The following is a 288,358-nucleotide window of genomic DNA, read 5'->3' on the forward strand; positions in this document are numbered from 1 at the left end:
TTTTATTTTTAATTTTTATAGTTTTAGGTGGACACGATCTCTTTATTTTACATTTATGTAGTGCTGAGGGTCGAACCCAGTGCCTCGATAGGCGAGCACTCTACCACTGAGCCACAACCCCAGCCCAATGCGCCATCTTATTTAACCCCCACACGACCCCTGAGGTTGGCGAATCAGATCAGAAGCTCTCAACCTGCCCAGCTCCAGAGATGCTTACTGTTCCCATTTTGCAAACAAAAGCCCCAGTCCTCAGCACCCCCATCCTGCCCCTGGGGCCCGAGGACCCTTCCTAGGATTGCTCAGCTGACCTCAAGGCCATCAGAGCTCCTGGAGAGCAACGTCTATCCCCAGAACTGGTCCGAATGCTCTCTGACACCTAAGTTTCAACGCTCACTTCTCTGTTCACCTTTATCACCTTTAAGGGTGAGCTCCTAGCTGGGTGGGTTGAAAGAAAGCATCCTAATGTTATAAAAAAGGAGCATCTGCCCTCCAGAATAAAGACTTGATAGATAGTCTGCTCTAACCATGTCGAGTTCGCTCCTTTGAAATGACTGTGTCTGGCTGGAGGACCAGGGATTACCACTCAGGTCTGACAACGAAGCTCAGCCTGATAAATGGAGAATCTGGGTTTCTCCAATGTTCCAAAAGAGGAACAGGCAGGTGTGGTCAGGGCCGTTCCTTTCCATCTCACTTATTGAGCACCAAATATGGGATTGGCTTGACTCAGGTGCTGGGGGCAGAGCTCACAGAATCTGCAGCCTAATTTGGGAGAAAAACAAAAGTCAACAGACAAATGATCAAGGTCATCAGGAACAAAACTGCAGGCAAGAGAGTAGGCCAGGGACTGAGACCCTGGAGTCGGGTGCTGGGGCTTGGACGGCTACTTCAGAACAGGCAGCCAGGGAGCCTGTCTTTGCCTGGGCTTGGCAGAAAGCAGGGCCCGAGACAAAGGCATGTGCAAGAACTTTACGGGGCCGAGAGCCGGAATGGAGATGTGCCATCAAGTTGGCCACTGTGACTGGGGATGCGAGCAGCCCAAGTGTCGTGTAAAGTGGGGGGAGAATGGGGGAGTGGGGGGAGAATGGGGGCATGTGTGCAGTGGCATCAGTTCCCCACTGCTACGAGGTTTACCCTACAGGACGTGAACTCTTCCAGCACATCTCAGCTAGGACCAGTAGTATGTCAAGTGTTCAAAAGCTACGTGTGGATCGCGACTCTGTGCTGGACAGCACAGGCCTGATGATTAGAAGTGAAGCTTATTCCATGTATTTCAGTGATGTGTTTCTATTATGATAAATCAGAAAGTTTTAGTTGACAACTGACTCCTCACCCATCCCTTGCCCAGGAATCTGCTGGTGTCAACAGCTGAGGCATCTATCTCCTTTACTGGGTATAAAATGAGTCCTTTTTTTTTTTTAATTAACATTTTATTTTTAGGTAGTTGTATATTCACATGCAGTTGTAAGAAATGCTGTAGAGACATCTCTCACTATTTACCCAGTTACCTTCCAATAGCAATATCTTGCAAACTGTGCTACAATATCCACCCCCCGCCCCCACCCCAGGAAATTGACATTGATACGGTCCATGGGGTTTATTCAGATTTCCCTGTTTTTCTTACACTCATCTCTCTCTCACTCTCTGTGTGGGCCAGTTTAGTTCTATGTGTCACAGGCATAGGTTCATGTATCCACCGCCACAATCAACCTACACAACAGTTTCATCCTGGTACTGAGAGTGGTTCTAGAGGAACAGAATTTTAAGGATGAGTTTAATTTTAAGGATTGGTTCTCAGGTTTCTGGAATTGTCTCTTTGATCAGTTAGATAAGCTGCTAAAGACTCTATCTCTAATAGTAAAGAGAGCACTGATATTCCATGCTGCAAACTCTCTATAGAGATACACAAAATATCTGCATTGGATATGTCTAATCTGCTACTTAAAAGAGGCAAGAAGCTAGGTGACTCTGTGTGTGGTGCTTTGAACATTTTTGGAAAACTAAGACATAATGCATTGGTTTGTTGTCAGTGGACAAAGTAATGAAAGAAAGGAGGAGGTCAGGGCTTCAAATTCCCAGCTTAAGAGCTGCAAAAGTGACCTAAGCTCCCCTTGCTGTGCCCTGAAGGAGAGTCGTCACCTCCTGCCATGGTGCCGAACCTGCTGAAAATCAGATGCAGAACCTCATTCCGTGACTGACTGAATACAGTGCAAGTTCGACCCTCGACCTCGAAGGGTGTTCACTGTTACAGTCAGGGCACTGGCTGGGACAGGATGAGATCCTGTAAGTAGGGATGGGGACATGTGAGAAGGCTCTGGAGAAGGTGGGGACACTTTGAGTCCTTAAGTTCTGACGAGTGTGTTTTGCTAGAGGAAGAGGTCTTCCTACCCCCAACAAAATTGTCCTTCCCCACCCAAGTCAAAGAAGGGCAGCAGTGTCCCATGGAATGGTGGTGGCCTTTAGAAGACTCCGTTACAGTGCTGTCTAGGCAGCGGTGCCTTCCAGTGCTGGGGCGAGGTTCTCCAGAAAGCTGCATTTGGAACATGATGCTGCTACTCCCATAGCCAGGGGTTCCAGGTCCAGGAATCAAGGGATGGAAGAGCGAGGGCCACAACTCACTATTATTATTACACTAGAAAAATTTTGCTTCCTCTTCTTGAGACTTTATGCTTTCCTGGGCAAGAGATCTTAGTTCCCATCGGGGGAATGCTTCCATCAGGAGACATAACAACGATTCCAAGGAACTGGATGTCCTGACGTCCCCCTGGCCACTTTGGGATCCTCATGCCTCTGAACCAAATCAGGCAAAGAGGAGAGTTATAGCTTTTTTTCTTGAGAGGTTGATCAAGAGTTCCAAGGAGAAGTTGGACTGCTACTCCATCATACAAGTAAGGAAGAGTGTGTCTGAAATACGGGAGCTCCTTTAGAGTATCTCTTGGTATTAGAATGTTCTGTGATTAATATAAATGGGAAGTTACAATACCACAATCCAGGTAGAACTTTATTTTTTTTATTTTTTATTTTTTAGTTTTCGGCGGACACAACATCTTTGTTTGTATGTGGTGCTGAGGATCGAACCCGGGCTGCATGCATGCCAGGTGAGCGCGCTACCTCTTAAGCCACATCCCCAGCCTCCAGGTAGAACTTTAAATGCCCCAGTCCCTTCAGAGTCTGTTGCTATAATAAAATACCTGAGGCTGGGTACTTTATAAAGAAAAGAGATTTATTTAGTTCACAGTTTGAGAGGCTAAAAGTCCAAGATTGAATGGCTTCATCTGTTTGGCCTCTGGCAAGAGCTTCTGGCTGTGTCATAACATGGTAGATGCCTTCTCCTGGTGGGAGCCCATGTGAGGGACATCATTTGGCAAGAGGAAGCAAGAAGCCAGGGAAGGGCTTGGCTGCTCTTGAGAGAATGAACCCCGTCTGCAGTGATAACGTTCCTCCTTTAGGAGGGTGGTGCCCTGTGATGTGATCGTCTCGGAGCTGTTGCCCTGGGGACCAAGCTTCCGGCTCAAACCCTCCTGCTGTGCCCGAGGCCCTCACAGGCTCCTGACACCAGTTACAGTATCACCTGGCACTTGAGCATCTGGGAGCTGAGCGACTTGTCCAAGCCCCAGCAGCCGGGGCTGGAGCTGCCTGATGCCAACGTCTCTGGTGCAGACGCGTGGAGGGGTGGGGGGCCTGGGGCTGATTTCTGCAAGTCAGGGGCCGCCTCAGGATCTGCATATCCCCGTGTCCCCAGAGCCACTTGCAGGTCACCTGGAATGAGGCATGGACGGAGGCTGGGAGAGGGCAGCATTCAGCTCACCCAGCTCTAGGGTCAGCTCTAGGGTCAGCTCTAGGGCCTTTCTCAGTGTTCCCCAAGGCTCCCTGGTGGCCTCTGTAGCACCCCTCTGAAATGTGGGGCTGTGGGACCAAGGTGAGCCCCCACACTGTGGCCAGCCAGTGAGGTGGGGTTTGCCTTCCTCTCCATTGCATGGGGACCTTGACCACTCAGAGCCGTAAACTCCATCCCCGGGCAAGGGCTGGCCAGCCAGTGCTGCGGAGCCCAGACCTGGAGAGGTGGGGTCAACAAACAGTGCCCGGGGACAGGGGACAGTGCTGGTGCACTCCTTGGTGATGGGCATGAGTCTCAACTAGACCGGGACAGAGTGAATGTGGCTGAGGATGAGGCAGGACGGTGGTTTATGATGGCAGGATGGGACTCCTGCAGTGGGACAGTGCTTGGGGACATAGTGGGACAAAGCTCCGAGGAGCCTGACCTGGAACTGTCCCTGGTCCCCTCTGCAGTCTTGGGCCCTCCCCACCCCCTGCCCAGGCTGCTGCCCTGCCTCACTCTCCTTTGAAATCTTATCTCCCATCTTGTTCTCTGCTTCCTCCTGCTCAGGCCTGGCTCCCACCCCACCCCCCCTGCTTCCCATCTGTGCCCTCCCCACTCCCTGCTGGCCACTGCTCCTCCCGTCCTGTCCTGTGCTGTCCTGTGCTGTCTCTCGCTCCTCCAGGGACCCTCTGCCAGGCAGCCTTGCTGACTCTCCCAGAAAAGCCACCTCCCTTTCCCCAGCTGGCCCCACAGAGACCTCCCAGTGGCTGGTCTTGTCCCCAAGGGGTAAGGACTCCCCAGCTTCCTGCCCCTCACTGAGGTCAGGAGGCCCAGGCCCTTCCCCTGGCCCAGAGGGTCCTCCCTCCCATGGAATCAGACTCCTAGTGCAGACCCAGCCTGCCGGGCTTGAGGTCCCAGCTCTGCCACCTAGTAGCTGAGAGATCTTGGGCCGGTCCTTCTCTCCAGTCCTCCGTGTCCACACCTGTGAATCACAGAGGCTCATGATGATCTCAGGCTTGAGAATTAAATGAGTTAATGCACTTTAGGACCTCACTGCAGATCCTGGCATAGAGTAGTCACTCAATGAACGGCCCTCCCATTCCCAGTTGTGGGCACAGTGACAGCCACAGAGAAGCAGGACAATCAGGGCCCCAGACATGAAGCTCACCCCTGCAGGACATTAACAATAATAATGTGACCTCTTGTCCTGAGTCTGGTCCTTCCCAGTGCTTTACATCCTGAACCTCCTCAGTCCTCTCAACACCCCGGAGGTGTGGACCCCCACTCCCCTCTTCCACACGAGCAGCCCAAGATGCCTGGACCCACCCGGATCCCACGAGCATCCTGTCCACATCCCAGTCTTCCTCGAGTCTGGCAGGAGCAGAGGTATGGAGACCAGTGGGGGTTTGGGGCTGTGGGATCTCAGGCCTGATGTGGCTCAGGCTCTTCCCACAGAGAGGCCTGGGCAAGTCACGCTCCCTCTCAGCCTCAGCTTCACAGTCTGTAAAGTGGGGACCAAGGCCTCACCTCACCGAGCCACAGTGGGAATTCTACAGGCTTCCTCAGTGATCCCTTGAAGGACAGTGGCTGACCACAGAGGCTCCCGGCTGGGCCTGAAGCCCTGTCCACTCTGAGCCTGAGCACCCCCACTCCTTGGCTGCTGCAGTTTGGGCCAGGAATGTCCCCGAAGGCCCACATGATAAAGGCTCACTCCCCACAGTGGCTCTCTTGGAAGGTGGCGGTATCTTTACAAGGTGGAGTCTCGTGGGGTCTTCTGGTCATGGCGTGCTTTCAAAGGGGATCGTGGGACCTGGGCCCCTTCCTTCTTTTTCTTGTTCCTGACCATGAGGTGAACAGCTTTGCTCTACCACACCTTGATGTGTCACCATAGGCCCAAAGCAAGGATCCAGTTGGTCATGGACTAAAACCTCCAGACCGTGAGCCAAAACCAACCTTTTTTTCTTTATAAGTTGATTTTTATGGGTAATTGTTATAATAATGGAAAACTGACTAACACAATGGCTCAGTCTTCTAAGAATGCACAGAGCCCCTTCCTGCTCTGCCAGGGACCCTCAGGCCTCTGAAACTTGCTAATGTAGTCTAGGAGTTTTGAGGAAGACACCCACAGCCCCATTGTGATATGATACATTTGGGGTCTGAGTCTCTTGGGCTTCCAACCCTTATTAAATCTACCTGAGACATTTTTATCTTGAAAGCTGAGCAAGAAGGGAGGGCCCCTAAGGGGAGGCCTCCAAGGTCTTTGGGTGTTTTCCTGTCCACTCAGATAGTTTTGCTCTGAGATGCATCATAGCCTGACAACTCACTGGTGAGATGGCACAGGTGAATTTCTGGGCATATGCCTGCTACTGCCCTGGTGGGGGCGACAGGGAGGCTCCACAATCTCCCCATCACCCCCCACCCCCCGGGTCTGCTTGCTTCCCTCTAAAGATGAGAACCTGAGGGGGGGGGGGAGGCAGCGTGCCCAGGGTCGCCTGAGGTGGTGGAGGAGCTCACCCTGCAGCCCAACAGCAGGTCAGCGTGGCCATGCTGTCCTGCAGTGGGGGCCCGGGGTGGCCAGCCCTGGCAGTCCTTCCCTGCACTCACCATCTTGCCCTGGGTGCAGACCCTGGGAGGATGGGTGGAGGTGGTGGTGGTGGGGGGCGGTGGGAGAGGGCCGCTGTGGTCCCAGAGCAGCTGAGACCTCAGCCCGCCTGCTCCAGCTTTGGTCCCCAGACTTTCACCCTCCGAGGCCCCCGTGTTGCCCTGCACTGTGTCCTTGGATGAGTAAAGTCACCTCCTGGGCTTCTGTTGCCTTGCCTAGCCCAGGGCGGGGGGCATCACGGAGGGGAACCTAGCAAGAATTCTCTAAGGGTCCGGTGGGGCAACCCCCAGAGGGCCAGACAGAGTTCCTGCTCTAGTGAGGGCGCAGCCAACAGCTCATGCTTGGAAGCTTATAACGAATGAGAAAAATGTGATTTGCAAACTGTTTCCCTCTAGGATCCCACGAAGTCCTCACTACTCCCTTCTTTGAGAAGTGGCTGCGGTTCTATCATTTTCCAGATGGGGAAACTGAGGGAGTGGCCCCAGGTTGTCACAGGGAGCTAGGAGTGGACTGGGAAGCCAGGCTGGGGGAGCGGACAAGCAGCAGAGCCGTTGGTCCCCCCCACGGCCATTCAGCCTGTCGCCCACCTCATCCTGTGCCCAGCACAGAGTGTGTCCTGTGGCCCTGTCCTTCTGCTCAGCGGCTCCAGGCTCCATTCCCCGCCCTCTGGATGGTTTCTGGGTTTGTTTTTATTGTCCTTACACTCGTGGAAATCAAATGAATGGTTTTCTTGCTTATTATTCATGTCTCCCATATGAATGGCAGCTCTCAGGGGACAAGAACTTTGTATGTTATACTTACTGCAACATCCTCCGTGCCCAAGGAGGTCCTCAGGAAATATTTGTCCGATGATTTGATCATTTTCTAGCTAATGGAAGCACAACTGTGGGGCCAGCTGTGATGCAGGGCCCCGTTCCACCCAGCAGATGGCAGCAGAGAACAAGGCACCTGCCAGCCGGAGCCCAGGTGAAAGTCCAGGTTTGACCTTCCAGGTTGGTGAGAGGGAGCCACCGGCAGAATGTGGGCTGGTGTTTATGCATCTTCTACCACCTCCTCTTCCTAAGTGCGGGCCAGGCCTGAGGGCCGGATAATACTATGCAGCTGTCATTGAGACAGCAGCGTGTGCCCAGCACAGTTCAAGCACTTTCATTGATATGTCACAACAGCCTTATTACAAGTCTCATTGTGCAGACAGGAAGCTGTGTTGCAATAACAGCCCCAGGTTACACAGCCAGCGAGTGCCACGCCTGGAAGGGGACCCGGACCCACTTCCTTAACCACCATGAGATAAGGTCTCTATGTTCTGTTGTCCCTCTATGGACTCAATGAAGTGCGTCCCCTTGGCTGGAGGTGGCAAGCTGAGCCTGGGGAGGGGGTGGGGGCAGGAGACGCTCCGCCTGGCCATCCAGAGACGGCTATTTGATTTGCAGGGCCAAGAGCAAAAGGAGAAGGTGGGACCCTCTGCTCAAAGTAATTAAGAATTTGAAGAATTAAGAATTTGAAGAATAACGGCGGAGTGAGCAGAGCGCGAGGTCCTCGGGAGGCTGGGGCTCTGGGTGACCACACAGGTCGCGTGCCCTGGAAGCCAGACCCTCTTGGTCTGGGGCGGGTATTTGAGGAACGGATCTCAGGGTCATCCCAAGGCTAAGGGCCTTGTAAATGGAGTGGGACGGAGACAGAGCGACCTGCCCTGGAGTCCAGTCGGGTCTGAGCCAAGCAGCCCGCTCCGCGGGAGCACAGGGACTGGGCCTCTCGGTCTCTTCCCTAAGATCCGCCTGCATCCCACACCTTTTATCTTCCTGCCCCCGCTGTGATTTATCTCCATGGGAAGGACCGAGGCGGCCTCCAAGGCAAAAGGCCCTTTTGATGGGCCATGAATCTTCCCTTTGCGGATCCTCCGGCCCCTCTGCACAGTTGGGCGGACCTACCACTTCCTCTCTGCCAAGTGAGGATTAGGAAGCCATAAAACAAGGACCCCAAATCCCTGGCCAGGAGAGCTCACACATGGGCCTCAGATGCCCCGGACAGAGGAAGATGAGGTCTGCCAGATCTCAAATCCCCGAGGGGACCCTTTCCTCGGGAGCCCCCATTTCCAGCTCCCTGCCCCATGTGGAGCGGGGAGGGGGACATCCTGGTCAAGCTGGAACAAAAGCTGCTCAGGGGCATCCCTGAAGGGAGAAGGGATCCCAGCTGAAGCCAGGGCTAAAAGTGCTCCCTCGCATATGCGGGGATCGAGGGAGCCTAGGCTGGACTGAGAGTGAGAGCAGCCCCAGTCAAGGCTGTGGGGAAAGCAGAGCACTTGATACATGTGCATTCTTTTTATCCCAGGGCTGCGTTTGTCCACATCACACAGGAGGACGACCTGGGGCTCAGAGATGTGAGGTCACTGGGTAAGGCCACTTGCCAAAGTCACATAGCAGAAAGTGATAGGGTTGGGATTCGAAGCCAGTGAACATTTAACAAACCCTTTCTCCAGAGAGCAACTTTAAAACCATCTTGTTTAAAGAACAATTTATTTCTTAAATGATACCTTTTTATTTTTAAAAAATCATTTCTGAATGGAATGTGGCACAGAATTCAGAAGAGCGTAAAATAAGAAGACTCTGCGGGTCTCTCCTCCCCAGCTGGCCAAAGGCCCTGGCTCAGTCCCAAGAAGCAGCCTCGGTGGCCAGGGATGTGGCTGTCCAGGGACGGCGTGGACTGGAGATACCCGGGACTTCTTCCTCCTCCATTCAGACGGTGCATTCTGTGCACAATATCTGGACCTTGCTTTTCTACCTTAACACGACTTAGAGACTCTTCCCCATCAAGGGCTGCCTCACTCTTTTTAATGGCTGTATTTTGTGCCACTGCGTAGATGGGGTGTTTCAGTGAGCTGTCGCCGAGTGACAAACAACCCAACAGCTAGTGGCTTCCAACTCGCCCTGTACTATCTCACTCACCTAAGAGCTGCTGAGCAAATCTGCTGGTCTTGGCTGGGCGCACTTGGGTATGTCTGTCAGTGGCTGGTTGGCTGGGGGCTGGCCAGCTGGGGTGACCTCAGCTGAGCATCCCAGCTCTCTTCCTTGTGTCTCCCACATCTCTGCATTTTCTAATAGTGAGGTTGGCAATGCAGGAGCGATGGCAGCCATGCTGGGGGCAAGAGGAACTGGGCAATGCTTTCCAGTCCTCCTATTGTGTCCTATCTGCCAACAAGCCACTGGCCTAGGAAAGCCACATGGGGAGGGCAAGCTCAGGTTGGGAGGGCGTCATAGAGGTACAGGGCAAAGGTGAGAGGCTATCTAATTCAGGCTGTCATAGTGACCAGTCTCCCACACCGAGCTTGATTCACAAGGCCTTAACAACACTGTGAATGGGCTGCACAGCACCCAGCACCCCACACTCCCCCCCCCCCAGGGACGACAGGTCCTGGCCTCTCCAGTGTGGCCACTCCACCCTGTCCAGAGCAGCTCAGGGAGGGGCCCATGACCACCCAGTGGTGCAGCCTGCCACCCCCAGTTGCTGGGCAGAGACATGGGGAATGGCTGTCCTGCCCCTGGAGGTAGGTGGTGGCCAGAGCTAATGACAAGACCTTGCTCCCCACATAAGCTGAATGAGCCTGGCCAGCCTCGCAGCCACTCAAGGTCCCAGGGAAACGTCTTCCTCCCTCACTGTCTGCCCTGAGGGCTCTGGGGGCAGGCTCTGAGCTGGCCCAGGGAGGCCTGGACCCGTGGGGGCGACAAATCAGATGACAGAGGACCAGGGGCCTTCCAAAGGAGGAGTGACACTCCCATCCTGGAGGGGCATCTGGGAAGACCTCCTTAGGAGAGGACGGTAGCTCTGGGCTTTGAAGGATGAATAGGAGTTCACTGCCAGGCCAAGGGAGGGAGGAGAGGGAATTCCAGACGGAGAGCCAGCCAGGGCGAGCGAGTGGAGGCGTGGAGTGGTCAAGAGGCCGTGGAGTGCAGGTGCCTCGAGGCTGGACAGGACAGCACCAAGGACAGAAAAGGACAGAAGCCCTAGAACATCATGCCCAATGTCCAAGGAGTATTTTACAGATGTGCAGGCAGAGCCCCATGGAGTGGGGCTTCCTCCAGGAGCCCGCCCTGACCCCGCTGAGAAGGGTCCAGCGCAGCCTGTTTCACTCTCGGGGTTCAGACTCCTGAGCCTGTGCTGCCTAAGGTCCACCTCCTCCCCTGGACATGGAAGGTCCTGAGAGCCGGGTGGGGGGGTCCGCACAGGGGTGTCCCTGCTCCACACTTCCGAGTGAATGAATGGGTGAGCAGGAGGGTGACAGGGGGAGGTGAATCCAAGAGAACGCCATCCTGGGTAAGTCAACGCTCACGTCACCATCTACGTCCTTGACACTGGTTTGCCCTGATTTTATTTTATAATTGAGTAAAAAATCTTTCCTGAGAGAATCTGAGACATGGCCACGGTGCCCGGCAGAGACTGGGAGGAGGCTGCAGGAGGCCGGGGGCGGGACACGTTAGAGGGGTGTGCGGGGCACCCCGAGGCCAGGACTTCAGCTTCCTCATTGAAGAACGGGACTAACAGACACGAAATGTACTTCTGTGACAATGCTCAAATGAGAGCCACTTCATTTATGGCAGTGCCCCACTGTCTTCTCTAATACTCCCCCCCCCCCCCCCGTTCCCCAGGGGAGGACCATCGTCTCTATTTTCTGGGTGGGGAGACTGAGGCTGGTGTCCATTCAAGTCCTACCTCGGACATAATCAAGCTGCGTGATCCCCGTTGATTCTGATCCTCACTGTTCCTGCCTGTAAAGTGGGGTGCTGTGGGGGGTCCGTAGAACTGTACGCATGAGGCAGGATAGGTGGGCACATGTGAGCTGTTCTCTTACTGTGGCCCGAAAGGGGGACTGTCCTAAGGTCACTCGGCAGGGTCCCGCCCAGGTCTCTTCCTGGTTCCTGGGGTGGGAGGCTCTCCCGCCCGACAAGGGCTCCGGGTGGCAGAAGCCTGGCACATGGTGGGACTGGGGGAGGGGGCCCAGCCCAGAACCCCTCCCTGGTGGTGTGGCACGGAAGGGGAAGGGTCAGGGATGCCAGCCCCACCGCGGGGTTCAGGGGCCATGTGTCCTGGAAGGCAAGTGGCTTCCCAGCAGCCGTCCTAGAGCTAGGGGGCTCCCTCCATGACAATCTGTTATGACAGATTTAATTAAAAAGAGCTCGTACCCCCTGCAGGACGGCAGCCCAGGGTGTGGGGCACCCCCTGAAGGATGGCAGCAGCACAGGGCGTGGGGCCTGCTGCGAAAACAGCTCTGTAAAGTCAGGGCTCAGGCGCGGGTGCCAGGACCGCGGGTTTACTAAACAGAACCCCGACACCACCTCGTTATTTATTGAGTTAATTATGTCCCCTGGCCTCAGCTCGAACCAGCTCCAAGACCTTGGGCCCCAGTGCCCACTCTGGCTCCCAGGCTCTGCCGGGCATACACACCCCTGTACCCAGGGGCAAGGCCGGCAATGCCAGCTCTTGAGCCAGGAAGACCAGGAGGGGCTCTCTGTGGCTTTGAGAGGTGGACAAGTGACATTCCTCTTGGATCTTCCTTTTGGGCCTCCAGAAGTGGCACAGAGCCGAAGCTGCCCCTGGAGGGTCGGCGAGGCCCAAAGGAGACAATGAGGACTGGCCTCAGCCCAGCGGGCACTTGGAGCATGCTGGCCACTGCTACGGTCATCGTCAGTATTGTGACCACTAGTCAGGGGCACTGAGCGCAGGAGACCACAGTGAAAGGGCTGGCAGGATGGTTGGGGAGGCCCAGCAGTTAAGAGTGGACTCTTGGTCCCAGGGCTCAGGAGCCGGAGGCGGGAGGATCCTGAGTTCAAAGCCAGCCTCAGCAACTTAGCGAGGCCCCCAGCGACTCAGCAAGACCCTGTCTCTAAATAAAATATTTAAAAAGGGCGGTGGCTGGGGCTCAGTGGTGAAGCGCCGGCTCAGTCCTGTTTTCTCATCTGTAAAATGGGGACAACGGCAGAACCTTCCTCACAGGGTTGTGGCCTGAGAAACCTGATCAAGGCACAACCCGGGACCAAGGGCAAGCTCAGAGGGGGTGGCCGGGAGAGCGGTGGCCAACGAGGATGACTCTGCCTGGCTCCCGCCTGGCTCCGGAGAGGTTCCCCAGAGGCCAGCAGCCAGAAGGGGACCTCCCACGTGTTCACTCCCAGGTGCCTGCGCTGTCAGGCTGCGGATGGAGGTGGCCTCCTTGTGGCCAGATAGGTGGCCTGATAGCAGGGCCGTGGGGACAAAGCTACCGGAGGTGGCGACGGATACTGAATGGGCTTCTCCGAGCGGGTGCAGAATTGCGTTCAGCTTGGATTTAATTAAAAAGACTCAAATCTTCCTGATAATCCTCCCGGCAACCGCGGAGCGGGGCCTGCAGCCGGCTCCCTGGCAACGGCGCATCCTGCTGATAAAGGACTTGGGGGGCCCACTGAGGCCCCACGGCTGGCCCAGCACCCGCTGCTATCAGCCCTGCCCATCGCCCGTGGCCCAGCAAGGGGGGTCGGGAGGCAGCTGCGGCCCCCTCTCCACGGCCAACCCGCCCACCTCAGCCCCGCTCCGGGAGCACCGTGGATGTCTTTGTTCGCCACGAGCCCTCGGCCTGGCACCTTGGCATCTGGCTCTCCTCCCAGGCAGCTGCCCAGCCTGCCTCGTCCTGGCCCCGGGCACCCACATCTTGGTGTTGTGGAAGGGGCAGGAGGAAGCCAAGTGCTCGTGTCCTCACCTGTCCCCACGTCCCAGACTTTGCCTGAGCCCAGCCTCTCCTTCGAGGGGTTCCCACCTGTCCCACCTCCAGCCCCAGAGGACCCTCCCTGCCCCCCTCCCTCTGAGGTACCCACAGAGCCCCACAGAGGGCAAGAGCCTGGCAGAGGGCAGGGCTTACGGGCGTCTGGTGGCCGGCTGACGGGTTGAAGGAGGGAATGGGGACGAGTCTGCCTCGGGAAGGCCCCCAGCACCCCTGCCCACCAGAGCCTGGCAGGGAAGCCACTCACCCCACCCGAACCGTCACCGTCCTCGTCACTGTGGGTCCCTTAACTGACTCGAGGAGGCCTCCACCCCTGGTGACCCTGGAGAGTCAGCTTGGCGCGCCTGTCGTGTGCCGTGGGCCCTGCAGGGCTGTGCTGGACACTGGCTCTGGGGTGCCCATCGCCCTGGAGCCCTGTGGCCCAGGAGAACTTGCCAGCTCTGGCCTGCCTCATCTACCAACAAGGACATCCAGCTTGTGGTGAGCACTGGGGCCAGCCCCATTGCAGGGCTGACTGAGCCCACGGTACCTTCCAGGGGCGTGGATCCACCCTCCAGGGGAGAAACCGGGGCCCAGGAGGCTGGGCTGGGTTGAGGGCAGCACGGGGGGACAGCGTCCTTACCCTCCATCCCGACCTCTCTGGCCTCCCGGGGGTCACCTGCCCAGTGCTGCCCTCTCTGCCCACCAGGATGCCTTGGCCAGCCTGCCCTCGGGTCCCTCCCCCAGCCCCTTCCCTTCACCCGGACCAGGAACTGCTCTAGTGCCCAGGAGGCAGCGGGCAGCAGGGAGGATATTGCTGTGACCAGCTGACGGTGCCACGGGACCAGGAGGCCGAGGGACTGCCTCACGAGGACCTGATGGGATCCAAGTGCCCCCCGGAGTCAGGGGCTGTGGGGTCCTGGGGCGGGGGGAAAAGAGGCACAGCGTGAGCAGGGCCTGAGGAGAAGGGGAGGAGGGGCAGAGGGAGTCCAAGGACCTGAGCAGGGGACAGGCTCAGGGAACATGGTCAAAGGGAGCACAGGGGAGGGGTGGCCCTGTGACGGGGCCTGTGACTGCCAGGAGGGACTCTCACTTTAGATGGCCCGGTCACATGGCTGGCTCCAGGTGGGGCAGGAGGGGCAGAGGGGAGGATGGAGGGTCCAGGGAGGCCTCTGCACAGGGGACGGGGATCAAGGCTCCACCTCAGGGACCAGGGCAGAGGAATGGAGGCTGACGGGCCTCGGTGACTGGCCTCCTAGACCTGGACCCCACTGAGCTCCCTCATCTCCAGGGCCGGGGCCAGACTCTGCTCTATCCCACCCTGCGCCCGCCCTCCCGCCCCACGTACTCCCCCAGGGAAGGTCATCTCCAGGATAGGAGCCAGTCTTGGCAGAGGCCAGGTGTCGGGCGGACTCACTTCATCCAAAACAGAATCAAGAGCACCCCCTCCTGTGCGAGCCCTGCCCACACACAGTCTCTCGTTCACTCCGACTTCGCGTTTGGCGCTGGAGTCTCAGGGGAAGTCAGGAGCCCCCACCCGAGGGCTGGCTGTAGGATGCCCGAGGGGACAGTCAACGAAGCTCCCCTGGACATTCTGTGGCTGTGCCCATTGCTGACGCCAGGACCACACTCCCGCCTCTCTCCCAGGTGCTAGGCCTGGGCCATCAGATGCCCTGAGACCAAAACCAGAGGGACAGAGGGTGAGGGAGACCCAGGGTCGGATCGTGCCACTGGTTCAGCTCACCCCCACCCTTGCCCAGCAGGGGCCGTCCTGCGTGGTGTGCACATGGCAAGGCATGCTCCAGGGAGCAGCGGGTCCCACAGGAGCCCACGCCAGCCCTTGGGTCCTTCATCGGCCTCAGCTGACACACGCCACCCTTTCTTCTGGTCCCTGTCACCAGGACATCTGGGGCTCGGCCTTCCTGCTGGGAGAGAGGGGCCGTGGGGAGAGGCTGGAGGACGCAGGCAGGTGCCAGGGCCCTGTCTGTAGGGTGCCTTCTGCCCAGCCAACCTGGAGGAGGGCCAGGGGAGGGCCAGTCCCCAAGGGCCAGGACCAAGCCAGGACCTAGCCGGACGGGCCCTCCAGATTCCAGGACAAGGCTCCTGGGTGGTCTGAGCTCTGTGACGAATGGGGCCCCTCGAGCTGGCTGGGGGGTTTCGCCAGAGTCACCTGCTCAGGGGAGTCAGGATAGTGCCACCGGGTTTAGCTCACCCCAACCAGGGTGCTCCGGACGCTCTGCCCTGATGGGCGGGGCCAGGGCATCTCAGGGACTGGGTGGCACAGTGAGGTGGGAGGGGACGGCCTGTGCCTGGAGTGAGCTGGTCAGCAGGACCCCCTTCAGACCCCAGGGTCCTCAGCCACCGCCAGGGGAGAGGCTGCGCTGGGCGGGCACCGGGGTGTTTCCCACAGGCTTCCGGGGGGACCCGAGGCTTGTTCAGGACCAAGAGGACGAGACGGTGGGGAGGCTGCAGGGAGGGGTCCTCACGGGGTGTGTCCTGGGCTGGCGGGGCCACGGGCCCCTCCAGGTCGCCTTTTTAATAGGAAAATGTATTAAGTAAAGCCCATGAGACCTCCTGAGAAGCCTTAGGGAAATGACAAGAGAGAAAACGGCAAGCTTCCAGAAGCCTGTCACCTGGGGCCACAGCAAGTGTCACTGACCCAGCTGGTGTGGGGGCGGGGTGAAGGCATGCGGAGGCAGGCCCCACACTCACACTCACACACACACAGCCACACACAGCCACACAGCCACACACACTTCACATACACACTTCACATACACACAGCCACACAAACACACGCACCATATAAACACTAGAACACACAGACACACAGACACACTCTTACACACAACATTCACACAAGCCACACACATATACAGTTACGCTCTTACACACACTCATGCAGTTACAGTCACACACACTTGCTCACACACACTCCCCCACACACACTCCCCCCCACACATTAATACACACATGCAATTGCACATCACCCAACCAGAGTTACACACTCACACACAAGTGAACTCATATACATATACAGTCTCTCACACAAAATCACACATGAAAACACTCACATAGACCCTCACACTCACACATTTACACACATTGTAACAGCCACACACTCAACCACACATTTACACACTCTCACCCTCCACACATACATACACACTCATACACCCAATCTCTCTCTTTTTAAAAATATTTTTAGTTGTAGATGGACGCAATACCTTTGTTTGATTTATTTATTTTTGTGTGGTGCTGAGGTGAACCCAGTGCCTCACGCACGCGTGCTGGGTGAGCGCTCTACCACTGAGCTACATCCCCAGCCCTCACACAATCCCTCAAATGCACACTCACATACTCACACACTAGTACACACCTCACAGCCCCAACACATACACACAACACAGTCACACTCACACATGTACATAAACACACTCACACATACAACACTCCTACACCACAGGCACACACATACACTCACACACACATACAACCTTATACTCATCTAATCAGACTCCCAGCTTACACGCACACAATCACATACAACTGTAATACACACGCACTTATAAGTCACATAAGCCCAGATACGTGCAAATACACTCACACAAATATACACACTCAACACACACAGCCACACAGCCACACACACCTACATTCAGACATACACACTCACACTCCTATTCTCACAGCCGTATATAGTCTCACGCACAAATGCACTCACATGTGTACACTCTCACATAGTATCACCTAATCACACACCCACTCACACACACATATGCACCATCACTCACACTCACACCGGGCAGTCTGTGCACGTGGCCTCTCCTGCGCCCCGGCACCCTCAGGTGTGATGCCTCTGACTTGTGCCCAGGGGCAGAGCCGCCGTGGCCGCTGTCTGCCTCTGGGTGTTGGTGAGATGGCCTCTCTTCCCACACGCGTGGGCCATTTCGATTTATTTCGCAAATGGCGTCTGTCACACTTGCCTTTCTGGTTGTGCAAGAGCTACCCACCCGGGCTGCGTTCCCTCCCGCCTGTCGTGCAGCCAGCCGCAGCCCTGCCTCAGCTCAGAGCTGTCTGTCCATGTGCTCATTTCGAATGCTCTCAGACATCCAATAGCTGCTCATTTTATTTAAGAAACACATAAGCATTAACATTTAACTTTTTATTTAATAATCTGTAGCAATCAAAACACTGGGTTTTCATCTTGGAGCTGCTCTGGGAGTCTTCCCGACCTCAAGATCGCATAAATATTCACCAGTATATTTTCCAGTAATTAAAAAAATTACTTCTAAAGCCTCGAACCTTGGATCAATCTGGAATTTATTTTCACAAAAGCTAGAAATCTATCTTTTCCCGATGGTTTCCTAATGTCGCCACATTATTCAGTCAAAATTCCATTATTATTTCCCTACTGAATTGGAATCCGCCTTTGACTGGAGTCAGTTTGCTGTGTCTTTGGGTTGCTGTCTTCCGTGCTCTCCGCCAGCATCTCCCTGATTTAAGTCCTGCAGTTTTAAAACAGGCTTTGCTATCTTATGGGCAAAACTTCTCACTAATTCCTTCTTTTAAGAACTTTCATGGTGCAGCTCAGGAGGCTGAGACAGGAGGATCGCGAGTTTGAAGCCAGCCTCAACAATGGCAAGGCGCAAAGCAGCTCAATGAGACCCTGTGTCCAAATAAAATACAAAACAGGGCGGGGATGGGGCTCAGTGGCTGAGTGCTCCTGGGTTTGATCCTTGGCACCAAAAAAAAAAAAAAAAAAAAAAAAAAAAAAAAGAAAGGAAAGAAAGAAAGAAAAGAAAAAGAAATGTCATGGTAATTCTAATATATTTGTATTTCCAGGTAAACTGTAGATTTAAGTTAACAATTTGCTGATGTTTTCTTTGTGCTTGTGTTAAATTTGTAGATGACTTTGGAGAAGATGGTCATTGATACAGTAATCAATTTTCCCACCCAGGAAAATGTCCAATTTGAAATAATTTCTCCTTAGCTCTTTAGCAAACTCTCTTTTTGGTCCTAATATATTTTTCCCCAAGCATTCTACCCCTGAGTGACCCCCAACCCAGCCCCTTCTGATAATCTCCCATTTGACTGTCTTGAGTTTTGTAGGCAAACCACCTCTTCATCTGCCAATAACGGTTCTTTGTTTTCTGCCATTTTTATGTCATCATAGGTCCCTGGCATGTCATGATTATTTGAGCTGATGGGTTACAGTCTATGGTCTGGGAGCCACAGATAAGCTCAGGTTGGCTTGGTCACATGCAGCACCCCCTGTGACATCAGGGAGGAGAGGAGAATGTGAACCTGGGATTGTGCCGTGGAGACCACAGGTAGAGGACAGCCGAGTCAGCAGAGCCAGGGCCTCATTACGTGGTAGCTGCCACCTCGGCATCCCTGGACTCCTCCGCCTCAGCTGGGGTTTCCACTCTTCTGCACAAAGTCTGTGTGCTATTGACCTTGGGAATGGACACTCAGTGTCATGAATCATACAAGCAGATTTTCCTCAACTGGAACCCTCTTTCCTGAAGTGTGATTTAATCACAGTATATCATACACCTAGTGTTCCCCTGTACTCTCTTGGATAGTATTTCATTTTGTGTTTCCCAACAACACTTATTTACAGAGGAACTTAATCTATACGGTTGAGAGCACTGTTTTGATAGGTCTGTACTAAACTCCTAAAATTATAAATGAAACGTCCCATCTTTTCCATTTCTTTGGAAAATTATAAATTACATGTGTATTATCTATTCTTTGAGAGAACTCATACAACCGTTTGGGCCTGGTGCCATTTTAGGGTCATCATTTTTAGAATGGAATTTGACGATGTCACATGCTTTTGATAGCTTCTCCCCAATCACAGGATGAAATGCAAAAAGAATACATTTTTTGGGGTGTGTGTGTGTGTGTGTGTGTGGTACTAGGAATTGAACCGAGGGGTTCTCTACCACTGAGCTCCATCCAAAGCCCCTTTTATTGTGAGACAGGGTCTTGCTAAGTGGCTGAGCTGGCCTCAACCTTGCAATCCTCCTGCCTCAGCCTCCAGAGTAGCTGGAATTATAGACATGCACCTCCACACCCAGAAAAATGCAAATGCTTCATCATGACATTTCAAAGACACTATGATTAGCTGCATCAGCTCTCGTGACCCCAGACCCTCTCCCCATACCCCAGACACACCCGGCTCCTGGACCCAAGAGGACAAGAACCACACTGTTCAGTTCACTACAAATTCTTGGGCACCTTTGGCAGGAGTTGGCTGAGTTCTCGTGAAAGGCATCACTCCACTCTCATGGTTATCCTCATATGCGTTCACTGGTCATCCCTCCTGGGCCTGGTCACATGCTGGCCCTGGGGAGAAAGAATCCCACCCCCCACTTTCAGTATCCTGCTCTCTGGCTACTGGGGAGGCAGGTGAGTGAACGGAGCCTTGAACACAGAGGAGACTGCAGGAGGGGATGCTCCTGGGCATGCGGGAGCACCTGAAGGCCCTCTGACCTAACCTGGGAGGGAGAGGACACAATTACCAAGAGACTCTCTTGCAAGCTACAGCTTCCCGGAGGAGGTGACCCCATTTAGTCTACATGATAAAGAGCAGGGGGTGGAGGGTGGGCAGGTCACTCCATGCTAGGGGGACCCGAACCAAAGACCAGAAAGGAAGAACCAGCATGGCGTCTGCCATGTCCACTGGGGGTGATTGCCAGTGTCCCCCTGCATGTGTCCTGGGTCTGCCCAGGACCCCACCAGCACAGCAGCCAGAGTGAAGGTGTGATGTGTCTATCCCATCCTCGCTGTCTCCAGATGAAAGCCAGAGCCCTAAGCACGAGGGACAAGATGCTGCCTGGTCTGGTCCCTGTGTTCTGAATTCACCTGGTCACTGTTCCAGCCATTGTCCTTCCTGGGATTGGCCAGACCTCCCAGCTCAGGACCTCGACCAGCTACGCCCTCTGCTTGGAGCCCCACACCTGCACTTTCTCAGGTCTCCCCAAAGGTCACCAGTAGGGAGGCTGACCTTGACTCCTGTCTCACACAGCCACTCCTGTGGGGATCTCGTTGTCCTTAGTCTGCTTTATTTTTCTCATATTAATGATGCTACCCAAGACAGATAGACAGACAGACACACACACACATGGATTTAAATTTTTAAATATTTATTTTACCTACTAGAATGGGAACCTCAAAAGAACAGGGATTTTGCCTCATTCTGTCTTGTAGCCCCAGTACCAGGCCCCCATCTAGGAGAACGTGCTCAGTCGCCCTAAGCAGCTGGGTGTGGCTGGGCACCAGCAGTAGAGAGCCACGTAGCTCAGCAGAGCCTCCAGGATGGAGGAGGAGCTGGGGACGGTCACAGTGCCCACCAGGAGGAGGATGGGATGGAGGGATGGGACGGATTGACAACCAGTGAGAAGAAGGGCCCAGTGCAGACAGGAAACAGTGGAGGATTGGCTATGGGGCTGGGGTGGAGTGGCCAGGCAGACCTATGTCCAGGCTGCTGGCCATGGAGGAAGACGAGGCCATTCCCTGGCCTGGGGAGTCCTTGAAGGGGAGACCCTGGTTTGGACATGTCAAAGCCTGGGCATCCCACTGCAGGTATGTGGAAGGTGAGGGCCAGGGGGGCCTGGGGCTCAGGAAAGAGGCCTGGGCTGGAGAGAGAGGTCTCTGGTGGGAACATGGGCCATTCTGTCACGTCACCGCACTCATCACCTTGGTCAAAACAAGCTTTCGTTGAGTGCTTTGTACGGCCCAGGCCTTGGGCGCGGAGCGGAGGCAGAGTTGGACTTGTTCTGCGGTCCAGGGGCTCTCCACCGCTGAGCTCCACCTCCAGCCCTTTAATTTTTAGTTTGAGACAAAATCTGGCTAAGTTACCCAGGCTGGCCTTGGATTTGCTCTCCTCCAGCATCTGGCCTACACACTGTGCCCCACCATGATGGGTTTTTAGTAGTGCTTCTGTATGATCCAGTGATGCTCTGTCCACGTCTCACAAACAGCTCTCTGGAGAAAAACGTCCTGATCTGTAGAGTTTGCCAGTTTCTATGGTACAAATGTTCCCACAAATGCCCGTTTCAGGCTACTGACATGGACATGATGTCAACACGGAGCTGGGAGATGTGGTGACCATCTGCTGTAGTAGATCTTCAGGGCCCCCCACAGTTCCCCGTGATAAAGGCTCTGCCTCAGTGTGGCTCTCCTGGGAGCTGGGGGGGGGCCCCCGAGGAGATGGGGCCTAGGTGACTAGGAGGTACTTTGGTCACTGGGTGTGTGTCCTTGGAGGGGACTGGGGGCCCCAGTCTTTCCTTTCTCTTTGCCTCCCTGGCTGCAAGGGGAGCAATTTTGCTCTGCCAAGCACTTTCCCCGTGATGTGCTGTGTGGCCACAGGCCAAAAAGTCACGGAGCCAGTTGATCAGGAACTGAAACCTCCAAAACTATAAGCCCCAATAAGGCTTTTTTCTTTATCAGTGTTTATGTCAGGTATTTGTTACAGCAACAGAAAGTTGGCTATCACACTCCATCGTACGGTATTTCCACCCCAGGAAAAACAGACATAGGCCCAAGAGCTTAGGTGACAGTGAAAGGAAGTACATCAACAGGAATGGCCGAATTTGAAGTATTCATTACTTTTGATTTGAATATGACTTATTGAATTGTGAATTTAAACCTTGAGCCATGCCTGTGTTGAATAACCAGCCCACAGAATCAATTCCTGAAACAAAAGGTTAACAAAAGGCTCTCTTGAAAGCCGGTATGACAATCATCCCAAGATGTAGACGCTGTCATCAGGGAGATGAAGTGAGAACACCCAGATAGTAAATGGTACAGCTGGGTATTCTTTTTTTTTTTTTTTTTTTTTTTTTTTTTGAGAGACAGGGTCTCGCTGAGTTGCTTAGGGCCTTGATAAGTTGCTGAGGCTGGCTTTGAACTTGTGATCCTCCCTCAGCCGCCCGAGCCACTGGGATTACAGGTGTGCACCATTGCATCGGGTCCGCTAATTACTTCTTTTTTTTTTAATATTTTTTTTAGTTGTAGATGGACACAATACCTTTATTATTTATTTATTTATTTTTATGTGGTGCTGAGGATCGAACCCAGTGCCTCACACATTTGAGGCAAGCGTTCTGCCACTGAGCCACAATCCCAGCCCCTCGCTAATTACTTCTTGAGCAAGTAATTCCTGTCCGAGGGCCTCAGTTTCCTCATCTGTGAAGTGGAAACGAGAAAACGTTCCTCCCAGCATGCCACTGGAGACTGGATGAACTAACCCTCATGAAGCCGTTAGCATTCAGTCAATGCTTGGCAAGTGGGCACCAGAGCTGGTGGAGCCCCGGGGAGATGGGGCCTAGGTCACTAGGAGAGCAGTGCTGTGATCGTGATGATAATCAGGAACTTGGACCCTGCCCCACAGGGATTCATGGGCTAGCGAGTGAGGAGGATGGCGGTAAGTGTGGGCATGTTCGTAGGATTCGGATTCAGAAGGACCCTGTGTGGAGGCTGCAGGCTGCTTTTGAACAGGACTAGCCTGAGAGAAGGCGGTCCGTGGGGTCGGGGCAAGGCATTCCGCTGACGGTCCTCAACAAGCAGAGGAGGAGGCAGAGGGGCATCTGGAGCTCAGGCCGCCTGGAGATGAGGTGGGAGCTGACTGGAAGCCTGCTGAGTGCTGGCTGGAGCCTGGACTTTCTTCTGAGGCCTGGACTTTTTTCTGAGGGCAGTAGGGAGCCACAGCAGACTGTTGGCAGGGTGTGGCAGACTCAGATGGGCCTCTTGGAACACCAGTGGGACTGCAGTGGGGGAGAAGCCAGGAGGGGCAAGAGTGACCGCAGCGGCCATCCAGGGAGCCTGGCTGGGGTTGAGGGTGTCCAAAGACACAGGCTCCCTGGCCCCTCCCTTCGGGCACCTACTGGGAAGGGCGGCCGGACTCCCTCTCCTTCTGCCCCTGCCCAGTCCCAGCAGCTAATCCTAGTGACACTGGGTCCTGGGGCTGGGGCGGGGCAGCAGGACAGCTGGCCTCAATTAGCTGGGGAGCCGGGTCTGGACAGTGTCATTAGGAGAAAACCAGAGCCCGGTCATAAACTCTAATGAATGCATTAATGGAAGGCTTGTGCACCTCAAAGGGGAAAAAAAAAGTGGGTCTAAATAAAGTTATTAACACAGCCCACCTGTGTTCGGCCCTCGGCCTCTATTGTTCAAATAGCCCATTAGCTCCCGAGGCAGCCGGCCTTGGAAGGCAGCCTCCTCTCTGAAGCAGACTTTAACTGCATTCATATAATTCAATTAGATTCCGCAGTCCTGATCCAGAGGCATGGCTGGGCTTTCATCTTGGTAATGGCCTGCAGGCTGGAGCGGGGCGCAGGGGGTTAAAAAGCCGGGCTGGAACCTGCCTGTGGCCCGACTTACCCCTGTACCCAGAGGGGCCTCAAGCGAGGTTCCCGGGGCAGCGCCCCGCCTTCCGCCCACAGGCTCACGGATGCTGGTCCCTGCCTGGGATTCGCACTCAGACCCCCTCGTGCATTCTCCATCAGGTATGGGGCCTGTCACCCCCATTCCATCCGTCCCCCTTGACCAAGGGCCCAGCGTGCCATGGCCCCCGACTCCACTCAGCCAGCCCTATTAATAAAGAGTTAAGAAAATTCATTAGGAAGTGGGCCTTTTATAGATTCTGTTAAAGCCTTCTTCCTACTTCTGTCACTGAGAAAGGATAAAAATCCTTTTATCACTCTACAACTTGTTAATGTCCCGCCCCGGGAGCACTTCATCTGTAATAAACATCTTCACAAAATATGCATCCCCGGGGAGCAGCGTTAATTTCCTCAAGGCCTCACACATGTGAGGGATTTTATTGCCTGCAGGTGCTTCACGATATTGCGTGGGCTTCTAATAATCGGCCAGTAAACCGCAGGTAGCACCTCTGAGAGCGATGGCTCTATGCACCTGTCCACAAAGGGCCTCCACACACCGCACCTCCACCTCCAAGGCCCAGCCCTGGCCCGGCCGCTCCCAAGCCCGACCTGCCCCCACCTGCCCCTCAGGACGCTGACAGGTAAGTTCTCAAAGTCTCTCACCTCCTTGACCCACTTCCAGAACGTTGGGGGAGCCGGGATTTGCTTCCCTTAGTGCCAGGAAAATCCCCCCTGGAGCCTGAAGGCTCGGCGGGGAGGGCAAACCCGGGGCACGGGACCTGCTCTCTAGCATTTCTTGGGTCTCTTCCCTGACCCGTCCTGAGTCCCTCCCGTTCCGCTCTGCCGAGGAAACGTGATTATCGACAGATTTAACTTCCCATTTTCTTAATAACTGAGATGGAGGAAAAAGCGAGCTTGCCTCTCTCCTAAGTGCGATTCAGACAAAATGGGTTTTGCATATCTTAAGGGCAATTTTCCGAATGTTAAAAATAATTGCTAGAAAAACGCTTCGTATAGCTCAGTCAGGAGGAAAAAAAATCACTCAAGGAGTAATTAGAAGTTTGCATTTAATAAATATCTTTCTACTCTCTGGGATTCACTCCAAGTTTTGATCATCAGATGAATCTCGAGGTCCATGCTGGGTGTCGGTCTTTGGTCGTGGTACACGGCCGGGAGCTGGGGTGCCACTGGGACTCATTCCTAAAACAATGTGAGCTGGGGACCAAGCTGCAGGCTCCTGGGGCATCGCAGGGGATGGGGGTGGAGGGGCTGCTCAGGTGGGAGCAGAGGACTGACAAGATGACCTCTCCAGCTCCTCCTGGGAGAGGTGGCTCTGAGGACCAGGGCTTGGGACAATACGATCACTTCTAATCAAAGGCAGCTTATGCTGTCTCTGGACACTAAACACGGCATTTCCAGGTCACCTCCACGCTGCTGGGTCTCTGAGAAACAGGACCTGAGGTTGGGAAGTGGCGGGAGCACCCGGGAGCTTGGTTCTTTGTTCAGATCTGTGACCCCGAGCGTGGGTGTTACGTCCCCTGGCCTTGTCAGCTAGGTACCCACAGTGACTTGGGCCATGCACATGCCACCCTGGGGAAGCCTGGGAAGGGAGAGGCCACTGGACTCAGCCCTCTCGTGGCTTGGACTCAGCCCTCTCGTGGCTGGCAGGGACACCACAGGGGTCCACAGAGACTTCCAGGAAGAGCCCTCAGATGGACCCGGGAGCGCCGAGGAGGAAGCGGCGCCTGGCAGGCCCCTCCTCCCGAGCCAGGGGTGCGGAATCCGCCAGGCCCAGCGTCCAGGGCTCCAGGGTAGAGCCAAGCCCAGACAGGCCTGCACATGGCTGCCCGGGCTGAGGAACGGTGACGCAACCGCACTGTCCCTGTGTACGGTGCCAGTGAGGAGGTGAGCCCACCGCCCTGCACGACTCTCGTGGGTCAGGCCCGAGCCTCAGGGCTGTGTGTCTGGAATTTTCTTAAATAAACCTGACAGGTGAGGGAGCTGAGGTCTAAGAGGAGAGGTCGTTTGCCAGGTCACCGGTGAGAGTCGAGATGCTGAGGATGGCCTAGAACTGAAGCAGAGGGCTCCCCCCGAGTCCCCTCCTGGCCTCTCCACCGAGCCTTCCAGGGATGTGATAGTCCCCATTTTCCAGACGACAAGCTGAGGCTCAGCCGGCAAAGGTGGGGGCCTGGCTTGGCCCTGACAGTGGCCTCCTTTCCCCCTACACGGCTGCCCCTCCCCCACCTCCCTGGCTGGGAAGGGAGAGGGGTCATTCACCACCTGCCCCCACCTCCACTGGTCAGCCTGGCCTGGCCCTGCAGAGTCGTAGGAGGGCTGGGGAGCCTGGAGCAGCTTCAGAGTCACCGTGGACATGATGAAAGCCCTAGATCGTGGGGCCCAGCTGAAAGGTTAGAGGAAGAGGGATTATTCTGCCCAGGGAGCGGAAGGCCCAGGGGGCAGGAGCCCTGGCTAATGGAGAGCACCAGATGCTGGCCAGCTGTGCTCTGTCTCCCTGGAGGCCCAGCAGGACCAAAGGGCTTGTCCTACAGCAGGAGGGAGTTGGGAGGGATAGGAGAAAGAACTGGCTGAAGGAGTGGTTAGGGTTGAAAGAGTGACGGAGCCTCACTCTGAGGAGCTCCTAGCTGGCTCTTGGGAGCTGAGGGGGTCCATAGGCCAGGAAGGCAAATGGTGATGATACGTGGCTTTTATGTGCAGTGGGCGGAGGGCCACTGGGAGAGTTAGCCTTGAGAAACTTGCTCTCGTCTTCTAAGTTCCCCCCACGCCCACCCACCTGCCATGTGGACCAGAGGCCGAGTCCCCGGGCAGGGCTGGTGAGCCTCTGAGGCCGTCTCCCAGGTTTGGTGGCGCCAATGAGAGGTCAGGGAAGCCACAGGGCTCAGAGGCTGGACCCCAGGGGCTGGCAACGGGGCCACAAGTCATGTCAAAACCTTCAGTGGGCAAAGCTCCGAAAACATCATGTGCCCTCACCCTCAGAGTCGTTAAAATAAGTGGCACTGCTCTGTGAGGCGGGTTTTAGGGAGGCCTGTGAGTTCTGGTCCCTCCACCAGGAATTCAGCCTCAGCACCTCACAAGCCCCCGACCCGGAACAAGGAAATACAAAGGGCTGGGACGCGGCTCAGTGGTAAAGCGCCTGTGGGTTCAGTCCCAGCACCACTCGAGTCTGGGTGTCCCTGTTCCGCTGGTGGCCTGAACACACCGCCGTTTGGGGGGTGCTCAGCCCGGCCTCCTCCTAGAGCTGCGTGTCCTCGTGGTCAGGCAGGGACGGGGTCGCTAAGCTGTGAGGCTGGTGGACAGAGGTGTGAGGAGACCGGAAAGGCCCCTCGAGGCTGGCACACGGCGACCCCCTGCCCTTCCTCTAGGTCTCGGGCCTCATCCCAAACCTCAACCGGTGGGTGCAGAGCGAGGAGTGAGAGGTCCTTCACAGCAGCCTGCGGCCCGCCAGTCTTGGTTCCCAGCCAGACACAGCGGCTGTTTCTTCATGGACTCAGTTTAGCTTCTAGAAGAAAAAATGGGATGTCACTGCTCGGCTTCCTCAGCCCTATTTAGAGCCCAAGGCTAGGGCTCTCCGATAAAACCCAGGATGCGCCATTAAACGTGAATATCAGATAAAACAGCAGGACTCATTTTTAGCCTAAGTGTGTCCCATGTAATTTTTGGGATACTTACACTAAAAAAAAAAAGAACTTATTTATCTGAAATTATAATTTAACGTACCCTTATTTTTATTTGCCAAATTTGGCAACCCTCCCCAGAGCCCCTTCTTCACTGGGTGGCCCCATCCCCTCATCGGGGGAACCTTCTGGGCTCCTTCTCTGGCAGCTGAAACCCGGTCAGAGCCACTTGCTCTCAGCTCGTGGAGACACTAGGAGGCTGTGATCATCCCCTTTCTGCTGCAGAAGAGCAGACAATGCATTTCCTTGTGACATTGTTCTCGTGATATATATTTTTGGAGGAGAATGGCTCACGAGGGGAATGACTTTTCGGGGAAATGAGCCATTTTTGGGCTTGCCGTGTGCAGAGAGCTCGGCGGTGCCGGCCAGCGCTGCCTCTCTGACCTCGGGTTTCTTTGGAAGGATGTGGAAACCAGTGGAAGGGAAGCTTTCCGTCTGGTGCCTCTGGGATCGTCTCGATTTACAGTTTGCCAGGACACAGCTGGATTTTTAAGGGTTAAAATGGAAGAAAAAAAAAAGACAAAAATGCCCCCAAAAGTTCCCTGGGAATATGGTTCCTGGGATCAAGGGGATTTCATTTTTCAAATTGTTGAGGGCTTTTTTTTTTTTTCCCCCAAAAAAATTATTTCCAAAAGGGCCATTGCAATTGCACAAGATATTCAGAAAGGCTTTTTCTTTTTCTTTCTGGACAAAGATGTTAAAGACAAATTGTTTGAATGGAACAATTGGGAATAAAACATTTGCAGAGTCAAATAGCAACTGACCAGGAAAAAGGGAAACACAAAAAGGAACAAAACTGCACACTAGACACAGCCCTGGCATGAGATTTTCTTAAAGGTGTTTTAATGTTTGAATTTCTACTTTGGGACGCTAGTCTATAATCATATTTAGCTTCAAAAATGCCATAACTGAAACTTCAACCCTTGACTACTTTCTCTTACTTTTTCCCAGCATTTGATGGCTTTTAAAATTATTTTTGAAAAATTAAAAAAAAAATATATATATATTTTAGTTGTAGATAGACACAATACCTTTATTTTATTTATTTTTATGTGATGCTGAGGATCAAACCCAGTGTTTCACATGTGCAAGGCAAGCACTCTACTGCTGAGCCACAGCCCCAACCCCAAAATTCTTAAAAAAATTTTTGAAATTTTTAATGGATTAAAAACCATAAAATTTGTAAATATTAATGAGGTACCATGTTTGGTGTAAATATCACATAATGTTTAAATCAGTTTACATGTATTTATGTCCTCAAACACTTATCATTTCTTTGTGGTGAAAACTTTCAAAATCCTTTGTTCTCTGTTTTGAAATGCACGGTACATATTGGCCTGTATAGTCGGCCTTCTGTGCAACTCTTGTGCCTATCTGACTATAACTTAGTCCCCATCAACCAACCCTTACCCAGTGTCCCCGGGTCACCACTGTTGTACTCTCAATTTCTACGAGATCAACTTTTCTAGATTCCACATGAGTGAGATCTTGCAGTACTTGTCTTTCTGCCCCGACTTTTTTTTTTTTAAACATCTTCCTGGACCAAGAGAAATATTCCAATGTGGGGAGATCATGTACTCAGATTTCCTTTCTAGAATGGTCTTCAAAGGCAATCAGGTTCTGCTCTCAAGAAGGCACGTTTTGCAAAGGCCAAAAAAAACCAAAACAAAAACCTAAAAGAAATTCCTAGTCCCAGTTGCCACCAGAATCCAAACCAGAGGTGTTTCTTCAGACTTGGCAAGGTCCCAACTATGGGACCTGTCACTGAGGGCAGAGCCCTGCCGAAACCCAAGGGATCAACACCGGAGCCTGAACCCCACTTCCCATCCCTCTTCCCTCTCGGAGCGTAGACCCCAGATGGATGCTCAGCCCCAGCCTGGAGCCGGGACGTGCCGCTGGATGTCAATTACAGCCCAATTCCAGAGGTGCCATCAAAGAGTTAACCAGGATGTCCCAGTGCGCAAATGTGGGATAATTGGGAAACAAATTCTACAAACATCTTGAAAGGGGCAAAAGACCTTTGATCTTGCCATGGAGGGGCGGACATTGCCATGCCGTCTGCCTCTGGGGCCTGCACACATCTCAGGCCGGGCTGGAGGATGGCATCTTTCGGAGAAATCAGCCGACACCTAATTCCATCGAACCTTAATTATCCTAACTGGTTTCGTATGGCCCAAGGCATTTTCCCCAAAGATTAGAGGAGAAGGAGGGACTGACAAAATAATTAAATATGCAATTTGCCAAGCGTGGACAATATGGCTTTGAAATCACCTTTTCAGGAAGTTTTACCGCTTGTTCATTGACATGTATATTGCAGACTTCAGACTTTTATTTAAGCTCTTTTGATTGCCTTAATGGATTAATACCCGAGTACCATCAGTGAGGGGCAGAGACTCGGGCTGTTTCTAATTTCACGAATATTGCGCCCGCTTCCTCTGGTGTTATGACAAAAACAAGTATATCGGCCTTGCCTTCTCACTTCAAGCACATGCTGATCCCCCAAATAATTGCCTGATGGAATAATCCGCGTCTCACACGTGTTGTCCGTTACAGGAAACTCTCTTGGTGCCAGGGCCGGGGTGCTGGCGGTGGCCTGGGCAGGCCTGGGTTGCGTGCTTTTGGGTCTTGGATCCATTTGGGTGGTATTCTCAAAATGAGTCTGTCTCCGGACAGCAGGACGCCTCTCAAACTAAGGCCCCGGCAGCATCCCGGGGTGTGGAGGAATGTGTTACTGTCCTTGCTTATAACTCCTGACATGGGTAAGAAACATTCCACACGGCTGGGGGTGGGGGAGGCTGCTGGTCGGGATTTGGAGAAGAATCTCGGCTGGGCTCAGACCCTGCAGCCTCCAAGGGAGGCATCCGGAAACCGGAGCTGGGAGTTTGCTCTGAGGGAATAGTTTGCATTCTGATGGGGAGAGTCAGAGTCCATGAGGGGAATCGGGGGGAATGAGCTGGCTCCACTCCCATCTTTTGGCCAAGCTGGGTGTCTGGGGACAGTGTCTTGGGGCCTCCTCCGGGGACCTGAGGACCGGGCTCCTGGGGGCGATTCCCTCTGGTCTGGGACACCTATGTCATCCTGTGGGCAGGAGGAGATCGCTGTGGACTTGCGGGGCGTCTGGTTCGAGGATCGGTGGAATGGAGGGAACCTAGAAAAAAGACCCAGAGGCCAAGGAGGGACCTGCGTGGCCGGTCGCACGCTCTGGCTGGTGCGTGCATAGACTGCGGGCTTGCCTTTGAAGGAAGGGCAGGGCCTAATTGTCCCCGGGATGTGCCCAGTGGCCTGGCCTTTTCATCGTCTCAGAACTCCCTAATGAGGCTGCGGCCTCTCCTGGTGGGAGCCTCGCTCCCTGGAATGGGCTTTGACAAGGCGGACAGACCGTCTGGGATGAGTTACCGCCTTTCCTCTTTCCCTTTTGAACCCTGCGGTGGTTTTGCTCTTTCATGGCAAGCAGAGCAGGGACAAAGTCTCTGGTCTCTGTCCTCGGGCAGCACAGGCCATCCCACCTCCTGGGACACCCAGGTGTCGGGGCGGGGAGACGGTGGACCCTGCGGGGACCCTGGCCTAGGCCACTGGCAGCTGGTGAGAAGGGGGACTTGCAGGACTCCATCTTCAGACCCCAGCATAGGCACCACCCAAACCGTACCTCAGCAAAGCACAGGCGCCCTGGGGCCTGGCGTCGGGACACGCACAGGCCTGCGATGACAGCGGCATTGGCGATGATCATGCCAACTCCCGGTGTGCTCCTCTGCGCCAGGCCCTGAGCCAAGCGTTTGAGGGCACTACTTCAGGAGTGCTCTGTGCCTTTTATAGCAGAGCAAACGGGCTCAGAGTCTGGTGGCTTATTGGTCGGAGGCAGGAGGGGACCAGGTCTTGTCAACAGAGAGTCCCCCTTTCAACTATTGGCCTCCACCCCAAAGGGGTGGAAGCCCCAGCTGGCCCTCAGGCCCCCTGGACACATTTCTAGGTGGACCATCCCGCCTGTGTGTCCTCTTGCCAGCTGTAAGGCAGCTACAACCTGGATCACGGGCCCTGGATGCCTGCCCTGGCCACCCTGACCCCCCACTGTAGAACGCAGTGTCCAGGGGTCTCCCTGAGCCTGGGCGGGGGTGGGAGCAGCTGGAAGGGCAGTGCTGAGTCTCACACTGTGGCAGCAGGACAAGAAAGACCTTGGGTCTACAACAGCTGCCCCCGGAGGACCCGCAGCCGGGGGACTTGTCTCTGATGAATAAAACAAACACCCTGGGGTAGCCCGGTTATCGGGGGAGTCCCTCCTTCCCCACCAGAGAGGCTGTCCTGCCCGAGCTGGGGGTTCTCATGGGAGACATCCTGGTTTCAAAGGCAGCTTCAAAACACCTGCCCCATCTCCTAGCCCCAGCTGCCTTCCTCCTGGCTGGGTCCCACCTGCTGGCCCTCTAGCCTCTCCCCTGGGGCGCCTCAACCTTCTCTAGGGAGCACCTCCCAGGAAGACCAGAAAGGCAGGTGAGACCACCCCCGTCCCTCGTCCCTGCTCTCTGCGGGCTGCCACTCTGTAAGGAGTGACCACCTCTTTAGAACTTGTGACAAAGAGGGCACTGGCTGTGAGCGCCCCTTCATGCCGGGGAGGGGGGCGTGGTCCTGCATGCCTGGTGGGGCTCTGATTCCGACTGTCATGGTTTCTGTGCCACCCACTTCACAGGTGTTTGGGACACACCCAAAGTGTGGCCACACCATGAGGGGAGAGCTGGGGACAGGTCTCCTATTGAAGTGCCTGGTCACAGCCTTCCCAGGGGTTCTCATGGGTCCCTAGAGGTGGAGTATGCGAGAAGCTTCAGGACCGGGTCTTACTGGGCTCAATCCTCAGGACGTGTCCCTGGGGAGAGGGAAGGTGAGCTCACATCCCACCCTCAGAGGCATGGCCCTGGGGCTTGAGTCACTTGGTGGTGAGAATGTCAACATGTAGAAAACTCTAAAGAACAGTCATCCCCACTTCCTGAGGTGCTAGCTACCTGTGGTCGACCTTGCTCCAAAAAATTAAATATCCACGTAACTTTTATTACAGTACATCACTATACTTGTTCTATTTTATTATAATGTGTATTGTTAATTCCTACTGCCCAATTTATAAACTGAGCTTTATCACAGGTCTGTGTAGACAAAAACAGCATGTGTATACAGTTGATATGCAGCACACACAAACCACCCATGGTTTCAGGCATCTCAGGACATGTTCCTGGGAGATGACGGGGCAGGGGGCAGGGGGAACATACCGTGAAGGCTTACGTGCCCACTCCTGATTCCAAAGTCATAAACATTTCACTGTCTTTGCTTTACGGTGTATACATACGTCTCTATGTCTTTTTTACTGTAAGTTTGAAAATGGGTTCTAGAATTATCCCTAAATACTTCAGTGTGTATCTCTGAGAGGAAGGATATTCTCTTAACCACTTGCCACTTGAGGAGATAATGAATAGTAATCCAAGAGGTAGGGATTTTGAGAGTTCATCAAGACATCAGACTGGTATCTTAGAAAAACAAGAGATCCTGCAGAACAGTATTATTTGAAAGAGTCCCTTTGGTTTTGGTCCTCTGCAGAGCAGCTGGGGAGAGTAGACTGACACTGGTTATAAAATCTATGCATTCCATACAAGTAAGGGCTGCACACAGTAGGTGCTCAGCTGTGTTGTTAATCGTGGGAACATGAAGGGAGCCCATCGGACCACAGAGCTCATCTCCAAAGCTTCCTCCATACTGAGCGTGGGGGGCTGCTCTTCTGGCTCTGCCCTGCCCTGCCCACAGGAGGGGGCAGGTAGGGAGAGGGGGCCCCAGCAAAGTCCAGAGCTGGTTTGGATCTCTGTGGGACCTGGGATGATTGGAGTAGCCCCAGGTCCCTGGCTCCCCTTGGAGCATTAAAGCTAGGTTTTGGCAAGGTCTAGGTGTGTTCCCACATAGGTGAGTCCACACCCTGTGTGACGTTAGAAGTGGGGTTTGGGTACAAAAGAATATTATTCAGCCTTTAAGAGAGGAGATATTTTGACTCATCCTATGATATGCGTAGACCTAGAGGACATTCTGCTAAGTGAAATATACCAGCTGCAAAAAGATAATACTGTATGAGTCCACTTCTGTGAGCTCCCTAGAGAAGTCAGACTCGGAGACAGAAAGTGGCTTGGAGGTGGCCAGGGGCCGAGGGGGAGGACGAATAGGGAGTTAGTATTTAATGGGGACTGTTTCAGTTTTGCAAAATGAAAACCGCTTTGGAGATGGATAGAAGTGCAGGTGGCACAGATCTGGGAGTGTGCTAATCATGCTGAGCTGCACTTAAAAATGGTTAAGAGGGCAAATTTTGTTATGCGTATTTTAGCACTTTTTTTTTTTAAAGTGGGATTTTGGTGCCTGTGACTAGGTACATTATACAGTTTCCCATTTCAGATGATGGTGCGTCCCCCTACCCCCCCCCCCCTTTTGTGACATTATGGCTCACGGCTGTTCCTAGGGAAGCCAGAATATTGTCAACTGGAGACAATCTAATGAAGCCAAAGCCATGCTTTGGGGATGGTATGAACTTAGGACCCCAGACTTGCTGGTTTCTGGAAATGCCACTGCGCTGGAAACGCGTCTCACCAGCCAGGAATGAAACAGAGGCATTTTGTCAAAGGAAAGAACTTGATGAAAAATTGGTATATGAAAGCTGATTTTTGGCATGTTTTCACGTTTTAGTTTGTCAGAACACAGGGTAATAAATGTTCAACATGTTGTTTATTATTATGTATGGCTGATTTCTTTAGGATGATGATCCTCTTTTACAGTTCACCATAGAGTCATGCAGGGTGGGGTGGGAGTTCTAGAAGAATTCTAGAATGGGAGAGATGTTTTACATTTTATCCCAGCAGGACCATGGGGAAAGTGGTTTTTATTAAAAAAAAAATACAGAATAAACAGAGGAGGGGACATCCTAGACCCAGTCCTCCCACCATGTTTGGGTTGGGGGGTCATTATGGCATGGGGCTTTCTGGGGCCCTAGTCAGGAAGCCCAGGATGGTGGCTGTGGGGAGCCAGTGTATGCTCTTGCTGATCCCCTGGTGGCTGAGACTGAGCTCTGGGGCCGTCTTTGTTCCTGGCCTGATGTCTGGGTGGCTGGTTTGTGGAATAATCAGCAGGAGCCTGGATGGGAGCAGCCAGGCAGCCCAGAAGCCAGTTCCTCCCGCCCCCAATCCCCTGTGCTGTGTGGATTCCCCATGGCCCCTCCTGTAGGAGAAAGGACCAGTGCGTGAGTTCGCTTCCTTTTCAATTCCTTCAGAAGATTTGGGTTGTAGCCGTGGGTCCCACGGTCCTCAATGCACCTGGGCATTGAGTCTGGGTGAGGGTCCCACGTTTGTGTGTTCAGAATCCATGCAGAAAATAGGGTGACTTCCTGCCTGGACTGGCTGAAGTGGACAGGAAATGACCTGGCATCTGACCTCAGGGTTGCAGAAGATGGGCAGGCTTCCAGGGACATAGGGAACTGGGCTCTGACCCGAGCTCCATGATCCTGGTCAAAGTCAGGAAACTTACTAAAACCCAAGAGGGTCCACCTCTCCCTGGAGGGAGCTGGGGCCTGGTGCTCCAGGGCCAGGCTCTTGGCTGAAGCTTGTGTATGTGCCAAGTCATGGCTCCAGCCTTCCACTTCAGTGCCAGGACCCTCTTTGGGAGGTTCCAGACCAGGGAACCAGGATCAGGGTAGTAGGGCGGCAGGTTCAGGGAGCCTTCCTGGGGAGAGAGGCGAGGCACTGGTCTGCGGCTCTCTAAGAGTTTCCATGTGGGTTCTGAGAGGAGGGCACAAAGACGGAGGCTCCTAACCCTGAGGCTGGATTGGGTGGGACTGAGAGCAGCACAACACTCCCGACTCTGGCTGCACCTTGTCCTTTGGCATCTGGGGAGTTGGTGGAGGGGCTTGGAGGAAGGAAATGGCCTCCCTCCCTTCAGGGCCATGTGTGCTACATTCCTGCTTTTGAGCATAGATATTGGCCAACAGGAGATGAGGAGGCTGATTAGGGGACAGTTTGGGGTCCTCCCCCAAGATACAGTTCAGAAATACACCCAGCCAACCCTCCAGGGCCCCCTGTCACCACCCGTGGTAGGCAATGCTTCTAAGAAAGTGAAGATGGATCTGAGAGCCCTGGCGGAGAGTGGCGTGTCCCAGCCAGGCCACCGTCTGCTCGCAGAGGGGCACTCGGCTCCTGCCCCTTCTGACCCGAAGCTCCTCCAGCGCCGCCACCACAGCCTCCAGCCGGGCAGCGGATCCTCCATAAAAGGATAAGGATCGCATTCTTCACTTTTTAAGTCGCACAAAAGCTGTATGCATAATTAATGTGCAATAAACGTGAGCGGCTGGAAATTAACTAAATGAAAAAAGGAATATACTTAATTGTGAAAATTTAATTTTGCCTTTATTCTTTTTCTTTCTTTCCCTCTCTCCCGCCCCTCTCCCCTGGCCTTTTACAACTTGCTGGAGATCGGAGTGTGAAGGACTCGCCTCCTGACCTCTTGCCAGGGAGCCGAGGATGAGATTAGTTCTAAGCTGCAGCCCCGGCAGAGGGTCCGAGAGTGCCCACAAGCGGGGTTATTATGTCACACAAAGGAATCTTGGAATCATCCCTCACGACCATCCTTGGGGGACCTTGGTGCCTGATTTCCAAGGCTTTGGTAGATGCAATTTTGAGAGTTGCTTTTGGAAACTTGGAGAACAAGCCTCTCACGGTATTTAAAATTCCTAAAATGAATTCAGCGTTTGAGAAGTCGAAAGACTCCGTAAATTTACATATATTCGAGCAAAATATTTTAAGCAATAACAAAGGCTCCCTTCTTGTTCTCCTATAATTTTTTAAAGGACAAGATCTTTTCTAGGTGGTAGGATTGGGTTGTGAAATTTCCCAGTGGAAAAATTTACTGGTGTACCCTTATTGTCACATTTCTTAATAAAACTCGGGGATTGAACTTCAAGAAATAACTCATCTCCTTGAAAGAGAATTTAAAAAATATATATATTTTAAGAATAAAACTCTGTTAATAGAGATTTTAAAATGTGATTTATTTCACATACAACAACAATAACCCAAGATATCAAATCCTTGGAAATAAATCACTGCCGATCCCATCTCCCTATGTGCCAGCTGTTCACTGTTCCTGCCCTCGTTCCCAGCCCTGGTCTATATCAGCAGATAATTTTTCAAGTAGCAGGAGAATCAGACGGAATCCAGAGTCATTTCAGCTGTTGGGGCAAAATCCTGTTTTTCAAAACACTCTAGTTTGTCCTGGACCGTTCACACCCGGCCCTTCTCATCTTTGCAAACAGTAATTCAGGTTGTCTCTAGGTCATCCTATCACCAGATTGATTAATAACAAAATAAGCACAGAAGTCTCTTGTTGCCACTTCCACCCAGGTGCCCGGTCCTGCTTAAGGTGAGCTGCTGTCATCCGGGAGCTTCCTACAACCAGATCTGCGGCCGCACTTCACTCCTGACTGGCCAGCCGTGTGTGCGTTCCACCGCAGCCCAGCCGGTAGATGTGCTGCCTCTGTGAACAGGTGGCCCTCAGGAGGCTGAGGACAGGCGGTGGGCTGGGGCAGCAGGCAGATTCTGCAACCATCTTTAAGGACCAGCTTGGTTCCAGCCCAGACCCTCCACTGGCACCCAGCGGGGCCCCCAGACAGATCTGTGCATTAAACAGCTTCTGACACTAAAAATCCAGGTCCGCTGGCTGTTGTCATAGGAATGCAATATCCTCTGGAGGTCCCCTTATTAAAACCAAGGTTCGCTGCTGCTGCCCGGGATAGATTTCTATTCCATTTGTATTGATCACGGGGAAATGTCTCATTCCCTGGTTGACAAATACTGCCAGCAGGGAGTTTGTGTTTCGAGGAAAACATTTGTTTCCACAGTGATTTGGGAACCCTGCGCTGGGACTGTGGTCATATTCTGGGGGCATGAAGGGGAAGCGCTAGCTACGACACAGTATTACAAATGGAGAATTCTAGTCTCGAACAACAATAGAGTCTGCAGGGGGCTTCAGAAATCATCTCCTGCAGCCAGTTCATTTCACAGATTCAGGGTCAAGGGAAGGGACTAGACTTACCTAGACTACGTCACGGATGTAGTAGTGCCTCTGGGAACTTACTCTGGAGATAACTCCTGTCGGGATAGGCAGAGGAGATTCATCATCACAGCACTGTTGGGAAGGACATATATGTGGAAAACCACCTCAATGTCCACCACAGAAGACTGCATAAAAAGTGTGGTATCAGAATCATGTTAAATTGGTGTCTTTGCTGGTCAACAATGGCTGGACACTGACAGCCAGACGTGGGTCCATCTGCTGCATCTATTGCCTAGAATGGCATGCAGTCTTAGAAATGAGATGAACAAGCTCCCAAGTATATTATTAAATGAAAAAAAGCAAGCTACAAGCAATGTACCTGTTTGGCTCCATGTGTGTTTTTTAAATGCAAACATACGTACATTGCTGGGATAAACCTCTGTTGTTTGGAAGGAGACGTGAGAAATTGTCCAAGCTGGCTGCCTTGGGGACCTGAAGAGGGGACTGAGCAAAGAGTGACAGCAAGGATGACTGTTTTACAGCCTTTGTGCCTTCTGAATTTCACGTGTATGGTAGGTATCAAGTCGCCATTTAAAAGAAAGATCCAAATGTCAGTGGAAAGCCCTCATCAGGAGCGAAGAACTTCTCAGGCCCTGTGGCCCCAGAAGTGGGCTTCAAGGCACTTCATCTCTCGGAGCCTCAGTTTTTTCATCTGCCAAGTGGGGGTAATGATGGCTTCTACGTCCTAGAGTGGAACTGGAAGTTTCCTTGAGACAAGAATGAGAAAGCTCGGCCCCGTGGCCCAGAGAAGTCAGTAAATGTTGCGTGTGATCATAAACGACAAATCATCTCACACACACATGTGAGTCCTTCTACTGACTTGCTTGGCACTTGGGTTTTCTTGGAAGAGACATTAAAAATAGCTGCGTGTGTTCAGAGTCCAGAGCTGAGACTGCTGAGTGTTATGTCTGTTTGGGGGACCCTTTGGGGGCAGTGGCGACGGCTCACGCTAAATTTACAGGGTGGGTCTGAGGCTTTTTTTTCTGAACTGGTAGATGGTCTTCCGCATCTCTGTGTACACAGGCAGGTGAACTAATAGAATTAAGCTTATTGGTTTAATTCCTCTGGGCCCCCTTGGCGAGGGGAGAGCAGCTGGATGAATATTTTAATTAAGCTCTGACACCCAGAAGTCAAAGTCCCCGAGTGGTCCCATTGGGCCATGTCTCGCAGTTTGGGGTTTAATCAAGTGCGGCCTCAGAGTTCAAATTTCTTCCTGGACAGAAATATGTCATTAGGCGTCCAAGATTTCCACTGGAAAAAAAAATACAACTTGACTGCATTCTCTCTAGAGAATGACACGGTGATTCGATTAGCCCTTGTTCCTTGACATCGTGCCCACTTTATTAACTTCTGCTTTGCTTTTAAGCAGGCAACTACTGTTTCACTTCCCTGAAGAAGCTCATAATATTATAATTCAAGTGTCAGGACAGATTAGGTTAAACGAACTGTGTAATTCCCGAAGGAAAACAAACTTCAAAACGGACGTGGTTAGCCTTGTAACATGTCATGGGTTGCATTAGCGTGGTGCGGGCCATTCCGTCACCTAATGTGCTAAAGTTGGCTCAGATGTCCCCCCCGCTCTGCAAGGTGAGAAATTACTTAGCTAACAAAACATTTAGTTTTCCCCTCTTTGCATTCTTTCTTTATGAGATCCTGAAAGTGACATTTTCACCAAAAAATCTCTGCGCTTATTTGTGAAAAATGTATATTAAAACCAAAACCCATCAAATGGAAAGAAATCACAGATGGTTTTATTCACAAGCAGTAGAATTAATGGCCTCTCTTCTCTTTATAAATATTAGAAGCAGATGAGTTCATTACGATTTCACCCTAATAAAGAAAACCTGCTTGATTTTGACAAGACATCGACTTATCTAATATATCTACTAAATAACAAAGCTACTTCCCGCCGGTAAAACACGGCCCGAAATCACCGAAATCACCGATGTTACCTGGGCGGCTTCTAAATTAATGAAAAACACTCCAATCCCCAATTCTGCAAGAGAAAGGGCGGGTGGGGTGGGAGGAGATGGAATCCAAGGGATTTTTGAAAATGTGACTGATTTTGCAAAGAGAGGGTTTTGAAATGTTTACTTTGTGGTGGTTTGAAATTTTTACTTCTTTCAACAAAGCGGGCCGAGAAGTGAAACCATCTGAGGGGGCTTTTCAAAAGCGCGATTCAGCAGAAGCTGGAAGCAGAGGCTCTTTATCTGGGCGATCTGCGCACAGCTCTGGGCTGCCCGGGGGCCGCGTCCAGCTCCGCCCGCGAGCCGCGCCCCCGGCTTCAAAGCGCAGTCTGCGGAGCGTCCTGGGAGGGAATCGGACACCTCGCTCCAGGGTCCCTCGGGCCGGCTCCTTATCCCCGGCGTGGCCGCCTGATGTGGTCATCTCGTTAGTCCCGGGAAGCCCGGGGTATTTCTGTTTGTGCCGCTTTCAGCACTTGGGAAGCCAGACGTGGGAGGCTTCCCGAGAAAGTGCCAAAGATGCTTAGTCTCCCCGGGCCGCAGCAGCCGGGGCGCAGCCTATCCATCATGGCAGAGGCCTCGGGCAGAAACCAGCAAGAATGTCCTACTCGGGGTGGGGCGAGGGACAAAATTGAGGGGCGCAGGGGGCCTCTGGCCCGGGACCTTCTTGGCTTGGCTCCCATGGAGAGCCAGGGCTCCGCAGTCTGGGAGCACCGGGGACAGCCTGGACCAGGCAGGCCACTATCTTAAGAAGAAAGGCGACCGCTGCTGGTGTCCACATGTGCGGCTCAGGGCTCTCCACCTAGACCTCAGCCCCAGGGCAACCGCTCAGGGCTCTCCACCCAGCCCCAGTGCAACCGGGGGCTGCAGAGAGCAGACACCTGCGGGAAGGTGTCTCTGCCAGGAAGGGGAGGGGCCAGTTCTCCCCACCTGGTGCTGGGATTCAACCCAGGCTTCAGCGCAAAGCAGGTGCTTCACCCCGAGCTACACCCTCAGCCCAGAAATACTGTTCCTGAGTAGCTTCTTAAGGCGCAGGAGTCCCAGTACCTCCAAGTTGTCCCAGAAACTGCATCTTTCTGGCTGTCCTGTGCTCTCTGCCTCCAGGCCAGGGGCTGTGAGTTCTCTGACAGCCCAGGTAGAGTTCTGAGATCATCAGAGCACCTCCTTTGTGTCTCTGTTCCATAAGTAACAAACTTCTGGGGAGATTTTTGGGGAAGCAACAAGTTTGAGCCAAGACCCCATGATTGGAATTCTCCAATAAATCCCTCCCAGCTGAGCCCTGAGGGTCTGTAGCTGCTTCAGCAGGAACGGCAGGGGGGTGATGGCAAACTTCAAACAGGACCTGGGGTTGTGGGGGTGGAGGGGGATTGTCTGAGAAAGGAGGCTGTGGATCAAGGACTCAGAGTTAATTAAAGAGGCTGCGTGGTTGCACCCATAAACTCCAACCTTCTCATACTGAAGTGCCAGCAGCCAGCTCTTTGCAAGGATGCCCTCTCGCTTGGGGGTGAACCTGGAGCTGGGGCAGGAGATGGAACCACCAGTCAGGGTGGACATTTGTTTGGCCCTCTGGAAAGCCCCAGCACGGACCTTCTGCTCTGTTGACAGCCCCACTGAATACTGAGGGTCTCCTGACTCCCAGGCACGGGCCTAGGCACTCCGCCTGGGTGCTATGGGCACCATCTGCCATTTCTCAACCAGAGAGGACCCCTGAGGACCAAGCACACTGTGGTGTAGGAGAATCAGGGTTGAGACCCACATCCTCCCACTCATGCCAGGTTGGAGATGGGGTGGGGACCAGCGAAGGACAGTTAACGTGGCTTCCATGCGGCTGTCACCTCAGCCCTGCCCCCTCGCACTGTCCGTGACATTCAATCAGGTGCTGGTGATGTCTGGGCCAGCAGCGTAGGGGCAGGGCCTCCCCAGCTTCCCGCGACAAATGGTTCTCATTTGAAAGGGAGGTTATAAAAACACATGCCCAAAGACACTGTCAGGGAACTGAGGATTAATCTCATTTCAGTCAAAGACCATTCCAAATATTTTTCTGGGGGGGGGGGAGTGGGGGTGGGCAGCAGCCCTGGCTGGGAAGGAAGTCAGGGTTCCTGGGGTGCCCCTCGGGTTGGCTGTTGGGAGGCACATTGTGGTGCAGGCTGGTGGGGTCAGGGGTCACTTTGTACCTGGCCAGGCTGACTCTGACCAAGCATGGCGCTTTGCTGCATAAGCCCTAGGCTGGCTTCGCCGGAGGCCTCGGCTCTGGCGTGTACACGCACACTGCGTCCGACGTCTTGGCTGTGTCTCAGGGTGGTGTAAGCTGCCAAGAGGAAGGGAAGGGTTAGACTCCTGGGACAGTCTCATTTTTATGGATGGTGTCAAAATCGGGGTGTTTTTGCTGAGTCTCTCAACCAGAAAGGACCCTGAGGAGCAGCTTGGGGAGGATGCTGTCGCCACGCCCTCTGCCCAGACACCCGTGGGCCACACAGCAAGTCACCTATTCAAGCCAGGGAGTGGGAAGTACCTGCTCTGCACTGAGCTAGCAGCTCCCAACATGGGGGGGCCTGGGTCCCTTGTGACTCTGGGCTCCAGGGCACAGGCTGGGGCTGTGGACAGGGTCTCTGCCTGAGCTTTCCCAAGAGTATCATAAAATGACCCTGTAAGGGCTTTCATTAGCCCATTTTACAGCTGGGGTAACCGAGGCTGGGGGTGCAGCTGGCTGGCCTGAGGCCTGGAAGCCGAGCTACATTTCCTTAACCTGCTCAACAACTTTGAAGTAGGGACCAGTGACCTCCAGGGTTTGTGGATGTAGAAGTTGTGGCTCAGTAATGTGACAAGTCCAAGCCCCCAGACAAGGGAGGGTGGAGCTGGGGTCTGTGGTCCCAAGGGGCTGGGCCCCGCCTGTCCTTCCTCAGGGGCCCTGGTCAAAGCTGGCTGCTCCCCTACAAGCAGTGGGACCCCCGAGAGGCAAGGAGGGGACTTAGCTGTGGGCTGGCCTCCTTCCAAACACACTTCGGCAGCACATGAAGCCGAAGGATTTATTTTCCAACTGTCGGAGGAGGAGCTTCACTTTCTTTGTGAGGGTGGGAGGGTCCCCATGGTGTGTGAGGGTGGGGCTGTTCCTGCGGGACACAGCCAGAACTGGGGCTGGCGACATGCACCTTGACCAGGTGCCAAACCAGCGGCCTGAAGGTGGGGTCTCTTGCAGTCCTGAAACTCTAAGGAGGAGGTAAGAGCACCGCCCTCGCTTTACCGCCCAGGAAGTGCCGCAGACCCCCACCCCGCCCTCACCCACACTGCAAAAAACAGAAACGGAAAAAACAGGACTCAAAAGGGGGGTTTGCCCACTGCAAGGTGCCTCTTACCTGGGACCTGCGAGGGGTTGTCGTGGACCTGGCAGGGATCACCGTAGGGAGCCTCCAGTGGGGTGGGGTGCCAGGGACCCCGCCCTGCAGCTCTGACCAAGCCCACATCACCCCAGGACCCCACAGGAAGCTCTGGTAGGTGAGGTGAGGGGGCAGCTTAGCAGAAGCAAATGCAAACAGGGAGCTCTGGTCCCCTCTGTAAAAATCCAGCAGGGGGTCTGGAGGGAGAACCTGTGTGACAGAGTCACACAGTCTGGACAGGCCGGGGGTGGGCCAGGGCCACCTGACCTTGGACCGTTGGTCTCCCTGCCCTCAGTGGAGGGGTTCCTGCGGCCTCCCTCTGGGTTCCCCATCCCAGCCCCGTCCTGCACCCTGGGCCAAGCATGTGGTAGTGGTCTGATCTCTAGTCCCCCTCCTGAAGGGTGGCTAGCTGCTGTTACCCCAGAGCCCCAGGGTCACATCAGGGGAAGTGGCAGACCTAAGGTAGGCCTGCCTGACCTCATGAGCCATGCCTCCAGGACAGGACACCTCCGTGCAGGTGGAAGGCTGTGTGAGGCATAGTGCCAGAGTTGTGGGTGCCCAGGTTGGGTGCCTTGAGCTACCCTTGGGTGGTGGTGTGCTTCTGAGCACTCTCTGGAGCCTCAGTTTCCTCATCTGCTAAATGGGGGAATCCCTCTCTGCAGGACTGTGGTGGTAACACACACAGGGAGCCACAGTGGCCCCCTAAGTGTCTGCTAATGCTGAGTGGAACATCTGTCTTCGTCACCCTCACTGGGAGCATCCTTCATCCCAGGCCCACCCCTAGAGCCCAGGACCCACCTTGTCTCCTCTAGGAAGCTCCCTCACCTATTTTCTGGGAGGTAGTAGCAGAAATAAGAGCCATTTTAAAAGGGGTTGGGAGGATGGGCAAAGATTTTTTTTTTTAAATATTTATTTTTCAGTTTTCGGTGGACACAACATCTTTGTTGGTATGTGGTGCTGAGGATCGAACTCGGGCCGCACGCATGCCAGGTGAGCGCGCTACCGCTTGAGCCACATCCCCAGCCCCGGGCAAAGATTTTTAAGACATTAACCATGAAGGAAAAGGTAGAAATGGAATCACATTTATTTTCCTAACTTTTATTCATTAAAAGGTACACCCTTACGAGGGTAAAAGGCAGTCCACAGGGTGGGAGAAGATATTGGCACATATGTATGGTGAGAGACTTTCTTGGAGAGTCCATATATAAAGAATATGAGCCAGATCTGACAGTGTGTACCTGTAGCCCTAGCTACCGGGGAGGCCAACGCAGGAGGATTGCTTGGGCCTAGGAGTTTGAGGCCAGCCTGGGCAACATAGTGAGACCCTGTCTTAAACAAAACAAGAGGAATAAAGTAAGGAAAAGAAAAATGGGCAGAAGACTTACCAAATCTTCAATGAAGACACAAGGGACCAGTAAACGTATGTCCATGGACTGAGCCTCATCAGTCAAGAGGGAGATGCAAATTTCAACTGAAGTGAAATACAACTTCACACCTATTACCACTGCCAATTTAAAAAAAAAACTGCAAAATGTCTAGTTTTGTTCAGGATGTGGGGCAACAGGTATGATTACACATAGCTGGTATAAGGGTCAATAGTTATAACCACATTAGAAATTGGTACAGCCACTTTAGGAGAATATTTGGAGATGTTTACTGACTCTGAAGCTTTGTCTCCTCTGTGTCCCAGCAAGGCCACTCCTGGGTATGCACTCAGCGTCCATGTGCACACACATCCACCAAACAAGGCAGTTTCACCAGCCCACTTACCATCATCTACATGTTTTGGGATCAGTAGCACAATGCTTTAAAATGTTTTATTTTTAAATTTTGGAACAGTTTTAGGTTTATAGAAAATTTCACTTTTCCAAAGAATCCATATTACCTTCCCTATTTGTAGCATTTTACAGTACCACTTGTTTTTAAAGTATCACTTGTTTTTATTAGTTTTGCAGTGTCTATGTCTAAAAATGAATCCCTCTTTGCCCTATTTCCTTTTAAAAGTGTCTAATGTAGACTTTCATTATTCCATAAACATCTTAGAATTTTTGAATAACATTGTGAAATTCTGCCTGAAGTCTTGCATGAATTTCTTTAAAAATTTGTGATTTTATTTATTTTATTTTTGCTCGAATTTGGATTTCAGTTGCAAATATTAGTTGGAAAAGAACTGGCATCTTCATATTTAATCCAATGAACAAATATTTAGCAAGGGGCTATTTAGTATCAAACACTGCTCTATTCACAGTGTACACACCAACAACAAAGGTTCTCACCCCTTCGGAACTTATAATAACCTAGTGGAAAGAGGTCTTAGAAAAGAGAAATATAGTATATCTTTCTGTTAATTTAGATATTTTTTGTCTTTTGAGTGTTCAAAATTTTCATAAAAGTCTTGCCTTTCCTGATTCCTAGATACTTCAGGGCTATTTAAAAGGTTCTCTTATTTTCTATTTGGTTGTTGTTCATATAGAGAAATACTATTCATTTCTGGGAGTTGCTTTTCTATCTAGCAACCTTGCCTAACTAACTCTATCATTCTAATAGTTGGTTCCATTTGATTCTCTGCATACATGATTGTGTAACTTGCTGAGCGTGGTGGCTTTGTCTCTTCTTTTTCAATCCATATACTTTCTTTTTCTTGTCTTATATCATTGGCTTGGACCTGCAATGCAATTTAATGGAATGGTGGTAGTAGCATCCTTGACTTGTCCCTTCCTGAAGATGGTGCTAATAGATATTTTGGTATGGTATTTACCAAAAGCAGTCTCTGCACTAGTTGAGGTGACTGTGGCAGCCTTCTCATTAGTGGGGTGAATTGCGTGGGTGGACCCTCCAGTGCTGAATATTCTTGCATTCTTAGAATGATCTCTACTCAGTCTAAATGCATAAATTTTATATATACTGCTAAATTCAGTTAGATAATATTTTATTAAGGATTTTTATCCCCATGTTTATAAGAAAAACAGGCCTTGAATTTTTTGGTTCCTGTGAATTGTCTCTATCAGGTTTGGGATCAACTTCTCTCTTGAGATGAGTTGGGCTGCTTTCCTCCTTTCCTTTGTTCTAGAATGGGTTGTATCAGAAGGGACTGTCCTTTTGGGGAGTCTGAGTAAGCTTGGCCATATGATTATTTGGTCCTGGGGATACTGTGAGGGAAAGGGAAGAAAACTCTGCTTTATTTAGATCTTTAATAGTTGTTCATTTTTCTTAATTTTGATGTTTTATATTTCCCCAAATGTTTAATGACATATTGTTACTAAGACTTTTTAGTTAACTGTTAGATCTAGTTATTTCTTATTTTTCTTTCTTGTTTTTTTCCTTCTCTTCCTTACTATTATTACATCTTTTTTCTTATTGTCAGAAGTTTGTCCATCTTTTAGTCTTTTCAAAGAAGAGCTTTCTGTGGCTGTAATAATACCAGAGATAAACAACTGAAAAGAGGAAAGGTTTATTTTGGCTCATGGTTTCAGTCCCTGTTCACTGGGCTCTGTTGCTCCGGGCCTGTAGGGAGGCAGCACAGGGGGGAGTGAGCATCCGGGCAGGTCTACTCGCCTCACGCCTCACGGTGGCTGGGAGGGGAAAAGAGGGAGAGGGAAGGGCCAGGGTCCCAGGATCACCTCAGGGGCATGCCCCAGTGACCTAACTGCCGCTCACTAGGCCCCACCTCTAAAGCCACCCCCCCAACAGTGCCACAGGCTGGTGACCAAGTCCTTAATTCGTGGGCTTTTGGGAGCATTTAAGATCCAAACCATAACACTGGGGAGCCTGCTGACGAATTTGGTGCTTCCTCTGAGCTGCCCATTGGTATTACCTGGGGACCTTGCAAACGGCGGAGTCCCCTGCAGAGTCTCTGAATTGCTCGGGATGTGGTTCTGAGCACAGGATGGAACAACCACTTGGACAGCTCCCATGACAGCTGAGGTAAGACCCCTGCGCCCCCCCTGAGCACAGGAGGGTGGAGGCTGGGTGTGCCTGGTGCTCCAACTTGTGCCCACCTCTGCCTGTGGCCCCCCACCCTCCACCCCATCAGAAGAGTCAGAGCCTTCCAAGACCTCTGCCCCAGCACCACCGTCCCAAGGGTTGTACCTCTGGGCGCCTCTCTGCCCCCAGGTGGGGGAGAGGGGAGGCGGGAGCTCAGGGCCAGTCCAGCTGCCTGGCGGGCTCTGCTGACACCTTGCCCGTGGCTGTTTTCTTACGCCCACTCGGGGCAAGGTGGGAGAGATGAGTGGGTAAGTCAGAAAACTGGGCCCCCATTTGTCGCTGGGGATCCCCCATCTCACTCGGGCCTGCTGCTGGCCCTGAGACCCAGCCCCTTGCAGTTTTAGTGTTGGGTCCCGTGTTCCAGTGGGCCTCTCCTCCCTTTGGCCTCTCCAGGGCTGGGCTCCAGGGACAGAACCAGCAACCCACGGCAGGTCACTTCCTGTCCCACCAGCACCACGGGGCTCTTTGACTTGGAGCCAGCCCCATGCTGGGAGCAGGCTGTCCCGCTAGGCCTCTCATCTCTCTGGGGCCACATCAGGGCTTGTCCAGGGAGGTGGGCTGGACACCACGGTCCTGTACCCCTGGCATCCTCCTTGGGCTCCTTTGGTAACTGAGCAGAGCTCCTCTGTCTGTCCCCCTCACTCCAAGGATTCATTCAGAGTATTTGCTGATCCTGTCATTTTTCTAGGCCTGCGCTGGCTGCTCTGAGTACTTCCGTAGGGAGCAGGACATGACACACGGGACCTCTTCCTCCAGGGGCACGGACTCTAGTGAGAGGATCCAGGGGCTACAATGTAGTGACACTGGTACCCTGTGCAGGGTGGCCTGGAGGAGAATCATCACCTTTGCCTCCAGGGGGTCAATCAGACATCACAGGAGGTGCAGGAACAGGGTCTTGAAGGCAGAACGAGGGGGGGGGCATCCTAGGTAGAGGGAAGAGCTTATGCCAAGGTGAGGAGGCAGCGAGAGTCAGGGTTTGAGGAATCCCAGGCAGCTCCGCAGGGGTGTGTACAGGGTGTCAGGCCCAGGAGGGAGGGGTCTGGACTTGGTTCTGAGGGCGAGGGGCATGAGAGAGTGAAAATGGGGGGTCTCTAGCTGGGTGTGGGTGGTATGGAGGTGGAGGAGGGGAAGATGGGAAGCGGGTAGCTCTCCTCTGCAGGGGAGGAAGGCTAAGGGCAGATGCTGCCATGTTGGGCCAACACTAAGGTCAGAGCAAAGCCAGAGAAACAGTGGCTGGGTTTGAAGACACCTGAGGATGAGAGCTGTCCAGCTGGAAGTGGGTGGTTCCATTGGCTCCAGGTGGTGGCCTGAGGGCTGCGGGGAGTGGCTGAGCTGTTCAGAGGAGGAAGAGCAGCTCGGGTTCCAGACAGGACGGGAGGTTTGGCTGTGGGTGCGGACGTGCTTACAGGGTCCCAGGTGGAGACCTCGTGGCAGGAGCACGGGGAGATGGGCAAGGACAGAGCTGAGCACTGTCAGAAATGTAGGCTGCACAGAGAGGGGACAGAAATGGGGTGGCTCAGGGAGGCCCAGGGTCCCAGCTGTGAGCCTGTGGCTTAGCTGGAGTGAGTGGCCAGAGAAGCAGGGGGAGAGCTGACGTAGACACTGGTGCAAGGAGGACAGGGTACCCGGAGGAGTAGGCCAGGCCAGGCTGCCCACTCCCCTGGGGCAGGAATGCCACCAGATTTGGTCACTGCTTCATGGCAGTGCTGGCACGAGGCCTGCACCTGAAGGTGCCTACACAGGACCTGGCTGCATGGACAATCAGGTGCCCTCGTCCCTTGCCATCCCAGGGCTGCTGCTGCAGGGTCCCGTCTCCTTGGAGCCCAGCCCCACTGCCCAGCCCACCCTCCTCTCTAGCAGATGGATCTGAACCTCTGGGACCTGTTCCAGGAGGCTTGCGTACATACCCTCATGCCACCACCAGGGCTGGAGCTTCCAGGGGCAGAAGGGGTGACCCGGCCCAGCTAACCTGTCACTCTGTTCTGGGCTCTGGATTGGGAATCACGAGACTGTGGCTTAGGGACAGATAAACATGGTGGCCATGTGCTTGTGGACCCTCTGATGCTGGTGTGCAGAGAGTGGGAGGGGAAGCCAGCAGATGTCCAGGCAGGTACAGGGCGAGGTGGAGGAACGGTGCGCCCGGGTCTGGACCCGAGGCTCAGCGCCATCCTGCTGTGGGTTCCGTGTGATCGATGCTTGGGGGCCGTCTGCTCACCCCACCCCCACCCAGGCTGGTGTGAGTGGGTTTTGCCTATGGGCCTGGTGCGCCTTCCTGTGCTTTGGCCAGTGTCTCCTGTGTCCAGGGCCCCCACTTCGATGTGCTTCCCTGGTGTCCCGGGCCCAGCATGTGGGAGGGATTTAGTGTGTCTGTGGACAGTGACAGAACCCTGGCACTCTTTGGGGACCCTTGCAGTGCCCAGGAGATGAGTGCTGAGCTCAGGTCGCCAGTTCTGGCTCCTTCCCACAGAGTCTGGCAAGAACAGAGCCTGCAGGCAGGGAAGGCCCTGGCTGGGACGTGGAGCCCAGAAATGCAAAGGTCACTGCTAAGGGAGGCAGAGATGTTGATAGTGAAACTTGAGCTGCTGGTGCTCACAGGGGGCTGTGGGTGCCCGCCAGGGCCAGCCTGGGGGGTGGCGTCCTGCAGGCAGATGAGCAGTGGGGACAGCCCTGACGGCATCGGGACCTGCATCCTCATGGCCAGGTGTGGTGTGCACCCCACAGACGGAAGGGCACCCTGCGTTCCTCGCCGGGGTGCAGCTCTCAGGGCCACCGAGGTTCTTCTGCTTCCCAGAGCACCCTGAGGGCTGCTGTGAGGAAGGTGGAGCCCCATACCCTCCTGAACCAGGTGGGGGGCAAGACGGCCTTCCTAGAAGGCTGAAGGCCAGGCAGTGGCCGTGTCCCAAGGAGCCCAGCAGGCCTGTAGGCAGGCTCAGGGCTGGTGCACGGGGCGGCCCTGAGAGACACTGACCTCTGGTGGCTGCAGATACAACAGCAGACGGGGAGAGGTTAAAACGAACGTTTATTTAACAAATTATATTAAGAACACAGACAACCACACAGTGAAACTTCCCTGGCCAAGTGCAGAGTTGCCTTGAATAAATATGCAGGAAGAGGGGCCTTCCTCAGGTCCTTGTCTGAGGCCAGTGGTCACACAGCAGCCACGCACCCTCCATTGCGGGGACAAAGCCCGGGCTCCTGGATGAGGGCTGCCGCTGTCCCAGGGGTCTGCACCCAGAGCAGGTGGAGGAAGCTGGGCTGACCTGAGGTTCCAGGCTGCTGGAGAGGGGGCCTCGTGCAGGGGCAAGAGCAAGTGGCCTGCCCCTCCTGCAGGGTCCGGGGTCAGGCAGACTGAATGGAACTCGACGGGCTCAGCTCCACGTGGCTTGGAGGCACGGGGGCTCCCTCGGCGGGGTTGTGCCTGCCTGGGTCTCAGAAGCTGCAGGCTGGGAGCCCCCGACATGGCAAGGGATGGAGCACTGCAACGGCAGCCTGGGGAGCCCTTGCATAGGGGTGGCCCGTGCTCAGCGTGTGACCAGCAGGGCCCAGTGGCAGCCAGGAAGTCACGGGAATGCAAACAGGGCCAGCCCAAGGCATGTGCTTATGAGAGGACATTGGTCCAGTGCACCTTGGAGCCAGAGCCTGTCTCTGCCACTTACCAGCCTGTGCCAGGGACAATCTGGGTTTCCCATCGGCAATAGGCAGCAAAGAACGTGAACTACTAGGTCTTGTTTTGGGGGAGGCTATGGGAGAAAGCGTCTGGACTGCCCAGCTGTGCCCAGCAGAGGGCTGCTCGGAACAGGTCAGCCCCGTCCCCCCATGGCCTTCTGAAGCACTCGGGGGCCACCGACCAGTGTCCGTGGTTTTTTCCTACAAAATGAGCTTGGTCACTGGAGACCACATGGCTCTGGCCATGGGGAAGGGCAGTGAAGGCTGTGATGTCTTCACTGAACTCGGGGTGGGGTGTGGCTGGCATCAGTTCTTGGATTTGGGGTAGAAAAAAAGGCCTCGTGATAAATTTGCAAGTGAACCTGGAGCAAGAGACACCTGCTCCTTGTCAACTTTGTGCCATTTGCTAGGTCTCAGAAGACGACTGAGTTTTCAGGGTGGAGGGCAGGGCTCGGGGATGCTGTGCTCTGGTTGGTCTTCTCAGGGGGGCAGGGTGCTGGGCAGGGACAGCAGCAGCCATGGGACATGCTGGGGGGACCCAAGGAAGAGGCCGTGGCCCTTCATATAGCCAAGGGCATCCTTGTCCCTCGCTTCCAGAAGAGGCCAGGGGTTGGTGGACAGAGCATTCCCCACCTAAGACTTGAGAGGCCCCTCAGCTCCTCACCCTGCCACAGTCCTGTGGTCCGCACGACGCCATCGGGGTGGGCGTACACACGCACAAGCTGTGACCCACATGCTTGCCCATCCTTGTCCACCTCTCAGAGGGCAGGAGCCCGGGTGGGGAGCAGCCTAATGTCTACCAACCTCAACTTGACCTCACCACTCATTAGCTCACGTCACAAGCTTCACAGTCAAGGTCATTATTAAACTGAGTCCATAATGCCATGGGGAGACCTCTCCTACCGGCCAGAGCCCACAGTGTGCCCTCTTCCTGGTGGCCCTGAGGGAGGGTAGCGGTGGGGGCTGTGGCTGCCCTCTCCCTTCCTCCTGCCACCCTCGGCTCTACCTTCTCCATCCCTGACCAGGGATCCTGCTGTCGCCCTGTGGCCTTCCAGGACTGTCAGCGCTGCGGAGACGCTGCCTTCTCCACTGTGTTGGAGGAGGACCCCGGTTACCTGCTGGGGACAGTCTCACGATCAGGGGGTGGAAAGAGGTCGAACAACAAAGTATACAAACCAAAACGAAGTGCAGAGTCGCCTCCTCCACCCTCCTGCGGCCCCCGGGGGCTTGCTCCTTTGTCCAGCCTCAAGCTGTGCTGGCCGCTTGGTTCTGGATAAACTACCATCAAAAAGCAGCAGCGGGCAGGTTGTTGGGGTGCCCAGGCCCTGGAGCACAGCTGGCTTGTTCTGTGGGTGCTGGCTCCACCCGCCAGCCCTCCTGTGAAGCACCGGCCCGCGAGGGGTCCTCCTGGGCCTGGCAGGGGCCAAGGGCCTTTCCCTGCCTTGTGCTGCCCAGAGGTGTGGGAGGGTCACCTCACAGGTGCCCTTAGGTCTTGGGAAGGGGCCAGGCAGCCACTTGCTGACACACAGAAATGAAGAGGGGCCAAGAGGAGGAGCTGCCGAGGAGGAGGCTGGTCCGCCGTGGGCGGCTGAGGCTCTGGGGGCCGAGGGGCGACGCAGGTGGTGAGGTATTTGGGGCCCCCCCCCCAGGCTCCTGGCCAGCCTGTCGACTCTCTGGTTCCTTTGGCCTGTGGACCGTCCCTGGAACTTCAGCTGGCGGGGCCTGTACTGGCCGAGGTCTGCTGTCCACAGCCCCCTCCATGGCGCCGCCTCCGAAGAGCAGCAAGCCCTCACGTCCAGAGCCCCCTCTGGGGACCCAAAGCAGTCAGACCCCGCGTCCTGTGGGCCTGGGGCAAAGAAGGCCCCTGGGCTGAAGTCCTGGGCCCCAGGGATGGTGCTGGCGGCTGTTCTCGGGGTGGACCTGTGGGGCCGAGCTTGGCACCTCCAGTGCCGGGGACGGAGGACGCTGGCTCTGGCTCAATCCAGGTCTGGGTCAGGGGCTTTCACGATGACCTGTCTCTGTCAGCAGATGCCAAGGAGACACAGCTGGGCTGAGAGCAGCCTGATGGCAGCGTGGCTGTGTCCTCCAGTGCTGGGCACCTCTCATGTCACTGCCTGTGGCGGCCTCGTGGGGCATGTCCTGTAGTCACTGGGTCAGGGCACTGGCCACGGCAGGTGGCGCTGTCAGTGGCTGGAGTGCCCCACAGTCAAGCCCTCTGGGGGGGGGGGGTAGGGCAAGCCGAGCTCGCAGGCAGGTGCCCGGTCACACTGTCCTCTCCCGGGAAAGTGAGTCCCCCTCTGTGCCAGTGGCAGGGCCTCTGGTGTCCAGTCATGCACTGGGCGAAGAGTCCACAACTGTCCACAGTGGAAGGGGCCCTCTGGTCTCCCCACCGGCGGTTTCTCAGGGCTGCTGTGAAGCGCTTGGTGTACCTGAGCCTGTAGGTGGGAGGGACATGCTCCCCCCAGCCCTGCATCTCAGGTGACAGTGAGCCCGGAGGGTCCTATATGAAGTGGCCAGCCCTGTGGCCTTCCGGGGGGGGGGGGGGAACGATGGCTTGTGGGATTCCTATGGTGGGTGACAGGAGAAAAGGAGCCAGTGTGCGTCACTGGGCGGCCAGAGGGACTGCCGGGCCCTCGGCGACGACTCCAGCTGGGGGAGGTGTTTGGCAGCACGACTGGTCATCACATGGACAGCTAGGAATGGCTGGTCACTACAGCACACACAGATTAGTCACAGTTGTGAACAATGTCCCCGGGAGGCTGGGGTCTCGTCAGGCGAGCCAATGACCGGAGGTCACCACTCAGCTGCCCAGGGTCTTGGGTGCTTGTGGGGTGGGAGGTGGAGGCAGGGCTGCGGGCAGGGCGGGGAGCGGCCCCCGCTGTCCCGTCAGTAGTCTGGGCACTGGGCAAGGCGTCTTCTCCCCGCGGAGGCCCCTCTCCTCAGGACTGAGGGGTCTGCTGACACCGGGTGGGGCTGGGCGGGAGTCTGGCCGCGGCGCTCTGCTCTGTGCGGAAGCTGTACTCGTACTGCAGGAAGAGGGCGGGCAGGGCACAGTCAGTCCCGGTGCACCCAGGGGCCCAGTGCTGCCCAGGCCAGGCAGGATGCCGGCCAGGCCAGTGCCCGCTGGCAGTGATGTGGGCAGGTGTGTGCGCGCCAGGGCTGTGGGTCTGAGCCGTACAGGTGTGAACACACCTGTCAGGCAATGGGCTTGGGTGGTGACAGGTGACAGCTTTCACAGTCCCTACCTGCCTCTGCCCCCGGGTTCTGATACCAATGGTAAACCCGTGTGAGCCACCCTGTGCCAGGCTGAGCACCAGCCTGCTGCCTGGAGGCTGCCCGGCTGTGGACCCCGCCCCTGCCTGGCTGTGCTGCCTGACCTCCAGGAGAAGGCGAGTACCGGGATGGGCACGGGCTCCTGCAGTTCACCCAGAGGCCAGGGATCTCAACACCCAAGTGAGGGGCGGGAGAGGAGCGCCCACCCTGACAGGTGGCATCCCGGATGCTGCAGGCTCAGGCTGGGTGGGGTTGTGGGGCAGCCTGGAGCTCGCTGGGCAGCTGTGCCCTCGCTCATGTGGGTTTGAGGAACCGGGGCCTGGGCTGGGCCAGTGGTCACCTACGTAAAAAGGTTCAGCTACAGAAAAGCTGTGACGAAGGGCTCCCCAGGTTACGGCAGAGCTGCCGTTGAACAGAGGGCAACCCAGGATGGCAGCGCCTCATGACCGGCAGGTGGGCCTGCAGGGAGAGGGCAGCAGGAGCCGCAGCACGCTGTCCGCATGCCCTGGCACACTGGCGAGCCGGCCTCCAGCCTGCTGACCCCACAGCGGGGAGGTGCAGTCACGGAGGATGCTGAGCTGAGGGCTGCAGGGTCCACCCGGCTACAGCCCACTGGAGAAGGGAGGGGACTGCTGCAGGGCTGCGCTGGGGCTGGGGCTCTGGAGCCTCGGAGCCGTGGGGGGCCTCAGGCAGGCCCTCCACTCCCAGGGATGCCTGAAGGTGTCAGGAGGCACAGTAGCTCGGGGCTCCTGTCCCTGGAAAGGAGCAAGCACTCACTGGATCCCTGCCTGCCCATCCCATCAGCGCCCAGGCCTCTTGCTTTCCTGGTTCCTGGCCAGCGCTCAGGTGCCCACCCTGTGTGGGGCTCACAGGCCGCTTGGGCAAGGGCTGGGCTAATGCTGCCACCTGGTGGCTGCTTAGGTACGCACACCGCAGCACACAGAGCTGTTCAGGTCAGCTGCACCCTGGCGTTGACCCTGTACTGGGTGCTGGGACCAGGCACAAGCCCCACAAAGCCCTTGTTCCCAGGGCTCACAGGGTGCCCAGGGAGGGACCCAGACACTCTCAACACAGCCCAGCATGAAGGCCACATCCAAGGGCAGCCACACAAGGATGGGGCCACAGGAGGAGTCAGGTGGCATTTCTCTGGAGCACAGCAGGGGTCTGACTGGGGAAGAGCATGATGGGAACCCAGACCTACTGAGTAGAGGGCCTGGGGAGGTGGGTCCACCAGGATGATGGCACAGCCATTAGCCCAAAAGGAGCACAGCTCTGCCCCTGGCTGGGGCAGGGCCGCCAGGACACCAGGGAACAGCATGGAGGCAGGGACCTGGGCTGCCTGGCGGGTAGTCTGGCCATGGTACATGAGTAAGCCACGAGTTCACGTTCCCTTTTTCTGACTGCAGCCTGAGCACACAGAGACCCCGAGGGGCCTGGCCATGGGGGCAGCGCACAGACGGCCTGGTCCCCACCCCTCTCCCTCAGGATTTTTTCCCTTTTTAGGTTATCTTGGCTGAAGAAAAGTGCCGCTCCCCCTCCTGTTTTCCCTAACTCCCCAAATGAAATTTCAACATATGTCCCCCGACATAATCCCCCTTAGGCTGCGGATAACCTTCCCACAGACGCTGTCCTCTGCCCAGGATTGCTCGTCCCCACAATGTTTGCCCAAGAGACTAGGCTGCTTCTGGAAGCCCTGTCACTCCCTTGGGCAAACAGTGAGTACCTTTGAAGGTGGATCTGGGCCCAGATCTGTTTACTCAAGACATTAGTCTCCTGCATAAGGAAAACCTGCACTCAAGTACAAACAGCAAATCCTTTTTGAATTAAAAAAATTTTCAATTAAAAAGCATTTGGTTTGCAGAGCTGAGTCCAGCTGAGCAGTGCGGAGCCAGGGTGCCCTCTGGTGGGTACAGGCTGCCATTGCAACCACCAGGCCTGGCCTCTCCCTGAAAAGAGCTGTCACTGTCAGGGGCTCTGTTGGGGCTTTCCTGGGGGCGGGGTGGGGGCCTGCAAGCCCCAGCTGCCACAGTCCTTTGCCCATCATGAGGCCAGCGCTCCGTCAGCAGGAGGTTTTGACTTCAGCTTCCAGCTGTACCTTGGAGGCTGGGTCACCTCAGCCTCAACCTCGCTGGCAAAAAGGGGTCATCAAACACTCATGAGGGAGCTGTGAGAGCCCAGAGAGTACCCGGACAGTAAAGCCATCTGTCCTAGCTATGCACCAGAGTGGACGGTTCAACCACAGCCATGCTGAGCCACGGTGGGACGGGGCATTGGCATGTTGTGAAATACCAGGTGACTTTAATGGCTAGGCAGGCGGGGGAGTGTGGCCTTCAACAGTAACTAAATACACTGCAACAGGACAGGCAAGGTGTGCGCCCCTGGCCCCCAGCCTGCCCCGCCCCCCGATCCAGAAATGACTGCATGGAGCAGAGGGCTCCTGGCAAGACAGGGTGAGGGGCTGCTTCTGCCCCCACGCTTTGTGGTTGAGGAAATAAGCCTGGGAAGGATCTGACTTCCTGAGGCCCAGGCCTAGTGACACTGGGGGCCGGTGCTAAGCTGGCTGGGACACTTGCACCAGAAAGTGTCTGTAGCCACCTGTCACAGGATTGCCGTTCAGAGGTGATATGAGCAAGGCAGCTGGCACTGAAGTGGGTCACAGAAGGGCCTGGAGGGAGTGGTCCAGAGGGTAAGGCTGGGGAAGCAGCCGGTACAGGGTGGAGGAGAGTGGAGGGTGGGCCACGAAGTCAGAGGCCAGGGAGGTGATGGCCTGGCGTCAGCATGGACAGGAAGGCAGGAGTGTTAAGGTCTGTAAACAAGTCAGGATGGCGCCTGGCATTTTGCCAGAGGGAGTGGTTTGTGAAGTAACGCCAGTGAGCCATTAAGTGTGGAGATTCCTTATTGGTTGACTGCTGTATCTAGTTTATGTTAATTAAGATAAGCTGTGTGGAATGTATATCTACCCCTCCTGTCCTACAATAAATGGCTCCCACTCCTGCTGTATCAATGTACAGAAGTTGCTCGTCACCCCCTGGTTATTTTGCTGCAGCTGGACTGCAGGTGAGAGTCCATGTGCCTGTGTCCCTGCCTGCCTGGGCTGCTCCATCCCTCCCGTCTCCCAGGTAGCCCCACGCCTGGGCCCCGGCCCACGGTCCTCCACTTGTGAATTCTTAGAGCTCAGCCTCCCCCCAGGCTGAAGCTTAGGGAGCCTCCCGGCGGTTCTCAAGCTGTCTTTCCTTCTCCTGCTCTCAGAAGCCATGGAACTATTTCACAGGCATATTTTGTCCCCATCACCCCCCCCCCCAAATACAGTCAGTGATAAACCAGCAGCTGGCCCCTGCCTGGTCCGGCAGTGTTTGGGGAGCAGAGAGGACTGTGGCAAACGGGAGCCTGCCCCTCCCCCAGGAAGCAGGGCTGAGAGGAGGGTCTAGAACTGCTGTCACCTGTGACAAAGCCTGGATAGATTTTGGCATTTTATTTGGTCTCCTGACTTTCCAGAGTTTATTCTTAGAGACCACCCAGGCCAACACCGTGAGCCAGCGGTGCCTCTGGTCTGTACCTAGAGATAGGAACACGAATCGCGTTGGTGCTCGGTGCCACCTCTCACGGGGGAGACGTGCCACCATGGACACGCTCTGGGCTTGTGCAAGTCACTGTGCTATGAGACGGGCCATGCAGGGTCATGCTCAGAGCACCCAGGGCTGGGCCACATGCTGCAGCTGCCACCAGGAATGACCTGCACAAGAACTGACCGCCCAACCAGCTGCCTTCTCTCCTTTGTCCCTTCACCCCGGCTGGCCGTCCACCCACCCCTCATTCAATCTCCTGCTCCGGGCCATAACCCCCAGGCTCTGGAGCTACAGGAGTGGCGAGGCTCCGTGGCCAGCCTGTGTCGCAGCACTCTTAGCAAGGGGAGGGATGCTTCTCCAGACAGCGCCCCTTTAGCTGGGTGTAAAGGACCAGGGGGACTCCACCACCTAGGGATGAAGCCTGGTCCAGACAGGGTGGTGCTCCGAAAGGCAGGCGGGCGCCTGGCCCTGCCCTGCAGTAGAGGAGGCAGCCGGGTGGGAGGCCTGGGAAGCCTGCTGGGGAAAAGCCTCTGCGGAGGCTGCCTGGGCTGGCCATGGGGCAGGGGCTCTGGGTCGGCCACGGGCCTGGGGGTGGGAGTCCCTCATCTGCTCCTACTGACTGCTCTGTGAGACGTGGGTGCCCTAAAGGGAGAGGGGCCCTTTTGCCCTGGAGCCCAGGGCCATGGGTATCGCTCTGAGACAGACCCTTGGGGTGGCCACCCCCACACATGGGGGGTCCTGGGCTTGGGGCAGGAACGAGAGGTGAGAGCTGGGAGGACTGGAGAGTGGGGACCTGACTGGGGGGTGGCATGTTTACAGGTCCCCCTCAGCCTGGCTCTATGCCAGACAGGTGGCTCCTGCTCAGGAGCTCACAGCAGGCAGGCAGGGGCTGGACAAAAAGACTGGAGCCTGTGGAGGGGCTCAAGTGATGACCCCTTCCCTGGGCCCCACGGCTGGGGCTGGGGCTCCTGGCTCCCCTCTCCCCTCTCCCACCTCCCACCTGGGAAAGCTCTGAGCCACACCCCTCAGGGCCTCAGGAGCACTGGCTGACCTCCAGCCCCAGTGGCATGGTGGCTCAAGGCAGCTCTAGCTATGTCCCAACCCCAGGTGGCCTGGTGAGGTCAACCCCCCCCCCCCCCCAGCTTCTGCTTGTTCCCCTTCAGCAGGAAGGACATCAGCTGACCTCACAGTGAGGTGCAGGCTCTAGCCCAGACCCTGCCAAAGCTTATAGCACCCGTTACTCTTGTCGCCTTCTTAATGACCACAGGAGCCACGAGCTGCAGTCCACAGTTCTGAGCTCCAGACCTTGCTGCAGGGTCTCCCCTTAAACCAAGGCATTGGGCAACGTTCTTCCCCACTCCCCAGTATTCCAGACACGCCCCACGCATGAGGGCCATCCCTGCCTCCCCCACGTGCCCCTGGGGCCCTGGCCTCCCGCCTTTCTTCCCGTCCTCCCAGTGTCTCTGGGGAGCTGTGATCCAAGCAGTGAATAAGGCCTCCCACAGAAGGTGGGGCCACGGTGTGTCCCTTCCCTCTCTGGCCCCAGCCTGCACTTCAGTTGCCACAGGAGTGGGCATTTCGGGGTGCAGACCCAGCTGCTAAGCAGAATCACCTGGGCTCCTGGGCAAACTCAGGTGCCACACCTGCCGAGCCCAGTTCCTGGGGGAGGCCCTGGGATCTGGCTGCAAACCACCCGGCCCACCCCCAGGATAGCAGCACCAGGCCTCACGGGCAGCTCCCCCGGGTGCCCTGCTGTTCTCCCCAGGGCCAGGTTTCAGGAGACTGCGAGGAGGACGTAGGTCCCCACCAGTGGGAGGGGATGCTTACTGAGGACAAGGAAAGACACTTGAGAAGGCCATGCATTTCAGGAAAGCCAGAGGAAGCGCCCTGGGGGGACTGAGAGCCACTGGGATTAATAAGGACTGAACACGCCTTGCTCCTCCCAGCCCCTCCTGCTGCCTGGAAGGCCCTGCAGACACTGCCCCAGCTTCTCTCCGGGGCCTGGGTGGGCTGTGGCCACTGCCTCTGCTGCTGGGGAGCCAGGCAGGTCAGCCTCCGGCTTCCTCGCTTCAGCGTAAGTGCAGGCATCCCTCGGGGTTTTCCCTCGGGATTACAGCAGGAAGCACTGGAAATGCTGGTTTCCAGCAATGGTTTCCGGTGGAAGGTGGGGAGCTGTGAGGACGCTCGGGAGGTCCTTCCCAGCCTGCAGGAGTCCCGTCTTGTGCTCCTCCATCATATGGGCCAGGAAACCTTCCTCTAATTTATTTTGGGGCATTACATTACTTGAAACATATCGGGCAAAAGTTCCAAAGCCGTAAGGGGAGAGAGCTCCTTCTCTGTAGGTTCTGGAAAGCCCTGCCTCCAGGACGTGTGAGCCGCCTCCTGCCCTCCAGGGAACCGGGCAGGGGTTCTGCTGGTGCGGCTCTGCTTCCTCTGCCCCTCCTCGGCCAGCCTGGGCCTCTCACTTGTATGGTGAGCATCCTGGGCCACCAGGGGACCGCCTATGTGGTGGCTGCTGCCACGAAAACCAAGGGGCAGCGCTGGGAGGGGGTCCCTGGGACTCAGAACTGGGACACAATCCTGCTGCCTCGATGTGCCCAGAGCGGAAAAGACGACCGTCTGGATGGATGGTGAGACATTATCAAGAGCCTCCCTCCATTCCTGACCAGGACGTTTGGGAAAAGAGAAATGAGGGCTAGTTCTTTGGGAAAAGAGAAATGAGGGCTAGTTCTTTGGGAAAAGAGAAATGAGGGCTAGTTCTTTAACACGATAAAGAGAGAGAGAGAGACGTGGATGGAGAGAGAACCAGAATGCAGCAGCACAGGCTGCTATTGAAACCAGAAGCTCCACTCAAGACGGCAAGGCCAGGGGCCTGGGGACTTGAACATGCCGAGGGCACACAAAGGCTCCCTGGAAGGGGGCCTAAGGCTGTAGAGCAGGAGGGTGGGTCCAGGTTTGGCGATGCAGCTGCCTGCCTGGGAGCCCAAGGAAAGCCATGGAAACCCATCGGAAATAGAGAGGTCAGCGAGATGGCTGGCGCCCCGTGCACACACGTCACCTGCTGCTCTAGGTATGAGTGGCAGAAAACAGCAAGAGAAAAGATCCTGTTGGTGAGAACTACAAAAACATCAGCCTCGGAGGCGGACTCAAGAGAGGGAGTCTGTGGAGGCGCCTGCAGAAAACCCTTCTTCTCTGCTGAGCGACACGCGCAGACCCGGGAGGCAGAAGCACACCTGTCCTCGGAGACACGGAGACACGCAGGTGAAATGCCAATCATCCCCCATTAACGGATGCACTCGATGCAATTTCAATGCAAGTGTAGGGCGGGTTTTTAGACCTCCCCCCAAGAGTCCAAGAGTCCAAGTTAAGCTGGAAGAACAACCACCCTTCATTTAGGAAAGTCACAGGTGCGGGGCGGGGGGCGAGTAACACTACCAGATATGAAAGCTTATTATAAAGTGGAAAGATCCAAAATGTGGCCATAATGTAAAAATAAAGGAGGGCAGGGCAAAGCCAGGAACAACTCCACTGGCTCCGTCACGCATGGAAATATATGATACAGGCAGCATTTAAAAAAGTCAAGGAGGAACAAACTCTAACCTGAAGAACACTGGCTAAGGGCTCAGGATGAACGGAGCTGGCTGCCATCTGACTTCCCAAGGCACTTCAGACAAATGAAATGGTTGAAGAGTAATTGATATTTAGTACATTAAAATACAAGAGTAGAAGAAAATAGGGGTGAATGTTCTTATAATCCAAGACAAGAGCAAAACACTTAAAATTGCCACAAAAGGTTTCATGAGCAGCACACACCATTAACAAGGAAAAAGACACGGGTTAAAGCACATGTGTGTGCACACGGGTATTTGGAGAAAAGGTGGCTATCTTAAAAACATAAAGAGCTCTTAAAAATGAGTGTGAAAAGCTAAACAATCCAGTACAAAACAACCGGGCTGTGGTCACAAGGCGGTGCGGGAGACAAGCCAGCCAAGCGACACATGTGATGTTCAGCTTGGCAGCAGTCACAGATTACTGAGGCCTAGCAGCATGTGGAAAGGCCCTTGCGTACCTCTGGTGGGGTCTGGAAGGTGAGAACCGGAGGAGCACAGGCATGCATGCAGTGAGTGGACTGACTGGGAGCACGTCAGGGGCCAGCCAGTAGGGGCTGCCCAAGCACATCATGGATGACCACAAAGGGGCAACTCGGCGTCTTCAGGTCGGCAAGGTGTACTGGACAGTGGGGCAGTGGGTCACAGGCCCCTGTGCACAGGGTGAGCTGAATGTGTGTGTGCTGTGTGCACTAACACATCTGCAATGTTTGCATTTTTATAAACATGTGATGGCTGTACTCAGGAAAACACTAAATATATTAAAAAAAAAAACAAACAAAAACCCAATTCTGATTGGTAGGGTAGCTGCTTACGATGATAAACTGCTTGCAAGTTTCCCACTATCTAGGGGAAGGCTGGGCCCTGTCTGCACGGGCAACAGCGGTTGCTGGGCTGTGGTCAGTGGGGAGAAGGACGGGTGGGCCCTTGCTCCTTACCAGGGCAAAGAAGGGGCCTGGAATGTCTTTCATGCCATCAGAGAGGCCATTTAATTAATTTGTTAGACTTCTCTTAAAATGCTTTTAAAAATTTATTTTTAATTGGCAAATACTAATTCTGTATATTTATGGCGTTCAACATGATGTTTTGATTTATGTGAACATCATAGAAAAATTCAATCAAGCTAATTAACATATCCATCACTCACCCACGGATCACGTTTTCGTGGTGAGAACAGTGGGTTTCTTTGTTTTTAGCTGAGGGGGTCCAACCCAGCATGGGCTTTGGGAGAATCTGGTCGGTAGCTCTCATCCCTGAACAGCACATACAAGGGGAGCAGGGCAGGTCAGCTCCCTTTGACTTAACCAGCTTTTACTTAGTGAATAAAGAAGCGTATTTCTACCCCAAACATTCCAGCAATCAAGAGGGTGCTGGGTGGTGAAGATTCTGAATCGGAACAGAGGGAAGGCACGTTATTATTTCCTGTTGCAATTTAAGACCTGACCACTAGATGGTGCAAAGGGACCACAGATTTTGTAGTTGCACGTGGCCCTCCACAAAATTCGTTAACAGTAATAAGCACAATAAAGGCTTTCCAAAAGTAGAAAGAATGAACAATTGTGTTGGGATCTGAACATTTTGCTTTTATAAAATTGGGACTCTGCCATTTCATTATTGATACAAAAATCTTCTGCCTCACTTTTTTTCCCTACAGAATGTAGATCCCAAATCCACCCTAACCTCGAATTTGAAGAGGCCCACGCAAAGCGGATATCCAAAAGTTGGATTCGAAAATGCTTTTTACCTTGTGCTGCCAAAGGTAATTTCATTAATTTCACCTCAATGTCGTGACGTAAATGCTAGTGGAATCGGCCCCAAGCTAAATAAGCAATAAGCCCCATTTTTCAACACACAAACACATAAAGATGTCAGCTCAAACTGTTTACTAATTAACACTTAAAAAGACACAAATTAGATATGCGTGGCTAAGAGCAATTATAATCAAGACGAATTTCTCTAGTCATTTGGGAACTGAAAAAAATGCCTAATTGCTGGAACCAATGTTTTAAAAACTGAAATCACGCCAGTTAGCAAATATGTTCATTTAAAGAACATTCCACGTGACTACACTCTTGAGGATTGACTACAAACATGAGAACAAGGAAAATATTTAGGTATAAAATTAAAATTTTAAGCTCCCTTAGATTTATAACTTCTTCATTAAATATGTCTGCAAACAGCAGCCCATAAAAACCTGTAGCAATTAAGTGGTTAAATGAACTGCCTCCCTTGTCAATTTTAAGGGAGTGATTAATACGAGAACGTCCCTTTACTAATTAGACGCTCCCTCGTCTTTGAGCTTTCAAGTCCAATGAAAATGGAGGTTGTCTGCTCATCAGGAAGCGAGGTGGGCTAATGAGTGCTTCCCTCAGCCAAGTCTCCAGGCGCACTCTGGAGGGCAGGAAGAGTGTGCGCCACGGCTTCGGGTGAGCGGGCAGCTGGGGGCAAGGGCTCTGCATGGGGCTGGAGGCTCTGACTCCCCACCCCACGCCGTGCATCCTGGGGACTGCTCACTCCTATTTTAAAAGGCTGCAGGTAGTTATGCATGAAATGCACCCGTGAGGCCACTGCCGCCCGACCCATCCTGGAGACAAGGGATGATGAGGTCCCTGAGGGAGGCCAGGCTGGGATGCAGGGCGCTAAGGAGAGGCTAAGTGGCCCAGCTCGGGGGTACTTCAGAGGCTGCCGCCTGGACCGCAGAGCCAGGGAGGCCGGGGATGGCTGCGGGGAATCCATCAGATGGAGAAATGGGGCAGCTGCTTACGAGGGAAATAAAGAGCGGCAGGGAGGAGAATATTTATACGCCCGTCTTCTCACTCCGAGGGAAGACGCTTCATCACGGGGTCGGCTGCAAAATTACACTCTTCCTTCTCTCGGCCAGAGCAGCTTCCTGGGGCAGTGGTGGACCACAGCCCCTTAGGTCCCTGCTGCCCTCCCGCAGAGCAACATGACGGCTGCCTGGACCCTTGGGGCCCAGGGACAGCTCATAGCTGTCAAGCAGCTGGGGGGACGCTCTGGTGGCTCCTGTGGCCGTGGGGAGGAGCAAAGTTTCACTTCCCCCTCCTGGGGCTTGTTCACCACGTCCAGGGCGGACACAGAGCCTCTGTTCTGAGCAGTGGGTACATATGGGTGACACATGGATGGTGGCTGCTGGAAGGGGGGCAGACAGGAGGCCTCGAGGCCATCACTGGGAACCGGGGGTGACGGCAGTGGAGTGAATCTCTTTATTAATCATGGCTTCATTCTTCTTTAACCAGCCACCTCAGAGCACATCTCAACCACGAGAGGTCCCATCTTTCCAAGGATCGTGTGGACAAACCTGCTCACTGGCGTGTGCACCGATGTCAGATTTCAACATGATCCTCCACGGCTTGTCTAGGAAGCCTAGCTCAAGGTGCGGCATGTACCATGTTGCCCAGGAGATGTGCCCTAGGGTCAGACCTAAGCACCAGATGGGCACCTACCCTGGGCATGCAGATGGGGCCTGTGTCCTGTCCATACTGCCTCCACCGCCTCCAGTCCATGGAGGTCTCTGTAGACCCCTGGTCTTGATGCTGACCTGTAGCCCTGGGCTGCTGGCCTGTGCCTGTCCTTTGCTCTCAGGCGTCCCTGGCTGCCTGAGTTGAGTGCCATACTCTCCCCTGAGGTCAGCAGCCTTCTGGGGGCTGGGGGTGAACTGCCTACCACAAAAGGGCGAGATCTTGTCCCCTGCCACGTGCTTCTCAGAGCCAGGCAGCTCAGTGGTCCTGGCTGGGGTGGGTTAGAAGGACGGGGCCTGGCTGGAGTTTACCTGAGGCTCTCCTGCTCAGGTCCCTACCCACAGCGCTCAGGGCCGACAGAGTCAGGGGCTTCTGAGGTCATGGGGTGGGATGGGGCTTGGGATGAAATTCAGAAATGTCCCCCACCTGTACAGGGTGGCAGGAAAGCAACCCGGCTTGGGGCTAAAGGGACAGAATGATAAGCTGCCTTCGGGTAGACAGGCTACTTCCACTGAAGCCCTGATCCCCTTGAGAGGATGTGGCATGTTCAGCCAGGGTCACACTCAGCCCCCCTACCCCACCCCGAGTGCTGGGACCACCAAGCAGTCCCACTGGGCAGGTGGCTTGACTGCTTGAGTCTAGTGTCCTGCAAGGTGGGAGGACATTCTGCCCACAGGGCAGCCTAAGGCCTCTCCTGCCTGCCGAGGACGCTGGGCAGACGTGGGAGGCGTCTGGGTGGACAGGAAGCCACAGAGGTCGGGCATCTGTGCCTGGGCCCAGGGGCAGTCTCCCACGTATTTTTCTGCATTTTCTTCCTCATTTATTGGCCTTGGTTTAATAGTGTCAAATACACAGGCTTCAGGAGCAAAGCAGATTTCTAAGCTGAGGTCTTGGGGCCCCCAACCGAGGCAGCCGGACTTGCTGGGAATGGGAAAAAAGGGGCCAGAAAAGAAAACCATCTTGGGGACACCTGCCTGCCCTAGGCCCGCACAGCAGGGCCCGAGAGCAGAGGCTCCTCCTCCGTCTCCGGCTCCCACGGGCCGACAGGCCACTGCGGGTTCCCTGTGGGCGGGGGACGGCTGAGCAAAGAGCCTCCCCAGAGGGTACCAAGGACTGTCCAGCAGTGGACACTGGAGTCTGCTGAGCCCCGGCTGCAGCGCTCACCGTGCTCCGTCTCACCGGTCCCCACCGTCCAGAGCTCCTGGCCTCCCAAGCCCAGATGTGCTCTTCTTTACCCATCAGTGAAGATGAGGAACACGGCGAGGATTTGTCAACTGGGGTGACTCTTGGCGGCCAGCAGCTGGGCGTGTGCCCTGAGGGGCTGGCTGGATGCTGGCGGGGATGGCCGGGGAGAAGGGTGGGGGTGATGGTGGCCACACAGGCCGTCTCAGTAAAGCGTGTGAGTACTGTGAGCTAAGTGTCCTTGTCACCACCCCGACTTTACAGCAAAGGGCACTGGGGCTGGCAAAGCTCCGTGGAAAGGTGAGGTCGAGCTGGGCCTGCTCCAGGAGCCTCCCACCCCCGGGCTTTGCCTCAGGGGCTGCCACACCCATGCAGTGACCTGGTGACCTGGCAGCACTGAGGGGGGCGAGCTTGCTGTCCTACCACACGCCCTGGGCCCTCCACTGGCCTCTCCTGCCCACCCCATCCCTGCCACTCAGCTGCCCAGCCAGGGCTGGAACCCAGGCTGCCTGGCCTCTGAGACCAGTTGTCCCCACCAGCCAGAGGATCTCCTTACAGGGACATGGACCCACAGACCCTAGCCTCATGGAGAAGAGTGGGTCTCAGTCTTGTCACTTGGAGCCTCGAGTCTGCCAGTTGGCTGGGGTGAGAGGCGGGGATGACGGCACAAGCCGGAGCCCAGAGCTGTGACGTGGCAGGTACGTGGGGGCAGGACAGCCGGGGACCAGGGCACGCCGCTCCCTCCCCCCAGCATCCCCCAGCACGGCCTTCCTGCGGGGGCTTGGCCTTCTCACAAGGCCCCGGGGTAAGCTCTGTTGTTCTCCTCTTTGAACAGAGGGCAGGGGGCTGGTTCACATGTCTGTCCGCTGGACCAGACTGTGGCCTATCTTAAAGAGCCCAGGTCAGGCCCTCCACCTACAGCTGGAGCAGGCCAACCTCAAAGGCCTTCCGTGCACATCCACTGGGCCCCACGCAAGATGGCGTTCATACGCAGGTGGCCCCTGGAACCACCATGGCTGTCTGCTTTTGAGAAGGGCAGACAGGAAATTCCATGTGCACCTGCCTGTTTAATGCAGTCGCCAGCTGTTTTTTTTCCTAAGTTATCAGAAAAAAACAAAAAAACCAAAAAAAAAAAAAAAAAAACTATAGGTGACAATCGGGTTGGTTTTTATGATTTACTGAAAATCAAAGACAAAGGGGGAGTTTTTTGTTTTGTTTCTGCTATGACAGGTTTAGAAATTTGTTGTACTACATTGATTCAATTTTCCTTGATTTTAGCCATCTTTCAATAATGCAACCTGCTTTTGCTAGCTGCGTACACTGGAGAAAACCCCAAGGAGCGGAGAATATTGAAATGGTCCTACCATTTCCATCTTTGAGACAAATGTTCCTCTCCGAGGAGAGCTGGCTGCACCACGTGGCTGCTTCACAAGCTACTAGACAGAAGGGGCGACGCACACTCTGATGCCGTCTTATGAAAACAGGAAGGAACCGGCAGGTCTGGCCTCCAGTCTGATGCCACCATCTCAACCCCCGTCTCCTCAGAGCCGCGCCTGGACTCTAATCCTGGACGGCTTCCTTTTTTTTTTTTTTTAAATTAGAAAAACACCGAACACTCCCAAATCAGGCTGCCAAATGGGGTCTAATTCATCAAGCACAAGGTACCCTGATCCCTCCTTTGAGTCATAAAGAGGTGTGATCACTTCCCTAGGACTCTCCTGGTGGCATATAGTATAACAGGGAGAAAGAAAGGTCATCCCCGTGCCGCACCCCGGTCTCTACCTTCACTGAGCTGAGACATTTTAAACAGTGAAGCTGTGCTGACAGCTCCCTTTGTTACTTAACACCTTTAATTTAAACATGAAGATGGGATGTTGGTCATATTTGGCTGGAAAAATTAAGTATATTAAAGTGGGTAGTCCAGGCACGGTGGCCACACCTGTAATCCCAGCTACTTGGGAGGCTGAGGCAGGAGGATTGCAAGTCCGAGGCCAGCTTGGGCAACTTACACCCTTTTTCAAAATAAAAAGGGCTGGGAATATAGCTCGGTGTCAAGAGCATTCCTGGGTTTAATCCCATTAATGAAGGGGAAAAAAGTGAGTTACTTTTACTTTTTTCTAATAGATTTAAATGATATATGTATATGTATGTGTGTGTGTATATATATATATTTTTTTTTCTCAGAAGGGCATCCTGCATCCTGTTCCCAGGGCAGCCCACAGATCCCTTGCGGAGGGTATACCCTGTGGTGGACCAAGCCGGCCTGCCCTTCTCTGGGTAGCCTACTTACCTCTTTCTCAATTTCTGCTAGAGATTTGATGGTGATTCCCAAGAGATCAAAGGGCTGCATCTGAAAACACAGATCAACACCCTTTTAACCGGCTGCAAAACACGGCTTCACGTTTGCACCTATGGGTGTCAACTGGGAAATCTTGAGCTACACTGTGGGAACCCGCATGCCTCCACCTCTTCCTCACAGGACTCCACAGTTGTCAGTGGGGCACAGGGATGAGTAGTGGGGTGCAGGGTGGCCACAGAGAGCAGGCATGGCCCTGAGCTGCAGGCTCACTGCTGGGCCACCCAGGCGCTCATGGCCTCCGGAACAGTGACAGTGGCAGAGGACTCTGCCTCTCTTCTCCCACATTCAGAGGAAAACGTGGGCAGAGCTAGAGCTGTGGGGCTGGGGGTGTCTAAGGCTGTCACCAGAGATCACCCTGACCTACTGCCCAGGGTGGCAGTGGGTCCTAAAGATTTCCAGGAGTCCGTGGTGTCTGGGGCAGGAGCTGGGCGGTTCCAGGTCTCTGGAAACAACTGCCACCAACTATCATTTGTGAACTCAGTGGTGGTGAGAGATGATGACACTGCATTTTAATGGGAGTTTCTATAATTCTGTGAAAATGAGGACTTTAAAAAAAATTGCTGGCTTTTCAGCGTGAAAAACCAAACACACAGGCAATGAGCGTCACAGATGCCCACGGGAGACTGGGCTGGATACGGAGGAGCCCTCTGAAGCCCCCGGTCCACGTCCCTTCTAACCCTGTCAGCTCTGTATTTCTGAGAGGGACACAGGGCCCAGCCTCCTGGAGTCCAGGCCAGCTGCTGGTGGCCTGGGAGGAGCAGGTGGGCCCTGAGAGTCACCCACAGAACCTGGGGCCTTTGTGGTTCTGACCCGCGGCAGCCTGCAGGGGGCAGAGGTGACGCCCGCATGGGCTGCGGGGACTTCCTGGGTGGTGGTAGCAGGAAGCCAGCTCTGGAGTCTGAAGACCCAGATTCAGAACCAGCCTCCTGGAACTCCAGTGCAGATGTTAGGGTTTGGGCGTGAGGTGTCTCCAGGACACCTGTGTTGGGCAGCAATGCTTGGTGAGATGCCTGGGTGGTGAGAGCTGAGACGCCGTCAGTCCTTCCTAGCTTGAAGGAATGGGGAGCTGGGCCACTGGGGCGTGCCCTGGAAGGCAGCAGCTGCCCTGTGTCCCCGCCTGTCTCTCTGCTTCGCGGCCACCATGAGGTGAGCAACCCCCTCCCCACACCTTTCCGAAACCATGCTCTGCCGCCTCTTGGGCCCAGAGCAACAAAGTTGGCCCACCATGGACTGAACCTCTGAAACCACGGGCCCCAAATAAAGTGTTCTTTCTCCAGGCTGAGCTTGTCCGGTATCTGATCACAGCGACCATAAAGCTGACTACCAAACAGCTCAGGCCACTCTTTATTTTCTCACCTGGTAGAAAGTGGCTTGCGCCCGGCCTCCTGGCCAGGCCACTGTGGGGTTAAACAGCAGGAGTGCTTGTGGCCTTCAGTGCTCGCTGAGCCAGCAGCAGCACAATCACAGGGGCAGGGGCTTGGGACAGGGTCACCAAGTTAGACACCAAGAGCCCCTGGGGCTGCTGTGCCAGTAGTCCCAAGAATGCCTGGCTCTGTCTGCGCTGCCAGCCTGTGCGCATGAGGACGGAGCTGCCTGCCTGCACCGCCAGGGTCCAGCAGGGGTCCAGCTGTCGTGTCGTTAGGCCCTAACTACCCACTAAACTTCCCGACTGGAGCTGGTGAGCGGGCAGCGGGCCTCTCCAAGGAGCCGTGGGAGAGGCGCCAGCATCTCCATGGCAACGGGGCCCAGTGGAGCCGCGGAAGTTACTCGAGCTCCGCGTGTCACGTCAGGAGCATTTTTCAAGATTAAGCTGCTTACCAGAAGGGTTCAGAGGAGGCCTATTATATTTCATGAAAATGGAAAGTACAGAGCAGGTCAAATTGCAGGCCGGGTGGTTTTAAGCTGGCTCCAAGAAAAATAGCGAGGGGCTCTTTAGTGGGTGCCCAAACTGGGACTTCGATTTGGAGCTACTCAAGGCAATCTTCTAGAGAAAGCATAAAGCCAGAAACGAGTTTACCAAACTGGTGTGGGCCATGCCTGCTGCCATCCTGGGGCTGGGGCATCTGCTGAGAGGGTCCCCAGGAGGGCCAAGCAAGCGGGCAGCCCAGCTCGGACTCTTGTGCATGGCAGGCGCCTCTCACGGTCTGAATTGTGGCCTCCAGTCTCAGCCATCTCACTCAGTCTGTCCCCCAAAAGGGCTGGGGAGTGGGAAGACCCTGGCCAGAGGTGCTCTGCACCCTCGGGGGCCTCAGAGCCAGAGCAGAGTACAGTTAGACCAGAATGCAGGAACTGCAAGGGGGGAGTGGGGAGGCTCTTTGCTACAGGAAACCATCATCATTAAACAAAAAAGAACAGAAATTACTAAGCTGAACACAGAAAACGACCTTCTCAACCCGAGAAGTGTGCCTCAATTTTGCACCACCTTTGAAACGAGAAGGCTCCCTGTGTGCCAGCCTCTGCCGTCTGGTGCTCCCCACTCCCAGGTCTCCCCACACCTTCCTTCCACCTCTCAAGCACCTCAGGTGCAGGAACCAGCCAAAGGGGCCCAGGGGGGAGCAGCGCCACCCCAGCTCTCAGGAAGCTCTTTGGGTTCCACGTGTAGGCAGAAGGAATCTGGGGCAGGAGTGTGGGCATGCCTGGAACAGCCCGAGACGCCAAGGCAGAGGGGCTTCAGAGGGTGGCAGAAGAAGGGGCAACTGGGCACAGGACTTACACTTTCTGGAACACAGGAGAACTTCTCTGAAATCATGAAAGGCACACCATCCATTGCTGCAAAAGAAGAAAGGAGAGAAAATGGCATGAGGCCACCACCAATGTTCAGTGACGTCACCCACAGAGAGGGTGCGAGTGAGCCTGAGCAGGAATCCCACTCCCAGGACCACGTCTGGCGGGGACAGGCACACAGGCACCTCCAGCCCCCGGCTGGAGGTCTAGACAGCCACTCCGCCCTCCACCCAGGGGTCTCTCCAGGCTGTCAGTGGTGGGAGCCACCAAGGGGCTGACAGCAGGGAGGGGACAGTGCTGCACTCTGGGAGGTGTGTGTTGGCTAGATGTCTGTGAGCGGAGCCAGTGTCTCCCCAGGCTGCTGGGCTCACAGGTAAAGCCTCCCTGGAGGAAAGAGGGGCTCTGGAGTCGCTGACTGGGCACAAGTGCCAGCTGGGACTGAGTGAGCAGCCGAGGTCACATGTAGAAGAGGACAGCCCCCAGCAGAGGGCTTGGCAGGCAGGGCGCATGCGTGTGCACACAGGCTGGGTACTGTCAATGACCCTTGGTCACAGTCCCGGGCTTCAGGGCCGAGGCAGGCTGTCAGTCTGATTTTAACAGGACCCGAGGGCAGGGGTGTGGATGGGTATCCAGCCGTGAGGGGACCAGGCCCAGAGGTGCAGTTCCTTTCCTGAGTCCTCCCCACACTCCACCCGCCCTGTCCCCAGCTCTCACTGTCAAAGGCACGGGGAGAAAGCACAGCGTCTCTGCTGGCCCTGAGTCGTGACAGTGGACAGAGCACTCGGTGGCCACACTGCCACTGGCCACCTCACCACATGGGGGATGGCCACGAGGGACACAGTGACAGGGGCTTCCTGGAGAGGGTGTTAGGCCCAGGGGCTGCTGGGAGGAGCCTGAGCAGCCAGGCCATGTAGCCAGGCGGTGGCCAGGGTGGCGGCCTTGCCAGGGGCCGCGACTTTAGAAGAAATGGAGGGAGGGACAGATGCCTTGGTGGGTGGGTGCCCTGGGAAATGACATCCTCCGCTCCCCCAGGGTCTCCTCTGGTAGCCAAGGGCTGGACAATCTTTCGGTTCCAGGAAGGAAGAGCAGCAGATGCAGAAAGAAGGAGCGTGGAGGAGGACAGGAGAAAGAGGAGAGCCCGGGGCCAGCCCCTCCGTCGGCAGGACGGCCGAGTGAGCCAGGCTCGTAACTGATCCCAGGACAGGGGAGAAGGAGCTCTGCCCACATGTGAAGAGGAGCAGGCAGAGCGAGGCAGGCTCCCACCACTGCCTGGGCACCTCCCCACCCTGGGAGGCGCGGTCCTGAGCACGGGTGGGGACAGGACACCGGCAGGCAGCGGCCATCTCCCACTGCAGCCGCCCTGTGATTGACTGTGATAGACCCCTCTGGGGCTGAGCCCTGAATGGGTGCCGGGGACACTCCCTCAGAAAGGGGGTGGAGCAGCGAGGGGCAAATAATATTCATTACCTGTTCAAGCACCCTGGTGGCCGTCCAGCACCTATGTATGTTTATTTACACCTGGAAGCCATTCTGTGAATAAAGGATCCTTTATTCATTCTGTGAATAAAGGTCCAGAGCGGGTCAGAACTGAGTCCCACTCACATTGGGGAAGAGGCCATGCTGGCTCCTGCACCGCTCATCAGCCACCACTCGCCCCCATGACACCTGGGTGCTCTGACTTCTGACCCTTTGATGCTGTTGATCCTGGCTGGGCATGCAGGACTCACGCCATCTCTGGTCACTTTGCAGATGGGGAAGCAGAGACCCTGGAGAGGATGGGGCTTGCCAAGGTCACACAGGTAGGAAGCAGTGACCCCCCCAAAGCCTAACTTGTAAAACTTGGATACCAATAACAAAGCATTTTTACGTACACAGGTATGGTACGTATCAAATACATAGTTTGAAAATAAACTGTGGTACACATAAATCTGTGCCACAGCACATGTATTTGGGGTGTGTTGTGTGGACAGCACGTCTACACTGGGTGTCAGGCACACACGGTTCTCTCTGAGCTGCTGGAGACCGAAGGGCATGGATGGCGCGCACAGCCGGGATTGGGGGGCTGCTGGGCCATGGCCAGCCCCCCTCGTGAGCACACCCAGGAGCCCGCCTCGGGCTCACCTTCTGTGCTGACACAGGCAGAGGGAATTCTTCACAGAGAAGCTCCTTGAGGCGCCGAAAGGTAAGAAGATCAGAGGTGACATCACTGTCACACACACCAAGAAGGCCCCGGAGAAGGAAGAGAGGAGCGTAGCCATGGTGCCTGAGGAGCGGAGGCAGCTCCGGGCGCTCCCGGGTGCTGGCAGCTGGCGCATGTCCACCTGGGCTGGTGACAGAGGGGACTGGAACTGCCTGGTGAGGTGATGGAGCTGAGCCGAGGGCAAAGGACCACCTGCCTGAGAGCTCATGCAGAAGGACGCACAAGTTGCCCCCCCCCCAGTCTTCTAGAGCACAGACTTAACCAGCGCAGAGAGAAGGCCCAGTTGGCAGGATCTCGACTGCTCAGGAGGAGCAGGACTCCCGCCAGCACAGGAGGCGCTAAAGAGCAGTAGAGTCAGGGGAGCCTCTGCCGGAAAGGAGATGCCCCGGCCAGGCTTCACAGATTTAGCCAATCAGTGGACCAAAGATCCCGGCAGGCCGTGAGCAGCGAGCGTCAGCAGAACCTTGATGAAACTTCTCGTGTTATCCACTAGACAGGCAGAGTGGGACGACTAGAGACTATTAAGGTTAGGAGACTGCCCACCGGCCTGGGCATCTGAGGGCAGATTAGCAGGACTGTTACCATGTGCAACCTCTCTGAAGGGCACCCAGGGCGTCACCAGCTACCTGGACAAAGACGCGTACAGGACGCCCATCTGATACGCACCTGGGGCAGTCTGGAGGGTGAGCCTAGGCTGGGAAACAGCACAGAACCCAGGAAAGAGCTCAGAAACTGGGGTCCTGGGCCACACTACCCAGTGGAGCTTACTCAGGGTTATGTAAAGTCCTGTAGTTTAGCTCCCCAAATCCAACTGTATTAAACAGGATGAAAGCAACACAGATAACAGGGAGAAAGGAAGGCAGACTTTCAATCATGTGACCTGACGGACAGCAAAGGGAAGGGCCACCAGAAAGGGCACAGTGCCACGCTCCTGGTGCCAGGTCAGGAAGCCGCTCATCTTGCTGTGCTCCAAGCGTGGTGTGGTTTCCTGTGTGGGAACTGCTTTGCACAGGGTCATCCCCAGAGCCTCCAAGGAGGCCAGGAAGGGGAGGGGACTTAAAGCCTGGCCCCATGAGGCAGAGGAGAAGCAGCCATAGGCCTGATGTCCCAGGCCGGTGTGAGCCTGTCCACTTTTTTTGCCATGTCCAACACACCCCAAGTCCAGCGCTGTGCCCAGCTTGTGGGAAGTGCAGCCAGACAGGGGGCACCGTCCAGATAAGACCCCACAACATTCAGGACCCACAGGAAGAGAGGCCAGACAGATCTCCCCGTTTTGGGGAGACCATGCTGTCCTGGGGAAGAGGCATGAGGAGGTGGAACAGGAGCTGCTGACCAGGGTCCAGCAGGGCCGCTTGTTGGAGAGCCAGGGAGGGGCTGTGGGATGTTGGCTCCTTCTAACTGCACAGCACCGGCTCTACTCTCCTTCTCTGGGCAGCCTTTCTACATTTAAAGTGCCCGGCACTTGCCACACGGGATCCTTAAAACCAACGGCCTAAGATCCTAGATCCTCCCCGGCCCTGGGGTGCCCTCGCTCCTCCCTCTCTCCCCTGGCCGCAGCCAGTGCTCCCTCACTACTCCCCCCTGGCTGAGGCGCTGTGATTGCCACTGAGCAGCCGGTCTCTCACTACCCTACTCAGGGTGTCACTCTTTGAGGACCTGGTGACATGCCCACACTGCACATGGTGGCTCTGCCAATCAGCAGGAGTGAGGGTGGAGCTTCTCGCTGAGACTTCTTGACCAGTCCCTAGTCACAACCCAGAGGCAAGGACAGTACCTGCCTTTCCTGAGCCAAAGGTGGCATTTCTGGGGCACACTGGCCCTTTCTCCAGCCCCTGTGACCCCCAGGGTGAAATACAAAGGCTCTCCCAAGTCTAGGAGGGGACAGAAACTCTCACCTAGTCCAGTTCTATGATAGAGAGAAAAGGAAAGGAAACCCCGAGTCCTGCCCAGACCAGGCCACGGTCTTGCGTCAAATGACCTGACCCTCCACGCTGCCTTCCCAGCTCACACTCCAGGACGATGACATGGAGGAGCAGCGGGCTGTGGGAGGATCCGTCCTGGGGTCTGGCTGGCACTGTGGGGGGCTGTGGTGGAAGAGCGCAGGCCGGGAGCTGGCCCCTGAGTGTTCCTCCCAGCTCCGTGGCCATGTGGCCACACCCCAGCCACGCCAGCCACTTCACCTACCTCACCTTGGAGCCTTCGCAGCCCTGTCTGTGACATGGGGACGATGCCACGACTGGCTCAGGAGGCTGCAGTGAGAGTGAGAGCAGGTCGGGGGGCACAGAGGTGGGGCCAGCGTGGAGGGAGCCTGCCCACACCTGGTTTCTGCTGGGACCAAAAGCCACACACGGGCAGGTCTCCTTTCAGCACCAGGCCAGTGTTTTCGAAAATTTCCTTTTTTAAAATTTTTGGTGGCAGTTTTAACAAAACGCTGATCCACGGCACAGAGCAACATCCAGTGGATGAAAGTAAGGACGAGCCGCAGGCTCTGCCGCGCAATTAGCATTCTCCTAAACAAACGAGCTTCAGCAGAGCTGTAATTAAGCAGGCCTGTAATTAAGTATATGCCCTTTATCATAACGATCATGCTTAAAAAATGGCACGATGCATGGAACTCTGTTATTAATGCTGTAATCCCAGCTGAAGTGCGGGTACATGGAAATCAGCGTGTCAGGACTGTCAGCAGAGTGTTTGTAAAATACATTAAAGAAAAAAACCAGAAAACAATGAGCTCATTCAACTGTTCTTTTTACAATCAGGCACTACAAGTCAAGAGGATTGTGCATGCTTACAGATTCTGCAAGGTTTAAACAAATAAAGCTCTCATCTGCTGCTGTCGGGGCCCCACCCCCCATTTTAAAGAAGGCAAGGGGGAGGCAGTGGTGTTTTTCCCCACCTGACCTGAATACCTGTCTGCTGTTGGGGGAAGCAGTCCCATTTGCATGCTGCATTTGTTTGGACATAAAATTGGATTCCTGCTCGAGCAGATAGTCTGCCATGAATCTGCAGGAGCCCTGCTTGGCAGCGGATGGGATTCCAGCTCCTGCCCCCGCCCTCCGGGTGGGAACTATAATTTTACTTGCCAAAGCGATCCCCCAGAGCCATCCCCGCATTCTTCCTTGAAACACACACCCTCAGGCTTCTCCAGGCTCAGCACAAACCCACCACCGACCAATTCCCAAGGGCTTGGGGCCTAGGACCGTCCCACCCTCTGGAACACCCGGAGTAGCTGTGGGCGGCGGGCCCCTGCCCTTGCCGACCTCTCCACAAGCAGCAGGGGCGAGAAAATACTACAACTGATGCATGGAGTCATCTCAACATGCTTGATAAAGAGTCATAAAATCATGTGGTAAAAATGTAACACTTGGAGCGAGACCCCATCACTAGCACCTGGGCTGCTACCTGCTCACAGCGACCCCGAGGCTCCGCCCCTCCACGGCACCTGCGGAGGGGATGGAGAGCAGCCGGTGCCTGGCCAGCGATTTTCTGAATAAAATTAAATGCAGCGGAGGCTCAGCTGTAAATAATCAGCAACTCCAGCCCTTTTTTCTCCCGTCCTGTGATGGGGAGAGTCCTGTACCACTTGTGATGGGAAAAACACTAGCAGCTCAACAGCTTAGGGCCATTTCTCAAAATTCATTTGCAAACCAAAACCTGGAGGCCACTCTGCTTTGGAGGTGACTTTACTTTGGGGCTGTTCTTGGGGAGGTATTTGTAGATGCCTCCAGAGCTGCCTGCTCTGTGACATTCCAATTGAGTTTATACAAGGCCAACAACTTCCTTCTCGATCCCCAAAGTAATTTGCTCTGCCACGTTATTCATGAGCCAGAAGTGATTTATCAGCCACAGCCGGAGCTGCGGAGCCCCACGCACAAGAGGCGGCTTGGGAAGGAGGAGGAGCGCCCCAGCCAGGCCCAGCACTTGGTGGCCATGTGGCTTTGGGTGAGTCATTTACTCTCCCAGTCAGACTCTCATCTGTCACATGGGGTGATCACGCCACTCTCTTGCACTGCTGGGGGACGGGACAGCAACTGTGGAAGGGCCCAGCATGGCTGGCCCCACAGCAGCCACTGATACCAGCAGCGACTGTTCTTGGGGGAGGAAGTCCCACCAGGCCACCTCCCACCACGTGTGACTTAGGGCAAGTGTTCTCCCCGAGCCTTTCCCTCCTCCATGGTAGGAGAAGGAAACAATAACTGGATTACCGAGAAGTTTCAACGAGAGAAAAACATGAAGCCCTAGGTACAAACCTACTGCTCAGTAACTTAGGCATCATTATTTTTATTCTTACTGGACAGAGGAAAATGCCCTTCCGTGATTGGCCCTTTTCTACCTGCTTTTATATAAAACTGCAGGTGCAGCCACATTAAACTACCTAACCCAGGAGCCTCGTGACCCATGCAAAGACCTCTGGGGGCACTGAAGCATCGTGTGAGGAGTGACTCCCTGGATCCCCACTGTGGTCCTCCCTCATCTGTCATCTCTGGGGTTACGAGTCAAGCTCAACCCAGAAGCAAGGCCCCAGCAGAGTCTGGGTGGCTTGATGCCCCCTGGAGAAGAGACCCCAGACCAAAATAAAGCAAGCCACCCTGGGGAATTAGGTTAATGAAGCAGAGCATCCTTGCCAATGAATGTTCTCTGAGGTTCTATTTGGAATGGGCAATCTGGATCTCACGCACACACACAGATCCTCCCAGAGCCACCTTCACATAGGTGTTTGACAGGCATGGCCACCTTTATCCCCCTACCTGGCCCAAGGTCCAGGCCCAAGGCCCTACCCCTGCCCCAGGAGTCCCTCTCCCAGCCCCAGACCTCTGCTACAGACACCTGGACAGGTGCAGGAGGCTCTCTGAAAGCTAAGGGAGCAGGAGGACAGGAGGATCACACATCATGCCCAGAGAAACTAGAAACACATCAAAGACATTTCTCTAAGGAGTTTTAAACTTTATCAATATTTGATGGCTCCAGGGGCTGGGATTGTGGCTCAGTGATAGAGCACTTGCCTAGCATGTGTGAGGCACTGGGTTCGAGTCTCATATAAATAAATAAAGGCCCATAAATGACCAAAAAAATTTAATGACTCCAGGCAGAGATCAGCTGCACTGCTCAAGGTAAAGACGAACTTCCTCTAAGGAACACTCTGCCGAGCACACGCGCTTGGGTCAGTGCTCCACCAGCCGCCACAGGGAGCAAACGCAGCACCCCCCTGGCATGCTGGAGACCAACCACAGGTTCCGTGCTTGCAGGATCAACGGCAGAACTGAGCTGAGGGGCCAATGAGGCGTGTTCCCATGAGGAATCACAGCACTGCCTGAAACCAACTCAGGTGTTTTTAGTCTTCATTTTCTCAACTTCAACACAGAAACACCTTCTAGAGCAGCCATGCCCACAGGGCAGCCAGGTGAGAGCATCTCTTGAACCCACAGCCTTTGGGCCTGGCGTCCTCCTTGGGCACGCCCTGATGGTGGGATGTGTACAGTCCCTGGTCCCCTCCAGCCCACTTGCCATGCATTTCCATGTGTTTGCATGTGTTCAGAAATATAGAATTTCATGTTTGTTTTTAATAAAAATAGCACCCTAGCATAACCGTTTTGCAGTTTATTTTCACTTTACTGTCAGAGAATTTTCCATAGCAGTGCCTGTAGTTCTGTCTTAGTCTTGTTAACAGTTGCACAGAAATAGGGTGGAGAGACCAAGGGTCAGCTCCCAAGGAGCCTCAACTGTCATTCCAAGTGGCCTGAAGGACATCATGAGTTCCCTGGGAGGTCACTGAGGGTTTGTGGGCTGGAGAAAGACACACACCCAGATATCAGGGATGTCATCCTTGCTGTGGGGCAAAGCGTAGATCAGAGGGGGTGAGGCTGGCATGGTGCCAGGGTGAGAGCCTGCCCTAACCTAGTGAGGGAAGCAGGTGTCAGGGAGGACTCTGCAGTGGGGACGGGAGAGAGGCGCAAACAAGGGGAATGTGGATGGGAGACTCGAGACTCGGGGCCCCTGGCTACAGAGGGCCAGGAGGAATCAAGGGCGATTCTGGGGTGCTGGCTTTCATAGTGGGAGAACGGGATGTGGGATGTGTGGAGGCGAGCGGGGAGGCAGCAGGAGTAAACCCAGGGTTCCATCTTGCCCCTGCCAGGCCGGAGGGGCTTGGGAGACACCCCAGGGAAGAAAAGTGGTAAGGACAGCCTGGATGGCAATGGGAGGGATGAGGAGGCCACCAGAGAAGGGGACGCCACCTGAAAGCAAAGAGGCAGGCCCAGGACAGAGCTGAGCGATGTGAACATTAAGTTCAGGAAGAGAAGCCGGGAAAAGGCAGAAGATGCAGGGGGGCTCTGCGGCGGGGGCCACACATGGAGGAAGGAGGGTGAGCTGGTGTAATATGCAGCGTGGGCGGGCAGCTGTGTGCACACCTAGACATGTTTGTGTGCACACAGGTATGCACGTGTGTGTGCACACAGACTTGTGTCTCTCTGTTGCAGGCCAGGAAGCAATGACACCTCGGGCGGTGAGAGGCCTGGGACCCAGGCGGTTTCCCACCGCCGCCCTCCAAGGGAAACGGGGGCTTTTTGGAGAAATGGATGATTCAGGGCAGCAGGAAAAGAAAAGCCCGGGATGTCTTCTAAGGCCAGAAAGTAATGACATCCTCAAAGAATCACGCAGCAGCCAGGACACGGGAGCTAGCTGCAGGGGCCCCGCCGAGCGTGAACAACCCGGCCCACGCCCAGACGAACAAGCAGACACGCCCACGAGCCACTGGGGACAAGGGAAAGCTCTTCTTTACCACCAAGTGCCAACCACTGACCACCTGCGGTTGGCGCAGTGACAAACCCCACAGGGGCTAGAGCTGGTGGGTGAAGTAGGACAGGAGCAAGCCACTGGGATGGCCCTGGGCATCCCGACACGTCGCATAGTCATGGACAGAGAGGAAGGAGCTCCACAGAGAAGCAGCCCAACAAATACCTCCTTAGCAGGGGACCAAGCTAACGTCACCAGTCCTGGGCACTGCCAACACCACGGGCTCCTCCTCCTGTGCACTGGGAGGGACAGTGCGGCTTCCATGCTGTCCCCGTGGTGTGTAATATGAACCCGGTCACTGAGACAGCGAGCAAGCGCAAAGTGCAGGTCACCAATGTGTAAGACAAGACTCTCACCATGGGACCTCACAGCCTCCTCACGAGGTCCCCAGAAGGGTGACGTTAGGTTAAAGTTAGCTCAATCAAATCTCATTTCCCACAAAGTCAGGGGCACATGCTTGGTGCTCAAGGATGCAATGGTGTGTCCACCCCAGCGCCAATGCCCGATTTTTAGGAATTACCTTAGACACTAGATCTCCCTATCTCTTGGGGCCCGTGGAAAGTGCTCTGCAGTAGATGGAACTAAACAACACAACGCTGGCCCTTCTTCCCTAGCAACTGCCTGGCACCAGCCAGGAACCACTGGAGTCAGGACCAGACATCTTCTTTGGGAACAGGCCGTGGTGGTGGATTAAAAAAGCAGTCAGTTGCTAGTCCCTCCTATTCTCATATGCACACCCCTTGCCATATGACTTTGTCCCATCTTCCACCAAGAAGTGTGGTCCATTTCTTCACCCCTTGAATCTGGGTCTGGCCATGAGACTTGTTTGCCTAACAGGACATTAGCATGTGTAACACCAGCAGAGACTTAATGCCATGCACAGGGCTTGCCTGCTCGACTGTGGAGGCTGGGCTGGCCACGTGGGGCCCAGAGAAGCCTCCTGGGAGATGAGACGCCACATGGGACAGCTTCAGTTGGCCACACTAATGGCCTGTCAACTCTCCCATAGGTAGGCGAGGCCATCCCTGACCACCCAGTCCAGCAGGGCTGGCCACACCAGAGTAACCACCCCCTTACCCAAAGGACCACGGAAGACTGTAAATGTGGCTGTTTTAAGCCCTCAGTCTCAGGGTGATCTGTACACAGCAAATACACACACACCAGTGGGGGGCGGGTTGCATCTTTGAGAGGAAATCCAGACGTTTCCAGAAACTGACTTCTTTGTGTTATCTTTACATCACCACCAAGCCTCTCCCTCTGACTAGCCCGAGGGAGAGAGAAGCAAGGACTCAGAGGGAGAAGGCATGTCAAATGCTCGTCCCATATGTTAGCTGTGACTGCCACCACACCAAGGTATACAGACACCAAGGGAAGGTGTTGTGGACCAGCTGCTGGATGGGACCATCCTGCCCCCCACAATCTGGGGCCACTATGCATTCAGAGCTCCATGACAGTTGTGTCTCCAGCTCCTAGAGTAGTGCCTGGCACTGAGCAGAATCTGCACATAACTGCTGAATGAAAACAACGAGCAGCCGGGCGGTGGCCCATGCCTGCCATCCCAGAGGCTTGAGAGGCTGAGGCAGGAGGATGGAGGATTCGAAGCCAGCCTCAGCAAAAGCGAGGGGCTAAGCAACTCAGTGAGCCCCTGTCTGTAAATAAAATACACAACAGGGCTGGGATATGGCTCAGTGGTCGGGTGCCCCTAGGTTCAATCCCAGTACCATTGCCCCCCCACTCAGAAAAATTTAAAAAATGACAATGAGAAGACACGTGGCCTTGGAGTCAGGGGCCCATGTGTAGGACTCAGTTCCGACCTGTGGGTCAAAGGCCTGGGCTAGACAGGTGACTGTCATCCCTGTGTTCATCTGCTGAGGTGTAAGAGGTCACCGCTGCCTGCTGCCCCTCCCACTCGGGCTCTGATTAGACCAGTCTGAGGGGTGGGCTCAGGGCCTCAGTGTTGGTCAAGGCTCCCTACTGCCCCTCGGTTCGGGAATTCCTGGGCTGGACGAGGTCTGAAGTCCAGCTCTAACATCCTCCAAGCTCACCAAGGCCAGGGTCACCATGAGGATCACAGATGTACCGGGGCCTGGTGCCTGAGGATGCGATTTACCGAGTCCACCACGCTGCCTCGTCGCAGGAACAGCGGACCTCTGCTCCTCGCCAAATCCACCCACAGGGGTCTCAAACACAGCACCTGCAGGGAATAGCTGGACCCAGGCCTGGTGACCCCTTGCTTCCCCAGGACCAAAGGGCAGGAGAGACAGGTCTTAGATCCCAAGCCCCCGCGGGTGGTGCTCCTGCTTCAGTGCTCGGCACAGCGCAGCTGTCGGGGCCAGAAGAGAGCTCTGCTTCCAAATGGGAATCCTTCAGGATGCTGTGACAAAGGGACCATCTGAGTCCCTTTACTCTGATCTAATCGCTGTTCACCTGCCTCTTCAGCAGTAAGACAGCAGGCCTGAGTTTAGCACAAACTGGAAAGGCACAGTCGAGTTACAAATTAGTGGATTTGAAGAGCCTACCCGTGGGTGGAGAAAAGAAAAAGGTTCAAACTTTTTTTGTGATGTTTTGGTACCAGAGCCCGGGATCATCTGACCCTGACCAGCGGGCTCAGGCTCCCCAGGCCCTGGGGTCCCTCCGCAGCACTGAGCCTGAAGGAGGAAGATCCCAGGCAGGAGCGTGAGCCCTAGAGGACAGCCAGCCAGGGGTCACTGCCTGTGAGGACCCAGGCCTCCACCGCCCTGAGCGCCCGAGTGCTTCCCAGAGGCCGGCTGTGGTGACAGACAGGCACATGCCATGGTGACAGATGGGCACACACCACGTAGAGAAACCTGCCAACAGCAGATCTGGCCGTGGGCTAAATCTCAGCTACGTTTCCCATAGGCCGCGACTGCTGGGGTGCATTCAACAGGGTCATCATTCAACAACCTGAGGGGGCAAGAAAACGTTTCTAGGTTGACATTCCCCCCACTTGTTAGGAAGCTCAAACACTGGCCTCCCGCGTCACACCAGATACCTGGCTGTCCTACCCGGTGCTGCTAGGCTTGGGGCACCTGGTCACGGTGGACATGGCTGACGGTCCTCGCACAGTGAACACCCAGGGCTGGTATGGAGCTCAGGGAAATGAGTGTCCCACCTACACAGAGGGGCATGTCCAACTGGCTGAATTTTCCAGAAACACTTCTATGTCAAGGACTTCTTTTGGAAGCAATACAAGCCTCAGCCACCAGGGCACCAGCTCTCTGGGTCGTGGTGACGAGGGATGAAAGAACAGCTGGAGACAGAGCCCTGACTGAAGTGACATCCACTTTGATTTGGAAATACCAGGGACTGTGCTGCCTTCTATCCAGTTGTCTGTCTAGGAAGTACAATGCCATAAATTACCCCGATTTCAGATTTAATATTAACCTTTAAAGGGCATGCCACAAAAAAACCGTATCCTCTAAATATTGGTTGTTAGTTCACTTTGTAGGTCTTTCAGGGAAAATAGGTGTGAGGCTGCCACCGTCTCTGACTGTACCTGTCATGTATATCTCCTGCCACCTGACAGTAATTCCAAGGGAACGCAGCAGTCCCAAGAGCGAACAATTCAGCCAGCCACTCTAGCTGCGGTCTAAGCGCAACCTTAAGACTTAATAATAGAGCCTGTGAGTATTACTCTAATTTCCAGAGCTGATGAACTTTCAGAGGCAACATGAGTTGAAATAATGAGCGCAGAGATGACAAAGGATTTTAATCCATGGTTCTTTGAACTATCCAGTATAATAAGCACTTGTTCCTTTCTACAATGGGCACATAAAAGAGAAATCTAAATAATAATTGCTGTAATTATCTTGAAAAATATGCAGAGATTAATGGTGATTATGAAAATCTGTATAATTGTTCTCTGAAATCATCGCTGATCAAGTGGTATCTCGAGATGGCCGCTGCCAGAGGACTTGTGACACTGCGCTCCAGGTGGGTGCGGGAACACGACACTCCGGCTCTCTCCCTGCGGAACGTTACCCCGTGTTTACCAAGTCGGTTTTCATCCTGCCCTGGCCTGCATTTTAACTCTTCCTACCAGTGCCCGAGGAGGTTTCCGAGGCACCCTTAATGGGATGCGGGTGTCACTGTGGTTCAAAGCCCCAAGTTCAACTTGTTATTTATTCAAATAATTAATTACTCTTGTATCCATCGAGCAGTTTGTCATGACACATTAATGACTTGATAGACTTCCATGAACTGGTGAACACAGAACAGCAGAGCGTTTTTATCGTCATTTAATTTTAAAACGATCCTGTGTGAAATTATCTCGTCGTGAGTGATGGGCGCATAAAGAACCGACTCAGCAGAGCCCCTTTTGGATCATTGCTTTATTAATGGTAACGTCAGGGAAATGAAAAATGCTAACATTGTCATATTCCGCTGCTGGGTGGAGATGGATGGTGGGGAGTGGGCGAGGGCTCCATGGACTCTCTCCATGGGCACGAGCCCGCCCTGGGGCCACAGCCTGCAACCCTTGCCCACCAGCCACCGCCTCGCCCAGGCCCCCCTTTTGCATTTATAGCCCCTGACGTCTACTACTTTGTGTATGTGGGCTTCTCTTTTTTTCTGAACTTGAAATTTCCACTGGTGATATAAAGCACCCTCACGAAAACATTTCGCTTTATTGCTTTGAACATTAAACGTTATTAATCCAATAGAAAAACGTTAAAGATATTGCTGTCACCTTTAAATGTGAAATGATATTAGGAGCTAAAAAATGCTGGGTTAGTGGAAAAGATGTTCCCTTAGCCTCTTCCGAGTCTTGAGCTGGGCTGATGATAAAATGATCTTTCTGCATGGCTCACAGTGCAACATCTGCTTAAGAGAGACTTCCGCTCGGCTCTTCTTCTCCTCTTCTAATATGGTGGAAATTGTTTCTTGACTGTTTTAATTACAAACTGGGGAATCTATGCACGCTGCTCCCCAGCAGTGCAATTCAAAGACTGTAGACGTAGCTGGCGATCCCGGCGGGGCCACCAGCGCCAGCCCGTGGAACTGTGGGCTGCTGTGACAGCTGCGCAGGTCCACAGAGGGACAACCAGGAACAGGGGACCGGGAGCCAGGTGCTGCTCCTGGCCTCCTGGATGAACTCCCAGGAATGGCTTTACCACTGTCCCCGCCCTGAACACAGGTCCCCAGGGCTTTAGTTCTCAAAGAGGGCAGTGGCAGCAGGCGCGGCTTCCTCTGCTGGGCTGTAGGCTGCCACTTTCTGTGCACTGACTGAATCCTCAAGATGACCCTCAAGAGTGAGATGGGTGTGGACGTGCACATTGCCACCATCAATGACAATGATGGTGTTACTGACACCCAGGCGAGGGCGGCCAAGCTATTGCGGAGTCACATGGCTAGCAGAGGTGGAGCCTGGTTCTTTCCTGCCCCACAGCCAGTGGCTATGGGCTCTGCCCAGAGGTCTCTGCAACGGGGGCCCCTGCGGCACAGTGCCCATGTCCACGGGGGTGCTGAGGTCTAACCCCCTGTGGCCCTGCCTGGCGTCCTGATTCTGCATCCCCTGCAGTAGAAGGGGAATTAGAAGCAGCAGAGTCCAAGCAGATGCTTCCACCAGAGATGGCAAGTGTCAAGTGTCACAAAGGCAGAGCCCTGGGGGTGGACACCGGCACACCTGCAAATACACCCCAGTTTTTCTGGCAGCAAAACTGCCTCACGCAGTGAGTGCTGGTTGAAATGGGATGCCAGAATCCCGACACACAAGTCATGGCAGGGGACAGGTCCCAAGCAGCGTAGGGAGGGTGGCTTGTTCTGTGGAATGCCTTTCTTTGCAGAAAGAGACACTGAGGCTATGTGGTCACAATTTTCCCAGGGTCTGGTGAGCTGGCAGCAAAACTGTCTCAGGAAGTGAGTGCTGCTCACCACATGGGGAGCAGAGCCTCTTTCACCCCACTGGGCAGGGAGCCACTGAGCGCTTGGGTGAGGGTCTTGCACTGTAGGGTCTCAGTGCAGTTCTGTGGAGCTTTTCTGCACAAGCAGAGCTCCTGGTTACCTGTAAGGACCCTGTGCTGGGGCAGCTGGTCCCATCCACGGGTCTCAGCTGGCACCTGGTGGAAGCCTTGGTTGGTGCCAGGCACTGTACTAGGCCCCTCCCATGTGTCACAACCCTGTGAGGCAAACGGGTCCAGCCTATTTTATGACAGTGGGAGGCAAGGGGGCCAGGTCAAAGGGGAGGTCAGCACTGATCACCATTTGGCAGGGCAGCTCAGAAGGCCAGGATCTTCACACCCTAAATAACGTAAGGCAAGACGTAAAAAAACTCTCGTGCCCGAGCACAGCCAGGTGCTTACTAATCGATTAGCTACCACTCACTGTGGAGCCAGCCTGGACTCCTATGGGTCAGACCTTTTGAGAACTGAGCCTCTGAAACTTGCAGGGTGGGAGGACCCAGGAAGGGTCCCGTCTGTCTCTGCTTCTGAGGTGAGTTTCCTGGATTCTCAGGGAGCCCGAGAATGATGAGAAATGCCAACCCCTTGTGACTGTCTTTTCTGGAATCCAGACAGTGGCGTCCGCCCCCACCTCTACCTAACTCAAATTGAACTCTTCATATGTTGTAGCTAAGGAACATGATGATTCTAACTTATCCTGGACTCTCGAACCTCCTCCTCAAATCTTTCTGTGCTTTGGTGAGTAATCACTTCCAGCCACTTGAAAATCTGCCTTGAATATTTTTCAAGGGACCCTTTGGCCAGAACAAAGTATGAAAGGCCCCATTTCCACAGCTTGAAAGGAGGCCCACAGGAGACGTTCCACCATGAGGCTTCCAGAGCTGGGCCGCACTGCGGAGGAGCGGCAGGTATCCAGGGACCACCAGGGAAATGAGGGCCGCATGGGAAACAGGCGCCTGTGCTGAAAATGCTTCTTATTTTAAAATTGGTGCTTACGATCCTACATGGTGGTGGAATGCACTGTGGCAGCTTCATGTGGGGGCCCAACACTTTGGTCAGTTTTACTGCCCAGTCTTCCCTTCTCCTGGGCCCCCAGCCCCCATCCTCTACTCTAGTGGTCCCCCTTCTATTTTCATGAAGAAAACCTCCCCCTCTTTTCTCTCTGGCCTCCACATAGGAGAGAAAACACTGCCCTTGGCTTTCTGAGCTGGCTTGTTTCACTTAACACGACGCTCTCTAGGTCCATCCGTTTTCCTGCAAAAGACATGGTTTTGTTCTTCTCGGTGGTCGTGGAGAACTCCACATTTCTTATCCATTGGTCTATCAATGGGCAGACAGGCTAGTTCTATAATTTGTTTACTGTGAATTGTGCTGTTGTAAACAGGGCTATGCATGCTACAGTGTGTTGACCTTAATTCTTCAGGATAAACACCGAGGAGTGGCACACCTGGGTCATTGGTGGCTCCATGCCTAGCCTTTTGAGGAACCTCACACTGATTCCCACAGTGGTTGTACTAATTTGCAGTCCCACCAACAGTGTAAAAGCATCCTTTTTCTCCATATCCTCTCCAGCATTTATTATCTGTACTCTTGATGACTGCCATTCTGGCTGCTGTGAGATGAAATCTCAGAATAGTTTTGATTTGCATTTGCAAACATTTTTGATTTGATATTGAACATTTTTTCATGCATTGTTGGCTATTTGTATTTCTTTTGAGAAATGTCTGTCAGTTCATTTGCCCATTTATTGATTGGGGTTTTCGTTTGTTTTGTTTATTTTGGTGTTGAGTTTTGAGTTCTCTACATATTCTAGACACATATGCTTGGTCAGAAGAGTAGCTGGCAAAGATTTGCTCCTATTCTGCAGGCTCTCTCTTCAGGTTTCCTTTGCTGTGCAGAAGCTTTTTAACTTGATGCCACTGATTTACTAATTCTTGGTTTTATAAAAATACTTTCTGTAAAGCCTCAGGGGAGGGAGAACATCTACTGAATCAGAAAGCCCAGCCCTCTCTGAGGCAGAGAAACCCTGCAGGCGACAGTCAGAGGCCAGTGTGGAAGAGAGAGAGCTGGCCTGGGAGGGCTCAGGAGCTCACTAAAGCAAGGAGCCTGGAGGCCCTGAGCAGCCCAGGGAAGTCAGGCAGTCCCTAAGACACCCGGGTCCTAAGAGCCACGCGGTGCACACCTGTGATGTCTCCCAGGGCCTGCTGGGCTCCTGGTGGCTATCCTGCTGCCTAGGGCCCCAGTGAGGCTGCCTGCCTCAGCTTTGCCATGCCAACACTGGGCACAGAGAGGTTTACTGGCTTGCTGGATGCCACCCTTGGGCTAGTAACAGGACCAGGCCTGGGATGCGGGTCTCCTGGCTGCTACAGGAGCATTAACTGAGTTAGTGGGAAATAACTGCAGCACAGGCTTGGCAGGCACCCCAGAACCAGAGTCTGGGGCCACCTCCTGGAGAGACTGTGGGTCTTTCTGCTTGGTGGATGTCATGGGAAGTTGCCACACTGCCTTTGGACAGATACACTCTGTAAGCAATGAGGTCTGCTCGTTCTTGTGTGTGGTTCTGGTGGTGTCGGGGCGCGGGGCTGCTGACAAGGCTCTCAGCTTGATTCCATCCAGGCTGCTGGATATGCACCAAACCATGATTTCATTTGTGCCTTAGGTGGCTGAAAAATCCTGAATGGTCACAGGTGCTGCCCGTGCACATACCTTTGCTTCCCTGGTGGCGTGAGACACTTGTTTCCACTAAACCTCTATCTTGTGAGCTGTGACAAGACTCAGAGGAGGCCAAAGAGCTGAGCGGTATCTGAGATGGTAACACTGGTGGTGGAAGGTTTGATGAAGGCAGTCTGGAAGGTCATGACATGAAATAGTTTGTCCTTCTGCAAAGGCACACTGGGATTCCACGGCGAGGGGGCCTGCTTGGGGTGCTGGGAAGCGGGCAAGCCTGCCGGACGCTCAGTGCTGGTTGCAGCCCACCTACAAAAACTAACTTTTGAAGCCAGAGCTTTTGTTCATTTAGAAACACTGATTTCACCAAAAGCCTTCTGCTAGAGCAGGAGGAGAGGAGAGGGCCTCCCAAAGGTCTTGAAAAGAAGGGGATCTGGAGTGGGGTGAGGAAAGGAGTCCGGGTGGGTGAGGGGCTGGAACGCAGCCCAGGCGCCCTCGGCCTCTCCTGAGGGGGCCAGCCACGCGATAGCTAAGAAAACTGGACTTGTGAGCTTGCGGGGTGAGGGCGACTTTACCTGTGGACACTGCTCCTCCTGGGACACAGAGAACATGGGTGGACGCCCATGAGCTGTTAAACCCAGGCTCGAGGAGATAAGCAGAAAACCCAGCTTTCCCAGAGGAGGCTCGGGAGGAGGCTGGGGCTGTGCTAACTCAAGACATGGGTGGCTTCAGAGCTCTGTGGACGGAGGTCGAGGCGCTACCGTCAGGCTGCGCTGCTGGTGGGCAGACGCGGCCTAGTTAAGGAGCCAGGGGGGAGGGTGTCCAGCAAACCAGGGCTCGGGGTGCCCACTGGGCCTGCCTCTCACTCCTGACAGCCGGGTGAGAGGGAACCTCCAAGTTCAAGGTGGCCACCCAGCAAGGACCCCTCCTCCCTGGCCCGTAGCAGTCTTGAGGACCCAGCCATGCTTACCCCTGCCACAGTCTGGACATCCTGAGGGACGCAGGGAGGGGCCGGGGTGAGAACCCACTGCGCACATGGACTGCTTGTCTTAAAAACCCAATTCTCTTTTATATGAAGAAAACTCAGTTAAAATTGTTATTAAGAATGATGTAATATATAGAGGAATTTATTTTAGTGAAAATTTATTTAAATAACTTTATAAATGACATAAGTTTTTACTTATCAAATCATTAGTTCTAAAAGTTCACCAGAATGTCTCACTTCTATGTTACTACATTTTGTGAGGAAAATCATGTGTTCAAGAGTCTTTTTTTTTTTCTTTTTTGGCAGTACTTTTTTTTTTTTTTTTTTTTTTTTTTTTTTTTTTTTACTGAATCCAAGGTCTTGCACATGCTAGGCAGACATTCTATCTCTGAGCCACTTCTCCAGCCCTTTTAATTAATTAATTAATTAAGTTGTTGAGAATCTTTGTTTTCATTTACTTATTTGTATGTGGTGCTGAAAATAGAACCCAGGGCCTCACACATGCTAGACCAATGCTCTACCACTGAGCCCCAGCCCCAGCCCTCCAGCCCTTTTTATTTTGAGACAGGGTTTTGCTAAGTTGTGAGGCCAGCCTTGGACTTGCAGTCCTCCTGCCTCAGCCTCTCGAGTGGCTGGGATTGCAGGTGTACATCACTGCACCTGGCTAAGAGCCTCTTTTAAATCTGGAGATTTGGGGATATCTTGAGGGAGTAGCCTACAAAAACACTTAGGGCCTAACTACTGTACTGGGAAGTGGTGATCAAGACGACCCACCAAACTTCATTGTTCTAGAACCACCTACAGAGCTACAGCACAGTGCATTCAGGCTCAAAAGGCCACTTCTCTCCTCGTGGGGCCTCTGTGGGGCTGAGGACATGTAGTGGTCACACACACCCAGCCACATCCAAGCAGAGGCCTCCTTCCCATCCTCCGCAGCCACCATGGCACCTGGCTCTCCAAGGCAGAAGCTGCACTGCAGTGGACGGAGAGCCCTGAGCAGCACCTGAGCAGGACGCACCTTCCAGCAAAAAGGACAGGAGAGCCCGCTGTCCCATGCATCTCTAAACCAGGGGACACAGGCGGGAGGCCGAGCCCACGAGTGGCGTTGAGAGGCGACCCCACCCCCACCGGGCACATGTGTAAAGCCTTTGGAATTTCACTGCAGGAACTTTATTTCAGAAGTGACCTTTGAAGTTTGGAAATGAAAGCAGAAGGGCCTCTCCAGCCAGGAAGGTGGCGCTGAGTTGCAGGAAGGGGGGTGCTGGGGTGGCGCTGGGCAGATGGCGGAGGGTTGGCGGGGTGGCCTGTGCTGCTGCCCCCGGCCCCCCCCCCCACCGTCTCCTCCTCCCAGGGTGGCGCAGGCGTCGGCTCCCACGCTGTCCCCTGCCTGTCTGGAGAGTCCACGCCTGGGCTCTGGAAGGAGCCACTGATGGTGCCGAGAACAGAGGGCACGAGCGTGTGAATATGCACGAGTGTGCACGGGTGTGTGCAGGTGTGAGGAGGCAGACATGCCAGGAGCCTGTCAGGCAAGTAGGGGCCAAGTGTGACCAACGCCGCTTCCAGGAGCAGCAGCTGACCCCATGCCGTGGGAACAGGCCACTCCACGGACCCCACGGGCAGAGAGGAGACGGTCACGGAGACTCCCAGCCTCAGTTGGAAACAAAGCCTCAACCAGGGCAGACAATGGCTCTGCCGCTGCGCTTCCAAGCCCTGGGGTCCTCTTGCCCTCTCCAGCCCCGGTTTGCCCCTGCCCGGGAGCTCCCCTGCCCACATCAGGACCTCCCCCTGATCCACGTCCACGGGGCCCACATCCATGGCCACACACTGCAGGTGGCAGCAGTGCTCAGGAGGAGGCCACGCCTCCCTGGGGTTTTGTGCACACGGCATAGCACAGACCCAGGCGAAGTAGACGCTCAGTAAGGTACTGCACTGAAGAGACGGGGTGTCACCTGCTGGCGCATGTCACAGTGGACAGTTTCCAGTGTGTCATCTCTGCTGGTTCCAGGCTCAGAGCTGGACGCAGCATTCACCCCCATTCACATTCACCCCCATTTACAAAGACAGGCCTGAGGCTCAACAGCCAGTGTCCTGACTGGGGCTGAGCTCGGACCCGAGTCCAGAGCTTTTACAAACGCAAACCCCTGTGTCCTAGAGTCACCATCCCTGTCCTCATGAGCAAGTCAAGAGAGACCAAGAGAGGACCGGACTGCAATGTCCAGAAATGGCTGCGGAAGGAGGGAGGCTGGCAGAGGTGCTGGCCTTTCCACGGTGCTTTTACTTCTGGTGTCGTCGGAGTCACCTTGCTCTCCCCTCCCGCCCCCCCTGAGATGGCCCAATCACTTCACTTCAAAAACCCACCAAGCTCCCATCACCCTGCTCCTGCCAGGAGCTGTGAGATCAAAGGCTGGGACCCCTCTGACAGCTGCTCGCTGGCTGGACACAGAGGCGCCGCCCCACCGTGTCCCTCCAGCCCCAGCGAGCACAGCCCGGAGCCTGGGGCCCGCAGGATGGCTGCCTGCTGCCCCAGGTCAACATGGGCTGTGCCCAGGGAGGCGCCTCCACCTGCAGGCCGAGCTCTGGGCTGCGGCCTTCCCCTGGGGCCAGCGCTGCAGGCCAGCTCCACCCGGGCAAGGGCATCTCCTCAGAGTCTCCTCTCCCAGAGTCAAGCAGAGTGACCCAGAGCCAGGAGGACCTCAGGGTTAGGCAGGGACTGACCACCAGCCCTCGTCCCACCCCAGGAGCCAGGCTGGGTCCACTTTGTAACATGCAAATTCTCCTGGGAAGCCCCTCATGTGTGTGTGTGTGTGCCCTGCAGGTGAGTGCGTGCCCTGCAGGTGTGCATGTGCCCTGCAGGCGAGTGTGTGCCCTGCACACGTGCACACGCAGCATTTGCCCGCTTTTCATCTGCCAGAGAAAAAGGTACCCCTGCTGGGCGCCGTCCCCTCGGGTGTCGGAAGAGGCCTGGGCGCTGACCCCTGCCTCCCACAGGCCCAGGGGCTGTGGGGAGGGGCTCACCGTGCTGCACAGCTCACACCCAGTGCGAGGGCCGAGGAGTGACATGGCGCTACTTTTGTGCCCGACAGCCCCCGCGTTCCAGGTGTCAATCCACCAGGCTGCTTGAAATTCGCAGGTGCTGGGCAGACAGCTCGGGGCCAGCCGCACAGCTGACCTCACCTGCTCTTTAGATCCACCTGGCCTCTCCTCTGTGACCAGAGGCAGGAATTCAGGGCATCTTTAAAGCTAAATCAAAAGGATTAAATAAATCTCTTCCAAACGACACAGGTCCTGGGTACCTGGCCCAGGCCTCAGGCCCTCTCTCTTCGGGCATCTGGGAGGCAGAGCTCCCTTAGCAATTCCCAGTCCCTCTTCTGGCCTCTGCTCTGGGGCCTCTGCTCTGGGAGGCTGGCAGTCCCCTGCCGATGGCCTCCATTCCTCCCTGGGCTTGCACCCTGCTCCCAGAGCCCGCCCGTGCCTGGTCTCTGGGGCCCTCCAGAGGACTGTTCACACAACTGTCCAGAGGTGTCCCCAGGACTCCTCAAATGAAGCATGCAGGGGACAGCGGCCTCTGCCCGGCTCCACCTGACTGCTCCCCGGGGCCCTGCAGGGTGAGTGCCTGCGAGGCTGGCCAGCTGGACGGCTTCGCCGCTTACCCTCACCCCGATTCTCTAAGGAGTCTCCAGGGCTGGGCCAGGCGGTGCCAGGCGGCCTCCTGACCCAGTCTCAGCATGAAAGGCTGAGCTGGGCATGCGGTCTGCCAGCCTCGTCTCCTCTGACCAGCTCTTCTGGGGAAGCAGAGGCCTCACCCTGGGGGGCAGACCCCCGGCTCCCCACAGGCCCGAGACTGGGAGAAAGGCCAGACCCACAGACACCTGGCTCCATGCCTCCCCTGAGGTGGCACAGCTGTTTTGTACCTGAGGTCTGTGGGACACCCTGGGTTCCTGGGTCCCGTTTCTGCTGCCTCCCAGACCCCTGGCCTAGAGCAAGGGGCAAGTGCCCTTTCACCGCAACCCCACACTGGACAGTGGGGTGCACAGGGAAAGCACAGAGGCTGGGCTGGTGCTGAGAGCTGTGTGACTGTGGGGAAGTTAACTAAGATCTCTGTGCCTCTGTCTCTGCAGAGGGGGACTGCTCAGACCCACACGGTTCAGCGTTGCTGAGACGGGACAGCACGGGGATGGCACTCAGAATGGGCTGGCGCACCGCGGATGCAGGCTGTACGCTGTTGTGTTTCATTCCCAGAACATGAAAGACAGCGAGTGATGCCTGTTCTGTGCCCTCCCTCTCTGCCCCCATCCCCATAAAACGCAGCTTCCTATAAACAACGCTCACGGTGTGTGTGGGGGGGTGTCCCTGATCCCTGAGGCTGCGTGACATGAGGACTACGCTCAGGCTCACGCCTCCTAGGAACACTGGCCTCTACTCTGGGCTCCCCATCGGGCCTCCCGTCAGAGGCTGGTCTCCCAGGCTGCGCTGGGAGCCAGCAGGAGAGTCCGCCAGTGCCCACAGGGTCAGCAGGCTCAGTGGCCCCCCGCAAGGATGCCTAAGGGGAGGAGACAGGGCTGACCCTGGGCCCACTGGAAGCTGGTCCTTCCCAGAGCAGGCAGCGCTCAGCACCCAGTGGCCAAGGTCCAGGTTGGTGGCCAGAGGGGACAGTAGGCTGCCATGCAAACCTGACGACAAAGCGCTCATGTCAGGAAGCTGGGGGCACAGAGAGGGAAAACGCCCAGCACAGGCTTTGTGGAGGACAGTCTAGGATCGGACAAAGGAACACTCAGAGCAGAGAGGGGAGAAGGCTGTGGAGGATCCTGAGGGAGAGCAACCGAGGTACTGGGTAGAGGCACAGTCTTCATTTGCTGTGTGATCTTGGGGAAGTCATTTAACCTCTCTGAATCTAAGTTCTTCACTTGTAGAATGGAGATAATAGTAATACCATCTGCTTCCCTGGGTGGTTTTGAAGATTACATGAGTTTGTACATGAAGGTGATTTAGCTCATGAGCACTGACTATTATTCCTGAAGCCAGACACGAGTCACTTCTTCTCTGTGGTAAGGCTGGTCAAGAGGGGACCAAAGCCAGCCTCTCACTATAGGTAAGGACACAGTCATCCCATTCTGCAGGCTCGGAAACGCTGCAAGGTCTAGGCAGGAAAGGGAGGAAGGGGCCAAGTTTTTCCTAATTACAGGCTGTCTTTACTTTTAACCATGAAGAATGACTTTCTGCCTCTCCCTGAAATGAGCCTCAGCCAGGAGGTGCTGTGGGCACAGTCACACCCGAGACCATTAGTGACAGGAAGCCAGGGCAGCTGCGCGGGTCTATCAGACGACCCAGGAGGCCAGGGGCCCGCGAGTCTATGGCTGGTCAGCCCATCTCCAGGGTGAGCCTGTGGACGGCTGGGCTACGCGCCTGAGGCCACCACGCCTTCTCCAGTGGCCCCAACCTGCTGAAGACCACGTGGGGCCCAGCGGCTTGCATCTGACCACCTGGGGCAAGATCACATCAGACTCTGGAGTCCTCTGAGCACCACCCGCTGCCTGGGCTCTCTGCTGGGCACTGTGCATGCTATGACCAGACCTGGTTCCCCGCCAGGACACACAGGACCCCCCAGCCACTGCGAGTGACCCGTCCCCACAGAGGAGAGCGGTGCAGAGAGCCCTGATGTCCACGGTGCATCCGTGGGTTGTGGGATCCGCCAGCCTGGAAGGTGGCCCAGCACCCAAACTCTGCTTGCTCACGTGCCCTGTGCCACCTCTGTCCTTGTGTGGCCCCTGTGGTGCCACCAGGCAACATGGGCAGGTTTTCAAATAAGCACCGGCAATGACCAAAGCCCCGGGAAGAGCGACGTTTGGACCATGAATCGTCCAGTGCCTCACGATGGACTCCAGGGACAGAGCCAAGTAGTCACAGCTGCCGTCCTCCAGCAACAGGCGGCTTTTTGGCAAAGGAAGACCGAGGAGCCCAAGGCAGTGCTCTGTAGCATGTGCTCAGTCCTGTGGGGCTGGGGACTCTGAAGGGGCTCCTGCCCTTGAGGGGGGACAGCCACCGCAGGGCAGCTGAGGTGTGCGCAGGGCTCAGGCAGAGGAGCCGCCAGAGAGCAGTCTCAGGACACGGGTAGAGACGGGGAGGGGGGCGCTGCAGGGACACTGGAGGGGACATGGAGGCAGGAGGAAAACCAAAGCCAAGGTCCACGTAGGCAGCACTGGAGGAGGAGCCTCGACGGTCAGAGCGGAGGGAGGCACCACAGCTCTTGCGCCAGAGCAGGGCCGGGCAGAAGGCCCTGGGAGCCAGCCTGGGCCAAGAGCATCACAGAACTATGGCTCAGTGGGTGTAGTGGGCACACCCATTGTCCCAGCCCTTGGGAGGGAGGCTGAGGCAGGAGGATTGCAAGTTAGGGAGGCCTGTTTCAAAATTAAAGTAAATAAATAAAATAAAATGGGGCGGGGATGCAGCGCAGTGGTGAGTCCTTGCCTAACAAGTGCGAGGCCCTGGTTCCATCCCTAACCCTGCAAGCCAATGAGACGACGATTCCACCCAGGACGTACGTAAGACAGCAAACTGAGCCAAAAGAAAGAAGAAGAACCCAAACAGATAAAGGTAATGAGATACAAAGCAAGCCCAATGGTGAGATATGTGATAAAAAATAAGCAGAAATAAATCCCTAGCAGGATAATCAAGAAAAACGGGGAAAGTATCAGGAACACGGATGATCACAGGTTTATTAATTTTAAAATAATAATAATCTCAGGCCCAAATTTGCAACATTAAATTTTGGGTGATTTTTTCCTCCACAAAAAATATGAATGACAAAATTGACTCAAGAAAAGGCAGAAAGCCTGAAAAAACATCATGAAAGATCCTGAAAGTGATCTCCTCTGCCCCAGATGCCCGGCTTCCCTACATTACTCCAGGGCAACTGAGTTCCTATGGGTCACTTCCTTCATTCCCAATCCCAGAGGGGAAGACACAGAGTGTTTTAGAAATATTTTTAGGTTTGAAAAGAAGTAACTCAAGAGTCCTAGAACACTTGCAAAACTATATTTTGTCTAATTTCACATCCATAAATGATAAAATCTTAAGTTTTAGCAGCTCAGATATAGTACTATATTTAAAGAATAATGCATCATACCAAAGCAAGATGTATTTTGGAAACATAACAGTGACGTTCTCAGTGATAAGTCATAAAAACAAAGTGGTATCCATAGGTTAATGAGAAAAAACATACAATACTGTATTAATAGTTTCTGAAAGTGTTTAAAATATGAAATTCAAGTTAGCACCTGAATTTAAGTAAAGAAACCTCCCCCAGGAAACAGGCATGAAGGATCATGGCTTTAATGTGATCAAACACTCCCAAATCAACAGCCTCAGACTGGACCTGGCCACAGCCAGGAGCCGGGGAGGTCAGCGACGGTGGTCATCAAGACAGAGCAAGAAAAGGAACAAGCAGGAAAGTTGTCATGGACACAAGATTAGCTACGCTTGCAGATGATACTGTAGTCTATCAAGAAAACCTCGATAAAACAGTTTGGAAGCTACTGGAAATGAAAGACACAGAGAGTGTCCAGTTACAAAGTAAGTACTCAAAACCAAGGGTTTAAAATATATATATGTATAAGCAACCATCAGTTACAGCCCAAAGGACAAAGCAACAACTAAAATTAAAACCTAAGGGGCTGGGGATGTGGCTTAAGCGGTAGCGCGCTCGCCTGGCATGCGTGCGGCCCGGGTTCAATCCTCAGCACCACATACCAACAAAGATGTTGTGTCCGCCGAGAACTAAAAATAAATATTAAAATTCTCTCTCTCTCTCTCTTAAAAAAAACAAAAACAAAACAAAAAACAAACAAAAAACCTAAGGTAGGAGACAAGGAAAACTGGCTGGGCAAGTGGCCAAGCCTGTAATTCCAACAGCTCAGGAGGCTGAGGCAGGAGGATTGCAAGTTCAAAGCCAGCCTCAGCAACTTAGTGAGGCCCTAAGCAACTCATTGAGACCCTGTCTCAAAGTAAAAAATAAAAAGGGGCTGGGAATGTAGCTCAGTGGTTAAGGCCCTGGGTTCAGTTAGTACCCTTCCCTGCCCAAACAAGAAAAACTATGATACTTTACTAAATAATATAAAAAGACATTTGGATGAAGGGAGAATCACATTATATTGCTGGATGAAAAGATCAAGTATTTTAAAGAAGATCATTCTTTCTAAATTAATTTATAACTTCAGTGTGCTTTTTTTCCAATAAAAATCTTGAAAGTATTTTCCTTGGAAATTCAAGAGATTCTATATTTCACCTGGGTAATAAAAAAATTGAGCTATAACTATTAGGAACATGTTGAAAAACAACTACAAAAATAGTAAGATAGGAAATCTTACACACACTCATAATAATTAAAAGTGTGATTCCCCCATTAAAATATGTGTTCAAGTCAATGGAACAGAGAACACAGGCCACAAAACACATCACAGTCCACAGTAAGAGCTTATGATAAGACTGCTTTTCAGAGAGAGAGAGAGAGAGAGAGAGAGAGAGAGGGGAAGGAGGAGGGGGGGGGCTGTAGTAAGTGTGGCTGAGACCAACAACTGGGACCGAGGACGGGAAGAATGTGGATTCTTACGTTATAGACAGAAGGACAGGAGAATTTAGACTTAAATGTTGAAAAAAGAAGGCGGCACCAGAACTACTGCGAGATAGAGGAGGTTTTCCACAGGGTGACAGCAAAGACACAAAGCACAAAGGAAGCAGAACCCTAGGTCAAGGGCAGGACAGGACAGCAAGGGCCTCACCGCCCAGGGGCCGCTGGGCAGAGCAGGGGGCACTGGGTAGGTAGCCCCGGGGAGATGGAAACAGCAGCAGCCCTCCCCACCTGCCAACCCCTGGCGGTCAGTGAGGAGACCTTCAGGGGTCCTTAGTGAAAGAGCCCATCATATGCGTTGGTTCAGGTGATCCAACCCCTGTTTCCGCAGTCATGACAGAGAGTTTCCTTAATTGTCCTCTATAGCTCGAGGCCGTCAGGTTCATCTGTGGGTTTTTTTCCAAATTGTCACAAATCTCAAGAAAAGGATCCACGTGCAAGTGGACAGATGTGGGCGAAGATGTAGCAGACAGTGGGACAGAGCACACTGTCCCAGGAGCACTGTGCAACGGTGCACAGCACCCCGAGGACTGAGTCGGTGCTGAGTGCACAAACTGTCTCAAGACAGGACGGGCTCGGCCAACTGAAAGGAGCCAGTCACCGACACGGGTGACCACGGAGGGTCTCACAGATCAGGCTGAGGACAGACCAGGCCACACCCTATAGCCCTGTTCAGTGACAGGGGATGGGCGGGTTGCCAGGGAGAGGCCGAGGGGCTGGAAAATGCTCAGGAGTAGGTGCAAGTGAACTTCAGGGGTGACAGGGACATTCCAGGTCTTGCTCCTGGAGGCAGCTGTCATGTGGTTTGACATTTTCCAGAAGGGTGGATTCACTTACCTTTTACTGGTGTTCTACAATTATACATAGTAGTGGGGTTTGTGTTACATATTCAGATTTTTTTGATGTGTATGTCAATTAAACCTCAATAAATTGGACTTTAAAAAAAACCCAGAATGGACAATTAGAAATATACTTTTGCATGTAAATATATGAGAAAGGAGAGACCCTAACACACTTGTGTCCCCGAGTGATGGGATTATGAGTGGTATTTAATCTCTTCCTCATGCTCTTATGCATTTTCTAATTTTGCTACAATGAACACATTGCTTTCATAATTCAAAAAAGAAAATGGTTTACATCTGGTTTTGATTTAACCAAAAAAAAAAAAAAAAGAAAGAAAGAAAGAAAAATCTATCAATGAGCTGTTCTGTCCAGCAACAGACTTTATTAGGTTGTCACAGGAAATGTCAGGCAAGTCACTCTAGTTGGCACCTCAGGCCACCATCCCTGAGGCAGAACTCCTGGAGCACCCTGTTCCAGCTCCTGCAGGTACCTGGCTCTCAACTGGGGTGCTGAGGGGTACAGGCAGGGCACAGCAACAAGAAGCACCACCTGGTCTAACAGCTCTGTTTGCTGCTAGGAAAACCAAATTCCAGAGGAAGGAAGCCACCGTCTCAAGTCTGGAAGGTCAAATGGACTAAAACTTGAAGGTCTCAAGTTTGATCAAAATAAGCCTTTAACACTGGAGAGCAGTGCTAATTCCACTGCGCTGGAACACCTGCCCAAATCCCTGGGCTCTGACTCCAGGAAAGACTGCAACTGGCCAGATGCTGACAGCCACTTGCTGCTCTTCCATGTTGCCTGCCCTTTCCCTCCACTCTGAGAACAGCAAATTGCATCATCGTGGGCCCCCAAATGAGAAGACACATGGAGTGGGGTCTACAGCCAACCCACAGTCACCAACTTGTAATTTGAGTGAGCATGCTACATGGCGCTATTGTAAGTTACTGCAATTTGGGGATTGTTTGTTGCTGCAGCATGACCCAGCAAAGACTGATTAATATACCTATCTTATTTTGAATGACGATATCCATTGTGTGCTATTATAAAGTAAAAATAAAAGATTAAAAAGGCCATCTCTGTGCACTCTAAAATCACCCCCCTGTCCTGAAATACACATCTTTGGGAAACTGCCACAGCTCAAGGTGGGAAAGAGATGAGGGTCAGGGAAGATGATGACAAAGAACCATCTCTGAAGGGAGGATCTTTGAGGGCCAAGTGGACAAAATTCAGACCTGAATCTCCAAGAACTGAGAGCTGCATCACAGACTGTGCTCACGTGCGTATCACTGCTTTAAAAGTACTTGTCAATTTTAAGACATCTGAAGTTGGGAATAGCTGAAATGCACAGGGGAAGCACACAGAGGGGCGCTGGGATCGTGAGAGGCATGGAGACACGAGCCTAGGAGCCACCTCCCTGAGCTGGATGCTTCGGCCACGCATCTCCTTAGCAAAGTCCATCTGACCTCCAAGGTACAGGCGGTGCTTGCCGACTCCACCTACTTCAGGTATCTGGCCTAATAGGTACCATTCGGCTACCTAGAACTTCCATGCTCTGATCAATAATGGTCCACTTGTTTGGCTCAGGTAAATTACATTTGCATATGCAAATCATGTCTAAATATTCTGTACTATTAATGTTATCACTAATTACATAATAATAGTTACCAATTTCCACACGGATCAAACTTACAGTTTTGTAGCTATTAGGGAAATTGTGCTTTGTAATTAAGATAATCCTCATTTCCAGATGCTAATTAACTATATAATAATTAGTCTCATTCACTAATGCAAATTAAGGATTTTCATCTTTATTGATAAAAGAGTTGCTTCTTATCGGTTAAGGAACGGTAGCTCCAGAAATCTTGCAGAGAAATACTTTTCCTCCTCTAAAGGTTCAAAGGTAAATCCATTTTTATCAGTCTCATTTGCGAATGCAAATTAGGTCTGATTAATCAAGTCCAAGATAAATGTGCGAGTCGTATTTGGGGACAGAATGTGTAGCTTCTTGAGTTCAGCTCTCTCCCTTATAAACACACAGATAAAAGGGCGTGTGCACAGGAGTGAGGCTCCTGGTCACAGGAGCACTGGCCCAGGCTCTCCAGAGCGGCACTTTTTGCTTCCCTCTAGGGCAGCAGGAGAGATCTTGAAACAGTTGTCTTAATGCTCCAGCCACAGTGCGAACAAGGGAGGAGAGATTTTTGTGAGTAAATACAGAGGAGAAAGGGAGAGCCACATCCGTTTGCGTTATTAAGTTTTCTGTGCTCCAAACAGAACACAAACTGGCACCTCCCATCGTGACTAATGAGGGCCGCCCCGGCTAGAGCAGAAGGGCTGACAGCCAGCGAGGCCTAGTTGGCAGCCGCAGCCCGGCTTCGCCGCATTCATCATCCGATAAACCAATCCACCAATTCTGCACCACCATTTGTCATTAATTATGCTAATCAGCACACCATTACTCTCTGATGACACTGTGGCTGTTATTAGCTAGTTATGGCTTTTCAAACGCACAACTTATTGTGCATGCACGGGCTGTGCCGGCATCAGCCTACAGGGAAGAAACGTCCAATTATGAAGAGAAGAAATTTGCTATTATCTTTTTATAACAAACCAATTTAGTAATTAGAAAAGTCTCTGAACTCATAGGTTCTTCCCCCCTTAAAATAATTGAAACCCCAAAAATATGTTTTTCAATATTTCTCTGAAAGAAAGGGAAATATCAACTCAGAGACTTTTTTTTTGCTAAACATCTAAAAGTGGGGCCTGGGAACCACTGTGCACGTGCATGTGGGACAGAGACTCCCTGCAGGCTTGTTTCCTTTCTGATTTTGAATTAGCATGGGTACTTCATCTCATATATTTCAGCCTCGCCAAACGCCTGGAGGATGGAAGCACACCCAGGTGACCTTCGCGGTGACCTTCCCACTCTCGGTGAGCAGAGCTGTGCACATCCCTACCTGGCAGATGCTCCCTCCTGGAGCCATAACAGCCTCCTTTAACCCCTAGTGGCCCCTGGTGACACTGCCATGGACATCCCATCCCTAAAATGACCTTGGAGAGGAAAGGGCTGGCCAAGTTAGCACATGGCCTGTGCAAGCTTGGGGCACCATTCTCGGGCTGGTGGAAGAATGGAGTCCGAGGGGGTCAGTGGGCAGACCACATCATGGACAGCCCTTTTCAGAAACTCCAGACTCCAGGACTCACCTCCGGGCACTTGTCCAAACCAGGCACTAATTCCGAGTTGTTGTGTTCAGGCTGGGAGTCTTTACCACTAGTTTGAGAAGCTTCATCTGGATTAAGAGCTCATTAATATCATCAGAGCAAATGGGCCTATTAAAACATCTTTAAGCAATATCTGAACATAAATCTCCCTAAACTATATTTAATGACTGTACTTAAGATACATTATATGCAAGTCTTAATGAGACATTAGATAGCATTTTGAAGATTAAAATTAGAGAAGCCATATAAAGTCTGTCCACTTAATGCAGCCTTAAGCTACCCTGATGAAAGCATTACTACCAAATTATCACTGCATTAGAACAAATATTTTTAATCATGTCTGATTTATGCATCCTCTTTTTCACATAGTTTTCCTTTTCACAAAAATACATTTGGAGTTGACAAAAGAGTATATTAGGAAGGTTTCGAGTTCTGGAGCAGGCCGGAGGGAGGCGAAGGCAGAATTCTGCTGGCGCAGCACCCCAAGCCCGTCAGCATGGTCTCCTCAGCCATTCCAGTACCATGGCAGCCAAGGACACCTCGCCTCACCACTGAACCCCCTCCAGATCTGACCAGGCAACACAGTCACATTTCACCACAACTCTGAAGGCCACGCAGCTCAACATGGTGCAGGGCATGTAACTCAGCCAGCAGCCACATCTGGGTGCCTGACACCCTGCCAGCAACTAGCCTGCCCTGCACTGGGCCCCAGCCCAGGGGACGGGGACGACAGGCACTCCAAGCTGTGAGGTCTGTGACCTTCTACTTGTCTTTGTTCCCCAGAGCCTGCCTCAGAGGTGTCAGTCAGTCCTATTTCCACTCCAGGGCCCCCTGTACGAACAGCAGTCAGTGCTGCTGGTGAAGAATTAAAAAAAAAAAAAAAAAGTTTGACTCTCCTGGGGCCAAGGGGATTTAGACTCCTTAACCAGATCCAAATCCTCCTCAAGGCTGTTCAAACAAGGAGGCATCCTGAGGCCTGCAGAATGCTGGAGGCAGGATGGGAGCTACTGGGAGCAGGAGCTGGGCTGCAGAGAGGTGCTCTCTGCATACGGGGCTCTGCTCTGCGGAAAACAGGAATGTGTATCCTGAGCCAGTGAGAGCCTGGTGAGACTCACTGCACAGACACATGGGGTCTCCTGAAAGCAAGTCCAACTTCAGATGAAATACATAAGGTTATATTTTTTGGGATATTTTTCTGCTATATTTCAAACCTACATGCCCAAATTGTATATATATTTTTTTCTTTGCAATGCTAGGGATCAAAGCCAGGGCTTTGTGCATGCTAGCCAAGCACTCTGCCACCAAGCTGCATCCCCAGCCCCAACCAAACCAGAGTTTTGATGCAAGAGAGAACTCTTCTGCCTCCACCCACCTAGCTGCTGCTCTGGAGGACACCCCTCCAAGGGGCCAAGCTGCATCCACTCCTGCACAGAAGCAGTGGCCTCAGTCCTGCGCTGTGTCTGCAGAAGACTCGGGACCTCACTGCCGGCTGAACTGGACAGAGAAGGTGCTCCAAGGGGCTGCACAAGGATGGACTACCTGAGTGTCACTGGGGATCATGCACAGCCGGGACTCGGGTCTGATAAGCACGAGGTGCCTGGTAATAAACTGACACTTGGAAAACATTTGAGGCCAATTATCACTGGGTTTTTTAGACTTTTCTTCCTGGTACTTTATACCAAAGTGTAGCCACCTCTCCTACATACTATTCAATTATGAAAGACTTTGGGATTATGTAAATCTAGGCCAGTTGACCTGTGACGCCTCTTTTAATAGAATGAGATTATCCGGGTCTCTTTCTTCCTTCAAAGGAGAAAGCAACACAGTTTAAACACACTGGTCATTGAAAGGCGACTCCTCCTTTAGCGTGTAAAATTGGTAGTGACAAGCCCATTTCTATTTGCTCTTTCTAGATATTCTCTCCCCAAAAGGAACTACTTCATGATACAATTTTGCATTTTTAACTGTACGAATTAGGCATTCTTCATAAATAACAGCCTATGTGCTATACACAGGAGCTCCTTTTTATTAGGGACATAGTAATGAACAATGAGCAATGTGTTCTATTATTCTTTGTCAAATCACAAAATGCTACATTAGAATAACTGTGCTGGTCAATGTAATATAGTAGATTAAATTCAACTTCTGTGGAAAAACCACTGTAAAACAGCATGATAAGAAGGCTATAAAAAATTTAATTTTACTCCAAACTCCATCACAAAAAAAATGGTGTGAAAAGTAATTTTGCATAATCAGTACACGCCATCTGGAACAATTAACCGATTTCTATAGAACTAGGAGGATCAGTCATATCTGCTTATTAAAGATCAGAAATTATACAAGTAATAAATCCTTGAAAAAACTACGCGCACTCCCGCCTGTCAACGCTATTTTAACTTCAAATACTGAAGAACGCCTGATAAGGCTGAAAAGAAGAGATTAATATATGCAAATTACATCCAGCATTTAAAATCCCCACAACTGTCTCCGGTTTTCTGTCCCTTATTGCTGCCTTTATGTTTTATTCATACACCAACTCACCTGTCACTTCATAAGCTATAATATTATGGGGGTATTATTAAACAGCATAAAGCCGTGCTTTAATTGGAAAGCTTCATTGCATTTTCCAATTATTTGGAGTAAATTAAAAGCAGATGCACATAGTTTAATAAGGAGTCTAATATCAGTTCCGGGAAATCAAAATTCATTGTCATTACTATGCCGCGATAGTTTTGCAAACTGTACTCAATTTCAGAGGTTTTCAAAAGAAAATCTGTCTATGCAATCTGTTAATTGTCATTTGGTTAATAACTGTTTAAATATCCAAACTACACAGCAGCTTCCTATTAAAAAAAATTAAACTTCAGGGTTTCTGCAAGCAAACAAATAACAGCGCGAGGCTCCTGGGCTGGGCTGGCTGGACTTGCCAGACCTGCAGGTTCACCTCCCAGCAACGGGAAGGCTCCAGCGCCCAGCCCCACCGCCGCTCAGCCCTGAGCCGGAGGACAAAGAACGGCAATTTCTGTACTCCTCCGAGCCCCGAGGTTACAGAGCTCCAAGACAGTGCTCCACAGAAAAGGGCAGAAGCCAGGTTATAAATTGTGCTTTCAGAGGTCTGCACTGCTCAGCAAAATATTAGCCTCCAAAGTTTTAATTGGTCCATCTAAAATAAATCCTTTTAATGAGTGGATTAACGGATTCAGGACACAAACATGGAAAAATCAAAGAAAGCAAATGTCCTGAGCAATTTGTTTTTTAAAAAATTGACCCCTGAAGGGCCATTCCGTTCCTGGCTCATGACCCCCTAAGTGGGGCGTTCCTTGGGCTCTGCAGGCACCCAAGTGGGCCAGGCTGCCAGACAAAGGGCTGTACTTTAAGCCATCATGGACCTGAAGGACCACATCTCAAAGGTCATTCTTCCCAGGACTCTTGCTGGCAGCTGTAGCTCCCCACAGCTCTGCAGCTACCAGTTGCACACACACAAACACATGTAGCAGAAGCAGTTACAAATGGGAAGTCAGAGGTGGACGCCAACGGTACACGTAACCTTTTCATTTTTACACTAAGTGACAGACTTTTCCAAATCCTTGGTGTGTAAATTATAATAGGACAAGCAGTAATTGACTTCTAAACTCCTCCCACAGCGAGGGCTACAATTAATCTGTTTTTAGCAGAAGAACTGCTGCTCTGCAAAGTTCATAACTTGTAGGCTCTTTCCCCGATCCAATTAAGACCTGAGCTGGAAAGGGAACAGCGCAGAATTTGATCTGCAGCTTGCCTTTCAAAGGGCGGAGCAGCCAAGGTCCCAATCAGGGATGGGCAAGCCCCTCCAGGCCAGATCAGACACCAAGGGCCCATGGGGGAGCTTTCTGCAAAACAACTGGAAACTATGCTCAAAGATAAAGATAAAAGCAATTCTTGTGCAGTGATCCAAAAAATAGCATCTCTTTTTCCCCCCAAAATTACCTGTTTTAATAAAGTAGACACACTGTGCCAACTGAACCATTTAATTATCTGCAAAAATGATGAATCAAAACAATCGTTTGCAAAAATAAATGACTAACCTCTGATTAAAATGTCTGTCCTCATTAAGTCCAAATAAAAGGTACAATATCTTTTTGAAAAAATGGAGCCTGAAGAAATGAGCAATCCTTCAGCATCGGTAGCCTCTCACTGAACAGTGGTGGTGGCTCTCACCAGACAGGACATCTGAGGAAGATGCTCAGTCTACTCCCAATCCTGAGCACAGACACTTGGGAAGGACCCGCAGTGTGCGTGCCCTGTGGTCTTGAGCCTGGAGGGCTGCTGGCCTGGCAGTGCGCTCCAGCTCAGGGAGAGGGGCTGTGGCAGGACACGCTCACCTGGTGTGCATGGTTCTGCAGCAAGGAAACGGACCTTTTTTTGTTGTTATGATTTTTCTTTTGCCAGAGGGTCTGGGGAGGGGAGAGATTGGGAAGGCAACAACTGTAAACCCAAGAGAACAGGACAAGAGGCAGAGGAGAGAGAAAAGTCACAGAGAGGGCCGAGCAGCACCAGGACCAGCAGCCTCAGACCAGAGCTAATTTGGTGAAAACGGAAAGAGAAAATTGAGGCCGGCTTAAACCTGAGGCGGTTTTTGCTGCTGCAGACCAACACCTCAAGCAGTTCCTGAGTTCTGATTAGCAGGGAGGGCTGGCCTTGCTTCACGTGGCAGAAGGTCCCCTCCAGGGAGCTCCCAGTGGCAGCTGCTGGAGCAAGGGCTGCCCTGGCTGACCGTGTTCTTAGGTGTGCTTGTGGGAGATGACGTCAGTGCTTCCTGGGAGCATGAGAAGTGTCCCTGCAGTGCTGGCAACTCATGCACATATCTCTCACCCTCAAAAGTCAGAAGAGAAAAATGTGACTCAAAATTACACGAGGAAGTGCAGTGACTCTTCCGTAAGCCGTCTGCAGCATGCAGCAGGGGCGGCACACACGAGAGGGCTGGGCCAGGGCCAAGACCAGCTCCTCCCCAGAACCCATCCAACACCAGTACTGAGCACCTGCTGTATGCCAGGCCCTGGGCTGGGCACCAGGCACGTGCCAGTGAATGAGCATCCTCATCGACACTCCCTCATCGAACCCCGAACTCTGACCAAGATGGGGCTTCTTTCGCCAGGGCGCCTTCTCACAGGGGCGAAGGGGCATTTTGCAAGCAAAGGGCATATTTTAGGTAAATGCAAGGCAAAGGACAGAAAGACAGGTGCATTTATTGCCTCTGGGTAACAAGCAATTAAAGACGCCTCTGAGTGTCACCAGGAGCAGTGCTGAGGGCCAACCAGGCAAGCTGTACCTTCTCATTCAAAGTTATGGGTGCTCCCTTGTGGGGGATCATGAGACCACTCAAGACATAAAGCAACTCAGGTGTGAGAAAGCGCTCTACGGCAGGGTCTCACCTTGAGGGGCTTCCGCATCACTCATCTCTCAGACAACCGTGAGACAAATCTGAGCCCAGGAGCGTGCTCTCCGGACTCGGCATAAGTTATTCCATTTGAACTACAGGCTGGAAAACTGAAGTTTCTTTTTAAAATAAAACATAAATAGATTTAGGATTGCCATTGACCATTACTGAAGAGAGGGAAGAAAGCATTTGGTATTCAAGGCACCAAGACCAATGAGGGTCAGGGGATAGACTCAGAGACTCTGTCCATGCAGGAGAGGTGGCTTCTCTGTTCTAAGTGGATCCCAACCTCCTTTGTCCTGCCAGATGTTAAACGCACTTATTCTGACATGGAAGGGAGGTGCTCATGTTGAGTGACAGTGAAGGGTGACTCTGGATCTCATCTTCACCCCTGGCAGCCACCAGGCTCCTCCCCAGGTCCTGCCAATGCCCACATCCCCACACCGCAGAGCCCTCAGAGACTAAGTGCTAACTGGGGTCTCAGGACCTGCTTCCACTCACAAGGCTGAAGCAGGGCGTCATGGGCTGGGCACAGGCCGGGGAGGCTCCAGCATTCCTGGGCTTGGTGTCAGCAGAGGCTGGCTCTTTGAAGACCCAACCTGGAGGCTGAAGCTTCAAAGCAGGGAGGCAGGTGGCACTGGGATGGCTATCGCTTCAAATGGGAGCCCTGCTCAAGGGGAGTGTGGCACAGGAGAGCTGGAGTGGGGGAGAGGAACACTAGTGGTTCAGTCTCCGAAAGTGACATGGTGGCCTTGGGCCACTCATCACCACTAGAGGGCCTGGAGAAGACCACGGAAAGGGGGCCATCTGGTGTCCAGATCCCCAGTGGTCTGCAACAGGAGGGCTGGCCTACCCCCGAGGACTGGTGAGGGCCAGCAGAACCCCTTTCCTGGTGAGAAAGTCTCCGAGAAGGCTTGGGGAGGGGCTACAGACAGTGACCAACATGGGGACATGCCCCTAGCACGTAGTGTGGCACCTGGAACAGCTGTAACCCACCATGTGTCACTTCACAGACGGGAAGCCCAAGGCATGGAAAGGCTCCTGTCTGCCTGAGGTCATTGAGGCCAGAGGCCTGCGCGCCCTGCCTGCCATCCGTGATGACTCCACACCTGGGGTCCTCGTCAGCCCAGCGCCCTGGCCTCACTCCAAGGAGATCCCAGAGACGATGGTCCTGGGCCACCTGAGACTTCAAATAACCTTGAGACCCAACATGGCCAGTAGGCCTGTGTCCTTCCCCATTTTTGGCATGGCAGGGGCTGGGTGGTCTGGAGTTAGGGTCTGGGGTCCAAGACGGTGCGTGGCTCCACCCTGCGCTGCAACATGGGCGTCTGCAGCCTCTCAGGACCTTCCTCCCACCTGCAAAGGGTCTTCTCACCTGGGACACGTTGGGACTAATGACAAGACGCGTGGACGTGAGTATCCAGCACATACACGGCAGGGGTGGGGGGCAGCCAGGCATTAGTAAATAAATCAATAAAATTAACGTGACCCATTTTAATAAAGCCAAACCAACTTTAGCTCCCTCAATGTGCTCAAATGAAAGAAGTTGCCTTAATTGTACCATTTCCCCCGGTGTAGCCCCTAGTTTATTATTGTGAGAAAGAGACAAAGAAACGGGCTGAGTGGACACAGGCTGCCCCGGGCAGGGGTGTCTGGTAAACCCACCACCTCCTCCCTCCACAGCAGACCTCTGAAGAAGTGCGGAGGCAAATGAAGAGCAGGACCAAGCGCCCTCCTGTGTCCTCAGCGCTTTCCCCAGGTCTGATCGTGCCACCTACGCGGAAGGGAACCATGAGGGGGAACGGGGCATGTTCCTGCTGAGAACCAGACAGGGAAGATGAACACCCAGGGGGAAGATGTCCGAGGCAGCTCGCAGTTTAGGGCCACGTCTGGCCACCTTCAGCTGCGAGGCCTGCAGCCTGGAGCCTGGACAAGGCAGACCCACACAGGGCGTCCTCAGTCATTGCTAGCTGGACTACTGTGGCTATGACAGCTAGTGTTGTCACTGCATGTGACTGAGGGGACACGAGAGTGGAGACCCCGACAGGCAGGGCCCTGAGCCTGACTTCACTCACTTCTCCCGATCAGCTAACCTGGCTCCTGCCGCGCACCCAGGCCCTGGCACCGGCCCAGGCTGAAGCAGGGCTGAGGCCCATGAACCCGGGCTGCCTGCGCCGCGCCACACTCAGGAGCCAAAGAGAGGAGGAGGCACAGGGCACTGAAGTATCTGCCACCTAATAACATTTTTATTTTTCATGATGACGAAACTGGAAAGTCTTGCTCTACCTTCTGTGCACAGGGGCAGCAGAGAGGAAACCTGCAGCAGCCCCGGCCCCCACAGAGTGGAGGCGGCTACCGAGGCTGGCCTCTCCCTCCTGAGTGGCGGTGCCGTCACCTCCCCAAGAAAGGACTCGTGGGCTGCTTGCCACTGAAAACAGCCCACTCCTAAGTGATGACGTGTGACAGACGGTCTCGGCTGCCAGGGGTGCGCGCCAAGCCACGCCAGAGAGCCTTTTATTGCAAGTTTCTCTGGACTGAGGAAGAAATTTTCCCCGAGTGCTCAGAGAAGGCATCTTATATATCAAAATTATATAAGGAAGCGCGAGGCTAAGAAGGCAACCTTGCTGGGCGCGAGCCAGGGAGCCCAAGTGATCTTTCTCGACCAATCTTTGGTCGCTCTACGGACTGCACCCCTGCAGGGGAGGTGAATGCGGAGGGAAGTGGCTCACAGAACGTCCTCACACACCCTGGTCCTCGCAACAATGCAGGGGAGCAGCAGATAGTTACTGCATTCTGTTACAGGTATAAAGAAGAATATGAGCTGGCCCAAAACAGGGCTTGTCCAAGGTAGCAAATACATGGCTCCAGGGGCTGCCATTCACATGTGTTGTGCAGTGCACAATCCGGGCAGCTACTCGCAGCAGCTCTGGATGATGATCAGTATGTGTCAGGGCCAAGACTGGAATCTGTGCTTCTGACCCCCGTATCCCACCAGTCACATGATAGCCCTTTTAACAGGCTTCTGTTTAGCTCAGAGGCACGGAGCCTGGCACACAGCCGCTCTCAGGATCTGAGGAATGGGTGGAGAATGAAGAGCCTTGCTTTCTTCTGGCCCTTGTTTATTTACATCCTCCTCACTTCAAAGGGACGGAAGGCTGTCTCTGTCCTCTCTCAGTGGGGTCTCGCCTGGCTCCATGTGCTCACAGGGAGGTCCCCCAGCACCAGCAGAGTGGTGGACGAGGAAGAGCAGCGGCCCCAGGGGAATCAGAGGGCCTGTGGAGGGCAGTCCGAGTTCTGGCCTTCACAGATGGGGACAGAGGCTTTGGGGGGACCACTGCAGGGCCTGGCACAGATGTGCAGACACAAAGGTGAGATGGCTCCGTGGGACGCAGGGGAAGGGTCACAGGTCACAGACATCGCCAGGCAGGTCATGGGCCAGGGTGTGGGGTCATGAAGCTTTGATCTGAAGAGCAAAAGCCAAACTGAGCTTTGAGAGGCAGCTCTGTCCCCTGGTGCCTGGACGTAGGCTGGGAAAACCTGGTGAAGGAGGAGAGCCAGGGAAGTGCATGGTCTGGCCTGAGCAGAAACACCGGAGGGCTGAGAGGGGGACACGGGTGGCTCCACAGGACTTGGGGACGTCCGTGGGGACGGCCAGAGCTCTGTGCAGGGCCTTTGGGCCTTTCCCTGTGACATCCGGCAGAGGCACTGGAAGCAGAAACCCTCCGAGGCGAGGGCTCCTGAGTGCCCCGTGCGTCTGCCCGCACGCGCCGTTCATTAACTCCGGTGACACCGCCACCGTGGAGGATGTATAAAAGCACATCCAATTAGCCGGGCCTACATGAATATTTGCACTCTTAAATCTTTTGCATTTCGAAAGGGTTAAAGCTTATTATTAGCATATAATTTACAGTCCTTTCTCCCAGGAAAGGAATAATGCACAGTAAATGCCACATTCATTTTAATAATACATGTTACAGTCTGTGCCCAACATCTGCACAAAGGTAAAGGAGACAGATTTTTTTGACATGTCCCACTCTGCCATCTAAACACAGGCTTTTTGTTTCTTAAGTGACGGAAGGTTTAATCAAGAAAGCAGGCAATTCATCAATCGAAACAAGGCAGCGTGCGTGCGCCTGACAGCGCACACATGGCTGTGTGCAGAGCAAACCTGGCCACCTGTCAGCCGCACCTCTACATCAGGACGCACAGGCGTGCCTGCTACCGAGCCCCCCACTCCCACGCGTTTCTTCTGTCCTCGTTGTATTTCCCTTTATACGAGGTCTCGTTGTCAGTCAGGGCCCGGGCAGATGGATGGACAGGGAAGCAGCGGCTGTTACAGGTGATGATAGAGATTTATCAGCCTCTGCGATGACTTGGCTCCCTTGATGTGAGCACCACGATCAGGAGTATTTTTCACTCGTTCAGGAATTTCCCCATATGTGACTATCTGTGGCTCTGCCAAGCTGATGTCCCTTGCTGGGACCTTCGTCACCCTCTGGAGCATCCCCCTGCCCACAACCTACCCCAGGTGGCTCTGAGAAATCCCAGTGAAGGAAGAAAAGGGAAACAGAGGCCTGGAATCCAAAGCCACAGCAGGCCACAAGAACACGTCACCAAAGACAAAGGCCACAGAGACCCGCAAATGCAGAGGCAGCCGTCACTCAGGCGCCGCTACAGGACGCAGCAGCTCTTTTCCTTGCTTGAGCTGACGCCCACCCCACGGAAAGAGGAGGCCTGCAGCAGGCATGCTCGGAACCCGGTGCGAATCTTGCAGCACGAGATGGTGAACGTCCAGGGCTGTGGCTGTGCCCCTCACAGGTGGGGGCATCTTCTAGCCCCCAGTCCCCATCCCACAGGGCTCCTCAGTCGTGAAGGGTTGATGTTTATTTTAGATTGTCCCCTCATCTAGAGACAGGTCTCAAGTAACCACATGTGAAAGGAATCGCGTCTGCACCGTGGGGTCTGCAGCAGGTGGGTTTTCAGATCCCACCGTAAGGAGCTCAGATCTGCTGCATCGGGAGATGAAGAGCTAGGGACAGGAGTTTTATCCAATGGGATGAAATATATAAATCACGAATTTCACAATGCTGATAATTAAATGTCCACCTTCCAATTTAAATGAGGACTAGATTAAAACTGCATGCAGGAGGCTGATTCTCAGAAATCATTAATTATTTTTAATTGCCTCGTGCCCTCCTGTCCGACGTCAGAGCTGCACGTCTTGTCCACGGCTCTGCAGATCAAATCCCCCTTGGCCCCGACAAGAGGGATGCTGGCTGCCGTCTGACCACACTCAACCTTCCTGGTGTCAAAGGTCTTGAAAGGGGGCTGGATTTTAAGGGGAACGGCTGTGGGGTAATAAGGGGCTTCTCTAGCAAAGAGAAAAAGAGGAGTGCCTCGGGTCCTGGCCCACTGGCCCCCTGGCCCCGAGCGCCTGGACGCTCGACTGGGCGTTCCATTCACGTTCTCAAGTGGCACGCCGGTGGCACACGAGGAGCCCCACAGCCTCCCAACTGCTCAGAGAAGCGCCCTGGCCCGTCCAGCACCGGTTTTAGTGGCATCTGCTCGATTTTCCTGTCTTACACAACCATGCCACTTTTTTTTCAAAAGGGAGAAATGTAAGTTTTTTGTGGTTAGGAAAACCTCCACCCTTGGAGAGAAACCGGCGGTCTACAACAGCGGCAATGATGGAGGGCAGCGCGTGTGGCTTCCGGGCCTCTGGTGTCTCACGCCTAAGCAAAGGCTGCCAGGGACCGAGGGGAGGGAGGCATGCCTGGGTTGGGAGGGGCATGCGGAGCCTCCTCTCCTCCCCAGCCTCAGGAAGTGGCCAGATGTTTGGCAGGTGTGGGTGCAACGCCCGTCCCTCCCGCATCCCGAGGCCTCTGGTCCCCTCACAGCCCTTTACTCAACTTTCGGACACCCTAGGGTCACTTAGGGTCACTTCAACCTGAGTGCCCCCCTGAGACACAGTCTGTCTTTGCCAAACTCACGGTCACTGCCACTGGGCCGTGTTGGAATGCTGCCATGGCACTTGACAGGACCCTCCCCACAGACAGCGCCAGGCGATGCGGGGACTGGGTTAAGACGCATCTACAGGGTCACCGCTCACAGGGAGTGTGGTGCAGCAAGGGCGGAGCTGAGGAGCGTCTGTCTGAAAATAACAGACACAGCTGGCGGCAGAGGCCTTGCCTGGGCTCCGTGTGGTCTTCGGCACTGAGCCTGGGACCACTCGGAAGGGACACGGCTTCCGGCTCAGGACCAAATCCTGAGCCCTGGCACAGCTGCACCTGCTTCTGTCCCGCTGCCAGTGACTCTCGCGTCTGGCGTCCCTTCCCGCTCTGCTCTGTGTCTGAGGGGCTGCTGCAGATCCTTCAGGACCAGGTGAAACAGACACGAGTGAAGGTGCACTGTCCGGGGAAGCAAGGGAGGCCGGGCATGGGGACTAAGACGGAAGGCTTCAGGAAGGGAAGACGCTCTTAGAGGACAACGGCAAGCGGGAAGAGACTGAGGAGGACGTCTGTGGTCAGGCTGGACAGGAGCGCTGTGGAGGGCCCCCAGAGGCAGACCTCAGGCACGTCTGAACCCCCAGGACCACAGGGCCACTGGAGAGGGACAGCACAGGAGCCTGGGAAGCACAAGCCACCACTCACCAAAAGGGAGAACGGGGAACACGGGTGCTTTCCCAGAGGAGTTCAGATAGGAAAAAAGACAAGGAGCAGTGCGCCCCCGGGACCCCCGTCAGGCAGGTGCTGCAGACGGGGCCTGAGTTTGGGGGCCATGTGGTCTCTGCCCCAGTGGCACGGGAGCACCAGAGACAACCAGGTACGGCTGGGCGCCAAAAGAACTTGATCTGGATTTTGTGTCATTTTCACACCCCACTAAACACGATTCCCCTTTTCTGGACTATTTACAAAGTGCAGATCCCAGGGAAGGCTGTGAGAGGGAGGTGGCCTCAGGCTGAGGCTGGCTGCCACTGAACACAAAGGGACGGCCTGAATCAAGCCTGGAGCTGCCACTTCCCTCTCAGCTCCTTCTCTATGAAGGCCACCTCCAAACCAACGAGCGGTGACATAGGAACTGACCTGGACTCAAGAACAGAGTTGGGGTGATGGCTCCACCAGCTGCTGGCCAGTGGGACGTGAGGGTGAAAGTAGGAGCCAGGGAGTGTGGAGGAGGCTCGCTGAGCAGGGCTCAGGGGACAGGACGACAAGCGAAATTATATTCTCAAGGCAGGACAAGAAAGTTATTGATCTGTGGTCTGGAAGCGATTTCCAGTAAGCCCTGAAAGCACAGTGCAAGCCAGGCAGCTTGTGAGCGCTCGGAAAAACCTGGGTGATCTGTAGGGGCCCCTGGGGTTTACCGAGAAGACGCCACATTAACGCCAGGTCTGTATCTTATTACAACAGTTGCAAACGCTAATACAGAAAAATGGGAAATGGCCAGAAAGCTGGGGAAGAAGACAGGACTGGAGAGTCGGGCAGACCCCACCTCCCTGGGCGTGGGCCTCTAAGACCTTCAGACGTGCACATTTCACACGAAATCACTTGAACACGCTGGCTAGTCGCTGCGGCTCTCCCTCACCTTTCCAACTAAGCCGTCCCCTCCAGACAGCGGGGAAGTGAAGGCCACTGGCTGGCACTTACGCTTCAGCACCTGCCTCCATCCCTCTTTTGGAGCTGTGGTTTTCAAAGGCAGTCGTGCTCATCCTCTGGAAAAATCTGTCTGCATATCTGTAAGTATTTTCTAGAAGAGACTCCTAGAAGAGGAAGTGTGAGGACCAAAGGTCTCCTCCGTGGCCATTCTGACTGGGGAACGAATTGGCAGGGCGAGGGACATGGGCGTCTCAGGATTCCAGCACTGGGCCCATGCAAGTCCCTCCCCTCTTCTGTGGACAAGAGAAACATCTGCTCCACTGTGGAGACCAGCTGACAAACTTGGCCGATGGAACGCAGAGTGCCCCAAGCTGCTGAGTGGCTGTGAGAGCAGGAGACACAGGAGCTTGAGGAGCAAGGGTCTCGGAGACAGAAGGGGCTGCTTCTGAAAGGAAGGGTGTGGCCCCAGGCTCTGGGGATTGAGGAGGCCAATCAGGGTGATCACCTGCCCCAGGGTCCTGGAGGATGTTCCTGGCAAGGCAGATGCTAGGTTAACTCCTTTCTTCCACACACATTTCACGGGCGCCTCGTGTGTCGGGGACAGAGCTGTGTGTCAGGTCTGCCAGTGCCTCCAGCAGCCCAGAGCAGTGGCTCTGCCTCGCAGGTATAGCGCAGGAGGCCTGTCTCAGCACAAGGTCCAGGAAAATGAGTTCATTAACAGGCACGCCAACTAAAAGTAAAAGCCCATCCCTACGCGTTAAATATGGACTGCTTTTCAAATTTCTAATTCCATTGTTTTGAGATCTACTTTCCCTAGGAAGGGACCACAAACTAGGGAGCACTAACCAGAGGTCCTCAGGAGGAACACGGTGTCCCAGAGGTTGCATCAAGGGCTTGGGGCCTCGAGTGTGCAGTGAACATGTGCCAGGGTCGCTCTGGAAGAAGCGCTTGACGATTCACTTCATCAGCAGCGAGACTCCAGCCATGAAGGCGCCAGCGCCGGGCAGGGGCTAGGACCTGGGGCACACTCTGCCGGAACTGTTTTGGAATAAACTGTTGCAAACCCCAACTTTGCAATACCAAATGGAGATGTGCCACTTGGCACCAGACCCTCTTTGAGGTGGGGAGAGGGGGTGGTCTCTGCTCCCTTCTAGCCAGAACCATGCACAGGCCGGCTGCCAGGGGCTGGGTGGGCAGGCTTCCCAGTCGCGCCCTGGTTGTCCAGTGCTGAGCTTGCAGGCCGTGTGGAGCCGGTGGGTCCTGCGGGGTATTTCTGGCAGCATCACTACAAAGCAGCCCTGGGCCCTGGCAGAACACTTTGGAGGCCTGCAGCCTCGGAGGCAGTCTGAGCTGCCCCTGACGTGGGCTGGGGCCCTAACTGCCTCTGGAAGATAAAATCCCATTGACTGCCACTCACATAAATGGAACAGGAAGTTTCTGAATGGCTTCCCCTGTGTCTTGAGGCAGTTACCTTGGTATTGCTACACTAACAGCTGAAACGCACCCGGACAACACCTCATCAACCGCAAGGCGAGGAAGCAGCGGTCCAGAGGCAGGCAGCAAGAGTCCTGCCAAACCAGAGATTTCACTCCCGGCTCTTTGCTGCAGAAACGCCAACAGCTGGGAAAGCCGTCAGAGGATGCAGGGAAGGTGGGTGCAGCCCAACACTGCACTGGAAAGAGAGCAGAGGCTGCAGGCGAAAAGTCATCTGTTTGATGGCTGTCCTTGCGTGCACTGTGACCAGCCCTGCCTGCTGGATTTCCTGGGCCTGTTACATGCCACTCTGCCACTAAACATCTGGGGACATATTCAGCTTTTCTACAAAATAGGTTATCTTTCCACACTTGTTCTGCTCCCTGTCGACTCTGGCGAAATAGCCACTGCATAAAAGAACTCCCTGGAGAAGCTGCACTTAGACAAACACGCGCCTTCTCCCGGGAGAGCCTGGCTCCTGGCGTGGAGCCAGGGCGGGGGCTGAGAACACCCCTGTCCTCCCCTTCCCAGCAGGAGCGCAGCCCGGAAATGGAACAACTGGCTTTTGCTTATACTTCCAAACCTATTAGGGAGTGATCATAACGAGAGAAACTAATACTGACAAGAATTATGCCATTGTTCTATTTCATCTGTTTAGTAACCTGAAGTTGCAATTTTTAGAAAAAAGATTACCTTTTAAATAACCGATTCATTATGGTACATGAATGAATGCCATGTTCCCGCGTTCAAAACGTCACTCACCATTAAGGGCGTGCGCGGGTAAGTGGCACCGATTTACCACTTCCCCCTTATACACAAACACCGACTGGCGGCCCCGGACAATCAGAGACAAGTGTGGTTTTCTGGGCTCTTGGCAAGTGGCCTACACTGCCCAGGGCACAAGGACGCCCACACCTGAAACAAGCCTGGTAAACTGCCCCTCCGGGTGGAGGCGAGGAGGGGGACCAGGCATGATGAGGCTCCTGCCAAGGTGACACTGTCAGTTTCAAGGCTGGGTTGAGAAATCATGGACTCACACTCTGGGCGCGTGGGGGAGACGGCCGGTGCCGCCTTGGGACACAGTCTGGCTGTGAGACACGAGCGGAGGGTGCTGGCCCCACTACTCAGCTTGGCACTGCTCCCCATCCCGGGGGGAGACGGGGCCCAGCAGGGGAGGGTGTTCTCTGACCCTCCCTTCCAGCCTGCGAACCCCACACGCTGTTTTCCATCATTAGTTTCAAAGCCTGCTGAGCACTTGGCCTCTCTGTCTCTGTAAGTGCCGCAGTAACACAAAGGCAAGGGGAGGCGGGGTCCCCACAGGGCAGATGCCACAGGACACAGACCCCACGTACCTGATATGGCATACAAGTTGGAGTGCTGGTACTCATAGTCCGTCCGGCTGCTGTTCCTGCCTCGGAAGGTGGCGGGGAGCGTTAGAGAGATGTGCCTGGAAAGAGGCAGAGGGGAGAGAGGCGGTTACTGGAGCCTGGAGCGTCCCCAAGGCTCGCACTCACCCCCAGAGCTGTCGCCAGGGTCCTGAACACCCTCAGGGGAGCGTGCGTGGGCCAGCCTCTTCCTCCTCCACTTCCCCACCAGCCTCCAGGCCTCCCCCCAAGGATCCAGAGGCTTCCAGATACCAACAGCCTCCTTCCCCGCACTGCACAGGGCACCCAAGGGAGGGAACGACTCCCCAGGCGTGTCCCAGGCACTCTATGGAGGCGGCAGTCTGACCCGGGCCTCTGCGTGCTGGGCAAATGCAACAGGCACCAAGACACCAGCTCTGGACACGAGCCCGGCCTTCTCAGTGTCCACCCTGTGGCTTCCACATTTGCCTCAAGGTGGGGAGGGCCATGGCACATGAAGAAGCACTCGGAGGTGAAGGTGCCAGGTGTTATTCCCAGGTGAGCTCAGGGACCAGGGACCTCTGCCATCAGGAAAGCACTCTGCTCTGGTCAGCTGGGTCTGGGGCCCCTGCAGGTGAAGCACACAGTAGGTGCTCAGGAAAGCACCTCTGCCTGGGCCACTGCTGTCTTGCGTGTTCAGGTGCTGTCCATGGAAGCACCTGATGAGCACCAAGCCGGGCACTCGGACCACGGGAAGTGCTCCCGAGGTGGAGCTGCGAGCCACCTCAGGGCTGGAAGGCCACGTGTGGCAGTGGAGCAAGCTCAAAACCCTGCAGGTCGGGAGATGCCTGCCACCCAGACCCCGGGAGGAATGGCTGTGGGGGCATGCAGGGCTCAGCAGTCCCCCTGTGGCCACACCCGGGCTTTTCCAGAGGGGAGACGAGGGAGCATTTATTACACAGGGGAGTTGTCACCAATGTACAGCCTTTTCACCTGACACTGTGAGACAGTCCAGGACCCCTGCTGGGTGTGGGGACTGCAGGAAGGCTAGGTGACACCCGCCATGTGTGGGGACACTGGAGAAAGGCTCTCAGGCAGGGCTATTCCCACGAGCCTGGGACAGAGCTGCAGTGGCAGAAACCTTTTTGGGACAAGGTAGCACTGGGGGCTGCCTTTACAGAGGACCCCTGTTCCACAGAGATGTGTCCCTGAGGCGCCCTGGAGTGCACTGCCTAGGTGTCAAAGGGGCTAACCAAGGAGCTTCAGGGCGCTGCCAGGGGAGCTCCCAGGCTGCAGGGATCAGGGGCTGGGAAAGGTCACTGTGCCACGTGTCCAGTGCCAGAGGAAAAGGAAACGTGGGTGCTGCTGAGCACGGGGGAAGGACCCGTGAGAGGAGGGCCTCATGGCATCTTGGGAGGTGGGTGAAGGAGTGGAGGCACCCCAGGTAGTCAGGCCAGGCCACGCTGTGGTGTGGGTCACTGGAGCCTGAAACGCCCCCAAGGTTCCCACTCACCCCCGGAGCATGGCATAGAAAGTGGGGTGGGGGTGGCCTGGAATGGATGCCAAGTGCCACATGAGGGGGTCTAGGTTTTATCCCTGGGATAGAGGTTCCCAACCTCTGCCACTCATCAGAGTGGCACACAGATGAAGGTGTCAGGTCTCTGGGGACGAGCTAACAAGAGAGATGCACAGGCCTGGCCCTAAGGTGCCTGGTTCAGTGGCCTGTTGGGCTACAGAGCAGGAACCCATTTCTAACAGGCCCTGGCCCAGACTTCAAAGCGTGTCAGGGCTGGGAACCTGGAGGGTCAGGACTGCGGCAGAAGGTGGTGAGTGGTCTGTTGGAGCTTCACGGGGGAACGAAGCGCTGCCCGCAGCCATGGCTGAGGGAATGACAAAGGTGGCGCTGCAGGGTGTCACCAGGTGCTGGCTGGCAGAGAGGTGGACATCATATGTTCTCCATGGTGCCTCACAAGGCCCTGGTGGGCAGTTATGGGGCACTAGCCGAGGAGCAGGCACAGTACAAAATGGAACCATGGGCAACTCAGTGGCTCCCCAGGTGGCCACAGAAGAGAAGCCAGCATGGGCCCTTCATAACAGCAGATGTCATGCCCAAGACACGGGCCCGGGGTGCACACTGCTACTGCATCCCCTGGACCAATGCGGGAACGGGCAGGAGCTGGGGAGAACTGGGCTGTCAGATGCTATGATTTCTAAGCTTTATAGTCCTAAAAAGGTGCACCTGGCCTCACGAGGGCCACAGCCTGGGTGGTGCAGTGACGCTCCAGGGCGAGAGGGAGGCCCAGGAGCAGGCAGTCCCCGTAGAACTTGGGAAGATGTGTGAACCTGGATGGTGGCAAGGAGGCCAGAAAGGGCCAGCCTGACCACCAGGGTCAAATGCATGGACACAGAAGTGTGGGGACTTAGCAGAGCCAGAAGAAGGGGGGCCCAGAGTTGTTCATAAAGTGATGTGAACGCCTGCTTCCAAGCGTGAGCTTGTGTGGAAGCAGGAAGATGGTGGGGCTGGGGAGGCAGGCGGTGGTTCGGGAAGGCTTCTGCCAGGACTTGGGCTGACGTGGGGACCTGAAGAGTCTGGGGCAACGTGGAGGAGGCCGTGCACCCCAGGCTCTGCAGGTATCTGGGAGGATGAGGACATTGGCCAGTGGGAAGAGCTGGAGGGACCAAGCTGGTCCTGGTGCGCTCACAGCCCACGTCCACAAGGTCCAACGCACAGCTGTCCCACCACAGCCACCTCTGCCAGCAGCTGGGAGTCCTGGAGGCCTCTGAAGGCCCTGGCTCCTCAAGCCTGGGCCTGATTCCGTGCCCATGCTGGTCCTTCTTCTTCCCTACTCTCCAGACCCCTTCGTCCTTCAGGACCCCCCAGCCCTCTCTCTGCTAAGAGCCTTTCCCGGGCTTGTCTCAGGCTGCACTGGTACTGGGTGTCCTCTCTCACCACTGGATCCTCCTCAACGAGAGGCTAGGTCTCCACTTTCTAGGACCATTCTTCACACAGTGGACGCCTATTAGACATTTGTTGACCAAATTAGGGGTGAACTCAGTCCACTGAGGCCCTGGTCCCTGTGGTGAACTGTGTTAGCTCTGTTTGTTTTCCTCACTGGACCCGAGGGGTGACTGCAGGGCACCCCACTCCCACCCACCTTTGCTGAGGAAACCAGGGCAGAGCAGCAGGTATTCAGGGGAGGGGCAGTTTCTGTTTATATGACAGACGATGTGTTGTTGGGCAGGGGGGTGGGAAGTTAAAAGAAAATTCACGTTTCAGGCTGATCTCTGACAGGCAGCTGCTCTACCGGAATCTGCTGAGCTGAAATCAGGTTTCAAAAACTCCAGCCAGAGAGGCTGGTGAGAGCCCCGGGCTTGAGGGGCTTGAGGGGCTTGAGGGGCTTGAGGGCTTGAGGCCGGGCTCCTCTTCCCTCTGCAGAGCCTTTTCCTGTGTGTGCTTTTCGCTCCCACTCTCCTGCACCGAGGAAGCAGGGACACAGGGGACACAGGGATAGGACAGAAAGGCCTCCTATCGAGGCCTCCTGCTGCTGAGAATGAACACTCTGGGCAGAGGGGACGGTCACCTGGGCTTGAACAGGATGAAGAAGTCCCTGCTGAGTCCCAGAGTGAACCAAGACTCCAAGTCCCCAGAGAAGCACCTGCCAGGGAGGATCTGCCCCCTCCATGCCGCACCTGGCTTACCTCTCGGCCCTCTTTTAGATAGGAATAGTTATTCTCACTTAACTGAACAGGAAACTGAAATTCTCAGAGGTGAAGCCAATAAAGAGAAAGCCAGGGATTCGGGAAAGGCCAGCCCGTGTCCTCCGCATGCTGCTGTCTTCACGTCTCCCTGACCTATCACCTGGACCATCAGGTGTGGAGACTGAGGTCACTCAGCCAAGACCGCATGGCTGCCCTCAAGACACCTCTGAAGACCAGTGATGCCAGGACTCCGTGCCTGCCACCTGCCCGCGTGGCGGCCCTCCAGGGCCCGGTGCAGCTCACAGGCAGGTAACCACAGCATGAGGCCCAGGGAGGCAGGGAGGCTGCAGTGGTGAGTCTGCCGGACGCAGGTCCAGACCCTAGCGCCAACGCCCGGCAGGGGCACACTCTGGGGGCGGCAGGGAGGCAGGCAGGCAGGCAGCGAGCCTGACAAGCACCGTGACCTCCAGTTCTGGTCAGCTCTTCCCATCCTGCCACCCGGCTTACGCAGGTCCTGCTCACGCGGGCCTGAGTGCAGGACCAGAACAAAAGCCCCCGCGGGCCTCCCTCTGCACCAAGAGGAAGTGGAAACGCGCCACGGTGGGAGCGTGTCTCCCTCTGGCAGCCTCTAACCTGTTCTCCTCCACACAGGTCCGCCACCCTCACCTGCAGCTCTAGCCCCCTGCCCCCCTGGCTCCCGCTCCTGCCCCAGGGCCTCTGCACTTGGGTCCCTCTGCCCGAAACACTCTTCCTCCAGCTCCTCAGAAGCTGGCTCCTCCTCCTGGGCCAGGCCTGCCCTGACTGCCTTTTGGGGAGACACCCACCCCCAGCCACTCTCTTCCATCCCTTCCCTCTCCACGGGGAGGTCTGATTTGGTTTGGGGTCACCAGAACATAACCTCCATCACCTCCCCTCCCCATGTCCCCAGTGCTGAGGACAGTGCCCAACATGGTGGGTACTTAGGAATATTGAGGAAAACCCTATATGGTTACCCAACTTGTTGAATGAACAAATGCCTTTGATTCTGACTTGTAATTAGAGATGATTTGGGAATCTTCCAGAAGCCTTCCCACTTGTCTCCTTCTCATCCCCAGGACTGGGCTGGTTAATGGTTTGGAAAATGCAACTATTTCTGATTCATGGACACTTTTACATAAACAGTAAATACATTCTTTGTGGCATTGCTTATAAAGCCCCAAACCAAAATTGAATGAAATCTCAAACAAAAGGGGACTAGTTAAGAAGATTATGGTACAACTGTGCACTGAAATATTCTGCAGTCTTTTAAAATATCTTAGAAGGCAACTTCCTGGCCAGAGCCCATGCTCAGGCTCAGCATCAGTGAAGAGGAGGAGACATCCTTCCTCCTGCACCTGGACACTGACCAGTCCACCTGCACTGGCTGAACGGTGGCACGAGAGCTGCTGCACAGGCCTGTGCTGGAGGACAGACAAGGAATGGAGTTCTGCCTGGGGTGGCACATGGGTGCCCAGTGCCCCTGCAGCACCCAGAAAGAACAGGGCCTGGGCAGCTTCACACAAGGCAGAGGCAGCCGAGAACATGCTGGTACCCCAGGGACAGCAGTGTCAGTGCAGTTTCGGAAGAGTCACTTCAAAGGCCCCAAAGGCAACCATTCTGCAGGTAGACCACAGGAAGACTAAGGGGAAGTCAACTCTCTCTGTCCAGGATGGCACCTGGAGGAAGACCCCTGGCACCATGCCCAGGAGGTCTTGGTGACCACCAGAGGCCAATAGTTCTGCTACCTAACCCGAGGGATAGATTATTATTCCAACATCTGTCTGACAACTAGAGAACGGAATCAGAACAGCTGTTCTATCTGAGGTGGGCTTTCCTGCCATCCTCGCCCATCCCCTGCCCTCGAAATGACCAGAGACAGGGCACCCTGCAGGGCTGCTCCTGGTGGCCACTGCCTCTCGGTGGTAGGGACAGGCTGTTCTGTAACAAATGGGTCAGCGATGCACACGCTGCTAGGGATGAATCCTGCTAAAGAGATGCAAGGGAAATTTCATTTTTCTCCCCAAGTCTGTCTGAGCACCTTATTCAATTAACACGGCTGTGGAGCTGGAGACAGCGCCATGTGAAGCCCTTCAGTTACAGAATACATTTTATTAGGTGACAATGTTGCCAGCACGATTTATTTCCTTTGATGGGATTCTGCTTTTTCCTTGTTAATTTAAATCTGTATTTTCTAGTGCTGATTCCAGGTCTGTGTGAATTTTTAAAATGTTACCATTAATCTTGTGGAGCCAGTGGCCACATATAATGAAGACGGCTCTGCCAGGGCACTGGAGGGGCCTGCTGTCCTCACGAGCTGTCAGAGGGCAGCAGGCAGTGGTGGTGAGGCAGGGAGAGGCTGGTCTCCTTACCTCCCGCTACACACACACACACACACACACACACAGACACACACACGCACACACAGACACACATCCCTCATGGCATGAAACCCCACTGCCATTCTACTTTCCTGGGGCAGTGCTCCAGGGGTCAAAGACTTTCAGGGGGAACACAAAGCCACAGTGATTTTCACAATACTGAGATATCGCTTCCCTTCTTTTTTTTTTTTTTTTTGTCCTGGGAATTGAATCCAGGGTGCTTAACCACTGAGCCACATCCCAGCCCTTTGATTTTTTGAGACAGGTTTCACCAAGTTGCTGAGGTTGGCCTTGAACTTGTGATCCTTCTGCTGCAGCCTCCTGACCACAGAGATTACAGACATGCACCACCACCCAGTTCTTCCCTCATTTTTAAATAGGACACTGAGAACACAAACTATACAAGAAGAATAATTCAATAAAATGAGATTTCAACATTTAAAACTCTTGTTCTTGAAAACATACTGTTACAAAAATGAAAAGGCAAGTCACAGACTGGAGAAAACATGTATAAAACATGTCCAACTCACACCTAGGACAGATACAGGACTCTGAACTGAACGGAAGGCAACCCAATTTAAAGAGGGCCAAAAAATTTAAAGCAGACACTTCATTAAAGAAAACACAATGGCAAATATGCACATGGACATACTCAGCATCATCACTCGAGAGGGAAACACATGGTAAGTCACAGTGAGATACTACGCATGTCCTCAAGAACAGTGGAAAGTCGAGAGCTAGGCAACAGCTGGAATGTGTCATAGTGCCACCAATTCAGAAAACGGTTTCTCAGAAAGCTGAACTTACCCTGTCGTAAAACCCAGCCATCAAACCCATCAACACTCTCCAGATTTTACCCAGGAGGTAAATGTCTATATGGAGATTTATCCACAAATGCACCTGTCAGCTTTATTTATAATAGTCAAAAACCAAAACCAAGCTTGATGTCCAGTAACAGGGCACTAGACAAACGAGCTATGTATGACATGATGGGTGTCAGTCAGCAATCGAAGAGGAACTCAGACCATCACACGCAAGATGATAAATCTCAAGACAACTACGCTGAGTAAAACAAGGCAGGCAGAAGAAGGCACAGGTGGCCTGATTCCATTTACAGAAAGTTCTAGAAGTGCACGCTGTTCACAAAAACAGATCCTGGTTGCCAGAGGAGGGAGGGGAGCAGAGCCAAGGAGCACAAAGGACTTCCAGGTGCAGATACATCTGTGACCTTGATGTTGGTGAGGGTTTCACAGGTGAATGCAAATGTCAAAGCCCATCACCTGCAAACTCCAGTGCATGCAGTTCACCATACACGGATTACACTTTGGTAAAGTTGGAAATATGCTCCTGATTAAAAACCACAGCAACAAAAAAGGCCTATATACACAAGCCAGTGAGTTCACTGTACCCAGAAGAGCCAGGGAGAAGTTCCTCAGCTAAGTCCCGGCGGACACTGAGGGTGACTTCAGACTGCTCCTCTGCCCACTCAATGCCTGAGGACAGTGGGGCCACCAAGGTCTGAAGTCAAAAACAGCTGTGGCTCGGAAACGTTTCCTCCTTCAGGTGGTCCTTGCCGGAGCAGATGCCAGCACAGCGTCATTGGCACAGGGCCACGTGCATGGCTCTCTGTGGGAGCAACACACTCCAGCAGCTCCGAGGTGCTCGTGGATCTACAAGCGCTGGAAACGCGCATGGGGATGGGGTGCTCCATGCGGAGCGCGCCCAAGGTGGGCCAGGCACAGCCCAGGGGCTCGGGGCCAGCCTCGGCAACACAGCAAGACCCAGCTCAAAAAGACAACAAAACCCTCCAGATCATTCCAACCCAGACTCAAGAGTCCAGGAGCAAACGGGACGAGGACTGGCGTTGACTCTTTCTCTTTAGAAATCTGAGGAAAGAAACTTGAAATGTGGGGAATGCCTTCTAAGGTGGAAAACATGACTCTTGAGGGCTTCGCCTTCGCACGCACCATGGGGGCCCTCGGCCCCCTCCCACGCATGATGGGAGGTCACCCACCGCAGATGTGGGCAAAAGGGGGCCCAGAGTCAGGTGGCGCAGGGCAGGGACATGCTCCTGCTATTGACAACAGAAACTGGGAAGGGGAGTGTGCAGACCCCTCACCCCATCTTTCTGTACATTTTTAAATGTTAAGTTTTTCAACAAGAAATTGATTCTCTTTATTGGAAAGGTGGCAACACTAGAGGAACCCCTGTCAGAGAGGTGGGGAGTCACAGCGGGTGTGCGCAGAGGTGGCCAAAGCACTGGGGCACAGGGTGTCAGGTTCTGCTGGGGCACAAACAGGGGCCAGGCGCAGAGGAGCAGGGATGGGGCTGGGTATGGCAGAGGAACGTGCAGAGGCTGGGGAGGGGAGGGGATGCAGCAAATGGCCAAAGGACTCCCTCGCATCCTGCACCCCTGCTGGGAAGGCAGCGTCTGTGGCGCACAGCTTCAGGGCCAGGTGTGAGGCTGTGCTTGATGAATGCCACTTAATGGAGGAAAGGCCCCCGGAACACCTGGCACGGCAGGGCCCAGGAGCCACGGGAGAGGACCTCTGCCTCACCTGCTGGCATTTAATAAGCACCTTCCAGAGTGCCCACCCTCTGGGGCTGGCGGACAGTGTCAAAGAGGTCCCTGGCCATCGCCCATGCTCACTGACAGCTTGGGAGCCTTATTTCTTAAGGACCATATGCTCAGGTACTGGCTGGCTCTGGGAGGTAATTAAAATGGATCATTTTCAGCTGGAAGGGCCTGACCAGTGCGCGAGTCCTCTTCAGTGACTTCACAGCCCGAGTTCCAGCGCCGGGTCCCCTGTGCTCCACTCGGAGGCCCTGAGTCTCAGGAGAGACCTGGGAAGACCCAGGTGTAAGAACATACCGTAGCTTTTCCTTGTAAAGTGGCGCCATTAAAACAGAGAGTTATTTTAGTGACTCTAGGCCTGAAAATATCTTAAGCTGTAGTGCTTTTCCTTTCCGTATTGATTTTGGAGGCAGCCTCAGAGAGAAGTCACCATGTCCAAAGTTTCCTGCCACTTCTCAGGGTGACGAGACACTTTTCTGTTTTGTTTTGCAATTGACACTGGCAAAGGAAGGTGAGGTTTTTGTACAACCTAAAGAGAAGCTCATCCTCTGGAATGTGCTTCACTGTCTCGTAAACTTTCATCGTCTAGACTGGAAACTGAACTCAACCAAACCCGGGGACACGACCCGACCAAGGAGAGACGGACTGCAGTGCAGCTGCCATCAGTGCGTGGTGACCGAGTCAGGCAGGTCATCGTGATTGAGCGTCTACTATAAGCTAAACACTATGCCCGACACGGAGATAGTTTAGAAAACCAACAATCAGACTTTCCCTTTTAGGAATTCATCTATAAGCACTTGAAACACATACACAGGTCTCCTAAATATTCTAAGACGTGCCATAAAGGACTCTGGCTATGAGCTTCAACTTGAAACAATGGCACGGACTAAGAACCAAGCAGTCAACATCCACTGAGAGTCCTGAGTCTAGTCGGTGGTCCCACCTGCAGACAGGGAAGAATGGGGGGTACAGAAAAGCCCCCACCAATGAGACAGTGATTCAGGTGTCAAGACAGTGACCCCAAAAATGTCACACAGCAAGACAGAAGTGGGACCTCAGTTTGACGCAGTCGGGAGTGGCTTTTGGCAGGAGGCAGGTGCTTTGTTCCTGCCATTTACTGAGCACTGGCACTATTCTTCATGCTTCACCTTCATCTCTAAACAACTGGGCAAGGTAAGCAGTATTGTACAGTACAGGTAGGAGAAAAATGGCTCAGAGAAGCCAAGGAACTTGCCTAAGGTCACACAGCTAAAAAAACTGACTAAGGTACGATTCGAGTCACGCTCTTTCTCCCACGCCATGATGCCCTCTTAACACACAGCGCAGTGAGTACAAATGCAGACTGTTGGTTTCCACTCAAGCCGCCTATTTGCCAGGATCAATATAACGTCAAACCACAAACCTGAATATCTAATGAGTTTCCCTCCTGGGCAACCCTCCCCCCAGCCAAATGCCAAATCACTCTGCACTGGAGAAGAAAAAAAAAAAAAAAAGAAGAAAGAAAGAAAGAAAAGAAAAGAAAAAGCTGTCATAGGAAGACTAAGGAAATCGCAATTCCAAACTCCCCAAGTTCCTGAACGCACAGCTTTGAAGTGCATGCAGCTCCACGGCATATGGCAAATCAATTACTAGTTTAAATCTTAAAACAAAAACATGGCAAGTGTGGTACAGAAATAATCAAGAACAACGGTTGGGTTTAGATTACAGCGGGCCACTAGAGTTTTGAATACAATTAATCATCATTCCAGGCAATGGGAAGCCATATTGACACTTATTCCTAATTTGAATATTTAATTAGGGTGAAGTTCTTCATCAAATTATCGCAGAACTGGGAGAGCGCCTGGAAGACTCACAGTCCCCACCTTAACCCCTTTCCTGCCGCGCCCCTTCGAGCACAGCACCCAGCCCAGCCCTGCAGGGGGACGCTGGCCCTGGGCTGGCCGCAGCCACAGCTGTCTGTGGCAGGGGAGCCCTGGGGTGGGGGGGGCAAGAAAGGTCTCGGGTGAGCTCAGACAGTCAGAATGAGCCTGGGTAAGATGAAGGCCCCGGCGCACCATCTGTGGACCTCCTGTTCCCATTTAATCCCCCCCCCAGTCCTGCCCACCCTGTGGGGGCACTCCTGCAAGTCACCAGGGAGCAGGGCCCTCATCACACACGCAGCCCACTGAGAACGTGCCAGGGAGCCTGCAGGCCAGCCCAGGGCACCGGAAGCAGTGCTCGGAGGGTCCCCTGCTGAGTGGGCTGGCAGCTGGGACACCCGGCCTCCTCAGCTGGATTCTAAAACCTGAGTCCTGGCTTCCTCGAACTGGAGTCCCATTGTTGTTGCCACCAGCTGCTCAGCAGACAGGAGGTGAGGCACAGAAGAGCTCAGGGGAATGAGACAAGGGACAGGGCGAGGCTGTCCAACCTGGGCAGGGGGCTGCAGCGTGGCACGGTGGGCCTGCCCTGCACCCGGGAGGGGAGCCACAGCAGGCCGGGAAGCAGCAGCGGCGTCTTCTGTCTGAACAGCAAAGGCTCCACGAGGCATTTACAGCCACATGCAGGTTTAGAGGTCTCATTTCCTTAGGTTCTCCTGTTTCTCTATAAGAAAAGACTTTTGCTGACATTTCACAGACACCACGTGCTTCCAACTGCCATATGCCTAACAGTAACGCATGTCCCCCCAAGACGCCAGGGCAGGACCAAGGGTGGCTGCACCTGCACTTGGCCAAGGGAGGTCTAGAATGTTTCTCCTTCAGACTCCTCTGAGATGCTCAGAATGGGGACAACTGATAGCTCAGACAAGGGACTGTCCCTTAAAAGCCCAAGATAGGTTCAATCACCCTCTGGTAGAAAGTCACAGCTACATTTGCAACAGCCACTTTTAGCAGAAAGTGGATCCTGGGACGGGAGGAAACAGCAGCCTGACGCAGTGTGGCAATGTGGCACGGCCCCTCTTGCCATGTTGCGGCCCAGCCACCACAGGAGACCCTGGGTCCAGCAGCCTGCTCTGAGCCTGCCTGTGACGGGAGCAAATGGCGTCGGGAACTCTGGAACTTTCCTTTGTATGTTACATTAATCCATATAAGAAAATCTCTTTTAATGAGGAGTGATGTAGTTACAAACTCTCCAGAGCCATAATTAGAGCAAACTAATTGAAGCTGTGTTTTGACACACTTTCCAAACTCACGGGCGCCAGCGACACACTCACAACACTGCTGCAGAATCATTAGGCTAATAACACTCGCTCGCATCCCGTGAAGCTTGCCCTCCCTCAGACGCTGTCTCTGCACCCGCCTGCCCTGTGGTCTCCACTGAAGATATTAACTGTGATTATGAGCACTTTTGTGGAATTCTAATGTTAAGAGTAACAAGGAGCATCAGCATCCGCCGCTGTGTGGCACCTCTCCCTGACCCGCTGTCAGCAGGTCTGGGTCCTTTCCGTCCCCCCTGCCCCACAGCCAGGGTGACCCGATGCGGTACTTTAAACAGTGCTGAGGGACCACGTCCAGTGGGACCCTCTGAAGCTGGGGTTTCTGCACTATTTGTTTCAAATGTTTGGTGAGAAAGATCTTTCTTGTTTTGTTAGGTACAATAAAATGAAATAGTTAAGTAGAAATTTTTTTCCAAGCAGTTAAAAAAAAATCTCAATTTACAACACAGTCCTTGGTAATAATACTAATGAATTCCAGGAGGACGTGCCTTGGCCAGTCTCTGTCGCCACCCTGGTGGTGACTGAAGGCAGACGCGGCTGCCCGGGTGTTGAGCGGGCAGGGGCTGGGGCAGCTCGGGCTGTCAAGACGGAGCCGCTGTTTGCCACCAACAAGGCCAATTTTTTGGATGCTTAACTCAGACACTCACACACAGAGAGGAAGATGCGACAGTTCTAAATAATGGTTATTAATGACGCTCCCTGCTAAAGTGACAAATTGCTTGTGAAATTTAGAATCGAAGAGGTATGAGAGTGAATGTGTCCTGCTGCATGTGACAGAACGCCCGCAGCACCAGGGCCCCCTTGAGCTCCCGAGGGGCAGGGAAGACCCCTCTCTGGGCCGGGGCCGTTGCACAGGGGCAGTGATCACGGCCATCTCTCCCTAGGTATCTCCCCGCAGCTCATGTCACCTCTTGGTGAAAAGTGCAAAGTGGGGGTGTCATGTTGAGGGTGCCCTCAGGGTCAGGCGGCAATGCTCTCAGGGCCCAGGCTCCTGCCAATACCCTGGGGTTAAGAAAGCCACCACCACCCCGTTCGCCATCCACCACCCCGTTCGCCCTCCACCACCCAAGGGAAAACGTCTGACCACTGAGAGCGCAGCCTGTACGGCCGGATGGCGCCACCTGGCCAGCTCCGAGTGGGGAGGAAAATGCTCCTTGGGAAAGTGCCAACGACCAGATACTTCTTTGAAGCTTGGGAGTTTTCTGTTACTTAAATTACAATCCTTGCACCAATCTGCTATTTTTCAAGCCACTGATTACTTTCAAAAAATAAAATTTAAAAAGGAAACTAACTTTCACTGCTGTAGCAATGCTCCCAATCATGCTATTTATTCACTACATTTAAGTTTTATTCCACTTGAACCCAGTGACGCCAAAACACCGAGCTCCCACATAAAAGAAACGAGACAGAAGCCATGCCTGGGACCCGGCACCACACTTCCACTCCAGACGCTCTACTCTAATCTCATAAACGGAAATATTGAAAGAGTCTCTAAACCTCGCTGACCTTACTTCTAGAAACCAGGAACATATGGGCACTGCTAGCTTTTCATCTCCTTCCACCCTACTAAAATGCCTGCTTCTCCAAAGTCAGGAGCTGGGGGGCTGCCGAACTCCGATCCACAACGGGCTGTGGGGGGGCACAGGACACGGCGGGCAGCACACCCCTCCGCAGCTGGGGACCAGCGTGAGCAAGAGGAGGCTCTGAGGGAGCGGGTGCAGGCCAGGCTGCGCGGCTGTGTCTGACCCTGGCTGAGGAAGCACTGAAGTCCTAGGTGGCCTGGAGGGTCTTCGCAGGCAGGCAGAGCATGAGGTGAACCTGGCTCAGTGCTGGCTCCTCCAAATCCCAGCTCTCTGCTCTTGACAAGTCACCAGCTCTCCAAGGTCAGTCTCCTCACCTCTTAAAAGTGAGGACACGATTATTTACCTCACAGCATGGTTATAAAAATGAAAACTGTATGTATGTATGTGTGTGTGTGTGAGAGAGAGACACACATACACATACACACACACACACACACACTCTCACACAGCCCTTGAGAATTTACACAATACCTGGCAGAACATGTTCAGAAAATTGTGGCTGAAATAATGATGATGATGATGATTATATTTATTCTAATAATTATTATTAATATTATTATTCAACTGGAAACAAAACATCTGCTGCTCAAGAAGGAATTTCAAGTTGAATTCTACCCTACCCGTGGGCAAAACCTCAGCCCAAATAAACTCAAAAGGTCTTTTGAAAGTTACTGCAAGCAGAGGATTTTATTAAATACCCAAATTAATAATTGAAACCCTGCCTTGCAATAGAACTGCAGAGTGCTGGGGGTGCAGTAAGGTCCCGGGAATAGTGGGGGAGAAGTGCTCATTTCTTCTTTATTTGGCGGCTAGATTTACACTGAGAGACCCAGGTGAAATATTCCATGGGGCACCTGCAAATAGACTGTCAGCTTCCACTCTGATGGAAGGTAAAATACCCTCCTCTAAATGGTCTGGTTCACAAAACCGACCCTAAAGTGAACTGATAAATCTGTTCTGACACACGGAAAACTATTTTCATAATCCTGAAAAAGGCCTTTCTCCAAACCCTGGAGCTGCAGCCGCTACACAAAGAGCCCTCCACCTCGGGCCGGGAGGGGCAGCCTCACACCCAGAGCCCGCTTCCCGGGACAGCCAGCACCGAGAGCACATGTGACATCACAGCCACCAAGGAAAACAAGACATCCACAAGTCACAGAGATCACCAAGAATGGCACATTCACAAGTAGCCAATGCCTGGTCGAGGCCTGTGCAAGGCTGAAAGCCCAGGCCGCCCAGAGGGGGAGCCGCATCGACTACGAGTCAATCCTTCATTAAACAGGAGCTCTGACTTCCCAAGAAGCCATATTAAAAATTAATATCAAAAAGTGTATTGCTCAGCCTAAACTCATCATTCATATCCAACAATACCAAACTGCATTCTAATGAAATTCCTCCTTCAAAATTACCCTGACACCAACCCTAAGTTTGGTGCTGCTACAGAGGTAGCCACGCGCCACTCGCCACTCGCCAGGATTCTGAAAATATTCAAATGCCCTCACTCTGAAGTTCTCTTTCATGCCATTCTCATGACCCCCAGAATAAATCACACTGCTTGGGACCGTACTAAAGCAAGAGCTGTGAAGCCATTCTAGGGGACGGTGATGGCACCCTCTGCGTATGGACACCACATATTCCCCATGGTCAGCATCCACAGCTCCTGTGCACAGGCCCCGGCGAGGTCCCATGTCTGAGGGTGTGAGTGTGACTGTGCAGGCAGGTCCCATCAGGGGAGCCTCTGGCAGCAGAGTCCCCACACAGGGCATACTCAGGAAGTCCTTAACAGCCAGCTGTGCTGGTCAGGAGGCTGGAGAAGCTGCCCATGAAGACAGCTGGGCACCTGGGTGGCTGCACCTGATCAGGCACAGGCTCAGCTCCCAGCCAAAGTTTCCCAACCAGGGACCCTGTGACCACTAGCACAGGGCACAGGGACAGTCTATGAGCTAAAGGCAGATGGAGTACAGGTTTAGGTCCTAACTCTAACACTGACTCTAACTCTGAGTGGGAAATTTACCCTCTGACCTGTGTCCCCAGTTTCGCACAGGGCTGGTCACAGCCCTCACCTCAAGGAGCGACAGTTAGGATGAATGGAGTTGTTATTTCTGAAGCCCCAGGGCAGAGCCTGATGCCAGTCAATGCAATGCAAGCTTCCACTGAAAGGAGGAATGGACAGATATACAGATGGATGGATGGATGGATGGACAGATTGACAGATGGAGAGACAGGTGAATGGACAGAGAGGTGGAAGAACAGATGGAAGGAGAGATGGGTAAATAAGGACAGTGCCTGGTCCTACAAATGTACACTAGCTCACTTTTATAAATACAATAAATACCTTCCCAAAATAATTCCCAGGTGCCTGGCACCTGGAGTTCAGAGGTCCCAACCATCTTGGGACCACACAGTTCTCACTCAACTATTCCTGGGTTGAATGAGACGATGCAGCTAAAAGCACCTGCAGGTTCTGATGTGCAGCAATGCAATGTTGTCACCTCTGTGATTTCTCTGGGACCAACCTTTTATGGGTTCTTAAAGGAGAAAAGGCACCATGAGAGTACCCATGATGAGTAAGAAAAGATCCAGTTAGAGCCACTTGGAACAAGCAGTAGCAACAGGGAACCAGGAGATGCCGCACATGACTTGGCGGAAGCATCCTGGGGGCTCAGGGGAGAGAGGAGGTGGCAGGAGGCAGGGTGTGCAGAGTGGCTTCTGGAAGCCACATAATGAAGGCGGGCAGGAGGCAGGTCAGACAGCAGGGAGCCAGACTAAGGAGTCTGAGACCCCAGGGGACGAGGCCAGGCAGCGAGGACCTGGAGGTCAGGGACAAAGGATGCAAGTGTGGTCTGCTGGAGTGAAATCATGCTGGGGCCCCAGGAGTGCCCTGCCCAGCTTTCACCCTATGCTCTGGGCGGGGCGGGGGGCTCTTCTCTGAAATAGGCCTGCTACTGGTCCTGTCCAGGGCGTGGGCAAAAAGCAGCCTCCCTGGTGCAGAGGATTCAAATCACAGTGCTAACGTCTGTGCTCTCTGGGCAAAGAGCCCTGCTCTCCAGGCTGTGTCCTAAAAAGACGGTCACATCAAGGAAAGAAAGGAAAAACACGTGCCCATCTCAAGAGTTAAACAAACAAACAAGACGTGTGTATGGCTTCTGTATGAAGGAAAAGGAAATGGAATGGACCTGTGGAGGGGCCAGCATCCCTCAAGCCCAGCAGCAACCCAAGCCCTCCACCGAGGGGACCAGGCAGAGCCCACCTACTCCCAGCTGTCTCTTGACACTATGGTGAGCATCGCAGACTGTGCCAGTGTGTTCTCCTCTGGGGACAAGTTGGAAAGGCCACCAGGGTGGTCTTGGCCTTGCCTTCTAACCTTCCTCCATGCAAGACACACATGAGCCCCAGGCCATGGCTTCCGGCTCCAACCCTCTGACTGCGCCCTCCCTGTGAAGCCTGGGGAGAAGCTGCTGGGCCCGCACAGGCGAGGGCCTCCAGCGCCAAGCCTTTGGTCACTCAGAGCAGATGGGGAGTCTCCACCACGGGAAGAGAAAACAGTCTTCCTGGTCTGAGCAGCATGGACCTCTCATTCTAGTCCTGCCAATACAGGACAGGTGACAGGTGTCACCTGAGGTACAAAGACCATACTGCAAATAAAAACTGACAGAAAGCAGCCTGAGGATTTGAGGCTATCAGATAGACGACGGGGCTCCAGGGTGACCCGCGGCTCCGCCTGCGCCCCTGACTCACTCTGCCTGTCCATCAGGAGGAGCGGGGCTGGTCCCTGGTCAGGCAGGGTCAAGGAGGCAGGACAGAGCACGGCCCGCTTGTGGGCCTTGACAATGTGTGTGACGCGGACGAGCGTGGGCGGCATGGCCTGAATTCCAGATCACCGCGGTGGGATTTCCTTTCTCCTGTAGGAAGGGCCATTAACCTTTCAGATGACAGCCCTGGGACCTGAGTGATGGAACGATTTTTGAGGTCAGCAAGGATCTATGTTCTCAAAACCTGACATCGACATGCAAAAGTTGTGACTGAATCCTGGTGTCCCTGAGAGAAAGACTAAGTACATGTGACAGATCTTCTGCAATCAAAATGCCCCATTTCCCAGAGTATCTGTCACAGATTGATAACATCCATGCAAAAAGTTAAGTACAATTATGTCTGTCACCAAGAAACAGACTTCGGAACCCGTGACTGACAACTTGCCGGCGCTGACAAATCACCGAGAGATCATCGAGCCCCAAGGAGCACGGGCCACCTTACAACTACCTCCTGGGTGAGGCTCCCGGGAGGCTGCACGCAAGGGGAGGCTGGGGTCCAGGGTGTGCTGGTGGCTTCCAGTGTGAAGCTGGCCTTTCTCCCGAGGAGGGTGGTGCCAGGCAAGGGGCACAGGAATTGCACACAACCCCAGGGCCTGGGGTCACGGGAAGCTCTTCTCCTTCAGGACCACAGAGCAGGTGACTCCACACCCAGGAAACGGGAGGGCGGACTGCCGCTGCTGGAGCCACACAGCCAGGCCTTCCAGGGCAGCCCAACCCAAGGGCCACCTGGCATTAAGTATCTGGAAGTTCTAGACGTCTGGGGTCCAGATCACTCATTCCAGATAGACTCTGCAGGGGACAGGACCGTTCTCGTCAGCTCACGGGTGACAGCGCTGGGTTGAGACATGGGCCCTCCTGGGGATGAGGCCACAGCAGCACCTGCCTCATGCCAGCCTCCTCCCCTGTCATCGGTGCTGCAAGCAGGAATGGTGGTGGCTGCAGACGCCCAGGCTAAGCTCTGCAGCCAATGCCCACTCTGTCCTCCCTGTCCACTGGCCAACTTCAGTGCTGCTCTTGGGACGGGGAAGGTGGCACATTTTTTAAACCAGCTTGAGAAGCACCATGACCCCAGTTGTCACTGAGGTCTGAAAATCTGACGTTGTTGGCCATCCCAGGCAGCAGGGAGCTGTTGAACCCCAGGGAGCTTCTTCAATGCCACAGAATCTCCACCGTTGGTAAATTTCACTTTTCAATTTTTTAAAAAGTTGAGTCCAAATATGCCTTCTTGTAACTCAAGCCCACCCGACCCTACCTTGCCTTCTGTGCTCCCAGCGGCCCCCTCTCCAGCCCCACCCAGAAACACCACACTGCCCACGTGGACCTCAGAAGCCAGCTGCTTGTGGCCGACCCAGGTCAGAGCACAGCACTGCACTCAAGTGACTTTTAGGTGGTCTGTGTGGCTGTGGGTGACTCTCTATGTACCTGACAGGTGTGACGGGGGCATGGCCTCCAGGAATCCCCTGCTGAGCATGGCAGGCTGCTTCCCTAGCCATACTGCACACACACACACTGCTGGGCCCAGTCCAGTCTCCTTGGTCTGGCTCCTGTGCTGTGGACTATGGGGACTCAGGGGCACCTCTATGGGTGCCTTCACCTTTCATCTCCTGGTCCCCAGGGCAAGGAGCTGTGGAGATGTGGTGTGTTCATTCTGTCATCCACACATCAGCTCTCCCTAACGAGTCCTTGTCATCTGCTGGTCTGAGCTCCATGTCTCTATGTCTTTATCAAGTCGCTGACTCTACTGCTTAGCAGGCCAGGAGCAGCGTCCCACCAGCACCTCCTTCCAGGTGACACAAAACCGTTCATCTGTCCACATTTGGGGGCTCCTGGTACTTGAACTGCTTTAGATCCTCTGCCTCCTGGAGCTTTTCCAAATCTTCATCCTAAAAGCAGAAGAAGTCCCTTCCCAGCAGAATTGAATGAAAGACCCTACTGTAAGAGGGGGTGGCGTGTTGCTTGGGTGAAGCTGGAAAGGTGCTTTCTCTGCGGGCACACCCTCCCCAAGGCGGCAGCACTGAGCAGAATCTGAAAACCCCCGGAGGTTCGCGGGGGCCCAAGCCAGCCCAGAGAGGGGTGGGCAGGCAGGACGCTCCAAGGCCAGCCCCACCCTGCTGGTCAATGTGCACGAAGTGAGCAGGGCCTCTGCCCTGCCAGAGACACAGGCTCAAGTCCTGGGAGCAGCCTGCCCGTCTTCCCTGTCTGCTGTGTGCAGAGATGCTTGTGTGTGAGCTGACTCCCTGCACAGGAAGAGGAACCCTGTGGAGCCATTTGATGCCCCCTTTTGACATGAACTACATCAAACACAGCGTGTGATTCACTGGATACGGACAAGAAGCACCCTGGCCCTCCAGGGACTTGCCCGTGCTGGGAGGGGACTCGTACCTGGTTTCACCATGAGCACTTTCTGCGATATGGGAAGCTTTTGTTCCCAGGGGCAATGTCTGCCTCTGGAAAGAGAAGGCAGCTCTGCTAGGACAGGAGGTGCTCAGGTGATGGCCAGTCATCTGTGAAAAGATCCACCAAATGCCCCTTTTGTTTGAAATAAAGTTGGGGGTGACAGCTCGCCCTCAGAACAACTGGGGATTCTTTGAAATCTAAGTGATGACAAAAGAAATGAAGGCAGAGCACACGTTGTTTTTGAGATGAGGGCAGCACGTTGTCTAGGGACCCCAGCCTCTTCCTTCCCGCCCAGGGATGGGGGGAGAATGACTGGCACCTGCTGCTCCCTGCCACCTCCTGGTTGGTCAGTAGAGGGCGCTGTGCCACCGCTCTCCTGCAGCCCAGACGGCAGCATTTGATCCAGCGGCAGCATCCACACAAAGACCACACTGGAAGAAGTGTTTCTAGTGTTTGTGGCTTAATAGGCCACAAGAAAACAGAGCGAGCCACCAGCTTGCTATTACATGCTATATCATCACCTATGTAAAAAGCACACAGAAAAAAGGTCCTGAAGAAAATACAACAAAAGGTTATGAGCATTCACTCACTGGAAATGGAATTTGTTTTTCCATTATTTTCTACATTCTGCCAATTTTCTACAAAGCTGTATTTCTCTTGCAATTGAAAAAACCCTACAGTGCCCAAGGACTGGGGAGTCATCTGGAGGGACTACAGAACAGGGTCCTTGTGAATTCGTGCCAGGATCCAGCAGCGTGCTGGGAACATAATAAGGGACAAGACCCGGTTCCCGCCCCTGCCCCAGAGGGGCAAAAGCACAGCCCAGCATGAAAGAGCAGAGCCCAGCCCAGGAGCTCAGGGAAAGCTTCCTGGGAGAGGAGACCCAGGGCGGGGGTGCAGGGCACACGATGCACAGAGGCCCAGAACAGGACAGCAAGAGGAGGCTGCCCGGTGGGCCTGGGGGCTGGGAGACAGAGGCAGGAAACCTGGGAGCTGGACAAGGAGGCCCAGAGTCTAAGGAGGAGCTCCGCCCTTACCCTGTAGGTTGCTGCAAACACTGCACCACACTCACCTCCTGAGAGAAGGCTGTCAGTTCCTTTTCTGGGGGATTGAGAGAGACCCGACACCTCAAGGAACTAAACAGCACACTCCCCTTTCCTAAGTCTTCCGTGCCAAATTCAAATAAGTCATCGGCATTTCATTTGTTTTCAAGTCAAAGATATCAGATAGGAAAACACAATCCCAAACACCCCCAAGCCCCATAAAAGGAAGAACCCCTAATAGATCAAGAGGCACCCGAAGCTGTGCCACCACCTGCATATCGCCACACGGCGAGAGAGGACAGTGTGGCACAGACAGTGGTTTTCACCTGGAAGCATTAACATACCTTCAACGACCCTACTGCACACGGGCGGACTTAACTCAGCCAAATTAGAATACATTTTATATTGACTATTTTGACATTTGTTTTATTTGGCAAGTAAAACAAAACTGATCCAATTTCCTTGCAGCCATTGTAAACCATAAACTGTACAACAGAGGTTATAAAATATATAAGCCTTATAAACACTTTGTTCTGATGCGCTACCCTACAACTCTGCCTGGCCCCAGTGGCCGGGCATCCAGGGCCACCTGCTTTGGTTGCCAGTGACCCTGCCCTCCTGCTGTGGGACAGCACTGTCCCCACATCACCTGGGAGCTCTGGTGCTCCTTGTTTATCCAGCAGTTTAACACCTGTCCTGAGGTGGTGCTCACCCTGGGCCCTTCCAGGCCCTGTGATGTCAACAAGGGGCCACTCTAAGTACCTCAGAGCAACAGAACCCTGGGGCTCTCCAACCCCTACAAGGAGCCCAAACTGGAGCCGACATCAAGCATGAACTCTAGTCCAGGTGATGGACTGAGATGACATCCCTGGCACAGGTATGGGCACAGGTATGGCCTGAGCTCTGCTGATGGTGACCCTCAGCAGTGCCCTCTAAGACAGAGCTATGACAATGCTGTTGGCCAGCCAGAAAGTAAGAAACAAGTACTGCCAGCCTCGCACTCCTGAGTGGGGGGGGGGGGGGGGCACGTGGCTGCTCAGCCCGCAGCTCTGGGAAGCTCACTAGCTCTCCACACCTGCTTGTACCAGGGAAACTGCAAACTGCTTCCAGAGCTTCAGGCAGTTCAGGGGTAGTCTAGTTTAAATTCCAACCTTCGTTGATGAAACTGGAGGAAGACAAGAGAGTCCTTGGAGCTGAGGGGTTCCTTACAGTGGCCCAGCATGGAGGAACAGCAGCAGAGGGGGAGACTGGGGGTGGGGCAGGGGATGGTGTGGAGCCCAGGAGGACGCCCCCACCTGAGACTGTTTTGCTCTGCTGCGGCAAGGCTCTGCTCGGCACTCACCCCTGCGTGCTGTCTGCGGCAACCTTCTTTGTTATGTTGGCCCCCAGATGCTGTGTCACCAACCTTCCTGCTTTACCCACTGCTGCAATCCTAGTCGCCACGGCTGTTTGTTCCCGGCCCTCAAACTATTTACTTCTAGTGATGCAAAGGGGTTGTGTCTGATGCGGCTCTGTTTATTCTCTGCTTTTCGCAAAACGTGTGGAGAGAATCACTCCATCTTTTGGGACTGAAACCAGCTGCAGAGCACCCAGTTCCATTAACCACGCGTCTCTGTGGGTCAACCATTAAAATCAGCACCATCTCCTGAGAAGCTTCCCACTTGCCTCTAAAATCCAAGGTACCCACTTCTCAGTCTGGGGCTCACTGGGAAGGAACAACATGAAAATGAACAGAGTTGCCAACTGGTCCTCCTGGGTCGCAGAGGACCGGCCGGCTGAGGAAGAGAAGCCGCCCTTTAGAGGCAGGTGACTCCAGCCATGTGGTCACCACGCCCATGTCTGCACATCTCTTGAGTTCCTTCAAACAGAAAGACAATTTCAGTCGCATATGTTGTTTTAGGACCCTGCATCATGTGCACGGGAGACAGGAAGGCCTTTCCATTCATGTCATGCACAGATTTCTAACTGGGCTTTTAAAAAATCTCCTCTAGAGGCACAAGTTTAAACTAAACTTGCACAAGTGCTCAGTGACACAGTGCACTATTTCATCAGACATTAAGCAGGTGTGTTTTAAAACGTGCCTCAGAACCCAAGACCACGTGAGCAAGCACATCGGACAACCCGACCAGGCCTCACCTGGGGAGGTTGGGGGCTGGAGTGGAGGCGGCCGAGGACTGCGAGGGTGTTGTGGGTTGAGATGAGTCGTGATTTCTAGGCACTCTGCCCATTCGATACCAGATCCCCATGCTGTTCAGTTCCCTGCAGGAGAAAAGAGAAATCTTCATGGCGCTGTTTGGCCTGGAGTACGAACCTGAGCCGCAAAGCAAACCAGTCACTGCCTCAAACCCCAGAGGTCAGTTCTTGCCCAAGTGACAGGTCCCATCACTGCACCTTCTGCCCTGGGCCTCACAGCGAGAGCCCCTGTGCTGCGGGCCGTCTTCCCGTCTGGGCCGGCCTCCCACCGCAGCTGCGTCTTCCTCGCCTCTCACTCTGAACCGCTTCCCATTTTACCCTCCCAGGATCAGTAGCTTTGTGACAACCCCTAGGAAATCCCCGTTAGGGTGAGGCTGATGGAAGATTAGTCCCATGGATGAGCATGCCTGGGTTTTAACCAGGAGAGGGATCTCTCCACCTACCCTAAGATGCACCCCAGTTTTAGGAGGCAACCCCTCGCACGGATGTCACCTGCACTGGCTTCACCCCAAGATCAGCTGAGAAGATGACTTCAAACCACAAAACCCGAAGCACATGCCCCACAAGCCACCACTAGAGTGGACATGCACATGACATTTCCTGCTACTAGTGTGACAACCACAGTGGCCCAGCCCACACCACAAGGCCATGCTTATGAGACAGGTGCACCCTTGAGAACTTCACAGTACTATTTCAGTCACATCCAACTTCTCCATTGCCCTGCAGAACGTGCACAGGAGACAGGACCATCTTTGGGACCAGAAAGAGAGGAAGACCACCTCTTCAAAACATGAAAAAAAAATAAAATTCTGTAGATATTTTTGGTAAGGTTTTCAATGCACCCCACAACTATTCTGAACCTCAATTCTAATTTCAATCAATGATTTGCAATGATCTCACTGCATCCGGGCCCCAGCCTCAGGGGCTTTGAGGAAGCCCTCTTGAATGTGAGGTTTGTGTCTCCTGGGTGGATGGCCCTGCACCTTGTGAAGCCACATAGGAAGTGTGCCTATTTTGAAAAATAAGTGACTCTGGGGCTGGGGTTGTGGCTCAGCAATACAGCGCTTGCCTAGCACGTGTGAGGCACTAGGTTCCACCCCAACATCACATAAAATAAATAAATAAAATAAAGATATTGTGACCAACTACAACTAAAAAAATAGTAAAAAAAAAAAAGTGACTCTGTTCTGAACACTGAGTTCTCTTCCCTTACTTAAAACTAACATTGGAATTGTCTTCCCTTGGGAAAGAATTTTTGGCTCAAGATGAAATGAAACTACACTTTAACGATTTTTTCAAAATGATAGGGGAAAAGACTCTAGTTTTGATTATCAAGACAAACATTAGTAAAAACCTATTCTTCAGAATTGTTTCAATTGGTTAAAATTACATCTTCTTACAGTAGCATAGTTGGTAATTAAAAATACTAAAATTAGATTTTGAAAGTTCATTACAAAATTGTTGGTTTCTACCACTTGCAAGTAACTGCACGCAGGTACCGACCTGTGGTTATTCCCGTACCTAGTTCTTACTCCTGCAATCCTACCTCTGTAATTAAACCTTGCTGCCAAACAGGAAGTCTGAGAGTATAAAGAAAGGAACGATCGCAGAGTCCATTTGTTTTTGTCTGTCTTCTATGTGTTGGTGCTGGGACTGAACCCAGAGCTCGTGTGTGCTAAGTCAGAGCTCACCTCGCAGCTACACTCCCAGCTCAAGTTCCTGCTAAGAACCACAAAGCCTAGATCCCGAGCATCGGTGTCCCCAGCTGAAGCGTGAAGAAAGTGCTGCTCACGCACACGGCAGCACGCACGGCCACCTCTGTGGCTGTGGCCATGCCATGTCTGCGGGAGGGAAGGCCCTGCTTAGAGAGTGACGGCAGCTCTGGGCTCAAGTGAACAAGAGCAAGACAGAGTACAGACCACCGAGGCTGACCTCGGCCAGGTGGAGGGTGCTCCCTCAGTGACAGGAGTGCCTGGCCAGGGGCAGCAGCACGGGGCCCAAGACTGCACACGGCTCCCGAGATTCCCTTCCACTGATGGAGCACAGCACACGTCCACCTTCTGGACGTCTAGCACCTATTTCCTCCCCTTGCTGGCCCTCCCCTCCCCTCCCCTCCCAGGTCCGGGGCAGACACCTCCTCGCTGTTCATCCTTGAGTTCCAGTGGGGCTGACCCTGCTTCTGGTTCAGCCTGGGCCATCAAAGACTGGCATCTTCCCGATACCAGTGTCCAGGTAAGGGTGCCCCAGACCCTAGTTAGATCAGTCAGACAACGAGACTGAACTCCAGAGCTTCTGTGTGAACTACCAGGAACGTGGGTGAAGGCGTGCACCCTGATGCTTCCCCCAGAGATCAGGTATCAGATGGGGTCCTCCAGAGGACTCTAAGCAAGGAGGAAGACGTCTTGGGCATCCTGGGAAACCCTCTGACCACTGAAGCCAATCTGCCCAGAGCTCTTCTGCTGTGTCAGGCAACAAATTCTTCCTTTTGCTCAAGCTACCTGGGTTGGGTTTCCTGTCACTTACAATCAAAAGAGCCCAGAGCTGGGCACGGTGGCACACGCCAGTAATCCCAGCGGCTCAGGAGGCTGAGGCAGGAGGATGGAGAGTTCAAAGCCAGCCTCAGTAATGGTGAGGTGCTAAGCAACTCAGTGAGACCCTGTCTCTAAATAAAATACAAAATAGGGCTGGGGATATGGCTCAGTGGCCAAGAGCCCCTGGGTTTAATCCCTGGTACCACAAACAACAACAAAAAGAGCTCAGAGTGAAACCTGTGATTTCATGAGAGTTGGTATTTATGACGTGGCTCTGGGGCCGGGCCTGGTGCTGCAGCTGTGGGTGAACCTGACACAACCTGGCGGCCCTGGCCCTGGCAGTTCCCTGCTCATCAGCAAAGACAAACAGCTGGTCCAAAACTGCACAGTGAATTATCAGGGCTACTACTTGTGTTTCTTCCTGACTCAGACCATCTGACGGCTTCCCACTGGGATAAAACCCAGACAGCCACTACGTCCTGGAGCCCTGCAGATGGCTTCCCTCGCAGCCCCCACACCCTGTCCCTCCATGTCTGCTCTGGCCACACAGGGATGCTTCTGTTCCCAGAACACAGACGCTCAGTCCCACCTGCCTACAGCTTGCCGGCTCCACCCGTGGGCTCGGTCTGCTCATGTCCACGGTTGGACTCTTTGACACTGAGTCTCTGGTGCAATGCTGCTGCCCTGACCCCCTCACTGAAGCAGCCCAGGCCTCACCGAGTCCCGTTTTCTTGACCATCTGAAATCATCTCATCTCTTTTCTTGTTTGTTGTGTGGTGAGGACGGGGTCTTCCCCTCGCCTCTGCACACACAGGGCCTGCTCTCACACAGGAGGGGCACACCATAAATCTGCAGAGGGATCAGGGGGCCTGGGTTGCTGCACAGGACAGGGAAAGGGAGGTCCAGATGCGGCAGTCCGCACCAGGCGAGGCACAGGGAGGCCAAAGGCCTGCCAAGCTGCACAGCTGCAGCACAGCAGCACAGCAGGAGGGCAGAACGAGGGCCCGGGCTGGGAGGGCCTCACCCGAGGAGTGTCCGAGCACTCACAACCGACAGCAGCAGATGACACCTGTGTTATAAACTTACCCAATAAACGTATACTGAGGAGGGGCCTGCTTGGTCCGGCCCATGATCCGAATGTCACAGATGGCAGCTTCAGTGGAATCCCGGGGGATGAATTTGATGCACAGCCTCTTCTTTCTAAAAGCCACCTCCTCTAAAGGAAAGGACCACAGAGAAGACATGAGTTTTGCAGAGATGCCCCCTTGGTCTCCGCACATCTTCCCAGGCAGCAGGATGGACAGCTCCACCTTGCCTTCCCAGGGCCACAGGCTATGACAAACAAGTGCACAGTCACACTGACCCACATCTAGGACCTGACCCCATATGTGCCCGGCCTGGGGCAGCTGAAGGCCAGGACCTCCATCTGCAGAGGCCCACCGGGGAGGCTAGGCACTTGCGCATTCCACCACACAGGGTTCTCTTGCTCACATTTTATTATAGACATCCTGGAACCCACCCAGGGTGGAGGGAACCCAGGAAGAACCCCTGTGCCTCATCACTCGGCTTCATGCTGCTGACCATGGACAGGCCAGTTCCAACTTTCGGTCACCCTAAATCTAGCTGGATCTTCAAAATGAGTCCCTGATGCCACATCCTGTCCCATGTCATCATCTTGGCAGGCATTTACTCAGATGCCTCTTTTCTACAGGACCACATGCCATGACCACTCCTGATGAGATCAGCGAGGCTCCCGTGGCAGCCGATGGGGCCCATGTTCAAGCTGCACCATTGGCTGTTCTGGATCCTGCTCCAGACCATGTCTGTGTGTCACTTTTGATCACAGGTGCCTGGTCCCTTTTGTGCTCCACAGACCTGCCCATGATCCTTTTCTTGAGGGCATGGGCAGCCCAGGGAGATGGGCTGTCCCTCCCATTGCTGTGAGATGATGGGGCTGAAGGCTGGACTGGGCTCAGGCCAACCTTCAGAAGAGGCCACCTCACAGGCAGTATGTGTCCCCTTCAGTGTTGCATCTTGGGGATGCTTCCCCGGTTTTGCTGGGGACCCTGCTCACAGAGTCCCCAAGTGCAGCTCTGGAAGCCATTTCCTTATCACCAGGTGCTACTGCTAAGACCTCTGAGGGTTTCCCAATGGTGCCTTCTGACTCTGCCCTTCCTCTGCACTGGCTAGCTGGAGGTCTTCTGCATCAAAACAACCTTTCTTCATCAACTATTTGGTCTTCCCTTTTATGGGAAAGGAAGGACACAGCTGGCAATTCTTTCCTCTCACTTTTCAGGTCTTGGCACAGCACGGTGGTGCCCTCGCAGCCCTGGGTGGCCGATGCAGTGTGAAGCTGCTCATTTGTGCTTCTGAGCACGGGTTCCAGACAGCCTTGAGGAGGCTGGATTTGGCTGACTTCCGCCACTGCTGTGCTGTGGCTCCGTGGCCTTAGGAGCACCCTTACATCCTCTGAGCCCTGTCTCATCATCTGTGGGAGGGAGCTGGCAAAGCCCAACCTACTGGGGACATCAGGTGGCTGTGAGTGGTGACAAGTACCATTCACCTGACCTGCCCTGGCACACGGGAGGCTTCAGTAAAGATGAACCACGAGGAAAATTCCATCAAAATCACAGTCGGTCCCGGTGTAAGCGTAGCATCTGTGCTTGGTATTGACCTTCAGGCCGTCCAGTTCCAGGGCGGGAAATCTGCATTGACAGCACAAACTTGGAAACAGATGGGGAGGGGGTCCTGCCCTGTATAGCCATGGTGCTGCTTGGTGGCTGTTAGCTTTTAGGATGAGGGGGAGTTTTTTAAAAAGAACTAGATTGAAACTCCTGTGGTTCCTTCCACAGGTGCAGAAGCCGAGGGCTGGGTCAGACCTGGAAGCCAAACAGCCTCCCGAATCCAGACCCAGAGCACTGTGTCCAGCAAGGCAGGAATGGTGCCCTGGGCTGGCGGTCACACAACCCTGCACCTTCAAAATCTGTCAGCTGCCAAGGTCAGCCTTTGAGAGCATGAGGGGAGGCCGCTCCTCAGGGGCACCCCAAGTGCAGGTGTCCTACGGGCGGCTGCCACTCGGCTCCTGACCGTGCTCCCTTCCTGGCTGCCGCGGTGCAGGGGGAGGAGGAGCCGCTCGCTCACACGCTGAAGCAGGCCTAATTTTAAGTAAACATCTTCTACATAGTCAATAGAAATGTGTTCAGTCATGCTAATGAACACAGAGAAAGTACACAGCACTTTACTAAACAAACACTCTTCCGGTTTTTAAGTGCTATATGACTGCAACAAACTGTGTTTTAAATTAATTACAGGAGTCTCGTCTATTTGGCTGACTTTATGAAATCAGGGCCTTGAATACACTCATATGACACAGGACTGACCATAAAGCTCTCCTGTCCCCTGGGCAGAGCTCCAGGAAGTAGCCCCACGATGGGAAGTGAAGAGGCTCCCTTGACCCAGCCTCCTATGCAATAAGGCACCCAAGGGAGACCTGGGTCCTGACCCCAGAATGTCCATGGCTGGACAATGCCCAATGCAGCCCAGAAATGGGGACAGAAGTCCCCGATAGGGCACCTGGCCCCCCATCGCCAGACCATGGGCTCTGATGGGGCTGTGCCCTGGGCCCCGCAATGAGCTGGCTCAATAAGAGGAAAACGCAGGATGGGAAACCCTTGTGGCTCTGTAGTGTGTCAACATAGAGGCACTGTAGGTCAACTCCTTGTCAAAAATGAAAACCAGTGCAAATGGTGAAACTAAAGAGAGCCGGGGAGAAGTGGGAATTGTGCCCGTCTGTGAGTCAGTCTCAGTCAATAGGCAGTTGCTTCACACGAGACGGAGCAAAAGCAATAAGCCAACCCCTCTGAAGTGTCCAGCTCGCCAGCAAGGAACGCAGTGAGGTCACTACAATTAAAATAGTAAAACTCAATAAAAAACTGAAAGCCTACGCTGACGCAGGCCTGTGGAAACCAAGCCCAAGCTCACATCACCAGTGGAATTGTGGACGGGGGTTCTGGACGTCCACCTGGCAACAGAGAGCAACAAAGCTCACCTTCCCCGAGGCCGCGCTGCATGCAAACCGCCACGTGGGGAGGTGGCGGTAGTTCAGCTAGGAGGGCCCCCAAGGCTTCTGTGGGTGACAACACAAGAACTTCAGGAGTAGAAGGCTTAGCTGAGGAGAGCTCAACCTCATCAGTGGACTCCCCCATGGTAGGTTGAACTGGTGGTCACTGTGGGCAGGTAGGGGGTGGCTGGAGGAAGTAGGTCACTGGGGTGTGCCCTCGGGGTTCATATATTGTCCCTGGTGAGTGGAGCTCTCTGCTTCCTGGTGCCATGTCCTGAGCTGCCTTCCTTTGCCACAGCCTCTGATGTTCTGCCTCACCCCAGGCCCAGGGCCAGGGCCAGAGATGATCTAAATATGATCTGTCCTAAAGAAACAGACGAGTGGCAAAGGCAGGGAGGCATGTGCGTGGCTGTCATGCATCAACCAGCATCACAGAGTCAGTTCACATCCTTCTCCGTGGCAGGGAGGTTTTAACTGAGGCCCAGGAGGGAGAAGGATCTACCTGGAGCCCACAATTTCAAGGACAGTGCCAGTCTGTCCATCAGTGAGACAGACTCCAGAGTCCGGGGTCCTCCACCTACACCATGTGGCCATTTGTCCCAACAGAGGTGAAGGCGGGAATTGGGAGGTGGAACCAATGGCTCTCCTTCCACTCCTGCCACTGTTGGCCTTGGCCCGCCCCTCCCCAGCCTCAGCAAGCTGTGCTGTGCCAGGTGTGTGCACGGCCCCGGACAGGTCACGCTGGCTGCAATGCAGACCTCTGTTGCAGCCTGGCCCTCCACAGGACCGTGCTCCCTGAGGGATGGTGCTGGTCACCATCTTTCCCGCTGGAGCCTGCAGCGCCTGACCCTGGCTGTGTGGAGGGAGCGCTGGCTTCCTTCCAAGTGGGATCTAGGATCAGAGGCGGTTTCCTGCAGCGGGCACCCTGATGCTCACTCAGGGTGTGGACTTTTCAAGTGGAGGAAAGGGAACTGTGGGCAAGGGGAATGGCAACCCAAACTCCTGGAGCCCCGAGAGAAAGGGGCACCGAGGGGAGACAGGTGGGGTCTGCAAAGAGTCTGAGCACTGGGACACAGGGACTGGCCTGGAGAGTCAGAGTGGAGGCCGACTGTGGACAGGACGTCCTCTAGAACCCCACGCACCCCAGCCACGACAGAGCAACACCAGCCCTGCCAACCACCCTGGCTTCCTTGCAGAAACTGACAAGCTAATCCCAAAATGCGCGTGGCCACTCAAGAGACCCAGAATGGCCAAAACAACCTTGAAAATGAACAAAGGTGACAGAGTCATGTGTCCCATCTCGAAACTTGCTACGAAGCTCCAGTAATTGAGACTGTGCAGAGACCTAGGGGATGGAACCAGGTCCAGAAAGAACACGCTGCACTCACGGTCAGCACCGCTCCACAGGGTGCCGACACAATCCAACGTGGAAGAGTAGTCCTGTCAACAAATGGGCAGGGACAACTAGATCGGTCCAATATAATAAAGCTGGACCCTAGCTCGTAAAAATTAGCTAAATATGATTAGACCTAAGTGTAAGAGCTAAAATGATAAACTCTTAGAAGAAAACTTAGGTGTAAAACTTGGTGACCTGGGTGGGATTGGGCAGTGGCTTCTATGACACTAAAAGCACAGCCACTAGATAAGCAGAGCTCCAGCAGAGGTGGAGTTCATGTTTCAAGGGCACCATTAAGAACATGAAGAGAAAAACCACAAAATGGTAGAAAATTTTTGCCAATCATCTTCTGTTTAGGAACTTCTACTTAAAATACTCTTACAACTCAATAATAAAAGACAACCCATTACCAAGTGAGCGAAGAATTGTAAGGGATGTCGCTGCAGAGCGGGTACATGAGTGGCCAACAGCACCCCGGGCACTAGGGAGGTGGAAGTCAAGACCACAAAGAAACCTCACATGGCCCCCACGAAGATGGCTGGAAACAGAAGGACTGACGGACAGGTGTGTCAGACATGGAGAAGTCAGAGTTTCACGCACAGCTGATGGGAACGTGAAATGGTGCCACTGCCCTGAGAAACAGCTTGGTGTCCCCTTAAAGTGAAGCACAGAGACGCAGTGACCCAGCAACTGGGCACAGACCCGAGAGGACTGAAAACGTGTCTATTCAAAAACCTGTGCACGAACGTTCCCAGCAGCATTGTCATAACAGCCCCAAAGTAGGAACGACCGAAACCAGCAGCCGAGTGAGTTACCAAAACGGGACACCCGTCGGGTGGTGTGTTTGGCAATGGAAGCTGGAGCTCGGGGCCATGGTGCTCCGGCCTTGAACACGTCCCGCCAAGGAAAGAAGCCAGACACCCAAGACAACGTTCCACCCACCGGAAACACACAGGGCAAGCAAATCAGTCAGAAAGCAGATCTGAGCGGCCGTCCAGGAGTGCAGGGGGTGCGGCGAGGGCTGGAAGCAGTAGACAGCCTTGGCTAGGGGTCCAGATTTTCCTTTGTGGTGATAAAATTGAGAGTGGTCTGTAAATATTCTAAAAAATCACTGAATCGTACTTAATGGGTGAATTAAATGTTTGAACTGTATCTTAATAAGGTTGTTAAAAAATACCCTCTGCATAAATATATGAAATCTATCTGTACAAGACAGTGGTACTGTGATTAAAAGTGGCCGAGACAGACTGGAGTGTGCACCTGGTATTGTGTGCACAGTGGTGGGAGGCACTAGGGACTGAACCCACGGGCGCTCTATCACTGAGCTATAACCCCAGCCCTTTTTTTTTTTTTTGAATTTTAATATTTATTTATTTTTTCTTAATTCTCGGCGGACACAACATCTTTGTTTGTATGTGGTGCTGAGGATCGAACCCGGGCCGCACGCACACTAGGCGAGCGCGCTACCGCTTGAGCCACATCCCCAGCCCAACCCCAGCCCTTTTTAATCTTTATTTTTACATGGGGTCTCACTAAGTTGCTAAGGCTGGCCTTGAAACTTGCCATCCTCCTGCCTCAGCCTCCTGAGCTGCTGGGATTACAGGCTGCAGCACTGCGTGGGTTCCCACCTCTAAATGTGCGTGTGAGACTTTGCTAAATTCTTTGAACCCTAAATATTTACTAGAACTCATTTTTTATATGCAAAATGGGTGTAATGATATGGATCTCTAAAGAGGGGTCTTTTGAACATGAAACGCTGTCAGGGAGGTAAACCCCAGGGCTAATGCATAGCAAACACACGGTCCACACCAGCCAGCGAGAGGGTAGCTTGTATAACATGACGACGACACTAAAAACGACCTGGAGTTAAAAGTGAGGCCACTGAGAACGAAGATAAGGCCAAACGGCGGGTTCACCTGCTTCACTGAAACCACAGTTGCCGTGGGTCCACACAGAATGCCAGCAGGAAAATGACAACAGGCCACGGTGAGCCCAACTGGGACCAGCACAGAAAAGTGGAATGCGCATGACAAAGAATGAGAACTGAGCTTCTTCATAAGTGACCTGGGGTCACGCAAGAGGCCGAGAGGGTGTGCCTGCTCCTCCTTCCCTGCTCCACCTGGTGGGCACGGCACACCCAATGAGAACGAGGAAACTCCAGTGCCCAGAGCTTTCTAGCCCTGCCTACCACCAGCGCCACCGGACCATAGGTGCCCAGCATCCCGAGGCAGCTCTGTCCATCAGCAGGTCACTGATGCTCAGTGCTCCTTGGTGGTCAGGGTATTCAAAGCCGGCTCCCGTGTGTGCTTGCCCGGGGTTATTCTGGTTCTCACTGGTGTTGTTGGCTTTCCGAGCCCCCAGTGGACACAGGGCTGCATGTGAATCCCCTGGGCATCTTTGATTCTCCTCTTGAGCTCCTGGTCTCGGGTGGAGCCTGGCTTCAGCAGCACGACCGTCACAGCTCCGCACTCTGACCTGGCTAGGCCAGCTCTGGGGCCACCCGCTGAGGAAGAGGGACCTCTGCTTACTTACAGGCTGCCCAGGATCTCTGCCAGCCCTGGGGAAGCAAGGAGGACGCACGGAGAAAGCAGCAGACACTGTCCATGGGCACACAGTAGGACCTCCTAAATGTTTCCAAAGAAAAACGCACACAAAAAATCCCTCAGATGCTACTTGGGGGAAGAAGACTCGCGTGAGAAGCAGCGCTAAAGGGAGACTCACGTGTGTCCACCGTCTCCTGCATCGGGATGAAGCCCACGGGCAGCGTGTCCTTGATGTCAATGAGCTTCATGTCCACTAACACGTTCCCCAAATGACTCTTGGGAAGAAAGAGAGACACAGACTATTAGGCTGAGCACGCCTGCAGCAGGTTCGCCATTTTGGCTTCAAAATGCACATTTAACACAATGACTTGTACAGCTTTACGACAGCAGGTTAATTAGAGGAGGTGACACTTAATGTTCCCTAGCGGTTACGAAGGGACTCAGTGGCCGCTGGGAAGGAGTTTCATCTGCAGAACTTCAAAGCTATTCACTCAGACTGGCCTTGGTTAGCCAGGTGGGCCACCCAGCAGACGATGTGGACAGAACCCAGCAGAGGGCAGCTGTGCACACCAGTCCCTGGGCCTGGCTGCCACTCAGCCCTGAGCACCAGATCTCAGGGCAGTAGGTTTTAGAAACAGCAGATTCCTGGGCACCTGCACGGGAAGAGCTGCACCTAAACTGAACAGGGAACCCATCAGACTCCTGAGCAATCACCAGCCTGCTACCGACACACATTTCGGTCGCTAGATACATTTAGCAAAATCCCAGCGATCATAAACTAACACGGCTGCCTCAGCACCACACGTCTTCTAACACGACACGCACGAGGGCCTCTTAAGCTCCTGGTTAGTGCTGGTATTTGGGGTCCACAGTGCACGGTTTCCGTAACCAGTGTGGACACATCTTTCTGAGACAGAGCGCCATTCTGTACCTGCAGGAGAGAATGCTCTTGAGCACACTGGCACTTGCAGCCTGTACTTCATGCTGGAAACAGCCCTAAAGAAATCTGCCCTACAACTTAAACACACAGGGCCACCATTGAGGTTCATTAACATCCTCGGAGTCACCTGCAGCCTTGTTCCCCTCTCTCTAGTCAGAGTCAGTTACGGAGGGAATGATGGGTTCCCATCCCAAATCTCTCCTGTTAGGATCCCAGCAATACACCCTGCACCCTACTTCCTAGACGTGCCTCGCCCCCGAGCCCAGCATGAGCACACTCTCGGTGTACTTCTCTGTGTCCCTGGACCAATGTCCAGGTGGTCAGCGCATGACTTTGGCCTCGGTAGCAATCTCTCAGGCTACTGTCCCCATCGTTTAGTGAGGAAGGGTCTTGGTCCCACTGTGTGCAGGGCCACCTCAGCCTGCACAGTGCTGGGCCTGTGAGAAGCCACGCGGGAATCCTCAAGCCCTATCTGAGCCACGCTCTCTGGAGGTGTTCTTTTCCCTCATGTCAATCACAGTCGTGTATTTGTGAGGCTGTGTGCTTGATATCTGCCTCTCCCCTAGGGTTTAAGGACCACAGGGACCTCTGCTCCACAGCAGATCGCAGCTTAGCATGGCGCCTGCTCACGGGAGGTGCTCACCAATGATTCACTGAATAAATTAATGTGTTTGTACTTTTTTTTTTCTTTTTGATACATTTCTTTCAACTGAGTGGGTCATGGAGAGTCAGAAATCAAACTGAATTTGCTTTGAGGGCAAATCTAAACCATATCATAAAAATCATGAAAGTATGTTTAAAAGATGCATCATAAATCAAAAGCGAACAAATAAAATAAATTCTTCAAATTGAAACACGAAGGTCAAGTGGCTAGTGTAACCTACAACCAGTGTTTTCATGGCCCTGCCAGCACCAAGCCCTTCTCCCTCTCTGCACCACGTGCTCACCAAGCCCGAACACGACATGGTCTCAGGGAGCTGGGCCTCAGGAAGACAATGCACAGAGCGGCCCATGAGTGCAGAGGGGCCCGCGCCGCATGGAATAAATCTCTGAGCTCGCAGGAGGGGTTTGAACCGTTACCCTGACTCACGAACATCAGCCGCTTCCAGAATCGCCTGATCTAATCTATCATCATTTTTTTTCATGGCAGTTGCTTTTCCACGTCGTCACTGCTTTCTGCATTGAGGAATTAACAACCGGGCATGTTTGCTGCCCCGTAGATGGATGGGAATTCATCAGTATCCTTCTCAAATGTCTCCTCCTTGACAAGTTGGGCTTCCAGAAGTCAACTGCAAACCACTTAGCGACCTCGCCCTCCACACTCTCTACAAATGTCCCCGGTCATAAAACCAGAGCATCAGTGGTGCAGCCATTAAAAGGAGCCCGGGAGAATCCTTCTGTGCATGCAAAATGGGAGGCTGCACCGTGGATGCTTCCGCAGCCCAAGTGGCCCTCCACACACAGGGCTGGGGCTGCCACCTCTCAGGGTTTAATACGGTAGGTCTGCGACACCATTAATTTTGCTTGTTCCTCTCCCCTCCCCCACCCGTGCTCTCTTTCATTTCCTCCTCATAAATATGAAGAACGTATTCCCAATCCTTGTTGAGCAAATGATTCATGCCAAAAGCCCAATATGCACTGACTCAGGGTATTTATATTGTCTCTGGTAGCCAGTATTTGCTGGTATACTGTAATTATTTTTGACAACCTTGCATTTAAGGTAGCCACAGATAACCAACTTAATATTCAAATGTTCATAAATCCTTCTGTTTAATATCCTCCCTACCTAATCTATGTACATTATTATTACAGGTAATGCAGAAAGTACAGGGCATGAAAAGTGCAATTAATCTCGATCCTTCCCCAGGAAGCAATGTCACTCCAAAGCCAGGTTTCTGTATTAATAGCATTATTGGGGGAAAGGAATTTAGGTTCCAGAGGAGGCTCCCAAAACTCCTACATTGGGAGTCTCAAGTCGCCTAATTAAGACTCTGCCCAGTCTGGAGATCCCACACCCTCCTGCACGGCTGTAAAAACCACACTCTGCACAGCCCTCGCCCACACTGCGGGACCAAGACGGACGACTGTAAGGACCAAAGCTCACCCGGCTCCTGCCTCACTCTGGGGCAGCAAGTGGCCCTGCCACCTCCGGATTTGATCCCAAACCAAATTCAATCTATTGATTTGATCATTTGGAACCCATAGAAGACCCATTCATTCTTTTTCCAAAAATGAAACGCACCTCCTCCTCACACTGCTGGGGGCGGGGTGGGGGCTGCTCCTGCTGCCCTCAGCCTCTCCCTACCCGTCGCACCGACACACAGCTGCTCGGTGACCAGCCAACAGTGAGGAAAGCAACACATTTTCTATAAGACACTTACTCAAGACACCCAAAACAAACAAGGCCCTGTGACTTCTTTGTCATGTTAAAGTCCAAGGAACCAAAAGTGATCACAGAGCTGTGACCAGGAAGGAAGACCTGGAAAGCAGCAGGGGACAGAGGGCATGAACAGTGTTCCTTCAAGTCCTCGGGAGCCTTCCTTGCAGCCCCAAGCCTCAGTAGCACACTGACCTCCTGCAGGAAGCAGCAGATGGGATGGCGGACAGAACAAAGGTGACAAAAGCTAAAAATAGAACTAGTTTCAAAAAGAGTGTAGGTCAGCCCCAGGGACAAAGGGCAGGAAGAGCGCCCTGGGGGGGGGGTGGCAGTGAGAAAGCTCTAGGATGGGTGCTACCCCCAGCCCCATGAGCCTAACATCTGGAAAGGCAATGCCACCTCCTGGCCTGCTCCGTGGTGTCCCTCAGGCCACAGTGAGCCCGAGGCAGCCGTGTGGACAGGCTGCCAGCTCACGGTGAGGCGTCCCCCAGCTCAGCTGCTACCTTCCTGGTATTGAAAATGTGTTCAGAAGATTTCCAGCACTTAGTGCCAGGACTTTCCCTACTCCATTATAAGCTCAGTACATTACAACCAGCAAATATGTTGCTCTTGAAGGTGGGGAAACCTAACCAAGTTCTGAACACATTAGGAGAAATTCTCCCAACAAAGAACAGGAACGGGTGGAAGAGGGTGGAAGCCAGAGAGCGGGATGGCCCACCTGTGGCCACACTGGAAGGGACACACCCAGGTGCGTGACATGGCACCAGGCTGAGGGCTATGATGGAGAGGAAGACTCCTCCCTGCCCAGGCCTCTGGGTGACGGTGTTTGAAGTCATTGTTATGGTTTGGTTTTGTTTTTTTAACCATGAACATACATTACTATTTAGCAAAGTTTATAAAAATAAGTTGGTAAAATGTTTAAAAAAAAAAAAACATTCGCATTAGAAAGAGAAGTAACTATGTGGGCCAGCAATAAACTTCCCCACTGAAAATGAGAATCAGGCTGCTCCCCACCTGAGGCCAGGGAAGAGCGTGGCCTTGGACAAGCCTTAAACCCAATTCTCAGTGTCCGTCTTTATGGGGAGGGCAATGCTGAGGGACTGGGTGAGGGGCCAATAAGGCAGGCCTGATGCAGGGGAGAAATAACAGAGCTATTTCCCTCTTTTCTAAGCCGCCCATTGAAACACCTTATTGGGAAAGACTTAGTAGGGATATTTAAAGTTTCCTAATTCATGGATCCAAGTAACAAAACCCAGCATATTAAGAGAAATCTGCATAAGTGAATACCTATCCACGGAAACAATGGACATTTAATGTCCACAGAGACTCAAGGGGGAGTCCCTTTGGGAACCAGGAGCAGGTAGGGCAGGTCCCCTTTGAGTGGGGCTGCCATTTGCTGGCCAGCATCAACTCCAGCTCCACTGGAAGGCGGTCATGTCCACACCACCGTGATCTGTCACTTGAAGGAAAGTAGGCAAATGAGAGCTGAGAGAGAAATTCCTTTTGAGAACACACTTTAATGGAATTCATTGTGCACTTGGGTACATGGTTAATAATACTGTTAATAAATGAAACCCAGCGCTGGCTGCCGATTCTACCCAGTTCACTAAAAGCTCAGATAAATTAATACAGCAATGAAAGAAACCACAACAAAAAATGAGGAAATTCCAAACAGGAGTGTAATTATCTGTGCCCACTCAGCAAATAGAAACCACCCCTACACTTACATTTTCTTTGGAAAACGATCTTGTGAAACACAGGTATCTGGTAACCTTGGACTTGAACAAGCCGTCTTTCCAGAGGTCAGCGTCCACGCCATCTGCCGTCTGTGCCACCTGTTCCGGAGAGACGGGGGAGAGGATCGCAGGTGAGACAAGATGGAGCTGAAGGTGTGCACGAGCCGCTTCCTCTGTACCTGTTCCAATTAACACGGCCCCAAGTCTCCTGGCATCTCATTAGTCCATTTCACTAGGCAGGGGAAGAGAATTTCCAAAAGGGGAAAAGGGAGAGTGTGAAAAATACAACTTCTAAAAATACTGTCCCTGGGGAAGCCACTGATTAAAGACACCCTGACAAAAATGGTTCTAAGGGAAAAGAGCCACTTTATTGTAATGGACCAAGAAGGGCTGGGGTCAGTCAGCACATTGGGGTGCTCATTACCACTTACTCGGGGTGTAGGGTGCAGAAAAGCCCAATGGGGTGTGGAATGCATCTGGGCACCCTGCGGGGTGACTGGCAGCCTCCTGCCTGGGCGAGGCCAGCAGGCATGTTATTCAGGGGATTCTGCTGGGGACTGAGGGGGCACAGGTCAGTTACACTTGCTTCCATACTGTGTCTTCTTGGAACAGCCTTGAAAGTGGAATTCAAGGTCAGAAACGCATCGTGATTGAAAAAAGAAACCAGACTCCGTGCCCCCTTCCTAGTCTCACTGGAAGCCATGTCCTCTCCTGCAGGGAATGCTCAAGGGTGAGGCCTGGATGTGCAGGCAAGGTGGGACAGGGCGGGGCTGGCCTGGGTCCTTGCATGGTGTCCTTGCTGGGTGAACAAGAGGCTGCAGGAGGCCGGATGGAGGAGCAGGAGGCCTGAAGGAGCCTCTCCCTTCTTCCTTCCTCTCCAGGCTGCCCCATCACTAGATGGCCAGGGCTTGGTCTGCGCTCTCACCCAGCTGCCAATGTCACCACATCACATAGCTGGTGAGAGCGATTAGCCTTGCACCCCATGGTCAGCATCACAAAGGGGGCATCCAGAAAGCCCGGGGAGCAGAGCCAAATGTGGGACACACAAGAGGGGATTGGAAGCAGTTGCCTTCTGAATGCTCTTTGTTGTGTCTGAGGTTTACACGGGGATCCAGTCCTTGATCTGACACGTTCCTGACAATGCTAACAAGCTGCTGAAAGCGGCTCCTTTCCTTACACAAGCCGGCCCCCAGCCCATCCCTGCCCACTGAGCGGGGCCTACCCCGCAGTCCACAGCCCCCATCGTTGTAGGCCAGGGTGGGCCAGACAAGCCTGGAGCCTGCCCCAGCCGCCTGGGAGGCTGCCTCGGAGGAGCTAGAAGGCAGCTGGCAGCAGAAAAATGCTTGGTTTTCAAACTAAACAAGTGTAAATTAGCAACACACGGAAGGGAAAAGACTGGTCCGGATGCTAAGTGTGCAAGTCTCTTTGACCTGAAAGCAGAAGGAGGACTGGCGTGGGGATAATGCTCCAAGTGTGTGTGTAGCCATCCTCCAGCCCCACAGGGAGCCACACCCTGGGACAAGACGGGGCCTAGAGGGCATCTTCCTGGATGGCCCGCACCGGATTCCAGGGAAGCACCACACGCAGCAGCTCCCCACTGCAGCAAGGTGTTCCCAGACCTTCTTCCAGATCTAGTCACCAATGGAGCTATCAACCCAGTCCCTTTCCCCAAGTCAGGCAGACCAGCTACAAGATCAACGCCACAGTGTGAGGAGAGGCGCCCTTGACTGACCCAAGGCAGCATCGGAACCCAGTGTGCCCACCCCTAGGGCACCACACAGAAACCTTCAAACCCCACTGTCAGGCAGCAGAGCTCAGGAAGGGAAGGCTCTGGGGGGCTGGAGTACAAGGTAGAGGACCAAAGGCCCTACAGGGAACAGGCAGACCTCACCTGAGCCCAAAGGCTTCATCTGTCCAGGACTAGAAGCTTCCCCAAGACACTGCTTGCCATTTCACCCATGGACCAAGCACAGTGCCTGACATAAGTGGTTCAATCAAAACCCCCCAGAGGAGGGAATGAGCAGCCGACCACCTGGGCAGAGCCCAGAGTGTGCAGCCACGTGCCTGCTGGCTCCCCTAGGTAAGGCAGCAAGCACACTTTTAAATGAAGCTTCCAGGACTGAACCCCTGAGCTGCATGGGCATCTGGGTCCTCTCTGCCTCAGGGGCTCACCCTCCAGCCACTTCCCAAGTGACCATCCATGAGGCAGAGACCCATGCTAACACTGAGGTCACTTTTCCTCTGGCTAACCTCCCTGTTTCCTGCCTTGTTCCCTAAACATTTGCTCTGTCCAAGGCTGCTGAGGACCACAGTGCCTGCAGAGCCTTGCACGGGGCTCACATTAACCCTTGCACACACACACACACACACACACACATGCTTGTGAGAAGCTCCCATTTTTCTAGCTTTTTCACTAGGGTGCAGGAACCTGTGAGGAGGAGAGGCAGGTGGGCTGATAACCAGGCGGGGCAGATCTCTCTTCCCTGCCAACATCCCTACAATGACCAGTAGCCAAAGCAGGAGCCTGCCAAAACCAAGAGCCAGAGGGGAGCACACCAGCAGGGCCGGAACTGTGGAATGCGCCAGTGGGGGCCTCACAGAGGAGGGGACTATTACAAGGGCCCACGTGGCTGATGCTCAAGGAGGTGGCCTCCAACCCGAAGCCCAGGCCCAGACACCACAAGCGTGAGGGTGGGAAGCAGGTCTGAATTTAGGACCCCAGTAGGTAGACCAGACCAAAGCAGCAAGATCCCAGTCCCCGCCCCATTTCTGCAGAAGGAGTGCCAGTGAGGCTCAGGACTGCAGAACCCCAGCCCAGCGGGGAAGCAGGTGGGGGAGGAAGTGCAGCTCTAGACTAAAAACAGGGGGTTGGCTGCACACTGGACGGTGCCCCCTCACCATGCCTGGGGCTCACTGACCTCCTTCCCACTTCCCAGTGTCTCTCCTAAATGCCGGACATTGGAAGCCTGGTTACTGAGAGGCTGAGCGTGCCGGAGGTGGACCAGCATGGACTCTGGGGGCGTCCCCTACAAAGGTGCCCCACCATGCAGCCCACCAGCTCCAACCCACCAGCCAGCGCCTTGCCGCTAAATGTCAACTGACCACCTGGCTATGGGGGGAAGGTTCAAACATGAACAAAAATAAAAAAGAGAACTGGAATCTATCACAGATGACAGGAGGAAACCAGAAAGCTAGGGATGACCACAGGACAGTGGAATCCTTGGGAACAGTGGATACACAGCATCCAACAAACAAGAAGACCACCCTGTAAAGACTTCTGAAAGAGGAGCCCTGGGAGAACGATATAAAGAGATGAGAAATTTAAAAAGTAAAATAACTAAAATTAAAAACTTTTAAAACTACTGAAAGAGAAAGTTAAGGAAATTTTCCAGAAGGCAAACATGAGGAGCGAGATGAGGGGAAAGAACCAAGAAGGTTCTTGGGGAGCCAGCCAAGTTCAGAGAGAAGTCAAGGGAAGAGCGCGAACCTGGCCCTGAGAGGTCCTGAGTGGTCCAGCCAGAGAAGAGGGAGCCCCACCCCAGAGCAAAGCAGCAAATCACCCCGAAACCACCTACACACCCGCAGAGGGAGTGAGCAGGCGCCCTACAGCAGAGGTGGATTCATCATGCTTCAGCCATAGGTGCAGCTAAAAGAAAAGATGTCCTCCAAGTTCTGAGGAATGCTGGGGTTCCACACCTGAGCCACTGTCAGGTGGCTGACAGGAGGCTCAGTAGAGACCCATGCAGATGTGCATGCCCTTGGAAAGGTCGCCTCCAGGGGCTCTCTTAGGAAGCTGCCAGGGACGGCAGAACCTGGGACTCAAAGGACAGGGAGGAAACCACCAACTCCAGGAAATGGGGCCCACAGGGCAGCAGTGAGGACGGTGGCACACCCAGCCACAGGGGATTTCCTGTGGAAGAGAAGTCAGGGCCGCCACCTCTGGGGGAGGGGGTATGGATCAAAGGCCCGGTAAACTGCATTTAAGCAGCTAGAAGAAATAGAGACAGGCAGGGGACAAAGGTGTTGGTGCTTTTAGAAAAGAGAAAACAACAGGCATAAAGTGACTGAAGGAATATCACTCACTTCAGTGGCACCAACGGTTTGCACCATCAGCGTTAAACAGGGAGCCTTACCTCCGCCAAACTCCGAGCCGCTGCCGAATGGGGGCTGTAAGAGGAGAAAGGCCTAGGGTAGGCTGAGTGAGAAGCGCAGCACAGTCGAGCTGCTGGGGACATGCAGATAAGGTGGCGGAGCAGGAACGCTGCGGAGAGCTGAAAGTCACTGCCCCGGGAGGGAAGCGGCAAGAGGCCTGGGTGGGCATTATCTTTTCTCATAAGCCTTTTGGTGCTCTTTAATTTTCCAACTGTGTGTGCACATGCCACTTTGTAAATTTTTAACTTTACGGGTCTGAGAGCTGGGGAAATGACGTGGAAGATGGTAAGGAACACAATTCCTTATAGACAAACAGCCAGGGTCACCACCATCAGGGACAGTCCCACCATATCAACGGGCTCACTCCTAGTTCCCAGGCAGGTAACCACGTCCAGAGCAGCTCCTACAGCAGGGTCCAGCCTTCCCCACGGCCAGAGTCCACCACAGATAACCTTCCGATGGCCCAGGAGAGGCGGCAGCACCAGCCTGTACAGGACTTTCAGGACAGGGCTTGGCCTCTGTCACACAGCTCAGGCCTCCCATGTCCTTTCCTGGCTTAAGGACAGAGGTCACATTCTATCAGTTACAGAAGAAGATGTGCCTGACACCCCAACAAGCCTCTGATGTGGGACTGGCTGCCTCTGAGACACTGCACTTGTGGGAGCCCTGGGGAAGGTGTGACATCCTGCTGGGGGCAGGGCTCAGGCTCTCCTAAATGCTGGCCAGCACCTCAAAGCCAGTCACCTGCATCTTCACAGATTCCTCCCCACAACCCATGACATGCACTCTATCTCCCCAGTTTACAGAGGAGAAAATGACAAACTTACTCAAAGTCGTTCAATGGGGCCCTGCCTTTGGTAAATGCCTTTAGGACAGTTGACCAGCCACATGTGGCCTCTAGAACATACCAGAAGGACCTGCCCATACAGAAAGAGCCACAGAGGGGCACCAGGTACCACCATGGTGAGAGGAAGCTGGGAGCCCAGTGCATCAGCTCGACTGCCCAGACACGCGGCTCTTGAGGGCACTTTTGGGAACATGTATGTTTCGAGAATTCTGCTTTGACAACAGTAGCATATGAGAAGACTGTGAGCTAAGGTTTGAACGTCCCCTCCAGAACTCACACTGAAATATAACTGCAACTGTATGAAGCGGTGGCCTTTAAGAGGTGACGAGGCCACAGGAGTTGTCCTGACAGTGGGATGAGGCTGGCCTCGTGCATGCTCTCCTGTGCATTCTTGCCATGTGACATTTTCTGCCACATTAAGACACAGGGAGAGAAGGCCTTTGCCAGAGGTGGCAAAAACTAGAGTAAAGCACATACACTAATTTTTACACCACAAGGCTTACTTGTTTTGTGACCTCCGTCCCAGCCCGCAGCCCTGGTGGTTTTAAAAGGCCTCCCTCACACATCCAGGAAGGGCCAGGGTTTTAATCAAGTTCTTTAGGTTGCAAGACACAGAAGCACTCAAGATTACCTAATTCAGGGAGAAAGCATAGGACATGTACCCAGAAGCCAGGAGTAACGAGGCCACCAGCCTTGGAAAGAGAAAGCACCTTTGTCCATGGGGGCCAACACGTGGCCCCTCGGGCTCGGCTTTCCTGCTCTCCCTGATCAGCCCCCCTCGGCCTCCGTGTCAGCCTCCCACCGCGTTTCTGCTCACTCCAGCACTGCTGATCCTCTCAGATCATCAGCGCCGTGAGTCGTGCCGATACCACCTGATTTTAGCAGATGAGAAGCTGAGGAGCAGGAGTGTCAGTCCCACCGTGGGGTGTCCCCATGGTGGACCTTGGCCTCAGGACGATATGTACGTGTGGACCTGAGTCCAAGACCTGCTACGCGGGGAAACTGCTTATCAAAAAGTATACAAGAGAATACACTTAAACAGCTCCCACGGGGCAAGGAAAAGACACGCGCTCAGGCAGCACCAGGCTGAGGCCGCCGACAGTCCTCGGCAGCTCTGCCCGGGACACATCAGCGTTTGGTCTGGGTAGTTATGAAACCAAGGGAGAACAACACGATTCTTTGTCAAACTGTTAAGGACACTTTGAAGGGGGGGGGACACCAGTGCTGAGGGGCGCAGCAGTCACTCCTGGGGTGAGCATCAAGAGGTCCCTTCGAGTCATATGAGGTGCCGTTTATCACAGGCCTTAGAATCATATAGTCCAGGCCCAAGAATCCTACTTCTGGGAGAGCCTGAGGACACGGTCAGTTTTGTGCCCACGAGTGCACCATTCACCTGCCCTTCACTGCAGGTGTGCTGAGCTCAGGGTACCCCAGGCTACTCCGGTGCTACAGAGCGCTGAAGGAAAGGGGCCAGTCACGGACCCAAGAGCCACATTCCAGATGGGGGAAGGTACACAGTAACCACAGAAGCAAACCAATCTTGGGGCCTAATTGCCTTGTGTATAAAATGCAACAGGATGATGGGGGCGGCAGCTGGTGAGAGAGGGATGGAACCCCCTATGTCAGGTGGGCTGGGGGTGTGCTCTGCACAGGGGGGTGGGCTGGCACTGGATGGAAAGAAAGAAACCTGCAAGATCTGTGGGGCAGGGAACAGCTACTGCACAACCCTGAGGGGGACACCAAGTTGATGGGCTAGGGGACAGAAAGTGGGCTCCCTGAACAGAGCCCAGTAATGGGAAGTATGTCACCTCTGCCCACTGGGCTCTGTTTATAAAGGCAGAGGTGAGAGAGGATAAACTGCTGTGAGACCAGACTCACAATGAAGACTCAGGAGCCACGTAAGCAACATGAGGGGCGCAGAACTGAGACCACAGCTCAGGGGTAAAAGTAAGCCACAAAGTGGTTCATACAGAACAATTCCAATTCATTGTTTTAAAAACTGTATAGAAAAGGATCTAGACTAGTATGAAGCAAAGTGCTAGCTAGCTGCTGTTTGGCTCTGTGCAGTGGAGATTATGGATATGTTTTTTAAATGTTCTTTAATTTGTATATTTCTCATTTTTTTGGTTAATGAGCATATACAGCTTTTATAATGAGAAAAATCTCAATTGTAAAGACTTTACTTGTCTAATCTGACAAACCTAAATTTGAGAGATCTATTGTAAATCAATCAGCTGCCCTGCTAAGCCACCCAAAGAGGAGCCGGGCAGTCAGTCATTAAGCACCCAGAAGGCTCTGGGCATCCAGCTCCTGCTCTGGTAACAGCACCTGACTCTGGAGAGAGACTCTCCAAAGCCACATTCACCACCCATTTCCTCAACCTCTTCACACCCTGTGTTTAAAGAGAGCCCACCCACAATTCAAAGGTACACCAGGCAGACAGTGAGCAGCCGGGGGCAGGAAACTCTGCAGACATTCTGGGGAAAATATCTGGCTGACAGGATGCACAAGAAGGAAGTTCAGAGGCCTCTGGACATACTGGGTCATCCACTGTGGAGCCACCCGGGGCCCAGGCAGACCATGCAGCAGCTTAAACTCTTCCGCAGAGCAGTCCGGCACGGCAGGATGGCAGGAGCCTAGCTGTCCATCCTGCCAGTCCCTAGCAGGAATCAGGCTGCCCCAGACTGTCTGCAACCTTCCAGTAAAGTGGAACCAGCTGGTGAACTTGGTGACCAGTCCAGGAGCTGTTCGGTGCTTTTCAATTCTGATTTGATTTACATCATTTTATTATTTTGTATTCTGAAAAGAGAGTGCGAGTCTGCCAGACCTTTGGCCAAAATGTCTAATACTGGAGAGCAAAAGAGATGGCATGCAAGTTTCCTCCGTGAGACTGGTCTCCGGCGTCTCTGGGTCCTTCTCTCAGCAGATACCACCCGCCCCTCTCCTGGCTGCCTCGCACACAGCCCGCTCACCTCTGGCTCTTTCCTCAGATGGACCTGCCCTGGCCTTGTGGCCACGTCCTGCCGCCTGAGCGCCTGTACCCTTAGTGCGTCATTCATGTGGACCTGGTCTCATCACTCGGGGCCCGACTGAAAGACCCTGCCACTGCGGAGCCTCCCTGGAGACACCAGCAGGAAGAGCTTGCAGTCTTGGGGTCAGGTGGACTCGAGTTCAAGCCCAGCCACATTCATACGGGGTTTCCCAAAATCACCCTGTGACTCTAAGCAGCCTCGAAAAGCAGAAAACAGTAGTGACAGCCACCCCATGCAAGTATTTGTGAGGATTAAATGAGAGAAAACGCCAAAAGCACTCAAGCACAAGGAGAATCCACTTCAGACCCACGGTGAGAGCTCTCAACACAAAGACTCAGAGTAAGAGATGTTGGCACATCAGACCCCCGAAACTCTGCTGGGGGCCTTGGAACATGGGGTGGTCACCTCAGAAAGCAGCCTTGCAGTTCCTCAAAATGTTAAACACAGTTACCACAGGATCCAGCAATCCCGCCCGCAGGTTCAGACCCACCAGAAACAAAAGCCTGTGTCTGACCACAGCCTGTGCCCGCGCTCACGACAGGTAGCAGAAACAAATGCCCAGCGCCTGACGAATGACACGGGGCCACCCGTTAACACACTGCAACGTGGATGACCTTGAAAACACCATGCTGATCAAATAAGACAGTCATGGAAGTCCACAGGCTGCATGATTTTGTTCATATGAAATGTCCAGAAAGGGAAAGTCCACAGCGAGAGACGGTAGATTGGTGGCTGCCAGGGGCTAGAGGGAAGCTGGGGGGGACTTTAGGGAGGACAACTGCTCTGTAATCAGACAGTGGTAATGGCTGTTCAGTTCATGAATATACTAAAAACCACTGAACTGTACACTTAAGAGAATGAATCTTATGATATGTGAACTGTATCTCAATAAAGCTGCTATTGTTTTTAATGCACTCAGCACAAGGCCTGGCACCTGGCAGACATGTTAAAAATGTTGTTATTTATCATTATCTCCGGTCCTCAGAAAAACCTGTTGTAGTCAGTGGCTATTCTTCTGAATACCAAGACAGATCCCCCGCTTACGGCACACAGTCAGATCCGTGCCGAACAAACCGCTAAAGAATGCACAACACAAACGGTGCCCAGAGACTGACACTGGTCACATCAGCATCTCGGGAGGCAGGACTTTCTTCACTCCACCTGTTGCCCAGATGCCTGGGCCACTGCAGGCACTAACAGATGGCTCCTGAGACGGGCAGGGCAAAGAAAGCAGAGGACAGTGGTCACAAGTCCTGGCTGTGCACCTCCTGATGGGGAAGGTGGTCACACAGGGTGGTCAGCTCCTGGGACTGAGAGGCCCACAAGAGGGGAGGTGGGAGATACACCAGGCAGGACAGCTGAGTCCCCTCCCTGTGCCAGCTCACAGGAAGGAGGTCTGGGCCAGAAGTGCCCCTGCTCGCCACACCAGATGGCCAGGTTGGGACATGGCCTGGGCCTGCAGAGACCTGTGGGAAGCAGTCGCAGCGGCCCAGAGGATGCTGCGTGGCTGGTGGATATTTAGGTGATGACCCCCCTCTCAGCAGTGTGACATGGTCTTTCCCAGAACCTCTCTAGATGACAGCGGCTAAATACTCAAGCATAGCATTCAGACACCTGGCAGTCATTGATCACAGAACAAAAACCCAAACAGAACCTCTCTTCAGGTCAACAAATCTTGGTGGATTAAAGACTAAATATGAAAAGCAACTTTAACACTTTCAGAAAAAAATGTGTCATAACTTTGTTTATTTAATAGAAAGAATTTTTAAAGAAACAGACACATGTACAAGAATACTGGGGAATTCTACTCCCCTAAATTAAAAACTTTGATACCACAAAGATTCAAAGCACTGAGACGAGCCTCAGACCATCTCCACAATGGATTAACATCCAAATAACAAAATCCAGAACTCCCCCAAAGAAATGAGGAAATAATCCACAAGAATAATACTGTGCCATTACCTAAGAAAACACTCCACCTCTGCACTCCAGGACATGCACACTTAAAATGACCATGAAAAACTGTTCATGGAAAACCCCACAAATGTCCAACAGGAGACCCACTAAGCAGACTTCCTCCTCCACTTAGTGAAGCCCAGACCTGCACCCCACCCTGAAGAGCATATTAGTACAACCGCCAATTCCACTCCTCAACTGCTCCCTAGAGACACTCTTAGCACAGAGAAGGAGGATATTATCTGCAACATTGTTTGTAGTAGTAAATTATTGGAAACAACCCACAACCTCATTAACAGAAGGACGAATAAATAAGTTCATGAAACAGATTTCTACACAGCCTTGAAAATACACAAACCATCAGCAAGGACACATCCCAAGAACAATGCTAAACAAAAAAAGCAAGTTGAAAAATATGTAATCTATAAATTTAGAATCCATATAAAGTTTGAAAACAGGGAAAAATTTACAGGAATGACAAACACCAACTCAGAACAGTATACACTCTGGTAAGGAAGTGGGTGTGGGCAGCAAAATTTCAAAACATCGAATATCAACTTGGTGAAACATCAGTACACGGAAAAGCTGCGAGGTGGTTGCCCAAGCAAGTCTTAAATGATTCTCTACACTTTCCATGTATTTTAATTGTCTCAATTTTTAATCAGATAATAAACCTGAAATAGAAAATATTTTTTCAATATGCTCAAAAATGTGCATAAGGAATAGAGTTATTAAAGACAATCAAGAAATGATTTTTTCAGAATTTTCACATTGAAATGTCTTGTGGCATTTTGGTTTGCTAAGTCTGACCACCCTAACCAGGGGGCAGTGCTCCAGCTTTGTGGAGCGAGCACTGGAGGACTCCGGTGGGGGCCTCACGCCACGGGGAACACGGCACCCCAGTTAGCAGGAGGCAGGAGTGCACATGCAAGACCTAAACGTCATTCATAGAAATGGCACTGCCTGAAGCACGATCTCATGCATTTGAGAGATGCAAGCACAAGGACACATTTCACAGAGGCCGAGGAAGGATCAGGAGGAATAGGCAGAGTCAGGGCAGGGACAGAAGCCAGGGCTGTGGCCGAGAGGGGTGCAGCTTTGGCTTCACTGCTTCATTATTTTAAAATAAGATCTTCGTATGTTCCTTTTTAAATTAGAAATAATAATAATTATTATTATTAACTATATTTATATATTATTTTATATATTATATTGTCATTATACATATATCATATATAATATATATTACATATCATATTATATCATGTATTATTTTTATATATTATATATTTATATAATAATAATAATAATTATTATTATTATTATTTGTAAAAGGAACAAAACAAGTCCAGTAAGTATGTCCAAACCACCCACAGTATGTGTGGAGCAGAGGAAAAGAAAGCTCACATTTTCACTCTTTAGTCTAGATAATTCTCTAGGATTTTGATTTTATGAGATGAGCTTTTCTAATTTCGCAAATATCCTGAGTTATCGTTCTCCTTTTGTTTTAGGCAAGGTCCCCAATCTCTTTCCCCACAGGCCCTGAAGAACTGACGTCACTGTGGGTGACACATGAGCTGAGCAGGGAAGGCAGGGGAAGGCGGAGGAGCTGTGTGGAAGGCTGCTCAAGAGCACCTGGACTCTCGATGGCTGCGGCCCGGGTTCCAAACCCCCCTGGCTAGAATCTGAGATCACGATTCGTCCTCCCTGTACCTCCCCTCCTGGGCCACGAAAGCTGAAGATGCGGTCACTTAAAACATGGGCCTGTGCTGGACCGATGTGATCTGAGGCCTTGCCTGGCTTTGAAGGAGCTGTGTGACCTTGGCAGCTTCTCCAGCGCAAGCCTCAGCTTCTGTCTCTAAATACAGACAACAGATTCTGCCTCACAGTCATAATAACAATTAAAAATTCTGAGTAAAGTGCTTTGCCCAGTACCTAACGTTACAGCGACCACAGCGATGACTTGACCACTGGTGAACACCAATACTGCTGGTGTCCCTGGCGCGGCTTCCCTTCCCCACACAGGCAGAGCCCTCTGCCCACACCTGCAGCCATCAGCAGGGTGCAAGTCAACTCTTCAGGCCACAGATCTTTATTTTTCTTTCAATAAACATTTATGAAGTGCTCACGATATGCCGAGCTCATCAGATGTAAGCAGACGTGCTCAAGGCAAGCTGAACCCGCGTTGTGGGTACCTGGGGAGAGCTGGATGTGGAGGCCAGAGACCTGGCCTGGAGCTCAGCTCGGCCACGCCTACCATGTGACCTCCAGAGGAGCCCCTGGGCCCTCTGTGGCTTTGTTTTATTTGTAAAATAAGATTGTAACTCCACAGGACCCTAATGTGAAATAATGCCATCTGGAAACAAGTAGCACAGTGTCAGTCATTCTAAGAAGGTGCCTCAGGGAGGACGTCTGCAGCCGCGGTGAGAGGACCACAGCCCTGCTGAAGAGGCCATCAGCCAGGATGGGTGTGAGGATCTGGCTGGCGTGGAGGCCAAGGCCAAGAACTATGCTGCAGAAAGCGAAGAAACTCCCTGGGAGGAGCCCCTGGAGGACTCCGGCTGCACTGGTGGAAACAGCTCAGAAGAGGGACGGACGGCAGCGGGTTGGCTCTTTCCGAGAGGCCGGGCCAGGATGGAAAGGAAACAAGACTGAACGCTGACGTCCAGGATCCGCCAGCCCGAGGCAGGGGAACAGGCCTGCCTGGTGCTGAGGAGACGGCTGCATGGGGACCACAGCCCGGCCTGGTGCGGCTGTACCCAAGAGGGAGGAGGGGCACACAGGAGGCTGGGTCAGCGCCTGCACTGTGCACTGTGGGGAAGTCCCCTGCAAGAAGGGGAGATTGGGAGGAGCGAGGCAGAGAGTGGGTGAAATCAAACCTAAGGGCTGTGTGTGAGAGGAGGGAAAGAGGGACAGATAGAAGGACATCTGATGACCTAAGAAAAGACTGCAGTAACACAGCAAGAAAATGCAATGCAGTGAGCAAGTCTAAAACAATAGGAACAACAGAGTGCCACTACTGAGCATGTGTGTGTGTGCGCGCACAGGGGAAACCCAAAGGGTGCCCGTCACAGGTTAGGAGTCGTTTTCCTCTGAGTGGTAGGACTAGGGGTGACTTTACCCTCTTCCTTGTGCTTCTCGTCATCTTGTAAACATTCTACAACAAACATGGATTGGTTCTGTATTCAAGAAATGAGTATATGAGGAAGGAATTGGTTAACAGTGTCCAAAGTTGACACAAAGTCTAAAGAATAAGGATCAGGAAAAGGACAGGAACTAAGGGCAGTGGGGAGAGGAGGAAGGGGAGGACGCGTGTGACAGAGGGGGCTGCAGGGCAGCAGGCGGCAGGCGGCAGGAGGGCAGGGGAGGCAGCAGCAGGTTGCTGAGGGAAGAGTCGAGGGGGGAGAACTCCACTGCCACCAAGGCAGGGTCTCAAGTGGCCCGAGAACTCATGGGGCACTAACCTGGGGAAGGAAGAGGGCCACCAGAAGGGGCTGTCCTTTCTCACTTTCATCCTGGGAACTGAGGCTCCATGCAGGGACCACTGTCACCACTCGGTTCCAAGTACCTAGCCCAGGACCTTCATGTGGGACCTTAGTAGGTAACTGCTAACACAGGACACAAGCCCCAAGTCTGACAGATCTCCCTCTGAACCCACGGTTGGGTGCAGCCTACTTAGGAGCCTTCAGAAATGGTCAGTCACAAGCCCTCAGAGGGGGCTAAAAGTTTCTGGAGACTCAAGACTTCAGAGTGCCTTCTTAAAAACAAGAAGGAAGTTCTTCCATAGAACCAAGTCCACCCACCTCAAGGCAGGCCCAACCACTGGACAGACAGGATTTCTGAGTGCAGTCCAAACAGGCTACAAGAACAGCAGGACTGAGAAAAGGTGGCCTGGCACTGACAGGCAGCACTGTGTGTACCTCAGCAGGCCCCCGCAGCATCTGGTTCAAAAAATGTGGAACCAGGGCTCCTGGGCTCAGCGGGAATCCAGCAGCCCTCATGGCCTCCTAGGCCTTGGGAAAAGACGCTGCCTGCACCTGGCCTGGAGGCCCCCTCCCTGGGCACTGCCCAAGCTCTCTGCCTAGACCAGAGGGAGTGGGGACACAGCCTCCTGCTGCAGCCCATCAACTCAGCCTGCAAGGTCTGGCTCTGGTTTTAACCAAGGGATCAGGAAGAGACCCAGTGATACAGGAGGGCGGAAGAGCGAAAGTGATGGGGTTTCAGAGAAGACAAGTTGAACTCCTGCTGTTCATGAGTCACCCTCCATGACAGGAAGCAAGAAAGCACGGGAGATGAACTGACCCGCGTGACTAAGTCACTCTTGTTATTTACTCTATTACTCAGCTCTCAAACCACATTGCAGCTGTAATTGCATTTCAATTCATGTTTAACACAAACATAACTTAGCTGGATGCTGGCATCCAATATCCTAGACACACAGGAAGGCGAAACAGAGAAGAACCAGCTAATTCAATTGGATAAATGTTCTGTGCCTGCCTGGTGGCATCAGTATGCAGCCAGGCACTGTGTGGGTACTGGGGGTGCAGCTTCGTGGAAGATACTGCCCCATGCATGCGTGCTGGGGCTCAGAGCACAGGGAGAGCCACATGGGACCAGCAGCTGTCCTTAGACAGGGCAAGAGTTGCAACACAGGAAAGTAAAGGTGCTGTCAAAGCAGAAGCACAGCTTCCCAGGGAGAAGGATGAACGGCACGCATCAGTGCCAAGGCAGAGGCAGGCAAGGCGCCAGCGCCTTGGGGACTTGGAGTTCAAGAGGTAGAGCAAGGACTGTAACAGTAGGTAAGGGACGAACCAAAACCAGTCTTAGATGCCAGTCAAGTCCATCCACTTGACAGACACCTACTGAGTACAAGTAGACATTCACTGGAAAGTAAAACAATGAATTTGTTCTTTTACTTTTTTGGTAAGGGGGATTGAACCCCCAGGGGCGCTTAACCACTGAGCCACATCCCCAGCCCTTTTAAGTTTTTGTTTTTGAGACAGGGTCTCACCAGGTTGCTTAAGGCCTCACTAAGATGCTAAGTTTGGCACTGAACTTGCGATTTTCCTGCCTTAGCCTCCTGAGCCTCTGGGATGACAGGTGTGCACCATCGTGCCTGGCTCATGAATTTGTCTTTGAAGCTAAAAACAAAGGGCCAGAGCACAATTTTAAACAGGGGCAATTACCAACTCTCATGGAATGTTTCCACTGACAGTTGGTGAAGAAGACTAGAGAAGGCTGGGGTGCGCTGGGAGGGCTTCAGCAGGTGCAGTGAGGCGGGGTCAATGGTGTCTGCTCAGTCGACATGGCCAATCTCTCCTTCCCCTCATCCACTCTCACCTGCCCCTCCCCACAAACACAGCAGAATCTGCAGTGACAACTTCCCAACACACGATGTTGCTGACTTTTCCTTTTTCAATCTAAATTTTGCTTATCATTCTTTCCTTTTACCATTAGATCTGCCAGTTTTATCTATTATGCTTTTTTATAATTAGAAGTAGTAAGAAAATTCAGTGAGGTTGTTGGATATAAGAGAAATTTATTTTTTAAAAAATCAGTTTTCCTCTATACAAAACACACAAACCATAACTGATAACCATTAGAGAACTCAACAAGGAAAACAGCACTGACCCAACAGCAGCGCCAGTCACATCACTGAGTCAGCTCTCTGAACCTAGGAAGTTTACCATTTTTTTTTCAAAGCTTTGGGACATGTGGGAATTACCTGTTCCGTGGAAATCTGGAGAATGTTAACTGAAAACATTTTGAGCCTACTGTTCTTGTTGGAAAAAATATCTAATAACATTTCTAATTTCTTTCTTGGATAAACTTTTAAAAAAACAGGTATTGAACCACTGAGCCATACCCCCAGTCCTTTTTTGTTTTTCTTTTTTAATATTTTTAGTTTCAGATGGACATAATATCTTTAATTTACTTATTTTTATTTGGTGTTGAGAATTGAACCCAATGCCTCACACATGCTAAGCAAGTACTCTATCACTGGGCTACAACCCCAGTGCCCAGTCCTTCTTAAAAAAAAAAAATTTTTAAATTTTGAAACAGGGTCTCTCTAAGTTGCTTAGGGCTAAGCTAAATTGCTAAGGCTGGCCTTGAATTTGCAATCCTCCTGCTTCCACTTCCTGAGCCACTTGGATTATAGGCATAAATCCCATGGGATTATAGGTATAAGTCTATGGCTTGGATACAGGTTTGTTAGAAGATTTCTTCATAAATAGCAGTAGAAATAAACTAACATATCAAGAGTTTAAATTTTAGTCACATATGACTGCATATAAAAGCTGAACAGTATCTTCTAATTTTCAAATGTTCTTATACTCTTATTTTCCTTTTTTCAATCTAAATTTTGCTTATCATTCTTTCCTTTTACCATTAGATCTGCCAGTTTTATCTATTATGCTTTTTATAAAGACTCAATTCTCAATCCCCACTCCTTTTCTCTTACTTTTAATTTATGATTTTATCCTTTTTATTTCCTTCCATGCATTTTTCTATCTACTTAACCCATCAGACAAACATCAAATGGTCAATAGGCATGTTATTAGAGGACCATTGAAGGAAGACATGAAAAAGAAATATTTTAGTAAAGGCCAGAAATTTTTCAAATATGAGAACAACTATAAACCCACAATATCAAGAATATCACTAACCACTGAGCAGAATAACCATTAAGAAAACTACACCAGTAAGGCACAGTGTTTTGCTCCTGAAATCCCAGAAACTGGGGTGGCTGAGGCAGGAGGATCACAAGTTCAAGAGCAGCAACTTAGCAAGGCCCAAAGCAACTTAGAAGACCCTACCTCAAAATTTTTTAAAAAAATAATTAAAAGAAAGAAAGCAACAACAAAGCATATCATAATCAAAATTAAACCAATGATAAAGAAAAGCCTAAAAAGTAGGCTGAGAAAACCGACCCATAGGTACAGAGGAAGATAAGGATGACAGCAGACTTCTCATAAGAAGCAATGCAAGTTACAGGATAATGGAGCAACATCTTTCAACTAGAGGAAGGAAATGCCACTGAGAACCCTGTACCCAGGGGGAAAAATTTTCAAAAACAAAGTTGAAATAAAAACTTTCCCAGGCATATGAGAGCTGAGAGAATACATTACTAACAGAACAATATAAGAAATGTTCAGAAAAGTTCTTCAGGCTGAAAGAAAATTATAATAGATGAAAATCTGAATCTACACAAATCAATGAAAAGCACCAGAAACAGTGATGTACAAAAACAACTATAAAGGACTGTGCTACATTTTTCAAGTCTTTTCATAAGACAATAAATTTTTAAAAGCAGAACTGATAGTAATGTGTATACATGGAAGAAAAAGATATGAAAATAATAGTACAAAAGCCAGGAGGGAAAAATAAATGGTATACTATACACATTAGTATCAGTTCTGCTTTAAAAATTTATATATTTTATTTTCCACCATGTATTTGATTATTTCTTTGTATCCCATTCTCTTTTTCTCTACTGTCTTACTACTTTGACCTTGTTTGTTTGCTTGTTTCTTGGTAGATTCTTTGGTAGATTCTATTGCACCATATATCTCCAACTTATCATGGTCTCCTTTAAGTAATACACCACTTTGCGTATGGAATTTATGGCATACATGGTGGCTACTTAGAAGGCTAAGGCAGGAGGATTTCCTCTCCAAAAGAAAGAGAGAAAGATAGATGGTGGTAAAATAAGGAAGTAAAACAAACAACAGATTGGGGGGAATCAGAAAACAAAGAGCAAGATTGGTAGAGCTCAACCCAACCACATCATTAATCTTGTTAACTGTAAATGATTTAAACTCTCCAATTAAAAGGAAGAAATTTTTAGACTGGATAACATTCTGTCTATAAGAAACCCACTTTGAACATAAAGACACACACATTAGAATCCGGATATTTACTTCAATACTGTGTGTTGTTTTTGTCCCTCTAACTGTGAGGTACTGGGAACTGACAGGGACATTAATAGTTCACAGGCTAGAGATCCTGCCACTGAACTAAAGATTCTCTGACATTATTCCAACTCAAAGAAGTGAAGACACAAAAGCCCCAAACCAACAAGGACCCAAGGAGGAACAACCAGGTAAGGAACTGGGCTTCCATCCCTTGGCATCTACTCACAACATCAAAAATGGACAGAAGTTCCACAACAAATAGGTAATTACACACAAAGGGACACACCTAACAAAAGAGGAAGGGGAACCCACCTAAACAGATGCACAAGTCCAAGAGCTCTGAAGACCTGAGAAAACTGGCAGACAAATCTCCCCCTACAATCCACATCCCCCAACAAAAGACCCCACAGACAGTAAGGGGGATAAAAGCCCAGAGCAAGATTATAAAACACAGATTATTACATTCGATGAACTAAAATGTTCACTGAACTAAAAGATATAAGGAAGGAATTAAAAGAGCAATTACAGGAGAGGAAAGACCACTCCAGTAAAGAACTAGAAATGGTGAAAAGAAACCAAGCAGAACTCCTAGAAATGAGAGAAACAATCAAATTAAAAACTCACTTGAAGGCATCACTAACAGATTAGAAAGCACAGTAAATAGAACCTCAGCCCTTGCAGACAGAACTTCAGACCCTGAAGATAGGGTACATGATCTTGAGTACACAGAATGTAATAACTGGTAAAAAATTATTGAACATGAGCAGAATACACAGGAACTCTGGGACAACATTAAAAGAACAAACCTGAGAATCACTGAGACAGAAGAGAACATGGAAATACAAACTAAAGGCATAGAGAACGTTTAAATGAGATACTTACAGAAAACTTTTTCTATATCAGAAATAAGATAGACAACCACACACAGCAGGCTTATAGGACCTGAAATAGTCAAAAGAGAAGCTTGTCAAGATATATCATAATCAAAATATCTAACAGAGAAAATAAGGAAAGAATATTAAAAGCTGCAAGAGAAAAAAGAGGGATAGCTGGGCCAAATGGTGGTTCCATTCCCAGTTTTCCAAGTTCTTCATACTGCTCTCCATATTGGCTGCACCATTTTGCAGTCCCACCAGCAGTGTATGAGTGTGCCTTTTTCCCCACATCCTCGCCAACACCTATTGTTGTTTGTCTTCATAATAGCTGCCATTCTGACTGGAGTGAGGGGAAATCTTAAAGTAGTTTTGATTTGCACTTCTCTAATTGCTAGCGATGATGAACATTTTTCATATATTTGTTGGTTGATTATATATCCTCTTCTGAGAAGCGTCCGTTCAGATTCTTGGCCCATTTATTGATTGTTTTTTTTTTTTTTTTTTTTTTTTGGTGCTTAGCTTTTTGAGTTCTTTATATACCCTCAGATGAGTGCTGCTCTATCTGATGTGTGAGGGGTAAAGATTTGCTCCCAAGATGTAGGCTCTCTAGTCACCTCAAAGATTATTTCTTTTGCTGAAAAGAAACTTTTTAGTTTGAGTTAATCCCATTTATTGATACTTGATTTTAATTCTTGTGCTATAGGAGTCTTACTAAGGAAGTTGGGGCCTAATCCCACATGATTAAGATTAGGGCCTACTTTTTCTTCTATTAGACACAAGATCTCTAGTTTAATTTCTAGGTCCTTGATCCACTTTGAGTTGAGTTTTGAGCATGCCGAGAGACAGGGGCTTAATTTCATTTGGTTGCATATGGATTTCCAGTTTTTTCCAAGCACCATTTGTTGAAGAGGCTACCTTTTCTTCAATGCATGTTTTTGGCACCTTTGTCTAATATAAGATAATTGTAATTTTGTGGGTTAGTCTGTGTGTCCTCTATTCTGTACCATTGGTCTACAAGTCTGTTTTGGTGCCAATATCATGCCATTTTTATTACTATTGCTCTGTATTATAGTTTAAGGTTTGGTATAGTGATGCCACCTGCTTCACTCTTCCTGCTAAGGATTGCTTTAGCTATTCTGGGTATCTTACTTTTCCAGATGAATTTCATGATTGCTTTTTCTATTTCTATGAGGAATGCCACTGGGATTTTGATCAGAATTGCATTAAATCTGTATATGCTTTTGGTACTATGGTCATTTTGATAATATTAATTCTGCTTATCTAAGAGCAAGGTAGATCTTTGCATCTCCTAAGGTCTTCTTCGATTTCTTTCTTTAAGGTTCTGTAGTTTTCATTGTATAGATCTTTCACCTCTTTCGTTAAGTTGATTCCCAAGTATTTTTTTTTTTTTGAGGCTACTGTAAATGGGTAGTTTTCCTCATTTCCCTTTCAGAGGACTTGTCACTGATATACAGAAATGCCTTTGATTTATGGATGTTGATTTTATATCCTGCTACTTTGCTGAATTCACTTACTAGTTCTAGAATTTTACTGGTGGAACTTTTGGGGTCTTCTAGGTCAGCAAACAGTGCTAATTTAAGTTCTTCTTTTCCTATGCGTATCCCTTTAATTTCTTTCATCTAATTGCTCTGGCCAGTGTTCCATGAACTATGTCAAATAGAAGTGGTGAAAGAGGGCATCCCTGTCTTGTTCCAGTTTTTAGAGGGAATGCCTTCAATTTTTCTCCATTTAGAATGATGTTGGCTTAGTGTAGTCTGTCTTTACGATGTTGAGATATGTTCCTGTTATCTGTAATTTTTCTAGTGTGTAGAACATGAAGGGGTGCTGTATTTTGTCAAATATTTTTTTCTGCATCTATTGAGATAATCATATGATTCTTATCTTTGAGTCTATTGGTGTGATGAATTACATTTATTGATTTCCATGTGTTGAACCAAACTTGCATCCCTGGGATGAACCCCACTTGATCGTGGTGCACTATCTTTTTGATATGTTTCTGTATTTGATTTGCCAGAATTTTATTGAGAATTTTTGCATCTATATTCATTAGAGATATTGGTCTGAAGTTTTCTTTCTTTGGTGTGTCTTTGCCTGGTTTTGGAATCAGGGTGATACTGGCCTCACAGAATGAGTCTGGAAGTGCTGCCTCTTTTTTTATTTCCTGAAATAAATTGAAGAGTGTGGTATTAGTTCTTCTTTAAAGGTCTTGTAGAACTCAATTGTGTATCCATCTGGTCCTGGGCTTTTCTTGGTTGGTAGGCTTCTGATGGTGTCTTCAATTTCATCACTTGAAATTGATCTGTTTAAGTTTATATATCATCCTGATTCAATTTGGGCAAATCATATGACTTAAGAAATTTGTTGATGCCTTCAATATCTTCTATTTTATTGGAGTACAAGTTTTCAAAGCAATTTCTAATTATCCTCTGTATTTCTGTAGTGTCTGTTGTGATATTAACTTTTTCATCACGTATGTTAGTGATTTGAGTTTTCTCCTTCTCTTCGTTAGCATGGCTAAGGGTTTGTCAATTTTATTTATTTTTTTCAAAGAACCAAATTTTTATTTTGTCAATTTTTTCAATTGTTTCTTTTGTTTCAACTTCATTGATTTCAGCTCTAATTTTAATTATCTCCTGCCTTCTGCTGCTTTTGGTATTTATTTGTTCTTTTTTTCTAGGGCTTTGAGATGTTCTGTTAGGTCATTTATTTGTTGACTTTTTCTTCTTTTAAGGAATGAGCTCCATGCAATGAACTTTCCTCTTAGTACTGCTTTTATAGTGTCCCAGATATTTCTATATGTTGTGTCTATGTTTTCATTTACCTCTAAGAATTTTTTAATCTCCTCCTTGATGTCTTTTGCAACCCATTGTTCATTCAGTAGCATATTGTTTAGTCTCCAAGTGTTTGAGTAATTTTTATTTTTTATTTTGTCATTGATTTCTAATTTCATTCCATTATGATCTGATAAAATACAGGGTAGTATCTCTACTTTTTTGTATTTGTTAAGAGTTGCTTTGTGGCATATTATATGGTCTATTTTAGAGAAAGATCCGTGTGCTGCTGAGAAGAAAATGTATTTGCTTGATGAAGGATGAAATATTAAAAACGGCATACTATAGGGACACAGCCACATCAATGGTATAGCAGCACAATTCACAATTCTAAACTGTGGAACCAACCTAGATGCCCTTCAGTAGATAAATGGATTAAAAATGTGGCATTATATACAATGGAATATTACTCAGCAATTAAAGAGATTAAAATCATGGCATTTCAGGTAAAAGGATGAAGTCAGAGAAGACAATGCTAAGTGAAGTTAGCCAATCCCCCCCCAAAAAAAAAAACAATGACGAATGTTTTCTCTGATATAAGGAGACTGATTCATAGTGGGACAGGGAGGGGGAGTATAGGAGGAATAGACCAACTCTAGATAGGAGAGAGAAGTAGAAGGGGAAGGGAGGGAGCCAGGGGTTAGAAATGATGGTGGAATGTGATGAACATCATTATCCAAAGTACATGCATAAAGACACAAATTATTGTGAATATACTTTATATACAACCAGAGATATGAAAAAAAAAACATGCTCCACATGTGTAGTGTGAATTGTGGCATTCTACTGTCATATATTTAAAAAAATCAATTAAAATTAAAAAAATAAAATAAAAGCTGCAAGAGAGAAACATCAGATCACATTTACAGGCAAACCAGCAGGCTCACTTCTGATTTCTCAGCTCAGACCCTAAAATCAAGAAGGGCTTAGGGATGTTCCAAGGCCTAAAAGAAAACAACCACCAGCCAAGGTTACTATACCAGCAAAGCTCAGGTTCAAATTCAAGGAGAAAAATAAAAACTTTCCATGACAAGAATAGACTAAAAGAATTCATGAGCACCAAGCCAGCACTACAAACAATACTCAACAATAAACTGCACACAGAGGAACTAAAAAACAATTCCCAAAGCTCACAAACAGAGGAAGTTCAACAGAAGAATAAGCCACTAAATGAGAATCCAGACAGGATAAAATATAGCAAAGAAAAACCAAAATGGCAGGAAACCACAAACACATATCCATAAAAATACTGAATGTTAATGGTCTTATCTCAACTCTCCAATTAAAAAATACAAACTAGCAGAATGGATCAAAAAACAAGGTCCAACTATATGCTGTTTACAAGAGACTCATAGGCAAAGACATCCATAGGATGAAGGTAAAAGGATGGCAAAAAAAAAAATAGCCAAGAAAATAAGCAGGAGTAGCTATTCTCATATCTGACAAAGGAGAATTCAAGCAAAATTAATCAGAAGAGAGAAATAAGGCCACCACATCCTACTAAAGGGAATTATCCAACAAGAAGATTCAATAGTAAACATTTATGCCCCAATGTCAATGCACCGCATTACATGGAAAAAAAATACTCCATGACATTAAATCCCACATGGACACCAACACAATACTACTGAGTGATTTCAATATACCTTTATCACCAATAAACAGGTTACCTAAATAACACTTTAAATTAAGTGGACCTAACAGACATCTACAGAATATTCTACCACAAAACAGCATTCCCCTTCTCAGTTGTGCATGGGATTTTTTTCAAAAATAGATCATATTCTAGGCCACAAAGCAAATCTTAGCAAATACAAAATTGATATAATCCTATGTATCTTATCTATGCTAATGGAATGAAGCTAGAAGTCAAGAGCAAGAAAAATAATGGAAACCACATAAACACATGGAGATTGAACAATACTCTCTTAAATGAAGAATGGATCAAAGAAGAAATGACAAGAAATTCAAGAAATTCTTAGAAACAAAGGAGAACAGAGATACAACATATCAAACTCTCTGGGACAGGATGAAAGCAGTTCTAAGAGGAAAATTTATAGCACTGAATGCCTCCTACATTAAAAATTAGCCAAAATAAATAAGCTTGTTGTCCCACCTCAAGACCTTAGAAAAATAAGATCTAACCCCCAAACCATTAAAAGATAGGAAATAATTAAGATCAGAGCCAAAATCAATGAAATTGAGCATACGAAAATAATACACAGGATCAATCAATAAAGAGTTCATTCCTTGAAAAAATAAATAAGATCGGCAAGAGCCACAACCAAGTCAAGATGGTGCCCTGCATTTTGCCAGAAGGAGTGGTTGAGAAGTAATGCCAGCGAGCCATTAAGATGATGATAATTAAGTTAAGCTGTGTATAATTATTAAGGTAATGACTGATTGCTGTAACTGGATGATGCTAAATTGAAACAAGCTGTGTATTCAGTTGTGTATATAAACCTCTGCTGTCCGGCAATAAGGCGGCTCCTGCTATCTCGGGTGCCCGCTACTTTTGAGTTCTCGCAGAGTTCCTGTTGAGTTCCTGTGGAGTTCCTGTTGAGTTCTGGCAATAAAGTAGTTCCTGTTTGAACCTACAAGTGGCTCATGACCTCCCGGTTATTTGTGCCCAGCCAGACTGCGGCAACCCTTAGTCAAACTAATCATAAGAGAGGACCCAAATCAACAAGATCAGATATGAAAAAGGAGATATCACCACAGAACCTTCTGAAATCCAAAGAACTGTTCATACCCATTTTGAAAATTTGTAGTTCAATAAACTAGAAAATCTGGAAGATATTAACAAATTTCTAGACACAAATGACCTGCCCAAATTGAATCAGGAAAATTTAGAAAACATAAACAGACCAATATTGAGTAATGAAATTGAAACAGCAATAAAAGCCTTCTAAAAAGGAAAAGCCCAGGACCTCATGGATTCTCAGCTGAGTTCTAACAGACCTTTACAGAAGAACTAACACCAGTCTTTCTCAAATTATTCCATGAAATTGAAAGGGTGGGAACACTCCCAAATACATTTTATGAAGCCAGCATAACCCTGATACCCAAACCAGACAAAGACACACCAAGGAAAGAAAACTACAGACCAATATCCCTGATGAACATAGATTTTAAAAATCCTTAAACAAATTAGCAAACTACATTCAAAATACATCAAAAAGATAATACACCATGATCAAATGGGTTTATTCTAAGGTTGGTTCAACATACACAAATCAATAAATGTCATTCACCACATAGAATTAAGGACTTAAATCACATGATTATCTCAGCAAATGCAGAAAAGGCCTTTTTATAAAATCCAGCACCCATTCATGTTAAAAATGCTGGAGAAGCTAGGGATCAACGGAACTTACCTCAATATTGTAAAGGCCATTTATGACAAACCCAAAGCCAACATCATACTAAATGGAGAAAAACTAAAAGCATTTCCTTTAAAATCAGGAACAAGACAAGACTGTCCACTCTCAGCACTCCTATTCAATATAGTCCTCGAAGCCAGAGCAATCAAGCAACAAAAGGAAATCAAAAGGATACAAATAGAAAAAGAAGTCAAACTATCTCTGTTAGCCTTCAATATGATCCTTTATCTAGAAGGCCCAGAAAACTCCACCAGAAGACTTCTAGAGCTTATAGGTAAGTTTAATAAAAGTAGCAGGATACAAGATTAACACCCATAAGTCAACAGATTTCCTATATGCTAACAGTGATTCAGATCAGGAAGAAATCAGAAAAACCATCCCATTCACAACAACCTCAAAAAGAAAAAAGAAAACCTTGGGAATTAATCTAACCAAGGAGGTAGAAGAGCTCTACAATGAAAATTACAGAACGCTGAAGAAAGAAGTTGAGGAAGACCTTAGAAAATGAAAAGACCTACCATGGTCTTGGAGTCATAATCAACACTGCCAAAATAACCATACCACCAAAAGCGATACACAGATTCAAGGAAATACCCATCAAAATACCAATGACATTCTTCACAGAAGTAGGAAGAACAATTCTCTTAAATTCATTTGGAAGAATAAGAGACCCAGAATAGCCAAAGCAATACTAAGCAAGAAAAGTGAGGCAGAAGGCATCCCAATACCTGATCTGAAATGATTCTACAGAACTGTAAACAACAATATTATGGTAATTGGCATCAAAACAGACACACAGACCAATGGTACAGAACAAAAGACACAGAGACAAATCCGTGTACCTATAATATCACTCTGATATTTGACACAGGAACCAAAAATACATCTTGGAGAAAAGACAGCCTTGTTAACAAAGGGTGCTGGGAAACGGGATAGCTCTACGTAGACAACTGAAAGAATCAGACCCCCCCCCCCGCCCTCACCCTGCACAAAACTCAAACTGCAATGGAGGAAAGACTTAGGAATTAGACCAGAAACATTATAACTGCTAGAAGAAAAAACAGGTCAATGCTCCATCATCATATAAGTGCTGGCACCGACTTCCTTAACAAGACCCTGGAAGTGTAAGAAATAAGACCAAGAGTCAGTAAGTGGGTGCCGTGAAACCAGACGCTTCTGCACAGCGAAGGAGCCGACTGCGAGCCTGGAGAGGACAGCTACAGAACCAGAAAATCCTGGCTGCCTGCTGCTCACACAGGAGATTGGTATCCAAAATACACAAAGAACTCAATGTCAAAACAAGCAAACAAAATCAAATAACCCAATCAATAAATGGGCAAAAGAACAGAAACTTCTCAAGAGAAGAAACACAACAGCCAACAAATATTAAAAAAAAAAAAATGTTCAACATCTCTAGCAATCAGGGAAAGGCATCTCACTCCAGTCAGTATGGCAATGATCAAGAATGTGAACAAGAAATGCTGGCAAGACTGTGGGGGAAGGCACACCTGTGCGTTGTTGGTGGGGCTGCAGATCAGTAAGTGCAGTCACTCTGGAAAGCAGTATGGAGAGTCCTCAAAAAGCTAGGGATGGAACCACTAAAGAACCCAGCTATCCCACTCCTTACTATTTTCCCAAAAGATCCAAAACCAACATTGTACAGCAACACAGCCTCATTGATGTTTACAGAAGCACAATTCACAGTAGCTAAATTATGGAATCAACCCAGATGCCTGTCAATAGATGAACAGATTAAGAAATCGGTTTTTTCCCTCAGCCATAAAAATGGAATGAAATTATGGCATTTGCTGGTAAATGGATGCATATGAAGAATATCACGCTAAGTGAAATTAGCCAAACTCAGAAACTCAAAGATCTAATGTTTTCTGTTGTACGCGGAAGCTAGAGTGAAATAAAGGAAAGGGGGAGGGAAGGGTAAGATGACAAAAACCAATCGAATACCAATTAATAGATGAACGGAAGGAAGTCTGGCAGAGTAGAGGAAGAAGAATGGGAGAGGGAAGGTCGGAGGGAAAGAAGAGGATCACGAACTGAAATCAGTTTCCATGTGAGTATAAATTTGTCAGAATGAAACCGACTACTGTATAACTACAAATCTCTGATTAAGAAAGAATGAGAACTCCTCTTTACTGGGCCTCCGCTGCCATGGGTAACATCGCTGTTAGGGATGAGATGGAAAGAGTGGTCGCTGCCATGAATGACATCGTTGTCAAGGATGAGATGAAAAGAATGAGCGAAACACTGGCCATTGGCATCGAGTGGGACTATTTTGATCCTCAGCAAGAAGCAGGCGGAGAAGCTGGAGGAGCACTTCCTGAAGGACCTCTTTCCCTCCCACAGTACCCTGGTGGCCCTGGACTCCCGCCTTGGCCTTGAGGAGAAACACGTGCGACACATGCAGGATTGGTTTATTGTGGAACGTAAGATAAAGCATAAGCATAAACGAGGCTATCATCCATATGCAGGACACTTCCATCGGCCCTCACACTCATCCTGCGCCCACTCATCCTCGGCAGGCCCATCCTGGTCCAAATTCTGCTGTATATGCCCATCCTGCAAAGATAACCACTCTCTCAGCTCCAGGAGACCCAGAAGGTCCTCTATTCAGGTCCAGGCTTGTGGGAAACTCCGGGGCGGTTCCCAGCAGACTTCCTGGCCCCTGAGGGGAGTGGAAAAGGAACTAGAAGCCACCTTGAAGAGACTCTCCACTGCAGAGCCTGAGGACGGTGACCTTGAAGACACAGACAAATCAGGTCCAGGAGATTTCTGAGTGGATGGGGGTCCTGCACCTGCCCCCTTCCACAGGTCCCTCAGGTCCTCTCTCTGGCTACTATTCATCACCTGTCATTTGAGTCACCTGTGAGTGTCTGGGTCTCCAGAGTGGAATGGGTGTTCCTGGGTGCACTTCCTTCCCTTGATGCTGCCCCCGCCCCTAGCCAATGTTATCACTATCTTTCCTCGTTTATGGGGGTCTTGGTCTGCAGCCCAGTGCAGCGGTTGCCTGCATCTCCAGGAATGAAGGACCTCTGCTCTCCCACAAGGATTTCCCCACAGTCTCTGCTGAGCCGCACCCACATCAGATCCCCACCCCCAGCTGCATTTTTTAGAGTCCATATCCAATCTAATTCCATCATTTTGAAATAGTTTGGAGCTTTGTCTTAATTTAGGTATTTTTTTTCCCTCTTATTTCCTTTTGGTCTTTGCTTTGTTACTTGTTTGAGGTTATTTTTCTGCTGATTTTCCTCGATTTTCAATAAAGTTTCTTTTACTTCAGTGGGAAAAAAAAAGAAAGAATGAGAAAGACAAAAGAAAAAAAAAAGAAATTTCAATTCTCATCTCTCAATAATTGAAAGAATGGATAGACATAAAATTAATAAAAGCACAGGAAACTTGAATAAATACTATCAATCATTGGGGCCAAGTTGACATTTGTAGAACTGTCAACCGCAACAACAGCAGAACATACTTTCTTTTCAAGTGTTCTGGGAACATCCACCAAAGCGTCCCAGTCCAGCCTGGGGTCAGCGAACCAGAGCTCACAGGCCAGGTCCAGTCATCAATCTGTGTAGGGTCTAAGAATTAAAAATAGTTTTTATATTTTTAAGGGTAAAAAACATAATAATATGAAAAAGGGATCATATGTGACTCACAAAGCCAAAAATATTTACTCTCAGGCCCTTTCAAAAAAAAAGTTGGCTTTCCTTATTCTAGGATATGTTCTTTCATCACATGGAATTTAATAAATTAATAACAGAAAAATATTTAGAAAATCCCCAAATATATAAAAAATCATACACTGAAATAAATCAAGATCAAAGAAGATATCATACAAGAAACTAGACAGTATTATGAATGGAGTTTAAAATTATAAAAAACATGATTAAATTTGAGGAATACAGTTAATGCAGAGTTTAGAGGGAAATTCATAGCATTAAATGAATTTAAAGAAGTGAGATCTCAACTTGATGATCAAAACATCCACCTTAAAAAGCCAGAATGAGCCAGGTATGGTGGTGCATATCTGTGATTCCAGTGACTCAGGAGGCTGAGGCAGGAGGATTGCAAGTTCCAGCCTGGCCTGGATCACTTAGCAAAACCTTGTGTCAAAATTGAAATAAAAAGGGCTGCAAATGTAGCTTAGTGATAGAGTATCCCTGGGTTCAATCCCTAGTACCACAAGAACAAATGAAATTAAAAAGAAAACCCTATCATGGAAAACCTGTAATAACTAAAAATAAAATAGAGAAAAATCAATAAAACCAAAAGCTGGTTCTTAGAGAAGATCAATAAAATTGATAAAAACGGTAGGCAGCCTGAAGAGGAAAACAAGAGAGATGACATTTGTCTTCATTTCAAATGGAATTAGAGAGAGGATATCCCACATACCTTACAGACATTAAAAAGACAATAAGAGAATATTACGAACAACTTTATGACCAGGAATCTTCAAAAATATATTAAATGGAAAATTGCTTGACACACACAAATTACCATGGCTCATTTAAGAATGAAAATCTGAATAGCACAGTATCTATTTTAAAAATCAAACTATTGTTAAAAATCTTCCCAAATCCAGGCTTAGAGAGCTTCACTGGTGAATTCCTCGAATACTTAAAGAAGAAATAATACTAATTTTACACTAAATCTTTTTTTTTCCCTCTACACTAAATCTTGAGAAAACAGAAAAGGAACACCTCTCAATTCATTATGTAAGACCAATATTACTCTAATATAAAAACTAGACAAAGACATTATAAGAAAGAAAACCACAGACCAATCAATACTTCTCACATTATGAACAAATGTTACGGACACACATAACATTTCTTAACAAAATTTTAGTAAACTTAAAAGAAATACATAAAGAGAACAACATATTATGTGCACATGATATTTATTCCAGAAATGCAAGTCTTAGATTAACATTGAAATATGAATCAGTATAATTCATCATTGTAAAAGTTAAAAAAGATAAACCATTTGATCATCCAAATAGATGTAGATAAAGCATTTGACAAAATTCAACATCCATGTATGATTAAAATTCTCTGGAAGGGTACTTCCTGTTATAAAGTAGCTACAAATTAACCTTCAAGCAACACTATACTTAAGCAGACACTGACTTTTGTTCTCAAATCTGGTACATGGTGAAGATGTCTGATTTTGCCTCTTGTGGTCAATACTGTACTACTAGATGCTCTAGCTGGTGTAGTAAGACAAGAAAAAGAAATAAAAAGGCATACAGGCTGCAAAGGAAGAAATAAAAGCATTTTTACTCACAGAAAAATATTACTTTGTAGAAAATTGTAAGAAATTTTTTTAAAGTGCTGAGAATAAGTGAGTTTAATAAGGATGCAGAATACCGAGTTGATATGCAGAAATCAACTTTATTTCTATAAACAAGAATGAAGTAAAAATAAACATCATTTGTAATAGCATCAAAAATATTAAATGCCTAGGGATAAACCTGACAAACAATCTGCATGAGTTGTACACTAAAAACTAAAAGACTGCTAAGAGAAATTAAACAGGACTTAAATAAATAAAGAGCTATACATTATCATATCCATGATATTCATGGATCAGATCACCCCAAATTGTTAAGCTGTCAAATATCTATAAATTCACCCACACATTTAATACAGCCTCATTCAAAATCCCAGCAGGCTTTTTTTTTTTTTTTGTAGAAATTGGCAAGGTTGTTTGCAAATTTATATTAAAATTCAAAAGACCCAGAACAATCAAAAGTACTTTAAAAAATACAAAAGAATTTTCCCTACAACACACATGTATATACATGATCAACTGATTTTTTCAATTTGTTAAAGTAGTCCATGAAGAAAAGATAATCAGTAAAGAAAGGGTGCTGCAATTAGACCACAAATGACAAAAGTGACCCTTGATCCATATGTCATACTATATATAAAATAAACTTGAAATAAGTCATTGTCATAAACTTAAGAGTAAGGCCATAAACCGTCTAGAAGGATTAGAAGGAAAAATCTTGACTGTGAGTTTGTAAAGATTTCTCAAATATAATTAGCTACAAAAGAAAAAAATAGTAAACTGGATATCAAACTTTAAAACGTTTGCTTTTTTTTTAAGAAAAAGAGAGAGAATTTTTTAATATTTATTTTTCAGTTTCCTGCGGACACAACATCTTTATTTATTTATTTTTTTATGTGGTGCTGAGGATCGAACCCAGCGCCCCGCGCATGTCAGGCGAGTGTGCTACCGCTTGAGCCACATCCCCAGCCCAAAAACGTTTGCTTTTTAAACATACTGTTAAGAAAATAAAAATGCAAACTACCAACTGGGAGAACATATTTGCAAAATATACATCCAAAAGATTTGTTCTTAAAATACACAGAACCTTTCCAAATGAATAATTAGACAACCCAATAAAAAAACAGGCCAAAAAAATTTGGATACAACACCAAAGAACATATGCTAATAGCAAAAGAGTTTAATAGCATTAATTATTCAAGAAACACAAACTACACTCATAAACACATACCTACTGGCCTGACCCCATTAAGAAAGACCAGATCAAGTTGGCAAGGATGTAGAAGAAGTGAAACTCTAAAGGTGGGGCTGCAATGTGATGCAACCCCCTGGAGATAGTCCGGCAGTTGCTTTAAAAGTTAGACCTGGGTCTGCCATATGATCCGGTCATTCCACTCCCTGTAATGAATGCTCATAGCAGCTTTATTTCCAGCCCAGCCTGGAAGCAGCCCAGGTAATCCAGGGGTGAACCACTGCCACACAGGAGAAGAACAGAGATCCACTCATTAAACAAACAAGGAAGCACTACCGGCACACTCAACCATGTGAAAGATCTCAAAATACTTATTCTGAGAGAAAAAAGCCCGCCCAAAAAAGAGAAATTACATAAAGTTCTAGAAAATGCAACCTGGTCTACCATGACAGTAAACCAGTGGTTTCTTAGGAATGGGGTGAGGGGCATGAGGGATGCATTTCAAAAGAGCCAACCAGAAAGGCTGGAGTCATGGGCAGGTTCATTATCTTGTGGGCATACAATCCTGTGTCCAGATGCATCCCAACAGTTCGATTCCAGTACATGCAGTATATTGACTACCTCTCAATAAAGCTAGTAAAAACAAACCCATACACATCAGAAACAAAAGGAAAGCACGTACAAAAATAACAGGAATGACATGACATGTGAAGAATGCCATAAAACCTTACTGAAGGATAAATAAATAAAACAAACCAGGTTCATAGATGGGAAAGCTTGATATTATAAACATGTTGATTCCTCTCAGATCAACTTGTTAATTCAGTGCAACTGCACTGAGAATCAAAACGTAATGTTTTGTACAACTGGACAAGTCGAACCTGAAGTTCTTTTAGGAAATATGGGGTAATAACCAAACATTTATTAAAAAGAGAAAAAGGAAGGAAATAGCTGTATCAGACATGCTATAAAAACATTATGCTAGGGGCTGGGGCTTATTGGTAGAGCTCTTGCCTGGCATGTGTACGGCACTGGGTTCAGCCCTCAGCACCAATTAGATAGATAGACAGACAGACAGACAGACAGACGTCCATCTACAACTAAAAATACATATATTTTAAAAATATGCTAAATGAAAGGAGCCCCCCAAAAGGGTCTCAATACATGATTCAATTTATATGAAATATCCAGAGTGCAGACTAGGGGTGGCCATGGTGGTGGTGGTGGGGGGCAGCTTCTTATTGGGTAGAGGGCTACCTACCGGGGAAAAAGAAATGTTCTGAGATTGGAAAGAAACAGTGATTGCACAACCCTGAATGGATTCAATGCCACCGAACTGTTCACTTTAAAATGGTTAATTTTATGTTATGGGCAATTTCACCTCAATTTTTAGAAAATCAAGAAATTGCTAACTTTGAAAAAAAGTGCTATGAACTTTCAATAATTGAAACTCTGCTACTATAGAATAGGTTCAATAGATGAAGGCAACAGAGTATGGCTGAGAAATAGCCTGAAAAATGCAGCTCTTTGGGGCCCAAGCACATGCCACACGGCAAAAGATTCTTCACTGTGGTCACCAGACTGCATTCTAACAGGGAAGCCTGCAGGCCTGAGGTCATAAGCAAGATGCAGTGACATCATCTTAATGCAGGATTTGGGTTAAGCACTAAAGCTCGGCTGTCGGTTTGATCTCACTGAACCTGAGAGTTTCCAGGGCCCCTGCGGGCAGGCCAGCTGCAGTGTAGCTGCTGTGACTCCCACTGGCTGCTGTGGGTCCCATCCCTCGCCTGCACAGCATCTCTGCAGACCCTCAGGGTCAGCCCACGCCCAGGCAGACCTGTTAGGGTGGACAGGCCTCTGAAGGAGGCTACTTCCTTATGACTACTTCCCTGTGGCTCAAGTGCAGGTCTCACGTGAGGGCCTCACCACAGGGAACAGAAGCTGGATTTCGCCTCAGGGACGGGAAGTGAGCTTTGGGTGGAGCTAAAGCACAAACCTGAGCTTGCAGGGGCCTTGGACAGGACTAGGCAGCCCCGCATCCCACAGGGAAAGGAGGTGCTCAGAAGAGGGTACCCTGGGGGTGGGGAGGGGTTAGGGTCCACCTGAGGCTTGACTCCAAGACACAGACAGGGCTGGGCGGTAAAAGACACACAAAATAACAGATGAGAGGAGAGCCACAAATACACACAATGTCTTCATCACCCTGGGACAGACAGATATCTCTTAGTTCCCTTAAGTTTTTTAAAGCTTTTGTATTAAAATAATTTCAGATTTAGGGATAAGTTACAAAAATAATGTGAAAATTGCCTAAAATCCTAACATTTTACCCCATTTACTTTCCCCTTCTTTCCTATGTGTTACACATGTACACATTTATGTGACGTGTGATGTGTACAGTTTTTCCGCATGTTAATTCATGTGCTGTGTCCTTCTCAGGAGGACAGCTGTTCTTCTCATATGGTGGCGCTGACTCGGATCACTCATTTATGAGGATCTGCTTGGTTTCATGAAGAAAGTTCTGTTATTAATCCCACTGCAGAGACACTACAAGGTGATGTGACCTGACCAGGGTGCAGAGCCAAGGGGCAGAGCCAAGATCCAAACCCAGAAAGGCTGCCAGAGCCTAGGCTTTTGATAACTAAACTACACAGTCCCCCAGGTAGGAAAAGGACTTAAAGATCTTCCCTACAGGAAAGACCACATGGTGATCTTGACGCTCAAGGACAGCTCTTCTCCCAAATCCTCCATGTCAGCTGCATCTGCTCCTGCCAATGTGCTCCACCCTCCCACAAACAACTTTCAACACTGCAAATGCAAACCACAAAAAACAAGAAAGGTGGCCCAAAGCACCTGCAGTTTTGAAGACTTTAGGGAGTAGCTGGTGAGCATTTTGTAAGCAGACGCTAGCATACTTCCTGCTTGTGTGCAGAACAGCAAGGCTGAAACAAATGCTTTGAAAAAACTTCTGACAGGCTTAGAAATGAGCAGATTCTGGTTAACCCTGAATTAACATAAAATTAAGGCAAGCCAATACTTGTACTTCTAGGAGTATGGGGTGGGTATACTTTCCCCTATTTCTCTTACTGCTTAGAACTAAAACCCCTGGAATTATAGAAAACAAACAGAAGACTCTCAAAGGTGAGAAAAGGCACACCTGCTGGGACCTCAGGACCCAAGGAACACCACGGTGGTGAGCTCCCGGGGCTTATTCTGGCCTCATGTATCCCAGACTGGGAGCTAAAGATACCAGCAACCTAGAAACAGAAACAGACACAGACCAAAAGATAAAAGCAGGGGCTGAGGGGGTGGCTCAGTGGCAGAGCATTTGCCTCGCACCTATGAGGCCCTGGGTTGGATCCTCAGCACCACATAAAAGTAAATAAATAAAATAATGGTATTGTGTCCATTTACAACTAAAAAAAAAATTTTAAAAAAAGATAAAAACAAAAAGACCCAACAACAACCTGCTCTTTCCATTCTAAGGCAGCCAAGCAAACAGAAGACTTTATGGAACAACTACTCTACTCTGGCAAGACATAAGGCCCTGCCCCACTCACACCTCTAAGGAGCCCAGACTTCCAGGAGGTGTCAGAGGAGGCCCTGTAAAGAGGGAGGGCTTTCATCCCCACTGGGCAGTAAGGAGCACCCTCCCCTTTCCAGCTCCAGTGGGTGATACTGATACTGACTGAGGCTACATTCCAGCCCCAAACAGGCAGCAGAGGCCCAAGGGGAGCTGCAATGAGCAGCTCCTACCAGGGAGGTCAATGCAGAGGCCAGGGCAGCCAGAACTCCCGCCTCCACCCAGTAGTAACAGGGAGCCCTGCCTCCTTGGGTGTCAATGATGTCCAGCAAGGAAACTGGACTTCTACCCCTACTTGGCAATAAAGAGGTGGCACCTCCCACCTTTTCTAACCACAGCAGTGCCACAAGATGGCTAGCTAAGCCAGACATGGTAGTGCATGCCTATTGGAGAGGCCAAGGCAGCAGGATCGCAAATTAGGGGTCAACCTGGGGAGCTTAATGAGCTTATTTTTTTTTTGTCTCATAATAAAATTTAAAAAGCTAGGTGTGTAACTCAGTGGTAGAGTGCTTACCTAGCATGCACAAGGCCCTGGGTTCAATATTGAGTATCACAAAAAGAAAAAAAAAAAGTATAAAAGAAACATCTAGCTAAGAGAAAAGATTTTTAAAAGATCCAGTCTTACAACATAATACCCTAAATGTCCAGGTTTCAATAAAAAATTTATCTATCATATCAAAAAACAGAAAGATATCAGATTGAATAAACCATGGCAATCAGATGCCAAACCAGGATGACAGAGACATTAAAATTACCTGGAAAAATTTTATTTTTTAAGCATAAAACAATGTAAGCATAGAAATGCTCCCTGAGCCAATTATAAACACACTTAATAAAAAAGAGTCTCAGCAAATACATGGTGTATGGTCCATTTTCTGTTGCTAACAATAAAATGTCATAGACTTGGTAAGTTTTAATGAAAAGAAATTCACTTGACTCATGGTTCTGCAGGTCAAAGGTTGGGAGGCCACAGCTGGTTATGACCTTCTTGCTGGCCAAGTCCTGGGTGGTGCGAGGCCAGCACAAGGAGGCCATGTGTGCACCTCTCTGGCCTCTCCCTCTTCTTATCAGGCTGTGAGTCACCTGCGGCTCTGTCTAAATGACCTTATCTGACCCTAGTCCCCTCCCAAAGGCCCCACCTCCGAACACCACAGTCAGAACCACCTCTACTCAATGTCTCCTGAGGGGAATTGAAGTTCAATACATGAAGCCCTGGGGGACACACTCAGACCACATCCAAACAGCACTCAAAATATAAAGAAGAACTAAACTGGAACCTCAGAATGGAAAAAAATACACGCACTGAAAGGAACTCAGTGTTTGGGCTCTGCAGAAGGGGACAGAAGATGACAGATAGTGAGCTACAGACAGCGGGCACCACCCACACCAAGAGCAGAGAGAAGAGAGACTGCACAGAGCCCACAGTCCTCAGGCGCCTGCAGAACACGACAAAAGCGCTGTCTGTCGTCAGAATTAAAAGAGGGGAGATGCTGAGAACTGAACCTGAAGAAATCAGGACTAAAAACTTCAACTTGGCAAAAAGCATAAACCTACAGAGTCATAAAATTAAGAAAATCCCAAACAGGATAAACCAACACAAATCCACACATTCTAGTCAAACTCCTGAGACGAAGGAAGAATTTTGGAAGTAGTGAAAAAGAAATGGCACCTTACTGACAGGGGAAGAGCAATTCAGATTCCAAGACTTCTCATTAGAGATCACAAGGGCCACAGGAAGCCACATCATTTTTCAAGCACTAAAAATCATCAGCTTGGAATCCTCTAAGCAAAGAAATTTCCTTCAGGAGTTAAGGGGAAATGAAGACATTTTCAGATTAAAAAAAAAAAAAACCAATGGTAAGCAAAAATATGAGAAATAAAGAAGATCTTCTTCCTCTTGTGTTTTCTAAATTAGGATTGATGGTGGAAGCAAAAGTCATAACATGTGATTGGTTCTAAATGTATCTATAGGAAATATTCAGGACAATTACATTTGTCAATGAGGGAAGGTAAAAGGACATACAACAAAGTAAGAATTCTACATTTCATCTGAACTGTTAAAATGACAACAGTGGTAGATTGTTATAAAAACGGCAGACAGACCGACACAAACACACGTGCACATACACACACAATGTAAAATATGGACTTACCACTAAAAAAATTATGCAAACAAATTCCAAAATGGAATTCTAACGAATGTCTAACTAACCCATAAGAAGGCAAGAAACAGAAAACAAAGACAAGAATGAACAGTGGAAAAAAAATGGTATTCTTAAGCCCTAACATATCAATAACCACAATAAGTGTAAATGGTCTAGAACACCAATTAAAAGACAAAGTATTAGCAAAGAAAATTTAGCAACTGACCAAGTGGGATTGATTCTAGGGATAGAATCAATCAATTGCTTAAAAAAAAAAAAACAAGGAATATAGCCTACATGTTAACAGAAAAAGGACAAAATCACATGATCACATCAATTGATGCATTAAAAACACTCGACAAAATTTAATATCTATTGGTGATAAAATTTCTCAGAAAATCAGGAATAGAAAGGGACTTTAACAACTTGATAAAAAAGTATCCACAAAAACTCAATAGGTAACATTATACTTAATAGTGAAAACTGCTTTCCCCTTATAATCAGTAGACAACGTCATGTTAGAAGTTCTAACATTTGCAATAAGACAAGAAAAGGAAATAAAAGGCATACAGATGGGAAAGGAATAAAGAATGTCAAGGTAGAAAATCCCACGGAATCCACAAAAATAACTGGACCTAATAAGTTAGTTCAGTAAGATCACAGGGATCAAGAAAACCATATGAAAATTAACTGTATTTCTACATAATAGCAACAAATACTTTCAAATTTAAAGGACAATTCCATTTACACTCACTCAAAATAAAAAAATACAGTACATACATTTAAATCTACCAAAACATATAGAGAGCTTGTTGGCTAAAAACTGTAAAATGTTGGTGAAAGAAATCAAAGAAGAACTAAATAAACATTCATGAATAGAAGACTCAGTATAGTAAAGATATGAATTCTTCTCAAATTGATAAACAGATTTCACATTAAGGTCCATCAAAATCCCAACAAAAGATTTGTTAATAGACAAGATTATCCTAATATTTATATGGGCAGATAACTTGAATAGCTAAAACTATTCTGAAAAAGAAGAATAAAGCAGAAGGAATTATTCCATCCAATTTCAGGACTTATTATATAGCTGCAATAATCAATACTGTATGGTACTGGCAGAGGGACAGATACATAGAAGAGAACAAAATATATAACCACACAATACGTTCAACTGCTTTTTAACTAAGGTTCAAAAGGAAAGTTGCTCAGTTCCTTGACACATTTATTGATTGGGTTATTTGGGGTTTTTTGTTGTTGTTGTTGTTTTGTTTTTTTGGTGTTAAGATTTTTTTAGTTCTTTATATATCCCAGAGATTGGTGCTCTATCTGATGTGTGAAGGGTAAAAATTTGCCCCCAAGATGAAGGCTCTCTATTCACCTCACAGATTATTTCTTTTGCTGAGAAGAAACTTTTTAGTTTGAATCCATCCCATTTATTGATTCTTGATTTTAATTCTGGTGCTCTGGGAGTCTTATTAAGAAAGTTGGGGCCTAATCCAACATGATGGAGATTTGGGTCTACTTTTTCTTCTATTAGATGCAGAGTCTCTGGTTTAATTCCTAGGTCCTTGATCCGCTTTGAGTTGAGCTTTGTGCATGGTGAGAGATAGGGGGTTAATTTCATTTTGTTGCACATAGATTTCCAGTTTTCCCAGCATCATTTGTTGAAGACGCTTTCTTTTCTTCAATGTACATTTTGGCGCCTTCATCTAATATAAGATAACTGCAAATATGTGGGTTAGTCTCTTTGTCTTCTATTCTGTACCACTGGTCTACAAGTCTATTTTGGTGCCAATACCATCTGTTTTTGTTACTATTGCTCTGTAGTATAGTTTAAAGTCTGGTATAGTGATGCCTCCTGCTTCACTTTTCTTGCTAAGGATTGTTTAAGCTATTCTGGGTCTCTTATTTTTCCAGATGAATTTCATGACTGCTTTTTCTATTTCTATGAGGAATGGAACTCAACAGATACTTCTCAGAAGAAGATATACAATCAACCAACAAATATGTGAAAAAATGTTCAACATCTCTAGCAATTAGAGAAATGCAAATCAAAACTACTCTAAGATTTCATCTCACTCCAGTCAGAATAGTAGCTATTTAGAATTCAAACAACAATAAGTGTTGGTGAGGATATGAGGGAAAAGACCCACTTATACATTGCTGGTGGGACTGCAAATTGGTGCAGCCAATACGGAAAACAGTATGGAGAATACTTGGAAAACAGGGAATGGAACCACCATTTGACCCAGCTATCCTACACCTCAGTCTATACCCAAAGGAGTTAAAAACAGCATACTACAAGGACACAGCCACATCAATGTTTATAGCAGCACAATTCACAATAGCTAAACTGTGGAACCAACCTAGATAGATGCCCTTCAGTAGATGAATGGATAAAGAAAATCTGGTATATACACACAATGGAATATTACTCAGCATTAAAAGAGAATAAAATCATGGCATGTGCAGGTAAATGGATGGAGTTGAAGAATATAATGCTAGGTGAAGTTAGCCAATCCCAAAAAACCAAATGCTGAATATTTTCTGTGATTTAAGGATGCTGATTCATAATGTGGTTGGATGGGGGCATGGGGGTAGGAAAATAGGGCAAATGGAGGGAGGGGAAGAGAGGGGACATGGGGGTAGGAAAGACAGTGGAATGAGATGGTGTCATTACCCTAAGTACACGTATGTAGACACGGATGGTGTGACTCTACTTTGTGTACAACCAGAGATATGAAAAATTGGGCTTTTGTATGTAATATGAACTATAATGCATTCTACTGTCATATATTGTAGAGAGCCATTTTGCTGTGCTGCCTTGTGTGGGCGTGAGCCTAATTCTTGGGCTGAGACCCAGTTCTTTGTTTTCAGCCACTCCCTAGAATACAATGTATCAATTGTCCAGCTCCTGGAACAAACTGTTTTCAAGAAGTGCTTGTTGCTTTGCACAAGCTGGAGCTGGGTGTCTCTTGCATTATGTGCAAGTGCTGGGTCTATCATTCTATTGGCTGCTGCTGTGTTGCTATGCACTCTTTGTCCAATGGTGTACGAGCAGGGCTGCAGCTGAAGTATATAAGGGGTGGTTTTTTCGGGCCCGGGGCCTTTTTTCTCTCATCTATACCTCATGGAAGCTTCCAATAAAGTGTGTTAAAGAAGAATCCTGCTGTTGTCGTCTTTCCTGCCGGCGGGTAGACGCGACAAGTGGTGCCGAAACCCGGGAAAATCAGAACTTTCAGTCGACAGGAGTGGTGCACCGATCGTCCGTGAGTGGACCCCTCGTCCCGGAGTGGACCCCTCGTCCCGTGAGTGGACCCCTCGTCCCTGAGTGGACCCCTCGTCCGTGAGCGGACCCCTCGTCCCCGAGAGCGGGACCCCGTAGGCCTCATATTTTATTGCAGCTGCAATGTGTGCTTTTACTTTTGTTTTCTGTGTTCTTTTTGTCGTCTGTGTCTTTTGTTTTCTGTGTTTTTCTTGTTGTTGTGTCAGGGGTGCCGCACCTTCAAGTCCGCTTTTCTCGGCCCTAGATGGTCTGTTACGCTCCAAGGGCCTGAAAGTGAAGCATAGCACTTTACAGAGATTTTTACAGAAGGTAGATGTTGCTGCACCGTGGTTTGCATATTCGGGCAGTCTTACTATACCTAGTTGGGATAAGTTAGGCAAAGATCTCGACTTTGCTTCTGAGCAGGGCATATTAGAGGGCGGAGTGATACCCCTTTGGAAGATAGTCCGTAGTTGCCTCACAGATGGCAGGTGTCATGACGCACTTGCTCTAGGACAGGAAGTTCTAGAACAGTTACATGAGGAGAAATCAGAGACGGCAGGAAGTGAGGCATCTCAGGAGGATGGGAGCGTGCGGAGCGTGAAACAGGGGAGGAGACGATTGCCTCCGGCAAAAGGTGAGGTATCTCGGGAGGATGGAAGTGTGCGGAGCGAGACACAGGGGAGGAAACGATTGTATCCAGATCTCAGTGCGCTGCGCACGCCTCCATGCGAAAGTGGGTCAGAGGACGAGGAGGATGAGGAGGAGGAGCTTGGAAGGCTGTCTCGCCAGCTAGGGAGTTTAGCTGTCGGAGAAGGGAACAAAGATAGATCGGGGCTCAAGAAATGTGATCCACCGGATCCACCGCCGTATGGTGGAAGTGTTTCGGGGAGAGCTTTCCATGCTCAAACATGGAAGGCTGTTAATGCTGAGATGGGTCTTGCTTATCCAGTTTTTCAGGATGATAATAGGGGAAGATTTTCGGAGCCTTTAGATTTCAAAATTGTGAAGACCCTGGCAGAGTCTGTGCGCACTTATGGAGTGGATGCCGCCTTCACACTAACTCAGGTGGAGAGTCTGTCTAGATACTGTATGACTCCCTCTGATTGGGCTAGCCTTGTTCGGGCTTGTGTTTCCCCCGGTAAATATTTGGACTGGAGAGCATTTGTGCTAGAGGGCGCTATAGAACAAGCCGCCCAAAACCATGCAGCAGGACATCCGCATTGGGATAAGGAAATGCTTTTGGGCCAAGGTAGATTTGCTAATCAACAGACAGGATTCCCTCCTGAGGTATATAATCAAATTAATAACATTTGCATTCGGGCATGGAAGTCACTTCCAAATAGAGGAGAGGTATCTGGTAATTTGACCAAGATTTTACAAGGCCCTACAGAACCCTTTTCAGATTTTGTAGCAAGGATGGTGGATGCTGCTGGAAAGATTTTTGGGGATCCTGATAGAGCCATGCCCCTTGTCAAGCAATTGGTCTTTGAGCAATGCACCAAGGAATGTAAAGCAGCAATCGCTCCTTATAAGAACAAAGGCATAGAAGCATGGATGAAAGTGTGTAGAGAGATTGGAGGACCTTTAACTAATGCAGGTCTTGCAGCTGCTGTCCTCCGGGTTGCAAAAGGGGGCGGTCCTGCCGCCAGGACATGCTTCCAGTGTGGTCAACCCGGTCACGTCAGACGTGAGTGTCCCAAAAATGTCAATTCTACTGGACCTCCTTACAGTGGCCCTTCCACTGGCCTTCGTCCACCAGGATTGTGTCCAAAATGCAAAAAGGGGAGGCACTGGGCAAGAGAGTGTAGATCAGTGAGGGACATCCATGGACAGCCTATTTCAGCTGGGCCAAAAAACGGCCGACGGGGCCCTCGACCCCAGGGCCCGCAAATATATGGGGCAGTGGAGAATGTCACACCCGAACCCGAGACATGGCCGTCTCTACGCCATCCCATGCAACGCGGAGAGCCACTACAGGTGCCGCGGGATTGGACCTCTGTTCCACCTCCAGACTCGTGTTAACACCTAAGATGGGGGTTCAATTGGTGGAAACTGAGTTCAAAGGGCCTCTACCACCTGGCACTGTAGGTTTGCTAATTGGACGTGCATCCTCTATTTTACAAGGTCTTCATGTTTTTCCCGGAGTCATAAGTCCTGATACTGTAGGGATAGTAAAGGTTATGGTGGAAGCTCCAAAGGGCATTGTGTCCATCTCCCCAGGGGATCGGATTGCTCAATTACTAATTTTGCCTAGTTTACATGATCATTTCCCTGCGGACTCAAGGCCACGGACAGGGAATGAGATTGGTACCACCGGAGGGAATTGTGCTTATTTGTCACTAGATATGAGCAATCGCCCTACTTTGGAATTAAGTATAGAGGGTAAATCTATTGTGGGCTTACTCGATACAGGGGCAGACCGTAGCATTATTGCACTTAAGGACTGGTCTAAGGGATGGCCAGTGCAAACTTCTGATCAGTCTCTGAGGGGACTTGGATATGCCCAAGCTCCTCAGATTAGCTGCAGGCATCTATGCTGGAAAGACCCGGAAGGACATAATGGTACTTTTCAGCCTTATGTGCTTGATTTACCTATCTCTTTATGGGGCCGTGACCTGATGAAAGACATGGGGTTTACTCTTAGTAATGACTATTCCCCAGTGTCCCAACAGATTATGCAAAATATGGGGTATAGGCCAGGTCTAGGACTAGGAAAACATTTGCAGGGACGCAAACATCCTATACAAGATCATCAAAAGCTTGATAGATTTGGTCTGGGTTTTTCCTAGGGGCCGCTGAGACTCAAATACCCATAACATGGCTCACCGAGGAGCCTGTTTGGGTGCCTCAGTGGCCTCTTCCCTCAGTTAAATTGGCAGCAGCCCACGCTCTAGTCAAAGAACAGTTTGACTTGGGTCACATCCAACCCTCTACTTCTCCATGGAATACTCCCATATTTGTCATTAAGAAAAAATCAGGGAAGTGGCGCCTACTGCATGATCTACGAGCAGTTAATGCTCAAATGCAACTTATGGGGCCCATTCAAAGAGGACTGCCTCTGCTCTCCTCTGTTCCTCAAGGCTGGCACATTATTGTTATTGACATTAAAGACTGTTTCTTTTCTATTCCTTTGCATCCTAAAGACTTGCAACGTTTTGCCTTCACCCTTCCCTCGTGTAACCACGAGGAACCAGATCAAAGGTTTGAGTGGGTAGTGTTGCCGCAGGGGATGGCTAATAGTCCCACGATGTGTCAGATGTATGTGGGGAAGACACTCGCACCTCTCAGACAAAAGTATTCCTCCATCAAGATCATTCATTATATGGATGATGTCTTATTGGCTGCTAAATCAGAGCAGACAGTTCACGAGGCCTATGACGACCTCGTGAAGTTGTTAGCTCAACATGGTCTGCATATAGCACCTGAAAAGGTTCAAACAGGGGATCCTGTTAAGTATTTGGGAGCAACAATTGGGCATGACAAATTACGACCACAAAAAATCACCATACGAACTCAGGATCTCCAAACTCTAAATGATTTTCAAAAACTGCTGGGAGATATTAATTGGATACGAGGATATTTACATATTTCTAATGTTATGCTGCAGCCTTTGTATGCTATTCTTAAGGGTGATCCAGATCTTACTTCCCCTCGTAGCCTCACCAAAGAGGCTAGAGCGGCCCTTATGACAGTAGAAGAAGCTATACAACATGCTACTTTATGCAGGCTCCAGAGTGACAAACCTTTCCAGTTATGTGTGCTTGCCACTAGGCGGCAGCCTACTGGAGTACTATGGCAAGAGGGACCTTTGCTATGGATACATCCACATGTATCCCCAGGAAAATCCTTAGAATATTATCCTGATGCTGTTGCAGCATTAGCACTTAAAGGGATTCAGCAAAGCATTCAATTTTTCGGACAATCACCCTCTTCTCTGATTATACCCTATACTAAAGCTCAACTTAATGATTTGTGTGTTACTCTAGATAACTGGGCTATTCTATGTTGCTCGTTTCAAGGGAATATTGATAATCATTACCCTTCTCACCCGTTGCTCCATTTTGTTAAAGAACATCCTATCATTTTCCCTAAGGTAACTTCATCCACTCCAATTCCGGGGGCTGTTAACATTTTTACTGATGGTTCCAAGTCTGGAATGGGAGCTTATGTAATTAATGATTCTCCCCCTGTTCAGCATCAATTTGCTCCTGGAAATCCACAATGGGTAGAACTGCAAATTGTTATTGAAGTCTTTAAACAGTGTCCTTTTCCCTTTAATCTCATTTCGGACTCCATCTATGTGGTGCAAGCACTAAAAATCTTGGAGGTTGTGGGAGCTATTAATGATGCACGTAATGTATCTGCTTATTTTAATCAGCTTCAACAGCTTATCTGTAGCCGCACTGCTCCTTTTTATCCAGTACATATCCGGGCCCATACCTCTCTTTCTGGCCCGTTATCGCAGGGTAATGCCTGTGCAGACTTAGCCACTAGAGGTCAGTTGATCTGTTTGGCTTCCTCTTTAGAGGAGGCTAAATTGTTTCACCAAAATTTCCATGTTAACGCCTTAACACTGCGCAGGCGTTTTTCCATTTCAAGAGCGGATGCTCGGCAGATAGTATTACACTGTCCCCATTGTGTCACATTTCTTCATCCCCCTACTTATGGAGTAAACCCACGGGGATTGAAGCCATTGGTTGTATGGCAAATGGATGTGACACACATACCTGACTTTGGTAACCTCAAGTATGTCCATGTTTCTGTTGATACGTGCTCTGGAATTATTCATGCTTCTGCTTTATCAGGAGAAAAGGCACGTAATGTCATTACCCATTGCCTGGAAGCCTGGGCGGCGTGGGGTGCGCCCACGTCCCTTAAGACTGATAATGGACCTGCTTATACTGGCAGACAATTTACATCCTTTTGTTCTGCTATGGGAGTACAACTTACTCATGGTTTGCCTTACAATCCTCAAGGACAAGGCATTGTTGAACGTGCTCATCGCACCTTAAAAGAAACTTTACAAAAACAAAAGGGGGGAATAGGAGCTGAACATACTCCTAAAGAACGCCTGTCCTTAGCTCTCTTTACCATTAATTTTTTGAATTTGGATATTCATGGTCGCTCTGCGGCCGATAGGCATGTGTCCCCTCAGCCCTCTGTGATTGGCTATGTTAAGTGGAAAGATGTTCTTACGGGCCAATGGAACGGCCCTGACCCCGTGCTGACATGGGCACGAGGATCCGTATGTGTTTTTCCCCAGGATCGCACGGAACCGTTGTGGGTCCCGGAACGCCTGACAAGAAGAGTCTTGGCGCCAGCTACTCAGCAACAAGAATTACCACGGCAATCCCGCGATGAGGATCTTCATTCTGCTGAGTGCCCTGGCTCTGGTGCTGATGCCGATGACGCAGACGACACCAATGCAGTGGTGGGCAGTGGCACGGGCTTGGCCAATGCCGATGCCGGTTCATGATTTAATGATTCCAGGAATGCCTCCCGTATCATCGGCGAATACTTGGCTGGAAATTGGTCCATGGCAGCGGAAGACCTGATCCAGTCTCAACTAACCCAGATAGCTGTCTTGAATAGTACCCACGTCGATCCCATAACTTTGGGTCAAATCACCGATTGGATATCTTCAGCTTTTTCCTTTTTTAAAGAGTGGGTGGGGGTAGGCATTTTTGGTGCAATGTGTTGCTTCGGTATGGTTCTCTGCTTGTGGTTTCTCTGTCGCCTTAAGGCCCGCAATGCTCATGATAAGGCTATGCTCACACAAGCTCTTGCAGCTTTAGAAAATGGCAACTCACCTCAAGTTTGGCTTGCGCAAATTAAACAGTGAATCTTTGACATGGTCGTTGCACCCCAAGTTTACGGACATTGCACTGGGAACGACATGTCTCTTCTTGCTATTTTCTTAGTGTTGGAAAGCCCTTGCACTCTGCCGGCTTTACTGCCATTGCACGCAGATGGGTTTCCACACTAGTGCTTTTCTATCGCTTTAGGACCCGTGCCTTTCTTTTAGGGTGTTGCCAACTTGTTTGTCGTTGTATTTTTATAGCCACAGTTCAGCCTCAGAGACCTAATAATGACTGGCTGAGTAGATACCATTAAACGCCTTGGCAACAACGAGCTGATCTTGTAGTACCCAGAGACGGGCAACTTTCACGCTTGCACTGCAACCTAAGACAGGGGAATGGGGCCTCCCCAAGGACGGGTAAGCAATGTAAGGGCAGTGAACGACCTAAGACAGGGGCTACTTGATTCCCTTTGACGTGCAACAAACAAAAGGAAAACACTGCTGGCAGTGGATTCCCCCCGGCCCCCAGGGCTTGGATCCAGCCCTGAAGTTTATGCACGTCAAGGAGGCCAGCTCACAAGGCCTTGTAAGATCTGTGGTGTCTGTTTTCATATTCAGCCAATACCGGTCATGCGGGAACGTCCTGACCTGCTTGGGTCTGATAAGGTTCCTGGTTGAAGGCTTAGTATGAGTAATGGCAATTCACCTCTACTCTTGCCTGTATTGTTTTTAGAAAACAAAAGGGGGGAACTGTAGAGAGCCATTTTGCTGTGCTGCCTTGTGTGGGCGTGAGCCTAATTCTTGGGCTGAGACCCAGTTCTTTGTTTTCAGCCACTCCCTAGAATACAATGTATCAATTGTCCAGCTCCTGGAACAAACTGTTTTCAAGAAGTGCTTGTTGCTTTGCACAAGCTGGAGCTGGGTGTCTCTTGCATTATGTGCAAGTGCTGGGTCTATCATTCTATTGGCTGCTGCTGTGTTGCTATGCACTCTTTGTCCAATGGTGTACGAGCAGGGCTGCAGCTGAAGTATATAAGGGGTGGTTTTTTCGGGCCCGGGGCCTTTTTTCTCTCATCTATACCTCATGGAAGCTTCCAATAAAGTGTGTTAAAGAAGAATCCTGCTGTTGTCGTCTTTCCTGCCGGCGGGTAGACGCGACAATATATAACAAATTAGAATTTAAAACAAAAAGGAAAATTGCCTTTCTCATACATGGTCCTTCCAAAGGTGTTTAAAAGGAAGCAATAAAAAAAATCATGTAAAATATGGATCACAGGCTTAGATGTTAAATGTAAAATTATGAAACCTATAGAAAAAAATAGGAGAAAATCTACAGGAATATACAAACGGCAAAGAAGCTTATAAAAAGAACATAATTAGCTGCCAGGAAAACACAAATTAAAACTAAATGAGTTATTGATACCTGTCAGAAAGGCAGAAATACACACACACATACACATATATATATATACATTTTGTCAATATATATATGTTGACAAAAACAAATGCTGGAAAGATATGGAGAAACTGTTCCACTTGTACTTTATAGCCACATGGGCAAGTAGTTTATCATTTAAAAAAAAGAAACTAAATATGCAACTATCATATTATCTAGCAAATGTACTCCTGAACAGTTTATTCCAGAGAAATAAAAACTTAGGTTCATACCAAAGCCTGTAAATGAGTATTTACAGTAACTTTATTGATAATAGCTTCAAACTAGAAACAACCAAGATGTCTTTCAGTGGGTGAATGGTCAAACTAATTATGGTTCATATGTACTATGGGATAGCTTTATCAATAAAAAGGAATCAACTACTGATACATGCAATAGATTCTCTGGATGACTCTTCAGAGAATTATTCAGAGATTTTGAAAAACTGCTAATAATCCCGAAAGGTATAATTCTATTTATATAACATTTCTGAAATGACCAAAGGATAGATTAGTGATGATCAGGTTACAGAGGAGGTGGGGATGGGAGTATAGTGTGGCACTAAAGGGGCAACATGAGGGATCCTTTGGGTGATGGGAACCATATTATGGGTTTTTTCCATGTTCCGTATGATGCTTCGATGCCTTAGGGCTTTGCAGGCCCAGCTTTTCCCATCAGCTCATCCGTCCCTAGAGGCAGTTAGGGACTTGCTATTGCTGTCCTGTTGGGTGCCTTTGACCTACAAGCCAACCAATCCTAGGTCTAAACTCCCATCAGCCTCCTGCAGCCTCCTGCATCAGGCCCCTGCAGTCCTGGACCCTCTCTCCTGCCTGTATCAGCTTGGGGCAGACACCTGACACTAGGGACCATCCTTGCAGCCCAGAGCCCACCAAACTTATCCAATCTAAACAGCCCTGGGTTGGCGGGCCCTCCTGCCTTGCCCGTCCCAGGCAAACCGCCACAGAGGCTGTTGCCCCTGCTCTCCTAGTTTCCTCTGCCTCTGCCCCAAACTGGTGCTTCTCCGCGTGGCCCTGCGTGGCCTGGCATGTCCACTCTGGAACCGAGTAAGGAACTAGCTCCCTGAAATATCGGCCACACCACACCTGAGGAAAATCAAAATCCTGGGCATCTTTTAGGACAGAAATATTCTATGTCTTGACTGCACGATGTCAATGGCCCAGCTGTAATACTGCACTAGAGTCCGTGAGATGTCCCCACCGGAGGAAAGCCTGCACAGGACAACTCTGCACTATTCCTTAAGGGGCACAGAAGTCTACCATTGGCTCAAAATTAAAAGTTGAAATTTTTAAAAAGAGAAGTTAAACCAAGCTCCTCTCCTCTTCCTTCAATTATTTGAGGCTTTGTTGTTATAAGCCTTTCTAAATAGTGAATAGGACACGGGGACCCTCTGCTGTTCCCCACCAGGCCCGGCACCCAGCTGTGAGTCCTCAGTGGGAACTCAGGCCTCTGTTCCACTCTGGTGGCAGGGGAGGGAAGCCTGGAGGAGGCAGGCCCGCTCCTCCACAAGCAGGCAGAGGAACCCAGTTTCTGAGGGAACAGTCAAGAGGTCGGGCAGCACGCTGGCTCCCCTGGACGCTGGCACTGTGCTGAGTGTGCATGGGACTCCACCCAGGGGGGCTTGTCCCTGGGGACAAGCTCAGTGGGACAAGGGGGACCAAGGAGGGAAACATGGGACAGTTAACAGTGGGTTGCTGATTCAGGCCACAGCAAACAAAGGCCAAGGGCGGTCGTGAACCACTTTCCGCGTTTTCAGTAAATCTCGGTTTAATGTATTTTCTATCGAAACAAAAAGGAGGAACACCTGGTGCCTTTCATCAAAATAAGCTCTAGTTCTGAAAATAAACCAATCTGGGAGTCGGGATCATGTCCTGGCCACTTCTGTAGCGAGGCTGGCCCTGGCCAGGGGCTCTCAGAGCCACAGGAACAAGCTGCTGCCCTTGGTTCTGGCACCTGCGGCTGGAGACAGGAGGGCGGCAGCCTGAGGCTCTGGCCAGGAGGAACAGGGGGGTTTTCCTGCCCCGCCCATGGCCCCCCACCAGCTTCAGCTTTCCAGAGACCATGTGACAGTGGTGGCCAGCACACACATTTTCCACTGACAGCTATCATATGCTTTTAACAAGATATTGCCACCGTCTTCCTGAGCTCTTCAGGATTTTTTAATTCCTTGAGCACCACATGAAACACAAGCCCCTCGGAGCCTGTTTCAACAGGGAGTGGTTGTGTGTTTTGTTTTGTTTTTCTTTTCCTACTTTGGTAAGAGAAAATCAGGCCTTCCTTGGCAGGTTAGGACCCTCCCGTCAGCTCCCGGCATTGCTCCCCACCCAGCCCACTGGCCCAGAGAGGCGCTGCTCCGGCCTAGTGCCCCCAAAGCCCCTGTCGAGGTCTGGATATGAAGTGTTCCTCAAAGGTTTGATCCCCAGTACAGCAATGTTCAGAAGTGGGGCTTCTGGGATCCTGGGGGCCCTGACCTCACCCATGGATTAATCCACTGAGGGATTCACGGCCGAGTGGATTATTAGGTGGGAGAACTATAGGAGATGGGGCCTCTCTGCAAAAAGTGGGTCACTGGAGGAGTGCCCTGGAAGCCCACTTCTTGTTCCTGACAGCTTCCTTGTGTGCTTGCGTGCGCACGCGCTCCCTCTCTCTCCCTCTCTCTCTCTCTCTCTCCTGGCTGCCATGAACTGCACAGCTTTCTTCCACCATGCCCTTCACCATGATGTTCTGCCTCAAATCAGGCCCAAAGTGATGGGGCCAGCAGACTATGGACGGAAACCTCTGAAGCCCTGAACCCAAATAAGTCTTTCTCCCGTTTAAGTTGTCAGTGTTGGATATTTTGTCACTGCAACAAAAGCTAACTAACACAACCCCTTCCATCTTACTGTTCAAGCATGTGAAACTCCAATTATCCAGAAAACTCCTAATACATGTTGGGCATATATAAATTATGTAGGCCCAACAGTTTTAAGTAATGTTTTATTGCCTAATTAGTTTCAACACTGTTGGAAGAAAGGAAGAAGGGAGAGGAGGAGGAGGGAGGGAAAGCACGGACAGCTTGTCCACACGCTGCCCATGGATACGGTGCGTGGCCAGAGTGTCACCAGAGGAAGGGAGGACAGTGGGGGAATCTCAGGTCCTCATAGGAAGAACTGCAGAGGGAGTCAATAGCACAGGTAAAGATTTACTTAAGGACAACAAAGAAGGTCACTCTCAGAGGGAGTGCAGGCAACCCTCGCCTCTCAGAGGAGAGGACGAACAGCTCAGGTTTGGGCTCTCTGGTGACATGTATGATTTTCACAGGGTGGAGTCTTAAGCACTCGAGCCATCATGAGATTTTGATGATTTGGAAAATGTTTACAAAATTCCTTGGAAACCAAGTCCCATGGCAACCACCTACCCTTGGAAGTTAGAGGCTCCTCTTTGGTCCAACAGTCTAGCCATTAATCACTCATAGGCATGTTGTATAGGTTCCCCAGGTGGATGACATTTTAATTTATAATATATCCAATATCTTACAAGCATATACTGAATGTTCTGTTGATCTGAACCTGAAGACACAGCCCAACTAACTTGTGTTTTCAGAGGTCTCCATTTTCTAAGGGTCTCTCCCCACGGGCCTATGTGGGTTTACCTGTCTCAGAGGACGTACCCAAGGATGGCTTCCCAGCCCATGCAGCAAGATGGAGCAAAAGCTAACCAAACACAACCTCCTGGACCCCTGGTCCCAACCCCTCTGCCCCTCCCTCTCCTGGGTCCAGCCCCTCCGTCACTGAACCTGCTCAACACTCGACCACCTGTAAGCCAGGGACAGGCCCAGGATGCCAAGCCATCCTCTGGCACCACCTTCCCGCTTCCTCCCCTTCAAGGCCTCCCACACTCCTCGGTGTTGTCCCCCATACTCCTCAAGTCCACGCAGCCCTGCTCCTGAGACTGCTCTGCCCATCCTCAATCCGTGATTATCTGTGGGACTTGATGTGACCCTGTCAGACACAGTATCTCCTGGCTCCCCAGCCTCTCCCTGGCTGAGGCCGGCTGTGCCCAGTCCCTGCTATATGAGAATGACCCTCAGACCTCTCCCTAGACCTCAGGACTAGGGCTCCGCCTGGATGATGCGCGAGCACGTCAAACCGAGGCATCCAAAACAGCCCCGCTTCCCTCCCTCCCCCACCCCACCCACATGGCTCTGCTCCTGTCTCAACAGAGAACACCCATGTCCACCCAGCTGCCCAGTTAGGGATCCCTGTGTCGCTCTCACCCTTCCCTTTTCTCACCTTTGCACCCAGGGCCAGCACTCAGAGATGGTGCGCCTGGTTCCCCCAGATCTTCTACCTCTCTCCACTGCCACTGTCAGCTGCCCCGTGAGGCCCCATCTTCTCTCTGTCCTAACAGCCTCCAAACTCACCCACCTGCCTCAACATCTATCCTCTCCAACCATTTTCCTTCCTGTACTTACCTGTGAACTCCTGAAACACAAACTTGACTAAGAACCTCTTTTCCTTAAAATCTTTCCTGACCCTAACCCTCCAGAATAATAACCACGCTCCTCAGTATGGCTCAGAACTCTGTTGTAACCTGGCCTCATCCGTCTGTCTTCATCTCTGACCTTTCACCTCCTGGAGCCCAATGCCCCAGAATATAGGACTTCTAGTGTCTTGTACAGCAGTAGGTGGCCAATAAAACCTGTGAAGCCAAGTAGAGTGTCGAAAGAGCACTGCTAACAAAGAGTCTCTCCAAGGTATGGTGTGAGCTGGGTTTCAAAGGATGGTCACATTTTTACCAAAAGTAGGGGCAACATGGAAAAGCGGCTTCACAGGTATGACGGTTCAGGGCCACCTCACACACACAATGTTGTGACGTTGGTCTGAGCTGTAAGCATTCATGAGTGTGTGTAAAAGGTAAGACATGTCACTGGGGATACAGGAAATATGCCCCACAGTGACCCTCAGTGAGGTCTAGTCCGATGCCCCTGAGACACAGGCCATCCCAGTGTGGCCTAGAATTAGAAGTTTCATTCTGGGTGATAAGCTGTAGCATGAAGTGTTTCTCACTGCATTACAGTCCTTCCAAAATCCCCATCCCCATAAGATGAAATGGCATGCGCTGCCTTTGGCCAATGCCAGGCACCTGCAGCAGAGAGTCATGAGGCCAGGTGCTGGGGCATCCCAGAACCACAAGACCCACCCAACTCCTGACGGCATGGAACATCAGCCCCAGTCATTCCCAGATTTGAGAGTGTGGCTGCAGGACACAAAGAGGAGGCCATTTCAGAAAAGACCACAGAAATGGGACAATAAGTTGAGAAGTTTAGCAAATAGTCCCCAGCCTCCTAACCTAAGAAGCTACCCTTGACTGGAAGGGAAGTGAAGTCATTAAATTAGATTTTTATAAATGAACCTTTGGCAATTTTAATGTCAAGCAGCAATGGTGCCTAAACCCACTTTAAAGCAGCTGTGTGACAGGGCCAGCCGCCCTTGGGTGCCTGACTCGCAGGACTTCAGGGTCATTGTGCTCAATATACCTGTGCAGGGGGCTAACCCTGAGGCCCATGCGACAGACAGGGAGAGGTCTCACCACCATTGGCAGCAGGGCACCCTCATCCTCTGGACCTCCTCAGGGTTCCTCCCGCACAGTCACTATCAAACTCCACAACTTCATATGAAACTCCATATGTGAAGAATGGGGAAACACCCCTTCTCCCCGGGCCCTTCCCACCATCCCCCTGAAGCTGGGGCCAGTCCTCTGGGGAACAAGATGCTTATCTGAAAAGAGACCAGAACAAAGAGACAACTCCCACCCCTCTCCCTCTTAGAGGGAGCCCACAGACATCTCATTCTTGGCCGCGCATGGAGGCTGGGTAATTACCAGGCGATCTAGCTCAAGCCCCTTGCCCTGCTCACCTTCCACTAAAATGCATGGTACAGCATGATCATGAAATGTGCTTATTAATTTTATTCATTTGACACCGCGCTCTTCTGCCCTGAGCTAGATGTTAGGAGAAAATGATAGGGATGGATTGTGCTCCTGTCAGGCTCCCCGAGACTTTCAGAAAACCAAACCATCAAAGGCCATCTGCCACCCACTATCCAAGCATTCAAGATGACCCCAAAGGTGCCAACAGAATGTTATAGATGCAGATCAACAGGGGAGCAACAGCAGGACAGCAAGCCAGGCCCAGTGTTCAAGCTCCCCGAGGCCTCCCAGGAGAGGGACCCCAGGGCCCATCCTCCCACAGGGCAAGCGTTCAGCCTGTCTTGATTCACAATCCAACTCATCCAAAGACACTTTGGCTTCTCAAATCAGAAACATTTTTATTAGCTTTCCTAAAAGTTTTATGGCAAAATCCATACCTAGTGGTTCTACTTTATGGAAAGTTTTACATTCCAACAGGGCTTTGAAGACAGGCAGCAGGTAACCCTCAAACCTTTGTCAAAAAAGATCCCCTCGTTCTTTCACTTTTAAAATGTTTAAAACATTCTGAAAAGTTGGGAAAGAGATGTGGAGCGTTTTAACAGGCCCCTCTGCCTGCACTCAGATCCACACTGACCCACCTGGCACAGCCTGTGTGACCGCAGCAGTTCTCAGTTGGGCTGATTTTACCTACCCTTCCCTCCTCCTGGGATCATCTGGAAATATCTGGAGACATTTCTGATCATCTCCACTGGGGGAAAAGTGGCAGCTGCTACTCCCTGGACTGGGTGGAGGCCAGGGACGTTCAGCTCCTGTGATGCACAGGAGTCCCACAGCACAGAGCTGCAGGACTGTCTGGCCCCAAATGTCAACAGCACTAGACTAAGAATCCGGGACTCAGGGCTTCTTCAGGACCAGGCAGCCGGGCCTTCCCACCCCAGGACGTTAGATGCTGACCTAATCACTGTGAGGTGTTTTTTTCTGTGCTGGCTAAGGAGACCAGCACTCTTCTATTTTTATGTATTCTTGATATACATTTTTAATGTACAAGAATAAGGTGTAAACAAAATAGGAAGTAAACATAAGATCACCTTAGAATCTCAAACACAGGATGACATTCACCATTAACCCCCCTGGTGTCACTCTGCAATCCCGTGTGGGAATTTGTCACTGAACTAACAGAAGGGCCAGTCCTGTCGTTTGGGACTACTGCGCACAGCACGAGGTGTGGGGCAAAGCAAGTGCTCCACCAAGCGTGTGCTTGGAGGAGGTTTGGTCCTGATTAGTCACCATATCCAAGGATGTGGCCTCTGTCACCTCACTTCTTAGAGCTTAAGTTCTAATTGACAAAGCAGAGACAAAACTGTGTGTTCTCCCAGACTTCCAGGGACTCAGAGAGCTAAAAGAATTCACAGATAGGACATTTCTGTGAACTGCAAAGAGCCATTCGGCGTACGACAACACGTTTGTAGCATTTATACATGTATGACAACCACCAGGGTCTTTCAGAGTTTTGGATCCTTGTCATGAAATGTCACAACTAGAAGTGACTTTGGAAATCAGTGAGCCCAACCCCTTAATTTTTCAGAAGGTGAAAATGACCGTCACTGAAGTCAAATAACTCAGCCACATTCAAAGCTAGGATACAGCCCTGACTGGCTCCGTCTTCTGACTCCCAAACCAGCACATTCCCAGAGCCCTCCCACTGGCACTGGTCTCCCACCTCTGATTAAGTTCCTAGAAGGAAGAAGCACATCTTTCACACAGGGTCAGAAGATCTCGGACACAGGAGTTAAATATTTACTGAATCAGTGAGCAAAGTGTGCAAACTAGTGTCTTGACTCACTACATCATAGCCTGCTGGGGCTCGGTTCCGGGAAGCCACCACCCCGACTCCCGTGATGGGGTCCATGGACGTCTCTGGCAAGGCTTCGGAAAGGTCTTTGACTTCAGGCATGGTGGATTGGTCCTGGTTCAGAAAAAGAAAAAGAAAGCACAGAATTCAAACTTAGTGTTTAAGACAAACAATATAAAGTCTCAGCAACCAGAACCGTAATACACAGCAATTGTCCCCAGCCACACGCCACACACCTGAGCTGGCTGACCCTTCACTCAGACCAAGAATTCAATCACCTCTGGCCTCTGCTCTCCTCAAGTGAGCTTTGAAAACTGAGGGCTTGTCCCTGCCTGCTCCCAGGAGGAAATTTCGACTCAAACCCAAAAGCACATCATTCTTAACTCCACCGTCCAGCTGTCTGATTTTGTAACAGATACCAGCAGCTCCACTGAGGATCGCTCAGACGTGGCTATGTCTAACGACAGCCTCTGTTTCTCTCCCTTCTGCTCACTCCTTCTGGAGGTGTGGGCTTCCAAGCGCACTGCCTCTACTGTGCCGTGCCGAGGCTGAGCTCTGCAAACATGCAAGCAGCTTTGCAAATACAGAGAAGTGTTCTGGGCACTGGGCAAAGGCAGAGCATTGAGTTCAGGCTCTATCACATTCTAGTGGTGACCTAGAGCAAGAAGCCAAACCTCCTGGAGCCTCAATTTTTCTCTACTATAAAATGGAGTCATGATACTTACACTCTGAGAATTGGTGCAAGAACTAAGAGCATCGAAGTAAAAGAAGGGCTTGGAGAGGTCCCTGACATGGAGTGGGCACTTAATAAAAAAGCAGATGAGACTGGCAGAATTGGGGCAACAGACCCAGAGTAACTGGCCAGAAACAAAGGCAGCACCACCCCTAGAGGACTGGCAGATCCCTTTGTTGTGTTTAACCCCAGGTCACGTGGGCACTTACTCAAAGCTAAACACTGACAATGACCCTAATTCTTGCTGGTGAAAGGGAGGGGAAATGGAATCATTCTGCTGCTGCAGACTGCCTCTTGACAGGGCCAGAGGAGACAGGTGTAGCGTAGACAGCACTGTACTCAGGCAGTACAAGTGGCCAGTGCACCAGAAAGCAAATAAAGAAGGCAACACCTTATGTAAATGAACTTAAGTACTTTTAAAGAAGCAGCAGTGAAAAGAGCAAGTTAAATTCCACCTCCTTCTGTAACAATTAAACTCCACTGACTATAGTTCTGCCAGCTCTCTTAAGGCCAGTTACTGCTTCAAAAGAAAACCAAACACCCTGCCTAACTAGGCAGGTAGAAGGAACATTCTTAGCCTGGAATCAGAAAAGGCAGGGCTGAAGGATGTTGGCTCAATGGTAGAGTGCTTGCCTCGCATACACGAAAACCTGGATTGCACCCCCAGCACAGCAGCAGGGAAAAGAAAATCAGAAAGAACAGGGGACCACTAGAAATGACTGCAGGCTGCTAATTAGGAACAGTCAAAATGCTGCATGCAAGTCACACATGCAACCAGTGGAACCCACAGAAAGCTACAGAAACGGACTTGCCAATGCATTGATAAACTTGCCCAAGTCTAGGGCAGGGGTAGAAACCATACTGCATCATTTCCTATTTTCAAATTTCATTTACCAGGCAGGTTTATCTGCATAAAGCACGAAGGTTAGTGCTTCCAGTAGGCATTAAATAAATATTTATTGAGTGGCTATGCAGGCAGGCCCCCAATACAGATTTTGAGTTAAATATCTGTAGCTGCCTGATTCAAAACAAGCACTGATCAAATAGTCTGCACTCAAAAAATCGTGTCTTATTGGGAACGTGAAAACGACGTTGCTGCAGCGTACAAGAAACTGGTACCTGCTATCGGTTACCAAAAGTGCTTTGCAAAAGTAGCGCCTCATTAACAGAATGGACGAATTCTGCCAGTGCTCACTACCGCACTGAGGACTGATAAAGAGCATGTGGGTACTTGTTTGTTAAGACACTACTGCCTCTACTATCAGAGCGAGGGAAGGTAAAAGACAAGGGGTGTGTGGGTGGGGGGACCAGGTGAGCAGACATCAGAGGCCTGGGATTCGCGCGCCCGCTCGCCCCTGTCAACCGTGGCCGCTGCCAACCGCAGGAGGCGGTCTCCCAGGATGCACCGGGCGGCCCAGCAGCCTCCAAGATGGCTGCAGGCGGCCTCCAGCTGGGGCGGACAAAGGAGCCTGGGCTTCCGCGCAGCCCGGCCTGGCCAGCCTGCAGGGCCGCAGACACGCCCCCGCCCTTCTCCCCTTCCCCCCAGTTGCGGTGCCCAGGGGATCAAGGCAGCCTTTGTGCAACAGAGACAAATGGCCGCCCTGGGTGCGGGGCTGCGGCCCACTCGCCGGTGCAGGAAGCCCCACCACAGCCAAGGAGGCTTTTAATGAGAAACGCCCAAGATATCCATGGCAGAGGCCATCGCTCAAAGCAGCTTGCCCTGAATTACATATTTTCTGACTGCAAATTACTTTTAACAGCGTCTCCACCGTCACTTCAATTGACCTTCCTAACAAAAGGCCATTTATTAACTAGCACTCCAGGCTGCCCAAGCTGCTGAGCCTCCAGCCAGAAGGGAGGGCACCGTGCATCCTCTGCAGCCCAGGGTCGCAGGCCAGGCTGCAGCCAGGGGAAGAAGAAGGGTGGATGTGAGCCTGCACATGGAATCTGAGGGGTGGGGGACACGGGAGCCTGGGTGTTTAAGACCAATTTTAACCTGCCTGGCAGGATGCCATACTGGAGAAAACACCAAATCCTTAGGCCTACTTGCAGCAGCTCCTCATCCAGTGACACCAAGGCTGCACAAAACACGCAGATATACCTCTGCTTTGTTTGTACAGCACTTTGCAAACCTCAAAAAACGTTCTCAGGCTCCTTTTCAGTTGATGCTCACATCACACCTGGGATGTGACCGGGCCATGTTATCTCCCTATTTTACAGGAGAGGAAGCATCCCGAGTTCTCAGACGCTGCAGGGATGGCGGCTGCAGAGACATGGCCTCCCTGGTCTGGCCTGCTTTCCATTGCACTGTGCGCAGAGAGCAGCGACCCGCCCAATTGGAAAAGCAGTTTCAACACTAATTATATTTTAAAATGCCAAAGCTCTTCTTTCTCTGGCCACAGCTCAATAAGTCAAGCAAGGGAGAGAAAAGTACAGAAAGATAAAAGTAACATGGGATTAATTTTCCTCACACCTCAGTTTCAAGATTCAACATTCCCCTCATAAATAATTTACAACAATAAAAATGAGCTAAGGCCATGTTTGTGTAGGATGGAGGTAAATTCAGGCCTAATGAGGGAGATCCGAGCACAGCACAGGAGGGAACAGGTTGATGAACGGCCTGGTGCATGCAGGATCGACAGCACACAGGGGCTCCATTACCAGCCACAAGCTGCGGGGCCAACCAGGAGCAGGGGAGCCCACTGGGAACCTTGCCATCCAGCTGTGGCGCAAGGAGGGTCTCTACAGGGAAAGCAAAAGTGGACCCAGTGTTTCGAAGAGCAAGACAGTAGAACTTCAGTGTTAAGCAGGTCTGAATCCAAGTCAGTTCTCAACAAAGGCCAAGGAAAGAAGGAAGGTGGGGCACTGAGGGTCCCATCTGCTCTGTCTGCTCCAGATCATAGTGACACTGACCTTGAGCTGTCCTAATTTAGCCTAGGGGTCATCTGGTTTCAATCCCCATCCAACCTCTACCTTGAGTAAGCATACAGCCTCTGCAAGGTCATTTGCAAGCTGGGGGCTGCAAAGCTTAGCTCCAGGCAGCTGTTGGTGTGTCTGATCAAGAGGTTCTACCCCAAGGCATGAGTGGGTGTGTGCCTGATCATGTGCGCACAGGTGTGGCATGGACTGGGCAAGATGAGGAGGGTTCACCTGATCCACGGTGCACTTTGCCTGGCACACCATGTTTGATGCATACCATACACGGGCCGGGAGGAACCTGCTGCCCGCTCTTGCTTGCCCTGCTGCCAACAGCGCTGGGAGGCCCTCATGCCAGCATTGCAGCACCTCACGGATGCTGTCATCCCAGGTTCACAGAGAAATGAACTTTAACTATGAAGCCCCTTCACACAGCCGGCACACTGCTCCCTTGTAGCTGATCAAAGAATTACCACAACAGTGTGCTTAATCCCTAAAAGTCAGCAGCAGGGCTTCACTGATGCTGAACATTGTTTCCGAATCAAAGGCCTGCCTCCCGGCCCCAGTCTGGGAGAAAACTAAGCTACTGTATCACAGCTGAAAACTCAGGGGAACTTTGATATCATCTCTGTTTAATTTTCCCGGCCCTAGTGAGCCTGGGTTTATCTCATTCTATCAACTCCAGTACTGAAATCCAAACCCAACTAACAACACGCAGCCCTCTCTCCACCGAGGCCCTCCCAGCAGCGGGGTGTGGGTTGAGTTTAAAGTGCTTTCTGGGGGCAATGACTGCAGGGGGCAGGGGTGCTGCCTTCAAAGGAGGCATGGGGCCTCCCTGCCGTGCAAGGGAGGCTGGCCCAGAAGCAGGGCCAGCAGCCCGCCAGGGCCAAAGGCATGACCGCACAACTTTTGAGGAGAGTGATTTCAAAGTATTAGGGGGGTAGGTCAAATCGGGCTACTGTAATTGAAATGACAAAACCAGTGGGTTAATTAAGTCCCTACAGAAGGATGAACTTGTGATCAGCTTGCTTGAAATCCAAAGTCAAGGGCACCAAAGACTTAAACTGCCATCCCCTGTGGGGCTGGGGAGGTAAGGGAATGAAAACTTAACTCACCCTGGGGAAGGACACAGAGCAGGGTTCCCACTAGGACTGGGCTGTCCCAGCAAACACTGCTGCCACAGCCAGTGTCCTGGGGAGGCTCTCGGCCCGTTTCCCAGCTGTAGCAGTGGTCTGCAGGAATCCTCGTCCTTGTCCCCTTTGGTGCCTCAAGAGTACTAGCACCTTTCTCCCGACAGATTCGCAAGAAGGGTCAAGAGGACATGGCATAGCCTCAATGGCCAGGCTTCACCAACATGCACTGCCACACACACACACAACCAGGCCACCTCCTTGAGGCAATGGTGCAAAGACCCACTTCCTCAGGAGGCTGCAGCAGTGGGCAGGCACCCAGCACTGCCTGCACTCTGACCTGGACAGATGACCTCATGACCAGCCAGAAGTCACATCCTTCACACATGCTTTCTGGTTCTCAGGTGGCTTCAGGCCATGGGCTGCTGGGACATTGGGGAACTGAAGTAAATATAATTTTAGCCTCTCCTAGATCACAAAGAATTTTCCAGCTAAGAAACTAACAATTATGAGCACCTCCTCCCATCCCAGCAATATTTGTTCTGTTTCTTCTAATAGAAGAATCTGGTATCTAAACACATCAGTTGAATCTGACCAATGTTTGGATTTATATTAACCATCTTATGATTAGAGTCCACAAACTATGTGAGGCAGGTCCCAGGCTCAGGCTGCATTGGCCCATATAGTGCAACTCTAGATCCCAGAATTCCCTCTCGAAAAGTAAATCCAGGATTAAGTTCGACAGCACTGCCCTGGCCCAAGCCCTGCCCTATACAAGCCCAACTTGACCGAAGCAAGGGAACACGGCTGGAGGGTGCGCCATCCTGTAGAGCATGTGTATCCCTACTCTGACTTGCTCAAGATCACTGGAAATGAGGTAGTCCAGGTCTGACCTGGTGATACCACACTGTCCCCTGGATAGCAGGAAAAAGGAGGACCCCAACAGAAACAGATGCCCTACAAATGAAACCATCCTAGGAGGCCCCAAGGGCAATGGTTCCTGATGTATTCAGTACTGTAAGATAAGTCACACCCCTGTCCTGATGGCCAGTGTCTGCAGAGTAAAAGTTCCATGGTGTCAATTCAATTCTAGGCAAATGGGCTGGCTCTCTTCACCTGCATGTCCCACCCACACCTCCAAATGCAGCTGACCTCCATGCACCCACCACATTCCCTGGCACACAGCAGTCCACAGATGTCTAGGGAGAGCAGGGATGGAGGGGGACAAGACTGCATTCAGGAGTAGGAGTCATGAGACTGTAGCACACGTGAGAGTCCCCTGGAGAGGCTGTTAAGACAGACACTCCTAAGCCCCACCCCAGAGACACTGACAGCAGGTCTGGGGGCCTAAGAGGCTGCATTTCTAACAAGCTCCCAGCTGACACTGAAACAGCTGGTCCATAGTCCAAAATGTAAGCACCTAAGAGTAGGCACTTTCTAAGTGTTTAATGAATGATGAATGAATAGAACCAACCTGAAGGTGACCTTTCATGGAACAAAGTCTCAAAATGAGTCCCCCAGTCTTTCCCTCCCATCTTAGGTCAGCTAAGAAGGCATAATTGCTCTCCTACAGACACCCACCCCACCATTCAGAATCTGGGCCAGGTTCCCACCTCCACAGACTTTTACCAACTGCCCAGCCAGACAGGTGCTGAAACACTGAAAGAACAAAAAAATAAATAAAAAATAAATAAAATTCACAACCTATCTGCCCCCCTCTGCCATTTCTAAGAGCTGAGCAATGATGCAGACCTATAGGTGCCCCAGTGGTCTGAAGGAAGAGAGTCCCAGGCCTTCCAGCTCAACACCTCTCCCTCCAAGGCCACTTCCTTCTGACCCAGAGGCCTCCTCTGTCTGCTATTAGCACAGCAGGCAGAATAGCAGGTAGAGCTGAGGGGAGGAGGGGGGCAGGCTTTGCAGTTAGATGGACCCAGCTCCAATCCCAGCTGACACCTACCCCTGTATGACTCTTGGCACATCAACCAAACTGGGCTGGAGTTGGTCACCCCCTAAAAAAATAATAGAATAATAGACAAGATGTTCTCAACAGGGTTACAATGTATAGAAATCATCTAGAATTTGCATCAAAGGACACAATCAAAAGAGTAAAAAGACAACCCAAGGAATCAGAAAAAGCACTGGCAAATCTTATATCGTGAGAGATTACTATCCAGGTCCATGAAGAACTCCTACAGCTCAACAATAAAATCAGACTAACTAAAAATTGGGCAAATGATTGTTAGAAGAAAACATGGGTACAGGCATAGACTTTCTCAATGGGATTCCTAAAGTTCTAGAAGTAAAACCCAGAGTTAATCAATGAAATGACATCAAATTAAATTCTTCTGCAAAGCAAAGGATACAAGGAAGTGTGGAGAAAAGCTACAGAATGGGAGAAAATCTTTGCTGGCTACTCTTCTGACAGAAGATTAATATCCAGAACATGTAAAGAACTCAAAAAACGTAACACTAAATAAACAAATAACTCATTTAATAATTGGGCAAATGAACTAAAAAGACATTTCTCAAAAGAAGAAATACAAATGGCCAATAAATATGTGAAAATTTTGTTCAATATCCTTATTAATCAAGGAAATGCAAATCAAAACTACACCCAGCTAGGCAAAGTAGCACATGACTATAATTCCAGAGGTTCAGGAGGCTGAGGCAGGAGGATCTGAAGTTCAGAGCCAGCCTCAGCAACTTAGCAAGGACCTCAGCAACTTAGCGAGACCCTGTCTCAAAAAAATAAAAATAAAAATAAAAAGGGCCAGGGATGTGGTTCAGTGGTTAAGCACCCCTGTATTCAATACCCAGTACAAAAAAAAAAAAAAAGAACTACAGTACTAAGATTTTATCTCAGTCCAGCTAAGAATGGAAGCTATCAAGAATATAAATAATAATAAATGCTGGCAAGTGTGCAGGACATATAGGAACACTTATACACTGTATACACTTATACAATTTACAGTTGTAAATTAGTACAACTACTATGGAGATCTTAGGTCATGGAGGTATGGAGGTTCCTCAAAAGACCAGGCATGGAACCACCATATGACCCAGCTATCCCGCTCCTCAGTGTTTGCCCAGAAGAATTAAAGTCAGCATACTTCCACAATGCATGCATATCCGTGTTTATAACAGCACAATTTGCAATAGCCAAGCTCTGGAATCAGCCTAGATGCCCATCAACAGATGAAGGGACGCAGAAAATGTATATGCACACTGGAGTTTTATGCAGCCATAAAGAATTTAGGTCATCATTTGCAGGAAATAGATGAAACTGGAATGAAATGACAGAAAGTCAAGTATTCTGAGTTCCTCAAAAGACAAGGAATGGCTCTAGCATACATCCCAGCTATTCCACTCAGTATTTATCCAAAAGAATTAAAGTCATGACTTTCTCTCATCTATGGATGCTAGAAAGAAAGGGGAGAAAAGAGGCTTTTCCTGCCAACAGAAGGGAAGCCAGTAGAATAGAGGATTGGAGAGAAGCAGGAGAGAAGTGAAAGGGGAAGTACTGGGCAAGGAAATGGGCCACATTATGTGACATGCATACATGGGTATCACAATGAATCCCACTATTGTGTATAAGTAAATGAGCCAATTAAAATGGGCAAAGGACTTGAACAAACATTTCCCCCAAAATGATATACAAATGGCCAGTTAGCATATGAAAAGACATTCAACACCTCTAGTCATTATGGAAATGCAAGTTAGGAGCAAAACCACAGGCTCTCACCTCACACCCATCAGGACAGCCACTACCAAAAAATAAAACAAAGCACCAAGAAACTACTGGTGAAGCCGTGGAAAAAATGGGGAAGCTTGTTGACAAACAGAAAGGGCTGCCATCATTTTATGGAAAACAGTGTGCTAGTTCCCCAAAAAAATAAAAAATAAAATTTCCATATAATAGAATTGAAAATGGGGTCTCAAAGCAATACTGGAACACCTGTGTTCACAGACAAAACACGGAAGCAACTCGAGTGCCCACCTGTGGAGGGGTGGAGGGACAAAGCCTGGTAGACACATTCAACAGAATATTAGTCAGCCTCTGAAAGGAAGGAAAAAATCTGACCCAAGCTATGGTATAGGATATTTTGCTAAGTGAAACAAGCCAGTCACAAAAAGTGAAATCCTATATGGTCCTGCCTGTTCAGGAAGGCACAGAGTCAGAAACTCAGAGGGACACAGCAGAAGGGTGGCTGCCAAGAGCCAAGGGGAAGGGAAATGGGGAGTTTAGGGGTTACAGAGCTTCAGTTTTGCAAAATGAAAAATTTCTAGAGATTGGCTGTTCAACAGTGTGAAATGTACTTACTGCCACTGATCCATACATTTAAATATAGCTAAGATGCCAGATTTTATGGCGTGTGCATTTAACAATTTTTTAGAAAGTATCCAGAACTGTGGTTTTCAAATTTCAGCAAATATAAGTACAGCCTACAAATATAAGTACAGTCTGTTAAACTTGCATGTTCCAGGGCTCCTTCTCCAGAGAATCTAATTCAAGAGTCTAGGCCTAAAACCCGGGAATCCGCATTGTCATAGACACCCAGGTAGCTTAGCTCATCAAGAACTCGTTTATGACTTTCTTCTGAAGGATAAGGGTGATCTTTTGAGGACTCTGCGCTACTACTCAGCATCCATGTTTTAAGCGAGTGTGTGCATGTGGATGTATACCCACATGCACAAAGAACAAGAGAACAGTCTCAGGCAGGTTCCAGCCTCAGCAAGGAGGTGGCTCTCCCGTCCTGGGGAAGCGGGAGCTGTAAGGCTCCTGTGTGCGGCCTGGGCTCCAAGCCCACAGGGCTCTCACATTTCTGCCTGGACGAGCTCCACATCTTGCCAGAAGCATGTCAAATAAACCAAACACATGTCCACAGGATGTCCCCAACAAGGGAGGTAATGTCACACACACCCCACAGTGGCCTTGCTTCCCGGGCAGCTGGAGAGAGATCTGACTCAGGCAAGGCCACTGCAAACAGCGCACACAACACAGGGAAATCACAACTCCCAACAGTGGCCCTGGGAGCAGAAGGCCCAGGAGGGCCCTGAGGCCAGGGATTCACTGGCCAGGAGGGCCTGGGAGAGGGAGAAGAGCCTGGGAGGAGCAGCTCTTTCAAGGAACCCCTCACTGCCTGACTGGCAAAGGAGGCTCTGCTCATTCAGCCACGGCCACCAACCAGTGCCCTCAGCCTGAAGACATCCCAGCCATGAAGTCATTTGTTATCTTCGTAATGGCACCTCCCAAGCTCCACTCCAACACCACCATTACTTTGCAGTGCATCGAGGATGTCGCTCTTTGGGCATGAAGCAAAGAGCACTTCCAGCCTGCTGCAGCCAGGGCCCCTACGGTTCGGAAGCAGAGAGGCCACAGAACTCCCTTACCTCTTCCAAGGCCCTGAGAGTTCACATGGCCGTGCAGTTTTGTAACACATACAAAGCCACGACATTCCTGAATTCTTTTGCTGATAGTCCAGTCATTGCCAATAAATTATTTGAGTGTTAGACCCATAGAACTGGAACCTACTACTGGATACTACTTAAATTTCATGAGGACCCCCACCTCTGAAAGGGCCAAGTGCAGTCACATCCATTAGCTCATTCAAATCTTCCCTTAGGGGTAGATTTTATTTGTAAGTCATATTTACAGTTAAGAAAATAGGAATTCAGAAAAGTTCCATGACTTCCCTAGGGTCACCTAGAGTCCCAGAGATAGTTTGAAATACAAACCCAAACCCAGTGTTCACTCTACAATACCATTAACTCCTAATGTTAAGAATGAAATAATCCACCCTTCTGGATGGGTGCTCTGGGTCTAGAGCGCACAAACAAAAACACACTCTAAAAATAAATAAATAAATGAGCTTCTCTTTGGATCAGTCCATTAACAAACACTTAATAATAACTGCCAACTTTTATTGATTGCTTGTCACATGATAGGTACTGAGCTAAATTTTTCTTGCAATATTTTATAACTCACCATGATCCTATAAAAATAAAACACAGACATTAGCCTCACTCTGCAGATGAGGAAACTAGACTCAGAAAGGCTTATTAATTTGCTCAATTACACACAGTAGATAAGAAAGTCAAGACTTAGGCTGAGGTCTAATTCTAAAGCCCTTGCATTTAACCATGATGCAATATTCTAGAAGTGGAGAAGGCCCACCAGCAGTACACAGGCAGGGTATGGAAAATGCCTTTAGCCTACGTCAGAGACTAAAAGCAAAAAGGAAAAGAACAATAAAATATAGATTACATGATTTTAGGTTCTAAGGAACTGGTCATTGCCACATCAACTGCTCTACATGGGTATTGCCCAGGTCCCTGCAGAAGCCCCATTTCTCAGAGGCTCCACTTAGATATTCTGAGCATGGCACAATTCCTCAAAGCACCCCACAAGATTTCCAGCGAGAAAGGTGTCACCAGCTCTTGTAACTAACCTTTCGAGTACACTAAGATTTTTCAGTTAGTCTGGATCTATGCAGATCTTATCTTCTAACTTTTCTAAGGCTTTTCTGGTGCAGCTGATAAGATTTGCTAGCCCTGTTAAAATGCGATGAGATCCAGCCAGCTGTCGAGAAATGTACAATGAGATTATACTGAGAAGGAACCACCAGAGACAAAGGCCCCTAAAGAGGAGCTGGCCTGCTGTCTGCTTTTGTGGCTGAAATCCAGGGGTCTCTGGTTCTTGGGTGGGGGCAGGGAGAAGAAGAAGGGGCAACAGCCATTTGCTTTATGCTCTGCTGTGGTCTTCCTCTGTGCCCTGTTGAACAGGCTGTTGGAGGGAGGACAGGGGACAGAAGGTGCATCTTTAGTGGAGAGAAAGGCTGATGATTTAGGAACAGTTGTGTGCTGGTAACAAAGAGGACAAAGATGATCCTGGGTCTACCTTGTTCTCCATGCCTGTCTCTTAGGTTCTGATGTTCCCTGGTCCTATGTCCCAGCCCCTGGCCCTGGTGCCTCACTTGCACTGGAGAGACTGCAAGGTGCTTATCAGCATGCCCTTCTGGATGGGTGCTCTGGGTCTGGAGCGCCCAAGCGGAACATCTCACCTCGCACACAGGTGCCCTAGGTGTGAATGTTCTCTGCTGCGCCCGGTCACACAGGCCAACGCCCCAGAATATGCCTAAGGGTCAGGTGCACTCTGGTCTGCACCCACGTAACCGCAGAAAGCCGGACCCCGAGCCTGGGGGGTCAAGCGACTGTGCCCAGCCCATGCCAGGTGGGCCCCTCACCTGCGCCGGGCCCGGGGGTGCTGCTTCCACCCGGTCCCCCAGCTCCCTCCCGCCTCCCGCCGCGAGGCCGGGCCGGGGACGCGAAGCCGCGGCGCGCGCTGGGCCCGGCAGAGGCCGCCCGGCCGGTCTGTCCCTGCGGCGGGCCGGGCACGGAGCCCGCAGGCCTCGGCGCGGCCCGGCTCCTCCCGCCCGCCCGCCCCTGGGCCCGCGGCCCGCCCGCCCGCCCCGGGGCAGGCAGAGCCGGCCGGGCCGAGCCTCCGCGGCGCCCGTCCGGCCTCACTTAACTGTTCCCCGTTGGGGCGGCGGCGGCGGCGGCTGCGGCGGCGGCGGGTCCCGGCTCCGTCTCACGCAGAAGCAGCTTCTCATCGCCCGGGCGGCGCGGGAGGGGCCGGGCCCGGGGCCCAGGCGGCGGCAGCCGGCGCCGCAGCTCGAGCGCGAGCCTCACCGGGGGCGCGGCGGCGGCAGGGGCGGGGCGCGGCCTGGCGGCGGCGGCTCCCTCCGCGAGCCGCGGCGGCGGGCCGGGCTCCGGGGAAGGCGCTGGGCGCCCGCGGCTGGCTCGGGCGGGCGGGAGAGCGGAGCCCAGGCGTCCCGAGCCCGCGCCGCCGCCGCCCACCGCGGGCCTCCTGGGCGCCCCGGAGCTCGGGCCCCGCCGCCTCGGGCGTCGGCTGCTCGCCCCGCGCCGCGTCTCTCGGGGCCTCGCCCGGCTGGGCTCGCCTAGGCCTCGCCGCCCCTGGAGCCGTCCTGCTCGGCCTCTTCAGGGAGGGACACCCGCCCACCAGCCCTTCCAGGCCTCACTGACCCCGGGCAGCCCCTGGGCTCTTCCCACCGCCCCGCTGCCCTAACGCGGGCTCAGCCTGGCCTCCTTGACCCCGATCTCCCAGCGGCTCTCGGCCTCCCTGGTTTTGGGAAATGATTTACCCACACAGGCCGAGAGCTAGGTTTGGGAGGCCGGCCTCAAGGAAGCTCTAGAGCCAGAGGTTTAAGCAGGAGTCCTGCCCCTGCAGTACTTGGAGAAAGGTACAAGCCAGAGGATGGAATGGAGCTGGCTGAGGAGGGGGGCTCCAGAGCTGAACCCTCAGCTAGAGCGGCTGGAAGGAAAACCAGACTAGACCTTTCCCTGCTTAACCAAATCTGCCTACAAAGCCCCCGCCAGCAGCCCCAGGCAGAGGGGTGTGTCATTTCAAAGGGTGCTGGCCAGGAAGCTGGCTCATTTGGAGCAGAGGACCATGCAGGAGTGATCAGCATCAATTTGCTAATGCATTTAGTCTCATTTTCACACATTCTAGGCTTTTCCAAAATAGCTTGATCCTAAAGAGAAGGATGCCAAGCAGAATTGGCTGTCGAGGAAAACATCCTGTGGGGAAGCCACTCAAGTGCACACATTCCAAGCATCTGTATCACTCAGAAATGCCACTGGCTCAGATGGTTTTATAGCAAGTTCTATCACACCATCAAGGGACAGTCAACCCTTGTATTATTTAAACTGTTAACCAGGGGAGGAGGGGGGGAGAATGAAAAAAGACAATTTTTTTTTTCATTTTCCAGGTTTAGCATGAACCTCATACTAAAATTCAATAAGGATAATACCAAAAAGGAGAACTGCTGATAAGTTTAGAATAATACTCCCTGGAGAATTTAATGTGTGCTTATTGAAAAGGGGCTTCTGTATTCTAATAATTTAAAAAAGTACTGCATGCCACTTGTAGTTTACCTTTTAGAGAATCGCAGTGTTAGTATATTGAGGTCTCAGTGAAGTCTAGGAGTAAAGAACTCTATTTGGTTTGTTTAACCTGGCATTTTCCCAATTCATCTGGGCCAGGACCACCATTCCAAAGCTCATTGATTAGTCTCTAATATGTGAATTGACACACTTAGGCATATAATAGTTGCAACATGATTAAATAAAATTTTATCAATTTGAATTCAGTTGACTTGAAAAACAAGTCAAAATCCACCATGATTAATCCATATATATTCCAGAAATGGAAAGATAAAATTCAATATTAAGGAATCTGTGAATATATTGTCTTGTTAAAAGTAAATAAGTCATGAATTACTACCAACAGAATAGATACTTTAAAAGTATTTGTTAAGTCTCAACATCAATGACTTATAAATTTTTAAAAATAGTAAACAAGGAGGAAAATTTAAACTTCTTATGACAAAGTTTTGTATCAGAAGCCAGCAACAACAGTAAATACCAGTGATTTAGAAAGTATGATAGAAAACAAGTATAATGGTGAAATATTAAAAGTATTCTCAGTTGAGGGGCTGGGGTAGTGGCTCAGCAGAGAAATGTTCCTCTAGTACTTTCGAAGCCTTGGGTTCACTCCTCAGCACCACATAAAACAACAAATAAAATAAAGGTATTGTGTCCAATTATAACTAAAAAAATATTAAAAGAAAAATATTCTCAGTTGAATCAGAAACAAAATAAGGATGCCTGCTATAATTGTTACAACCTAAAGCCAATGCAATAAGATAAGAAAAATAAATAGTAGGTATGAATACTGGGAAGGAAGAGAACACTTTCATTATTTGCTCATGATTTAAGTGTTTCTCTAAGAATAAAAATCAAGAGAATCCAACTAAAAATATTACAGACTTAGGTAAGAATAACAGCAAAATCAATGTCTTTCGTAAATGTTACGGGGGAAGCTTTCTTTTCCAAATAGAGGAACTTACATTAGAATTTGACTCCTGTCCTTCTCACCTTCTGGGAGGATGAGTGAGTTTAGAAGAAGTGATTAATGAGTTTAGGAGAAGGAATTGGAGAACAGAGAATTCTGAGTTCCCTTTGTGAATCTGGATTTGGCTGACTGCAGAAAGCAAATATTTTTATGTTCTTTCACTATTCAGTAACTGAACCTGTTTCTGAGAAAGAGAGATACTATTGACCTGTAATTCCTGCAACTATAAGACTAAATCTATCTACTTCAAGGAGGAATATGCTAAACCTACTTAGCTAAAGATCAAAAGCTACACCTTTTAATCATACTTATCAATAATACAGGTAATATTTTTATGTCCTATCCTCTCTTCTATCTATGCTTCAGTTCGTTCTAAACTCAGAAGGGAGGGAGGCATTACTTGTAGGATTCCCCCCATGTATGACACTAAAGACTAGGGGTTGCCATTTAGGAAGTGTGATGCAAAAAAATATATTCACATTAACAATAAATATTCCAAGTCATGTGTTAAACATGTGCTTAACAAGAAATGATAAGGTACATTAGAAAACTATAAAGTCTTACTGAAGGGCATAAAAAGAAAATGTTTTTAAGTGGAAAATTGAATAGAACGTCTTGAATAGAACGTCTCGACATTAAAAAAAATCATATATGCCCAAATCAATTTATAAATTTATAAATCCACATCAAAGGATCAATGTGATTTGGGGGTGAAGAGTGAGCTAAAACATGGCAAAATTACTTTAAAGCTTGTTTGATAAGTAAACATGGGGAAATACCCAAAAATGTTGAAATAGAAAAAATGAGGGAATATTTCTCTAACAGATATTAAAATATAAAATGAAACTTCAATAAATAAAATTATGGGCCACAAATGTAGAAATATGCACTTTCATCCCATGTTAAATTCCATTTATAAATGTTTTCTCTTTATACATTGGTCGGTTTGTATATTCCAATACGAATAAGATATACAAACTTGTACATTCCTGGATACCCTTACTTGTTGCTTTCGTATGACTCTCCAGGAAATGAAATGAAACTTAAATGCTCCAGCATGCCCCACAGGGCCTGGTGCTGTCTGAACCTAGCCTGCCCCATCCTTTCCTTTTAGCTCATTAAGTATCAAAGCTCTTTCTTCCCTGGGTGGTTTGCCTATGCACTTACGTCTTTACAAGGCCTGGACTCTTCTCATCTTTAAACTCTCAGCTTGAATATCACTCCTTGGAGGCCTTCCCTGGTTGCTTATCTAAATAGGTCCCTGTTGTTTCCACATTGCATTTATGCACTTCCTGCTTATCATTGATCACCATTTGCAACTATCCATCATTTACCTCTTCAACTGTGAGTCTTTCCACCAGACCCAAAGCTCCACCCCAGGCAGGGGACATATCTGTTTGGTTCATCAAGCATATTTATGCCACACACACTAGCCCCTCAATCAACATTCTCATAGAGGGGTCAACGTTTAACAATGTGCAACATTAAAGATATGCATTTAATATGTGCACACAGATGTATGTATGTTCAAAAATAATTATTTCAACATTGCTTACTATGAGAAAATATTGGACATACCCTTAATGTCTAGTAATAGAAGACTGAGTCAATAAAAATAAAAGGCATACTAACATAGAAATATGCCATGGTATCTTGTTAAGTAAAAAGCAGGTTATAGGACAGAATGCATTTATTATATGAACCCATCTATTGCATATGTGTGTGTGCTAATTTATAATGCATAAATGCTTAAAAATATGTACACTAACTTGTTCTAGTTGTAGAAGGACACAATACCTTTATTGTATTTGTTTATTTTTTAATGTGGTGCTGAGGATTGAACCTAGTGCCTCACACGTGCTACGCAAGCACTCTACCAATGAGCCACAACTCCAGCTCCCCAATGTTAACTTTTAACCATGGCTATGTCTTGGGGATGGTTTACACAGAAGCTACCATTTCTTATTCTAGCATATTCATATCACTTAGAAATAAGGATGCAAATAACAGAAAACCCAACAGACAGTAGCTTGAACACTAGGCGTCTATTTTATTAGTCAGAAGTCATCATCTTTCAGTCTTCTTGTAAAGGGAATGAAGCCATTAAGAACCCATGTCCTTCCATTGCTCTCTGGCGTACTCAACATTGTGACTTTTATCCTCACACGTGTTGCCTCACAGGCACAGGAGTGCTCTCTGGACTTCAGATGTCAATGGTCTTTTTTTTTTCAAGCAGGGGATAGGGAGCAAAAACTTTCCCAGAAACCCTCCAGCAGACCTGCTAAGAGTTTATTGGCCAGAAATGGTCACATGGCCACTCCTTGCTGCAAGGGAGGCTGGGGAATTGGCTTTGTCAATCATGGTCACCTTCTGGGACTACCCATATCATCAGACCAATTAAAGAAAAAAAATCACTGTTCCATTATCAGAGAAGGCAGCAATTAAGATTTTTAAAATTTTTAATAATGAACATATATGACCTTTTTTTTTTCTAAAGAGAGAGTGAGAGAGGAGAGAGAGGAGAGAGAGAGAGAATTTTTTTTTAATATTTATTTCTTAGTTCTCGGTGGACACAACATCTTTGTTGGTATGTGGTGCTGAGGATCGAACCCGGGCCGCACGCATGCCAGGCGAGCGCGCTACCGCTTGAGCCACATCCCCAGCCTTATATGACCTTTTTAATGGGGGGGGATAACAATGCATTTGAAGCCTAAGGTCCCAGGGATCATTCAATGCCACAAACAATACTTTTTCTGAAAGAAGTAGATGAAGCGAGGGGAAAGAGCGAGAGCAGGTCTTTATGTTTACTAGGCTGGATCTGCACAGATGGAGGACCTCCTCAGCAGCTTCCTGAAGCTTAGATCCCTGCATTTCCCTCTTTGGCTGTCCTAAGGGGCTTTCTCAATTAATAAATACATCATTACTCCTAGGTTGTTTTCTGTATTGATTTGTGGGAACTAGAATGGATTGATTCTGCTTTAAAAGAGCAAGGGCAAAATCCCATCAGTTATCAGTCTTGTTGGCTAAACAGAACTTTCGCCTGCTCTGCACCATTTGGGGTCTGATCTGTGTGCTCAGATTGCACACAGGTGCTTGTAGGAACTGAAGGCTGGCAGGTGGCATTAACATGTTTACAAGACAGGTGTGCAAATGTGGCTGGTTCTCTTTCACAAGAGTTTGGATAGATGTAAGAAATAAACATAGAATCCCCACAAACAGCACTGTTGAAACCAAGAAGCCAGGAGCATGTGCAGTCCTCATTTTATAGCACAGACGCACTGCATGATGACAGATCCAAATTGTGAGTCTTCCAATACTGTCCCTAATCAAGAGGAGCTATGACCCAGAAAGCTGGCACAAAGAATGCATTTAAGACACACTATTTCCTTTTTTTTTTTTTTTTTTTTTTTTTTTTTTTAGATTTTAAGCTTCCAGAGGGCTGCTGGCACCTTAAGGACCTGGTGCCTCTCATTTAACCACTCCAGGACAAAGTAGGTACTCAACAAATATTTCTTGAGTGACTATTAATCCTTGTTATGGTTTGGATATGAGATGTTCCCCCAAAGCTCCTGTGTTAGTGCAGGAATATCCAGAGGTTAAATGATTGGATTTTGAGAGCTGCACCTAATCAGTCCAACCTAGTTTGAATGAACTAACTGGATGGTAACTATAGGCAGGTGGGGCGTGATGGAGGAGGTGAGTCGCTGGGGGTGTGCTCCTGAAGAGTTCCTCTTCCCTGGGACCCCTCCCTTTCCCCCAGCCCTTCTTCCCTCTGCGATGCCCTTCCACCATGATGTTCTGCCTCACCTGGGCCCAGGGCGATAGACTCGTTCATCTATGGACTGAGACCTTTGTAACTGAACCCCAAGTAAACTTTTCCTCCTCTAAGTTGTTCTTTAGTCTTTATGACTAAAACAGTCCTCCTGGCAGCTGTTAATTTCCATTCCCAGGATATTTCCTCCGTGCCAGGCGCTGGGCTAGCCCTTCTAACCAAACCATTTCACTAAATATCAACATTATTCCTATGAAGCAGAGAGCGTGGTTCTCACATTAGACCTATGGAACTTGGACATAGAGAGATAAAGCAGATATCCTAAATCCCATCTTGGGATGTCACCCAGTGGGAGGTACGAGGTGGAGGTGTCACACTCGGAAGGGAGTGCTCGGAACTTCACTCTATAAAACTCTGGACAGATTTCCAGAGTCCTGGGGAACAATGTGTTGGGCAGAGTCCTGATTCTGTAGATGATAGTTGGTCCTTCACTCCCTGATCAAGAATGCTGGTCAGACTTCTAGATTTAGAGAGATGAGCAGAGAATCAGTTTTGCCTCCAAGAGCTGAGTTGACACGTTGATGAAGAACCGTTTTATTGTAAGTAATAGAAATACACTCGAACTAGCCTAGACCAAAAAAAAAAAAAGAGAGAGAGAGAGAGAGAGAGAGAGAGAGAATTCATGGAACAAACTGGGGTTCTCATGGAAGCAGTCATCAGGTGGGAAGACTTCCAGGGCCCCCTGGATGCTCCTTCTCCCTATGGGTCTGTCTTAGGCTTCTGCTCTTCCCAACAGGCCACCTTTTCTCCTCTTCTGTCCCTTGTTCACAAACCACCATGGCTGCCATGATGGATCCTTTGTGCTACATCAATCCTGGTGACCAGGAGACACTGATGACCATCTCTAATCCCCAATTCCAGACTGATGGGAAGATAATCTGATAGATCTCATAGTAGTCATGTGTGCACTGGACCAGTGAACTGGGACCATAGACAGGTCCTCCACTCACCTGTGCCAAGGCTTGGGGCAGGGGAGTTAAAGGGCACAAACCTCAGGAAGGTCAGGGCTGCAGATATACCCAGGAAGGACTGAAAGCAGACACCCAAACACCAGCAAGACTTCCTCTATCTTGGGGCATGCTGTGCTCTGTCTCCCCTCTCCTCACAGGCCTTTCTCCCGCTGCCACAGCAGAAATGGGCTGCTGTCAGCTTTGGGTCTTCTCGATGCTTCTTCCAGGACACAAGAACTGGCAGTCTAATAAGTTCACTTTGAAAATCCTGGGGAGTGATTCTGATTGGCCTGCCTGTGATCAGGTGACCACTCTAGCCCAATCAAGGCTGTCTGGAGGGACTATGTCATAAATTGACATAAATTGACAATTGCTCCTGCAGAAGGAAAGCAGGTGGCCCCGGGCAAATCCACCAATGGACTGGTCCAGGCTGGGTCCCTCTGCTATGCCCCCCCCAAATTATCTCAAACTCAGGAAGCAAAGCCATGTCATCTCTATGCCATCCCACCCTATGATTAGGGTCCAAACCTGCTGACTCTACCCTTCTAAGGCTTGCAGCCTTCCTACCCAACCCTGGAAGGCAGGCTAGCAGCCACCAGCCGCCTCCTCCCTTCCTCCCTTCCCTCCCTGCTCCCTCCTCTCTGGGTCTACATGTGTGGGTGTTTAGATAACTGTGTGTTTTCCTCCTATTTCCAACTATCTGGTTCTTAATATGCCAATCTTCCAATAAAAGAGTCCAAATAACCACATCTCTTTGAAGAAATTGGCTAGCAAAGCAAAAACGAATTGTCTTTCAGACCATTTATCTGCCATGGATCTTTTTTTTTCTGATCTCATTTTTCTTTCTTTGGGGATTTTTAAAAAAATTTTTTTTTAGTTGTTGATGGACCTTTATTTTATTCATTTATTTATATGTGGTATTGCGTATTGAATCCTCTGCCTCACACATGTGAGGCAAGCGTTCTACCACTGAGCCACAACCCCAGCCCGCGGATTTTTTTTTTTTAAAGCAGTTTTAGATTCCTGGCAAAGTTGAGCAGGAAGTACAGAGACTTCCCTTCCACCAGCAACCTCTGCCCTCCCATACAGTCAGTTTCCCCACCATCCACGTTCCCCACCACAGTTGGACAAGTGATCACATTGATGAGCCTGCATTAACACATCCCTGTGCCCCCAAATCCAAAGCTGACATTAGGGTTCACTCCTGGGTTTGGACAAATATATAATGGCCTGTGTCCACCATTATAAGAGCATACAGAGAAGCTTCACTATCCAGAAAATTCTCTATGCTTCACCCATTCCTCCCCCAAGCCCCTTGACAACCACTGATTCTTTAGTCTGCATAGTTTTTCCTTTTCCAGAGCCTCCTGTAGTCAAGATCATGCAGCATGCCACCTTTCCAGTTTGGCTTCTCTCAATTAGTTCCATGTATTTAAGTTTCCTCTGTATCTTTTCATGGCCTGAGAGCTTCATTGTTAGCATTGAACAATATTCCACAGTGGCTATACCACAGTTTATTTATCCATTCACCAACCAAAGGATGCCTACTTGATTCTGAGTTTTGGCAATTATGAAGAAAACTTCTTTCTATAAACATTCATGTGTACATGTGTAGTTTGTTTGTTTTTAGGATATGTTTTCACTTCCTTTGGTTAAATACTAAGGAGTGTGACTGCGGATCACATCGGAAGGGTATGTTTGGTTTTGTAAGAAGCTGCCCAGCTGTCTTTCAAAGTGGCTGTACCATTCCACATCCCACCAGCCATGAATGACAGATCTATTGCTCCACATTCTCGCCAGCATTTGGTGTGGTCAGTGTTTCAGATTTTGGTCATTCTAGTAGGCCAGTGGTAGTAGCTCATGGTTGTTTTAATTTGCACTTCTCTGATGGCATATGAGATGGACCATCTCTTCACATACTTATTTGCCATCTCTACACCTTCTTTATATCAGAGGTATCTGTTAAATTCTTCAGCTCATTTTTAAATCAGGTTATTTTCTTCTTCTGAGTCTTGTAAGTTCTTTGTATATTTTGGATAGTAGTCCTTCATCAGATATGTCTTTTGCAAATATTTTCTCTCATTCCGGGGTTTTTCTTCTAATTATCTTGATGCCATGGATATTAGTCAAGAAATTTAAAAACTCAAAGCCGAGAAATTCTCTGCTTTTGCTGTTTTCTTGCACTTATCTGTCTCATTTCTTTCTTTGGGCATGAAGCCTAAAGAAGGAAAAGTCTCAGAATAAGGTGCTGGAAGGGATTTCCAAGAGAAAACACATTAATAAACTACCTATCGATGACACCGGTATTATATAGGGAGGAGGAATTTGCCAAAAGCATCAATATATAAAGCCAAAGTACTATGGGAACAGTGTGGATAGAAATATTCATTCATCCAGGAAGAAGTAACAGGGGAAGGACGTAAGTCTGCTTCTCACCCGGGCAACTCCACGTGGCTCTACGGTGGTTGCGGCACAGACCCAGCCATGTGATAAGAGTTTCTCATGGATAACTTCAGGAAGCCAACTAATGTCCAGTACCTGTGCCTGTCCAGATAGTGTGTCTGAGCATGCTTGCATTGCAGGATATATATAGAAATTGATCAAACATGTTCACTATGAAAAGAATGTTCTTGATTATAGTGCTGTTTCCTTCCAACTTGTAAATACTAAGATGCTCTTTATTCTATGGAATGGCGGTGACTGTGCATGTACTTGTGAGACAGACTCACAAGTAAGCAACTCTTTGTTGATTTCTGAGTTATTTTTGGAATTTGCCAGTCCATGAAAGCCCACGGTCTGGGAGTCAGGGCCTTCCTGATTAAACATTTGATTTTGAACACTTTACTCCAGCTTTGACCTGAGTGTCCTTTTAGAACACAACTTTCAGTAATCTGTTGTTGTTGTAGGTTCCAGGAGGTAAAATTTGCCCCGCACTGAAGGCCACGAATGACAAACTCAAAAGGGGAAGGAACTGGGATAGCATTTCACATCACAGGGGGAACTCTCATGGCTCGTGGTTCAGTTTTCACACACTAAGCAGACTGCCAATTAAAATGTAAATTTGTTATGTTATTATCTGCAATAAAGATGGATGGGGTTCTCCAATGTAAGTCTGTGGTCTTTTACATTTATCTCCCAGTTTCCCTTGTAGTTAGGTTGGCCGTATGGCTAGTTCTGGCCAATGGGATGTGAGCATAAGGGATATGTAACACTTTTAGGCTACTGTGGATAAGTATCTGCTATGCGTTCCCCTCTTCCCCTTCTATCTGTCCCCAGGGCCATTGTAAAGCAAATAAAAGCAACAAAAGGTTGGTGGAAGCCTGAGTGCCTGAGTTCACCATTTACAAGAAATCCTTTAGAAATAAGCATCTGTTGGAGCAAGACATTGAGATTTTAGGACTTATTCGTTATTGCAGCAGCTCCTATGCTATTCTGACTGATACACCATCTTGCTAAAATACTTGCCATTGGCTTTCCATTGTGTTTAGAAAAAAATCTGAAATCTTTTCCTGGGCTTACAAAGCCCTCCACTTGGTGGTCCCTACCGACCTCTTGGACCTGCTCTCTTGCCTTCTGCTCCCATGTTCACTCTGCTCCAGCCACACTGGCCCTTGAAGGTATTCAAACATGCCAAGCTCATGGCCCCCATAGGGAGTTTGCACTAGTGAATCTTTCTGCCTGGAATGTTCTCCCTCTTGACGTTTACCTCAATTGAAATGCCACCTCCTCTGAGCTGTCTTCCCCAGTCCCCTAACTGAAAGGCTTCCTGGGCTGGTCACTCTGTACCCTCACGTTCTCTTTTCATCTTGGTACTTATCATCGTTTGTCACTACCTGGCCATTTCCTTATTGAACTGCTTGCTTTCTGTCTTTCCTGTCTGTCCTTCCTGTTTACCAGTGAAGTCTCAGCGCCTAGCAAAGAGCCTGGGGCACAGATGTTTGGTAAGTGAACGGATGAAGAAACAGATGAGGTGGCTTGGTTTCCTCATTTCTGCCCAAGGATTAACTGGGTCTGGTAGACAACAGGACCAAGTCCCCATCATCAATTACTATGTGACAAACCTTCCCCAAACAGTTACTTATAATAACCACAATGTTTTACTTTGTTCATAAATCTAGGGGTTCTGCCGTGCAGTTCTCAATTGGGGTCTGTCATGGGGTTGTATTCAGACAGGTTGTTCTGAAGACCCTTCACACACATGTCTGGCTCCTGGGCTAGGAAGATTGAAACATCTGGAATTTAAACCACTGACCAGCTGTGTGACTTTAGACAAGTTGCTTAATCTCTCTGAGTCTCAGATATTTGTTTGTAAAATAGGAGCAGATATATAATGATAGAGCTTATCAATTATTAGGCACTTATTATGTTTGGGGCACACAAAAACTAGCCCAGACTTACAAATAAAGAAGGACAGCAACTCTACCTACCAAAAGTTGTAGGGAAACCTTTTTCCAGCTGGTCTGCAAAAGACGCAGAAAGGTTTGCCATCCACCTGGACCAGGAGTAGAAAAAGCAAACAGGAGTCCTGGGGTATGCTGTGTTTCTGCTGAAAGCCTGGAGCCATGGGAATCATCCTGAGAAATTAATAAGTATGCATATCTGGACCCAGAAAAACAAACCTTGGCTCCCCAGAAGAGGCAGCTTCCAATTGCTCCAAAGACAAAACCCAGGGCACGCAGGAGGCCAGAGAAAACAGGCTGTGCCTAGTGAGAACCCACAGAGCATGCCAGGAACCAACCAGGCGGAGAAAGACCCTGTGGGTGCAACCAAGGGGATCACTTGTCCCCCACATCCTGGAGATGCAGGGGCACCCTGGAAAGTGCGCATTGAGCCTGCTCCGTGAGACAGGAGTGAAACCAGGAGAGAAAGGAACAGACAAGGCGGGGAGCAGCGGGACTCTCGCCCACGTCAGAGCCGAGCCAGACCAAGATGAGGCCTGAGTCCGTGTGTGAGGGGGAGGCAGGTCCCTGCCCTGCAGCCCCTTCCTGCTGGCTTCTCCAGGAAAGGTCTGTTTCCTAGGCTGAGGCCACACATGGCCACCATTTCTTATCTGCCATCAGTTTTGCAGAAAGAACAAATCAAAGTATCTATCAAAAAATCAACTCTGCTTATCACAGAGGCTGATGAGTATGGAGGAGAAAGTAAGGGTCAGCTATTGTCCTTGAGGGTTTTAACCAGGACCTGGATGTAGATTCCACCTCAAAGTGCAGGTAGTAGCATGCATGCATCCACCCATCCGTCCACCCATCCGTTCACCCATCCATCCATTCAGTCATCCATCCACTTATCCATCAATACATCCATCCACTCATCTACCCATCCATCCATCCATTCATTTATTCATTCATTAATTCATCCATCCATCCATCCATCCATCCATCCATCCATCCATCCATCCATTTCTTAACCAAACACCATCCATGGAATCCTGGGAGCCGTCAGAGCCCTCAGTGCAAATTCCTGGCTCCTAGAGTGTGACCAAGTCACCGTGCCTTCTTGGGTGTCAGTTCCTTCCACTGGCAAATGGGGACAATAATGCCCCCCTTGCAGGCTTGTAGGGAGGACAGAGCAGACGCCTGTGAAGCCCTGAGCACATGGAGGGAACTTTGCAGTGAAGGTGATGCCTACCCCGGCCCCAGGCTCAGGGTGCATAGATCTGTGGCAGGACATGGCGGAGACAGAAAGGGCTCAGCGTGGAGGGGCCGGCTGTGGCCCGGTGGAGTAAGGCAAAGGCTCTGCATGGCGGCTGGCTCACCTTCCAGACCCGCTGCTGCCGCCCCTGCCACCCCCACCAGCAGAGTCTGCTCTGCCCCATTGTTTTGCTCTGTATGTGGCTTTGTCACCGTTTTAAAGATGCCAAACACCACAGAATCACCCTGGAGCCAGCCCAGCTCGTGGCTGTCCCCTCGCCCCCTGGTGCCAACGCATGCTGGGCCCACTCTCCCTCTGCTTCCCTTCCAAATCTCAGATGAATAGGAGCCCCCTTCCGGCCACATGCCCGTGATGGGCCGGACGGAGGGTCACCGCTGCTCACAGGGACCCAGAGGCGAGCAGACCCCATCCCATGGGCCCCAGTCTCCCAGGCCTCTGGCGTCGGGGATTCCACACCAGAGCCCCCCAGGTGGGCCAGGTCTCAAGGTCAAATGCAGGACAAGACCCAGGGCCCCTGAAGGTCTCAGAAAGACATGCGCACACATGCCGTGTTCCTGAGGCAGAAACAGGTTGTCATCACGTGTCACAGGGTCACGGGTGGGGAGGGGGCTTTAAAGGGTAACTGAGAACAAATGAGGTCACCAGGGTGGCCCTGATCCAGGGGTCCTTCTAAGAAGAGCACACCGAGACACGGTCCGATACGGGCCAACCATGTGAAGCCACAGGACAAAGACACCACCTACGGTCAGGGAGAGAGACTCAGGAGGGGCCACGTCTGCCACAGGCTGCCCTTCCCTGTAGCCTGCGGATCTGGGAGGAAGCAGCCTTCTGACGGTTAAGCCCCTAGTGTCGGGCGTTTTGTTAGGGCAGCCTGAGAGGCCAGTGCAGACTGACCTCCGCCCAAAGTCAGGGCCTGCCAGCCTTCCTCAGCACAAGGACTGACCTGGGGCCCCATCTGCCAGCATCACCAGTCTGCAGGACAAGAGTGTGCACCTGGGAGCCTCCTCCACTGGACAGCGGAATGTGGAAAACGCTGGGACAAGAATAGCTCACGCGTACCAAGTGCCAATTGTCAGTACCGAATCCTCTAACTTTCTCAAGAACCCTGTGCAGTAGGCACTGTTATCAAAATCTCCAGCCAAGAGTAGCAAAACAGAGGCACAGAGAGGGGAAGTAACTCTCCTAAGATCGCACAGCCAGCAAACAGAGAACTGGGATGGGAATCAAGGGAGCCTGGGTTCAGCCTCACTCTGAACCACCAGAAGCAGAGACAGAAGCAAGATAGAAAAGAACTCAAACTCCTGACAAGGAGCAAGTGAGCCGCACACATTTCCAACAGCACAGCTCATCCCCTGGGGCTCACAGGCCTGGCTGAAAACCCGCACTCAGGGTGGGCAACGCGAGTTCCAGGGCCGAGTGCAAAAGGAAAACACGAGCCCTTGTTCAGAAAGCCAGGAAAATATTGAAATAGAGAGGGTTTGTGAGTCTTTGGTGTGCTCTTCACTTCCTAGTTTGCAAAGTAGGTTAAATGCAGCAGAGCATTTAACCTACAAGGAAGCACCTAAATGACGCTGTAGCTCATGCAGACAGAGGTGTTTTGTTCTTAGCGAAATGGTAGAAATGCTGCCTCAAGCTAACCCACGGCTGCTTTCATTTCCCTGCTCTGCGAGCACACATCCTCCTCCTCAGGACAGGGAGGAAGGACTCAAGGAAAAGAAACTGTGGCTGCTTTTCCTTCCCTTCCTCTGGGTCCTGGTTTCCAGCTCACACGGTTGGCTGTCACTGCGAGGTAGAACCTAGCCGGGGTCCGGGGTCATTCTTGTTTCCTAGAACCCTCCTTCTACAGCGCTGGTGATGCAGCTCAGAAACAGAGCACTTTGGGTGAAGCCTTGGGTTTGCTCTCCAGCACTTTAGAGGGGAAGAAAAAAGGAATACCATACCCTAAGTTTGAAGCAAGTTCCGATTTGAGGGAAAATGTGTGGCCTCTTGGGGCTACCAGTGCCCACTTAGTCACAGAAGTAGCACATTGACATGGGGAGCCATGGCACATGCCTGTAATCCTAGTGACTTGGGAGGCTGAGGCAGGAGGATTGTAAGTTTGAGGCCAGCCTCAGCAATTTAGTGAGGCCCTAAGCAACTTAGCAAGACCCTGTCACAAAATATAATATGAAAAAAGGCCTGGGAATGTGGCTTTGTGGTTAAGTGTCCCTGGGCTCAATCCCCAGTAACCCCCCGCCATAAAAGTAACACACTTACCTTCTAATTGCTTTGAGTCTTACCAGACTTGGTGAATTGTATGTCCAGCACAACTTTTTCGCTCATGGGGCATCAAAACCCTCCATGTGAATGGAAAGACAAGGAACCGTGGATATGCATGTGGCTTGTCACCTCCACTGTTCACATGCACGCCTCGTGCTGTCCCATTGAACTTGACCTCTAGAACACAAGTTCAAAGATAAAATGATTCAGAATTTTAAAACAGCACCCCTTAGCCCAGTACAACAAGGGAATGCTGCCCTTGGGGAGAGTAGACCCCCGGGAACTACACACAGGGGAGCATCTGGACCCCGGGGCGGGGGGCGGGGTTCCTTCTGCTCCGCAGGGTCAAGACACTGAGATGGGAACAGAGCCTAGACCCAGGCTCAGAGGATGGCCCAGGTTGAAAACCCCTGTCAAGAGGACAGTGTGAGGGAGCCTTGGGGAAAATGGCTTGGTGAATAGAAGGTGAAGGGAGGGTGACTTTCAGAACCACAGGCTGGTACAAAGGACAGCAGAAGCACAGTGCAAGATGCCACTCCATGACAGGGTGCAACCGCGCCCCCTGCCCACTGACTTGCAAAGTGAATCATCCGGGATGAGGTTTTGTCTTGTGGAAGGACCCAGAAGTTGGCGGTGGGAATAGCGGCAGGAGTTAGCTTGTCCTGACTAACCCACCCCACTGCTTCCTGGAAACGACTACCCATCATTGGTGGGGGTGGGGAGGTGAGGCCCTGGCTCCCATCAATGGGAGGAGAATCTGCCCTATTTTTCTCTTAATGAATAATTAACTTTTAATTATATAAGCAGTCCATAACACCATCTCCCTTTTCCTTTATGAAAAAAAGAGAGAAATATTTTATTTATTTATTTATTTTTAAAGAGAAAGGGAGAGAGAGAGAGAATTTTTTTTTTTAATATTTACTTTTTAGTTCTTGGCGGACACAACATCTTTGTATGTGGTGCTGAGGTTCGAACCTGGGCCGCACGCGTGCCAGGTGAGCGCGCTACCGCTTGAGCCACATCCCCAGCCCCAAGAGAAATATTTTAAAGTTCAAGCCTCCCTGACCCCAACCACCATCCATAGGATCCTTTCCTAAGCCTCAGAGGTTGTCAGATTCAAAATGGATTCACTTGCGTCAGAACTGACAAAACAGAGCTGGGGAGGCCATGAAGGGAGGGTCCTCACGCACAATTTGACTGCAGCAGGAAGGAGCACGACACATTTTTCCAACTGTAACTTACTTCGTGAGTCACACACATATAGCTAGGAACCGGCGGCCGCCACCGCTTACCACTAGCTCCTCAGGCTTTGCCAGCTCCCAGAGACTCTGCTGCACCAGTGAACCTTGCTTCACAAGAGCTTTTGTAACTTTTCTCTTTCCCAATAAAACCTCCACCTTTTTCTTTGCACTTCGGACGGACCAGAGGCCACCCTGGCCTGTGTTTGGTGTGTTCCAAATTGCAAGTCTATTCTTTGTATATTTCCAAATAGATCCTTTGCTTGGAGATTTGTCTCTCTGTTATTTCCTGTTGAAAGTATTCTTCTTCCCATTTGAATCATCCTTTCAACTTTTGAGTGCGTTTTTATCCATTAAAAAAAAGCATCGTGGGTCTGCTTCTTGTCCTCTTCTGTCCTTGCGTATAGAGTGTGCCATCTTACATATATTTTCACTCTTTGCTTCACTGGCCCAAAACCTTTTCACATGATGCCATTCAGTCACCTCCATGTGTGGAGCATGTGCACAGAACTTCACAGTATGGCTCTGCTGAGTTTTATTAACGAATCCATTCTGTTGATGGATATTTAGATTTTCTCCAATTTTTGACCCTTCTAGACAACGCTGGTAAACATCCTCAGGCAGGCCACCTAGAACTCGGGTGCAAAGGTCTTCTCCAGAGGAGATACGATTTCTTGTCCTTCAAAGTGCTTGTGCCAATTTGCATTGTCAACAGCAGTATTTAAAAGGCCTCATTTCCCTGCGCCCTCACTACCATTATTTGCCAAACTTTAATTTTTTCCCAATCTGAAGAATAAAATATGGCCCATGGTAGTTTAATGTTTTATTTCCTTGATTACTGGTGAAAATGAACATTCTTCAAGTTCATTGGCCATTTGAATTTCCTTTTCTATAAATCGACTTTTTTTTTTATCATTTGCTGAGTGTTCTATTGGGCTATTTGTCTTTTTCTTATTGATTGGTTAGAATTCTTTATATATTTTGGATGCTAATCCCTTATTGGTGATATAAATCGTAAATATTTTCTCGCGGGCTATCCCTTGTTTTGAGCTTGTTTATGGTGTCTTTTGTCATTTAGAAGTTTTACATTTTAGTGTGGTGCCATCTATCAGTTCCTGCCATGCTGCTTGCTTTGGGCCAGTCTGTTTCTCAGTGGGGACACTGTGAAGCAGAAAAACAGTGGCCAGGAACCCAGGCTCTTCTTCTGGTGGACAGATGAGATTTTCTGATCCTTTCTGTGAGAAAACAGTAGCCTCAACTGATTCTTGCTGAGGGACTAGGATTTAGCTTAGGGCAAAGGGTGGCTTCGGGGTGCCATGAGGAGAGACGAAAGACTCTTCAGATGGGGAGGTGGGACTCTGCATCCTGTCAGCCTGTTACCAGACATTGGGCTTCCACTCCATGTCTTCCCTGATGCAGTCTCTTCTGTCCCCTCTTCTTGCCACCACCCTCGTCCCTTCATTTCAGTTACATCAAATTCCTTACCAATAACACATAATTTCTGCTTCTAGGCCTATTACTATGACTCTTTGGCTTTCAATAGATAGGAAAGAAATAATGATGGCACCCGTCCTGAACCAAGCTCAGTGAGAAGCCATTTGCATACTGTCTTGCCAGCCAGCATACGCCAGGCGATGTTGCAGGATGAAAGAATTCCCACCTCCCAGGGTCGCAGGACTGCCAACATCTATTTTTCATTCAAGCTACCTGTCCGGGGCCAGTCAGCGGTGGCTTGGCAAAACATTTGTTTTTCTTCCAGGATTCATGCTGCTGGAGCATTTTCTATCTGGAAATAAGTGCTGGTTGTGATTGTCGTTTCGATAGGAAAGAGAATGTGGCAAAACACAAATTGGCTCTAACAGTTTCTGCTTAGCGTGACATGTCACTTCCACTCACATTTCATCAGCTAAAGTAAGTTACGTGGCCAAGACCGACTTCGAGGGCCTGGGACAGGAGTGACCAATAAAATAATCTGGAATGGTCCGTTCTCCGGGTCGCCACACGCTCCGATCCTCGTACCTCCTGTATGCAGGACTTGCTCCTCTTCGGGCCAGCAACCCAGAGTCCCAGCCAGCCACAGGCCAAGTTCAAAGTCCAGGATCTTGCATGACATTTGGAATTCCATTTATTGGAGAAAAAAGACAACTGCTTCATGCAAGACAGGCAATCACCACCGTTAAAGATGCCCTCTCTGAAGGGACAGGAGAGGGAGACACACGCCACGGCAGACCCAGCTCCACAGAAATTCTGAAATCTTGCTGGGTATACATTTCAAAGGTCCCTTCCCTGGGCACGGGACATCTTCTTATACCAGGTTCCCTTCTATGTCCTGGGATTGGAAGGTCCTAGCCCAACATTCCCCACGGCTCTTGGCTCTTGGGGAGATCCCTTTAGTTCTAAGGTTGAGTCATATGGAAATCCTCTTTTATGAGCCCCAAATGATTGAAAATTGGCCATTTCATATGCACCCACTCATCCTTCTTCCACCTTAGTGAATATGCCCAGTTTGGAAGTTGAACAGATTTTTTTTGGGGGGGGGGAGTTCATTTCTATCCATGAAGGATGGGAGGCCCAATAGTGTGGGTTGTGCTGATCTTAAGCAGTCACCATATCTTCTAGACTAAGCTGTTCGGTGAGGACATCAGTGACTGGCAACACAATCTACCATGACATCTCACTGAATCCATACAACACAGGTGCACCTAACCACTAAGCCACAATCCCAGCCCCTTTTTTTATTTTAATTTTTAATTTTGAGACAGGGTCCCACTAAGTTGCTGAGGGTGACCTCACACTCATGATCCTCCTGCCTCAGCCTCCCAAATTGCTGGGATTACAGGCGTGTGCCACCACACCCAGCTATGATGAGTATTTTTATGGTCCCTCTTTTACAGATGAGGAAACTAAAGCTCAAAAAGGTTAAGTATTCTGTCCAAACTCACACAGCTAGTATGTTTTTGAGTGAGAAGTCAAATTTACTGCCTATACTTCCTTCTCAGAAAAAAATAAGACTTCTATCATAGGCTGGGGGCTGGCTCCCCCCCCCCCCCCCGTGTTTAGTTATAATTTTTATTCTGCTGCACAAGACTGTTTACATCAATGGAATGTTCAGCATCTGCCCTTCCTGCCAGTTCTTTCCATAGCTGTTCAATCAATCACCAGAGAGGAAATCTGCTTGGTCCAGCATAGGTCATAGGTCAGCCTATGGGTCAGATATTTTCTCCGGGTCAAGCAGCTCAGGCTGAGGTTATGAAATACAAAATGTGGCTTCTGAGGCAGCAGGGTGTGGTGGAGATGGGACTCCCACCTTCTAGGTATATGCAGGAGTAACGCAGCTTAGGGAATGACATGTGCTAAGTACCTGTCACCTTTACACTAACCGCACCCCATAGGCAGGACATTGGTCTCATTTGAAAGAAGAGAGGCTCAACGGGTCTCAGATCTTCAGCCTCACAGCTGGGACTCCGGTATGAAAACACTCACCACCCTACCACGAGGTCCCCAGGGCCTTTCCTGGAAGCCTCCCCAATCCGTGTCCAGTGGCTCCTCCTTGTTGACCTTCCAGGAACCTTCTGCTTTTAGGAGCTGAGCACCTTTCACCTCGCACAGTGCGGGGGCCCGGGGATCCGTCCCCCAGGTCCGCCCACGCCTTCATTCATTCTCTGCGTTTTTACCCAGCGCCAGGCTGTGCGCTCAGCGAGTCCCGCTTCCACGCGGTTTATTGTCCAGTGGGGAAGAAAGACGTTAAACAGATAATGACACCAATAATTATTTAATTACAATTGTTATAAATGTTATGAAGAAGTCCAGGGGGGCCCTGCAGGGTGGGGACGATGGCTCTGAGAAAGCAGTATTTAGGCCAAGCTGTGGAAGGGGTGGTAGCAACCGACCCGCGCAGGAGAAGATGGGGGCCAGGAAGAGGGACAGGGAAGTGTTGGAAGCCCGGGAAACAGCTGGAGCCCAAGCCCTGAGGCTAGAAGAATTTGGTGCATGATCCTGGGCAGGGGCAGGAGGCGCCCCGTGCTCCTGGCACTGCTGTTTACTGTGTCCCCTGCATTTGTGCAGCCCAGCCAGAGTCTAGCGTGATGGCTGCAGGGGCTAGAGCGGGGTTGTGGGCGTTCATCTCCGCGGAGCCAGCAGCTGCTAGCAGCTGCTATTCTGTGGCCATACCCCATGCTCCTGGGTCAGGAGGAGGGAGGCGGCAGAGGACGCACACTGCACACTTTTTATATATGTGTGGCCATAATATTTAAGTGTCTTGGCTGTAAGCCTGCGACTAGGTCCCCCGACAGCCAAGCCTTGCTCCGCACGCTCTAACAGCTGTCTGTAAAACCCGTTTATGGAGCCGCCATAAATTTCCCAGCTGCTGCAAAACACAGGGCTGGGGACAAAGAGTCGGAGGGAGGGAGGCATTGGAGAAAGGCGGCCTCTGCGTCTCTGCTAGCTCGTCCTGCAGGCCCGCGTGCCCCCTGCCCACCTGGGGCTGCCTTACCCTAAATTCTTTTATTGAAGCTGATCTTAACGTCAACCCCGAGGGGGCTGGCTGGGCAATCCGGCTCAGCTCGGATGCAGACCCTTTCAAGATTGCAGCAAAAGGTACAGTAAATCAGAATTAAGTGTCATGATAGTGATTTGAACTGACACTGTTTTCACCTTGTCCATTTACTGGGAAATATATAACAGGAATAGATTGAGCCTGTCATATTGTACCTGAAAAATACAGCTGTTAGGGTGGAAAAGGCAGCTGGCATCAGGGCAGGGTCCCAGTGGACAGTGGAGGGGATGGTTAGTGGGGGGCTCCTCAGTATCCTGGTGGGCTGAGAGCTGGTGGGGCGATAGAGGGCCAGACTCTGCTTTTCCATGGGTTCTTTCAAGGTAGAACCAGCCTCCAGATGATCAGCCTCCCAGACAGGTGTCGCAACTCCCACGGGGACCCAGGAGCCAGCTCTTTTGCCCTCATGGCCCCACCTGCCCAGCCTACAGGACATTCCAGAGAAAGTATAGCAGAGATACAGGAAAGTACTCACATCATAAATATATTGCCTGATTAATTTTTCCAACTGAATAAATACACCTGTGTTCCCAACACCCTGCAGAATGAAATTCGCCAGCCCCCCCCCCAAACTACCCCCAAACCTCCCTGCTGTTTCAACCTGCTTCCCCCACAAGGGGGACCACTGTTCTGATGTCTGAAATGGTGGATTGATTTTGTAGATGGCATTTTAATTACATCATTTGGAAATTCCCACCTGTTTTATGAAGGACTTTTTGAAATTCCCACCTGTTATTTGAACCCCCAAAGAAAAACAGACACCTCTCGACTTGAGTACCACTTTGCAAGTGGGCTGGGCTGGAGCTCAGTGGTAGGGCCTGACAGGCACCGAGGCCCTGGGTTCCGTCCCAGCACTGGGGGGAAGAAAAAGATTCCTAAGGAGCTGGAGTCACAAATGCCCTCCACCCTCCTCCCTGAGGACCCCCATCTGCTTCCCCAGGCAGGGCACGGAGCACCCAGGGAGAGATGAGGGTGGGACAGGAGTCGGGAAGGAGTGACCAGATCGGGGTGGGTGAGCTCAGGACTGGGGTGGATGGGGAGGGAATGAGAGGGAGAGGCCCAGAGGTGGAAGTCCTGTCAGGATTGGGGCGAGGCTCAGGAATGGCCATCAGGACAGGGTAAGGGTCAGGATGAACTGCGGGTCAGGCTCAGGGCGTGCTCAGAAAAGGGTGGAGCTGAAACAGACTGAATTAGGTGGGGCAGGCCAGGAGGGTGTGAAGGACAAGAAGGTGCCTGTGAGGTCCCAAGGTCAAACCACTGCAGTGGAGCAGGAAGAGCAGGCCTAGGCAGCCAGGACCCTGGCCCGTCCTCCCAGCCCCAGGTGTGGGCAGCATCTGACCCTCCCAGCTGAGCCCCGGGCCCACATGCACTGGGCCAAGGCAGTCAGTGGGCCCAGTGCCACCAGTAGGTGGCCCTCAGGATTACTCTCATGCCCTGAGTGCCCTCCCGCCCTTGGACTCCCTTCTCCTGCTGCACCTGGAACCCAGCTCGACTGGGCTGCAACCTCCTGCTGTTGAGGGACCCTCAGGAAGGAGAGCCCTCTCAGGAGTGGCTTCCTCTCAATCTCACCATAAGCCAGCCCACCCAGCCACCCAGCCAGGGTCCCACAGCTGGCACCTCCTTGGGGTAGGAGATCCTCTTCTTCAGTGGTTTCCTGTTTTGCCCACTCTGATCTCCCACTGTCGGCCATTGATACCTGCTCTGCAGGGTGGCCTCTCTCTTTCCCTTCAGTGCTTGGGCCAGAAAGCTTTTCTGCCTTTGGCCACCTAAAGGGGACGTGTCCTCCAGACCCACGCTCAGGGGTTGGACTGCTTTCAGCACCCACATTCCTATGAGACACCACCAGCTCCAGGAGAGCAGGACTCACGCCTGTCTTGTGAAGAAGCCCCGGCATCCCTCCCAGGACCTGGCATAAAGATGCCCTTTTACAAATACCAGCCGCATGTCTGGGTGAGGAATGGCTGAACACACAGCTTTGAGGCTAAGGAACTCTGGGGTTGGATACCGGCACCTCCACTTGGACTAGCATTAACTGCTCTGGGTCTCACTTGTCTCATCTGTAAATTGGACGATACCTCCTTAGTCTACGGGCTCTGTGAGCATCAAGTGCAATAATGCAGAGCCATGTTGGCACCGGCCTGGTACCTGAGGGTACTCCAGTGGCCACTTCTGTGTTCTCACCCAAATGCAACCACTACTGGTGCTTCTGTTCCTAGAACCACTCTGTTCCCCTCCACAGAACCTCAGAGATTCTAGGTTGCCTGAAGCAGGCTCAGGGGAACTTCAGTCAAGGGCCTCCCCTCCCCTTGGGGCTGACTGTACCCCTCCCCTCCCCTCGGGGCCGACTGTTCGTGGCAAGACTGAAGAAGGCCTCTTCCTCCTCCTTGGGGCCTTCCCCCTCTGCTGGGCCCTGACCTGCTTCCCCATCCTGGTGGGCAGCCCAGGGCCAGCCCCAGGGGAGCCGTGTGGAGAGGGGAAGCAGCCTGGTGGCTGACGGGAGAGGCTGCGGTCCTGATGAAGAGCCTTCATCGACCTCCCTCCACAGACATCATTCACAGGCCCTGGGACAGGAGCCCATTTGTCTGGGGCACAGAAAGCGAAGGGCTGAGATTTCTCATCCCGGGGCAACCCGAGTTCACATTGGGAGAGGTTAGTCTGATGAGTTCCCCGCGAGTGCAGGGACTGTCAGGCATTCATCACAGCAGAGGAGGAGGTGATGTAGGCCCTTGGACCAATCCCCGAGGGGCTCATCCTTTCTGGGAACTTGGGAGCCTTGCTGGGCCTGAAGACAGGGATGGAAATCACCTGGAGAGGCCCAGGCTTCTCCTGTCACCCTCCAAATCCTCACTGTCAGGGCTGGAGCCCTTCATGGGAACTTGGTGGGTGACTTCACCCCCAGTCTCAGTTTCTCTGTCTGTAAAACGGCTTGGGAATTACCTTCTTACCAGGGGACCAGGCCAAAAGGCACTCATGTGTGTCAGCAGTCTGACTCAATGCCTGGCATACAGTAGGCACTCCATACATGCAGTCCCAGTTCCTGCCCCTTCCCTTTTCTCTACTGCACGATCCACCCCTGGATGGTAGGACTGGCTCACTTCTCACCAGCGCCATGCCCATGTGGTGGAGGACGCCTGAGTGAAGGGAGGGAGCCTGGCTTCGTGGCGGGACCCCAGTTGCAGGCACTGTTCTTTTATCAAAAAATGGTGGGTGGGGGGGCTGCCACATAGTTCCTGCATGCAGCCAAATGTCTCCCTCATTTTTCTGTTCCAGTCCATCTCTGCACTTCTGTACTGAAATAAGAGCCATGTGGGATGGCAAGGGACACGGTGTCCAGTCACGTCACTCCTTTGTTTAAGACCCATCTGTGGCTCCCCAGTGCCCTTAGGTTAAAGCTCCAAATCCCTGTCTTGGGGTGACTCCGCTTGGGCACCACCTGGTCTTCTGCCCCTTCCCACCCCTCACCCCTCACTCTCTCCTCCAGCCCGCCTGGGTTTCTCTCCCGCCTGGAGCTCAGCGTGCCCTCCCCTGCCTCACCCTCTGTTGTGATGACCCTCATTCACAGCTCCCTGGCTGAGTCCCTGGACAGACTGTCTTCTTTCCAGCGTCTGGGCTTTTGAACGTGTGGCATGAGCCCCTTTAGAATCTTCCCTCCACTTCCTGGTCCACACAGGATGTCACTCAAGGGCTCCACGTGAACGGGAAGACCAGGGAGGTGTCCTCTCGGGGTCTCCCACCTGGGTGCTGGGATGATGGAGATGTCCAGTCCCCTGAGGACTTCATGGCTCAGACTGGAGTCCTAAGCAGGCCAGGAAGGAGCCATGGGCAGCCTGGCTGCACCAGCTGCTGGGCTTTGGGGTTGGTTTGCTGCCCGGGGTCTGCAGTCACATGGGCCTTGGGAGTTCAGGTCCCAGAGGAGCATACCTGGGGCCAGCTGCCACCTCAGCCCTGCTGTCTAACTGCCTTGCCTGGTTAGCCACCTCCCTCTGCCGTCCCACCACCTGGGTGGCTCTCCCGCCAGGTGGGCAGCCTGCTGGGAGCTCCGGGGTTTCCCTGTCTTCCTGGCTCCTTCATCTCTGGCTGCAAGGCCACTGCTCTTGGCATTCAGGCACTGCCCCCGAGGCAGGGTGACCGCAGAAGCAAGAGTGACGGGAGCAGGGGGTGCTGAGCCAGGCATGTTTTACAGCTCTGCCCAGACCGCTAATGGCCTCGGTGACATTGCTGCTCCCAATGGCAGCCTCAGAGCGGTCATAAATCCGGGGGTGCCTGCCCTGAAGCCCCCACCTCCTCCCAGATCATCTGTCCTGGGAGGAGAGAGCTGCCAGGAGGTTTGGGGTCCTCCTAGTCAGGTGCTGTGGAGTGTCCCAGCAGAGCACGCTCAAGCCAGGCTTAGTGTGAAGGCTGAGGTTGTGCATGCCCGCGCGCGCGTGTGTGTGTGTGTGTGTGTGTGTGTGTGTGTGGTGTTTATTCATGTTGTATGCCTAAATCTGTATTTTCTGATGTGTCTATAAAAGCATGTTTGTGTGTGTGAGACACGTGTCTATGCATGTCAGTGTTTGTATGTATGTGGATTAACGAATGCATATAAAAATTAATGTGTGCTAGTGTGTGAGTCTGGTGTTCTCCTGAGAGTGTGTGTTCATGTGTCTATATGAGCTGTATATTTGCATGTCTGTTTGTGGATGTGTCTGTTGATTCTGTCTTGCTGTGTGCATCCTCCATGTGGCTGTGTGTGTGTGTGTGTGTGTGTAAGTTTCTCCACCTACATGTATCTGCACCGTGAACGCCTGCATCATTTCCTTTAGTGTGTGTCGAGTGTAAGTGCTGGTCTCTGCTCCTGGGGCTAGGGACACAGCACCCAACAGACAGTCTCCACTCAGGGTACATGTTCTATTCTACCAGGGAAACAAACGCAAACTCAGAAAAATAGTTAAGTTGGGTCAAGAGAGACTTTAGGTGGGAATGGGGATGCTATTTAAGGAATGGTGAGTCCCAATCTAAATCTTAGAGCAACCATTTGGGCATCTCTGTGAGAACGGGCGCAGGTCAGGGAAGGAGCTAGGACTAGTAAGGGGAGTGGAGGTGAGCAATAAAGGCAGCAGTGGAGCGGTGACCAGTGACCAGACATGAGACCTAGCTTTTCTACAGCTTAAATTGTGAAAGTGTTTGCTCCTACAGAGAAGTTGAAAGAAGATATAGTCAATGCACTTTGGCTTCACTATTTGCTAAAATTCTGTAATATTTGTTCTCTTCCTCTCTTCCCCCATTGGAGAGTTAATTGCAGATATCACAACATCTCACCCCAAAATATTTGAGGATATCTTCCAAGAGCAATGACTCCCTCCTACGTAACCACAGTACCATGTCCACACTAAGATTAACACATTCTAGTAATATCTAATATAAAGACTACACTTAGGTCTGCCCAATTATCCCAATTCTATTGTGCTGAGAAGCAAGAATGTCATACGAGACTAATGGAGACACTCAAAAGGACACAGAAGATAGTGTGAAGGATTTGGCCAAATTTTGAACAATTCAAACATAAAAAAAAATGGTGATAATGGATTATAGCATAGGAATTGAAAAGTGATCTTTGAACCTATACCAATACTCAAAGAAAAGGAAGAGAAGCTCTTTACAGAAGAATGTAGAATATTTGTAGAAGAAATGATAAAATTAGGAAAAAGCCATTCTGCAATGACCCATGGAATATTTTTTATTCAAATATGTAGCCCTAATAGATGCTACAATCTTTGGATGAAATTTTGGATGAATACCCATACAATTTCAAAGCACCTTTCAGCAGATTATTTCTCACTTTCAAGTAGGAATTCTTTGCCAAGACAGAATCTGGCAGGTGCCACCATAACCAAGGCTCCAACTATCTGGATCACCAACAGTGGGCTTCGGAACATAGTTCAAACCTGGACCCATACGGGTTGCCCTGGGATTGACTGTGGCATGGAAGAGAGCAAGAAGAATCAGGACAAAGTTTCGGATTTGGGGCTTGATCAATTGTTTAAATGGTGGTGCCGTTTCTGAGATGGAAAGTTTGGGGTGAGAGCCTCAGTCAAGTCTGAGATGCACATGCAGGTGAATTGTGGAATAGGCAGATTGCTCTATGACCCTGTAGCTCATGGTCATGGTTAGCGCATGGTTAAAGGAGGGAATTCAAGAGTTCTCCAGGCCCAGGGAACCAGGGGATGGGATGCTGTCAGGGAGGGATTGCTGATGGAGGTGCTCCAAGGGCTTGGGCTGATCCTGGCACTTCTCAAGAGAAGGAGCCCACAAGAGAAGGGCTGGAGGCACCAAGAGAAGGTTCTGGAGCCACATGAAGAAAGTTTTCAAGGTCCAGCCGTGTTGCCGGCTGTAAAAAGGACAAATCAGATGAGGATAAGAATGGATACTGGACTCCTGGGGAGAGAGACTGTTGGAGCCTTTGAGCTGAGCAAATCCAGGGGTTGAGAAGATGAAATCCTGACAGGGGGAGCTGGGGGCAGTGCCAGGTGACAACAAGCACACACACTTTGTTTGAGGGATTTTGCTCAGAAGGGAACAAACAAATGCAGAGCAGATAGAGGAGTTGTCCACGCAGGGAGGATGGAATCAATGGCGTGAGATGTTATGCAAATCAGAACAATATACAGTTTAAAACTTATAAATTGTTTCTATCCCAAAGATAGTGGGGGGGTTTTCAGACAGGCACTATAGAAAGATCACTGGAAGCAGAGAACAGCAAGGAGACAGGTGAAGGCTGGTGGCCGGGAAGGCAGGTTTGCAGGCCCTTTTGCCCATGGAGAGAGTGTTTCAGTTAGATCTTGTGTGGGATGAACTTCAGAGAGTGGACTGAAACGATGTTTAGGAATGGACGTTAGATGTGGTCAGGTCAGGCTAGGAAGAAGCCAAACATATTCTAGGGTCTTGCTATAGGACTGAACTATCGGCCTCGCCTCTCACAGAGCCGGGGAGGAGCAGATTTAGGTGGGGAGAGAGTGGCAGCCAAACCTAAGCTCCGTTTTGGATGTTTCAAGGTTCAGCTGGGGACTGAGGACCCTTCAGCCAGGTCAGCAGTTCCCCAGGTGCAGTCCAGGGACCAGTAGTAGTAGCACCACCGCAGCTGGAGGCTTGTTGGAAAGGTAGATGCTTGCCTCCTACTTGAGGCTTACTTCATGGGAAACCCTGGAAGAGGTTGCCCAGCAGTCTGTTCACCTGAGCCCTCCAGGTGCCCATGAGGCACACCTGAGAATAACTGGTCCAGGTGGCAATTACCATCATGGGCGTGGATGAGGGGAGAGGGCCAAGGAACCCGTAGAGGAGATGGAGACGCGGTCAGGGAGGTGAGAGGAAAACTACAAGGCCTAGACCTGGGGAAAGAGAGAGGACCAAGGGGGAAGGTCAAGGATCCAGATGCGGCTGTAGTGACCCGAGGTGAGGCAGAGGCTAGGGCTTCACAGCAGAGTGGGCAAGCTCCAGGGATGTGTCTGCTGCTGCTGTCCCCTCTACTCCAGGCCAGTGCTTCCCTCTCTGGTCATGTGGCTTTGGCCTTCAGTTCTGAGAACAATCCAGGCTAGCAGCTTTGGCCCACCTAAGGTCCCGTTTATGAGTAGTCAGCGTGGGTTGCCATAACAGACTTCCACAGACTGAGTGCCTTAAACAACAGAAATCAATTTTCTCACAGCTTTCCTGGGAAGTCCAAAACCAATGTGCCTGTGGTAGGTAGCCACCTTCTCACGGTGCCCTCCTGGCAGAGAGTGAAATTTAGTATCTCTTCCTCTTCTTATAAGGGCGCTAATGCCATCAGAAGGGCCCCACCCTCCCTCATGTCCTCATCTAACCATAATTGTCTTCCCAAGACCCATTTCCAAATACCATCACATTGGGGGTTAGGGATTCAATATATGATTTTGGTGATTTGAGGGGGACACAATTCAGTCCATGGCCCCATCCATGGTATATGGCAGAGTTTCAAACCACTGGAAGGACAGGCTCTCCTCCATCTGCTGCAGGCATTGTGCTATTCCAGGCTGTGGAAACTCCTTGACGGACACTTGGCACTAACAGGCAATTGATAATCTCAGAAAGCCCCTTTTGATGGTCATGCCCCAAACACCTGCTTCTCTACTTTCACACATGCATTAATGTATCATATCACACATTTTTATTGTTTCTTTCCATGTGCACTTTAAAAACGGGCTTTCTTTTTCTGACTCTCTTTTTCCTCTTTCTTTTTTTTTTAAAGAGAGAGTGAAAGAGGAGAGAGAGAGAGAGAGAGAGAATTTTTTAATATTTATTATTTTTTAGTTCTCGGCAGACACAACATCTTTGTTGGTATGTGGTGCTGAGGATCGAACCCGGGCCGCACGCATGCCAGGCGAGCTCACTACTGCTTGAGCCACATCCCCAGCCCTCCTCTTTTTGATCTCTCCCTAAGAGTCTCAAAATCAACATTAATAACCTGGTGCACATCTTTCCAAACCTTCCACAGGCCTGTACATCAGATACATACAGGGCTCATGGATCATGGTTCAGCAAAATGAATCTTGTTACAGGTATTTCTTGATTTTATCAATTAGCAATACCTTGTGGAGACCCATCCAAATTAATCTATTCTTAACATAAGCTGCTTTTTTTTTCCCTATGACATGAATATGTTGTGATTCAAACACTCTCCTATTCTGGATCGTTCCAGCTCTTTGGTCACTACAAATATTGCTGCACTGGACCCCTTTAAATATTCCTATATCCGAGTGCTTTTTAAAAACATTTCTAAGACAAATTCTTACATATGTGGGATTATTGGTTGACAGGTATGCATGTCTGGGTTTTTTAAACAGATATTTTTCCATATTGCTTTCCTAAATGGCAGCACTAAATCTCATTTCTGCCAGCTATGTATAAAAGCGTACTTTTGGTTTCGCTCCCGTAGGTGGTAGGTGCGAACATCCTTTTGAATTTTTGCCAATCTGATGGGCAAGAAGTGATACCTCATTGTTCCTTTAATTTGCATTTCCCTGAGTACTAGGAACCTCAGCCATATGTTTATTGGCCATTGGGGCTCCCTTTTCTCTGAGCCTATTCATATCCTGGGAACATTTTTCTATTGGATGCTTCATCTTTTTCTCAACAATTCACAAGTGCTGAAAATTAACTCTTTACCCATCACAGGCATCACAAACGTATCCATCCCCGCAACATAACGTCTGTCTTTGAAGTTTGTTGGTGATCTTTTGGTGGTAACCGGTTGCCATCTAAAGAAGTCTAAATTTTCCATCGTGAGTTCCACTTCTAATAATGACAGAGTACCTGGTGAAGGACAATTTCTCCCACAGATAATAATTAGAAACACTGGAAAAGATATTTAAAAGGCTATGTGAACACACCAGAAATGACCAGAACCAGGCAGAAACCAGAGACCCAAGTGAGCAACATGATTTCCTGTTTTTTTTTTTTTTACGTTTTTGTGCCCCTGGGAAGTGCCCCATGGATTGGTTAAGATTTGGTTGGAAATCTGCATTGTGACTGTTGAGAAATCAGAAAGCAGAGTTTGGGACTCCAAGAAGGGGGGAATCCCAGCAAGGAGAATCCATGGAGGGGGTGTCCTAAACTCTGCTTATAAATGCCAATCAAATCTCAGGTTGCTTTCTGGACTCTGAATTCACTTGGGAAACTCCTAGAACCCTAATTGTAGCCTAAAAGACTGAACTGAGAGTTCAGCGGCTTACTTACCAACTCAGTATAAGTTCATCCAAGTTAACAGCCTGATTCAAATAAAAACACAGTATTTCTTCAGAGGAATGTAACAGAATCCAAGAGTGTCTACAGCTATTATTGGTAGTGCACGGAATACACTCCCAAACTGCTGACACATGAAGAAATGGGAAAATGTAACCCGTATTAAATAGAAAAGGCAACCGATGGAGATCAACCTCAAGATGTTAGAATTAAGAAGCAATGTTTTTTCTTTTAACCATTCTGGGCACGGAACCCAGGACCTTGCACATGTGAGGCAAATGCTCTACCATTGAACTATAACCCCACCCCTAAAAAGCAAATATTTTAAAGTTACTATATTAACTATGCTCAAAGACATGAAGGAAAGCATCATAGTAATGAATGATTAAATGGAAAATATCAGCAGAGAAATGGACCCTAACAATAAGTTCATGAGAGTTCTAGAAACAAAAATGAAATGTCTGAAGCAAAAAGCAACTGAGTGAGGTTAAATTTTATGTAGTCAAGAATGATTCTGTCTGTATAGATTCTAGGCTTCCTGTTATAGGTAAAAATATTCCCTAATCACTGGATTATGTTTGTAATCACCTAAACTTTCTTTAAAGAGTTTGTGTTTTATTTTTATATTGAAGACTTATTTACTACTGGAATTTATTTATTTTTACTTGTGGTATGAGGTAAGGATTTAGTTTCATTCTTGCAAATAGATAGGTGTGTTTGGCCAGCATTGTTTATTAATCAAATTTTTTTTTCTTATGGCAGTGAAACACTTATTGTGTATTAACTTTTCAATATATCAGGATGCATTTCTGGGTTCTTTATTTTACTCTAAAGTTTCCTCTAAATCTGTCAACCCTATGCTGATACTATACTGTTGGATTCTATTGGCATCACAGTGTATTTTAATATCTGTAAGATAAAGCTTTAAATAAATATATTCCTATGTGTATATGTCCATACATATATAGTAATTCTTAGACATGTATTCTTTTTTAAAAAATTTTTTTAGTTGTAGATGGACACAATACCTTGGTATTATTTTTGTTTGTTTTTATGTGGTGCTGAGGACTGAACCCAGTGCCTCACATGTGCCAGGCAAGTGCTCTACCACTGAGCCACAACCCCAGCCCCAGACATGTATTCTTTCACATGAACTTTATGATCATTTTATCCAGTTAGAAATATTCTTGTTATTAATTGAAATTACATTAAATTTATACATCAAAATTGTGAGAATAGCCATTTTATGACAAGGTTTTCCATCCAAAAATATGGTGTATGTTTTCCATGTCTTTGCGTTACATTTTTAAAATTTCAATATATTATCATAACTCAGTGGAAAGTGAATTAGGGACTAGAGAATTTATCTTACACATTTTTTTTTAAAGAGAGAGTGAGAGAGGAGAGAGAGAGAGAGAGAAGAGAATTTTTAATATTTATTTTTAGTTCTCGGCGGACACAACATCTTTGTTGGTATGTGGTGCTGAGGATCGAACCCGGGCCGCACGCATTGCCAGGCGAGCGCGCTACCGCTTGAGCCACATCCCCAGCCCCTATCTTACACATTTTTATATTATTGGAATAATAAGGAAAACACATATTTAAAGTAGTTTATTCTCTCAAAAAAAGTAATATGTGCCTTAAGCCAACGGGTGGCTTCATGCTCTGTCATTATATGTCAATACCGTTCATATGTCTAAAATGTTTTAAGAAAGCAAAGAAGGCCAGAATGCAAACATGGAAAAAAATTTGAGACAATGCATAAATCCATACAGAAGAAAACAAACAGTATCTGAAATTCCACTAACCAGTGATAACCATTTCAATCAGTAAATGTTTGGTCTATTTGATTTCAGACTACTCTTCATTTTCTGCATACACACACACACACACACACACACACACACACGCACGCACGCACATATATATGCTTTTATGTGTCACGTATGTATATGTATCTTCAGGTGCACATAAGATATTTGTATGAATCTAACACACACACACCTTGGCCCACTATTACAGTTTTTAATAACAGTCCTTTCTAAATACTGTGTTATACGTCTTTCCATTTTCATACACATACATCATCCTCGCTTTTAGAACATGTGTCGGTCCTCTTGTAGGGTTGGATAACATTTTACTTAAACATTTTTTATGAATAAACACGTAGGTTATTTTCAATTCCCACACTATAAATATCACTGTGATCTTTTGCTCTCTTACCCCTTAGCACTAACAAGTAAATTTGAAGACGGAATTCCCATAATTCTTAACCCAGTCTGAGGAACTGTATTAACAGGACACAGGGGTTGGAGAAGTGGCCAGTAGGGACCAAGGTTCTAATTACTTGCCAATCCCAGAAAATTCTGGGTGGCCCAGGGTACCCAGAATTGTGGCTTCCTTATAAGAGTCAATGCTTGATGGGATCAGGTGCGGGTGACCTGAACTTTGGTCTCCAGACTTTCAAAGATTTAAAAAAATGTATTGTGCTTTCTTGAGCACTTACTGTATTTCAGGAAGATTCTGCCCATTGTTTCACCTAATCCTTACAACAGCCCTATGAGGTTTATACTATTACACAAACCATTTCACAGAGGAAGAGACTGAGGGTCCAAGGGCACTTCCAGGATTCTGGAAGCTAAGCTGTCACAGGCATCCCAAGAGAACCCTAGCCTGGAGTGATAATCACAAAGTGGAGACATCCAGGATCCCACCAGACACATGAGAAACTAAGGTTGAAGAAGTTCTGGAATGTTCCATGCAAGAGTCCCAGAAGCATGGCTGAATCTCAGCATGGGCCCCAGAGCACCTTCTTTCCTGGAGCTTCATGTCCTATTAGTGAACTTACATGTTACTAATATGGGTATGGATTTTAAAATGTGTTTGTTAAGTAAAATATTATACAACCCAGCAAAGGAATCTCCCCCCCCCCCAGGAGCCCCAGCCTGATAACTAGCATGATAGAACCAACTGGCTCCCTCTGCGCCTGTCTTGGCTGCAGCCAGTTAAGGACAGGTGAGCTGGCAGTGCTTGCCCTATCCTCCACCACAGAAGTACGGGTCTCAGCTGCTGTTCCCAGGAGACCCATCATCAAGCTTAGCTCCTTAGTGGCCCTGAGCAGGAAGCGCCTCTTGAGGACATGGCCTAAGCAGCCCACACCATGCTGTCCCCTAACCCCCTGAAAAACAGTCCCCATGGCTGCCCCCCCCCCGACCCCCAGCTGAGCAATTCAGCAATCACCCTTAGTCTTTGCTGAGCTCCCCAGACAGCCACGGGAGGCCTGGCTTGAGACTGGCCGGAGGCACCTCCCTGGGGCCTCACCCTGCCCTGCCCTCCCACCCTCTCTGCCCTCTTGTCCCCTAGGGCTGGCAGCACCACAGGAGCCCTGTGTGAGTTTCTTCATGTTACTGTGACATGTTGAAGGGAAAGCGGGGAATGAAAGATGAGACGAGGCAGAGACACAGAGCTGACAGATGAAGGCCATCTCTCCTCAGAGCTGAAACAAGGCTTGGGTTCAGGGACCTTGTGGGGCAGGCTCAGGAGTCAAGCTGGGCGCGTCCTGGTGGGGTGGTTGGGGTGGGGCTGGTGTGGGCAGTGGGGAGCCTTTCTCAGAAGCGCCCTTGGGTGGGCGAGCGAAACTTTTCCCTGAAAATGGTGGCTGTCACTTAAGATGGCCGTCCAGAGGCTAAGCAAGGACCTTGTACATGTCACCACACTCTCAGTGGCTTCATCAGTACAAATGTATCCCCTCACAGTCTGGAGTGGGAAGCCTGCGGGGGTCTTCCAGGGTGGAGTCAGGTCCAGCGGGGCTGTGCGCCTCCCGGGGGCCCAGAGGGGTCCTTTCCTGTCCTTCCCCAGCTTCTTAGGCCTCTGGGTTCTCCAGGCCAGCGCCACAGCTCTCCAGCCCCACCTCCCCCCGCCCGCGGTCCTCCACCCCTCTCCCCCTTCCCCTTTCCACTGGACTATTGTGCTTGCAGGAGGCCACTCAGCTGTCCCAAGGTCCTGAGCCCACTCACATGGGCAAAGTCCCTGCCCAGATCTGGGGATTGGCATGTGGGCATCGTGGGGAGGCCATCCTTCTGCCTACCACAGGCCCCCATTCCTGGTTTGCTGGCCCAGGAGAGGCACCTCCTCCACACGGTGACAGGGCCATGTTTCAGACCCCAGGCCACAGTCTCCAGAGCTCAGCTCCAGCTTCTGGGCTGAGAAGACACTTCCTCAGGCGACAGGTACAGTCCAAGAATACAGTCCCTCAGCGCAGCTCAGTGACCAGAGTGGCTGCGAGCTGGCATAACCACACATGTGCACAGACACTCACACACTCAGCCGGTGTCCCACGTTAGGGGAGGGACATGATTCATCTCAGGGAGAAGGCTCTGGGTTCTGTGAAGTCCCACCACCTGGGGGTTGGGGACATGGGTGGGGCTGGCAAGTTCTGCAGGGTGAAGGAGAGGACCGAGAGCCAATTTCCCAGCCTAGTTTCTGAGCACAGCCTAGGGGCAGTGGATGAAGGGCACAGAGAAGCAGAGGAGATGGGAGGAAGGGCAGAAGGAACCCAGAGGACCCCAACCTGGAGCCAGGTGGGGATTCCAGGTAAGGTCAGGGCCAGAGAAAAATTCCCTAAGGTGGAAAACAGCGGAAAAATTTCTGAGAATGGTGATGTCTGACTCGAGTTTTAACTTGCTTCCTGCTGTGTGCTGTTAACTGTCCCTACTGCCCCAGATCTTCAGCAAAAGTCTTGCTACAACACAGCGACCTTTGTTCCTGGGCTTTGTGGGGAGAATTAAAGGGCCTGGGGCTGGGGTGGGTAGAGCAGCCTAAGGTGAAGGTCAGAGCCAAGGCAGGGGCTGGGACACTGCAGAGAGTCACCGGAGATCCAGCAGAATATTGGTGGAGGTCCTTGGCAGCGCGTGGGAGGAGAGCTGGAACCATCTCACTTCAACAGTAAAGTAAGGACTAATCCCTGGGGACCTCGGGTTGTGAGTGTGCGTGCAAGGCCGCTGTGACATGTGATTCTGTGCATACCCGGCCAGGCTGGAACCAAGTGCTGGAGGGAGACCGCCCGCGAGTCAATCTCCTGCCCTCTGCGGCTTCTCTCGACTGTGCTCGCGCAGTCCCTCTTTGGGCGGTTCATCTCGCTTGTTTGAACGTTTTTTTTTTTTTATTATTATTGGTTGTTCACAACATTACAAAGCTCTTGACATATCATATTTCATACATTAGATTGAAGTGGGTTATGAACTCCCAACTTTACCCCAAATGCAGATTGCAGAATCACATCCGTTACACATCCACATTTTTACATAATGCCCTATTAGTAACTGTTGTATTCTGCTACCTTTCCTATCCCCTACTATCCTCCCTCCCCTCCCCTCCCATCTTCTCTCTCTACCCCATCTACTGTAATTCATTTCTCTCCTTGTTTATTTTCCCATTCCCCTTGTAAGGGTCCAGCGAAGCGTCGGAGAAAGAGACCACACGAGACTGGCTTCATGCAATGGCAAGGGGGATTTATTAGGGATCCCTTCCAGCGAGCTGGGGCTCCGAGCCCACTCAAGAAGGGAGAGCAGGCCAGAGCCCAGAGCAGAGGTCAAGCAGAGCTTAAGTACACTTTTTGGAGAGGGCGGGGGGCTTTGCATGCATCAGAACAAATCATCATGAGGCGCGGGAAAATTGAACAACAACTCTGAGACATGATTAGCACATTCATTGGCGGGAACAGCTTGGGCAGGGGTGATTGGTCACTTCTAAGTGGGGTACACATTTAAACTGATTGGTTCTGGGGCCTAGATGCTTACATGCCGTGCTACTCGGAGCCCTTAGCTATTGAACAACCAGGGGACCAGAAGAAATATTTACTGGGCAGTTCAGGTATTGTCCTAACAGCTAAAGAGATTACAGGTTCCGGGGGTAGCAGAGGAGTTGTAACAATGCCTTGTCTTTTACTTTTTAGCCCAGGCCTCGCCATTTAGAGACTTTACAATGCCCGGTCTTTTACACTTTAACTCAGACTTTTGCAGCTTAGAATCAGCTTAGAAATTTTACCTTTACACCCTCACAACCTCTTATATATAATTTTGTATAGCAATGAGGGTCTCCCTTCATTTCCATGCAATTTCCCTTTTCTCTCCCTTTTCCTCCCATCTCTTGTCTCTGTTTAAAGTTAATCTTTTCTTCCTGCTCTTCCTCCCTACTCTGTTCATAGTTGCTCTCATTATATCAAAGAAGACATTTGGTATTTGTTTTTTAGGGATTGGCTAGCTTCACTAAGCATAATCTGCTCTAGTGCCATCCATTTCCCTGCAAATTCCATGATTTTGTCATTTTTTAGTGCTGCGTAATATTCCATGGTGTATAAATGCCACATTTTTTTATCCATTCATCTATTGAAGGGCATCTGGGTTGGTTCCACAGTCTAGCTATTGTGAATTGTGCTGCTATGAACATCGATGTGGCAGTATCCTTGTAGCATGCTCTTTTAAGGTCTCCAGGGAATAGTCCGAGAAGGGCAATAGCAAGGTCAAATGGTGGTTCCATTCCCAGCTTTCCCAGGAATCTCCAAACTGCTTTCCAAATTGGCTGCACCAATTTGCAGTCCCACCAGCAATGTACAAGTGTACCCTTTTCTCCACATCCTCGCCAGCACTTGTTGTTGTTTGACTTCATAGTGGCTGCCAATCTTACTGGAGTGAGATGGTATTTTAGGGTGGTTTTGATTTGCATTTCTCTGACTGCTAGAGATGGTGAGCATTTTTTCATGTACTTGTTGATTGATTGTATATCCTCCTCTGAGAAGTGTCTGTTCAGGTCCTTGGCCCATTTGTTGATTGGGTTATTTGTTATCTTATTGTCTAATTTTTTGAGTTCTTTGTATACTCTGGATATTAGGGCTCTATCTGAAGTGTGAGGAGTAAAAATTTGTTCCCAGGATGTAGGCTCCCTATTTACCTCTCTTATTGTTTCTCTTGCTGAGAAAAAACTTTTTAGTTTAAGTAAGTCCCATTTGTTGATTCTTGTTATTAACTCTTGTGCTATGGGTGTCCTATTAAGGAATTTGGAGCCCGACCCCACAATATGTAGATCGGAGCCAACTTTTTCTTCTATCAGATGCCGTGTCTCTGATTTGATATCAAGCTCCTTGATCCATTTTGAGTTAACTTTTGTGCATGGCGAGAGAAAGGGATTCAGTTTCATTTTGTTGCATATGGATTTCCAGTTTTCCCAACACCATTTGTTGAAGATGCTATCCTTCCTCCATTGCATGCTTTTAGCCCCTTTATCAAATATAAGATAGTTGTAACTTTGTGAATTAGTCTCTGTGTCCTCTATTCTATACCATTGGTCCACCCGCCTGTTTTGGTACCAGTACCATGCTGTTTTTGTTACCATTGCTCTGTAGTACAGTTTGAAATCTGGTATCGCTACACCTCCTGATTCACACTTCCTGCTTAGAATTGCTTTTGCTATTCTGGGTCTTTTATTTTTCCATCTGAATTTCATGATTGCTTTATCTATTTCTACAAGAAATGCCATTGGGATTTTGATTGGCATTGCATTAAACCTATAGAGAACTTTTGGTAATATCGCCATTTTGATGATGTTAGTTCTGCCTATCCATGAACAGGGTATATTTTTCCATCTTCTAAGATCTTCTTCTACTTCTCTCTTTAGGGTTCTGTAGTTTTCATTGTATAAATCTTTCACCTCTTTTGTTAGGTTGATTCCCAAGTATTTTATTTTATTTTTTTTTTGAGGATATTGTGAATGGAGTGTTTTTCCTCATTTCAGTTTCAGAAGTTTTGTCGCTGATATACAGAAATGCCTTTGATTTATGTGTGTTGATTTTATATCCTGCCACTTTGCTGAATTCATTTATTAGTTCTAGTAGTTTCTTTGTAGACCCTTTTGGGTCTTCTAGGTATAGAATCATGTCGTCCGCAAATAGTGATAATTTAAGTTCTTCTTTTCCTATTTTTATGCCTTTAATTTCTTTTGTCTGTCTAATTGCTCTGGCTAGTATTTCAAGGACTAAATTAAATAGAAGTGGTGAGAGAGGGCATCCCTGTCTTGTTCCAGATTTTAGAGGGAATGCCTTCAACTTTTGTCCATTCAGAATGATGCTAGCCTGAGGCTTAGCATAGATAGCTTTTACAATGTCAAGGTAAGTTCCTGTTATCCCTAGTTTTTCTAATGTTTTGAACATAAAGGGATGCTGTACTTTGTCGAATGCTTTCTCTGCGTCTATCGAGATGATCATATGGTTCTTATCTTTAAGTCTATTGATGTGGTGAATAACATTTATTGATTTCCGTATATTGAACCATCCTTGCATCCCAGGGATGAATCCTACTTGATCATGGTGCACAATTTTTTTGATATGTTTTTGTATTCGATTCGCCAGAATTTTATTGAGGATTTTTGCATCTAGGTTCATTAGAGATATTGGTCTGTAGTTTTCTTTCTTTGAGGTGTCTTTGTCTGGTTTCGGAATCAGGGTGATGTTGGCCTCATAGAATGAATTTGGAAGAGCTCCCTCTTTTTCTATTTCCTGAAATAACTTGAAAAGTATTGGTATTAATTCTTCTTTAAAGGTTTTGTAAAACTCTGCTGTATACCCATCCGGTCCTGGGCTTTTCTTGGTTGGTAGTCTTTTGATGGCTTCTTCAATTTCATCCATTGATATTGGTCTGTTCAAATTGTGTGTATCTTCCTGACTCAGTCTGGGCAAATCATATGACTTAAGAAATTTATCGATGTCTTCACTATCTTCTATTTTATTGGAATATAGGTTTTCAAAATAATTTCTAATTGTCTTCTGTATTTCTGTAGCATCTGTTGTGATATTGCCTTTTTCATCCCGTATGTTAGAAATTTGAGTTCTCTCTCTTCTTCTCTTCGTTAGCATGGCTAAAGGTCTGTCGATCTTATTTATTTTTTCAAAGAACCAACTTTTAGTTTTGTTAATTTTTTCAATAGTTTCTTTTGTTTCAATTTCGTTAATTTCCGCTCTGATTTTAATTATTTCTTGCCTTCTGCTACATTTGCTGTTGTTTTGCTCTTCCTTTTCTAGGGCTTTGAGATGAAGTGTGAGCTCATTTATTTGTTGGTTTTTTCTTTTTTTGAGGAATGACCACCAGGCAATGAATTTCCCTCTTAAAACTGCCTTCATTGTGTCCCATAGATTCCGATATGTTGTGTCTGTATTTTCATTTATCTCTAAGAATTTTTTGATTTCCTCCTTTATGTCTTCTGTAACCCATTGATCATTCAGTAACATATTGTTCATTTTCCATGTGATGTAGGATTTTTCCTTCCTTCTTTTATCATTGATTTCCAGTTTCATTCCATTATGATCAGATAAAATGCATGGTATTATCTCCACCCCTTTATATTTACTGAGGGTTGCCCTATGGCATAATATATGATCTATTTTTGAGAAGGATCCATGTGCTGCTGAGAAAAAAGTATATCCATTTGATGATGGTTGATATATTCTATATATGTCAGTTAAGTCTAGGTTATTGATTGTGGTATTGAGTTCTATAGTTTCTTTATTCAACTTTTGTTTGGAGGATCTGTCCAATGGTGAGAGAGGTGTGTTGAAGTCACCCATAATTATTGTGTTGTGGTCTATTTGATTCTTGAATTTGAGGAGAATTTGTTTTATGAATGTTGCAGCACCATTATTTGGTGCATAAATATTGATAATTGTTATGTCTTGTTGGTGAATGGTTCCTTTTAACAGTATATAATGTCCTTCCTTATCCCTTTTGATTAACTTAGTCTTGAAGTCAATTTTATTCGATATGAGGATGGCCACCCCTGCTTGCTTACAAGGACCGTGTGCATGGTATATTTTTTCCCATCCTTTCACCTTCAGCCTGTGTATGTCTTTTCCAATCAGATGTGTCTCCTGGAGGCAGCATATTGTTGGATTTGTTTTTTTAATCCATGATACCAGCCTATGTCGCTTTATTGGAGAGTTTAAGCCATTAACATTCAGAGTTACTATTGATATATGGTTTGTACTTCCATCCATGTTTGATTATTTATCCTTTTTTAAAAAAAATTTAGTTTGTTTCTCCATGATTATCTTTCCCCCCGCCCTCTGTCTTTACCGAGGCACTTCCCACTGATGGTTTTGGTTATTGTTTTTCATTTCTTCCTCGTGTAGTGTTTTGCTCAAAATGCTTTGCAATGCTGGTTTTCTGGCTGCAAATTCTTTTAACTTTTGTTTATCATGAAAGATTTTTATTTCATTGTCATACCTGAAGCTTAATTTTGCTGGATACAGAATTCTTGGTTGGCATCCATTGTCTTTCTGTGTTTGAAATACATTGTTCCATGACCTTCATGCTTTCAGCATCTGTGATGAAAAATCCGATGTTAACCTTATTGGTTTACCCCTGAATGTAATCTGTCTCCTTTCTCTTGTAGCTTTTAATATTTTCTCTTTGTTCTGTATATTGGATATCTTCATAACAATGTGTCTTGGCATTGGTCTACTGTGATTTTGTGTGCTCGGTGTCCTGTATGCATCTTCAATTTGTATATCTGTTTCCTTTTTTATTTCTGGAAAGTTTTCTGTAATTATTTCATTCAGCAGGTTACTCATTCCTTTGGTTTGAATCTCTGTACCTTCTTCTATCCCAATGACTCGTAAGTTTGGGTTTTTTATGTTATCCCATAACTCTTGGATGTTTTTCTCGTGATTTTTTACCAGCTTTTCTGAGTTGGCTAGACTTTTTTCAAGATGATATATTTTGTCTTCATTATCTGACGTTCTGGCTTCTACTTGCTCCACTCTGTTAGTGATACTCTCAATTGAGTTTTTAATTTGGTTTATCGTTTCCTTCATTTCTAGAATTATTGTTTGATTATTTTTTATAATCTCTATCTCCTGATAAAGATGCTTAACTTCTTCTTTTATCTGTTTATGTAATTCATTCTCAATGTGTTCTTTCACTGCTTGAATTTGCTGTCTTGTATCCTCTTTAAGGTTCCATTCCATCTGTCTAAGGTGTTCCTTGAGTTCTTTATATGACCATTTTTCTGATGACTCTAGGTCCTCCTGAATATTTAGGCTGTCCTGCATTGTTTGTACTCCTTTTCTTCCTTGCTTTTTCAAGCTGCTCATGTTACTTCTTGTTCTGTTTGACTGCTGAGTTACTGTTTACTCCTATAAATTTATTTGATGCTTGGGAGGAAAGGTATTGGAAGGGAAGGGAAGAAGTCACTAAAGAGAATGAGAGTAAGCAGGTAGAATTCAAGGAAGGGGGGATAAGAAAATTGAAAAGAAATGAAAAGACAAAAGAAGAAAAAAATAGGAAATAAAAAAGAAAAAAAATTTAAAAAAATAATAATAAAAAAAATTAAAATTAGAAGAAAAAAAATTTAAAAAAAATTGTAAAAAAAATTTAAAAAAACAACAAGAAAGAAAAATGAAAATGAAAGAAAAAACCCAAATCAAAAAAAAAGAGAAAAAAAACTAATAAATGCAGTCTTAGAGTTTGATTAACTTCTCTTCCAGTAGGTGGCGCTGTGCCCACCAGGCCAAGTTTCTCCTGTCAATACGCGGGAACCAATCACTGTGCAGCAGCTCCTCCCAGACTGGGCGAGTCTCCAATCCTGAGTGCCTAGGGCCTCCTCTTGTGTCTAGTCACTTCCCACTTTTCCTCTAGCCAGGCCCCTCTCACGGGTGCCGCTCACCACAATACTGGCACACGCCAGGTCTGCTGCTCCCGGGAGCCCTGTTTTCATGAACGACTGGGCACACTCTTCCAGTTTGCCATTCCCTCAGACCCTAAGTTTGTAGAGCTTGGGGCTGAGAATCCTCAGCGAATTTTACTTGCCCTCCGGTAGCCACGCCCCCGGTAGCTGGTGCAAGAGACCTCAGCTGTCAGCACTGGTGGGAGCGGTAGCCGGGAGTTCCGCGCCGCGGGTCCCGCGCCATGTCTGATTCCCTCAGTCTGGCTATCGCGCTCACGGGAGAGCTGGGAGGGGCCCTTACGGGAGAGCTGGGAGGGGCCCTTAAGGTTTCCCCGATGTGTGGAGAGGGAAGGCTAGGGAATTACACACCTGTAGCCGCAGGTTTCAATGAAGTTATCTCCTCTGCCACAGTCTGATGACGTCAGTTCTCTGCCATGGTGGTATCCCTTGCAAATGGCGACAGTTCGTTTCCCTTTGCCGGGCGACCAATGCAACGGGTGGGTCCTTACTGTCTCTCCCAGCCCCGTTTCAAACCTGTGGCCACTACCTATGAAGGCTTGGTTGGCATTTACCTCCGTAGGATCAGAAGGGCTGACCAGTTGTTTCAGCCGGATGGATTAGTGCTGAGTCACAGCTGTTTGTCTGCGGGAAGCAGGCAAACGGGAGCTTGAATTCAGCCGATCCGGGCTCAGTGTGTGTTCTGAGAGGCCCAGACTGTTTGCCCCAGATCCACGTCAGCTCAGCATTGCCTAGTGATCCTGAGCAAACAGAATTTAGATTGTTTACGACTCCCTATGCCCGCACAGCTGAAGAGGTCAGAGACTTGATCTCTCCGTGCCCGCCGCCATGATGGCTGGAAGGCTTGTTGAAAAGGATTCGTTTGAACGTTTGACCTGACCCAGAGCCACCTTCGCACCAGGCTGCAGCTGAGTTCACCACCCTCCCGAACAACCGGCTTCTCGACCACAGCTGTCAGTGCACGATTGAACTCCCCACCCAAGGAGAGGAGCGGGACGAAGCCCCAGTCCGGGTCCCCACCGCCTCGCCCTCCCTTTATCCCACCCACCAGCAAGGCCTGGCAGGAGGATCCGGGGCCCACTGCCACCAGGGCAGCCCAATAACCTGCTGGGCTCTCCCGCGCAAGTCTCCTCCCATCTGTTCTTGACTTCCACTCTGTAGCCACTATAAAACAGCATTATTTCAATTATCTCAAAGTATTGTGTGCACTGTTTAAAAAGATTAGCTCTCCACCCCATTCCCACCCCAATTCCCTCGCCCCCATCTCCGAGGCCACTACCGCTCCTCTAGCTACTATTTACAGATCACCGATTCTTTCAGTAAGATGCTTCCATTTCTAATTTTTGATTTGTATATCTCACACATTAGTCATTGTATGACTGCTGTGGTTCATTGCTGAGCCAAGTACTGTATTATAATTATAAATATTATTTTTGTGAATACCATTTCCCCCTGGAACTTCTACCTGCCTCCCTGTGCCCCTGTGCTATTTGCTATTATCATGACTTCATTTGTTTCCAACCTCCCAGCCAGTTCTGTGTTCTATCACTTCTTCCCTCTCTAGTACACTCCCTCTCCACATGTGGGCTGATTTCTCTCCTTAAATCTGATGCCTCCCTTCTCTTGTAGAATTTCTTTTTGCTGTTTCTCTCGGTTGACTCATTGTTTCTTGCATATTCTTTGTATTCCTTTTCCTTGGTTTATGCCCTAATTTTGCTGGAGCACATCCTTAAGTAATTTTCTTTAAAAAAAAATGATGCACTGCAGCTAAATTTTCTGAAGCTATATTTTTCTTCTAACCTCATATTAATCAATAGTTTGGCTGGGTATATAAATTCTACTTAAAAATTGTTCATTCCATTATTTTGATAATATTGAATATATTGTGTCTATTCTATCTATAAGAAATTTGAGGATTGGGATTGTGGCCCAGAGGCAGAGCACTTACCTCACAAGTGTGAGGCACTTGGTTTGATCTTCAGCACCACATATAAATAAGTAAATAAATAAGTAAATAAAGGTTGTGTTCATCTGTAACTAAAAATTATTAAAAAAAAAGAAATTTGATGCTCTTTTGCTTCCCAATCCTTTATATGTAACAAGTATTTTTCTTTCTTAAAGCATTTAATATTGTAGCTTTATTTTTGGTACAACAACATTTCATGGTAGCATGTCTATATGTGGGTCATTTGGCATTTATTTTTGCCAAACATTCAGTGATTTTATATATCTTGGAGACTTGTATTCTGCAGTTGTGAGGAAAATCTCTGGCTCATGTCTTCATTAACTGTTCCTTCCCACTCCTTTTTTTAGATTTTTTTTTCTGAAACTACTATTAGTCAGATATTGAAACCCTGAAATAAATCCTTTATTTTTCTTATTTTTCCCCCTCTTTTATCTGGTCTTTTGTCATGGGAGAATCCCTTGAATTTATTTTTTAATTCCTTTTAACTTTTCAAGTTAGCGACTCATTTTTTAATTTCTCAGAGACCTTTCTTATTATTCAATTGCTCCTGTTATGTTGACAGTATAGTCTGGTCTCAAGATTCTTATCTTGAATTTTTCTGAGATACCAATTTGATTCTTTTTAAATGCTCTTGTTACTTTAGATCCTCTGGGGTCATGCTTTCTATTTGTATATTTTGATCTCTTTCTTATCTTGGCTAGTTGTTCGTATTTAAAGACAATTTTAAGCTGACTGGGGGCCCTGCCTGGAGAGGATTTTGGGTGCTTGAGCTAAGACCCCAAATGAGGTAGGGTTAGGGTGGGGAGCTTCTCTGCTGGGAGGGCCTCCACGGGGTAGAGCTTGGCGTCCTGCCTGGAGTCCAGGCTCTGGGTGGAGGGCACGCTGTACACGTGTAGAGGGAGGGGTTGGCGCGGGGCATGCTGGGTGTAGAGGGAGGGGTTGGCGCGGGCATGCTGGGTGTAGAGGGAGGGGTTGGGAGAGGGACCAACAGGTGGCTTCATCTGCTAGCTGTCACCGGGCCTATGGTTTAAGCCCCACGTGCCATTCCCGCTTTCCTTTGCATGTGGCATCTTTGAGGCCAAGCCTCCCCAGGGTTCCATGGGACCGTTCATATCCTTTGGTATTTTATCTGAACTTCTGTGCAGTATGTCAATGCAGGAATACCCCTCCATGGTTCTTTTTTTGATAACTTTCCACCATTTGTTGGGAATCTAGGTAGTTTTGAGTTTTTGACTCTTGTAGGTTGTGCACATTTTAGTTCATGTCTAGGGTAAACGTTAGTGTGCTGTGTGTCCAGGAGAAGAGTTTTGGCTCAACGGTGTGTACACACGCAGCTGAGGTAGGTAGTACCAGTTTGCCAGAGTAGTGGTATGCAGTCTCACCTGCCAAACTGAAGGCTTCCTCTTCTCCTGTCCCCTTCCCTTCTTGACATTTTGTCTTTTAAGTTTTAGCCATCCTGGTGGGTGGTAAAGGTATCTTATAATTTTAGTTTATGGGCTGGGGATGTGGCTCAAGCGGTAGCACGCTCGCCTGGCATGCGTGCGGCCCAGGTTCGAGCCTCAGCACCACATACAAAGATGTGTCCGCCGAAAACTAAGAAATAAATATTAAAAAAAAATTTAGTTTGCATTTCTCTGAGCACAAATGAAGTGTAGAACCTTGTCATGTGTTTATTCGTGTTTTGAATATTGATCTCTCTATAGATGGTTTGGCTTTTTTTGGGGGGGGGGTTGATTTGTTTTTGTTTTTTGGTGAAAAGTCTGTTAAAGTTTTTTTTCCCCTGCTTCCAAAGAAAGAAAAGAAAAACAATTGGTTTGTCTGTCTTTTTCTTATTGATTTGTAGAATTTTAAGAAATATCTTGCAAATCCAAGTTCTTTTCTAAATATACGAGTCTTAACACCTCCCACTCCTGCAGTGAGCTCCTCTTTACTCTGTTGCTGCTGTACTTTAGGAATGGATGGTCTTGATTTTAATATGCTCTTATTTTCCCCCAATGTGGTCAGCCTTCTGTGACCTGTTGAAGACATATCTGCCTGCCCCAAGGTCACAGGCATTGCCTTTGGTCTCTACCACAGGCTTCATTATTTCGTCTTCCACATTTACTCTGCACATGGCCTGGAATTGATGCTTGTGTGTGGTGTGAGGTAGGGGTCACGCAGTATTTTCCTATGGATGCCCATTGACTCAGCCCAGCTTATTGAAAAGGCAACTCCTTTCCCATTATAGTATGGCTTTGTCATAAACAAGCAGTCAGACCTGATGTGTGGATCTGTTGCCAGACTCTCTGCTTGGTCAGTCTGTCTGTGCTTGAGTCAATACTGCGCTGCCTTAACTACCATGGCCTTACTGAAAGTCTGGCATCCAGCGGTGCTTTCCTTTCTCAATTTGCCTCAGCTATTCATGAACACTCCTCTCCTGTTAGATTCACATATTCCCTGCATTCCCTCTGACCCCAGGGCCTTTGCACATATTCCTTCTGCTGACACACCCACTCTTGCCACCTGCTAGTGCTTACTTCTCTGGTTACACCTTAGTTGTCACTTCCCTGCACTCTTCAGCCAGGCCAAATGCCTGGTGGAAGTGCTCACCACACCGCCCACCTTTCATTTGTAACTTTGATTACTATTTGATTCTACATTTATTCTTGTGGTTATTTGATCAAATGCTTTCTCTCGCAGCACTCTGGGCGTGCTTCGCGTCTGTGTGCCTGTGTGTCTATGTGCAAGCTCGGCTCTGCGTGGGGGAGACGCCCCTGACCGTCCTGTCCCTCGCCTCTCCCGCCCTCCCCTCGCCTCTCCCGCCCTCCCCTCGCCTCTCCCGCCCTCCCCTCGCCTCTCCCGCCCTCCCCTCGCCTCTCCCGTCGCGGTTCCTCTCCCCTGCTGCACTGTCCCCCGCAGCCGCCCCTCTCCTTTCTGAGTGACTGGAGGAAGACGCTGGTCTCCAGCTGCCTGCGCTCCGCTGCCCTTGTGCAGTTGTCTGCCAGTTGTGCACGCCGATTACTATGAACGCCACCATCTGGTACGCCACGTGGACATCATAATCTTTTCTTAATTACATTAGCAGCGCAATCAGTTACTGCATTACAAGGCCGGCGATGAGCTTTTAAATCTTGGTGGAAATCATAAATAATTGCACTAAGTACCAGGCGCCAGATGTGTGTGCCAACTTCGGTTGCACTAGATAAATAGTAACCTTACAAGAGTGTTAGACAGCAGGCGATCGGCCGGCCAGCGGCCGCACCGCACCTGGGCCCTGCTGCTGGAGGCCCGCCACCACACACCCAAAGAGAAGCAGCGGAGGAAGCACGAGGGACACTCTGGGACCTTGGAGTGTGCAGGTCCAGGGAGCCCAAGCAGAGGGCCTGAGCCCTGTAGAGAAGGACAAAGGGAAGAGCAGGTGGGCGGAAGGGGAGGGAGGAGAGGGTGGGGAAGACAGGTGGGAGGGGAGGGAGAGAGCAGAGGACAGGGAGAGACACACTGAGTGACCAGGACCCAGAGAAACAGTGTGACCAGAGAGTCCAGAGGAGTGTGGAGGCCGGGAACAAAGGGAAGCCCTTGTTTCCTGGACCTCTCTGCCCTGGGGAGTTGCAAGGGCCCGGGGCTCAGGGACTCAGGGCAGCAGCCCCGTGGCCAGGGAGTGGGCAAAGCCACGGCCAGGCTCGGGCTTCCGGCAGGATGCTGGGCTCTGGCAGGAAGCCTTTCCTTTCTGAAAGCCTCCGGGAGGGAATGTGGGGAGCTGCCTTAGGTGGAGGGGGACCCAGGACTTGGGAGTCCCTCTGAGGTGGCCTCAGGTGGAACATGTCTGAGAAGTCACAGGTGACAGGAGCAGAGCCTCTTCCTGGAGGAGGGAAGAGCACCTCCAAGACTCAAGGAAGGCAACAGGGACACAGGGAGGGGACTTCAGGAGAAATGGCGTGTTTGTTTCCTCTCACTCCAAAATGTCACCCAAATGGACTGTAATGGAACTTGAAAATGTGAGACTCCTCTGGGATGAAGAGAACAGGGAGGAGACCAGATTGGAAACTGAAGGGGGTGGATGAAGCCCAGCCTGCAGCCCTGGGGGAGAGCAAGAACCAGGCCACCAGACCTGTGGCCCAGGAAGGGAGGCTGGAACTGCCCACAGAAGACAGGGAGGTCAGGGAGGACAGGGCAGAGCCTCAGCCAGGGACCAGCCACCCAAGAGGTGGATGGACCCAGAGAAAAACAGAGAGAATAGTAAATGCAGAATTCAAGTGTGCCTGGCCCCCTGCTCCTCCCGGGGGGGCTCCCAGGGGGCTGGCAGTTGGGCTGAGGCTGCCCCAGTTCTCCTTCCCCTTCTAGGTCAGGAGTTGGAGAATGGCTGCCTGTCCTAAGAGAACAGAGGCCATCACCGGGTCCCTTCCAGGACACAGCCAGTCTCAGCCAGATGCCCGGGGGTGAGAATCTAGCTTCTAGTCATTGACCCACACCACACAGCTAACTATGAACAATTGCCAAGTACCAATGAATATTTGTGGAAAACCCTAGGGTAAAAGACAGAGGCCAGAGATTTAAGAAAATAGAGGCAACCAGGAGAAAATAAAGATACACATTTAAATAAACACCTGTAAATAATATCCTCTGAAAGATGAGAGAAGGCATTGTAGTCCTGAGGAAGATAAAATGATAGAGTCAGAAGGGAAAATTGAGGGAACACAGAAGGTCAGAAGGTCAAGTCAAGAGAAACCCAAAGTTAGAAGAAAAAGAGATGATTTTTTAAAAATTGTAAATCAAATAGGAGAAAATTAGAAGAGCAATCTAGGAGGTCCAATATCTAACTAATTGAAGATTAAGAGAAAAGAAATAATCAATAGGTGTTCCAGGGAAAAAAGAAAACAGAAAGGAGGATGTTCTTTTAGAAGTAAAAACAAGAAAATTCCCCCAAATTAAAGGACACAAATTTCCAATTGAAATGGAACACTCCAGCCCAATGGAAAAATAGACCCTCCCTTAGGCATATCATTATGAAATTTCAGAGTTGCAACAATTTCAGGAAAATTAAAAAGTTATACACAAAGAACTGGGAACCAGAAAAGTATCCAAATGACCCCTACCCAGCCTGAACGCTAGAAGATGGGAAGAAAAGACTTGAAAAATCTGAGGGAAAATTACTTCTAACTAAGAATTCCAAATCTCTCCCAGCTATCAGTGAAGGAGAAGAGGAGCATTAACATGTTTTCGGATGTGCAAAATAAAAAGAAAGTTGAATTCTATGCATTCCTTCTTAGAATGCTACTAAAAGACATGCTATAGGTAAACGAGAGAGAAAAGCCTGGAATCCAGAAAAAAAGAACTAACAGAAAAGGAAAACCTGGAATGAGAAGTAGGCAAATGAGAAAAGCAAAGCAATTATGAACTCTGGGAAAAAGAAAAGTTGCACAAGAGAAGAATGAATTGATAGAACTCTGCGTGGCTCATCTATGATCCATGTCTGCATAGTCCTAATTGCACAAATATTGAATGCTCAATTAACAAAAATTATGATATGACTATTAGATGGAAAAATTGGAAAGGAGTAGTGTGGCATAAAGAGAACTGAATGCCCACCTTTCTTAGTAAAAGGTCGATAGAGTTTTCTTCAAAATGTGAAACTAGCTGTGTAATGTATTTTGAAATATGAAGGTAAATAGCAGAAGAGACCACTAACAGAATTGAAAGTGGTTGTATAATCAGCTTCCCCTCACTATATTAAAAAAACTGGAGGCAATTAATTTATAGAGAAAAGGTTGATTTAGCTCACTGTTCTGGAGTTTCACGTCCAAGACCAGACAGCCCTTTTGCTCTCTGGGACTCTGAAAAGGGCAACGTACCCTGAGGGAAGAATGTTAAGAAGTAAACCACTCCCATGATGAGTCAGGGAGGAGAGAGAGAGGGGACTGGTCCTTCAAGTGCAGGACCCCAGTGACCTAGCAGCTTCCCACCAGGTTCTAAGACTTAAAGGTTGGAGCCTCCCAATACCACCACCCTGGGAACCAAGCCTTCACATGCGGACCTTGTGTGGGGCGGAGCGGGGATACGGGTCCAAACCCAAGTTGGTTGTCTCATGACAGGGAAAACTGAGGCTGTAGCAGGGACCGTTTGTTGTTGTTGTTTTGTTATAAACTTTATGCTTTATGCATGTGTCCTACAGTTGGCTCTGGAGTAATCTTGGCCTTGGACTTCAGAGATCCAACCCAGAGCTTCACTCTCAGAAGAACAAGATGTTTCATTGACATACAAGTAAAAAGGAAGACGGAATCTGTTAGGAAGAGATGAGCTCTCTTGTTAGGTTCACAGAGGGAAACTCAATAGCATTATTGAAAACCTAAAATTACAGGAGGAGATAAGGAACAGGTCCGTGGAGGATCCTGTGTCTGAGAATGAAAGAGAATCAGCGTATGCACAGAAGACTTGCTCTCAGAGCAGGAGCAGAGAAGAAAGGAAACAATTAAAACCCGGTACAGGGGCGGGAAGGTGCCTCAGTGGCAGAGGGCTTGCATGAGGCGTGGGGTCAGTCCCCAGTACTTAAAAAATTAGCTCCAGTAAGCTGGAGGAAGAGATTGATTATCGTAAGAGAAAGATTGGGATCTTGGGAACAGACCAGACAGATATGAAATGGCAGATGTGATCCAGAAGGCTGGTGCAGCGTTCTCAGACTTGGGCAGGCCTCAGAGTCACCTGGAAGACTTGATAACCATGAATTCCTGCCCCCCTCCTGAGAGTTTCTGATTCAGTAGAATCAGAAGCTGGTGCTTGAAAGTTTTGAATTTCTAACCAATTCCCAGGTGAAGCTGAGAGTGCTACCCAGGACCCCACTTTGAGAACCACTTTTAAAAAGAGAATGCACGGCAAAATAAGGTAGATTGAGGGGGAGGGGGAGGGGGAGGGTCAGGTAGGACCAGGGCAGGTAGAGGCAGGGGGCTTGGGTTCGCTGATGGAGAACCTCTCCTGGGAGGGGCTGATGCACGCAGGCAGGGAGTCGGGCAGGGTTTCTTTGCCAGATGGGCGCTCTCTGCAGAGCCAGAGCTGCCCAGTTTCATCATGGCTCGCTCTGGAAGATGCCACAGGACAAAAACCAGGCCTTTCTGAAAGAAAAAGGGACCCCCAGAGGGGCATGAAACTATAAGGACATACTCTACAGTGGCAGAAAAGTGTCCTCGACACCCAAAACATTCCAAAGCCAAGGGAAGTCTGCTCTGGGAAGCCCACAATAGAGACCATGGTCCTCAGAGGGCCCCAGATGAGTGGCAGAAGCCTGGATCACGGCCTTGGCTCAGGTGCCTGTTGGGAGCACAGGCTGGAGGGCAGAGTCGGGAGGCTTCTCCTGGACGGTGGCCCTCAAATTCTGCTGTGAATCTGAATCACCGAGAGAATGGTAAATAGCTCCCTGTGTGGGTCACAACCCATACCAGTTAAATCAGAATTTCTAGAGTGGTATCCAGGTATCCATATTCTATAAAATTCCCCAGGAGATTCCAAAGTGCAGACAAGTTCAAAGACAGGAACTTGCTACTCAGAATGCAGCTCATGAACCAGCAGCTAGTTGGCCTGTCAGAAATGCTGGCTCTCAGCTCGTACCCCAGGCTGACTCAGAATCTGCCTTTTATCCACATCCTTCGCAATGTGTGTGCATATAAATGCTGAGAAGCATTGTTCTAGAAAGCAGGTGTCTTAGGCCTAGCACTCCCTTCAAAGCAAGAGGTATGACAACAGGAGCGGGTGTACAGCTTTGAAAACCCCACCCAAGACACCTTGGAGGTTGTGTCATTGGATGGAGCCCATATTCAACTCATCACTGACCTTCCAGAAACAGGAGGCCCATGGGATGATGTTAGAGGAAAAAAAAGCTTACCATGGAGGAAACTTGCCAAACTGTTAATGGTGGCTTCATTTGAGAAGAAGATAGTGTGTTAGTTTTCTGTCATTATACCAAAATTCCTGAGATTATCAACTTATAAAGAGAAAAGGTTCATTTTGGAGGTTCCAGTCCATGACTGGTTGGCCCCACTGCTTTGGGCCTGTGGTGAGGCATAACATCATGGCAGGAGCACAGGGTGGAACAAAACCACTCGCCTCATGGTCAGGAAGCAAGAAAGAGAAAGAGGAAGGGGATGGGGGCTCCACAATCTCCTTTGAGGGCACACCCCCAATGACCTAAAGATCTCCCACTAGGCCCCACCTCTTAATAGTTCCATCACCATCCAATAGCCGTAGCCCAAGGACCAAAGGTTTAAGACGTGGGCTTTTAGGGAACACTCAAGATCCAAACTATAGCAGATAGCAGAGCAGGAAACTTGAGTTTTTAATTTTTTATGTACAATTTGAATGTCCTAACCATGTATGTTTGGGAGGTTGTTAAGGGATTATGTTGATGGTTAGATTATGGGATACTCTTTAACATTTTCTATATTAAAAATCTAATAAATGGTAGTTTTAAAAAGCAATATACAAGCAAAAGCTATTAGAAATACCAAGATGAATTTGGCATAATCACGATGTTAATGGGATACCTTCAAATTATTGCATTGCTTAGTCTTTGTCAAATTGAGTAGGCGAAAAGAAAAACAATATATGGAAAATATGAATAATTTCATTAATAAGCTTATTTACTAGATATATTTCCAAATCTGTAATCTACAAACATAGAATACATAATCTTCACGTGTTCCACTTAGCATTTTAAAATTTAATCATTTTTCCAACCCACGAAGGAAATGTTAATAACTTTAAAGAGACAAGTATAAGCCACAAGAGGGAGGAGAATATTTTTGTCTCGTCACCACCATGAAGACTCAGTGCCTAGCACAGTGCCTGCATAAAGTACAACAAATATTTGTTGTTGGTTCAAGTCTATGTTTTCTTACTTGGAATGCAAGAAAATTAAAAATTCATTTAAAAAGTCTAAGCAAACAAAGAGTGTAAAAAAAAATCTCAATAAATAAAATAAATTCTCCTCAAATGATATTTCAAATCAATGCATTATCATTTACAATTCAATAGGATTTTTCATGGAATTTTCTAGGTTTATTCTGAAATTAACATGAAAGAGCAAATATGTATAAATTGGCAAGATGAATATTTAAAATCATCTTTATTTGTTCTATCAGATTCACAACTTTTTTTTGTGGCACTGGAATTGAACCCAGGGCTCATAAATGCTAGGCAGATACTCTATCCCTGAGCCACGTCCCTAGTCCACGACTCATAATTGTATAAAGTTAGAGAAATATTTTTAAGTGGTGTAATATTGGTGCCAGAGAAGACATATATATATCCTGTCTAGAGATTTTTTTTAATCTAAATGAGATACAATGTCCAATGCTTAAGGAAACCAGGCAGTATTTAATAAGTGAAACTGAGACAGCAGCTTCCCATTTGGAAAAAAAAAAATAGAATGAGATCCTGACCTCACACGACCTACAAGCCGAATGTTCCTTGTTGAGTAAGGTCCTAAAAGCAAAAAGTAAAACAACTGTATTAAAAGAAATATAGGGGCCTGTATTAGCCATTTAGGGAAGGGAGAGAGATTTTCAGACAAAGCACAGAAACTGAGAGCACAAAGGCAAAGCCTGACAAATTTGGCTGCACTGTAAGCCATGATTCTGGGCAGCAAAGGATACTACAGAAGTTTCTGGAAATGACAAATGTGCTAAAGATATTGACAACCCAATAGGAAAAATGAAAATCAAACCCTCTAATAGGAAATGTTAGTGGGCACGGAATGTAGCTCAGTGGTAGAGCTCTTGACTACGTGTGCCAGAGGTTTGAGCCTCAACACCGCAGAAAAGGGAGGGAGGGAGGGAGGGAGGGAGGCAGGGAGACGAACAGGCAGTCAGGAAAGGAAATGCAAATGGTCGGTTAGCATATAAAAATAATGCTTCCTTTCACTAGTAACCAGGGAACCAATGGCAAAGTAAAACAGAGATGCTATTTTTCACTAATTAGTAATATTTTTTCCAAGTTCCAATACAAGTGCTGGTGGGGTAGGGTTAGTAGATTCATACATTAAGAGAAGAATATAAAACGTTCCTAAAAGTGTACCTAAAATAGCCCTCCCCTTTGAAAGGACATTTAGGACCAAAATTAAAAAAAAAAAAAAAAAGGTCTACTCTGCAACATGACAATTCCACATCTTTGCTTCTACTTAAAGAAAGAAACATCAGCAGGCAGCATTCCTAAGGTGGCCTCTATGGGGTGGATATTGTAGCATTTTCTATAACATGGTTCAATAAACTATATTAAATTCTACTATGCAATGTACTGAAATAGTTAAAATAAATCAGTTTGATGTATAGCTATTAACAGGAAAAGAAGCTTATTACTGATGGAAAAAGAAAGATGCAGGATAATATATACAATATGAAACTCTATATGGTTAAAAAACTAACAAAGCAAACTATATACTTTTTTAAGTTCATATGTATATAAAGAACTAGAAAAGTCTGGATTGAAGCTGGGCACGGTGGCACATGCCTGTAATCTCAGTAACTCGGGAGGCTGAGGCAGGAGGGTCACAAGTTCAAAGCCAGCCTTGAAAACTTAGTGAGATCCTAAATAACTCAGTGACACCTTTTCTCAAAATTTAAAAATAGAATTTAAAAAGGCTGGGGATGTGGCTCAGTGGTAAACTCTCCCTGGGTTCAATCACTAGTTCAAGAGAGAGAGGAGAAAAAAATCTGGATGAAGATAATTCAATACAGCAAACTGACTTGTTGTTGTACCCTTTTCTTCTCTCACCTAGAGTCCTCTGAGATGTGCTGCATAAAATATTCTACAAGGCTTTCAAAATGCAGACCTATTCATTCTCTCTCTCTCTCTCTCTCTCTCTCTCTCTCTCTCTCTCTCTCACACACACACACACACATACACACACATAAAAATACCCAGAAATAGGGCTGGGGATGTGGCTCAAGCGGTAGCGCGCTCGCCTGGCATGCGTGCGGCCCAGGTTCGATCCTCAGCACCACATACCAACAAAGATGTTGTGTCCGCTGAGAACTAAAAAATAAATATTAAGAAATTCTCTCTCTCTCTCTCTCTCTCCTCTCTCACTCTCTCTAAAAAAAAATACCCAGAAATGAGAAACAGAGGCATTTTTTCAAAAGCCAGAGCTTCAGGAATACAGCCTGAAGTTCACTGGGCATGGGGTGAGAAGAAGAGATATTAAATAGAGAATTAATTTGGAGAAGCTTTAAAACAACATTATATTAAATTTCTACATAATAATGACATGGACAAAATGGGAGGGAGTATATATCAGATCAACATTTGGGGACAAGCTCATGGATATAGATAAACTTCAGACTTTGATAACTCAAACATGCATCACAAAAATTTAAGCATTACCCTTGAAAGAAGAAAATAGATGTTGAATCTTGCAGACCACTGGAAAGGAGGGAATAAAGAAATCTAACCAATCAAATAGGAGACAGAAAATGTGATGGGGAAAAGAAGTAAAGAAAAATCATAGTGAACAAAAATCCCAGAGTAAGATGGTAAGAATATATGTTAGTCCTCAAAATAATTATAAGTGAACTAGCCCTCCCCATTAAAAGGCTAAGGGGAGCAGCAAATAGCTCTACAGTAAAGGACTAGGTCTCAGAAAGACTGAAAAAAAAATCAGATCAGAAAGTGTATTGTTATAGAAATTTAATCCAAAAATAAATTTACAAAGTTGGTATAGCTATTTTAAGATCTGGTAAAATGAGTCATGAGGCAAAAACAATAATAGAGATAAAATGTGATATGTCATAAAGATAACAAAAAAGGAAGATGTTATGAATCCTAAACTTGTATGCACCTAACAATGATCTCAAAAATCATAAAGCAAAACATAACGGGAATTTTTAATTCAAGAAAAAGTAGACAAAACCACAATCAGAAGAAGAGGTTTTTTTTTTTTTTTAAAAAAGTCTTCTCTTTTATTTATATGTCAAGCAGACAAAAAATAAAGTAAGGTAAAGATTATTGACAAGCTTGAAGTTATGAAGTTGTTGAAAACCCAGAATTCAAAATGTAAAGGATAATCAGCCAAATCAAGCATCTATGGAATATTTATAAAAATCAACCAAGTAGGAAACCAGGTTAGTTAAGCAGACCATATACTCTAAAACAATGTAATAAAATTAGATATCAACCATAAATAGGTTGCCAAAACACCCCATTAACTTAGAAAATGAGACAAAGATAAAAGTAACATATATTAAAACTGCATGGAAAACAATTAAAAGGAGAAAATACTTTAAAGAGTGAGAAAATCAATGAAGCCAAATATTCAATTCCAATAGAGACTAAGCAAACTCAAAGGACAATAACAAAACTAAGAAGATAGTAGAAATCAATTACACACAAAACAAATTAACAGTAGAGAAGATAAACAAGATTCTAATTTGGTTCTTTGCAATGATTAATAAAATAGAGAAACCTCTGGCATAATTTGTCAGGGAGGAGGAGAGAAGGCACAAACAGTGCTGAGAATGAGAAGGTAGGAGATGAGACCTCAGGTTTAATCAATCACGGGAGGGTATACTATGAAGAATTTTCCAGCAAGAAGATAAATGTTTGAACAATGTCCTGGTTGAATGTAATTTATAAAAGCAACCAAAGAAGAGAGAGACGCCTGAATAGATCTTTATCCATTAATAAAATCATGTCAGTATTTTGCTCTCTCATCACAAAAACAAAACAAAATTACGAGGTACTCATGATTTTATGAGTGAGATGAGCAAACCTTCAAAGAATACAAACACCTCTCCCCCCGCACCTCCTCAGGTACTGGAGGTGGCGCTCAGGGCCTTGTGCATGCTAGGCAAGTGCTCTACCACTGAGCTGCACCCTCAGCCCCGGAGAACATCTTTATGCTGGAGACCATGCTCTGGTAGGTAGAGGAAGCTTTCACTAAAACTCCCTAACACGTTTTATAAAGCTGCTGCCACCCTAATGTCAAAACCCACAAGGAGACTAGCAATACTGCCTATTATGGGACCTTATGGACATAGGCCTAAAAGTCCTCAATAAAATATTATTGAGACCAATTAGTAATGAATGAAAACCAAGTACTTTATTTAACTAAGTAGAGGGTGTCTGAGGAATGCATTTAAAAAATCAGCATAATTAGAACTGGGGTGTAGTGCAGTGGTACAACATTTCCTAGCATGTGTGAGGCCCTAGGTTTCATTTGCAGCGTTGTGAAAGAATAATAATAAAAGTAATGTAATTAGCCCACTATGTTAAAAGAGAGAGGAAAAAAGAGAACTGTGGAAGGAAGCATTAAGAAAACTGTTCATTGACAAAAATTAATCGAGAGAACAGAGGAACACACTTGATTTCCTGAGGGGTATTTCTCAAAAAGTTACAATACAATAGTAGCATTTAGTGGCCCATAGCAAACAGCATCCCTATTAGATTCAATAGCAAGTAAAAAGTGATTTCTAAGACCATTTATATTCAATATTGTATTAAACAATACAATTAATAAGACAAGAAAAAGGATAAACTAATAGGAAATGACAGGATTGTCATTATTCCCAGATAAAAATATCACTGCCCATATTTGAAGAGAGGAAATCTACCAACTAACCATCAGGATAATAGAGAAAGCCCCAACAATACAGTTCCACATGTAAGAGCAGCAAAGGGTTAGGAAGTGCAGTATTTAATAAGATCCCACTCATGGTTACATGATCGAAGAGATGGGCAAGAACTTTTTTTTTTTAAATTTATTTATTTATTTATTTATTTTTTAATTATTTTATTGTTGGTTGTTCAAAACATTACATAGTTCTTAATATACCATATTTCACAGAATGATTCAAGTGGATTATGAACTCCCACCTTTACCCCGTATACAGATTGCTGTGTCACATCAGTTACATTTCCATTGATTTACAAATTGCCTTTCTAGTGACTGATGTATTCTGCTGTCTATCCCATTCTCCACTATCCCCCCTCCCCTCCCCTCCCCTCCCCTCCCCTTCTCTCTCTCCACCCCCTCTACTGTAAATCGTTTCTTACACTTATATAATTTCTCTCCTACTCCTCCTTTCCTCTTATATGTAATTGTGTATAACCCTGAGGCTCACCTTCCAATTCCATGCAATTTCCCTTGACTCTCCCTTTCCCTCCCGCCTATCATCCCTGTTAAATGTTAATCTTCTTCTCCAGCTCTTCGTCTCTACCCTGTCCTTGGTTACTCCCCTTATATCAAAGAAGACATTTGGCATTTGTTTTTTAAGGATTGGCTAGCTTCACTTAGCATAATCTGCTCTAATGCCATCCATTTCCCTCCAAATTCTATGATTTTGTCATTTCTTAATGCAGAGTAATACTCCATTGTGTATAAATGCCACATTTTTAATCCATTCATCTATTGAAGGGCTTCTAGGTTGGTTCCACAATCTTGCTATCGTGAATTGTGCTGCTATGAACATCGATGTAGCAGTGTCCCTGTAGCATGCTCTTGTTAGGTCTTTAGGGAATAGACCGAGAAGGGGAATAGCTGGGTCAAATGGTGGTTCCATTCCCAGCTTTCCAAGAAATCTCCATACTGCTTTCCAAATTGGCTGCACCATTTTGCAGTCCCACCAACAATGAACAAGTGTACCCAATTCCCCGCATCCTCGCCAGCACTTGTTGTTGTTGGACTTCTTAATGGCTGCCAATCTTACTGGAGTGAGATGGTATCTTAGGGTGGTTTTGATTTGCATTTCTCTGACTGCTAGCGATGTTGAGCATTTTTTCATGTACTTGTTGATTGATTGTATGTCCTCCTCTGAGAAGTGTCTGTTCAGGTCCTTGGCCCATTTGTTGATTGGGTTATTTGTTATCTTATTATCTAATTTTTTGAGTTCTTTGTATACTCTGGATATTAGGGCTCTATCTGAAGTGTATGGGGTAAAGATTTGTTCCCAGGATGTAGGCTCCCTGTTTATCTCTCTTATTGTTTCTTTTGTTGAGAGAAAACTTTTTAGTTTGAGTAAGTCCCATTTGTTGATTCTGGTTGTTAACTCTTGCGCTATGGGTGTCCTATTGAGGAATTTGGAGCCTGCTCCCACGGTATGTAGATCATAGCCGACTTTTTCTTCTATCAGACGCCGTGTCTCTGATTTGATATCAAGCTCCTTGATCCATTTTGAGTTAACTTTTGTGCATGGCGAGAGAAAGGGATTCAGTTTCATTTTGATGCAAGTGGCTTTCCAGTTTTCCCAGCACCATTTGTTGAAGATGCTATCCTTCCTCCATTGCATGCTTTTAGCCCCTTTATCAAATATAAGATAGTTGTAGTTTTTTGGATTGGTTACTGTGTCTTCTATTCTGTACCATTGGTCCACTCGCCTGTTTTGGTACCAGTACCATGCTGTTTTTGTTACTATTGCTCTGTAGTATAGTTTGAAGTCTGGAATCGCTATACCGCCTGATTCACACTTCCTGCTTAGCATTGTTTTTGCTATTCTGGGTCTTATATTATTCCATATGAATTTCCTGATTGTTTTATCTATTTCTACAAGAAATGCTGTTGGGATTTTGATTGGGATAGCATTGAACTTATAGAGAACTTTTGGTAATATCGCCATTTTGATGATGTTAGTTCTGCCTATCCATGAACAGGGTATATTTTTCCATCTTCTGAGGTCCTCTTCTATGTCTCTTTTTAGGGTTCTGTAGTTTTCATTGTATAGGTCTTTCACCTCTTTTGTTAGGTTGATTCCCAGGTATTTTATTTTTTGGGGGGATATTGTGAATGGAGTAGTTGTCCTCATTTCCGTTTCAGAGGATTTGTCGCTGATATACAGGAATGCATTTGATTTATGCGTGTTGATTTTATATCCTGCCACTTTGCTAAATTCATTTATTAGCTCTAATAGTTTCTTTGTAGACCCTTTTGGGTCTGCTAGGTATAGAATCATATCGTCTGCAAATAGTGATAATTTAAGTTCTTCTTTTCCTATTTTTATGCCTTTAATTTCTTTCGTCTGTCTGATTGCTCTGGCCAGTGTTTCGAGAACTATGTTGAGCAGAAGTGGTGAGAGAGGGCATCCCTGTCTTGTACCAGATCTTAGAGGGAATGCCTTCAATTTTTCTCCATTCAGAATGATGCTGGCCTGTGGCTTATCATAGATTGCTTTAACAATGTTGAGGTATGATCCTGTTATCCCTAATTTTTCTAGAGTTTTGAACATAAAGGGATGCTGTACTTTGTCGAATGCTTTTTCTGCATCTATCGAGATGATCATATGGTTCTTATTTTTAAGTCTATTGATGTGGTGAATAACATTTATTGATTTCCGTATATTGAACCAGCCTTGCATCCCAGGGATGAATCCTACTTGATCATGGTGTATAATTTTTTTGATACGATTTTGAATCCGATTCGCCAGAATTTTATTGAGGATTTTTGCATCTAGGTTCATTAGAGATATTGGTCTGTAGTTTTCTTTCTTTGAAGTGTCTCTGTCTGGTTTAGGTATCAGGGTGATGTTGGCATCGTAGAATGTCTTTGGAAGTTCTCCCTCTTTTTCTATTTCCTGAAATAGCTTGAAAAGTATTGGTGTTAGTTCCTCTTTAAAGGTTTTGTAAAACTCTGCTGTATACCTGTCCGGTCCTGGGCTTTTCTTAGTTGGTAGTCTTTTGATGGTTTCTTCTATTTCTTCTATTGTTATTGGTCTGTTTAGGCTGTCTATATCTTCCTGACTCAATCTGGGCAGATCATATGACTTAAGAAATTTATCGATGCCTTCACTATCTTCTATTTTATTGGAGTATAAGGATTCAAAGTAATTTCTGATTATCTTCTGTATTTCTGAAGTGTCTGTTGTGATATTGCCTTTTTCATCCCGTATGCTAGTAATTTGGGTTCTCTCTCTTCTTCTCTTCGTTAGCATGGCTAAGGGTCTGTCGATTTTATTTATTTTTTCAAAGAACCAACTTTTGGTTTTGTCAATTTTTTCAATTGTTTCTTTTGTTTCGATTTCATTAATTTCAGCTCTGATTTTAATTATTTCTTGCCTTCTACTTCTTTTGCTGTTGTTTTGCTCTTCTTTTTCTAGGATTTTGAGATGATATATGAGGTCGTTTATTTGTTGGTTTTTTCTTTTTTTAAGGAATGCGCTCCAAGCAATGAATTTTCCTCTTAAAACTGCTTTCAATGTGTCCCATAGATTCCGATATGTTGTGTCTGTGATTTCATTTAACTCTAAGAAGTTTTTAATTTCCTCCTTAATGTCTTCTATAACCCATTGATCATTCAGTAACCTATTTTTCATTCTCCAAGTGATGCATGATTTTTCCTTCCTTCTTTTATCGTTGATTTTCAGTTTCATTCCATTATGATCAGATAAGATGCATGGTATTATTTCTACTCCTTTATATTGTCTAAGAGTTGCCCTGTGACATAATATATGATCTATTTTTGTGAAGGATCCATGTGCTGCTGAGAAAAAAGTGTAACTACTTGATGTTGGGTGGTATATTCTATATATGTCAATTAAGTCTAGGTTGTTAATTGTGTTGTTGAGTTCTATAGTTTCCTTATTTAACTTTTGTTTGGAAGATCTGTCCAGTGGTGAGAGAGGTGTGTTGAAGTCCCCCATGATTATTGTATGGTGGTCTATTAGACTCTTGTACTTGAGAAGAGTTTGCTTGATGAACGTAGCTGCACCATTGTTTGGGGCATATATATTTATGATTGTTATGTCTTGTTGGTGTATGGTTCCCTTGAGCAGTATGTAGTGTCCCTCTTTATCCTTTTTGATTAACTTTGGCTTGAAATCTATTTTGTTTGATATGAGTATGGACACTCCTGCTTGTTTCCGCAGTCCATATGAGTGGAATGATTTTTCCTAGCCTTTCACCTTCAGTCTATGTATATCTTTTCCTATCAAATGCGTCTCCTGTAGGCAACATATTGTTGGATCTTGTTTTGTGATCCATTCGACTAGCCTGTGTCTCTTAATTGGTGAGTTTAAGCCATTAACATTTAGGGTTATTATTGAGATTTGGTTTGTTCCTCCAGTCATATTTGTTTATTTATGTTACTAAACCTGATTAGTTTTCCTCTTTGATTACTTTCCCCCCTTTACTGTCCTACCTCCCACTGATGGTTTTCAATGTTATTTTCAGTTTCCTCTTCCTGTAATGTTTTGCCAAGGATTTTTTGAAGAGATGGTTTTCTAGCTGCGAATTCTTTTAACTTTTGTTTATCGTGAAAGGTTTTAATTTCATCTTCCATCCTGAAGCTTAATTTCACCGGATACACGATTCTTGGTTGGACCCCATTATCTTTCAGTGTTTGAAAAATGTTATTCCAGGATCTTCTAGCTTTCAGAGTCTGTGTTGAGAGATCAGCTGTTATCCTGATTGGTTTGCCCCTAAATGTAATCTGCTTTCTTTCTCTTGTAGCTTTTAAAATTCTCTCCTTATTCTGTATGTTGGGCATCTTCATTATAATGTGTCTAGGTGTGGATCTCTTATGATTTTGCACTTTCGGCGTCCTGTAGGCTTCTAGGATATGGGATTCTGTTTCATTCTTCAAGTCTGGGAAGTTTTCTTGTATTATTTCATTGAATAGATTGTTCATTCCTCTGGTTTGGAGCTCTGTGCCCTCCTGTATCCCAATGACTCTTAAGTTTGGTCTCTTTATGTTATCCCATAATTCTTGAATGTTCTGTTCATGGTTTCTTAGCAGTCTTGCTGAACTGTCTATGTTCTTCTCAAGTTGAAATACTTTGTCTTCATTGTCTGATGTTCTATCTTCTAAGTGATCTATTCTGCTGGTAGTATTGTCAATTGAGGTTTTAAGTTGGTTTATTGCTTCCTGCATTTCTAGGATTTCTATTTGTTTGTTTTTTATTACTTCTAACTCCCTGTGAAATTGATCTTTTACTTCCTGGATTTGTTTCTGTAGTTCCTTGTCAATGTGATCTTTCATTGTCTGATTTTGCTGTCTCATGTCTTCCTTGAGAGTCCAGATCATCTGAAGCATGTATATCCTGAACTCTTTATCTGACATTCCATCTGTTGCAGCTATTACCTCTTCTAGAGTTGAGTTGACCTGCATTGCTTGTGGTCCTTTCTTTCCTTGTCTTTTCATATTGCTTGCGTTTCTTTCTGCTTGGTGAAACTGTTGTGTTTTTGAAGTTTTTTCCCCCTGTTTATTTATATTTCTCTTGTATAGTTGGGATATCTCTCTTGTAGGGTGGGTAGTGGCTGTGCTCCTCCTCTAATCAGGGTGATCTATCCACTATGCTGGTTGGTTGTAGGTCTGCCCACCCTGCGGGCACGGGCGGCTGCTCTACTCTGCCCCCACTCCAATTGCGGTGACGTTCCTACCACGTCCTCGGATCGTTGGTCCTGATCCGGATGTGGGCGGCAGCTCTTCTCCACCCCTACTCCAGTTGATGTGACGTGTCTACCACGCTGGTCGGCCTCCAAGCCTGTTCAGCCGGTGGGTCTCAGATCTGCCCACCCTGCGGGCCTGGGCGGCAGTTCTGCTCAACCCCCACTCCCAGTGGGGGTACCTAACTGCCTCTCCAACGGGTCTCTGGGCTCCTTCCAGACGCTGGCGGCGGCTCTGTTCAACCCCCACTCCAACCAGTGTGACGTGACTGCCTCGATGCTACTCGTCCACCACACTGGCAGGCTGCCGAGCCTGTCCTGCCAGTGGGATGCAGGACTGCCTACCTTGCAGGATCAGACGGCGGCTCTTCACGGCCTCCACTCCAAGTGGGTTGACTTGGCTACCCTGCCGTCAGGTCGCTGGTCCTGTTCCAGGCGTGGGCGGCTACTCTCCTCGGCCCCAGCTGCAGTTGGGGTGTCGCGATACCACACCGGCGGGACCCTTAGCCTGCTCTGGGCGCAGGAGGCAGCTCCACTCTGCCCCCCAGGCCCCCGCAGCACCCAGCAGGACCCGGACCAAGAAGCAGTCCCTGTAGGATCCCCAACCCTGAGCCAGAGCCGCTTCGGGAGCCAGGAGCCGGTCTCTCCGATCCCCGCCTCGTTCTGCTAGGAGCAGGCTCCTCAGAGCAACCACCTCGGGTTCCCCAATCCCAGGCCAAAGCAGCCCCGAGAGCCCAAGCCTGGCCGCACCAGACTCTCCCTGCTCGGTGCCCAAGCCTGGCCGCACCAGACTCTCCCTGCTCGGTGCACGCTCCGCTGGGAG

The 288,358-nt window shown here is 49.8% G+C and overlaps 1 protein-coding gene across 4 annotated transcripts; it reads right to left on the reverse strand.

Moving 5' to 3' along the window:
• Positions 1-46,223: 46,223 nt before the first annotated feature.
• On the reverse strand, positions 46,224-224,463 carry MVB12B (multivesicular body subunit 12B). 4 transcript variants are annotated; one of them, XM_081267108.1, is made up of 10 exons: positions 223,894-224,453; positions 211,577-211,699; positions 156,055-156,162; positions 151,189-151,285; positions 144,098-144,227; positions 140,424-140,546; positions 117,599-117,693; positions 70,508-70,563; positions 67,726-67,785; positions 46,224-48,146 (listed from the first exon to the last, which is right to left on the reverse strand). In XM_081267108.1, the coding sequence occupies exons 1-10, from the start codon at positions 223,972-223,974 to the stop codon at positions 47,631-47,633; spliced, it is 1,389 nt and encodes a 462-aa protein (XP_081123234.1). In that variant the 5' UTR covers positions 223,975-224,453; the 3' UTR covers positions 46,224-47,630. The 4 variants fall into 4 exon arrangements, with proteins under 4 accessions (XP_081123234.1, XP_081123236.1, XP_081123235.1 ...); XM_081267109.1 differs by lacking the exon at positions 223,894-224,453 and adding an exon at positions 223,426-223,569 and having other exon boundaries at positions 47,610-48,146; XM_081267111.1 differs by lacking the exon at positions 46,224-48,146 and adding an exon at positions 49,650-53,353 and having other exon boundaries at positions 223,894-224,436.
• Positions 224,464-288,358: the final 63,895 nt, after the last annotated feature.

The sequence above is a fragment of the Spermophilus citellus genome (assembly GCF_964194105.1).
Source record: "Spermophilus citellus genome assembly, chromosome: 2".
Taxonomy (NCBI): domain Eukaryota; kingdom Metazoa; phylum Chordata; class Mammalia; order Rodentia; family Sciuridae; genus Spermophilus; species Spermophilus citellus.

Bases quoted from the DNA above. Each gene is read 5' to 3' on its own strand.
- MVB12B (XM_081267108.1), bottom strand. From the start codon at position 223,974: ATGAGAAGCTGCTTCTGCGTGAGACGGAGCCGGGACCCGCCGCCGCCG. The intron at 211,700-223,893 runs GTTAAGTGAGGC...TTTCTGAACCAG, and splicing joins CGCCGCCCCAACGGGGAACA to GACCAATCCACCATGCCTGA. The intron at 70,564-117,598 runs GTACGTGGGGTC...CTTCTTTTGCAG, and splicing joins CAACTTGTATGCCATATCAG to CAATGGATGGTGTGCCTTTC.